Here is a 288358-nt window from a genome sequence, read left to right as displayed (position 1 = left end):
GAAGCAACCCAAGGAGCCAAGAGCTCTTCTGGTGAGCCTTTGCTTTGTATTGTCTCTCTAAAATAAATAACTGGGCCTCTTTTCTGAATAAGATTTCACATTTGCAGCAGAAGAAGGCATCCTCTTCATGGGACACTGTGGAATTTATTGATGTTTTGGAAGTAAAGAAGACAGAGTTTCTGTGAATTCTAGGATAAAGTATTGTGAAAGAACACTGGCTCTTTCTTAGCTGTTTCTTGGTTAAATAAAACATCATCTGTGCTGAACACTTACAGCACTTCTTTAGTCTAATAGTCAGCATTTGCCCCCAAATCCCAGTCTCAGTGAGAATAAGATCAGTCAATACAGCTCACACGTATGAAAATGTTTTGTGGGCTTTGGTTAGAATCCTTGTGTTCACATATAGGAAGAATTGAACATCCTTGGGATTATTAATGTTAAACAGGAGAAGCAGCTGTAGAAAAACTCATGAAAAGGCTTAAAACAACCCAAGGTGTTCTTGAGATACTAGCACTTCTAGAAAATATTGAAGAGAAACATGTGGGTCTTTCTTCAACCTAGTCACAGGTTTCATTGAAAACTTCATTCACTTTATCTCATTCGTCATCTCTGAGCACGGTCAGCATCTGTGCTCTTTTATGCTGGCTCCCCTTCAGTTATAGCCAAGGCTGAATGTCTGAATACTGACGCAGATTTTGGGTGGCACCCAGCTGAGTCTCAGGGTGTGAAGAACCTCCTGTTTCCCCAGCATACAGTGCTCTATCATTTGCACAACTGGATCCTCATCTTCCTCAGGAAAATCTCACTGCTCTATTTCCAGATGCTTCTGCAACAGCTCCCTTGCCTCTGCTGCAGATGCCTGGCTGTCGTGGGGAGCAGCTCTGCCAGCACCAGGGCTCAATGCCGGCAGTTTGGGTCCTCTTCATCTGCGCAGCCTTCTCTTCAGTGTGGCGGCCAGAGGGGCACCGAGCTTCACACCAGCCCCAGTGAACAGTATGTCTGGGCCGAGGTCTTGTCCCTGAGGCTGCTAGTAAAGCCACTCTGAGAAGAGAGGGCTGGCACCAGTGCTGCAGTCAGGAAGCATGCATCTGCATAACTGGTTTAAAGGCTCCTGGGCACTGGGATGTGATCCCATACTGGTTTTTTTGAACAGTTTTGGTCCAGGAGAACTAGTACATTGCCAAACAATTCCTGGGTACGACTATGGGAGTTAGCGTGGACCAGGGAGCCCATTGACAGGCTGCCCGCAGACAGGCTATGTGGGGCATCCAGGGCTCAGGGTGCTCCATGGGCTCAGGGTGCTCCGTGGCTCCTGGCCCCAGAGCCAGGGGACAGCCATGGATAGGTTTGATTTAGTAGTATGCCTTCAAGCTATGCATGTTGGTTTTGATTTCAAAAATTGCCATAGATATTGTGTCTGTGGCAGATCCTTTCTCTGGTGTATATATATATGCACTGAGCAAACAGGGATTTTTGTTTTTCATTGTTTGAAATTCTCAAAATTTGAGGGTTATGTACCCAGGGATGTATGATAACAAAAATATAATTTGATACTTGGTAGCAGAATAAGTGGTTCCTGCCTTTTTTTCAGGCCACTGTCAATTTGCCACCTTGTTTTTTTTTAAAAGGCCAATGAAATAGCCTTCATGCAGGCAGCAAGTCACCCTGATGCCACTAAGGTAAACGTGAAAACAAATAAAAGCTACATCTGTCATGTTGCCTAAACTATATTGATGAGAAGGGAAACCAGACCATAGAAGTGATTATGCGTATCAGATACCTGACAGCCTATGCTGTCATTGTTCTCTGACTTAAATACTTTGCTAGAAAGAGGACAATACTGCCTATAAAAAAGATTATCTGAAAAGGAAGTATGCCCTGCTTCTTGAGGATCTGGGCTTTTTTCACTTCTGCTTTTTTCTTCTTTTTTTTTTTTTCTTGCTACTATCATTAAGGTAGATAAATATGAAATGTACAGACCTTCATAGCAATAGCAAGTGTTGATAAATCTCTTTTAAAATATGCCTTGTTTAGGCTATCTGAGTCTCTGAGCTCCTGAAAAAAGAACTACCCATTACAGGATAGCTGTTAAGTTAGATGAATCACCTGCTGAAGACACCTTGTTCTCTTCATTGCCTGCAGATGGATCCTAGATAAAATGTGTAGACTAAACACCTGGGGTGGGATTCAGTTGCTTAAATATCAGTCCTCAGGTTGATTCAGGTTTCTTGGAAGGGCAGTGTGGGGCTGGTAGTGATGACCTAGGACTGGTAGATCCATACCTCTTCTGAAGTAGCAGGTAGGTTAGGCTGAGGGTACCCAAATGATACTGGATGTTTGTGGCTTTGTTACTGAATTATACCTAGAACGCCACAGTTAGCAGAGGGGAGTGTTCCCCTGGTTTCTCCCTGGTTTATTTCTCTCCTGGTTTTCTCTCCTTTCTCCATTTCCCCTGGTTTATTCCTGTTGGGGAATATGCCTTGATAAGAGATCTGTGGCTCTTGAAATTTCAAGTGAAAGACAAGAAAAGCAATGTAAATCTCTTTTGGCTGTTTCAATGCTGAGAAAAGGCTTTCATTGACTATGTGATAAAAAATAAGCTTTAAGCCACAAGGAATTATGGTAACTTCTGGAATGATTCTTAGCATGCCCTGTAGCTCTGGGTAACGTCCATGGAGCTCTACTGTTGTGACAGCAATGAAATCAGCTGAAGGGGTGTGGGAGGGTGTTTATCTATAAATTGTGGTGGTTCTTTGGCACCACTGTAACTACAAGAACTTCAGACTGGTGAAGTTCTTGAATTCCCAGTTCCTGTTTCAAGAAAGCAAGAAATAATTTTTAAATCTGACTCTTTGCTGGAGCGGTGACGCTAGTAGTATCCTGCTGATCAATGCTTTTGTTTCTGGAGTTCCTCAGCCATATACACTTTGGCTGTGGTATCCATTAATATTTCTTATTTACACACTAGTGTAGCAAGTCATTCATTTAGTTTTAGACCTATAATTGCTTGCTGGGTTTTGTTTTCTGATATCTAACAGAATATTTTTGCTGCAGTGCCACAGAAATAAGACCTGCTTTGTGTGTGAGCATGTTTACACAGGCATATGTGCACGTGAGCAAGCATGTACCTTTGTGTATGAGTGTGTAAAAATCCTATAGGGAGAATGGGGGGAAGGAGGGGAATAAACGATTCCCCATGATAGCAGCACATTAATTCAAATGGACAGGAAAGCCTCTACAACTGGGAGGTGAATCACTTGCCAGCACACTCTTCAGCCTGTAAGACCTAGAACATAATATGAAGTCTGCTCCCACCCCAGTGTGCATGGGGAAGAAAGTTCAAGGAATAGGAAATCTAAAGTTGTTTGTTGTCACTACAATTTTCTGTAATTTCTTTTTTATGCTTCTGTATTTCTGATGTAAGCAATGCTAGTGATAAAAAGAGAGCAAACAAAATCAGAGGGAGGGGTAACTGGAACAAATCCAGAAGTATCTCACAAAACAAGAGGCAGGAAGATGTATGCTGTGAAAAGTCTCCTTCTCCCTCCTTCCTTTATTCTTCAGCTGCCTAGAATTGCCCCCGAATACCCTTAATACACTCACAGTTTGTTTTTTGTAAGTAAATATCTAGTGCTGTGCCCTGTTTCAGACAGACAGCCTCATGGGCTGCAGCAGGGAGCTGTGCGCCTAAATAAGGACGAGCCCTCTGCCAGTGCCAGCTTCTGCCTTATGGATCTCTGAAGTGCTGGGTAATTTGTCTCCCTGTCTGATAATCACATTTTGTTTGATATAACTTCTTAATTATACCATGAATATGTGAGGAAACTGCTCATCTGTTTAGAGTGTGGAGATTAAAATTAAAACTGTCTCAGTTTTCTCTGTTATTGTGTGGGTGTCAGTTCAACAAACTAATATGGAGCAGACAACTATCAACTGAGATGTCAAAAAAGGCAGTTATTACAGCAGCTGGAAAGGCTGCCATTGACTTTATTGCTGAAGGAAGTGTTTGCTTAGTCTATGTCTGCAGGTAACAATGAATCTATTAAAATAAACTCTAGATTCATTTCCTGGCACTTCACGTTTCTTGAATGCCTAATCTCTTCCTTGTAAATAGAATTGTTCAGGTTTCAAGGATGAAACATGAATGGGTCTCCAAAGATATATATTTTTAAATATTATGTTTATTAACAGTAGTAATGAGGGAACCCTTGCATCTTCCATTTATTCTTCTGATCAGCCAGGACCTGGTGTAAAGACTTCAGATCTGCCATGTTTCAGGAAGCCAGTTATTGTGTGATGACTGCTGTTCTGGTGTTTCTGGTATGTGTTAGATTAAGAGGAACAACTGCTTCTTCGGTCTAATCCTTCAGCCTTATAATTCTGCAGGCAATAGCATGTCAATTCAAGTAGAAAAGGTGTGGATGATAATTTTATTCACCTGCTCAGTGGAGGAAAACCAGCTGTTCCATGGTAAGGCTTCCCCAGGAGTAACAAAGAAAAGGGCAATACAATAACTGTCAGTGTGTTTTGGGGCATCGCCTGGAAGGCAAATAGGATATATCCTTGTGTCAGCGGGCATTCAGCAGCACCAATTTTGTTAACACTTACTGGTTAGTGTCTTGCATTTTATTTCATGTAAGAATGAGATCTAATTATAAGATCAGTTAGGAGAAATACTAAGCATTTCATTAGAGATGCCAGATGTTCTCAATATAAGTTCTCTTATAACTAGCCAAACCTCTTACTGCTAGAACACCTCAAAGGTACCAGACTGTGCTTGCTACAACGTACTTTAAGACTGTATCTTTCCTCTCATTCTTGACAAACATCTGTTTGTCCAGAGACTTCTTCTAAATGGCTATTGGAATATGCGAATTTGGGCTATAGCTTGTATTAATAGAAGGTAAGTCTTCCAGAGACATGAAGCTCATACTTACTGAGTTTTCTGTGCTGGTTGGGAATGAGTAGCTATTCTGGAAAATGTGTGAGCAGCCCAGAGTAGCCATCTTATTACTGTCAAAGTGTTGCCAGAGCCCTGAAGCATGGAGGTGTGGGGTTGCGGTCCTGCAGACGGTGGAGGAGGCGGTGGTGGCAGCCTGTATGGAGGCACCCCGACCCGCTGGGACCCTGTTACAAGTCATCCCTGCTGCTGGCTGGAGAAGCAGCAAGAAGTGTGAGTGGTCCTGCAGGGTCGTTCCTTTGGCTGCCTCCCTGCCAGGGCTGCTGCCTGTCTCTGGCACAATGATCACTTGCCTGGCTGTCTTGAACTGCTGGGGGATGCCCTCTGCGGTGCCTCTGCTGCTTTCTGGTCATCATTTTGGGATGCTTTCTGGTTAAAGGTGGCCTTTTACTTCAGGTCCTCCTATGTTTACCATTTCACTGTGTTTCAGCCCTTGATAATGACTTGCCTGGGTACTGGCAGCAAAAGACTGGATTAGTCCAAAGGTATTTCTTTCTAATCAGAAATCATCTTGAAGTGGGAATTGGTGCACAGACCATTAACCAGCTTCAATTGCATGAGGCCTGGTGCAGCTCCTTACTTGCTGTGGGTTGTCTCTTAGAGATAACATACGTAAGTCAGAGACTTCACTTTTAACAGTTACCATTAACAATTGTACACCTAAGTATTATGAAGCTCAGTGAAAGAGGCAAAGAAACAAGTGCAATGCAAATAACCATGGAGTACTTCAATAAATTGGAATAAACTCTTTAAATATTGCTTATACACAGTGCTGATAATCGTGGCTAGGTTTAAAGAGACATGTATTTTGAGTCTCAGTTCTCTCCTAGAATAAAAACTAAGGATTCTTCTGCATAGCTGGAGGAAAAAATCTGTTCTTCTCTAAAAACAAATTTCCAACTTTACATCTTTGTGTTGAATAAGGGCATAGCATCACAAGTTTTTATTTTTTATTTTGTGAGTGTGTGGGTGGTTCTTTTCCCAGACGCTGGTTAAAGAAGTATTGTCACGTGGCTTTAGTTCTCACAGTGCATGCAAAGGGTGGTTTCAAGAAGACTTTCTAAATGTAAAGCTGGTATGATGTATTGATCGAATGCGCTTCCTGACATGTTGTCTTGGAAGCGAAAGAGAAGCAGCTAGTATGCTGGTTTGAGAGACTTAACAGCTCAGAATATCTCCTAGTTATCTGTATACAGAGAAACAGACCTTAATGAGGCTTAAGCATCCACTCGAAGTATATGCTTGGGTGTTGACCTGGCACTGTGGAAGGCTTCCCTAATTTTTTTCCCTCCAACCATCAAGACTTTGAATCTAAACTTGAAGTTTATGCACCCAGTGCAAATGAGGCTTTGGAAAAAGAGGAAATATTGGATTAAGCTGGAAGCACCATTAAATATGGAGGAAAACTTGGAATTGTAAGTGCCTGGAGGAATGACCAACCTGTTAGTAGGATAGTCATTAAAGAAAATTACACATTACATCCAAGATAAGAAATTACTCAAAATAATCTTAGAGGCTGGATCTTCTAGAAGCAGACTAAAAGCAGGAGTTTAAATTAGACAATCTGAGTCCATCTTGGAGGACAGATATATTTCTAGAGATAAAAGTTTGCCTTTGAATGTTCCCAAGATCAAGCTTTGATAATGTGATTATATCCCTTAACCTTGGTATAACTTCACTCAAGAATGAATGCTACTCTTTTATTTGCTGCTAAGCTTCCAGTTGCTGGAAAGGAGATGGTGAGGTTTGCTATTGTGACATCTGGATTCTGAATTAAAGCATTCAGCAAATGGGGCAGGAATTGAGCATGGCATATGCGATGCTTATTTTGACATACTATTGAGCTGTTACTCCAGGCTTTGATGCTAGATGCTGTCTTCAGGAATGATAAAAGATGGCTAATTAATGGCTGGTTTGCCTCTCTTTTGTGTACCATGGTGCTACATTAAATGTACTTCTATTTCATGTTAATCCACTTGGGATATTCTTACTGTATGCAAAAATTTGCTTCTGTCTCTCTACCACTATGACCTTTTCTTATTTTATTTTGATCAGCCTTTTTTGTGGGAGTTGATAATAGGAGGAGCTTCTGTGACTTTGATGTGTTAATATATTTTTAACTGCAGGCAGATTAAAACTATGTTGATAGAGTGGTACAGCTGTGCTCTGCAGTTTACCCTCAAGCCTTACTCCCCAAGCAAAATGAGAGGTTGGGGGGAGGTGAGGGAGCACAGAGGGGTTGTCCTCCTTGTCCTCATGAACACACTAGGCTCTTCTCAGTGATCTACACTGAAGTCTAACACACACGATGAACATGAGCTGCAGGTGGGGTTGTGCATCCAAACCTAGAGCTCAGCAGATGTTCCTGGTGCCTCCAACTTGGACGTAGTTCCAGCTGGTAGGGCCTGTAAATTGGTGGGTTCAGGGGGTCCACATGCATGTTAGTGTATTTAATACTGTTTTGAGACCTTCTTTTCTTGAGATGCAGAATTATCTCCTCCCCACTGTCAGGTTGGCGTTACATAGCATTCCACGTGGACTGTGTGGGTGATGTTAAAAGGCATAAAATACAGATAATGCACTTGGTGTTCTGTGAAAGTCAAACACCGAATAGCCAAACATGACCTGGAAAAAGACTGAGTGAAAATTTCAAGCTAGAGTAACTTGTTCATAATTGTTAGTTTGACTTTATAAAGTGAATTGGTCAATCCTTGCTTCTTACCCTGGGTGGTTTTTGGGCTCTCTACAAGCTCAGAGGAATCATTACATCTGTTCATATTATTCCATTTTAAGTTTACTTTACACCATATAAGACAAGAAATGTAACTTAAAATTAAAGCTAGCTTGTATACTAGAGTGTTTTCCTTTGGCAAGAAGCAAAATGGATTTTTGTGGTAAATTTTACAAATGTGAAGTCTCATAACAGGAACAGAATATAGCATCACCCCAGACTTGGCAACAGCAGTATCTCCCTGGAGAACGAAAAGGATATGATAGGTAAAACTCAGAAGATAAAAGCAGTTATAACTATGTTTGGGGCTTTATTTTACAGGCAGAGGAAGAGGCAGAGCTGCTGGTTTTAATCCCTAAAAGATAAAATGTAGTGAATGTAAAATGGGGGTGGCTAGACAACTGTAAGGAAAATAATGCTTAAGTGTTGAAATAAAGTAAGTATTCCTGGTCTACTTCTATGACAAGGTGACCCGTTTAGTGGATGAGGGGAATGCTGTGGATGTTGTCTACCTGGACTTTAGTAAGGCCTTTGACACAGTCTCCCACAGCATTCTCCTGGAGAAGCTGGCTGCACACAGCTTGGATGGGTGCACTCTACGCTGGGTTAAAAACTGGCTGGATGGCCGAGCCCAGAGAGTGGTGGTAAATGGAGTTAAATCCAGTTGGCGGCTGGTCATGAGTGGTGTTTTCCAGGGCTCAGTGTTGGAGCCGGTCCTGTTCAACATCTTCATTGATGATCTGGATGAGGGCATTGAGTGCACCCTCAGTAAGTTTGCAGATGACACCAAGTTGGGTGGAAGTGTTGATCTGCTGGAGGGTAGGAAGGCCCTGCAGAGGGACCTGGACAGGCTGGATCGTTGGGCCGGGGCCAACTGTATGAGGTTCAACAAGGCTAAGTGCCGGGTCACAACAACCCTATGCAACGCTACAGGCTTGGGGAAGAGTGGCTGGAGAGCTGCCTGGCAGAAAAGGACCTGGGGGTGTTGGTTGACAGCCACCTGAACATGAGCCAGCAGTGTGCCCAGGTGGCCAAGAGGGCCAATGGCGTCCTGGCTTTTATCAGAAACAGTGTGGCCAGCAGGACCAGGGAGGTGATCGTCCCCCTGTACTCAGCACTGGTGAGGCCGCACCTTGAGCACTGTGTTCAGTTTTGGGCCCCTCACTACAAGAAGGACATCGAGGTGCTGGAGCGTGTCCAGAGAAGGGCAACGAAGCTGGTGAAGGGTCTAGAGCACAAGTCTTATGAGGAGCAGCTGAGGGAGCTGGGGTTGTTTAGTCTGGAGAAAAGGAGGCTGAGGGGAGACCTTATTGCTCTCTACAACTACCGGAAAGGAGGTTGTAGCGAGGTGGGGGTCAGTCTCTTCTCCCTAGTAAAGAGTGATAGAACGAGAGGAAACAGCCTCAAGCTGCACCAGGGGAGGTTTAGGTTAGATATTAGGAAAAACTTCTTCACCAAGAGGGTGGTCAAGCATTGGACCAGGCTGCCCAGGGAAGTGGTGGAGTCTCCATCCCTGGAGGTATTTAAAGAACGGATAGATGTGGTGCTCGAGGACATGGTATAGATGGACTTGGCAGTGCTAGGTTAACAGTTGGACTCAATGATCTTTCTTAAGGGTCTTTTCCAACCTTGACGATTCTATGATTCTAAGTATTGGGGGGAAAACAGACTGAATCTTAGGAATAAATCCAGGACAACAATTTACTTTTATGAGCTTCCAGGGAATCCTAAGCCAGTCCAGCTCCTAGTGATTTTTGCCTCACATCCAAATGAATTCCTCTGTGTGTGTCCAAGTCCTGCCAAGCGGAAATGCAGGATTGCTGGTAACAACCTGTGAAGCTCCCCATTGCCTGCCTTTCATGGGCCACTTGAAATGTTGTGCTACATGTTTGCTGTTGACCCTTTGGCTAATGCCATGAGGAGTAGCTCTAGTGAAACAGGCATAAACAACTACAAATTGACTTTCAAGTGGCTGTCAGACACCCGGAGGCCCACAGCTTCTGTTTAATGGAAGCACAAAGCCAACTCTGTGAAACCCTAAAGGCAGCCAGAGTTACAAATGTGGCTGATGTAGTTATTCCATTGAGATACAAAAACACTGTATTCAGAGACAGGCTTGCCATCAAACTCACAGCAGAGCTCAGTGTTTCCAAGTTATAATTCAGAGGATTTAATCCTTCTGAAGGAATATTTGTGTGATCAGAGAGAAGGGAACCTCTTACCTTCATTATAAGATAAGTAGCTCCCCAGAAAAATGAACCTTTGCTACATCCATGAAATCTAATAAATAATATTTCAGTCTTTTTGACACAGCACAATTTCAGCCACTGATGAGAGCTGTGTCCTGCATATGCATGCATAGAACGCAATGACAGAGATGGATATGCTTTCTCAGCTGAAATAATATCAAGTTTTCTTAACACTAAATTCTTTATTATAAGCATATGGTGCAATAAGCTTTTATTTGGTTTATCTTAATTGTTAAACCAAACATACAAAATGCATGCCAATATCTTGCCTTATTCCTTTTTAAAAAATGTCTCTTGGAACATTAATCTTCCCACTGACCATGTCGGCAGCTTTCCTCCTGAGCTCAGCAGGAAAGCGAGATGCCTGCTGAAGGCCCTGTAGGTTCCAAAACTGCATGTTTGGACAACGTCAGTTTTACTGAGGGTTTTGTCTCATGAATTCTCATTGCAAATAAAATGATCCTGAGGGGAAGGGGAAATGCTGAGGGGCTGGAAAATAACAAAGTCATAATCCAGCTTTTCCAGCAGTGCTCATAAAACTGAAGAGAGGAGGAAGCCTATAAAACAACACCTAAAAGAAATATTTAATTACTATGTTAACTCTTACATATTTTGAAAATTAACCTATTGGATTTGTTCCCAAATACTATAATGTAAAAAAAGGCTCAGAATGCTAAACGGTATTGCACAAGCTGATGTGATTTCATATACCACTTTATACCTGATGTGTTGCACAGAAAACCTACTTTATAAATTTAAGGAAATTTTTTGCATTTATCGTTTGATTTGTTGATACCTCCTTGCTAAGGAGCAAAGACTTTTCAAGCCATTATGTTGTTAAAAAAAAAATCCACTTTAATTCGGAATGAGGGTGAATATATAGTCTTTTCACTAGTCCAGCTGGACTGCTTTCAAATCCTACTTTAACTTGATCCATGACAATTTGCTCTCATAGCCTCAGATATCAGCTATTTCTAGAAGTGATCAGGCAAGAATGTTTTCTTCAGGAAGGCATTGTACTTAATGGTCTGAAAATTATTCCTTCAAATATGTATACTCGGCCTCTTAAAAGAGTATGTTAAAGGATGTAATGTAGCCATAATAGTGTTATTCTTTCTTAGTGTTTGTTTCTCTTGGCTTAACTATTAACTCTTGACAAGCTGCAGCAAAGAAATCTCATCTGCATGGAATTAGGGTCGACACAAGCTGAGTACTGTTGCTGGGTACTTTTGAGGGAGGAAAAGGTCATGCTACCCACTTTCGACTTGCATGAACTAACTCGCCACGCACTCATACCTTCTGTTCCATGACCAGTGCGTGCCTGAAAAAATCAGTTTAGTTTCTCAGTGCGCTTGCGAGGTGGGGATTCTTGACAGCTTGTGTTGAGGAAAGCTGGAGAACCAAGAGGATATGTGACTTGATGTTCCTGGGCATCTGTACTAGTCAGCCAGCAAAAGGAAGATCTCCAGACTTGTAATCCTGTACCTTAAGAGAAATGTGACTGAACTTTTATGAGTGTTACTTCAGCGACTTTGTGACATTTCAGTAGAATATTTTTATCTTTCTGGCCAATTCTGCAGGATGTTCCTATTTGTGTGCGGCTTTCATGGGACAGCCCTGTATTAATATGAGTACAGAGTTGGGCTGGCTCTGATGCTGTCCTAGTCTATACTAATGGGAGTACAAAGTGGAGTGAAAACCTGGGTGTCCAAAAAAACCTTCCTGCTTCATCCCAAAACATTCACTGACGTTGCTGCAGTCAGATGTTTCACACAAAAATACTCTAGTTCCCCTAACGCTAGATTAACAGTGTATCATGCAAGGCTCATAAGGCTTCCAAAATCCATAGATGTTCTAAGTAGCAATACTGATTAGATAATCTTGATTTACTATATCATAAAGCAGTATGGAATCCACTGTATTCTGTGGTATATCTGTGCTATATAAAGGCTCAGCCTATGTAGTTTTTCTGTCACCATTATAGCCAAGGAAACATAGCTCACATCTCTCGAATTCTGTAATTTTTCCCATGCCTAAGAAGCAGTAGTCATTAAAAAACTATAAATCATGCTATAATTTTGCAAGAAAACTTGATGGAGTAGCAGACTTCACTCAAATTTTGAGAGATAGAGCTGTCTCTTGCAAGAGAGAGCTCTTTGGAGCTGTTGGAAGATTTGCCTAAATGAAATCCAAGGTGAAATGGATTATTGAGGAATGCTACTTTCTGCTGGCAAGCAAAGCTGCTCCAACATGTGGCCCGATAGAAATGAGGAGAGAATCCTGAAAGCTTCAGAGAAGGCATTTCAGTTTGGGCTTTGGGGTGGGGGCTGGGAGGAGAGCCCAGAGCACATCATAGAGCTGACCTAGAACAGAAGTATATTGTAGCAGTGTGTAATCTCTGCTCTGCTGACATACTGTCGTCTTACCTCTAACTTGTATCGCTTGTCCTGAAAGACAAGGATGTGAACAGTGTCTCCCTGAAGTGCAGTCAGGGACAGCTAGAAGAAGCTCCAGCCTTTCCCTTGCCCCTGCAGAGCCTCGGCTTCCTCTGACACCCAGAGGTCTGGAGACTGAAGGGAATAACTTTGTTGGTCAGTGTCCAGCTAGAATACCAAAATCCTTCACAGCTCTCACCTGCTGCGTGGTCCATCAGTGTGTTCATAAGAGATTTTATGGCATTTTATGCACCATTTATTTCCTGACTAGATGTCCTCAGAGCTTCCCAAAGATGTTACCATGCAGCCAAATATAATACAAGGCCAGAAGAATGCTGATAGCTTGTCAAAAACAAGGCAAGACGGACTCTGCAAATCGCCGGAGGGAGAGCTCCGGGGGCTGAGATGCATCTTGCTGAGGGGAACTTTGTCACAAGCTGCATCTGTTCTTCCTGGGAAATGCCCAGGTTGCACTTGCACTGGGATATCGCTCTGGGGTGCTGCTGGCTGTTGATGCCTGGTCTGCCACCACCTTGCAGCAACCATGGTTAATCCGTCGCTTGAAGCTGGGGAGAAAAAGTCACTGGAGCCTGCAAATACAGAGAACCTGCATGATCAGCCCCTCTGATGGCTTTGGCAGCCGGCGGGGTGTGTGTGTGTGTATCTGCTGAGATAGTAACTGATCTTTGACAGATGTATACTGGAAATGGAAGTATGATTAAGGAGACAAGATGTAGACAGAGATGATAAAGGGCTTTATTTACTTCTCATCAGGTCTTATTTCATGAAGATTTTAATCTTCTCTTAAAATAGATATATCAAAATGGAGAACACGAGCCTATCCACAGCCTACAATTTTAAAAGTACTGTAAGGACTAACATTTTTTTTTCAGTGCTTTCCCTTGCTACCCTTCAGCTCCTGGTGCGCTGCTCACCTTTTTATGCTGAAATCTAGAGCAAAATTTCTAGGCAAAGCTGGCGATTGTGTTTCCTGAAGTGCCCTTTGCTAATCAAAGGTAATTGCAAAGTTAGAAGGGTTTCACTGATTATCAGTTAAATGCTTTTGCAGTCAGTTGGTGTTCTGCAGGCTCATTCTCATGAGGTTGAGGAAAGCTCACTAAAAATGGAAATATCAGACTTTTTGCAAAGCTTATTTGTTCTTTTTTCTCAAAAAACAATTTATCCTAATCCCAGAGCAGAAAACCTAAATCTTATGCAGCAGGAAGGCAATTTATGTTGAACCGTTGATATTCAGTAATCAGATCGTTGATATTTGATTATGGGGTTATGTACCAGGGGTATTTCCAAGTTAGAGCAAGAAAATTTCAAGTGGTAAATTTCCTTTTCTTCCTTCAGCTAACACTTTTGTGATGACTTCCAGTATAGCTGACTGCACAAAGGAACTAGGACTGTTCCACAACTATTTTAGCCAATTATTTAAACTATCTAAGAAGCTTTTAATCAGAGTTTACTGAAACAAACCAAAGAATTGCAAGGTTATGATGTTTGTGTTCTTGGCTTAACATATGTAGCTTTGAGAGATTTGTTTGTAATTTGCCAATTTTTATTAAAACCACTGCTTTAATCATTTCCAAATTAAAAAAAAAAATGGTAGGACTAGAAAAAAATTGAAAGATTAAAAGGGTGTGCTTTCTTACTGCATAAAGACCTAGCATATGTTTTTAACTTTTAGAAAGTAATTAGGGAAAAAAAAACAAAACCTTTGCAACTTGCCTCTCAAACACCAAGCTGCTAAGGTTCCCGTTGGGATGAATGTTTCTGGGACAGCAGAACAGTGACACTGGCCTAAGGGAATATTTGACATCAGAGCCCACCTGTGAAGACATAGTACACTTGGCTTCATGATGTGAAAATCACACTTACTTCATAAGTGAAGCTCATTAAATTGTGTTTTTCCTCTTTTTTTGTGAAACATAAGCATTACATATTTTTTTTTTTAATAAACTGCTTGCTTGAGTGAATTCAAGTGAACTATTTTTCATTTTTTAGTTCTATTCAGTGCTTGCAGACCTCCGGCTGCAGGGGACTGTTATTCAGTGCTTTAAACTTGAGCTCTGGAGGCTAGCTGCGATTGATCTCGAAACTTCCCCTTGTTTCCTGACTGACCAGACAATGCCATTTTGTTTCTTTTGCCAGCTGCTTGAGTTAGCAATTCCTGTGTTTCTGTTGGGGGGGGAGTATCAGAAGATGAGGAATTCTTTTAAAATTGAAGCATCCCTTCCTTTGAACTCCCCCAGATCTTGCTTCTGTGCAAGTTAGGCTGCTTTAAGACTTCTTGGTTTGGGTGCAAGTTTAAATTGTGAGCAGGGGTCTCATCACATTCAGATAAAGATCTTGGTATGTGTGCATAGGTGCCTGGAGAAATCCCTGGCTGTTTCAGGGAGCTGCTGTGGGGCTCTGGCAGGAGGCCTGGGCTGAGTGGCCCCCTGCAGCCATGCTCCTCCCCTGCTGAGAAACCCCTGCTGCTCCTGTCCGACTTTGATTTTTGGTTTTGGTTTTTTTTGCAAGCATAATAGGCAATTTATTCATAACAAAACTGACCATTTTTCCCTGTTTAGAGGAGGTAAGTCAGGAGGAGAGAAGCTGTGAAAAGTCACCTATGTGCAGATTCTCAGACTTCCCTAATTTCTCAGGAGTTAAAGTCCAACAGAAAAAGCTGGCAAACCTTTTCTCATGTACCTCAGCAAAAATACTCTTCAGCAGAATTTATGCTGGAAAGTGCCCACAACTATTCCTGATACTGGGATTACATTGACTAGATTAAATGCACCCTCAAACATCTAACCTTACACGATACAGTGAGGTGAAGACAGTGTCAAGCACAAGAGTATACTCTTACAGCACAGTCATGAGCCTGTAACTCCAGAAGCTCGCAGGTGTGAACGTGATCCTTCATCTCAGGAACCCAGGGTACCAAGTACTGAACTCACAACAGTGTCACAAGGGCTATAAAAGGGCAACTTGCAGTGCCAGGTTTGTACTCTGAAACTTAGTAACTTGTTTCTGTCTTCTAAAAGCAGGCTTTTGTCCTTCAAAAACTTTGATTTAGATAGTGGAAAACTGACACTATGCTCTTCTACCAGGTAAAGCACAAAGCACAATATGACATCTGTCAGCAAGCTTTGAGTATTTCCCTGTTACCACAGAAAACAGTTGTTTCAACTTTAGTTGATCTTGGTGATCTTTGGTAGTATTTCTGCAAGTTTATATGTTTGGGAACCATTTTGTGAGGCGTGATACAGCTTAACGCTACCAAGATTTTCTGCAAGTATATTTCACATTGATGTGGATTTTAAGTTTCTATTGTGAAGTTTTCACTGGTTCACTGTTTTGGGCTGCTTTGATAGCCCTGTGTTCTTTTAGAGTGAGCACTCAATGGAATTGAAAAGCAAATAAAAATAAGTATCACATGTCAGGCATTCTCATAAACCACCCAAAACTTGTTCTGCTAGCTAACCAAGCAAACTAAGGAGCGTCTCAATTACTTCCCCTTAATGCAGTAGATCTTCTTGCGGGCTTTGCCCATCTCATTCTACCCTCACGCAGACATGGATTACCTAGATTTATTCCAAGCTGTATTGATTTGCAAAGCAGAGTAGTGGCCTGTCCACATTTGAACTGTTGCCCCTTGGAAAATTGCTGTATCTGATAGAATGGCATCAGTGTTACGCAGTGGTGAGAAATTTAAAGAGGAAGGAAACAGCCATGCAAACAAAGCCAAACTTGCTATATATAGTTACAGCTTCCAGTTTCATTAATATTGTTAGACATTGCTGACCTCCTCTATAGTCACCAGCTATTCAGCTGAGGAAGCTGGGCGTGCACAACAGCAGAGCTGAGGTCAACCTGTGGGCTTATATTGATGCAACGCCACTGACTTAACTGGATGTGACTGAGAACAGCGTGTGGCCTGCTAGATGACTCAGAAGATAGGCCCGTTCTTTCAATGGATAATTGTAGACCTCTCCCTTCAGAAGCTGGTTGTGGGTTATAAACAGAGGGGAGAGAGAAACCTCTCTGTAGTCACAGTTCAGGGATGTGAAATCCAGAGGGGGACAGGACTCGGGCACACCAAGTTTTTCTGTTCTGATCTTTGGACCACATTTGAAGGCTCTGAATTGCAAACAGGGCAACTTATATTGGGTTAGCAGATGATGCATCTGCCCTCACTCCATGGAGGCTGTGCTGGCCCGGAGCAGTTCCTGGGAAGGTTTTGTCTGAACTCATCACATTGCCATCAGCAGTAGGGAAAGCTCAGAGGCTTCATCAGCAACTTGTCTTTCCTTGTAGGAAGAAAAAGTGGAAACCTATGAGAGAAGGGTGTTGTGGGCAGCGGGGGGGCACCCATGTCACCATCACAACATGACATAGTCCCTACTTGCAAGGCAGGGCTGCCTTCTACCATTGGTAGATTTGGTGCTTGGCTCTGGATCCTACTCTGGATAAAGTCCCTAAAATCTGTGGGTGTGGACATAGATGCTGGGTTTAATCAGTGATAGATGATTTTTTTTTTTAAAAAAGGCAGTATTGCCTAGTAGTCTGTTAGAGATTTCTGCTCTTATAGCTGGGATAATGGAATGGCTTGTGAAATAATTCAGAGTTATGACCTGAGTGTTACAGTACAGTGAAACTGGTGTTGGGTTAGAGTAAAAACCCAAGAATGTTGAAAAGCAGACATTTTTATATAGACGTGTACAGGTACAGGATGGAATATACAAAGGATGTATGTGAAAACTTGTTTGCAGCACTGTGCTGCTCATACACCTGCCTGGGTTCTCAGTTTAAGCTTTCCAAGTTAAAGATGCCACAGTGATTGTAAAAGACGTGCTGTGTTTTGTATCATCATTTATGGTTGTGGATTTCCTTCCATCTCTAAACTGCAATTAAATGTTCCTATCATCCTGTAAATTAGCCTTTCTCTTTTAAACATCACATTTGCAACTCTATGTTCATATAATCCTGTAATTATGTAACTATTTTCATTTCAGCACTGATTCAGCAATGTACTTAGGCATATGAGTAATCTCTCTGAACCCAATGGGACTCCTCACATGCTTAAAATTAGGCATGGTTTAATTACTTTGCTAAATCAGCAGCTATACTGGTATACAGAAATGGGGATAAAGGAGGTGGCTTGTGTCTACTGTAAACACCGTTATTGAACTGGACATTTCTAAACTCTAATTTTACCTTCCTACTTTAAATGTTTTCAGCTGAATCATAGTATCGGAGATACCATATGTGAGGTATTCAGATTGAATCACATCTTTTAAAACTACATTTTCTCTAGAGGCAAAGCAGTTTTAAGAGGCTGAAGCCCTCCCTTGCCCTGTGTGCTCTCTTGAAGTTGACTGCCCTTTCAGGCATGCCATTGCAACTGGTTGCAGACCAGCAGCAGAGAGGAGGGATTTTTTTTTTCCATAAAAAGTGGATTGCTGTGCTTATCAGGATTACAACGTGGTCTCAGATTGCATAGGTATATCTGAGATAGTGACAAACCATGATGCATGAAGAGGAACTGATAGTGGAGGTGGGAAGACTTTGGGCCACCTCAGTCCACTACACTACTGAAGAAAATATATGTATATATCTATATCCTGAGAAATCTCTACTGTGGTCTTCTATCCTAAAATTGCATGTTGTCTAGGATGTATAATGTTGACGGTTTTAACCAAAGTGTATCCATGAGGTCTCTAACTTTTACCTTATGCTGTATGAACTAGGAAACCTGAAGCATAGCCACTGAGTTGGAATTACAGCTTTTCTATATTCAGAAGAAATGGGACAGCAAGAAGTACTCCTGAAGAAAGTGGGAACATAAAAGAATGAAATGAAACAGTGCGGACTCCCTTTTGTAGCAGAATACAAAAGTCTGTACCAAGTATCTCCAATTTTTACGCTAGGAAACAGAGGCAAACAGACTAAGTTCTTCAGAGTTAAGTACAAATGAATGACTTATATGAAGCCCAATGTTGTGATAATTTTAAAGAATTCTTCTTACTGTCATAATGTGGTGTCCTACCATAGAAGAGCTTTCAGAGAGCAATGCTCTTACCCTGAGTCAAAACAGGACTGATAGGTTTGATATCTTTGGTACTTACATAAGCGAGTATTTTAGAAAAATATCAACACACAATCAAAATTCTCCGCAACAGGGCAGGCAAGAACAGCATTCTGTCCCAAAGTCAGAATTTAATCTTAGCCCACCAAGAGCACAAAAAAAGGCATGAAAATATGCTTAAAGACTATTTTAGAGAGACAGAATCCATACAACAGTTGTTAAAGTTCCTGTTTGTGGCTTAATATCCACTAATGGAGATGGACTTAGCTGAAGCTGTGAGTAATGAGAGGCTGCCCAGACAAATGTTTATGGAAGAAGGTGGCAGTCTGCAGGGATCCTGGATCTCAATTACAAACATAAAGAAGACAAAAAGAGTAAAGGAGGGGTATTTGTACTCTTTGGCTAGGAGATCTATTTGGAGATGCTCAGGGAGTGAATGGGAATGGACACCTTATGAGGAAAAGAGGCTTTAGAAAGGATCAAACAAGAGGGGATTTAATCTACCTGTTTCACAGATTAGGTTCTGAGAAATAGATCCATCTGTGAAGAAAAGGCGTGATTATTGGTTTCTAGTTGAAATTCTGTTTCATGCAGGTTTTAATGGTAGTGGTAACACTGCTGCTAGCAAAATGACTAATGCCCTAGAAGGCATTACTGGAATAATTTGCCATCTTGCAGAGCTTAGTCCATAACTTTACCAAAAGTTTTTTCCATCAAGCCCTTACCTTCTACCTGAACATATCTTCTAAGCATTTAATGTTGATTTACAGATTTGCTTGGATAGAGAATAAATACCTTTCATCTAGTGAGATGCACTTTTTTTGCCTAAATTTCTCTAGCTTCAGCTATCAGACATCATATGAGTCAGTTAAATAGGTGTGTTTATATATCATTCCACCAAAAAGATCACTGAGGTACTATATATTATTTAGAAAACCTGCTTTACCTTCTGTTCTAACAGCAGTCACCTCTGACTCCAGAGCTAGGCTACTGTAGTACAGGGAATCCAATTAAACAGCCTCTGTATAAGGAAAACATAGCAATGTTTAGCACTTCAGAATGTAATTTAGCTACCTAAAAGCTATTCTATGCAACCTAAAATTGGGATTATAAAGCTCCTGTTCCTATTTACCTATGCAGATTAGAAATGAATGCTGTTTTGCATCAAAAATTGAGTTTTGCAAGTGAGAGGAAGGAATGCAGCTTTTTTTTTTGATTTTTGTTTTGTTGTCAAGCACTGAGACTGCAGTGGCCCCACAACTTGGATATTGCCACAGTGAATTTCTAGGCACTTGGCCTCAGTGGAGTAGTGGTATGTGCTGGCTTCTCATGTGCTGCAGTAGGAAGAGCTGGCTACCATGGGAGGGATCCAAAAACTATACAGCTCCTCAGTCTGTATTCTGTCTAAATGTAATCTTAAAGAAAATAATAAGGAAATTCACAAATTCTGCCTCTCTTTAGGTCTCTGGAGTTTACTTGTGGCTCCCTGTTTTCCTTCAGTTAGGACCGCAAGTCCAATACCTGTGTTTAATAGTTGTTTTCTTTGTTTCCTTGCAAGAATAGATCAAGGGTTGTTTTCTCTTTAAAAACATTGCTCAAGAACTGTTTTTGTGTATTTGGTTGCAAGTTTTAACTGGTGAGTGTGAAAAGTCTTTGGTAATGTATGTTGAATGTACATCCTCATTTTCTGCAAGATGACTATTTTGGACGTATAGTTATTGTATTATTTGCTTTCTCAGATCTTTCACAGTTCCAGTAAAAGGGATAGGGATTATCGCTCCTTGTTCCTATGCTTCCATTTGCATGGAATCCCTTGGGTTGGGAAGGGCATTCAGGAGGTTGCTGACTCAACCTCTTGCCCAAAGCAAGACCAGCTCTCAGATCAGGCCAGGCTGCTCAGGGCTTTCTCCAGGCAGATCTTGAAAATCCCCATGGAAGGAGGTTTCTTTTCCTTCCTTCTCCCATGGATGACAGCCGTTATCCTGGTGATCAGACCATTCTCTTGAAGTAAACAGGCTGAACAGGTCCTAACAGAATTGGAGGATTGATATTTTTCTATAACAAAGGGTGGTAGCAGTATCACTTTTTCTACCAAGCCTGCAGCCACTACTACAGTGTCTTAACGCATCCAGATCTGCCAGTGGTTGTCAGGTGCCTTCTGAGAGTGTCTGCCTGAGTATGGGTTTCAGGAGGGGCAAGTAAGGGTTGATGTAATGGCAGTAGATAAAATAACTTCTACTGATATTTAACTGTGTGTTCTTATTTACAAACATAGGGACACATCTTCTCTGTAACGTACCCTTCCCTTCTTGTCGATGGTTTTCTCCTGTTTCAGCTCCTTGATCTTCTCAAAATATCCCTCAAATATTGTACTCAAGTTACATTGTGGGCAAAACTCTTTATAGAAATTAAAGGACAAAAGGTTCATTAATATTGATGAATAATGAATCATAGGATGTTGCCCTTAGATAAACCAGCTATAAACATTAATACAAGTGACCATTTATTGTAAACACAAGTATGATGTTCTAATTTATTTTCTATTTCCTTCTGTTTGCTAATTCATTGACTTATTAAATTGCTTAACTGGAAAAAAAGACTTTGCAAATAATAATTTCATTTGTTACACACTTATAAATGTTTAATATTAATAGTTTAGGAATTGAAGAGTGGAGGTCTGTTGGAATGATGCTACCACCTGGGCAACATGATTTTCCCAGATTGCCCTTATCTTCCCATTGCTTAAGATTTGGATCAGCGCAGGGCTCATGATAATCTGACTTGTGTGTACTCTGTGCAGGACAGGGATGAAACAGCTCAGAAGAGCCTCCTACCTACCGTGTGTCCTACCGTCTAGGTGAGTAACCACTGTACTGAAAGAAGAAGAAAAAATACCTCAGGCCCCATCTTGCACTAGCATGTGAGTTGAGGCATAATAGATTTAAGGACTGTATACATCAGAATCTGTTCTGCTGAATTGTATAGCGTACAAGGTACAGAAATTTTATGCTTGGTGCAGCTGTTGGATTCTTACTAGTATTGCTCTGATTTCTCTCTGCTTATTAAGAAATTATTCACACTTGTGATGAGCATTGTACAATGATGAGTCATACAATAGCTTTTTTATGCTAGATCTTTCCAACATTCACGAAGTTGTTTGTTTTTGCTTTAAGAAAGGAAAGCGAGTCCGAGTAGCTGCTCAGCTCCTGCCTTTTCCATTTTACTTAACTTTCTCACAACCTAAGTCTTCAGATGTTGGGCATAGAATTATTATGATGTAACTCATCAGTAACTCATGATCACATTACTGAAATGATTCATTATGGATTATAACCTTTGACAACAGGAGGCTGGCTTCTAGCTGAGCAGCTTCAGTGCAGCTAGACTCCAAACAACCACCTCTGGTTTGCTTTGCTCATGGAATACACTGGAGTGGAGAAGCTGCCTAATAAGAGCTCAAGGGTCCTGTGGACGCAGGGTTTGTGAAGTGTAAGCAAGCAAGTTGTACCATGACCAGCTCCCAGAATTAATCTGTTTTCCTATTAATTCAATAAAAAAGAAGGAAAAAGCTTTTCCCACTCTCAACCTCTTTATTCTGTTCATTCTTTACTTAGGATAGTCTGCTTTTTCCATTTGTTAAAAAAAGAGATACCTAATTTTGCCTCAATTTCTGTTCAATTAACCACTCCATTCATGGTATGACTCAATTGATCTTAATAAAGTTATATCAGTAATGCATTTGATCCACTGAGTTTTAAAGGAGTAGATTGTTTCCTTATTTTCTCCTACATGCACTTGTTTCTTTAATTTTTTTCCTTACAACTGGTGCTAACGTTCCTATTTTGTATTATAAATACATGGTTATTTGTCTTCATGGGCTTGAGGATGGTTTGTTTACCACATCCTAATAAACAGCCTGATTACCAGGAGGCCTTGATTTTAACCCATAGGCAGAACATTATCTTCAATCTTCTGAGTAAGAGTTTTCTTACATTTCACAATACTATTCAGAAAAAAGTAAATGTTCCTTTCTTTTGTGTTTTGTCTTGTTAGCAGTCATTGTACGTGCTCTGTGGCCGGTATAGTTTGCCTCCAGGGATTTATATGACATGGTTAAATCTGTTTTAACCATTAGAGCCCAAAACTGCCTTAACATCTTTTGTGAAGATACTTTCCAGGGGCTCAAATAAGTGTTTGGATTTGATAGTTCCCATGTTGATATTCTCAGTGAAAGCTGACGAGTGCTTGCAGCAGAAGCACCTGTGTGATGAGATGCCCCAAGTATTTGTCATGAATGCTACAAAGGTAACTAGTATTTTTCCAGAGGAGTCTGGTGAGGATTTAATATCCTCGGTTTTGTTAAAACTTAGAAATCTACTTAAAAGGGACAATAGAGGATTCAGGAAGAAGCTTGTAAGCAAAACAGCCCTGAAACTTCCTTGTTCTTATTTTGTTGTGGACACTTGTTCAGCACCATGTGAGATGATAAAGGGAAAAGTGATGTTCTTGGGCTGTTGTCATGACAGGGAGGAACTGAAAAAAGCTGCATAAAAAGAAGCATGGCCAGCAGGTTGAAAGAGGTGATTCTCCCTCTCTACTCTGCTCTTGTGAGGCTCCCACCTGCAGTACTGCAGCTTTGGGGTCCCCAGCAGAAGACAGACATGGACCTGTTGGAGTGGGTCCAGAGGAGGCCACAAAAATGGTCAGAGGGATGGAGCACCTCTCCTATGAAGAAAGGCTGAGTGGGTTGGGGTTGTTCAGCCTGGAGAAGAGAAGCCTCCAGGGAGACCTTATTGTGGCCTGTCACAAAGGGGACTTGTAAGAAAGATGGAGAGAGACTTTTTACCATGGCCTCTAGTGCTAATGGTTTTAAACTAAAAGAAGATAGTTTCAGACTAGATATAAGGAAGAAGTTCTTTACTACGAGGGTGGTGAGACACTGGAACAGGTTGTCCTGACTTGTGGATGCCCCATCCCTGGAAGTGTTTGAAGTCAGGTTGGATGGGGCTTTCAGCAACCTGATCTAGTGGAAGATGTCTCTGCCCATGGCAAGGGGATTGGACTAGATGACCTTTAAAGGTTCTTTCCAACCCAAACCATTCTAAGATTCTGTGAAAAGAGTAAATTATTGAATTTCATACTGCCTACAAGAGAAAGGAATGACTCAGTCGTTTATATAAATGTACTGGTATATGAAATTAAGGAAAATGTGACTGTTGACTCTTGTTCTTATGTACTTTTTAATTTTTAACCTAAGAAACTTTTGGAAAATTCTATGCCAGTTAGCAGCTGCAAAATTTACCTTCCTACTTAAAATTTTGTTTTAATGAATTGAAGCCTGCCTTTACAATGTTGTAGCTGCTGCTCAGGCCTTGTAAGTAACTTTCTATTTACTGTCAGCACTTCACTGAAGTTCAAAACTGCTGCCTTGTAGCATAGCTACAGGGGGTTGGGTTTTCAGACTAGGTATGCCATACATCTTCCATGAAAAATAATGGAAGATTAGTGTCTCTTGCCTAGAAAACCTTAGCCAGGACATTTATTTCGTAGACGTACTCGGCAAAGCATTCTAGGCATGTAGTCACCTGAGATGTCTCATAGACAAGAGATAAGTGCTGTAACACACAGGTGTGTTGCTAATATTGATGGGCAGGTACTAACTGCTTTGCGTTTACTGGTAGTGTGATGTATACTTAGATACAAACCTGAAGTGCGGAAAGCAGGGAATGATGAATTTAGAAAGATAGTTTTGATAACATCTTTGCTGTTCTATTAAATTATTAAGGTCTGCCTTGGCTTGAACACTCTGGATGTCTATCATGCAGCCTCCAAGATGCACCAGGTGCACCCCAGTGAAGTGCTCTCAGGCCCCCGCCCCTACCCCAAAGCCCCCCCAGTTACCTCCAGGCCAGCTCCTCCTGCCTTGAGCTACTGCTCTTGGGTTTTCATTTTCCTGCCAGCCTTGCAGCCCCGCAGTGAGGGCCCCCCTGGGACCTGACTGTACCCCACTGCCCACCCACTGCAAACCTTTCCTGCCTTCCCTCCTCACCTCTGAGCAGTGGCAGGGGGTGGTACTGGTGCCCAGGACCATGCTGTGGTATGTCCCCTGTGTGGGCGGCCACCTGTCCTTAGTGGCTAGGATCCCCACAAAAAGCAGATACTTAGTCCTTCAAAGCTGAGGCACTCTGGCCTCCAAGCAGAGACCTGGGCCCTGAGGATAGCCTGCTCCTGCCTTTCCCCAGGCTGTGGTCCCCAGGTGCCAGCTCATGGACCACTTAAAGCCTCGCGTCCCACTGGAATGGGTGTCAGAAAGGATACCAGGCAGGACCAGGTAAACCTCTCCTGAGGCTACCCCTGCTCTAAGTGCAGTCCCCCCTCCAGCGTGGCACAGCCCTGGGGCTGCTGGGCCACGCTGCTGGTGAGAGTGTTGAGGTCCCATATCTCCATCCGAGCAGGATGGCCACCTTTGCCAGTGCCATGCTGTGGGGTGGAGAGGAGACCCAGGCTGCCAAAGAGAAGCCTAGAGCTGCCACATCCGTCCTCTGCTGGGCCCAGATGGCAAGTTGGAACCAGATGGCACAGGCAGGAGTGCCCCAGAGAGGGATGTTCAGGAATGGTGCTGATAGAGGCACCCAACAGCCCTGCAGGCAGCGTTCCCGTTCCCTACACAGACTGTTTCCAGAAAGCCTGTGCTGAGCTCTGAGGGGAAACTCCTGTCTGAATCAGAGTCCTGCAGCAAAAATGTTGTGAACCTCCTTAAAAAGCATGGTTTGTGTGAGAGAGGATGAGTTTTGCTACATGAGCCCTTACTGCCTCCTGCCTGGCAGGGGATCGCCATTCTTCCCACATGTATAAATCTGTGCTGTTTCTTTCCCCTGGCTAGAGTATCAGCCTGGATAAGTCAGCCCCTTTGCGCTGGCTGACAGGCTGGCTGCCGTGCTCGCTATTTTTTTTTAACCAGTATTGGGAACACAAACTGAGGCATATGCTGCATCTGCTGTCTTCTGATCCTTAAGCTGATCTGTAGCCACAAAATCTGGGCATTTAGTGTTTTTACTTCTGTATCTGAGCAAACCATGCTGAGTCTGACAAGGAGGCCCCTCTTGGCACGCTGCTTTGCAGGAGATGCCAAATATTTTCCAGTGAAGAATAAATCTGGTGAAATATCTGGGTTTTGTTATCCCAGATGAGCTGTGCGTTATGGCCAAATCAAAATAGTTTGCTCAGGGCAGGCAGGAGGAGGGAGGTGTAGAAATGGAAAACCGTTGCCTCAAATTTCCCTCCAAATGCTCTAACCCTGTGCTTCTGGGTAATACAGAGTCAGTGGTACCATCCCCATCTGTCTGGGGATTCAAATGGACTCAAGTGGCATGTTTTGAATGAAATTAGATGTACTGTGGAAGATTTTCATTCTTGTAAAGCAAAGATCTAAAGACCTTAAATTTTATCTGAATTATATGTGCATGCAATTTTTTGCTTCTCTCACTGTCCAACTGAAAATAAACCTAGGTTTTGCACATCTCTGTCATGGACCACATAGAGAGAGATGTTGCTAGAAAGGCCTTAGATCCTCTGAGATTTTCATGGTTTTATAATACCAGACTCACAGTCTGCCTCTTCATGCAAATGTTCATGAAGTGCTTAATGTGTAGCTAAAAGGGATAGCAGAGAGAGATGCGGTTCTTTGAGTACGACCTCATTAGGGCTTCTATAAATGTCTGACTCGGAGGAAATCTTCTTGGAAATGGTTGCCTTCAAGCAGCATCCTAGTTGCCCTTCTGTATTGTAAGAGAAATGAGGAAAAAGATAATAGGAAGAAGACAAAAAAATTCTGCTACAAACACAGAGCTGATGAGATCAGGACAAAAAGTACTAATAAGGCATTTTTATGCTGAATTTTGTGAACTTTGTGCTAGAGCTTTCAGAAAATGTAGTCCCTGTCCTGCTGATTAAATTCTGTCCAAAAGGAAAGATTTAGTGTGTTCTTTGCACAATAAACTAAAAATGTTAGGTGTCCCATCAGTAAGGATGGACACAGACTGTGTACACCGGGCACCATGCACATGAGAGCAAATTTGTCCCTATTCTAGAAGCATGAAGATTTGGAGAATACTTCAGTGTTAGCCTTCCCTGCTCCCATGAAAACAAGTGTGTGCCTTTAATTTTCAAACTGCAGTTATAAAAACTAAACCACCAAATTGCAGTAAAAGTGAATAACTTTAGACTATTATTGACATTCAAACAAAAGCCTAAGCCAAATTTAGGAGTAAAAATTCTGCCATACCATTTAAACAGAGCATAAAATGTTCCTTTTTACTTAAATAAATGGTTATGATTGTTGCAGGTGCTACCTGTTCCTAGGTATTGTGCCTTTCTTGAAATGCACCTCTCTAACCTAGGCCTGAAGCTCTGGAGAGCAGGTGGCAGCAGGAGACCAAGTGTTGAGTCTGTTTCTAAATACACACATACAATATGCTAGGACTGAACTGGCTGAAAATGTTTCTCCATGTGAAACGCCAAGGGAGAAAAGATTGCTTTTCAAATGGATTTCTTTTCTCCTTTGGGATCATTCTAACAAACTGTTTTCAGTTTGGGTGGAAAAATCCATCTGCCTTTCGTTCCAGTTGGTTTTAATTCCCCCATCACCTGCTGCTAGGAAAGCAGCAGATAGGGTGGGACTAGTGAGGAATGGGAAGCAGAAGGCAGGGAAAACACTGATTTTTTTATCCAATACTACAATTGTTTCCCTAATCCTGTGTGTGTGTATGGTTGGTTTGGAAGGCACACCAGAGGGAAGATAAATCAATAAAAGCTGTTCTTACAAGTTTGAAATTAAACATTTATGAAGCACTGATAGAAAGCAGGTTTTGTCTTTACATTTTTTTCATTAACCAAAATTTAGTGGATATTTTAGTGAGAATTTTTACAGCTTACAACAAAAGTTAGTTATTTTTTAATTTTTTTATGGTTCTAGACATGACTTTCAAAATTGACCAATGATTTTGGCATGCCTTTAGGGTAACAGTTAAGGAATGATGAATTCCCATATTGTAAAGATCCAGATTTTTATTGCTGTCAGGTAGCTGATTTGATGACTGGTCTTTGTACAGGATAGAAAAACTCATGCAGTCAATATAGCCTTGGAATGCATTTCTTTTAACATCTGTCAAATGCCAATTAAAATGTTTTCATTAATGCAGTAATACTCTTTTATCATGTAAACTGTATTAAGTCTACTTCTGATTAACTTAAATGTGTTCATTAACGAGAAATCTGAGGGGCTGCAGATAAGAAAAATATTATTTGATGAGCTGTCCTTTGAGTCAATCAGCATTATTCCCTTGGCAAAAGATGATGTAAACCCGCAAGAAACAAATGAATGTCTAAAAGCCAAAGGAATGGATGGTGTTGTAATTACAGTTAATAAATCTGGACAAAAGGCCAGTTCCACAGCTGCCTCAGGTCTCTACTATGGCTCACCTCTGCCTGACATAAAGGGAGAGGCATAACTTTAGGCAGCCCTGCCACATGTCAGAATAACTTCCCTAAACTAAAGCAAATTAAGACGACAGGGGTGTGAGGATGACTTGACCTCTCAGGGCATGAGCTCCAAGCAGTGCAGGAGAGGATTTGTACCATGCATGTGTTTAGCTAGCAAAAACTCCTCTGAAGGGAACGTAAAGACCTGGTGCTGAGCTTTCCACTGGGCACTAATGCCCCTGGTGTTACACTGGTGCTCCGTAATGATGTGCGAGGTGGAGTTGCCTGACCTGGTCCTGAGCAAGAAAGCTGCAGGAGGGGCAGTATTAGTACCCCAAGCCCCGGAGAGGCAGGGCACCGTTTTTTCCGACTTGCCCTTCCTCTCATCTCCCCAAGTCTGGTGTCTGAGCTTCGTTTCTGTTGCTCTTAGCACAGGATTGTAGTAATTAAGCATTTGTAGCTCTTACCTGATCATCTGTATGCTGAGAGTTTCTGCAAACCAGCTATGCATGAGGGAGGAAGCGCTGATAAGAGAAGCGAAGGAAGAAAGGTGTGCTTTAGGGATGCTGCCTGCCGAGTATGCTGAGGGGCATCCTAAACCAGACGGAAGGATGTACAGCATAAATTGCTCTCGTCATCCAATGTACTACTGCTGCCTCAAGGAGTAGAGTTGCTTTTGTTTTGTTCCTGTTTTACAGAAAACATGGTGTTCAGTATGTTCAACTGAATTTGGGAGAATTTGGGCTAACTTTTTTTTTCCTCAAAAAACCCTCCAATATTATTTATTGAAGTTGAAATAGCACTCTTACTTCTGAGGAGAAATGGCTGAAGAATGAGCATCTGAAAAGGGGATATTCTAAGGCTGCCTTAGCAAAGAAAAGCAATGTCTTGGAGAAAGGAGGCCTATGCTTCTTGTTTTCAGGAAAGGTACTTTAAATGTACGGTAGATGGGTAATAGTACAGGTACTTGGTGTAAGGAGATCTTGGATGGCTCATCAGTTGATTTAATTCAAAACAACTGTAGCATTTTCATTTTCTTCTGTTTATCCCAGCTGAAGACCAGGTCTCTTGACCTTGCTAAGTGGATACATGTGTATGTTTGCACAGCAGCAATGCTTTAGGTTTTATTTTGACAACAGAAGTTATAAGTCATATCAGCATCAGGATGAAAAGCAGCCTACTCAGGCTTGTTGATCAAAAACAATTTTCATTGGATACCAAAGTAAAAGATGAATCCTTGAGGCATCTGTTTACACATAAGAAAATAACGTCCTGTGATTCAATTCCTTTGACTTTCAAATATGCACCCAGGTAAAAAGCATACCCAAATTTACTTTCATTGGCTCTGCTGCTCTTGATATTCTGACTATAACACTGTATATGCATTCTTTTAAATATTGTATCTCCCCTATTTAAAATTCAGCCTTGGGTTTGGATGCATACAGGTTGAAATTCACTTACATTTACGATACAGAAAGTATCTGTGGTAATGGATCTATTATAGTGTCTAAAGATAAACTATATAGACAAGTGAGGAAGAGCATAGAAGATGAAGGGTTAAGTGATGATGTGAGCAGAAACTGAGCTTGAAATTGGAGCTGTTATAAATTGAGAAAACAACATAGCTCCAAGGTGTTTTATGGCTTGAAAAGCTATTCATTCTTTACATAACATTACCATTAGTTACCTATGTAGGTTGTATTAAAATAAAGCTGAGAGTTAACTGAACCTTACATTTTATAGGTGCACGTTTAATTAAATTGTATGTTTTATCTGTAGTAATAAAATACAAGACTCATCTGAGTTAACACGCAGTTTTACAGTTTTAAGGTCTGAAACATCTCCGGCATCTCCATTCAGGGCTGTTTGGTATATGAGCCATAACATCCATCGGGGGAAAGTGCTTATCTCTGAACCTTTTCATTTGCAGCTAGGAAGCTCTCCTGCTCATCGTGCTGATGCTGTATTAAGCAAGTAAATAAAATGGCTTCCTGTTCTGGAATTAAGTGAACCTACAAACTCAAAGGAAAATCCTCCTAATCATCGTAGAGCACTCAGCTTTGCATATGATTTAAATCTAAAAGCACCAACACAGGGTAGTACTATAAAAATGTATTCAAGCCATGCTGAAGGACACGCAACCGTTTCCTGTTGATGTTGGAGGACAGAGGGGAGGACACTTTTACATAAGGCAACGTTACATGAGAAACCCTTTTTTAACCATCTGCAGTGTTCTTGCAATGTTTTGTTTCCAGCCTTTGTTGACAGTGAATAATCTTTCATGTTCCCCACTATTACAACAGGCTTATAAGCACTTTATTTCAGGTATAACCCAGGAAAAGGCCCGATTCAGTATGTCCTGCTACTTCCGTTTTGTCTGTAGAAGAACTGAACTTGCTTGGTGTGTGCTTCTAGACTTTGATTTTGCAAACTGAATTTCCAGAACTTTAGAAGGAAAACCGATGACCTGATCTGTCGCTGCTCCCTTATCGTGGTGTAGTCACTTTTCCCTTATTCTTTTTGAGAACTAAAAAGGCTTCAATCCAGTTCCCACTCAAACCAGCGCAGAGCTCCCCTCCAGGGGGTTGCTAATGAGGCTGTCTCTGTTTGGCAAAGCTCTGTGTTCAGCTCTGCAAGCAGTGGCGTCGCTGTGTTTAAAAGGAGGAGGCTGGGAAGTTGTGTGCAATATCACTGCTATGTTCATCCTGCACATCGGGGGAGCCTGAGCTGCGCAGGCACCCGCCACCAGTCCTCTGGCTGCAGCTCAGGCTCGATGCCTGCTCCCGTCTCCAAGAAAGGTTTAAAACTAGAACATCCACTGGTGGGCTGTTGTAAGATGTGGAGGCCAGTGCTATGCCTCGTCTGTCCAGGCTGCATGACAGAGCTGAGATGCACCAACTATAACGAATGTCTCAGTTTAAAGAATGTGCTGGAGTTTGGCCTATTTTTGCTTGTGCATAACTAAGTCAGGACTTATGAATGGATTCAGATCGCTGTCACTCAGTCCTGGCAGATGACTCTGTGATGCATCTCTTGAGCTCAGGCAACAGAAACTGTATGAAACTTTTAAGGTAGAATCAAATACGGTTGAAAGTTATTTACCTTTGACTTAGCCAAATTTGTGTGAATAAGGAATGTTGTGGACAAAACAGACCAAGAAATATTTCTACTGAAATTGGTCATGAAATTTCTTTGCAGTACTTTAGTGTCTGTGAAAACTCAGAAGGATTTTCGTGTCCACTTCTGTTGTTGAGGTCCAAGATGATTTATAGTGCCAAGTCATCTGAAACCAATTTATCTCATTTTCTCTACAGGGTTTTCTGTATTTTGGATGTTCTCTGAGCTGGAAGAGAAAGAAGGAAATAACTTTTTTTTTTGGTTTTATTGCTATCTTACAATGAATTTTCCAACTACGATGGATTTGCAGTGGATTCTCAGCACTCCTATAGGTGCTGAGTTCCCCGGAAGTCAATGGAGCAAACAAAAACCTCTGCAGAAAGGAATCGCTACCTGTACCCTGGAGATCATCCTTGATTAGTAATGGTAATGATTTGTGTTCATCAGAGGGCAGAACACATCTATCATACAGATAAAAAAAAAAATCTATTCTTCTCTAAAACACTGCTTGTAGGTGTGAAGCAGATTGTTGAAGATTCTGTGTTTTGGAAAGCTTGGGCAAGCATCTCCAGCTGAAGCATAAGCCTTAGTCCCTCAAATACAAGTTTCTGTTGCCTAAAAATGTTTACTGCATAGGTATGCAAAAATGTATAACACTACCCCCTTGATTGTAATATGCAGTGGAAATGTAGCTTTTGATAATTCTTTCTAAGGTTATTAGCTTTATGATACTTAAATAAAACTGTAAGCTGGCTCTTAAACAACTACCTTCTATTAGCAAGCAATACTTTGCACAATCATTCCCAAAAGAAATAGTATTACACTGGTAACAGGAAATCATGAGTCATTTATGTTAAGGTTTGGTCCTTGACCGTAAATTCTCTTTGAGCAAAGATAGTATTCTGTAATACCACCCTGGATTTGAATTTGAGACTTTGGGTGTTACAGTAACGTATGCCTGTAATAATGTATTGCATGCACATTTACTGGGCAAATTTACATCTGGGATTTGGATGTTTTTCTGTTTAGTTTACACCCAGAAGAAGAGAGGAAGCAAAGATTATTTGAAGAAGAAATATTTTGTTATCACGCCTGACCAGCCTGCCTGCTCTCTACGACAAGATCACTGACTGCGCAATGAAGGGGAGAGCAGTGGGTGTTGTATACCTTGACTTTAGCGGAGGCCTTTGATACTGTTTCCTGCAGATACTGTTTCTTGCTGCCAAATTGGTGAGATCTAGATTGAATAAGTAGACAATAAGGTGGGTGGAAATTTGGCTGGACCGCTGGGCTCAAAGGGTGGTGATCAGCAGTACAAAGTCCAGCTGGCAGCTGATGACTAGTGGTGTGCCTCAGGGATCAATACCATGGCCAAGACTGTTAATGGCTTTATTTACAACGTGGACAATTCGACTGAGTGCATGCTCAACATGTCCCTTCCAGCATAAATTATTCTATGGTTATTTTCATTTGGGGATTCACAAAATAGGTAGGGTTGAACACAAGCAGATGTAAGACACAGTGAATGTGCTAGGTCTCCTTGCTTGTAAGGAGCACTTATTTCTGAATAGCGCTTGACAGAGTGTAAATGTGGATTCAATAACACGTTGACTTCATCTGTACCGTAGCACAAAGGAAGTGGCGCAGGACTAGGCTGGAAAATTCTGTCCTAAGTTGGCATTACTCCTGTCAGCTATGTTACTACTCCTGGCACTGCCTCTTATGTGTAAAAAGAATCAGTAAATAATGGTATTTTCTCTGTAATCTGAAGTGGTAAGAGCAGACAAGGTGTATAGCCCTAGTGTTGCTTCAGATGCTATTTTCCTGCGGTTCAGCATTGCCCCCAGAGCTCTGCCTATTCTTTCACTGGCCAATGCATGTTTGCCTAGGACTTGCCCTAGAACCTAGATATGCCATTCTTTCTCAGGACAAAAGTGGTATAAATACCACCGTTGTGGGCATTTGTATGAGCAAAAAATATTGCCCTGTGGTAGACAAGCAGGTTAGTATTTGCCTGGAGAAGAAAAACCTTCCATGTCCAGGAGAGAGGTGGCATCCAGTTTGTGTTTTTAATGGTTTGAGGTTTGGAACTTTTTATTGGTGGTTTTTGTGGACCTCTGTACCAAAATAGCTGTATTTTATCCTTGAAGCAATATATGATTTGGGGGAAAAAAGAAAAATCCCTTGGCATTTTATCTATTGGCTAGTTATTTCTAGACACCTATTCCCACCTGCTGTTTTATAAACTCCAGATTTAAAGCACTTCAAATAGACCACAAGACACTCATCTTCCTATTTTGCTGTTCATCTCTTCTGTTTTCAGTGTGCCTGATGTACGTGATATGAGTCATCCCTGTCACTTTTACACTTCCTGACTACCAGCAGTTTGGGATGAGACTTTTTTTTTTCCCTCTCAGCTGACATTTTCTTTGGGAGTAAGGGGCAGGGAAATATTTTAAAGTAAATTTAGTGTTTAAAAAGGTTGCCAGAATAGCGTGGGAACTTCTCTCCTCAGCGAAATCTGAAAAGGCACAAACTTCATCCGTTTCCTGCTGGGGTTCTTCTATCCTGACCTGAAAGGAGTAAGAGGGCTTTTTATTTTCCATACCATCTGGGTTTTTCCACCCCACCTTTTCCTTGTCTTTGCCCTTACAGGTTTTATTCCTGCTGTTTCTATCTTTTTTTTTTTATTTCTTACTCTTTTCTTCCTCCCACCTATTCTGCCTCCCCCATGTACCTTCTCCCCATCTGCACTCTATGCTCCATCTCAATTTCTCAGCTTCCTTCTGATTTCAACCTTCTACCCGCTCCTAATTCTTTCCTATCTTTCTTGGGAACGTGGATCTAAGCTATATGCCAAGAGAAAGCAAACATCTCGTTGTATTGTAGAACCATATTGTCCTTGATGGCTACGGGCAAAAAACCCAATACTCTAGTGCTCTTCTCTTCCAGTTGGAATATTTTTTTCTCCTAGGTATCTTCTATATTTTGGGTTACATTTTTGGATGTAGGTAAGAAAAAGGGAACAAATATAATCTACAATATAAAAAATGTTACTACTAATATAAAAATGCTACTGCCCCAAATATACAAATCCACAGGGTCAAAACCTTGACTTCTTGTTCAGTTTTTCATCTTCATTTTCAAGTACAGCTGCTGTTGAGATGAGATTGGAACACAAAACCCACAGCAAAAATAAGACACAATTCATCTTAAAACAGTGCAAGGCTGCCATATTTGTAAATCCTTATGACAGACAGTAAAGTACACATTTTATCACTCCATATTTAGTCAGCCATTTTGCTTCATTTCCAGAGACACAGTCCACAGCAAAGATGATTATCACTTGTGTGATGTCAGAGAGTGCGAGCGTATTAAGCACAAACACTTAGCATCCACCTAAAGAAAATTACATCATAAGAAGCATTGGTTTGCCACATCTGATAATTTCCAAGTCTTCTACAAGCTATTTAAGTAGTGCATAGTGTTATTTCAGAGCAGCACATCTTTCCATAAAAAGTACTTGCATTAGTATTTCCTTCCCCATTCCTATTTTAACATATATACATTTTTTAAAAGAGCAAGATTGGGGGTTTCTTTTTTTCCTTAAGCCATGATTTATATTCTCAGGTTGGGGATTTTTTTTTTTGAGTCATTTCTTCTTGTGGAGGCAGAAAATCAATAATCACCTTCAAAAAGAATGCATGTCAAAACCTGACAGAGTAAAATGTATCCCTACCATGCGTATGCCTCAGACAAACTCCACAACTCTACCACTGTCCCTTGTAACCTTAAAAAAAAAAAAAAAAAAAAAAAGAAAGATTGAAATCCAGAGATTCTCACTCTGAATATTGGACTTCTGATGTACTTTGAAGTCAGCAATTCATTAAGTGTGCCATTCTGGTACTGGAACAACCTATAAAACATTTACATTCTCTAGAAGCATTTATCATGTACTGACAGGAACAATGAAATATGCCCATTTTTAGAATGCCCTAAAAGATCAGTTTCTACTTCAACACTCAACCACGGCAAAGTTTTTTATGGTACAGCTGGTGCTGCCTCAAATAAGGACTTGCCAAATAGACAAAGATCTATGACTGGACTGGATAAAGGACCTTCCAACCACAACTTCCATTTGCCAGGGCAGGAACTTCAGGTTTTCAGCTGGGCTTTGCAATTGATGCAAAACACTCTGCAGGATCGTTTCAGTCATGTTGTTGATTTAAATAAATCCAATAACTAGATGAGCTGTGCAACTCAAAACGTTTTTATCAGGAGAGAGTTCCTTATAAAAATGTAAAAAATGTTATGTCTGTTTTATTAACTGCAGGAGCTTAGGAGGACTTTTACTAAAACAGTTGTACTTTTACAAGCTCAGGTAAAGGAAGGGGGATTTAACTGCCTCTCCTCCAACATATGGTCTTACTGAGCCCAGCAAAGCTCGTTTCATTGCTCAGAGATAGGTACCTACTTGTGAGCAGATGCTGTTCTTTTCAGTGGGTTTATTCAACTGCTTGGAGTTGTGCGCTTCCTTAAATGCTTTCCTGAATCAAAGCTCTGAGATGACATTCTTTTGGTCGACTCGGTCATTTCCTATTTGGCTGCACTCCTCCTCACAAAAATGATTGGGTTTGCTGTCCAATGTCTCAGCAAGCAGTCAGAAATGTCTCCACAAATCTTTGGATGCCAATACAAATGCCAAAAGTGGCAAAACAAAGGTACTCCATAGCACTTTAGATTGGCATTTTCACTTTTATTGACAAAACCTCGTTCTTTTCATCAACTGCGTTTGTCCGTTTTGATTTATATGCACAGCTTTTAGCATCACAGCAAAATATGATTTACAAAGTCAAATCCAATGAACTGTAGATCGGAATATCTAGAAAGCAGGAGCGCTGTTCAAAGCACTGATTTTAAAAGATTCATTAGTTGTGAAATACGTTCATTCTTTTGGGCTTGTTTCTGTTTGTCTGTGCACTTCTGTTATTTAACTCAACACAGCACTTGGTTCAGTGTGAACTCAGTCTGCCCTAAAGAAAAAAAAAATCTGATCGCTCTAAGTCATAATATCTCAGTAACAGTAAGAGATAATATCTTCAGTTCGTTATGCCTGCAAAAATGTCTGGGCCAACAGGACTGCCAAGGCTCATAAAACTCTTGCGTCACTACCGATTTATTAGCATGAATCTGTCGTATCTTCCTTTGATGTTTACTGGCGCATGCCAACATTAACTTCCTTTGATTTTAACTCTCTGTGTGTGCTTGGGCATCTTTTGGTAGTGGATATTTTTGGTTTGTTATGTTTATGTCTTTTTTTTTTTTTAAGGAAATTGATGTACAAGATTGTCTTCAAATTTGGTGTTCTGAAAAAGGGAGGGTCTGCTTAGGTTGATAAGCTCTTTTCTTTTTGAATATTGAGATTAATGTGGACTTGAGCCTAAACAGATATGCTCCAATATTTTCTTACTTGACAAATAATGTTTAAATGACATTACTTCAGATAGATAGTAATTTTTTTTCTTAAAAGGCGTTGAATCTCCTGCTACGATGAGACCCAGCTCTTTATAGTACAAAACCTAATCAGCCACTTTCCATTATTATATTGTATGACAGTATGACTTCATTCCTAACACAATTTACTTAAATTGAATATTTTGGCAGATGTGTGCATGAGACTAGAGGAGCAGAACTTCTATTAAATCACATCCTGAAACAATAAGAGATTGTGTTGTAGATCTAGCTATGCAGAAGTTTCCAGCTCTGCTCATAATTTACCACACATTATAGGAGACATTAGGAAAGTACACCCAGCAAAAGACTGAAAAATACTCCACAGTATGGCCAGAAATGACACACACAGATAAATCATTTGATTTGTGATGAAGAGGTTTACATAGCATTGCTGCCTAGTCAATGGAGGTCAGTAAACATGTCTGCTTATGGTGGTTCCAGTGACACTGATGAGAGGAAAGGAACAATTCCTTAGTGAAAGACGCCTTTTTCTTCTACTCTGCTGTGCTCATATGCTGTTTTCCTTAGGATAAGTGACAAACACAAAATATGATTTTTTTTTTTTTCTGCAGGCTGCAAACTGTCCAGGCACTGTGGGGGTTTTAGGAATGATTTGTTTGTGTGAATATGTAACTGGTTGCTATATAGTAGCAAAGACAGGTCAAAGAAATTCTCCTAGCACTTGGTATAAAGTCTTATGAGTGTCTGAGGAATCTCTATTAACAAATTCAGAGAAGCCTCTGAGATCTTTGTCTCGTGCATAAACACAGGGGTACTCACACAGCAGAATACTGCTGAGAATTGTCAACCACAGACTTCAACTTCCACCCCAAGGAGCACTGAGGTAACTTTTAAGATATGTTGCGTTGAGGGACAAATTCTAGAACTTGAGAAAATATTCCATGGAAAGTCAAAGTGACTAAAACCTACATCAGTATTCACATTTCACCCTTGCACTTTCTTTTGCATCTCATTTCTTTTGCATTCTCATTGGGCTTGCCTGTTCTAGATGTAACAGCTTTGATTAGGATAGTTTCAACTTGAATTAAGCCAACTTTAGACTGATCACAGGGCAGAAATACTCCATGTGAAGCACTAGTTGTAAAGCTTTCTGCACTGTGGTGGTAGAGATCAATTATTAGCACAAACCTGAAAGCATTATTGGTTCTCTACAGCATCTAAAAAACAAAGCAAAAAACCCCATGACAAAGCTAATTCCACTCTGCAGACCTTGATTCTGGAACGAGCTTCAGTGTTTTTCCGAGACCACAATTACAACCCAATATGCTCAGAACATGGGATCATCAAGCTCTGAGTGCCACGAGAAGATAAGCTTATCTCATATTCAGTACTATTTCCCTCTTTTCTTGACTTCCTCATTTCTTTTCAAAGACCTATTCAAAGAAAAGAAGAAAAAAACCTCCCAAAATGTAACACTGGTGGTGCCACCTGGGTTGGCAAATCAATAAAGGATGTACTTAAATTCTATGGACTTAAATCTGAATTGGGTAATATAACAAAGTACACCAAAGATTTCAAGCCTTTGACCAGAAAAAACTCTTAAAACATGCCAGACTTTAATGACTTTGAATAATCTTGTGTTTAAATGCATGTTTGAATACTCATGAAGTCAGAGATGATACAGGGCAAAAAACAACCCCAGGTAAAATCAGAAAATGTCTTACCAAAATTAGAACAGGAATTTGCATTCCAAATATAAACAGAGAAAATATGACTTTTCTAAGCAGGTAATTGTTGACCTGTAACAAGTAACAAAATAGCTGCAAAAGCAATGAGCAATAATAATTACCACCCTGCTTTGGGTGGAACGGAGACCCAGTTTGACCTCCTGTGCGTTGAATGTCACTGAGTAGCTTTGACTTTTTTCATCTGCCATTGAGATCTGATGAAAACTTAAGGCTAGACTCTTAGTTTCTGGGCTTCTCTCTCATTTGCGAAAGACGAACTACAACAGGGACTTCTCGTTGCAAAAAAAAACTCTCCAAAAAACAAAGCAATACTTAAATGTAAAGTTATGACCAAAAAAAGTAAAGGATAAAGAAAATAAATACAAAAGGTGTTATTCCTTTTATCGTCTGGTGTATTTGAAGCTTAAGGATCAGAAATCTGTAGAATGTGACTTTACTTGGCTTTTGTTATTCAGTTGTTACAGAGATTTCCTGGGGCCATCTTGCACTGACTTTGGAGTCTTTGGCATGGAGCCTACCGCTTTGCCTATTCGGAATTTGAAAGCAAGAGAAACCAGCGTTGGTTGCAGAGCTGCAGCAACCAGTCCTGTTCCCTAGACAAGTGGGAGATAAAGAATCATCTCCCTCAGACACAGTTTCTTCTTACTGTTTCCTGAGAGCAACCTTGTATAGGTGCTTCTTCCCACACTGCACCACTGTTCAGAACTGAGCCTTCAAGACTTCAAGAGCTAAATTTGCAGCTGGTAAGGCTCCTGCCAATATACATCAGCTTGTCCTCTAGCCCACTAGATCTCTTGTCCATAGTAGTACACAACAGAGCAAGAACCCAAGACAACCTTTCAATCAGCAAAGCCCTCTGAAAGTGCAGTGAGGTCAGAAAGACCTCAGGGGCCCAAATCTTAGAAGACCTAAAATGCCAAAAAGTGATATTGCCACATCTTACCATGACCTTTGCTAGCTTCTGCAGTAGTCAGGCCTTGAGCCAACAAAGTACTCGTATAGCTGTTTAACTTCAATCACGCAAGCAGCCACACCACAGTCATATGTTAAATATTGACTACAGTAAATGTTTCGCTGGCGCAGAGCCAACAGACATTTGTTTGTCACAAAGGGCTATTCCTTTAAAGAAAGCTACTGTATTTAGCAGCAAAAGAAAAGGGTCGCTTTGGGAAAATGGGAAGTAGAAATCTACCTGAATGTAGAAAAAGGTGGGTTTGACTGCCTTGGCTGATACAATAACTTCTTTTACAGTGGGTTGACTACCCAGGACTAACTTATAGATGGCTCTGTTAGAGTCCTCATCTGCCTACTGGAAGCATGAAATGCCATTACTAAAGAGTCAGTGGTGTCTAATGACCTCAGAAATCCTGGGGCTATGTCACCTGGGGCAATGGAGCAGTTCTCCATCCATTCCTGCCATAAACGAGAACAAAAACTGTTAAAGTTTGTCTGGGTATTTCTTGTGTTTTAGTTTTCTAGTGTAGTAACCTATATTTAACTTTAACTTTGAAAATTAAAAGCCTGATCTTTTCAGTTCCTATTTCTACTACCAGTCCCTATTCATTTAAATAAATATACAGATGGAAAGCTATTTTCAGAAGTGCTCAGCATTGGCTTATATTCTGTGGAAGTCAGCAGTAAAACTCCTACTGATTTTTACTTGGGAGTAGAACTATGTCAACTCTGAACAGTTATGAAAGGCACAACTTAAGCGTCACTTTGACCAAATTCTGCCCAGGTATAATCATGAAGAAATGAAGTCAAAACATGTAATTAAATATGTCACCATATCTTCAGTCCACATTTTTTTCCTTGCTATGGGTGCCTTGCCTGCACAGGCAGAGACATACCACAGAATAAGTCAAATAATACTTCCTACAGATACCGCTGCTTAATTCAAGCTGCTGTTATGACACGTTATGTAGCTCACAATTTTTACCCGAAACCAACCATTTGCATCCTTGCTGCTACACATAACTCCTTTCCATTCTCTTTTTTTGAATGCAGACATCTGAAGGAATTTAGGTAATTTGTGTTTAAGCTTGAGCAATATACCATTAATATCCAACTAAAGACAGATGATGCAGTTTTGCAAGAACAGAAAAGAGCATCCTTAATCATAGCAATTCCCATTTATACCTTTATATCTATATTCACAGATATACATTCATATGGACGTATATATTGTGGTAATTTCAGCACACTGATTTTTAATGCCTCTTTCCCACTAGATTTAGGATGTTTCCTGAAGAATGAGGCCGTGGTTCCATGCTAATTAAAGCCTACATAGGTCAGGATGACTGCACAAACAAATCTTATCAAAAAATGTGTGCTTCAGCCAAATCAGTTCTGAGTGGACTCATTACCTACGTACTGGTGCTGGAGTAAGATAGAAGGTGGAGAAGCCTGGCTGAAGGCAGGGGCATGGGTGACCCTCGCACAGGTTGGTTTAAATGGCTCTGGAATTGCACCAGAATCTTCAACATACATCAACATATTGCAACATACATCTTCGGTATTTCTTGGTGTGAACTGGAGACTGTAGGATTGTTCCCTTCAAATTCTGTCTGGCATCTGCTCCTTAATAGAAAGGCTTTGGCTGATCACAATGAGACCTGGATCAGCCTGCGAGCATGTAATAAGAACAATAAATGTCCTGCTTTCTTAAGCATTTTTCATAAGATGAAGTGATCAGCGATGGTTCAGCCAGTTTTGAATGTCGCCAGTGCTGCTGCAATGCTCATGTGTTGCTTCCACCAGCCCACGTGATTAATGGAGGTCAGGGCTCTTTTCCTCATCCAGGCGTATAGTTATATCAATAACTACCTTAACAGATATAGTTATAAAATGCACCATAGAGAGTGTATCGCATTATATATATATTTATATAAGTGTATAGGAGATATATATATATTTAATATAGTTATGTATATAAATACTTTCTGGGTATAGATACAATGTTTAAGTGCCAGGAGGAGGGGGAAGAAATAGTTACTTTCATGGTGTGATAGTAAGAGCTGTACTACATTTGGTGTAAAAAGCATAAGAAGCCAAAGTGAACAACTTAGAAATCGGACCCACTAATGTTGCATTTATCTGCTTAATTTCCTGCAAAATTTTTTACATTTGAGACTTCAGAGGCTGAACATCAGTATTTATACCTGTTTATATACTGGAGGGTTATTACGATAGAAATATTTGCCCATTATGTTTTGAGATGCTGCAAATTCCAGTAGAACTTTTCATTAATTTTCTCTGCCATAAGAATTTCTCCTGCTGTCTCTGAAAACTGAATTTGTATGAGGTTTCCTGAATGTATTCTTTTCAAAATTCAGAGCAAATGACAGATATATTTGCTACCTCAGCTGTGCTGTACAACCCCCGGCCACCTCTTCAAAAGCGTGGGTTTGTTTTTTAATTTGAAAAACAATGGAGGCTCCATTTGGGGCAATGAATTTGTAAGTAAAATATGCCAGGGGATGCATTTGAAATAACCTCAGTGATTTCAGAGCCGTTTCTCACATTTTCAAAAGTGAATTTAAATGAAACTAAGTCAACTTCAAAAGAATCGCTTTTGAAAATAGGACTTAGCGAGCTTTAACTGGATATTAGCTTTTACAGCTTGATCTGATTCCCTCTATGATTATGTAGTGCAGTAGCTCACAATAAACTGAACCGAGAATTAGTTCCCGGGGAGGGCTTTCTTTTGTGTACAAAGATAGGCTTTCATACGCAGGTGTCAGAATCCGTTCTCTCTACTGCACTGTGTTGTTATTTTGAAAAAAATAGATGGTTCTTCAAATGTCTGACATGACACTGATCCTCTTTAACTCCGCGTATTTCCATGCTAATATAAAAGCAGCCACATCACTTTCAACGCTTCACTAGTAGCTCATAAAAAAACCCACAAAGAATAATGTCAGCACCTCTGTTACGATGAATACGTTGACGTTCAGACCTCTGCCGATGGGTGCCTGAAGGAGCCCGCTGTGTGAGCGGCACAGGCGGTGGGTGCCTGGGACCCAGCCCCAGCCTGAAGGCAGGGAGGGGGAGGCCCTGCAGCCCTCCGGCCCCGCGGGGTGCGGAGGCGGCAGGCGCAGTGTGCACAAGCCCTCCGCGCCCCGTGTGAGCAGGTTGTAACGCTGGATCTGTGTGTTAACAGCTGATGAGAGGAGCCTTGCTTTAGCTGCCGGCATGCAAAGTCTAGTTTTGTAGCCTTTTTCAACAGAACCAGCGTTGTCTGTACTGGTGGGCACCTTTCACAAACTGTGCTATGGGGGAAGGAAATTTCACCTACTCTCCTAATCTCAATATGTTTTTGTGTCTCTGCTATAAGTCAGGGAAAGATATGTCCATTACTTTTTTTGTATAAAGGAATAAGGCAGATGTATGCCAAATCAACTTGAACAAATATTTTAAAATCCTTTTGCTGAGAGAAATTGCAGGGTGATTACAAAACACAGAGGATCTAAGGATGGCATTATTCTTGTATACAGAACAGTCTGCAGTTCTTCATTGCAATCCCCCCCCCCTCCTTCTTCAACACAAAACCATCCATTACAAAGCTCCTGCAGTCACTGATTTATGTGCTTGTGATCAAACTTTCCTGCTTCTAATACTGAGAGCATTTTATAAAAGATGGTTGCAGTTCCTAGATGGACTGAGCGTGTCTGTTCCTGTGCTGCTGTGCAGCTGCTTTATTATGCTCCTGGCCTCTCATCAGTGATTTCAGTCTTACTATGAGACTCTACAGAAATTAATCTCTTGGAAGAGTTTGTATTTTGATGATCACCTAATCTGCATAGCTGCACTGTGTACTGTGCTTTGTGATAACAGTCCGTGATACCAAAATCCTGATAGCTACCCTACAGGCATTTTCGAGGCCACATGAGATGATACCGGTCCTTGTCCCCAAACATTATCAACAGTCTCACCAAGCAATCTGATCTGTACTTTCTCATGTGTGCATATTAGCCTAGGCTTATTATTTTGAGCCCCAGCTAATATATGAGAAGATGCTTCAGGTTCCACAGTTGCATGTGGCGTTCTGAGGAGGGCACTGAGTCAGCTCGCCTGGCAAATGTGAATTACAGCTGCGGGGAGGGTCCATAACAGGACTCAGCAAAGGATGTAATATTTTGAAGCTTCCTCCTCTCCTGCCTTCTTACATTTTATTCTGCAAAATAAATTTACTTCTGGGTGATAACCCGAGGAGGCATTAGCAATCTCTGCGGCATGTAAAATATAGGAAGCCAACAGGAAGCAGTACTTTTAATTTAAAACAAATGTTTCCTTTATTTTCATGTCTACCACTTGGCTTGAACTGCAGATCTTGAGGAAAAAACTACCAGATTTTGGTAATAGGAATGAAGGGAGATTTCTTTTTATCTTTCCACTTTGTTTCCACTTTAATAACAACCTCACACATATAGGCACTGCACAGGCTACTACTCCATGATACTCTGTCACAGTCTCCTAATATAAATTTACAAACGGCGAGTTACAGAGGCACGCTTTAGCCTCCGTCTCCCACTCCTCCCACCGCAAATGCTGCTGCAGCATGGCACTGGGAATGCAAACGTGCCGGTGCTGTGGAGGGTGATGGGAACTGTCAGAGGGAAAGCCCCGCTCGCTTACAGAGAGAGCGTCTGGGGCTACAGCAGCATCACCGTTGTTAATAGCTTCCTATTTCCACCCCTCCAGCTGGAGCCACAGCCTTTCAGGTAACGCTTTTAGTCTTTCAAATGACTGTATAGGGAGTGAAGAGACAGAAACCTGTGGCACCTATGCACCCAGCTGCTGCTGAAATCATTGCACCCGTGTAACAGTTTCTTGGATTGGGTGCTTGTTGTCCACATTTGAAGTGCAGGCTTGTGGCTCGAGAGACTTCCTTGTCGCCTGCTGAATATCGGTGGAGTTGTGTTCCAGCTGAATTTGTCATTTTATAACGTAAAGGCCTCAGACTTCGCTTCCTCTGAACAGTCTCTGTTGACTGCTTCAGATTTTCACAGCCTTCTGAAAAGCTACTATATTTTTTTCTCCAGGGACAGTTAAGGAAAGGCTAAATTATATGGTGAGTTAAGCCTCCTATAAGCAAGTTGAGGAATGGGGGTGTTTTTGTTAAAGTTTCTTGACAAATAGCTGTTCTATATTAAGTGGGGTCTGCTACTGTTCTTAAATTTATTGGTTTTAATTTCATTATTGCAAACTAGTTGGGACTTTCAAAATCGAGTCGAGCACTGTATGTATAGCAAGAGGTGGTAGGATGGGTCTTTGAGCATCCCAACCTGCTGTGTTAGCAATTAAGCAGGTATTCTAGGATCTGAGACACTATGCTGAAAGAATCAAAATAGCAATGTATTTTCTCATTCTGTACAAATGTCTTCAGTTAACTGAACTCAGAATCTAAGATATATTTTATTTATATATATACATACATACACCATCTGCTAAATTTCCTGTTTCTATTTTTTTATTTCAGTTCCAAGACAATGTTGAAACAAAGCACCATGTCTAACTTTGTACAGACAGCTCCTTTTGCCCAGCTAGCGACCTCTTTTCTATCTTGGGGTCCATTCAGACATTCATGGAATGGTTGATTGATTGGTTGATTTATCAGCAGCACCCTTCTCTCAAGCACAAAGTCTGTAAGGGAAATAAGGTGTGTATTAATATGTTCAGTCTCATACTACGGAAGAGGAGGTAACAAGGGCCCAAAAGCTGAGAGGAGTGTTTGGGGATTACTGGTCTTTGCAGAGGACTGGACAGATGTCGGACAGCAGGACAGCTCTGGGCAAAGCTACAGAAGAGCTAGATCCCATGGAGGGGAACCTGACGTGGACAAAGCTCGAGAGCTGTGTCTGTTCAGAGAGGGGCAAAGCCTTGGGGAAACAGAGGACGGGATTAAAATAAAAGTAAGTCCTTGAGACAAAAAAATTCCTTAATGACTTTTGCATAGTGCTAAAAAAGCTTACTGGTGCACTCACAGATTGAGAGAAATCAAAGACATCCTGTTAGTTGCCTCTATTTTTGTTACATATTAATGATTTGGGATATTCACACCACAAACTGCAATGTTGTTTTATCTGGGAGGACAAATCATAGTAGAGCAAGCTGCTGAAAAGAGGCCGAGAGGACCATAATCATCTCACCTGGTGGCCTTCATAACATGCAAAAAGCACATCATAACTTTCAGTTACAGGGGTGCAAATAGCTAAATGTCATTTGTGTAGTTGCTCTGGAGTTTCTGTAGAGTTAGATGCTCTCAAGGATTTGCTTTAATCATTCGGAAATGCTGATTGTTCTCTGAGCAACGCCAAACATGACTAGCCTGAAAAGAAATTGGCCTGTTGTACTGTAGGGTGACATTTTTATTTGTTGGGAGAAGCATGTTGGTATTGAGATGTTTGCATATAGGATTGTGAGGAAAAACAACACCAGAAAGGCTGTACGTGCAATACTTCACTAGTAAATTGACCACACGAGGCATGAGGCCAAAAATATCTAGGAGGATTCAGTGCATGCAGTGGAAAAAAGAAAAAGGAATAAATGTTAAACCCTGATTCTGCTAGGAATATTTGCATTATGTAGTAATTGGGCAAACAAAATCAGGGGTACAGAATCAAATGAAGAAATAGCCATCCTGAAGATCTCCTCTCTACTGACACCACCAGCAAGCGACAACAGCTTCTGTCAACAAAGGGAGAAGCCATAATAACACTGCATTTGTTTGGTGCAGAGTGATGTCCATGTATGTTCACATCCTAATCACTGGAGCAATTACTGTTGTTTGCATCTCCATTTTATTTCCTTGGCTGAGCACTCCTGGGATTTTGGACTGTGATTTCATTATTGGCTTGGCTCTGCCATTTGTATTGTGTACCTACTCCAGTAGATATCATCAACTCTTAATACTCCTGTGCTATGCAGAACAAATCATTTGCATTTGAGTAGGTCGCTATGGCTACTGGCTACCTAACTGTGTACTGCATCTGTAAAAGCCCAAAACTGAAGGTGCTTTGCAGAATTCAGACAAGGATCAACTGTTCACTATTTGAAATCATATCCGCACCCATTGTTGTTGCTAACAGCACATACTTGTGTAAGGTTGATTAGGTACAATCTCTCTCTTCCTATTTTGGATTAAGGTTTAGAGGGTCTCTTTCTCAGGGCTGCAGGATGACTCCAAAGGAAAAAAAATGTCTCTAGAGGACACTTGCATGACAGTGAGCGGATTAATTATACCTGCGGTTGTTCAAGGTGTAGCATAAAACCTAAAGGTTTTCCATGAAAATTAATTCTGTGCTATTCGAAAATACAAATTCCTGCTGGAGCTTTCTGAAATAAATCTGGTAGTTTATGCTGTAGTAATTTTCAGAGCACAGAAAAACTCCTTAACTGGGACTAACACAGAAGGTGCCAGCTCAGTAGGATCCAAGTCTTGAACTTGCAGAAGTTCATTCAGAAATACTAACCCTAGTGCTTTGTTCTGTTCCCTACATGAATCACAAAGGCAGGGAAACAGTATTATCCCCGGTAAAGAAAATGGTGAACACTGAAATGAAGAGACCTAGAAGGAGACAGTGAGTCAGCATCAAAGCCCGGACCAAAACTCAAGATTGCCAACTTGGAGCCCTCTCCTCAGAGTTGAGAACAAATGGAGAAATCATCTCTGTGAAAGCACTGGCTGTAGCATTTTACTGAAAGAATCTGCCTGAGGAATCATCCCTAATATGAATAAAATACAGCTGACAATTGGACTAATAACAATAATTTCATTGGCATGGATGAAATAAGCTTCCACAATCAGAAATTCAGTGAACATCGGTAAATTGCATGTATTCTATAAAACCACTTGCACGTATTCGGAGACATCTGGCAACGCCATAATTGCATCGATGCCACAGGCTGCCTGGTCCCCCCTCAGAAACCGCGTACGAGCCCTCTCATTACAACTCTCTGCTGAGATATCCATGGGAGCATCAAAGGGAAGTTTATGGCATAAAATTAATTAAAGAATGTTCCAAGGGTCGCTATACTGCCTTTGTTTCCTCCAGCAAACACCTTAAATTAGCTGTTATTTTGGGAGGGGGGCTGGAGAATTTTAAAATTTCCCTCTCCCCTCTTCATGAAAAGAACAGACTGTTTTCCAGGAAAAAACATACATCTGACCCGACCACGTGCTGCTTTGGTAAGCGCGGCAGCAAAACGTAGGTGGGGTGAAATAGCTATTCACTTATTTACCCCTGAATTTCATTATGTTATGAAGCAGGCTGAGGTGTTTTATTACCTATTGTAGAATAATATCAGCATATGTGGATAAGATTCACTTGCTTCATGAGTGTTCAATAAATTGTATGGCTTAACAATGTTTCCATATACATAATATATTAAAACAAAAAGGCTGTAAAATAATATTGGACGTCATTTGCACACAAAGATACACAAGCAGAGCACAGAAGTGGCCAAAAAATGAAAGCTGACATGTATGCTTGGTCATCACTTTGAAGGTTGTCACATTAAGATTGGATAACAAAGCTCAGCAGTTAAAGGGAAAATCATATCTGAACATAGTTTGTGATTATTTGCTCAAAGCATTTTATTAGATTTGAATGTAAGCCCTACCATTTTGTGATCCAACCTGTGCTGCTTTCTTTTTCAGGAAGACCATTTCCATTGTTCTCTCTGTTGTGAGGTGGCAGTGGTCTTCGTTGTACTCCAGCTATGACAGCTTCCAAGGTCGGGTAAGACTGAATTTCCATACTAAGACGACAGGTAGAGAAAGCAAGGAAAACAGTATATCAGACCTTCTGTACAGATCCTGAAAGAAGATGGAGAGTAGAAAACAGGACACAATCTCTGGTTTTTTTCCTGTCAGCAGGTCATCTCCAAATTTTGTAGACCTTACAAACAGCTTTCAAAAGAGTCTTTAGTTATGACCTTTCAGCATAGCTAACCATGAAATCTTAGCAAATATTGTCACTTTTTTTGATATTGTCACTGGTTTTTACTGGCTCTAAATGGAAACACCTATCTCGTAGAGGTCTTCCTTTGACTTTTCCCCACCTTTTCACTTGAGCCTTCCCTCTCTGCCCCAAGGTGTGCAATCACACGCGTCTACCCCACTCTTAGCCACAGGCAAAAGGGACCTCCTACCTGCCTGCCTGCCCACCGGGAGGAAGGAAGCGTGCTTGGCTCAGCCAGAGAAGCAGCAGTTGAAATACTGTTTGATTTTAGCACGAGGAAGAAGTGATTACTAAGAACTCCCAAGCCAACTTACAATACAACGGCTACATGAATCTATTTTGGTCTTCCATCCATCCCATCTGGAAGCCTAATTTTTTGTTTCAGAACTCGCGAAGAGCTTCCTTCTGATTGCCTCCATTGTTTCTGCAAAGAATTGTTTTTGAATGACCTCCATCAGCTTTAGCAGGATGTTGCTTATTTGCAACCATGGTGCTGCCTTTCCAATAGCTGAGTTTAGAAGCCAACATTTGCACAGCAAATCCTTCCCTAACCCCTCCAAGCCATGTGATCATTATCCCAACAAGCAGATAACAGTATTAAATTATTATAGCGAAGCCTGCCATTGTTGCTGTTTAACTCATTTTATTTTACAGGTTTTGTTGTGTCAGGGGTGTGTGTTTCTTAAATGCACCTACTAACTGCACTTGTAAGATATACTTCACATCTGTATGTTCGGGAAGGGGGGGAAGGGAGGGGCCTCATTTGTTATCTGGCTGTCAGAGATCTCTCAAATTCATTAAGTGTGACTCAGGCAATTTCCCAAAGCCTTCATACATTGCCGGTTCATTAATTTGTGTAAGAAGATTCATGTTTGCGTAAGAATGGCGTTCTAACTCTAGGGCCGGGCTGTGGGGGTGTAATGCGCGAAGGTGGGAGGCACTAAGGTCTCTCACTGCATGTTACCTTGTGCCTGACACAGCAGCCCAGTTTGCTCTCACCCAGTGAGCATCCCTCTGCGTGCTTTGGCCAAGAGTCCTGGTGGATCTCTATTCCGAGTTCAGCAGAAGATGAGGGTGAGAGCGGCAGTGAGGACAACGCGGCTCAGGCGTCCGTTATCCAGCTGTACGCCGGGAAGATGCCCACCACCTGCCCCTTGCGTGGCCTGGCCGCAGGTCCCCGTGGCGGGGTGGCTCTGGTAGCTGCCATCTTGGGAGCCTTGGTGGGAGCAGATGCTGCCACGGAGTCTGCAGGTCAGAGGCTGAACGGGTCGGGCTGTGTCACGCTGAATTTTGGTTACAGTAGCTGCTGTTTCAACATGCAACTCTGCTAATACTCATTTTTACCTCTCCTTACAGGTTTACTATACCAATTATTACAATGCTACTGAGAAGATGAGAAACTAAGTTTGCTTTGGCCTCCTGATTACAAGCTATTTGACAAAGCCCATACATCCTACTAAAGGAAACGGCCTCAAGTCGCACCAGGCCAGGCTTAGGTTGGACATGAGGAAAAACTTCTTCACCGAAAGGCACTGGCACAGGCTGCCCAGGGAAGTGGTTGAGTCCCCATCCCTGGGAGGTATTTCAGAGACGTGCAGATGTGGTGCTTAGGGCCATGGTTTAGTGGTGGACTTGGCAGCGCTGGGTTAATGGTTGGACTTGGTGATCTTAAAGGTCTTTTCCAACCTGAATGATTCTATGATTCTATGGTTTTAATTTGATTCCTTGTTCAATCTGTCACAAGCCTCAGCTCTGCCAATGTTCCTGCGTGCCTTCGTTATCAATAGCGCTCCCACAAATTTCACATTGATCGTGCAGTTAGCAGTGAGCAGAGGAATACCGTGGAGCCCACGGCTGCCTGCCCAGGCTGATCAGCCGGCGGCTGAGGCCTCGCCTGCGTGCCCTGGCCTGTCAGGTACGGCCCCTGGGCGCAATGGCTGCGCTTACTCATCACCTCCACCTGGAGAGGGACTGAAGAGCTCAGGTTGGTGTGCAACCTTGCCAGGAGAGGCAGAATTTGTTAAATAGCCTCTAAATCACGTATATGTTTGGGTTTTTTTGTGAACGCTCCGCAACGACGGGGGTTGCGCTCCTGCACGCGGCTCTTCAGAGGGGCGACGGCGCGCCGAGGCCTCGGGGCTCCTGCGGGCGCGGGCGCCTCCTGCAGCGGCGGGGAGCACGGCACGCAGGGCGCCGCGGTGGCTTTGGACGCCGTGGTTACCGGTGGTGCCCGAGCGGCCGGGGAGACTGCGCGGGCGCCGCAGCTGCGAACCCCCCGTGCAGGGCAACCCCCTCACCGGTTTAAGGCTGGCCCGGGAGCCGGCCCCGAGCCGCCGGGCTCAGCCCTGAGGAGCCGCCTCGCAGCTCGGGCCTAACCCCGCGGTGACCGGGCCCCGGCCGGGCTTGCGGTGCGGCGGGGAGCGAGGAGAACGGGCGGCGCGGATCACCGCGTCAGCCGGCGAGCCGCGCCCGGGCCGCCGGCGCCCAGGGCCGCCCGCCGGCGCTGCAGCGCCCGGGCGCCGCCGCTAGGGGTCTCCGCGGGGCGGGGAGGGCCGCGCCGCGCCGCACCGCCCGCCCGGGGGCGGGCCGGGCCATCAGCTGACCGGCCCCGCCGCGGCGCTCGGCTGGTGCCGCCGCAGCTCAGTCGCTCTCCCCGGCAGCGGCGCGGCCCCGCGGATTTACAGCCGGACCCCGCCGCTCTCGCCGGCCGGCCTCCCTCCTTCCCTTCCTCCCTCCCCCCCGCCCCGGCCGCCGCGATGCTGCCCCACTTAGCCCTCCTGCTGCTGGCCTCCGGCGCCGCTCGGGCTCTCGAGGTAAGCGGGGCAGGGGGCGGCCGGGCGGGGGCTTCCCCGCCGTCCTCCTCCGCTTTCCCCGGGCTTTGTCTGCCCGCAGCCGCCCTTGCGGCGCGGGCTCCCCCGCGGCGGGGCGGGGCGGGCGGGGGTCGCAGGCGCCCGTCACGCAGCCGGGCGGCGGGGGGCTCCTTCCCCGGCTGCCGTCGCCCTCCCGCCGCCGAACAATGGGGCCGCTCCCGCCGAGCGGGGCGGCGAGCCGAGAGGTGGCGGAGGCGGCGAGGAGGAGGAGGAGGAGGGCTGGGAGCCGCCGGAGCGGGCGCCCCCCGCCCCCGTCACGCGTGTCCGCGGCGGGCGGCTGGGGCCGTCCCTGCCGCCGGGGTCGGCTGCCTTCGCTGCTCCGGCAGCCGCCGCCGCCGGGGCTCTTCCCGGTTAACTTCGGCCGCCGCCCGCGGAGCCGTCTGGCGCGGGGGGCGGCGGCGGGGGTCCGCGGGGAGGGCGGCGGCGCCGCCAGCCGGCGAGCAGAGCAGGGCAGGGGGGAGCGCCGAGCGCGTCCCGCGGAGGCGCCGGCTCCGCCGCGGGGGTTCCTCCGCCGGGGGCCGGGGAAGGGAAACTTTCCCTGCGTGGGGGCGCGCTGCGGGCGGGAGAGCGGGGTCCCGGCGGCTTCCCCCCGCCGGGCGGGGGCTGGGGGCGCGGAGCCGGGCTGCGGGTACCGCCGCCCCCGGCGGGGGAGGGCAGGGCAGCGCCTCCCCCGGGGCGCACCCACCCGCAGGTGCGTGGGGCGGCGGTGGGGAGCTCCCCGCGGGCTGGCGCAGCGGCCCTGCGGGGGCGGGAAGGCGGCGCCCGCGGGGGTGCGCGGGGAGGGGGCGGTGGCGGCCGGGGCCGTGCCGTGCCCCCCCCCCCCCCCCGTGGGCGGGCCGGTCGGTGTCGAGCGGCGCGGAGGCGGGAGAAGATGGCGCCTCTGCAGTGCAGCAGAGAGGCACCGCCGTGCGCGCTGCGGCCGCCGGCAGCCCGCGCCCCTCCGCGGCCGCCCCTGCCCTCCCCGCCCCGGCCTGGCGGCTCCGCCCGCCCCGGCCCGGCGGCACCCTCCGCCGGGCCCCCCTCTGGGTGGGGCTGGGGGTGGGAGGGGTTCCCCGTACCCCTCCTCCGGCCGGGGGTGTGAGCGCACCGCGGTTCCTGCCGGGGCCGGGGGCAGCCGGGACAAGCCCGGCGGGGCGTCGGAAGCCCGGACCTCAGAGGAGGAGCCGGCAAGGCTGGGTGTCGGTGCTCCCCCCCCAAAAGAGGCGTGGGAGGGGAGAGTTATCTCCTGGCCTCCTTCGGTCCTTGGTGGCCAGACCTTGGTCTTGAGGCCTCAGCTTCGTCCTCCTCTAGTGTTAACCCCCGCTTCTGCCGGGGGTGAGCTGAATTCCAACATTTATCCTGAAAGCAGAGCCTGAAGCTTGGCGCTCCCAGTCCCGTCCTTGGCAGGGGGATGCTGGCCTGCGGCTCAGGTGCCCTTCCCAGAAGGGGGCTCGGTACCTGGAGGGTGAGAGGAGACCGCTCTCCATCCCGGCTCTCCATCCCCGGCGCCGAGGCTGCAAGCCACAGGCTCCCGCTTCCAGGCATGATCTTGCCGATGTTGAGCAGGGTATATCAAGCCCAGCAGTTGTAAAGATGCTCAGAGGTTTAAAGCTTCCAGTTACAAAACTCCCTTGGATTTTATCAGCTTGATGTGACCGTTTGTTGTCTGAATGCAATAGAAGGAAATCTCTGCCTTGGGTGCATAGCTGAAGTGAAAAATGAGGTTTTACGGTTGAGACCGTGCTTGAGAACAGACCACAGTGGGATGGGCATGTCTGTTGGATTCCTGTAGCCCTGGCCTTACAGATGGGTGGGTGGGTATCGCCACTGTAAAGGTGCTTGCAGGAAAGGGGGCTTGGGTTTTGCACCAAAACCATTTGGGGGGAGAGTCTGTATTCAGAGACCTCTGCAATGGTGCCTGCCTTAGTGATATCCAGAATTTTCAGAGCCATTCTTTGCCTCGAAACATTTGCTTAAACGGGCACTGATGTTTCTGCAGAAGCTTTCAATCTTGTTCTGTCATTCCATATGGACATTTGAGGCTTCACATTTATCCTTTTTTTTAAATGTTTGATATGGGGGTAGGTTTTAACATCTGGTCTTCTTGTGATGAGGCATTTGTCAGTCTTGATACTCTCAGGTTGATGTTTTGAACGAGTGACTGCTGTTATAATACTAAAATATTGTGTAATAGGAATCGTATGCGTGCATCGACTGCACTTGAACTGTCTTCGTATGCTGAAGTGTGAAATTTTGGTGTTTGAATTAGATTCTCTTTAGATCTCTTTTCGGAAATGCAACATTTTTCCTGCCATTTACAAAAATTCTTTCTGGAAAGCAGCAAAGAACCTGTACTTTGCTTTCACAAGGAATGGTATAAGGAAGAGGGAAAGCAGGAACAGCCCAAATTCTTTCTGTATTACACATGAAGGATTCCTTTCTAAAATTACAGGTAGATTAATATTTATTTATGCAGCTTTAAAGGAAATATTCCTTAGTGATGCTCCAGTGGTGTCGTGGTTGCTTAGCATGTTGCTTCTGCCACTTGTGTGAATCATACTTACTGGGATTAGGAAATCCATTGGCCAAGAGCTCTCATAATTTGCAAAACTCTCATATTCTTCAGTAGCTATTTTTCCATTTCATCTCTTTACATTAATTGTCTGATTTCAGTAGATAAATGCAACAGACAGTAACGATCCTTGTGAATTTTGTGTGAATGATCCCGGTTTATAAAGCAAGAATTCTTCTGATTAGCACACTGAGGTTATCAGGATTTCTGCCATGCCTGTTCTGCTTGCTGCTCTAGCTCCATGTTTATAAGCGAGAGGCTTATACCAGCCAACTGAAATCAAGTTAAGACACTGATGTCATACAAGCTGACCCTCAAAGTTAGATGGCAAAAAGTATATTGACTGACAGCTTTTTGTGAAATTGGGTAATGTAGTGCTTTATAGGTTATTATTTTTGTTGTTTTTTTTTTTTTTTTAAATGGAAGACGCAAAATACTTGTTTCTTCATTGCTTAGTTTTCAAGCAGACCTTTAGAAATGACTTTGCAATGTGTGAATGGGAAGGAAGCCTTTCCTTTGCTTCTTTTACAGACTTTCGGTTCTTCTTCCCGTCAGTTCTGTTCCCGAATTCCCCTGGCAAAGGTTTTTGCATTTGTTGAAGGGTCCCTTTGACACTTGCTATTTAAAATGCTGCTGTGTTGGGGTGGGCAGCTGTGGGGGTAAGCGGGGCAGGGCTGGCACTGTGGGTTCTCCTGTGCCATCAGGATCCTTGGCAGTCAGATGGACAAGTTAGAAGAGTTAAAAAGGAGCTTCTCCCTTGCTGCCGCATTTGTCTTTTGTTGGATTAATGAGCAACAGACAGTTTTGAGACTCCCATTCTCTTCAAATGCATTTTCTGGGAAAAATGTGATCAGCTGCTGTGCTTCTCCACAAAACATGTATGAAAACATGAGGGAACTGACAAGATTTTTATATTTTTTATTTTTTTTTCCATGAACTGTTTGTGTGACAGATGCAAGTGATCTTTCTTAATCATTTGTAATTGATCAGTGTTGAATTGTATGGCAAACCTACAAGAAGTATAGATTGTCTTGGATGCCTTTTCTTGACTTTCTCTTTGCATGTGTTTAATAAACCATAAAAGATAACAAACAGTTTGGTTTGTAAGTTGTATGAAGAAAAGATATGACTTTTAATTGGCAGTTCTTTCCCAATGCAAAGCTTAGCAAAATAGCTTAAGAGCTGGTAACTTCATGTAACTGCTTGATGAATTGGCAGCTGTTTTCTGGGCAGAATCTTTTTTTTTTTTTTTTTAGTGACTCAGTAAAATAATGAACACAAGCTGCTGGGTGCGGAGACTTGGTCAAGAAATTAGTACATAGGATCACAGGATCCCTCGGGAGGTCTCTGGTCCACCCCCCTGCCCAAAGCAGGGCCAGCTCTGGCATCAAACCAGGCTGCTCAGAGCTTTCTGCAGTTGGGTCTTGAAAATGGAGCTCCAAGGGCAGAGCCTGTGCAGCCTCGCTGGGCAACCTGCTCCATCTGCAGTTTGGTTGGTTCACCTCTGGATTGAAACAGGTCTCCAAGCTGTTACTTGTTTATTTTTAAGGTGGTATCTCTAGGCTTAATTTACATCCTTAATCCTGAATACTCTGAGTGAGCGTCGTTTTGACATTTGTCACATCTTCAAAAAAATGTATGTAATAATAATGAGTAGAAAAAATTGTATTTGGGCTTAATAAAATATTAACGTCTGTCAAATCTATATAAATGTGTATGTATATACATGTATGCATACACACAATGCATTAAAATCACCTAATGTGTCAACATAATGTATGCAAATATATAGTGAAATCCCCCATACATTTGCGTATTTAATGTATGACATTAAAATCACCATATGCATACATCTGTGTATATACATTATATTAGTGTATAGGCTATATTAAACCAATAGTCACTTACATACCTCCTTATGTCCAGGTAATGAAGAGACAGAGTTCTAGACTGCTGCTGATAAAAATGTAATTGGTTTTATATATGGTAATAGGTTTACTGAAGTTGTTAGGTGAGCTGTCTGGTGTGGTTTTAACACGTAAGTCTAGAGCGGTATGTTATTGGATTTAAATTAGGGGGATTTTTAAAAAATCCCGTGGTGTAAGAAGATTAAAAGTAAAGCAAATTGAAAAAACACGGAATGACTTTCTGTAAGCTTGGTTAACTGTTAGGGCTTGCTGTTGCGATGAGAGTTTACAACAGTTGCTGCCAGGCTGAGGATTGCCAAGAGCAATGTTGATAACGAGCTTGAGCCTGGAATTGGAAACAAAGGACTCCTCTTAAAAGAAGTCAAAACTTTGCTCTGATCTGCTTTTTTTGTTTATTTAAAACTGAATGCAGTTGGTAGGATGAGCCCTTGTTCTCACAACTTGATCTGGAATCCGCCCTCCTTCCCTGACTCTACTTCAGAAATACCTACAGTTGAGGTATTGAAAACACATTTTCCGTCCTTTTTTGGTGATACCAAACCAGCTGAGAATATCAGCCAGTAATGGCTGCTGTGTGGTTTTGAGTCTTCAGCCCTAAATAAGTCACTTTTCTGCCCTCGATTGTAATGTGACATTGGTTCTGAAACCTGGGTATTTGTCATCTTCTTTTTTTATTCATTTTGATTAAAAAAAAAAATGTTTAGAGAGCTACCTGATTATTAAATCTTGTTGTGCTCTGCTGTAGATTCCAAAAGCTTTGGAGATGCCTCCAGTTACCAAAAATATCTGCCTTTCCTTGTGAGAATTTAGTCATATCACAAAAGAGAAACAAAATAAATCGGGATAATGGCCTCTCTTCAAGGGGATCAATTTGAATGACAGCCAATTAGTGTGTGTGTGTGTATATGTATATATATGAGTGTTTATTTAAAAAAACCCAACACCGCACCTCAAGCTCCTTGCTATATGGAGGATATAGGATTGTTTTGTTTCTGCACTTTGTGGCAGAACAAGTACTTGACAATGATTCAAGCCATAACCTGTATTTCCATCATGTGAAATTTTGTTTTATAAGGGGCAATACACTCCACAGTCTGTAATTAATGCCGGTATCTTGCAGTGGCTCATAGAACGGGCTTTCCAGATGACAAGCGCATCTTGGTGTGTGAACGTAAAGATATTAAAATAAGTGATGCTTTTTAGAAGGGTGGAAAACTTTAAACCAGCTACTGACAGTAAGAACGCTGCTATTCCACAATTGCGTATTGCAGGTTTCTTGCCCTGCATTGATTAATAGAAACAGGAGAGCATGGTAGATAGGGGTATTGCTGGTTTCTTTACTTTAGCTTCCAGTGTAACAACTTCATATGAGCTGTGACTTCTTCAGCTGAGAAGCAGGACTTCTGGCTTGCAGTGTTTTCTTGTTGGTCCTCCCAGCAAGTTCAGGAGAACTTCATCTTCTCTTGAGGACTTAATATTAAAGGATAAGTCTAGACTGCAGTGATTTACAAGGCTTTCCGAAAGAAGCAAACCTTCTGGTCAACTGATGGCATTCCGTGGATTGTGGGACAGCTGAGCTTTAAACAGAGGAGCACGTGAGCCAGCGTGCTTTGTAGTTTTATAATCTGGCTGTTCTTTTCAGGCGGTAGTTAAACACTGCTGTTTGGCTGGCAACCAACCTAGCTCTCAGGAGCTGGCTGCTGAAAGCTGCTGCTCTTGCTTCCACCAGTGGCCACCACTCTGTAAGCTCAGCCTTTTCAGCTCTCTTTGACCCCTCTCTAGGCTGGCTTTATAATCCTGTGCTGTGTTGAAAGAAATGAGCTGTGCCTTTTTTGGTAGGTGTCATCTTCTGGCAGATGCTTCAGAGACCTGAGTCAGAAAATGGCCACAAGCAGTTGGACTGGCCCAGCTAAAAGAGCAGGCAGCTTCTTTGGGGAAGAGTGCCAACCTCTGAAACCACATTTGCTGAAGTTGATGTTAATAGCATTTAATTAAGGTGTTAGTCCCTTTGCCTCCCTCTGGTGACCTGCAGCAGAGCATGAACAGTCCTTTCACACCTGACCCCTATTTGCTTCCCGATTGTTAGAAGTTAGCATTAAGTCACTGTGAAAGGCAAAAATCCCCTAGGAGCTGTGTTCAGGGATGGATAACTCCATTCAGTTCCCTCTGACCCATTTTGAGCTAATCCAGATAGGAATTCCCTATTCACCCTTTCCTGGTCTGTCTTTCCTTAGAGCAGAGCTTATCTATTCAACCACAGCAGATAACATATGACAGGAATGGGGCAAAACTGGTTGTACCTGTTAGTAAAAGCATTTAAAAATTGCTCCTTTTCAGAGCAGGCTACCAATGTGATCCAATTTGGCAGTTTATATGATTTATGTAATTTCTGTTCGGAATTGCAATTGGTAAAGCAAAGCGCGTGTCTAATAGGAGTTCAGGGTAGGGGCAGGAGAGAGGGTAAGCAAAACCTTATATTGTTTGGGAACTGTATTCATTTTGCACTTTGAGTTTTTGAAACTACGAAACAGGAGTTTACACATACACAGCTCAAATTTAGGTAATGCAGTTATTTGGTGCTAACAGATTAGAAATAATACCATTAATTACTATTTTTTTTATGGTGAAGGTGAGAATTGCCTCCTCATCCACCTCCAAAATTTAGAAATAGTATCCAGTGGACACGCATAGGAAAAAATAGAGATGAGGCAGGATTTTGAAGTTATTTCCAATTTTCTTGTCATGCTATTGCATCGTCTTTGTGCTGGCAGCAAACCTTCTCTTACCTTATCAGTGCATTTTTAAAGCAGAGATTGTTCATTCTGAAGCTCTGACCCTGTAAAATTGATTTTTCTTTAAATTATGGACTCTGCAAAGGGCTGATTTCCCCCCCCCTCCCCACCTGCTTTGTCAGATACCATATGGCTAACTTGAGTTCTTCTTTCTGTGCTTAGTTACGTAAATTTATTTGTAACTGGTGTTTTGGATCTGGAATATAGAGTACTGAGCAGATACAGTAGTTTTATTGCATGCTGCTTTCTCATAATTTGAAAGGTAACTTGAAAAACTACATTTGTTCCCTGTGTCTCACCTGAAAACATGGGGAGATAGATTTTCATTTTATTATTGTTAAAGGTTTGATTCTGTTGTAGTTAATTTTTGAAGCTCCTCATAAACTGAGTCATGACTTCTAGGGGTATTTATTTGCTTGGGAAAAAAACTCTTTTTAATACGTGTCCCCTATAAACTTGTCCAGGTGCCTCTGGATGGCATCCTGTCCCTCAGGTGTGGCGTCTGCAAACTTGCTGAGGGTGCACTTGATCCTGCTATGTCATTGATGAAGGTATTAAACAGTACTAGTCCCAATACGGACCCCTGAGGGACACCACTTGTCACCAATCTCCATCTGAGTCTTAAGCTGTTGACCACTTCCCTCTGGATGCGACCATCCAACCAATTCCTCATCCACCAAACAGTCCACCCATCAAATCCATATCTCGCCAATTTAGAGAGAAGGATGTTGTGGGGGGACCACGTCAACAACCTTAGAGAAGTCCAGATAGATGACATCCGTAGCACTTCCCTTGTCCACTGATGTAGTCACTCCATCGCAGAAGGCCACTCGGTTGGTCAGGCAGGACTTGCCCTTGGTGAAGCCATGCTGGTTGTCTTGAATCACCTCGCTGTCCTCCATGTGCCTTAGCATAGCTTCTAGGAGGATCTGTTCCATGATCTTCCCAGGCACAGAGGTGAGGCCAGCAGGTCGGTAGTTCCCAGGTTCCTCCTTTCTACCCTTTTTAAAAATGGGTGCAATGTTTCCCTTTTTCCAGTCCCCAGGGACCTCACCTGACTGCCATGACTTTTCAAATATCACGGAGAGTGGCTTGGCAACTGCATCAGCCAGTTCCCTCAGGAAGCTGGGATGCATCTGGTCAGGTCCCATAGACTTATGTATGTTCAGGTTCCTCAGGTGGTCACGAACCTGATCTTCTCTCACAGTCGGAGGGACTTTGCTCCCCCAGGTCCTGTCTTGCAGTCCCTCCACTCGAGAGGTGTGGGAAGAGAGGCTGCAGTGAAGACTGAGGCAAAGAAGTTGAGTACCTCAGCCTTCTTCTCATCTGTTGTTACCAGTTGTTACCTATCTGGCTCATCGGGGGGGGGGGGTACGTTTCCTTTGACCTTCCTTTTCTGGCTGACATACCTGTGGAAGCCCTTCTTATTATTCTTTGCATCTCTGGCCAAGTTCAGCTCCAGCTGCACCTTCTCCTTCCTGACCCCATCCCTACACAACAGGGCAACATCCCTATACTCTTCCCAGCATACCCATTCCCTGCTTCCACTGCCTGTGCCTTTCCTTCTTGCCCTTTAGGTTGACCAGCAGATCTCAACTCATCCATGCCAGTCCCTTGCCTTCCTTTCCTGATTTCTTACACCTGGGGATCGAGAGCTCTTGCTCTCCATGGAAAGAGTCCATAAAGGTCTGCCAGCTCTGTTCTGCTCCCTTGTCCCTGAAGAGAGTTTCCCAGGGGGTCCTATTGACTAACTCCTTGAAGAGCCGAAAGTTTACTTTCCTAAAATTCAGGGTTAGAGTTGTTTCTACTTTGACATTGTCTTCTGTTTCTCATAGTGGTATAATGAAGTCGTGGGGAATTTTTTTCTTTTTCCTGCTAGCCTTAACACCTGAAAAGCCAGTTTCTCCTTTTGCATGTGCAGAGCTCAACTCTGAGCTGTTGATAGGAGGTGTTTCACCTCTCACTGCTAGGCTGTTGGGCCTGTTTGAATCCAGGCTGAGGCGACATCTCTGATAAAAATCAGCATTTGCCTGGTTGGGACACAAACTGTGTTGTTTCGGTGAAGGGGCAGGATGAGCAGGGCGGGCGGGAGAGGGGTAGGTGCCCACGATGGGCAGTTGTTATTGTGCGGTTGGGTAGGGAGGGTTATGGTATCCATCTGCAGTGGCACCATGCACAGAGCTGCTGGCTTGCCATGGCTGGCAGGCTTCGTTAAGTCCCTGCTCTGATTATGGGGGAGCTTTCCTTTTGCCAGAGGATCTGATGCCTTTCTGAAGGTGTTTGCAAGAAAATCCCATAAACAGCTGAGCTCGGAGAGAAAATGTAATCTTTGATAAATAGCAGGGTAAAATTAAATCAAAGCATTTTACTTCGAAATCACAGTCTAAACTATTTCTGAAAACGTATTTAGATGTGACTTAGAATTTGTCAAACAGCTTTAGATTAGAATTTCTGTTGTAGCTATAACTTAATCTACTAAGTTCCTGTTTAACAAAACTTGTGTGGGCAATGGGCAAAAATACTGAAGGTGAAGACCCAGGCTCTGAAAATGGAGGCTGATGTGTGTTGCTTGGCTCATCTGAACCGTCCCCTTCAATTGGAGTGGTGCTGCGCATGCTTGAATATAAATGCGTGCATAAATGTTTGTAATGTGTTTTAAGGAAATCGTATCTCTTAACTGATAAGAGGAAGAAAGCTTTAATTAATCTGTCACTTAAAAGAAAACTTCTGAGTAACAAAAGGCTGTTATGTACTCCTTCATAAGCAGTAAGACAAAATGTGACTTAAATGGTGCTCTTGACTTGTGAGACTCGACAGTAGCGGGTAGGAGGCTGAGTTTTCTGTTGTTGCTGTAAAACCGGTGTTTGACGCTGAGGCTGGTAATTAAGTGGCCTCCTCATTTAAAAGAGAGATGTTGAGGCCTGGAGCCCGTACGGAAAATGGGCCATGGGAAGGATTAGCCTTGGGTGAAGGCAGGGGCACCCACCTTGTGCTCCACGGGGCTTCCCCCTGTCCTGGGCTCCTTCTCTGCCCAGACCTCCTGCCCCCTCGCCGCCCCATGACTGAGCAGCGGGCCTTTGCTGCACGGTGAGGTTAGGTACACTCACCATGGATTTGAGGTTACCTTGTTGTGTGCTAGATGTGGTTTTGGGGAGCTGAGCCCATCTTCTCTGAGAAGAGCTCAGGGAGGAGAGGGCTGAGACAGGAGTTAGTGGCTCTGATGGATAGAGGTAATTTAAAAAAAATTTAAATGTTTTTTAATTCCAGCTTTGGAGTTAAAACCAGATGAGAAAAACAATCTGTAATTTATCAAAAGGAAGATTGAACAGCGCCTTAGTTGCCTTCACAAAGAGGAAATACCAGGCAAGCAAAGGCATGCCAAGTACTGCTGTCTGGAAGGCATTCAGATAGGAAACTGGGGACATGTTTTTGTGACAGCACGGGCTCAGGGCAAACTGAGAACAGAAATGTATTTTTTGCCTCCTGATGTGAAGACGGCGCAACTAATTTTCCAAAGAGGTAAATACAAGATGTTGGGCTCCATCGTGGTAAACAGGAGAAATGTAATAGCCTGTGATGTGCAGGAGGTCAGATCAGATGTTCTCTGTTCAAATTGTGGGATTTAAATTCTGTCCCATCAGGGAGCTCCCAGTGCCTTTAAACACACACCGTGAGGGGAATACAGCCATGTCTGGTCATACAAGGTTTTGTAGACAATAACACTGTTTGCAAATACAGCATAAGTTATCTGATTGTTGATTTTTAGGACATGAGTTTTGGAGTTACCAAAACATAATTAAGCCTTAAACTTTATTTACTTATTTTTTTAGACCTGTTGTGAGTTAGCATTTTCTGTGACAAACTGCTTAGTATGATTTGGCATTTCACAGATAAAAATGCGTTAGTATTTGCAGAACTATTCACGGAAACAGTTGGAAAGTGGCTGTTTTTAGTGTTAAATTGCAATTAAAAAATGAGTGATAAGTTTTCTGAACCCTTTAAAAAGTTTAGTTTTTTATCAGTCCTGCTGAAACAAAACACTCCGGAGCTGGACACCGGCAGGCTGGGCTGGTTGCACGTATTTCCCATGCTGCTGGGTAGTGCCGAACAAGTTTGGATTGTGTCTGCTTACAGTTGTCTTTGCTCCATGCATTCAGCCCAGCTCCATGGCTCTCCAAAACAGAAATTTTAAAGAAAGAAAGAAACAGTTTTTAAGGAGTTGGTTCAAGTTGTAAATGGCCTTAACAGATAAGGAGTACTTATGCATTTTCAAGTGTTCTCATTTTTTAAATGACTGAGCCTGCAAAAGAAAAATCCCTGGGAGGATGATCACTAAATAATGTATCTTAAGAGCAATAGCTCCCCAGTGTTTCTGTAACAGCTGAGGCTGGTGTAAAAGGCCACGTGAGCTTTTGGGGAATGCTGCGTTTAAGCTGGAGCACAGACTTTGTTTATGTCCATTACTTACTGCTTTTTAATTACAGGGAATAATTTGGGTAAGGAAAATATTTAAAATTTGAGGAATTGGGCACATCAGAATTCTTCAAGTTAAATTTCACTACAGTACCCTTGCCTCAGCTGCCCTGGAATTGCTCTCCCTGGAATTAGGCTTCTGGCAAGGTATGAGCTTGTCCAGGGAGATGAAAGAAAACTGAAGTAATTGTGGGTCTCTTGCTTATCTCACCGCTTCTACAGAGTATAATTTGTTTTGTTCATAATGTGCTTGTCTGAAGTCTTAAGATTTGCTTTGAATTCTTGCTTTTATTTTGCCCTTCGCAAAAGCATGGATGGGGAGGCCTCTCGGGTTCTGCCTCCCCTTGCCAAGCACTGCGGTTCTGGTGCTGTTCCTCCGCAGCTCTGCTGCCGGCCGGCTGGCCGCTGGGTGTTGTCAGGAGCTGTCCCTCTGGGGCTTGAGGAGCTTTTGAGTGTCTTCCACACAAATGAAAATTCCTGTTCTTATTTACCATGCAGTCAATAAACTCTTTTGTAACTCTTGTTAGATTTGTCTTGGGTCAGTGCTGTCTCTGTCAGGTCTTTTTTGGTATTCAGCTGCTTTTGTCTTGCTCTAACAGTTTCAATTCTTGTTTCAGGAAAAACAATGCCGTATGAGGTTCACCTAAAAAAAAAAACCCAGAAAACTCCCCGAAAACCAAAACCCAAAAAGAAGCAAAAACCACCCCAAAGAAACACCTCCCCACCCCCCAGTTCTCACTCTAGCTGTCTGTCTTGGAGAAGCATATGGTATCGCTGGCTTCCTAATTCAGAGATTGCTTTTTATCATGTCAGCAGCCAAATTGCTGGTATGCCTGAAGGTGATCTGCAAGGGATGAAAAACGGGAAGACTGTGCTGCTCTGTGGTATATGTTGTAAAAACCAGACTGAATGGTTTTCCTGAGTTGGAAGAAGCAACAAACAACTTGCTGAGTATTTTTGGAAAACTAGTGAATCTCTTGCAAGAATCCAGTGGAAGAGTAGGAGAAAGCCTTACAGTTACTAATCAATCTTTGGGTGGTTTAGCACTTCCTAATTAAATGCCTATGGATTTTGGGGAGCATGTACCTTGCAGAGTCAACCTTCTACCGCTTTGTTTGAATTAACAGTATATGTCCTAGGATACCAAGTCGTCTTGCTAAACCAAGTGGTACAGAAATCCAGAAGTGATGGGTTTTTTTGAGTCAAAATGTTCAGAAAAGAAAGGGGGAGTATTTTTAGCCAACAGTTCCTATGAATTCAATTACACGTCATAAAAAAGCACATAAAAATTCCTTTGGGAAGTCTCTGCGTTTTCAGTCCTATGCATTCAAATCACTTAGGGCATCTAAATTGGTACAATGTTGAGAACATCGAAGGTTTTGAATTGTGTGTGCCACATCCCCCTTGTCGTTCTGCTTGTACTTTGAAAGGAGAAAACATATCTGGGGCAAGAACGGCATGCAGGCTGGGGGTAGCCTGCCTGCCCTGTTGGGATGTGGCTCTTGAAGTCCGTAAGAGATGCTTTGCTATGTATGATTTTTACCTTTTCCTTTAGGAAACTGAGGAGGGCACAGCTTTCTGCAGAACTTCCTTTAAAATAATGTTTATTGTTTCTAGAAATGTTACTTTGGAGACTTTGTTTAAATTGGAGGTGGGGAGGGAGTGGATATCACTAATTGCAAGTTTGGTATTCTGGCTACACGCTTAGTCTTTCAGAGAGGGTTTATCTCTGTAGTTAGTAAAGCTGAGTATCAAGAACAGAAGACATATAGAGCCTAGAAATGAAATAGAAGTTGAGCACCTGCTGAGTTAAACTGAAACTTCATATGTCTTGTCTTTTTCAACATATTTGTACATCTCTCTGCTAGTGGTTTGTTTTAGTCTGCTTTCCCCCCCTCTATCTTTTCCTCTCAGACCAGAAATGATACTTTAAAAGTTTCTTAATTGAAAACACAAAACAAAACAAAAAACCCATGAATTTTTAATTTGGCGGGGTTCTTTTTGGGTGGGGTTTTTTGTGTGGTTTTTTTTTGTTTGCTTGTTCTGTGTGGTTTGTTTTGGGGTTTTTTGGTTGTGGGTTTTTTTGTTTGTTTGTTTTTTTAACCCAGCCCTTGGTAGCTTCCTCTCTGACATACTTTAAAGATAGTCTTAAAACTTCCCAGATTGATTCTTCTGTCTTTGTCAGATCACGTGTATTGTATTAAAAAGTGTTTCTGGTGCCCATAATAGTACATGATGTTGGTCTTTTTGGTTTTGGTCTTAGCCAGGTTTATGTACAGTATGTGGTGTTAGTTATGTGCAATGCCTAGATTTGGTTTAAACTTGAAAGCTAGATTCTCCTATAAGTAGCAATAATGGGCAAGTGGCTTGTAAACCAACAGTTGACAAGTTAATTGCATGAGTTTCAATACACATTAAAAAAAAAACAACAACAAAACCAAAACAAACAAAAAAACCCCAAGAAATGTAAAGACTATAATGGCTTTGTTTTCAAAAGCAGCACTCTGGTTATGAATTTCTGTTAGCAGAGCAGAGTAAATAACGCAGTTGTACAGCTTGCATTGTTTTGATTAGGTGTTCAGAAATGCTTATCATAATTGCTGGATCGTTGGCACTTGCAACAGGCAGTTGGGATTTTTTGAGAAATTGCTCACTTACAGCATACTGCAGGAGTGTTGGAAAAATGAAATTTTGTTTAGACATAGCTAAAAATGCAGTATTAATGAAGGAGAGCTTGTCACTCTTATTTCGAGTGCTCCATCTTAGCGAGGCTCTACTGTCCCCTCAATCTTTAGTAAGTTTTTAATTTTGTAGTTGGTTTCCATGCTAATGCAAGGGATGTTATGACTTGTGTGAGGAAATAGGCTGATTTAATTTTGTAGACATGAGTATAGATACTGCATTTGTTATCCACACAGGTTTATTTCTTTTTAATAAAAATGTATGCTTTTACATAATGGTGGTTGTTACTGTGGTGGTTGGTTTTTGTTGTTGTTGGGTTTTTTTTTTGTTTGTTTGTTTGTTTGGTTTTTTCCCCAGGTGGGTTGTTAGATCCATGTACATAAATCCTTAAGACCTTCCCCCCATTGACACGTTTAGTAGCTGGAGTTATCTGCCGAACTGATTCTGAGTTAGAGAACAGGTTTGGTTGCCTGAAACTGTTTGAAATATGTAGCCCAGTTGTACTTGAATATGTACAAATATTTTGTTAATGCTGCGCTAGCGGACACACCCATGTCTCAGCGTGTATTTCTCTCTTACCAGTTCTTAATGATGGGAGGAGATGGGAAAGATGCGTTAAAATTACATGCTTTGCTTGCAATAATTGTCGGTAGGAAAGGTGATGCTCAGTACGTGCCTGCGTTGGCTTTCGTGCTGGAAAGTCTTACTGACTTGCGTTCGTTCCGCTTGGCGTGTCCTCCGCACCGTCACTGCTACGCCTGCCACCTCTGCTGCTTGGTCTCTGCCTCCCTTCTTCGGTCCTCGTCCTCAAAGCTGCGGTGCGAGCCACGGGTTTCTGCTACATGCCACGACTGCCTTCCAGAAGCGCCTCCCTTGAGCCTTCTGCAGGGACGGCATTTCTGCCATCCTGCTTTAATTTTCAGTTTGCGATAGCGTGTGGGTGTACTCGACTCGGATTGTTGTTTTCCCTTCTCTGCGTGCGAGCACATACAGTTCCCACACAGATAATTTTTGTGAGGTGTCAGAAGGAAGCAATTTTCTCTCAATGAAGCTTAGCTCTTAAGATGTTCTTCTGAAGTGGGGATGAGCGAGTGCCTGCTGATTCCCTTCTGCTGGGGAAGTGATGCCGGACCAAAGTGTAGGCTCTGGCAAGGTGCTGCAGTTCCCCTACTAGCCGCGTCTTTTCGTCAGCTTTGCCCGTAGCTTTAGGAGGCGAGGTACTCCCGATAGTTGTGAACAGTTAAGGCTTTGAGGGAGACTTCCCCCGCCCCGCAACAGATACCAGTTCTGAATGAGTTTATACTACAAGGCAGTGGTTGTCCGTTTGCCAGCAGGTCTGATGGGTCTGTGGACTATTTCTAATAACTTTGCAAAAGTAAGCGAAGAAAAAAGACAGGCAAGGCTCAGCGCTTCCCAAGAGGCTCTAAAAATAGGTGCACAAAATGCACATCCTAGTCCAAAAGAGCTAGGCTTACGGAAGCTGGTCTATGTGGCACGTGCTGCTATCAGTTGATAAACCCCATTGAAAAGGCGTGTTAAGCCTTGAAGAGGAAAGTGTTATCACAGTGAGCGTAGAGGATGGAGTAGGTTTGTGTTGTGGTGCGGGGTGAGTTGGTGCAGTGTTTTGGTTTCAAGAAACTCTGAGTCTGATGATTTTGGTGTTCCCTTTTGATTAAAGTTGGTGGCTTTACACTATGCCTATATTAGCATGTATGCTCAAATCACAAGCGTGCATGAGGAGAAGGTGCTGATGGGCTGACTCGCTGGGCTCAGCCCCGTGCTGCAGGGCGGCCTTGGGGCCTGTGGGCTGGCTTCTTCCACGGTGGAACCCAGCCAGAAGATGTTCTCCAGGAACACACCTGAAACAACATGCTGGCCCCTCATGGATGCCCGCACCACATAACTGGCCTAGGCGTGATGGGAGGTGAAACGCACCGAGGACTTCTAGAAACACAGCTGTTCTGCTCTGCAGGTCCTCTCTGTGTCTAACGTAGTCGTAGCCGCAGAGGTGGCAGGAGGGACAATGTCTTCAGCTGTGAGAGCGTGTGGGGACACTCAGTTTGTCTAAGGTAGCGTAGTCGCTGAACCGTAGTCAGAAATGTAACAGTGCACGCTCAAAAGAAAAATGCGAGTATCAAACTACTTTGGAAATGTCCTTGTGGCATGTTGGTGTAATGCAAGGAGTTGCTGCCTCTCCTGTCTCCCAGTGTCGCCTGTCTAAAGGCACTGGGGCTGCCGTGACTGTGGCCAGAAGCTGTGGTTACGCACCGCTGTCCTGTTAAGGCTCCAAATGAAGGGAGTGGGGGATATGGTCTTAGGTAGTGTTTGCAAAGAGAAAAGTTCAGCTTGAAAATAATGGGGGTTTTTTTGCACCTCTCCCCTTTTTATAGGGGCAAAAAATGGTATGCGGCCATTTGGGAAAGACCAATTAAAGCAATCCGTATCTCTTACAAAGCACTTAGTGACTCCTTCGTGTAATCTACAAGCGCGTTCCTCCGAGGGCATGGTCACATCCGCTGCTGCGAGGAAATGTGCTGAGTGGGCATGTGGCTGGGACCCAGGCTCCCCAAGCATCCCGTCCTAACCTCAAGGGGTTTGCTGTTGTGTTCGTCATTTAAAGGAGCAGGGCAAGAGCAAGAAACAGTTCCCTGCCTCTTCAGGGGTAGCTGCTGCTTTCTCTTTTTGCTGCAAAGTGGATGTTTTAAGAATATTTTGATGTGGTTTATGTGTTATGTTTGGATGTAGGCTAAAGCTGGCAAAGCTTGATGCCTAACCTGTACACATGCATGTGTGCTTTTGGTTGGTTGGTTTTTTCTAAGTGCTGACTATTTGGAATGTCTAATGAAATTCAGAGAAATTATTGCTCACTTAAAATATAGAGGCTAACTGCAAGTTTTCTCTTTTTTTTTTTTTCCTTTTTTTTTTTTTTTTTTTTTATCCTTGCCAAGTCATCTCCTGTTCTGTTACCTATTCGGTGAAGATGTTAACAGCTTCATGGATGTGAAAATAAGACGACCCTTGCCAAAAGAGATAATGACCATAGGGTGGAAATAAAAAGTCTGCTGTAGGTGAAATCCGAACAGTCTGAAATGGCACTGCAGGCTGTTGGGGTTGCAGACAGTGTTTGTGCTTGTGTGTTGACGTGTATGCATAGTAAAGATAACTAATGCTAATTATGGCTAGCTGTAGAGTGCCTATCTGAGGAAAGAGTCAGATGGACAGGGCTCATTAGTATCTCTGAATTTATACGTGCTTGCTTGAGTGGAAAATGTAAGCCTGGGGTTATCTCCTTGCCCCCCCCCCCCCCCCCCTTTAATAAATAGTACATTGCCTCTTCTCCTGTAAAGATGTTCGTTAAATTCATCCTGCTAATATTATCATAAAGTATACCTCTGGACTAATAAAATCAAAGGTGGAGTGTAGCAGCTCGGATAATACTGAGATGTGACTTCTTTTGCTCTGATATTTTGTGTCTGCACAAGCAAATGTAATGCCAAGCTCCATGGCATCAGGCAAAATCGTAAGAAGAGTGGCTGTGCATGTGTAGGGTTGAACATTCCAGCTCTCAGTGGGAAACCCAACAAACAAAACCATCTCTAGAAAATGAAAATGTTACCCAATTGGAAAAATAAATAAAACCCACTCTGACTCTTTTTTTTAATAGGTCTGTAAAGGTTTCCAAGAGTGTATCTGTATTTTTGTGTGCTTTTGTTGAAAGTTGTCATGCTGGTAAATTACTTCACTATCCCATATTATGCTGTTATGTCTTCTTCACTGAGCACCTGAATTATTTTTCAGCTTTAATCTTTTACTTCTTCCTAAGAACAGCAGGTTCTTAGGTTTAGCAGCACAGCTCAGATGTTATGTTTGAGTTGAGGTAGTTCTTAATCATCTTTTATTTAAATGGCCTGTTTAGAATTAAATTAATTTGTGGTGAGATAGTCAGGTGGCTTGCAGAAAAGTTGATGATAATGCTCTGGCATCATGTATTTTTCAGAATTTTTAGTAAACTAATTAAAATACTTACTTATTCTTGTGTTTTTCTTAAACTAACAAATTTGTTAAGAGTTTCCAGCTGTCATTTAAATTTTTTTTTAGATTTGATTAATACATAAAATTAAGAGGGAATATAACTATCATAGTTTCTGTAATTTCAAAAACTTCTAATGAGCCACTTGCTCATGCCCCTTTATGGAAGTGTTTTGTAGCGTTGCATAAAAATTTTACAATCAAAGGTCTTGAAAGGAGAGGTTTGAACAGAACTGCGGTATTCTCCTTCAGCAACTGCTGTCGGTATTTCCCAGCATGATGCTTGGAAGTGCAAATATGATCAAGGTACTCAGTGCAAGAAGAGTAAACCATGGTCAGTTATTGTCATCTAGGTGATAGTCCCAGTTTGATGTTTCACTGGTAAATGTGCTAATTTTTTCTTAATCACCTAAAGAGCTTCACTTTTTAGTCTGCTAGGAATAAGGTATAAATGTGCATTATGTGGGATCTGTTCTCTTGATGCAGAATATTTCTCTGCTAATCATGTATCAGGTGTACCAATGGTAGATACTTAAAACAGTGAAGTTAAACAAGGTCCAATTGCAAATCTGGTCTTGCAGATGGAATAAATGACCAAGTGTAATTGAAGAATATACTGCGCTGATTATGCGTTGTGTATCTTGAAGCTGAATGTACTGTGATACGTGTACAGCATGCACACATCTCTAGCCTCTGTAGCACCGATTTCCAGCATGTCTTCTTCGGTCATTGTTACTGCTGGAAGAGATGTTCTGTCGTACCTGTAATTGCAAATAAATCGGGCTGACAGAGATGCCGCTGGGCTGGGCTCTGCAGCATGTCAGGGCCTTAGAAACCAGAAAAGGCTGGAGCTGTAACAGTATGAAGAGGAACAGCTGGATATGGCAGCTTGCATCTGAGTGGCAGGCTTTTCTTTTGCAGAAAGAAAGCAATGTTTTCAGAAGTGTAACAAACCTTAATGGATGCAGTATTATTCTCATCAAAGCATTACTTTCACTCATGGTTTTCAGATGTTTGCTGGAGTTGCGGTTGCAGTGTGCTAAGTTGGCAGCGGAGGGGAAATGCGTGGAGGTGGCTGACAAAAAGCAAATGTTGAGTTGCCATTCTTGAACGAGGATGAGATGAAAAGTCAAATGTTTCTGCCCATCTTGGAGGGAGATTTCTTAACGTTTTAACACTGAAAGCTAGGCTACTGGCTTTGGTCAGAAGTTGGTTCTCTAGAGGGTGATCTTTGGTCTCTGAATTTGTGGGAGCAGAAATTTTGCAAACCAAGTTCATGTAGTTGCTGTTATATGAATAGCGTGAAGTTGCTAAGGTTTGATATTGATAGGCACTGATGCATTGCTGCAGGGATGAAGAGACTGAGGCAAGGGCTTTATGCAGTAGTCATGATCAGTTTATATGTAAGTTTGTGCCACTGTCCATCTTCCCCAATTAGATTTGAATAGCCTAGTGAAACCTAGACGGAGGTTGTTTGTGATTCAGGATACAGAAAAAGTAGATCTGAAATTTGATGACTTAGAGGAAATGTTTGATAGCTGGACTCCTACATCTAAATATACTGGAATCTCAGCACTCTGATGTGAAAACGCTTGCTATTTATATTTCATTTTGGGTTTTAATGCGTCACGCAAGACTATTCGTTTGCAACTTCAGCACTTGTGATTTATTGAGGGCATTGCTCCATATTTTGTGATGACATCAAATGAGGGAAATAGCATCAGTTACGTGCTCCAATGGATACAGGCCTGGTGGCAGAGCAGGGTGCGTGGGTCTGCGGTGGTCCCAGCCTGTCCGGTGTGTACGTGCTGCTTCCAAGTGCTCTGCTGCTCAAGGAGTGAAGAGCATTGTATGCAAGCCATCTGGGATAGCAGAGACCGCAGGTGGCTGGTTTTGGGGGTGTGGGATAAATAAGCACATCAGCTTTGAAGGCAAGGGTGGGTCCTGCCAGCCTGGGAGTCGTCCTTCTTTTGTGCACTTCTACTGTGCCAAGTTCATCCTGAAATGGGAGGAAACCGCCCTGAAAATAAACATAGCATCATTGCATGTAAGGTTATATGCTGTGCTTAAGCTTGGGAGTTTTGGCGTCCTGTGGGATGAAGTAATTGTGCAAGAAGTACTCAAGGTGGTTTAAGTCTTGAGGTTTTAACTAGTCAACACTTGTATGGCAGGTATTAATAGTAGTTTTTATTTCTCTACCATAGCTGAAGCTAAAATGAGTGTAAACAAGAAGTACTAGGAGCCACTTGAAGTTCTCTATCTATTGGGTGCTCAAAAGGTGTGTGGTGTTTTGTACAGCTGCCTGGCATTTATGGATCGTCCTTCTCGGAAGAACATCTATTATTGCTGCTGTACCTTGATGTTTTCTGTTGAGTTGGGATAAAAATAAAACATTGGAATCATGTTTATAGTCAGGAGTAGTAATAAAAACAGCAGCCAAAATCAGACTTTTTTCTGTCACTGACTTCACTTTCAGTGCTGTAGCTATAAAAAAACCCAAAGTAGTTGTTTCCAGTTGCCATTTTTAGGGAAGTAGTCAGTGCTGTGTCTGGACAAGAGGGTGAAGAGGTTTCTTGTTTACTGTACTACGAATTTCCGTGTGTGCCTGCTAATAGTTCCCACAGAAATGCCCGATAAGGTCACCATTATACCTTCCCCTGTACTCAGGGAAGAAAGACTGGAAAAATGTTCAGGTGAGAAGTGAGACTTAAGTAAATGTGAGCAACTGGGTGGCATAAGTCTCTGTTTACTTGCTGCAAGAGGTTCATTTTTTATAAGCACTTCTAGCTTATACCAGCGTGCACAGAGATGATGCCACAGCCAGTTAGTTGTATCACTGTCCTGAAGCCTGTCCTTAGACTAATTTGGTGGATTTCGTTGATTTCCCTTTTCCATACCAATATAAGTGTAGAGTCTGCATGCTAATCAATGCTGCGTAAAACATTCCAGTTTTTTGAACCCCTTATGGGTTTGCTGAAGCATGTTGAAACCTCAGGTCGTAACACACAGGATTACTGCCAACAAAATTTCTGGTGCAAATGGGAATTTCAGGATGGGAAACTTCATTATAATGGCTGCTTGGAGATGGACCCAGGCTCCTTTTGATTCGGTTGCGAGGTGGTGAGGTGAGCCCGAGTTTGATGCCGGGGTGCCACCTGTGCAGTTAGCAGCTGATGCAGCTTGCACGGCGTCATGCTCACAGTGCGGCAACCCCGGGACGAGCCCCTGGCCAGATCCTGGGGCACCAGGCAGAGTGGTATGGTGTTATAAAGGGACAGAGAGGTTTGCTTGCTTTGTTGCCTCAAGTTTGGCTTCAGTTTTCAGATTCCTGATTATTTCAAGGCTGTGTTTTCACTGTGTGAGACATACTTGTTTTTTCTTCTGCATATTGTCCTTGCTGCAAGTTGGTGTTAATTAGGCCACTGCTATATGTCATTTTTGCTGACAGGCAGGTTTTGCACAGACTCTTGCAGTGTATTGCTCTGCTTTGGCTGCTCCATCTCATGTACTGTCAGCTCCGGCTCAGGTGCTTGTGGATGCCTCTTAATCAATTTGGCCTTGGTGTGACCAGATCAAATGTTGCTCTGCGTGATCTTGTTACGTTAACATCCTGTAGCTTACACCAAGTGTTTTGATGCCTGCCTGACCGCAGACAAGTATATTGCCTGCTTTTTGTAATTTCTTTGCGATAAACTGAATGGAGAATTAGAAATTGGGATAACATTTCTGTAAAAAAAAAAAAAAAAAAAATCTGTGAGATCTGTATGTATGGTCCGTATTTCAGTCAGGTTTATGGGGTAGTTCAATATTGGTTGTCTCAGCCCTTCACCCTGCTGGGGGAAGAAGAGCAGGCTTCTGCTGCATTGGTGGCCGAGTTCACTACTGTCCTGATTTTAAGAAGCTAGCAGTCCCTGGGATTGTCTAATAGTCAGCATCGTTCTTCAGAACAAGAAATAGACAGAAAATCTGATTGGAGTCGGTCTGTCTTGAGATGAGCGTTTTGGTTTATAAGTGGTTTCTGTAGCTTCATTGGCAGCTGGTTCTGTTGGAGCAAGTCCAGAGGAGAGCCACAAAGATGATCAGAGGGCTGGAGCACCTCTCCTATGAGGACAGACTGAGAGAGTTGGGGTTGTTCAGCCTGGAGAAGAAAAGGCTCTGGGGAGACCTTATAGCAGCCTTCCAGTACCTGAAGGGGGCCTACAAGAAAGCTGCAGAGGGACTTTTTACAAAGGAGCGTAGTGATAGGACAAGGGGTAATGGTTACAAACTTGAAAGAGAGTAGATTTAGAGATAAAAGGAAGTTTGTTACTGTGAGGGTGGTGAGGCACTGGAACAGGTTGCCCAGAGAAGCTGCAGATGCCCCCTCCCTGGAAATGTTCAAGGCCAGGCTGGATGGGGCTTTGAGCAACCTGGTCTAGTGGAAGGTGCCACATCCAGTGGAACTGGATGATCTTTAAGGTCCCTTTCAACCCAAACTATTCTACGATTCTGTGGGGAAGCATTGTTCCGCTCTGGGGAAGCAAGGGATGCTCCTCAGCTGTGTGTTAACGTGGTCCGTCAAGGAGCATTTCACACTTCACCTGTGGGTTTGTGTGGGACACTATCCTGAGTTTACTGTTTGTTCCGTTTGTGAGAAGATAATTCCACCTTTTACTCTTTAACTTGCGTCCTTGGCAAAATGACTAGAGGTTTGTATTCCCCAGTGGATTTAGCTGGTGTATGAGATGGAGTTGTCGTTGCTGTATGTTCTAGCAGTCTTGTTTGTGCAGAAAAAATAAAAGGTTGTATTTTTTCTTCCTTTTCGTCTGCCTCTTCTCTCTTCCTTCCCTCTTCCCTGCCCAAAGCTGAGAGATGGGTATTCTAGACAGCCTGTGTACTGATTCTTATAAGGAGTAATATTGCCTTTTGCTCTTGAAGTTTGTTATTATTAGAAGTAACTAACTTTCTTAGATCAGCTAAGGGGGATGTGGAGGGGGACTATAGATCCAAGAAAACAAATTAATATCTTGAATAAAATCTTTTCTGTGTTTTGTAGAGCTGTTGTATGTGTGATGTGCTTTTTCTTAAAACTTTAAAGCAAGGAATTGCTGGCAATTTCAAACTAGGTTTGATTTTCATGGCCTCAGTGAGTTTGTGAAAATGAGATGCTCAGTTTGGGAAGGAAATTATTTTGATTAATTGTATTAAGGTCAGCTTTGATAGTTGAATTAATGCAGAAACGTGTTAGTATTGATGAAAATGTGATGTTCCTTTCTGATCTCTTGATTGTGGAGGTTTATTTGGAGGAAAAAAAAACGGGAACATAAATGAACCATTTTTGCCATGGAGTTCAATTATAGTTCCTGAAACTAGCTCTTGACAGCTGACTTTATTCTGGGTCTTGCATTTATTTTTGTATTCCTTGAAGCTTGGTAAACATTTAAATTGATACTGTCTTTGTGTTTGCTCTGCCTCAGTGTATTTGTCCATAACAAATGGTTTCCAAAACTGAATGCAGTATTTTGGATTGATTAGTAGCAAATGCTTTCTGTGATGCTTTAATCTTGTTTCCACCTTTCAAGAGTCAACAGAACTGCGTGGGTAAGGCTTGAAGATGGAGTGGGCTAAAAGCGAAAAAAGTGGGAGTCCTTCCCCTTCACTTCTTCTCCTCTGGCATCTCCTCAGTCTTGTCCCCCTCTCCATTACCGCATTTGCTCTCCAAGAAGAGCCTGAATTGGTTTCTTCTGAAGGGACCTGTTGTTGTAGGGAGTATTTTTGTTACAGCTGGTCCTATTTTACTAATGGTAATAAAAGAAATGTCCTGTTGTGGTAGAAGGCTTTGCTTTCCATCCATTGTAAACTGTCTTGTGCAAGGAGAGGGGAAGAACTTCTTACCTTTCCCTTGCACGCACGCATTTTCTATATGATAATGTAGTAAATGAATTGCATGTGCACGTTCAGAATGAAAACATCAGCCATGTAACGCTGATCCCTTCCAAGAATAAATGCTTGGGTTTATTTGTATTGTGCTGGAGACCTGGGATTTGTGAAAGACTGAGTGGCAGCTGGGACAATGCAGGTTTTGTAGCCATGTACTGTTTTCAGTAGAATAAAGAATGAGGGAAGGAGTGCTTGAATGGTGGTCTGAAGAAACTGTTTGGTAAGCAAAATTGATTTGGGGTGTTTGCTTTTATAATAGCTTGCTGTTAACTCTCAAGTGCACTTTACGTCAAATTTTAGCAGTAGTAAATTGTATCATAACTTTGATTTTTTTTTTTGATAGACGTTGCAAACTGTTAAATATACAGATGGTACAGTAAAAATAGTTCCATATCACCAAATCTAGATTTACAGAAATAGTTTTTTAAAGATTTTTCATCTTCTCTGGTTAACGTTTCTGCCTTCCTCGGTGGTGAGTTTTGAGTGAAGCGATGCCAACGTTGGGCAAGACACGATGGGGCAAAGGCACTGATTATTTTTAACAAGCTTGGTGCCTTAATTTAGAAAGCCGAGCAAGGTATTTACTGTACTGTGAAATAGCGTTTGAGAATGAATGCAGTCTGCCTGCATAGCTGCATGCCCAAGGGATGCCCCTCCTGGGAGGGAGGCTGGGTTGACCCCTGCGTGGCCGTACTCCCTGCGGGCTGTGGGCAGCGTGTCCTGCCCGCCATGGTGCCGGCCTCTGCAATGGCCCTGACACTTTGTGCTATCTGGGGTTTTAAAAATGACTACTTAATTTTTCTAGTAAAATATAATGTTGTTTTGGAGGAGTGGGAAAGGCATCCTTTTGGGGGAGTCTTACTTTAGGAACATTGCTAGGTCTGTCCACCGTACAGCTCTGACCCAGATATTCAGCATACTTTGGTAGTACACAAGCACAGAAAGTATGATCTAAACTCTTGTAGGTCTTTAATTCGGTCTCCTCTTCAGTGGCAGTGGTGGCTTTTCAATGGTTCAGAAGGTTGTTTGGACATCTCTTATTAAAGCTTCTTCTGTTTCCTTTGATGCAGAAGTACTTTGCCAGTGACCTGAATGGTCCTGAACCTAGAAAAGAAACTTAGTGGTGGTTTTGTCCCTCCCTTACAGCTGCCTCTGAAAAAATCTTCGTATTGCTGTTCCTTCAACTTGTTGTTTCACGCAAGCCCTAGTGCAGGAGATCAAACACTTTTTTAGTGCTTCAAGTGTTGCTGTATGTGTAATCATACTCGTATGTTGTATGATTGTTGCAATGGATTTATGGTGTCTGTTTATTCAGGCTAATTGCTTTTGACAGACTTTAATAAAAAGTTTTGACTCCAGTGGGTAGATGCGTGTTTGGACAGCTTGTATCTTAGAAATGAGACAGTTGCCTGAGCTAGAGACAGAATGTAGTATCTGTCTGAAGAAGAATTTTTCAAGTCCTGTGAAAACAGGCCGAAAAGGTCTGGTGACACGACCGCCCTGAAACGTTGTAAACATCAGAAAAAATGGTATAAAATTCCCTACTTGTTTGAAAAGGCTAAGAACTGATGGCTGGGCATTTCAAACAAACTTGTATTTAATTTATTCCGCTATACAGTGCGGGAAGAAATGTGTGTTGTAGACTCTAAACTTGTCAGGCCATCTTATTCTGAAGATCTGCTGAGATGGTGAAAGGCATGGATATGGAATCCAATTCACTATGAATGTGTAAGGACATACCTGGTGAAAACAATAAATTTGGTTTTCCTATTAAAAGCTGAGAAATTGTTGTAGAAGAACTAAAATTCTTACAGTAGTTTGCATTTGGAAATCAATAAGGTGAACAGATGTTTGCCAAGGTCAAGAGATGGTGAGGGGAGGAAAAATCCCTATATGATAATTTACCAATACTTAATGCTCTTTGGAGCCTGGGATGAGTTCATTGCTGTACTTCTGAAATGCAGTAAATACTTCTTATCGTGATTTGACAAAACCGAGTTCACTTTTCAAAAACTTTTTATTATGTTGATGTGAATTAAAACACTTGAGTAATGTCTATATCATGTGATGAATTACTTTATATGCTTTTCATGTTTGAAAATAATAGGATGCTTTATGTAGCAGTATATATATATATTTTTTAAGGGAAGTAAGAAAGGCTTTGAAGGTGCCCGCCGTAGGCACTGAGCCTTGCCTGAGGAAGTGGGTCTGTTCGGAGGTCAGCACGTGAGACCAAGTGACCATCTGCTTGAGGGAGGCCTGTGCTACAGGCGGCGCGATCCGCGGCGAGTGCGTCTAGAGCAAAGAAGGTACATCGAGTGATCATTCTTGCAGCTTGCCTGAAGTATTAGTAGTCCTTGGCTACTATCACACTGTCTCTTAACCTTATTTGTTAATTTAGATTTGATGCTTATTTTCTGCCTTTATGTAACTAAAGAAAATAAAAGTACATCTGAAACTAAGTATGTGTTCTTCTGATGATACTCTTGGTTACCTTGAAACAACTTCAGCTCTCCTCATGGTTGTAACAATGCAAGTAAAAAACAGTGCTGCTGTTAATTGATGATATTCTCTGTTATGTTAGCAGAGGGAAGAACCACATAATGAACACTGGCCGACCCCAGAGAGTGAGGATGAAAGATAATGTGACCATGTCAGCAAAAGGGAAAACTGTGCTGTTGGTTGGAATGAGTTGAGGGACTCTTAAAAATGATTCAGAGTAATCTGTGGTTGTGGGTGATTTGCCAGTATAGAGCTATACCATCAATAAAGCCCCATTGGTATGCATGTACGTACTGGAAATGTAATACTAGGAATTGCTTTATTTTCAATAAATCCTCAGTTTCAGGTCCTGCATTGCACGAGGTACCTCATCACTGCAGACTAAATGTGATGATGAACGCTTAGCTTGGCTAAGCCTAGGCTTGGCGCAAGTAAGGGAGCTGCTGTGTCCTCTCCTGAGTGTTGCCAGGGCTTCTGGAGCCAAACACCGTGCTGCTGCTGCGCTGTTCGAAGCTGAACCCTCCTGACATCTCGGCAAACGCGGGGAAGCCGTGCCTGCCTTCCTGAGCTTGCGGGCAGGAAGGCAAGAGCTGGGGGAAGGCTGCGTGCTTCTAGCTCGCTGTCAAGCTTGTCTCTTGCTGGAAGGTGGTGATTACCAGCTGGAAGGAGAGGGATCCTAGGCTCCAGTGCACGTCTCTGACCTTTCCAGCTAGCTTGGGTTGAAAGCACTAAGCAATTCTCGGTCACTTCCTGTATGAAGGTAGTGCTTGAGATGGTCCCAAGGCTGGCTGACATTAAACTGGAGACTTGCTTAGACATTTCAGCTCTGTGATGCACTTACAGTTCATCTTTTTACTCTTTCTCACTTTCCCCTTGGCATTTTCAAGGAATTCTGCCTAAGTTATTGCAGCTGGTATTCAGAGCTGCTGCTTTCAGCAACTGAACAGGGCTGGAAATGGGAAGGAGAACATGAAGGGAGTCTTCTGAAGGTGGGAAATAGGAGGGCAGCTGTAGGCTGCTCTAGAATATCTTAGCCTGTACATGGAATAAGAGCAGGGTTTTAAGTAATAGCTGATATCAGCTATATATTGTGCTGTATTTTTAGTGGTGCGGTTTCTTTCAACCTCTCAGCATAACAAGGGAAGTGAAACCTAGTTGTGTAAGAAATGTTCAGATTCAAAGGTTTCTTGCCCTGAGATCGAGAGTGTGAAAACGAATGTGTAAAACTTTCTGAGAGCACATTCTTCAGAAGGGGAAAAAACATCCAGAGACGAGGCTGTGTTGCAGCTTGGGGCAACTGTTTTGTCAATGTAGGTCATAAGCAATTTTTAATATCTGCAAATAAATCTGTGAGGGGAATTGGAGGAGAAATAATCTGTTAGGTGTTGCTGCTCTGTAGTGTTCGGATCATGGATAGCTTGTGTAGAGCTTGTGCTTTACATCTACTACTATGGTCAAATTCCCGATGAGGGATCAGCATCCCTGCGTAGAGTCCTTAGGTGTTGCGTCAAGTGGAATAAAATAAGCATTGTTTCTGCCTTCACTGCATGTTGTGACCTAGCTAGTCTTAAATAAGAGTTGACAGTCATCATGTTTGTTTCTCTATTAGTGAGTAGAAATAAGGTTTCCTGTACTCCCCTTACAAGGCATCATTAGTGTTCAGTGGGACTTTCTGTAGTAGAGCTCCAGGCTCAGTAACCAAGTACAGATTTTTCTTCCCCTCCATGGTTGCAGAATGCGTGACATCTTCCATGGTATAACTGGTGCTTACTACATCTCAACAAAGCAACAAGCGGGAGGTGGGAAAGCATCTTCGTTTGTGCTGATAGTTATCAGGATGCTACAGCTGATGAGTTTTAAAAGGCAAGATGTTGTATTAATCTTCCAGATTATTCATTTAAAAGACAAAGAAAAAATCCTCACAAGTAAGCCACTGCTTGAAGGATTTATGTGTTCAAAATAGCAATAATATAATGCAGGTATTGAAAAATGAGTGGGTTTTTTCTTGAAGTATGTGGTTTCAATATGACTAAAGAAACTGGAGGTTTGCCTTTTTTTTTTCCTCTTCCTTTAGGAGAGGGCTAGTGCTTTGGTTTTTTTCTACTTAATGATCTGGTGATTTTAGTCTACTTGCTGGTAAGGAAATGGCGCTTCATCCTTATTGTGTCTTCTCATTTGAATCAGTTCTCTGATATCTGATAACAATAGTTAACAGTGAATAGTCTCATTTATCTGTGTCATTTGAGGATCTGAAAGTGCCTCAAAGTTCATCTTAACCTCTTTCATAAAAGTCTGTTAAATTCAATTAGTGTGAAATAGTCTCTAAGGGTGCTCCTTTTGAACACAGTACTTCTCCTGGGCCTTCAAATTGAATGCATGGGAGCATCTCACTTCTGTTCCCACTGTTGTCAAGATTGAGAGTATCTGCTGTTAGTGAGCGGACCTCGCAGAGGATTCTTGGAGTCCTTAGCACAGTTAAAAAAACAGAAACCCCCACTCTGAATTTTGGCTTCTAGTTCACCTCTTCGGCCAGTTACTTCCTCTATCCTAACATCTAACTCTTAACTGTGAGGTGTTAGTGCCAGCTTCTGTTAGCTATAACAGCATGTCTTCTCATGGAAGAGCAAGAGCTGTCTGGTACGACTTTCCTCATGTTTCAAAGAAGTTTTGCATAACTAAACTTGAAGGAGATACCTACTACTGCATTATTAGAAAGTTGCTAGGAAGAATATGACACTGGAAGAAAGCCCTTGGATTTACAGGGTCTAGTTGCCCCCACCCCCAGCCTAAGCAACAGTCCAGGTACTGCTATGTGTGGAGGGTCATGGTTCTCCATAGTGATGGATAACATCAGAAATCCAGAATCCACAGTAGTAATATGCAATGTGTATATGAGAGTGAGAACATCAACAGTGTGTACTGTGCTGTCTATTTGTGTTAACACTAAAAGCACTGAAATCAGTAAGACTTTTTGTAAAGACCATCTGTGGAAGAATTCAGATGAAGGCTGTGTCTTTAAACATATGGGGTTTTTTTAGGTACAAAGAACAGTTGCTGTAAGATATCACAGGTAGGGTTTGAAAATTTAGATGCATGACTCAGAAAAATGTGATGTACTTATATAGCATTGGCCTTCATGTATTGGGCAGTGTGGCTTGGGGTTTTTTCTCGTCCCATATTGCTTCCTGCATATTAATTGCTTTTTTTGGTCTTCCTAAATTGCATAATGGATTTTGGATTGTTGTAGGCTTATAATTATCTTTCTCTCTTGTTTTTGTATCATTGGAAATTTATTTGATTCAGGACTGACAGAATTTCCTTAAGTCCAATTTTGGGTGGTTTTGCTTAGTTTTTTAAGCTGAAGAGTTGTGTTCTAGAGAATAACTGGTTTGCACAGTCAAGGCAGTAACTCCTCCTGTTTATTATTTCCAATAAGATTAAGACTCCTGGCTTTATATGATTTTCTCTTGTAAGTCTAGCACGACTGTGCAGAGGGTATGTAGAAAACTGTTCAGTGATCCCTGCTAATGGGAGAATTTGTACTGTGACCCATCATGTATTACTGTTACCCAGCCTGCTGAAGAAAGCTGTTGGGTTGTTTCTGTGAGGGCTTCCCTCTTGTCTTCATCTGCTTGTTCTTTTCCCCTCCTCCTGTTGCGTGCTTGCAAGTTCTGGGAAGGAAGAGGTTCTTGGTTTTGAGTGTTAGCACAATGGCGTGAAGTTCATGTCTATGGCATGCATAGTACAGTAGCATTTAATGAGTAAAAGAAAATGCAAAGTGCAAATTATAGAGGAGAAACGTGAAATGTGCCCAGTTGAGAGAATGATGGAATATTATAATTCTTCCTCAAACTGTAGAATCCTCTGCGTTTCTCTGTTAAGCACTTCTGAAGGTCTGTTTCTTTCTTACTTAGGTTTTTATCATTAATATTTTGTGTATGCAATAGTGATGGACTTGGTATGGTGGATGAAATTAAATAAGCTGTCTCTGTCTACTAGAGCCAAAAAGCAGAGAGATGGAGAAATGGCTTCTTCTTGGAGACCATGAGAGTTGGGCATAGCATCAGAGGTTTAAGGCTAGACTTTCTGAAGTACAACATGATTATTATGAAAAAAATCATGATACTTAAAATTTTTATTATGAAAACCTATACTGAACATGGGGTAGCTGCTCAAAAAGAGCAGCTGGGTGCACAGTGATGTAGAAGAAAGCTTGTGTCTAGTGGGACAGTAGGGTTTGGGTGTTTTTTCTTATCTTTTTTAGTAGCAGGTGACTCAAGTACCCTAAAAACAGATCCAGGGAAGGATCTGTTTCACCATGGAATGTCTAGTGATGTTATATTAATTCCCTTCTCGTCACAGTATTGATGTTATGGAGGGGTAGAATTTCATACATTTTTATGGGGGAAGGATTGAAGGACTGGCCCTTCAATTCAACTCAAAATGAATCAAAATCTGTCAACCAACTATTTGACTCTGTCATGTGGTAACTAGTATCAGGCTTCTGTACATGCCTTGAAAGTAGTCCAGGTAATTCTCTATGTTGTTTAATCCTAGTGTTGACAGATTAGTTCCTTCTGGCTTGCTCATATTGATGTTTTTGTGAGCTAAAAGAAGGTTTGTCTAATTAGAGATGTGTTGGCTTCTTGGGCAGCATAAATAATATCTTGGGAAGGATCTTATGGACGTGCTCTTCCTTGAAGCAGTCAATGAGTCCTCACCTTGCCAAACACTAATGGTTAAAGTCAGCAAATGCCAGAAATATCTTGTCAATTCATCTTCGCATTGTTTGTGGAATGAAATTGGGAAATCATTATTTTTATTAATAATAATAATTTTAGTAAGCCAACCAGTCAGGCAACTTGCAGAGAAGACTGTGAGTCACAGGCTCGCCGCCTGGGCAGAGAATAGTCCTGCATCAAATGAAGATGAGGGGGACCTTTGGCATATGTATGGCGTGCTGTAACAGTGCAAAATAGCTGAAACACTTCATGTTAAAACCAGTGAGTTACATCAGACGTCTCACGTGGCTCCGTTCGGATGTTTGTGGTTCAGCCAAATGGCAGCAGAGGAGGATACCATTCTGCATAGTTCGAAGAGCAACATAAGCAACACAGTCCATGGAGCAATTACTTTAGCAGTGTGGGTTGTGCCTCTGTGTTGAGGGTGGATAACAAACTATATGCAAAGTAGATAATGATGAGAGTAAAATATCAACCTCAGAGCTTCCTTTGAAATTCAGTTGGTGCAGGGTGGAGGTCCTGTTTCACAAACAAAATTTCAGCTCTTCTGGCTGTGGTGAATTTCTGCTTGGGTTAGATAAGGGGTTTTTTTCAGTCAGACTGTAACATAAGAAAAATCTGCTGAGCAGATGGGTTGCAGCTTCTGTTCCTTCTTGGAGGAGCTTACGAAATGCACTGTATATTTCCTCCACTGTGGTAATAATTCTGTAGGTTTAGAGTAATTAGTTTAGTAGTTTAGTGTTGTCTTTGTACGATAGGAGAATGATGGAAGCCTAAAGGATTTTCCAAATCTGGAAGATCTGGTATCTCTTTTTCAAGGAAGTTTGTTTCAGGATGACTCAGGTGCCTTATCTACTTTAACTCACTTTGTCTAATTACTATATTGTCAAGAATACAGGATGTTAACACTGCATAATAAATCAGTCATATAAGAGTCATGCTTGGAAGTGCAACTTGAGTATTGTAGTTTTCATGCTGTTTTTTAAAGTTATTATTTATTTAGAAAGTTACAAGCCCAAACATTTAAACAGAGGTGTTTGAAATCATATTGTCATCTGTTCTGGGACTGTGCTGTAAACAAACTCTGCTGATTTGTCCATGTGGGCACCCCATATAGGATCTAAAAAGAATAAAAACAGTGTTGAAGAGGTAATTTAAATAACTTATTTCCTTTCTTCCTTCTTCAAAACGCTTCTAAATTAAAGATACAATTCTGTGAGAGGTTGACTACTAGTAAATTTTACGGAATGGAGGTAAGATGTAAGTATCCCTCAAATGAAATAGCATACTCTTACAAACTATCCTTTTGCAGCCCAGTTTTAGCAGGAAAAGTTGAAAAAATAAATAGCATAAAAAAGGAGTGAAGATATTATACAGAAGAATTATCTTGAATGAGGTGCTGGAGTTGTGATGAATGAGATGTGAAGCTATCTTAAAGTCAACAGCTACTTCAACTGAATTCCTGAAAACTGAAGACTGCTATTCTGTTTAAAAATAAGTCAATAAATCACAGAGGACTGACATTTGAGTGATATAGTTCATTTGAGAAACTGACATTGCTCAAATGTTAACTTGTTTATCAAATTTGTTGAACTAGAATTGTTGCTCAATTTTTGACCCGACAGATATAATTTAAACTTTTTTTCATGATATGGAGTCTGGCTCTGCATATAGTAATTTTCCTTTTCACATCCCTCCCAGGTACACATGCATTCATGCATTGAAATAGGTTTAAAATATAACTTACACCAACTTAGGGTACCCTTTTGCAAGAGAAAGGTGCTTTCATATAAAAACTAGATCTTATTTAGGGTTTTTTTTGTATACTTGCTCTCACCTTGTAGTTTCAATTTTACAGGAGTGAATTTCATGGCTATAATAGGAACCCAAAAATTATTACTGAGCTTGGAATAGTTCTGTAGTGTGTTGCGTTGCTGTGAAATATACTCTTCCTTTTCTTCTACTTCATGTATTTAAGACAAAATATGTGATGGTGGCTCTGAGCGTTGGAATAGAAAATACAATGCTGGAATTAGATGGTTTACAATGAATGTATTTCAGTGCAAAACCTTAATTCTGTTCTGTAAAACAAAGTCTTATGTTTGTTTGTAATGACAGGCTTTCAGTTGATGAGATTTAAATGCAGTGTCATAGTATTTCTGCACGTGTAAACATACCAAAAGAAGTCATAACACTTGTCATATTTATTGGTATCATTAAACACTTTTGTCGAACTTGCACACCTGCTGGATTGCATCTTTTTTTTCTTCTTCTTCTTTTTTTTCCAAATGAGATAGAGGATATTTAATTCTGACAGGAATTGGGGTTTTTTGTTTTGTTTTGTTTCTTGTTTACCTTGCTGCTATTAGTCAACACATTATATACCGATGTAAATGACCAAAGACTGTTTCAAAATCTGGACAAACAGTTTGGGAGCAAAAATGGCTTTTTTTTTTTTATTATTTATTTACACCTTTTTAATGCACTTTTTATTTGGCTTGTAAAATTCCCCTCCCCGTGTTAAGTGTTAGTTGGTGCTGCACTAGATTTAATGCTTCCTGAAAGTCATTGCAGTCTTGGATAATTTTGGTCAACCCACTTGTCATCATTTTTCTTCTTGCCAAAACGGCAGTTTTTATGATAAAATGTGACTAAACCACGCAGAGGTACCTGCAGGCTGGGGAGACTGGTAGGCATGAGGGTTTTCAGTTACTGTTATATTGATGGCTATCTGCAAAACGCATAGATCTGACTATGGACTCTTAAGATAACTCCAAAAGAGACCTGGTCAGGTCTGTCTGAGTTGTGCCCATTCCCCCCATTGCCCCCCGGCCTTCGGTGACGCACGTTGTCACGTGTATCAAACCACTTGCGCTGCTGGTCTGGTTGTGACCAATGTTCTGTAGGGGTTAGAACAGAATATAGACTACTTCAGTTGGAAGGGCCCTACAACGATCATCTAGTCCAACTGCCTGACGAATTTAGGGCAGACCAAGAGTTAAAGCACGTTATTAAGGACATTGTCCAAATGCCTCTTAAACACTGACAGGCTTGGGGCATCGACCACCTCCCTAGGAAGCCTGTTCCAGGGTTTGATCACCCTCTCGGTAAAGAAATGCTTCCTAATGTCCAGTTGAAACCTCCCCTGGCGCAGCTTTGAACCATTCCCATATGTCCTGTCACTGGATACCAGGGAGAAGAGCTCAGCACCTCCCTCTCCACCTCCCCTCCTCAGGAAGCTGTAGGGAGCCATGAGGTTGCCCCTCAGCCTCCTTTTCTCCAGACTAGACAAGCCCAAAGTCCTTAGTTGCTCCTCACAGGGCATTCCCTTCAGCCCTTTCACCAGCTTTGTTGCCCTCCTCTGGATGCATTCAAGCACCTTAACATCTTCTTAAATTAAGGTACTCCACTTGAAGATTGAGTGAGTGTGCATTTTAGGGGGTTTTTTGGAAGCAGCCGTGTTGCTGGTAGGGGGCTCCGTAGTGTTGGCAGTGGATAAGAAACACTTGACACTGTACTTAGTTGTAGGCAAATGTCTTTTTATTATGTTCATGTAGCTGACACAAAAATCTACCTTATCTGACTTGCTAGCAATGCTGCTTCCTGCCCCCACGCTTTCCTCACATTTCTGACCACATTCAGAGATGTTGATTTTTGTAGCTAAATTGTCGTTTTTAGTCTCTCTCTCAGGAGCATGGAGATGTTTGCATGGTGAAGCTAGACAGGCTCTGCACATGAGCTGGGCTTTTGCTGCTCTTGTGGTCCTCTTCATTGCTTGCTAGCGTTCCCAGGGGCCCTAGCTGGGGAAATCCCTCCTTTCTCGCCTGTGTGTTTGCATGTGCATATGCAGGTCTGTTCTTCATTACAGATATGATAGCAAAACTTTTACTGAAGTCTTGCAAATATCTCTTGTAAGCACTTGGTTGCTGGGCCTCTCAAGTTTTTGGGGAGGGGAGCGCTTATGTCCCTGTTGCTGCATCAGATAGCCTTGTGAACTCAGTGCTTAGTCCTCGCATATTTTTTTGTTTGGTTTTGATACTTATTTTGATTTCAGGGTAGACAGATGCCTGGACCTGGGTTCGGGTAGCATCCTACTGGTACTTGGAACGTGACCTGAGGGAAGTGTTAAAACTAAGACGTATGGAATAAATACAACATAGGCCTCAGGGCCTTGTGAGGGTACGGCTGAGGAGAATGGTTGGCTGCCAGAAGATAGTTCTGAGAAAACTATTGCTTCCACTGCAGCCTTGGGGACAGGCTTGCTCTTAATGTATTTGTGGAGCAGGCAGTGGTTGAGCCTCTGTGGAGGAGTGGGCAGTTGTGCTGTTGTGATGCGCTTTTGGCATTGCTATTTATGAAGCAGGCCAGGAGGACTGCACGCAAGTATTTACACTTGGGTTAAATAGGTTATAGTCAAGGCAAATAAATATTTCTGATTTTCCAGGAGCTTTTCAGTGGAGTCTGCTTCTCAGCCAAATTTCAGGTGCCTTTTAGTTCACAGTGCTTGAGCTTCTCCAAAGCTGATGGCTTTTTGTAAAGGAGATGTGGGTCTTCCCAGGGTTTTCTGTAGTTTAGGGATGTGGCTTTTTTCGTTACTGTTTGCCAGAAACATTTGTCTTCCAGGAGAGAGCAACTGTACTGAGCAATTTTACTGAGCAATCAGTAGAATGTTTTTTGGCCTATTTCTGTAGGCTGTTGACGACGATAATTGCTTCTGCTGTTTCTATATTAACATTATACAATAAAACAGTGTTTCTAAATTATTCATGTTGATTTTGACAACCTCTTACTCTTGCGACACTGTCTCTAAGGAGAAGTTGGGAGATGGAAAATTTTCCTTGGTTTTGACAAACAGCCATCTTAAAGTTGTGGGGAGACAATAATTTGATATTTCCTCCTTTTCTAATTTGGGTGCTTTATTTTTATTTTTTTGTTCTGATTGCATTTATAAGAAAGGGAGAGATTTTTTTCATTACTTATTTACATGAACAGGTTTTTAAGTATAAATAGTCTTTAAAGCATTCGTGTTCTGCATAGATACCTAATAAAACTAGGACGAGAACTAGTATTTTATGTCTTAAATAGGAGGTCTGGCAGTCTGTATTCTAGTATGCTCTGCTGTAAAGTTGATGGGTAACCAGTGGGCAAGAAGCCATGGATTTGTGTCTGGTGACACAAGCCTATATTAGCATGGCATTTGCCTGGTTTGAACTGTAGACTTCTGGAATTGAGCAGTGATCTTCACTTGTAGGGTGCAGCAGGCCAGACATAGTCCAGTGGAAGAAACTCGATCTTTCCACAGGGGATAACAAGGTTATCTCATATTTTGCTCACTAAATGTGTAAGGCCAAGCAGAAAGTCTTTACACTCATTTTATTTTTTACCTCCATTCTTTTTAGGAAAAAAGTAGCTATGAACAGCCCCAATTCAAAAATAGACTTTCTTTTATTCTGTTAATAGTCATAGAGGAAGCGAACTGCTTTGCATGCAAATCGGTGAAGCTTTAGTTAATGAGAAACCTCAAATTTCAACCTGAATGTGGTATAAAAGTTTGGAGGAAGCACAGTCGTGGTTTGGAATGGTGGCGTGTTACTTGGGTACGCTTACTTCTACACAATATTTGAACCCCCTTTGTATTTTTATTGTCAGCAGAAGTTGTTAAATCTTAAAACTGTAGTCATTAACTTCTTGGTTGAAGGGCTGGAACTTGTGTTAGCATTAAAAATGGAAAGCACGGAGGGATTATTTTAATCATCTAAAATAAGGAGGGTATTTGTTCTTGAGTAAGTTGTAGATATGGAGGCTGTTATTGAATGTCCTCTCCTTGAAAGTAATTGCAAATGAAGGAATTAATACAAACTAAATATACTTTGAAGGCTTATGAAAGTGGCTTCAGGTTAGTGTTTGCAAAATGAAACAACCTAAATCATAGAAGCCATCTTAGGGACCTCTGGGGAATGTTTTTTGATGTTTCTGTGTTTAATAATAGCACATACAAGGTCTGATGCTTATTTTCATATTATGTTGTAGTCCTTAATTATAAGTTAGTAGTGGAGCTGTCTGGAGTGAAGTTGCATTACTTTGGCCCCTTGACGGAAAACCTCTTGAGGGTAAAACCTTGCAGCCGTGTTTTCCGAGTATAACCTTAGTTGTGAACAAAGCCAACACTTGTTGTTGAAATAGGGGTTATGAAGAACTATTAGCAAATACACTAATTACTTTTGTAACTGCAGAAAGCAATGACAGACAGAGTGGATGAGGGCTATGCTTTCTGTCTTAAATAATGGTGTTTGATAGGAAAAGGCCTTTTGATGTTAAGATGAAATTGTAATGAGCTAAAAAATGCCAAATACTTTTTTTTTTCGTTAGGGTAAAGCATTCCTTTTTTTAATTTTGTAATTATTTAATCTTCTTTTAGTCCTCTGTACTCTGCTACCAAAGTCCTTTTTGAGTGTCTCAGAAATCGTATAAATGGCATCCAGCGTGCCATGTGGACATAGAGTGCACGGATGTACTAAAGACCCTTTGCACCTCTTCTCAAACAGATGTGTTAAATTACCAGGGCTGGACGAGGGGAAAGCAGAGGCATCTCTCTACTACATCTTAGTCTTTTAATGCTTGTGTGAGGTTTTATTTTTTTTCTGTATTGTATTTAAGTCAGCATTTTGATATGAAATAAATACTTGTAATGACCGTTTTCCCTGTCAAAACAAACAGAAAAATACCATGAAACCTATTTTCAAAAACAGGTTCCAGTAATTAAACAATGTAATTGAGGTAGCTTTGCCAGGACTTACCTTGTTTTGTCCTAATTTGACCAGGTTTGTAAATAGTACTTTGATACAATGTGATGGAAAACAGATGGATTATGTCCCTCTTCTTTCCTTATCCAAAGCAGTTATATACCTGATGGGCTTTCTTTTATGGAGTTGTCTTCTGATCCCAGTCTTTAGCGTGGATTGGATTTTCTTTTTTTTTTTTTTTTTTTTAATATCCCCACCTAAAGAATGAGTTGTTCTTACTGTGCTTTCTCTTTGAGAGTAGGCAAAATACTGAAAGCCGATACTTGAAAGGTACTTTGAATTTCTTTGCTGTCAAATAATATTTGTCAAATAATATTTTAAGCACTTCAGCATTTAGCTACTCATAGGAAGGAAACGTAGCAGAGGAGCATGCACAAAGATGCACACAACTCAAAGTGAAATGAGTTGTGGCTGGAAGACAGGCCTCTGAAATGCTGAAACTCTCTGAGGGAGAACCAGCTGTCAGCGTTGAGCATTTCCATGGCCGTGCATCCTTTCTTTCAGAACTTGTACCCTTACTACACTTTTGAAAGTTAATAATTAAAAAGTGTATAACAATTTAATAATTTTGTGTTCTGTATCAGAAATGTCAGGCTGGTGCTTGAATGTCTGGTGACATACTAGACTAATGTATTTACAGAGAGCTCTAGATAGTGTACGATCAATTGAGGTAATTTTTTTCAGAATCCTGTAGTTGCTATTTTTCAAATTTAGGTAGTTCCCATTCTAGAAATTGATCTCTGATCCGTATGCCTTGTAAAAGTGATGAGTAGTGCTTTATTTGGTCTTTGAAAACTGGATATACTGTGAAAATCTGAGCATAACTTTTGGAGTTAGCTTGGGACAGCATGCTAATTGGTCTAACTGTTATTTAATGATTTGCCAAGAGGCAGGGAAAAAAGCACATGCTACTTCTTTGAGGTCATATGCAAAGTAGACAAAATAATATGTGATTACAGTTTCATTAATATGCTTGGAGTTTTTACTTTTGCAGAATACTAATAAAGCAAATAGTTGCTGGTAATATAATTTGTGTCACATGAGTTATTCTTTGGGAGACTAATCCGCCCGAGAGCTTTAGGATTAGTCAAGGAGAGATTTGCCACTACAGGCGTTAATTGTAACTAACTGGACTGTAGCTTTATGTTATTCAGCATTACTGTATAGAAGCTGCTCGTCTGTGTAGATAGGTGCTCTAGATTATTTAATGGCATTGTAATGCAGATAATTTTTCTTGGCAGGGAATGAATGTAAGTAAATGAAACCATTGGCTCTGAAGAAAACTTGAATGATACATAAAATTCTTGACCAGCTCACTTATTTTAGCTGGATATACCTTTGATGTGACCAGTGATTCACGAATTCATGTGTTTAAAATGTTATGACAGCATGCATGGGACAAATTGCTTATCACTGCATCTAGTTTTACTCTCATTTCACTCTCCTGCCTTTTTTTGAGTTGTTTTTCATCTTTCTAAGTGTATGTGTTTTCAAAGAAGTGCTACTTTTTCCTCCCCTGAAATACTGCTGCTCAGTCCCCGTTGTGAAGGTAATGGCGTTGGATGTCTCTCTTAAAATCAATAATAATTCATTAGGTTTTACGTTACCGGTAACTTGCGCAGACTAGAGATCTCTCTTGAAATTAGTTGTTATCTCAGATAAGTTTAATCTTTTATTTTTGGCTTTGCTGTGATAGTGAAGCATTATCACGATGCAATGCCTGGGGAGAAAACCAAACTGTATTTCTTCCCAAAGTGCTGTATTTCTTCCCAAAGTGCTGTGCTACTTGAGGTCTTCAAGACAAACTTGATGGGAAGGGAGAGGGCTGAAGAGAAAGTTGTTTCTTTCTCTTCGTGTGATGTGCAATATATAAGTGACATTTTTAGTCCCTTACCTGGAGATCTCAGGATAGACTCACCAGCACTTTCTAGCACACCTTTCATTCCCTGGAAAGCTTTTCTAGAGCCGTCCCCATGAAAATGTAGTTGCAGTGTTGGGTAAAGCTTAGTCTTGAAATGGCAGCATAGCCTAGATGTACATTAAATACATAGCTTGAAGAGTTATGCATGTTTAGTCTTCTGAGCTGTTAAGTTGGGAGAGAGGCAAAAATCTGTGGCAGAGGCTGCCGTAAGAGCTGAAGGTGGAAGATCTGTGTAAAGCCATGAGACCTGCAGGTGAGCGTGTTGGAGGTGAACGCTTCTGGATGTTTGCACGAGGGATGAAATGGTATGCAGTAGTTTTGTTAGACTGTCCCTTGTTTACGGTTTCTTGTGCTTTTTTCCTACCAATAGATGCCATGCTGAACATCTGAGCAGAATTACAGTGCAAGGCTGGAAATTGGCACGCGGGCCTTATCAGCTCGGGATTACTTGTCGTAGTAAAGTTTTTAAAACACTTGGAGCTGTGTAGGTGGGAGAGACCCCAGATTAGAGAGGAGGCTCAGGCAGTAAGCGTCAAGAGACCCCCACCAGTGCCAGTCCAGACCAAAGGAGCGTGAGAGGCTTCATGTATCTCGTATTCTTCTCCTTTCATAGCCATCAGCCTTACAACACTAAATGACAACAATGCTTTCTTGAATTAATTGCTTTAACTTACTGTTCTTAATTTAGGAATGTGTCCTGGATTAAAATAGATCCCCAAAAGTTCAAGGCTGTGAGGATGATCTCTTCCAGACACCCTTTTCAGCAGGTGCCTTGGGAATGCTCTTGTGTTCAGTGGCGGGGCACTGGCAAGAAGGGCAGCGTGGTGTGTCTTGCCAACAAGTGTTCATTTGCTACTTCACTCTGTTTGGTAAAATTAATAAAAGGCTGTGTGTTACATAGGCTTGCCGTGGAGGGCTGCATAGAGAAACGGGAAGAAACCAGAAAATGTGGCATCAGAAATACTCTTCTTAACTGTCTGTTATTCAGCATAATTAGTTATTTTGGACCAAGAATGGATTTTTAGCTTTATGGACTTCAGCTTTTTCTTTTGAATTTTGTTGTAGTCCGAATGATTGCAGAGGAAAACAATATGTAGAAGAGCAGCGTACAATATATAGCTTAATGCAGTAGCTGCAGGTTTTTGGCCAATGATGTGAAAAATGTATGTTTTCTTTTTTTTTTTTTAATGTTAGAATCACTGTCAGTCACTGTGTTTGTGACACATTCACTCTTGGGAAAATAGAAGTAACAATGCTGTGAAGCATATGTTTGCAAAATGGAGTGAAGGGAAATCTTCTAGTCATACACTCTTAATAGGAGTGTCTTGCTCAGGTGTCGTCAGAAGGCACAGCAGAAGCTCTAAATCTAGGATGGGGAAGGCCAAGGTCGGATCTGGTAATGCACTCCTCCTTTGCCCTTGCATCAAGAAAATGCTCCTAGGCTTAACTGTTGTGTTTTGGCCATCATCTCTGCAGAAAAGCCTCCATCGATGTCGGCTGCTTCTGTGGATTTTGCAGCAGAAGTAATTTCTTGATAAGCAGGGAGCTGCCAGTTTTCAATCAGAAAAAGTGCCATAGCAGATCAACTTCTTATTTTCTCCAGAAATGAAATATCAGATGGCAAAAATCTTGGATTAGAGGCATGTTTTATCTAAAGAGCAGGGAGATAGCACAAAGGCTGTCTCAACAATGAATCTGTTCTTCTGTTAAAACTTTGCAGTGTCACTGCAAGTTTCACAGATGCCATGCTGAAAATGCAATGTATAAAATTGCTGCTTATTACTAAAGGTGAGAGGTGCTTAGTTTAAACACCAGGACCACATAGTGATAGCAAGTACTTACCTTTAGATATTAAATAGTATAATGTGTGTCTTTTTTTCCTGATCTAAAATGTTTAAAAAGGTGTTATTTCCACTCGAGGTGTTTACAGAAAGTTCATTTGAGAGCTCAGTGTTGCATCTTCGCTGGAGATATAACAGACAAATCCATTAACCTACTATCCTTGTTGTAAGGACACTCCAACAGAGTTCAACTTGGGAAGTTGAGTATTTGAATTATTCATGATCCTAATCTAAATGCTTTAGTTCTGTTTACAGTGTCTGTTAATTGCTCAGGTATTTCTTTATGATTAGAAACATTTAGCTGTCCTAATCAATAAGATGAAGTGCTATGCTGAGCAGTTCATTAATATGGCCCTGTCAGCTCAAAATATAGAAAGCTAAATGTGATCATGACTTGCTCTGGTAATTTCATTAAGCTGGGAGATGTCATGTCTTTTCTGAAGGGAATGAGATTTTAAGTAGACAGTCATAGGTTGTCATGCTGTTAGATTGATAGCACTCCGAGTAAACGGACGCATTTTTTTTCCACCAACTTCAGCTGTCTTCCTAGCTAAGGCAAAAAAAATACCAAAAAGCTCCCTATTATAAAGCCACAAGGCAAGGGCTCCATAAATTTACAAGTTATTCTTTTGAGTGAAAAAAAATTTAAAAACTGCCACAGTATGACTGCTGTCTGCTTTATTAATTTAATAGAGATCCCATTTGGAGGAGCGGACTGTGAATAGGGTTCACATTCACACGTTACCTGTGGAAGGACTCGCTTCTGTTTTTATTGGAATTTTGATAGGGTTGTGTTGCATCTATAAAGAAAAAAAAATCATGAATTTGGAGAATTTTTTGCAAGTGATAATAGATGTGTCACGTTTGAGATGCTCTCTGGAGTTTCTGAAAATGTTAGGAGGAGTAAGCGTGTGATGGTTGTACTGATCACGGCAAGCCAGACAAGGTGTCATCCCAGTTACTAGAAAATTCCCTTAATTACCTGGGGGAAGGACAGCGATGGTTGACTGTTAAATCATACAGAGCTTACTAGTTCCACGGGAGAAGAGAAGTTGAGATAGTAAAGGGAGGTCTCTGCCGGTAGAAGTGTTCCTGCTTTATTTTTTTAAGCTAAATTTCGGTAACATGTTAACATCTTAAAGAATAGAGGAAAAACACGTGTTCTCTCCTTTTCTAAAGAAAAAAACAAAAACCAACCCCCCCCCCAAAAAAAAACCCCAAAAACCCCAACCTGAAATACTTCTTTTAATTGTGCCATTTTAACTTACAATGCTAAACTAATAGGGTAGTTAGATGCTGACTCCTGCAATGTTTCTTGGTGTGATTTTTTTTGTTATTACTGTAGGCATTTAGAATTCATGAAGTTTTTTTGTGTTTGTTTAAACAGAGTGGGGGAACTAAGATACGCGGTTTGCATACCTCTTGTAAGACAGTAATTCTATTTCTTCAGTTCTTCATGAATTTTTAAAATGTTTTTAATTTTCCCCTTGAGAAGCCTTCTCACTGAAAGTTTAAAAGTTAAAAATAGATATTTAAACCTAATTGCATACTTTGCTGTGCTTTGAATGCAACGGGCTCACCTTTGGAGCCTGAGAGGCAAAGGAGAGCCATTGACTCCTCTCTTGAGGAACCTAACCCAAAGAGGAGATTTATCTTTGCGTTGTGTTTCTCAGGTGGTAAAACTGAAGTGAGTACTTTCAGCTTGTACCTTCTGAGGTTGGCTACACCGGAGGGTGGAGGGCTGAAAGAAAAAGAGCTCTTGATTTCCCTTAACGCTGTTGTCCCGTGGGAGGGATTTAAACCAATGTTGAAGTTCGTGGGGGAGGAGGGTTAAGTTGGTTTATAAATGCAGGTAGGAGGCTCACTGATGTTCCAGAATTGCATCTAGTTGGGAAATCGCTGAGGGCAGCTCTGATGTTTGGCTCCGTACGCCAGCAGCACTGGGGCGTTTCGCGGAGGGAGGCAGCTGGCTGGCGCGGGGTGGGTCGGGCGGCGAGGGGCAGCGCTGAGCTTCGGGGGGGACTGCGCCAAGCCTGGGTGTTTCCGTGCTTGTTTCGGGTAGATGGTATTCTGTAATACTTTGCTGCGAGCAGTCCCATTTTGATAGCACCCCAGCCACTGCATTTTAAGGTTCAGTCGAAGCAAAGCTTAGGTGGAAGCTGCTGCTTTTAACCCACCACCTTTGTAAGGCATGATAAAATACAGCCTGTGTGCTCAACATCGGCATGAACTAGAGAGAGGATCTTGAAAAAAGATACATTGTGAGGTTTGGTTGGGTTTTTTTTAGGAAACTCTTGAGGAAAACGTGTTACTTTTTTGCTAATTGTTAGTGACACCACCCCCCATATACCAAGTATGTTCTGAAAATTAAATTTCTGTTATCATGCTCCAACTATGCGTGTTGTTCTGTGCTTATCCCAAGTTGATAAGGTGATTATTTTGGGCCCCGGAAGAGTTTGTTTACAGCTTTAAACTCTGTGTTACACTATTTTGTTCTGGATTTCTGTGAAGACCTCATTTACATTTCTCAAATCTGCCCAAATCAAACAATTTCAGTTATGCTGTCATGGGTGGGTAAGCCTAGAGTTTGGTTCACGCTTGCTTCAGCTGTTCGTGCTTTGGATGGACTGAACTTTCAGATGTAAACTTCCAGGGGAAGTTTAGGTTGGATATTAGGAAAAACTTCTTCACCGAAAGGGCAGTCAGGCACTGGCACAGGCTGCCCAGGGAAGGCATTGAGTCTCCATCCCTGGAGGTATTTAAAAGACGGGTAGACGTGGTGCTTGAGGACGTGGTTTAGTGGTGGACTTGGCAGTGCTGGGTTAACGGTTGGACTTAGTGATCTTAAGGTTCTTTTCCAACCTTAATGATTCTATGATTCTATGCGAGATTAAATCCTTTCCCCCCCCCTCTTCCTCCTCCCAGGTGCCTGCTGACGGAAACGCTGGGTTGTTGGCAGAGCCTCAAATCGCCATGTTCTGTGGGAAACTCAACATGCACATGAATGTGCAGAACGGAAAGTGGGAATCAGACCCCTCTGGCACGAAGACCTGCATCGGGACGAAGGAAGGGATTCTCCAGTACTGCCAGGAAGTAAGTACTGTCTTCTGGAACCACTGCGGTGGTTGTTCTTCTGAAGCACCAAAGTGCAGACGCATGCTGGAGAGCTGAGTCTGTAGGGACCTTCCCTTTCTTTTTTTTTTTTTCTTCTTCTGCTCCATTGCCCTTTTGTCCTTTTTAAAGAGGTTCTCCTCAGAGCCTGTTAAAACAGCTTCAAAACCTGGTTGCTGGGGGTCACTGAGGCTGTTGGACAATTTTGTCCCTCTGTCTTCTGCCCTTGGGGGATAATTTTGTATAGTATAGGCACAATGAACTTCTTGCTTATGAAGTATTTTGAATAAAGCTGAGGTGACAGTTTATTATTTAAAATGCCCTTGTTCTTTCTGGGCTGATCTTGAAAGAGTCAGCTGTAACACGTCTTCTGTCATCCTACCATGATACTGAAATACACTGGGTCAGTCTGGTGTTATTGGTCTCTGCTGCACACTGAACCATTCAGAGTTTCTTAATAGAAAAAGCTTGCCCTACAGATGAAGTCACAATGACTGATTTCATATTTGAGAGCAGAAACGTATTACCCACTCACTTATGTCCTAAGAACAGATTGTGGATCTAATTTTGTTTTGTCTCCATGCTGTGATAGCATGATAACCTTGTACCAGCGTGTGACAGTTTGAAAAGAAAATGTGGATTTCATGCCATGAAACAAAAGGGCATGGCTTGAGTCGCGTTGGTCCTTATGTCTTTCTACACCATCTCTGCTTTTTTTTTTAAGCAGGGACTACTGCTTATTGCCATAGTGGTAGCTGTCTTGCTTCCTAAATGTCAAACCAATTCCTGTGAAAGTGCCTCTTTAGAAAGCAAGATAATTAACTCTTCAGATCTCTGCTCTCTTAGCATCATTCCTGTCCTTTCACCCATTGATTGTTCCTTCTGTTTCTTGCAGTGTTTTGTTGTTTTTCCTGAGTTTGGGCTTTATGGTCTAGAATATTCATTTTAAGGAAGAACTTGTAATGGCTACTGAAATCAGTTCTTCGCCAGTAGCTTTGTCTTTTTACTAAAAATACTAGTTTCTGAGATTCGTAATATTTTTGTTTACCACTAGCAAAAATACCAAGCCTAACCTTACTAGTAAGGTTTCAGAAGGTTCTTCTGGTTTTCCATTGTCTCCTTTGAATTATCTAAAGTTGATTTATGCATAGTGATATTATTGAGGGTGGGGGAAGAAACAAGGAGATAGAAGTGTAGACAGTCACTTAATAAAAGTCCACAAGGTAGCAGACATATCTAAACTTACAGAAAGAAATATGTGAATTTAGAGGAAGTAAGAGCAGAAAGTTTGGATGGTTTTAAGGCATGAATAGCTCAGTAGGGCGGCAGTTCAGTTACAAATGCTGCAGGTAGGGAAGGATTCCAGAATAAGAACTGGGAGTTGCAAATCTCAGCTGAATGTCAGGTGATTTTGAAGTTTTGGGTGGCATTAAAAAAACAAAACAAAACAACAAAAAACAACAAACAAAAACAAAAAAACCCCAACAAACAAAAACCCACCTCTTAAAACTAAAGTGAAGAGGAAAGCAAAAGCAGTCAGAAGGTAGTAGCCATATACTGTTAGATGACAAAGGGAATAATAAGGAAAGCTGTGACTGCACATGAGGAAAAAATTCTTTGCCTTGAGAGTGGCCATGACCTCTGTAGCTCTCTTTTAACCTGAATTTTTTTGTGAATCTGAAATTTTCTCCTCACTGGAGAAACAGAGGAGAGACCTTCTGTTACTTGTGTTTTTTAAGGATAAATATTTAACTCCAGTGTGATGGTAGCCTTGATTTGTGTGCTGACAGTTCATTAGCTTAATATTAGATGATCACATCATGATTTTGGAGTGTCTCTTTAGGTATGGTTAAAAGCACAGTGTAGAGAGTTCTGCCTTCTTGGGGGGCAAGGTGCTGGTGGGTCTGCTCCCTAAAAATGGGGTGGGCATCTTACTGCTTTCAGTCAATCTACATTATTATAGGTGTGTGATTAAGCAGTGTGCTCTCATTAACTTCAAGTGAGCAATTCTGCTGTGGGTATCTGGCTAAAAACCCTTTCCTTGCTGTGCTCACCAGTAGGCTATCTGTTTGTGGGAAACTGCCAATGTCCTGGCTGTCCTGCCCTGTCCTTATTCCCCACACACACCTGAGCTGCACAGTACAACTGGCTGTAGGACACTGGTGGAGAAAGGGGAAAACTGGTCTGGGGTGAAAAAGCACGTGACAGCACCAGAGCTCTCTGTCAGCAGCTGGTTTGGGGATGGGGAGGAATCATGTGAGCCCCTATTTTTTTTAATACTGGTAATAAATTCAGAAATAGATAGTAAATATTAGGAAGGTCGGATCTGCTGACAACAAGTTAAAACGAAAAGTCACATGGAGGTTGATCCAGCCCGGCAGGGTGGAAAGAAGCTCCCAGTTCAGTACGACTCTTCTCTGTAGTCTTCCCTGCGGCCGGGTCTGTAGCATGGTGGGCTTTGACTCTGGCTGGCAAAGGGCACTACTGCTTTACTTCTGCTTAACTTTCCCGTGACCTGACAAGAGCAACAGAAGAGTCGGATAAAAGCACCCACTTCTACCAAATAAATGAATTTATAGAGAAGTGCTAGTGAATGCACCTCAAAGTGGCTTCTCAGCTGTGGGGAACCCCTTATTGCTTGATGCTCCAAATATGCTTACTATCCTGGGGGTAACAAGTGAGGTTGTTTTCCTCTTACCTTCTGCTGTTTACATGGGCTGAGAGACAGCGCTTGCTGTCAGGCCCAGGGAACAGGGTAAATTTGCATTTTCCCATTAGCAGGAAGCAATAGGCATCAAGGCTGAGATGTGGTACCTCTTGCATTGGAATAGTATGCAGATTAAAATCTCCTTTTTGATTACTTTTGCCAAATACGACCTTTTCCTTCCTTCCTTTTCTTCTGTTCTTGCTGCCTTTTTTCCCCCAAAAGGAGGACTGCTACTTCTTGGGGTGCTTTTTTTCTCAGTATAGGCAAAGGCTGAGCGTATGTGCTCTGCCGATCAAGTAGACAGGTACTCTGCCTGAATCTGCTTTTCCTGTTCCCTGGCACCATGGCAGCTTCCTTGGCTCTTCGGTCTTGCTGTAGCAGCAGCTGTTAGTACCACTCTGCTAAGGTACTGGGTTTTTCCCCAGCTGTGAGTGGAGCCCTGAATGACAGGGAGCAAGGGAAGGTAAGATTTTGCCCTGCATCTCCAATGAGAAATCTGTCCATCCTAGTTTTTGTTGCAGATACCTTGTGTGCTTCTGCAACAGGCATTGTGATTATGGCTGTAGTGCAAGAGATGATGCTCTACTCCAGTAGATCCTGTAGAGGTAGTTTATGCACGCAGTTCCTCCTGCACCAGCGGCATACTGAAAGGAGCCAACTGGGTAGAAATTACAGTGGAGATCGTGCTCTGTGGCTCCTTGGCTCTAAAATAATACAAGTTAGTAACTTTTAGCAGGAAATTCCAGTCAATCCAAAATTATATGCTCTGTAGCCTCTGGCTTTGTTTTCTTCCATGGAAGGTATCTTGCAAAAAATAAAGAATAAAATCTCCCCTTTCAGCAGAACTTACAAGTAGATGTGGTGTTCTGCCTCCCTATAAGCTGTTTTAAAAGAGCTTTTCCTGACGACGCCAGGCCAGACGCCTGAGTGGTGGGCAGAGCACTGGGCTGGAAGGTGCAGGAAGTACAGAAGAGCTTACATTTACTGCGAGCCTTGAATCTTTTCCTTGAGATTGTCATCATTGCCTCTCCTCATCCACTGCCAGCGTAGGTGGCTTTTCAAGTCTTGATGCAGGAAGCAGCAGTAGAGGAGCATTGCAGGGGCAGAGAGGGAGGAACGGGGAATAAGCAGAACCACCTACGTGTTTTAAAGATGTGTGTCACTTGTTGCTTCACTTCTTTTGAGTGGGAGCTCAGTGCAGTACAGGAACTGTCTGGATTTATATTTCGACAACACATCACACAGTTTAAAGATGACAAAGCTCAGACTGTACATTACTTATTTGAATGGAAATGGAAGATACTTGAGTGCTACCTTCTAACTTCCTTGAGTTCAATTAAACTCTGCTGTTGTAGTCACAAGAAATGGTTCTGGAAGCAGAGCGCATCCATCTCCTCTGCCTTCAAATCTGCATATTCTCCCTTGTTCAGCCTAAGCTGGTGGCTTTTTTTTTTTTTCTTCCAAATACAGCAAAATGAAGCTTTCCTGGGTGGAATGAGGTGCTGGTTAGAGAAGCACAATTTACTTGTGGTATCTTTTAATCTCAAACTAGCTAGTATGCCACTATATTAATTGTACCCACTATTGAAAAGTAAAATGGCATGGGCCTGATCTGCAAACAGCTGTGAAATGCAAGTGCTGCAGGTGCTAGAGCAATGCTGCATTAATGTAAAGGGAGTGGTTACACCTGTGTATGTGCCAGAAGCCGTAAGGTGTTGTGAGTGTGCTAGCTGACACTTCAAATCAAGCCATCAGTCAGTCTAGTGCTGCTGCTGACAGCGCAGTACCAGCTGTTCCAGAGGGATGTTGGAAAAACCCTGCCATACACTATTACTGGTTAACTAGCCCCCTGGGGAAAGTTTCTGCCTAACAGCCCTTGATGGGTGGTTAGCTGATGTCCTAAAACAGGTGGGGACCACTGCTCCTGAATTTTGCTTTTTATTGTTTTGTGGAAAAAAAAACAGGTACCCCCACCCACGCACGTTCACACACCGGGGTGGCACGTTACTGTGGAAGGAAGGTGTGTTTCGGAGCAGGCCGTGCTGGTGCTGGAGGCCAGTCAGTTCTTTGTCTTGCTAAACAGTTTTCATAAAGCCAATCTGGAGCCTGCCCTTTGGCAAAGTACGTGTTTTCAGCCGCATGCATATGCAGAGCAGGAAGTTAATTTAGGTGTGCTCAGTTCCCTGTTCAAACGGAATGAGTGTTCAGATGGAAGATATTGGTGTATGTTTTTATTATATTAGCAATTTTGAACAGCTACTGTGTGCTGAATTTTATGTCTGGTAATTAGGATACATTATATGAGTTCCTTGAAGGACTGAAATTATTTTGCCGTCTGTGCTGAACTCAGTGTCCAAAATGAATTGTAAAAACAACACTCAACAGCTGGCAAAAAATTCATTTTGTCTAATGCATGTTTTTTTTCCCCACTTAGTTTAATTTGGAGGTGCTCATTTCCATTATAGGTATGCATGGAGTTGAACAGAATGGAAACGAATGGTTCTGAATTTTTTTTTTTTTCCCCCAAGACCAAACCAAAACTATAGTGAAACTAGTTTGGGTCTGGATGTCACGTAGATGGTTGAGTGGATGGAGTGTAAACCTGGGAGCCTGGAGATCAGCAGCTGCCTCTCTGCGAGATCTTTGGCTAGGTGCTTAGAATTAACTTTCAGATGTAGAGTATATGTTGGCTTTGGCAAGCGTTTTACCTGGCATCTCTGAAACCCCATCATGACTGCTTGATTTCTTTTGTGAAGTCATGACGTGTCCACAGTCTTTCTAAACATCATTGAGATCCATGAGCATCTTGCACTAAATGTGTAGTTATTACAGAAGTCCTCTCCAGAAAAAAAAAAAAAAAAGATAAATGCATGCTACTATGCTCTTAACTATATCTCTGTGTTATGTGGAGCAGAAAATACTAGGGTAAATTCAGATAACAGATAATTCATTATAACTGGTGACAGAACAATGTTGACATTTCTAATCTCTAATCACAATACGTCCAAAAAGGGTCGTCTTGTAATTTGCTCAAATCTTCTGTGTTTATGCTATGTGTTTAGGTAAGTTGCTGGTGAAACCCAAAGCCACTTAGCCGGATCCAGGACAAGCTGGGATGTAACCACAATAAGGCTTTCACATTAATTTACCTCACAACCTCTGGCTTCAAAGTAGTCCTCAAGTCCTCTGTTTTGTAGATGGGCCAAAAGGGCCATCAAACAACTGCCCCGTCTTCATTTTTTATTTACTTGCTTGGCTCCCTGCTGCCATCAGCTCGGATAATCCTTCTGTGCTTGTTGCCCTGGGGCCCACGCTGGGCTGAATCAGGCAGGCAGGCAGGACTGATGGCAGGAGTTCCTTCCCTCTCCAGTCTTTGTCCTTGGGAGCTTCTAGAGATTTGGTAAAGGGTTGGTTGAACTGGCAGGGATGCTGAAGATTTTATAAAGAAAAAAATAGTTTGGCCTTTTCTTCTGAGAAGAGAATTTGAGACGCAATGAAAATGGTCTTGCTGCTTTGATAATGGTTTCTCTCCATGTTACCTTGACATTTTCATCCTAATATGAATTGTTTTTATCTAGGCTGCATAATGTCCTCTTTCTAGTTTCTCAAACCAAATAGCCACTGTGTCGAAGAAGAAAATGAAATTTAAACCTATGCTACTCTAAATTCAGCAGCTTAAAAAGCCATACGTTTTGCTCTGAGGAAAATGATCCATTTAATGAAACATCATGGAAAACATACAGATTTTTGGCAGCACAGACTGTCCTTAAAAACAAATCACATTTTCAAGGCAAATGTGTGTTGGTATATTCTGAGATGTGCACAGTCATGCTTAAAAGTTTGGGTGAACGGTATCTTAGCACTCTCTGTGTTGATTATTGAGGTCTTTTGTTTTACTTAGCTTTTGGTCCACAGCAGAAGTTGAATTAGTTCACTCTGTCTGCCAGCGCTTAAATCTTATTTGCTTCAATGGAGGCTTAGATTTTGGAAATGCAGGGTCTCCTACTGATGGTGTATTTATCCTGCAGTTAAACCTTAGTATGCTCACCATACAACCTTCTTGAGAAAGAAGGCTGGGCTTTTTAGCCCAGACTGTAGTCTACCATTTAAATGTATTTCAAATCAAGTGACTAATAAAACTTGGAGCATATGTTGCAAGATAATGCCTGCCTTCTTTTGCTGATAATAAAAAGGTCCCCTCTTACTTTTTCCATACGGAGACCTTTTTTTGCATGTCTTGAAAAGAAACGAAAAACGTCAGGATCTCAGTATGTTGTTGTTTTTATGATAAATTTTCCAACTCCTTTTGAAGTAACATGGTTTTCTTGTGGAAGGAGGGTGCTTCTGCTTTGAGGCTGAGGGAGGAAAAAGGATGAAAATAGAAGATGGTTGTCTGCATGAATATATATTTAGGTAAATGTGTACTGCAGTGTTTAATGAAGCTGCAATGGTGCATTTTCCCCTAGATTAATTTTGAATTTCACAGATATGATGGACTAGACAAATGGCTCAACTTAATCGTCGGGTTCCACCAGCATAGCGTTTGTGCCAGGAATACGATTGTTTCTTCTGTCCTCTAAAAATATGAATGCAGTGGCTGTGCAGGGTAGTCCTATTGCCTTTTTTGGTTTATAGTTGAACAAGAAGACAACCATTTAGCATGTGATCAAGATGTCAAAAGACGTCTGCTAAATTGAAGATATAAAAGACAAGAAGAAAATGTTTTCAATTGTTGTCAGCATGCTGTGCTCTATGCTTGTGGTTAGCTCCTTAAAGTTATGAAAAGACTGGCTAACCACGCTCGCACAAGTCTGTGCCTGGAGAAGGGAGCGAAGCTCGACTGGCCCAACTCTTGGCCTTACTGAAGCCCAAGAAACTTCCGAGAGGGCTGTGTATGTGGTCCGTAGAGATGTTACCTCTCCTGCACCTGTGATGTTGCATAGAAGGTGTCCTGGTGGGGACAGCACAGCGGACCTCTACTGCTGTGTTTCACCATTCTTTTTTCCTTCTTACATACGGAGTTATCGTAGTAAGCTGTCCGCTATTTCCTTTACAGATACATCTGCCAAACATCTTACACTACGTAACTCTGAGGTGGACTGGTAGCAGCTGTTCCTTTTAATAAATGATATTATAAGCCTAAGAGATACTAGGCATAAAGTGTGATGATTACCTTAAGTAAAGAAAAATCTGTTATAAATACACAGCTGTTACATTTCAGCCCTTTTGAGGAGGAAATGCCCATGCTAATCTACTTTCTTTTCCTCCACCTTTTCAGACCACGCTTGCATGGACACTTCTGTCTGGTGCAGATCTATCCCACTCTTCCTAAAGTCATCCTGGGTCCTCTTTAACTCCTGGCAGTTTCCACTTGGATACAGGTTTTTATTCTTGGTGAGGGATGTTTTCAGAACTAGGTCAGTTCCTTGATCCAGCTTCTGTGTTAGTGCTGGCTCGTGGAGAGGTGTTAGCAGTACACGGACAAGGGATGGAATAAGACAGGAATCACGCCCTGGCAATGTCAGACGTGTGTCAATTAAAGGCACTGAAACCACAGCTCTAGCATCTGCAGGTGTACCTCTGCAGATGGATGGGTGCAAGTGTGACTCCTTTTTGGGACTGGTGCTCCTGGGAGCCAAGAGGCTACTAGCAGGGTTTGGGTGGGTTTGAGTGTTTAGGGGCTTCAGGTCTTTGTGGTCTTTGTTATGTTTCTGTACATGACTGGGTGTATGTGTGAATAGGTAGTATGCCTGGTGGCATCCCGTATTTTTTGGGTCATCCGCATCCCTTATGGATGGCTCTATAGCTTTCCTGTGCTATATCTTATTGCTGTTTCTTGTGGTGGTAGTGTTACTCTCTTCTGGGGGTTTTCCCTCTTTTTCTTCTTTTGGGGGGCAGGCTTCTTTTTTATCCCCCCCCCCCATCTACTTTGAAATATATGGAGATGGGAAACATTGACTACAGATGTGGTTTTTTCACTATAACAGTGTATATGAAGCTTATTAGTAGCAGACAGTGGGCTGACCTGTCTAGATTGGTAGCACAACATAGGTTTGTGTTCAGAAGTCTGTCTTTGCAAGTAAAAGGGCTTATGCACATATATTCAGTTGTCAGTTCTGCAGGCAAAAATAAAAAAGGGAAAGAAAGTTTCTCTCGCTCCGTAGCTTTGAAGCTGTCAGAAAGGTGATGCTTGCTTGAATTCATAGCAGGGTAATGCCCCAGGGTTGGATGGGGGAAATATTTCTTGATTTCTGGGACATTCCTTTTTTTTCCCCAAGCAGTTTATTGCCACTGCTTTCTAATTCATATGGTGGCATTATCGTCCAGTTAGCCTTTATCCAATTAAAATTATTATTTAGTACTGTACTGAGCACCTGCTTTAATCTTCCAAATCCTGTATACCTCTGGCTAATAAAAAAAATCTCACTCATAATCTGTTTTTATAGACGTGTGCTCCTTACAGAATATTGTTCTAGATGGTTGTGGATTAATTAATGTATAATCATGGCCAATTATTATTATTAACTGGCCAGTTATTGATGGCTTTATCCACTTTTATCCGTTATATATATATAGCATTTTTTTTAATAGTTTAAACAGAATTTTAGCTGTTAATTTTCTTTCTTCCCTTTTTTTTTTTTTTTTACTTGAGTGGGGTGAGAATTTCACTCAAGGGGTGTTACTGCAAATTGCTAATGGAAAAAATTGGAAAGGTGAGGATTTCAGATTTTTACATATTTTTTTTTTTTTCAGAGCTCTTGAGGCATCTGGCTTAATGTTGAGACTGAAACCAGAGCACTGGATTTAAGGTCCCTAAGACTATTCCAAATTGTTTTGAAGACTTAGGGTGAATCCTTGGTAGGGAATGTGTCCTCCTTTTTAGCTAAGACAGGAGTTTCTACTAGAAAGATACTGTGTAGTGTTTAGAAGATGCATCACAATATCTGTTAAAGCATCAGCTTTGCATTTTGCGGGTGCCAATAGCTGTTGCATATATTAACACAAAAGGAAAATTACTTGTACAGTAATGATAATACCATGTTTAAATTTTTTCTTCTGTCTGGGTATGAGTATTGAAACATGAATACTGTTAACCTGGATATGAGGAAATATGATCAGATACAAATTTTTTTTTTGCCAGCATAGTCTCTCTTCCTATAAACATCATTGTAGGTCAGGAAAGCACTGACCCCGTGGAAATTTAATAATATGCAACATGTCCAATTCCAGAAACCACACGATGTTTCTATTAGAATGTAAACCGATGCAATTTAATTTATTTGGTTCTTATCCTAAGTCATATGTCTTCTTGGAGAACAGTGATAACTAAGCATTTATAAAACACCTAATTTCTTCCGTTTATTCCTCACTTCTTCCACTTGGCCTGGGAAGACAGCTCTGCCAAAGAATTGTGGTCAATAAACTGCTTCTTTGTAAACTCAATTTCCGAGTTGCACATGTGAAACTATTGTTTTTTGAGGCAGTATCAAGATCCTTTAGTATTTTTTGCTTTTCCTTCTTTGAGCCAATTACAGGCTTTAAAAAAAAAAAAAAAAGGTAAATTTAATTTTGATGTGTATTCCTTTCATCTTCATCTGTGAAGTGTTGCAGCTACCGTTGCTTGTCCAAGTTCCCACACAGCTTGGCAAGTCTGTACACTCCATCGAAGAGGAAAAAAAAAATCAGAAGGGATCATCCAAGAAGTAGGAATTACATTTATGCTTCTAAACAGGGAACCTAAGGGGATTTGATAAGACTGATCTTATTAAAGCTAAACTCATAATACCATATAAGTTGATATGTGTATACTTTTTAGTATTTTAGAGGAGATTGTCATAGAAGCTCTCATTTTGAGCTATTGTGGAGAACACATCGGTGGATACCCTAAAAGGCAATTACTTGCTGAAGTCTGGAAGATGGCTTTTGAGGTTTTGGTGCCAGTATGGATCAGAGCCGCTCTGTTGAGCAGTGGTGCGATGTTTTCCTGTCACTGTTTCATTCCTCTAGCCCAGGTGTTTCCTACAAGAGCGCTGCTCTGGTTTGGAGTTCGGAGCGACACGGTGGACTGAAGTCTCCTGTATTCAGCCAGGTTCAATGTTCCTGAGTGTCCCCACTTTTGCATACTTCTAATTTTGGCATCTTGAGCTGTTGTAGCTTAAGATCTGCAGCAAGAACAAACAGTCTTTCCTATGAGACGGTCAGGTTGTGCGAGCTAATTTTAGAGTTTCTTCCCAAACTAACAGGAGTGCTGCTACAGAGCGGTTTAGCAGAAGTGTTGAGCTTAAGCGGTACATGCTGTTGCAGAAAGAGTCAGTTTTCTTCCCCTCCTCCTCCTCATTGCTGCTCTGCCAGATTTCAGCATATGTCTGATCTTGCGATGAGGAAATATAGGGAGCTGAACTGGCACAAAGCTAACCCCCGCAAACAGGCAGAAAAAAGGATGAGTTTCTCTCTCTGCCCCGGCTCACTGAGGGTCAGATGAGCTGCAGTGCTAACGCGGGAGAGGTGGAAGGGGAGGGCAGGACTTTCCCTTCTTACGACAGCTAACCAGAGGATGGCTTTGCTGTGGTGTTTGAACAGCCTGTGAAGGAGAAGCTTTTTAGAGATTTCTGAAGGCACTATGTCTTTCTGCCTCTTGGTTCTATGTGTTCTCAGAAGAACACACTCAGTTAATACCTGAATTTCCCCAGCAAGTTTTCTCTGATGATAGACAGCATGAACAATTTAAATGGGGAAAAAAAAATGGATGTTATTAGGTTTAGAAGACAGATATCAAATCAAGCACATAATGAAGAACAGGCCACATATTAATCAGATGCAAGTGTGGCTCCATGATTTAATTTTGGGCAGCAGTAGGAACGTAAGTGGAGAGCAAATAGATTCAAAATACCAGAATCTGTGCAGAAAAGGAGAGAAAAGAAGGCAGGTGAAAATAGAGAAATGTGAACAAGGCTGGTATTTTTAGGCAGGTTGATGACAGCAGGTAGGACAGAGGAGAATTGACAGATGAATGAAAGACTGAGAAATTTGATGTAATGTGGTATCCTTGTAGTGGTTATCCGATCTGAAATTTAGTTTTCTTGGGTCATTTGCTAAACTCTTCTTCTGCAGGCCTGCCATAAGTATTTTGCAAAAAAGGATACGGACCCTCCATCTCCAACATAGAGTCCCAACTGCTGCTGGTTTTGCTGTTGCTTTTGCTTCTGCCAGGGTTTTGCAGCTGGAGGTGAAGGAGGAGCCTCAGGAGCATCAGTGTCACACACTGGTTTCTAAGATTAGGGTTCTTTGTTACTGCTGTTTAGCAAACAAATCCTGTCTTAAGCATAATGCAGAAGTGGATTCGATATTTGCAAATTAATGGGATGTAATAATTTATCACATTGTGTAGCCCTGTTGTAGAATTTCTTTTGGGAGAAGCGCTGGGCTGTCTTACGGGGGTGTTAGAGGGTCAGCCTGGTGGTTGTCACAGGGCTGCACCAGCAGATCGGTGCAAAACTGCCTGCACTGCGCCAGGAGTCTGACACAGAGTTATTTGAAGTCTGTGCAAGTCCTTACATTGACTTTGCTGCTTAGATTAGTCTTTGGAGAGGGAACTTCAGTCTAGTTTAATGTCTCACTTTCATGAGTACTCAAGAAATTAAAGCTTATCTCTGAAACAGTTACCCTGCTAAACAACAGAAACTGCGAAGCCATAGAGCGCGGTAATAAAGTAGATTGCATCATAACGTAATCCTGAAGATAAGAGCATTTAAAGCTTTGATACGCTTTTTTCGTTTCTGAAAGCTCCAACAGAAGCGTAGGTGTGGTTCTGCGAGGAGAGAAGTAATCTCTCTCCCAGGATGAGCCAAGGCAGTACGGAGTGTTAAGGATTTTTTTTTTTTTTCTTCTTTCCTCATCAGTTTAAAAATCCTTTCCATCAAGAAGTACTTGATCAGAATGGTCAAACTTGATTTATTCCTTGTTACTTCAGTCCAATTCAGTGAACTTAGTTCCTGTTGGAGAAAGGGTGCCAAAGATCGTTTTAAATTAAACGTATCGTTTGCCAGGCTTACTGTGAAACAAAGTAAAAGAAGAGACATTCGATAAATTATCATGCTTGTTTTTAATATTAAAGTTATTTCTGTATTTTGAGGAGTTGGCAAATTGGAGGATCATGCACGAACAAAAATTATTTGATTGTATTACTGCTGCCTGAGTTGTGATTACCACAAGAACTCCAAATGTACCTGTTTGTGGAGCAGTTAATACAAAAAATAAGTCTTTCTGCTTAGCTACTGTTTGTGATGCCAATCTGTTAAACACTGTTGTAGTAAACATTTTTGATGAAGGGCAAGTCAGTTTGATGCCAAAGGTAGAGTTTGATAGTACTTGTAAAATAGCACTTGAAGCCCCTTTCTTGTTACTCTTTGCTTGAGGCCTTTGCTGGGCTTTCCTACGCAGAATGTCCTGTTCTGTGGGTGCTTTGAGCTTGTTCAGTTGGATGCAGCCCTAACAAGTGCATGTTAATTAGTTGCCTCAAGCAACTGGTTAACTGGGGAGTTGTTACATGGTGAACAAGGAGAAATGGCAGTAGACTCTGGTAGGCTCCATCAACACCTTTTGTCAGTCTGTGTACGCAGCGTGTGGCGTCATCTTCTGGGCGTTCGTAGCTTCTGGTTTTTTAGCTTCAGAATCAGAAATGTTAATCTGCATCATGCTAAAACTTACACACACACACCGCCCCCAGCAGTAAGTAAAGTAACTGAGGGTTTTCGTACACTGTTTCCTCTGTGAAAGGTATTTCTGGGTCTGCCCGGCAGGGCTCTGTTAGAGGAACTTGCTCTTTGTCTGTGCAGAGGGCACTGATGTCCGCCACGGGAATAACTGAATACTCATGCAGGAAGAGGGCTGATGCTACACATCAGACCTGCTCTCTCAATTGGCTTTTTTAAAGAGCATTCAACCAGAGTCACACTTTCTTTCCTGATTTTTAACGTTACCATACCATTAGCCCAGCATATCTTAAAAATAACAATCAGCAAGACAGGAGACCAGCTTGATAGTGCCAGCAGTCAGGAATGGCTGAATTTGCAATCTGAAGTTAGGTCTTGTTAACACAGTAGAGCATTTTCTATGGTTATGTCTTTGTATTTCTTTGGAGATTGTGCCTCAGTGAGAACAGGGTGCAAGCTTCAACAGAAATGAAATCCTATTGCAAACCTCATTGTTTTCCTGTTCAAGAGCAAAATACACTGCAAGCTTGAGGGGTGTGAAGTTCAGAAATGTCTGTGGAGTATTCACCTCTTCCCCCCATGTACTTGGAGATAGTAGAAGCTGGTTTTGTATCATGTTTTGGGACCACCGTACTGAGCTAGTGTGGTTCAGATTTCAAGTAGCAGAGCAGTTCACCCAGGGTAGAAGTCAGAGCTTGGCAAGTAGATGCATCACGCTGTCAGCAACCTCTTAATGCCGTTACTCATGTTAAGTAGACATCATTTTTTCATTTCATGCTGAAAGCCTGATTCATGCAGTACGTGGACTGAGAATGCGTGGTGATGATATTTGCCCTTTTGACCCTGTGACAGTATCTGGCTGAGGTGGGTGCTCTTTGCTCTTGGCCTGGGTGTTTGCCCGTTGTGCGAGCAGGTTGGAGATCTGCTGGCGAGATGCATGGTGCAGAGGGCCATGCGCCTGGGGGTGTTCCAGCTGCGCAGTCTTTGGGGTTGGAAAGCAGATGCAGGATTACAGTCGTCCTTACTCTGTCCTTTAAAATTCAGAATCGTCACATCTCAGAAGATTCATAATTGACTTGGGCTTTTAAAGTTTATTCTAATGCTCCCTTTGCTCAGCATGCCTTTGGGCACTTGGAAGTGCACATCCTATTTCTGCTTGAGAATAAGGTCTTACATATATTGGTGTGGAAGTTTTGTTGGATATGTTTGAACTTAATGTTGTGCCACAACAGTGTTGTTTTCTAGGGATTAACATCGCTGTGGTCAATTGAGTCATTGGGAGCAATTTGAAGTGCTTCTGGTTTCTCCATTTGGCAACCATCCTAATCCTTTTGAGATTGTTCTTTTGTAGAAGAAGAAGGAAAGAAAGCTTTTTATTTTTCTGGCTTTCTTTGAGTTGGTGGATTCAGTCTTTGTGTTAGAGAAGTCAGTGTCAGGGTTCCCATTGACTTCAGTGGAGCATGCAGTACAAGGCCTCAAAAATGTTTTGCCATCTGTGTGGGAACAGACTGCAGGAGGAAGAAGGCTGGCAAGAAAATGTTTAGCTGCTTTTTTGGGTGGGGGATGGAGAGCTAAGACAGTTTGTTCTTTGGTTTGCATGCTTCTGAGCTGCTTCTGTTAAATGTACAGATGCCTATAGACAGCCCAACAACTGGGAACTTCATGCACGTCTAGATTTGGTGCTTATACACCAATTTATGAGCAGCTTCTCTGAGAACCTTTCTCCTGCTCATGTCTACAAGGTTCAATAGCCAACTCTGCAGCAATGTTCATTAGGTGTCAGTGAAAAAATTACTCAAAAGCCTTGGCCCCTAACCTCTCCTGTGCTCTGTGAACACCTCAGAGCCTGTGAGTAGTGGGGCTTGCTTTGAATGTGCAATGGTGGAGCGTGGGCCTGAGAGGCTGAGAGCTCCACCTCATGTGTTCTCACTGCTGGAAAATAAACCAAGCCAGGTGGGTCTGCTGTGATAACACAGCAACAGAGGGGGATTTTCTGCCATGTGGGTTTTCGCTCTGAAAAAACAGTAATAAGTTATTATGATTTTACTAAAAAAGAGTGCAAACCAAGTGTTACGCAGCTGAATTGCCCTCAGAGACACTGCATGTGTACTTCGGTTTCAGACCCATGGCTAACTCAGTCTGCCACTACAGGTGTTGTGTGTGTGTGTGTGTGTGTATGCACAGTCTGGCAGACTTGAAAGTCTGTTGTAGAAAAGGGATGGTAGGGCTTTGCTTTATGGTAAAGCACAGATGATGATGCCCCCTTCATTTCTTGCTTTGTTTTCAAACTGGCAGTTTTGGATGCCCATGGACTCCAGGGCACAGCTTCACCTGAAGGATTGGTGGCTGAAAGTCCTTGTTCTCAAAAGGGGAGATGGCTGGGAGGTCCTCCTGTTAAACGCCCACATAGATATCATTCACAGGCTCAGGATGATGGCTAATTTCTTTAGCAGCTACAGTATTTAGCAGAAAATTGGGATTAGTTGGGTTTTCAGTCCAATTTAGCAACTGGAAATGAAGGCGCCAACCAGTTTACTAAAATAAGCCGGAATTTTTACATCTTGGACAAATTTCCAAGCTTTGTTGCAAAGACATCTGCAGGGGACAGTAGTTACAGACTTCTCCATACCCTTCTTCTCTTCTCCTGTCACCCTGGGGATTTGAAATGTCATGAAGCAGAATTAGAGAAACAATAAGTGCAATTTATGAGTAAAAGTGAATTCTAAGTGATCTGAGGAGCTGTAATACTTTTAATGGTTAATGAAGATTTCTTAATATCCTCTTGGACATTAGCTTTCAGTAATGCTTTGTGAGTGTTATCAAAGACATGAGCAGTAGGTCCTGTTCCATATAAAGCAGGATTTGCGCCGCTTCTGTCCAGGCTGCTTCCTCAGCAGATTTGCTGCTTTTTGTGACCTGCTGAGGCCTCCATTGCCTGGCTCTCGCGCTGCCCTTCCCTGGCTTCCCCCCCACCTTTTTTCCCAAGATGGAAATGTGAAGCAAATTTCTGCAGAAGTCTCAGCAGTGTTTATAATGCATCATTTTGTTCTTCTTCTACAAAGTTCTGCATTGCTTTGGAAAGGAATTGTGAAAACACATTCAACTTTTTAATATAGTTTCTTGCTTTAGAAACCGACCGTTTCCTGGGGTTATTGGTTTGGTTTAGTTTTTCTGTTTTCCCTGAGTCAAAAGAAGCTAGTTATGTGGGAGTTCACAAAGGAGAGCAGTAATTGGGGGGGGGTGGAAGGCTGAAAAAACCCAGTTCTTTGAAAATATCCTTACTTTAAAGCTGAATACATGAAGCAAGTGAAAGTGTTATGGAAGTTTTGTCATCTCCTAAAGTGTAGTGTCTAAATTTCTGAAATATCTCCAATAGTTTGTTTCTCAGTGAATTTTTTTAAGGGGTGCAGGGGGCATATCTTTGTACAAACATTTGTATGATAAGGATTTACTGCATTTGAAAATTATTTCAGGTTAAAGTATAATGCAAATTTAAAATGAAATCCTGAATAAGTCCATGTGGATCTAATCAGGCTGGAGTACATTTGTTGTGTTTATTCAGCTTTCAGACTGCAGTACTGGAATTTATTGTCTGTGTTTTGGAGCACTGTTATAGTCTCCCCTATTTGAAACACAGACACATGTGAAATGTAAAAGACTAAATGAACTTCTGTCTTGGTAGCGGCTCCAAATTACAGTTCCCTTGAGTAGGTAAGGCTTCAGAAAATGCTTAGTGACAGTTTCTGTAGATGAGCTTTGACGGTGAATTTCATTTGATCTGTGATAGAGTTAATATTGGTAATGGAAGTAAGAAATGCCTGATATATCTTCAGTCGTGTATTCTCCAGGTTACTGTCCCAAGAGACCAGTTTGCAGGCGGAATAACTGTATCTGTGCGAGACAGTGGTAAGGCAGTTCTGATTACTCTGGACCAAACGTTATGAGAAAGACTTAACAACTTGGAGGCAAACATAAATTTATAAATATTTGTGAAGAAAGATGTGATTTCTTTAGGAAGGAAACTTTTGTACTATTTTATACTGATACTAAATATTCTGTGTTTGTATTTTAAAGCTATAGTCTATAAAATGTACATCTCATGCACAAGAACAAGAATTATTAAAAAACATTGCTGCTTGATTTAAAATAAAAAAAACGCAGTGTAATCTTAGAGCTACTCAGGTAATTACTGTAGGTATCCTGTTTCAAAGGACCAATACAAGACATGAAAATATAAAACACTAAATGCACATTCCTGTGCCGTTCACAAACAAGAAATGTTACTGATCTGAATGTTTTCTGCAGATGTGCTCCCTATGCTTTGTTCTTCATGTTCAACTTGTAATTATTTTTTTTTTTTTTTTAAGGTCAAGTTGTATTTTAGAACATCAGGTAGTCTGTTTATAACTTGCCCATTTCCCACACTTTTTCTGTATTCCTTTCACTCCAGGACTAAACTATGCATAGTTTTCTTGTATTCTGGATGATGGAGTACAACCACTGTTTCAGAATATGACCTTATATTACCACTTCACATTCTCAGTAGTAGAGCCTGAAGTTCATTTCATGAAAAGGGAAATCACAGCCGCGTTTGTCTCTTGGGGCATGCATACAACTGAATCTAGGCTCTTAGATTAATAAATTACCCTTTGGCTAGTTCCACAGTAAACTCAAGAATGCATAAATTAATTAGATTATTAAAAATGAGTTCCCAGGCCTGTTACTTTATGACAGTTCTTGCGTGGCCCTGAGGACAACTTTGACATAAAGTAGGTCATTTCATAAGCAGTGGAACTTGGAAACAGTTGAATAGGGAACAGTTACATTTTGTTCAAGTATATTTTCATAGATTTTATGCTACTGCTTAGGTATGTTTTGTACTGTGATCTACTCAACATAACTAACAACTCTGTTATAGTCACATATGTTCCTGTTTGACAGAAAGATGGGAGGTTTCTTTAGGTGAAGCTTGTGAAACTAGTTCAGGTAGGTAAATTGATGATTTAAAGTGTGTATTATAACCCATTTGTATTGATGATTTCTTTCAAAACCTGTGGAAAAGGAATTTGTAACTTTCCACATGTACTGATTTTCACAAAGCTATTAAATTGCTTAATTTCATGCCTTCAGAACGGTACCCCATCTTTGGGTAGAAATTGCTGGCACAAGGTCTGGTTCTTTCCCTGCCAGCCCTTTTTGAAACATATCATGCTTGAGATAAAATACAGTGTTTCTTCTTCTTCATGATTATACAACAAAAAGAAAGGTCAGAGTTTGTTGTTTGGTTGTTTGGGGGTTTTTTTTGTTTTTTCTTTTAATAATTGCTTTTTTTAAAAGAATAGTCCTACTAAGGACTGCTCCTGAAGATCCAGGTCAGGTAGCTGAGCCTTTTTTGCAGTCCCTTGGACGCTGGTACTGTAGCCAACACAGTTTTGTTTAAACACTCTCCTTGTATATTAGATGTCTTGTACAGATCACTGACATTTTGTGTATTGATGTGATCAAGAAAGGAGCCACTGCCAGGAGAGCACTATGCCTTGCCTTCCTCCCACTGACGCGTGCTGTCGGAGGCATGGCAGCCTGCAGGAGAAGCCAGAAAACCAGACCCAGGCTCTCTAGTTCCTTACACTGTCCCGCCTTGCTTGATATGGTGACACAGTGCTTCAGGCAACCCTTAAAGAGGGAATGGGATGGATGAAATCTTCTATCGTGCCTAAAGGGGGAGATTTTTTTTTTTTAACTACTTCTGGCTGCCTGTTTTTTGCCTCTTGGGAGGATGACAGTCCTTATCCTTTGTACATGATATGTTACTTTGAGATAAAATTACCCTGTTAACTTGATTAGGTATTATTCCATCTCACTGCTCTAATACTTAACCTTATTCCTGCAGAAATTTAATTAAAAGAAACAAACAATAACAACAAAAGGCCAAAAAGCCCCCCCCCCCCCCAGCTGTTAATTGCTTCTAGCAATGCTGTAGAGTAACAGGCAGATGTAGTCTCATCTTCTGTGTTCGTACTCAAGCAGAGTAAAACTGTGAATGGGCTTATGGTGGCCTGACAAAGTGGACTTTGCTGTCTCTCTGTGAATAAAAATTTCTGCCTACAGAGGAATAGAAGTGCTAGTTGCATTTAAACCAGTAAGTGCTTAAGGTGGACAGGGAAACAGCTTAGAAGAAACCATAAGTCCAACCCTGTTTACTCTGAGGTTTTACAGCATGAGCAGCTGAATATTCTCCGTAATCAGACAAGAGAGACTTAAGAGACCTGATGTGGTAAACAGAATTTGCCTGGCAGGGCTAAGATTTTTGGTTTGGTTTTCTTATTGCATGCAAACATATTTGTGTTATAAAATCATGGACTTGAAAGGCAGTGAGGAGAATGTGGTTGACCATGCAGCTTTATTTCTGCTTACATAGGCTTCTTCCTTCCCCATGTGCAGGGGAAAGCACTCGGGGAAAGCCAGCGTGCAAGTGTTCAATTAAGTCTGTGTTAATGCACGGAGCCCTGTGCGTAAATTAGGGTTGAGCAGGCTACCTCGTGTCTGGCACTTTTTCTGATTGCTTTAATTACAAGGTAAGTGGCAGTCTTCCGTGAAATTCCAGATAAAAACCACGTTAGAGATTTTTAAGAGAAGAGGTCGTGTACACATGAAGCTTCTTGTGGGCGAACCAACCCAGCTGGCCACTGTACTAAAACCAGCTCCTGTTTCTACCACTTTCAATACCAAAAGCACTTGGGAGACTATAACAGGATTTTGTATACACCCTGCTCACAGAGAAAAGCAGTGAGTGCATGTTCTTATGACCAGGAGTGAAACCACAGCAATGTCTTGATCTCTTCTCCCTCTCTGCCCCCATCTCCTCCCCCTGTCTGTGGATAATGCCTAGAAGGTTCATCATCTCCTCATGCACACACCCCTGTTGTTTTTTTGTTTGTTTGTTTTGATTTTTCTTTTCCATAGGATAGGATCAGTAATGAAGGAAACTAGTTTGAATGCTGAAACGTGTGCTGCCTTTGCAGAAGAGGACAGAGTGTTTGCCTCTTAGCATGGGACTTCAGAGTCACAGGGCGGGCAGACGGTTTGGAAATGGGAACTAGCAGGATGCCAGGATGAGTGGAGAGGCAAGAGTTGGGGTGAAAGGTGTGGGAATAGTGGGTGAGTTTCATGGCAGGAAACTCTCGAACAGCAGCTCTGTGTAGTAGTGAAGCAGCTGAGATGTTGGAAGCGAGGAGGGTGATTTGTCAGATAGGCCCTAAGAAATAGTTTTAAGAGCAATATGTGAAACTCCTAGATGAGGCTGAGGGTTGACCCAGATAGCTAGTGAGGCTGCAGCCATTAAAAACTGAAGGATGTTATGGATGGGTGCTAGGTGATGTGGCTGAAGATAAGAAGTATTATGGCTTTGGAAACTTGTTTACAGGGTTGAATTAAAAGAAATAATTCTGTGGCTGGTTTGGGAGACAGCCTAGGATTATTTATTTACTCTAAGTAATAGGGTGTGGTTTTGCTTTTAAGGATTGATTACTTTTTTTTTTAAACTGCAGGGTTAAAAGGGTTCTGTCTTGCCAAGCAGCAGCTGGAAATTGGTGCAAATATCTGAGATGTTATGCTGATGAAGTTGCAGAGGCAGATACCTGGGACTTGTGGTAGGAAGCAGAGCTGTTCCTTCTTGGTCACCTTGCTCTTTCTCAGGATGGCCCATGGCAGTGAATTTGGAAACTGTTCCGATGCAGCTGGTGCTGGGTTTGACTTTCCCTTGCTCTTTGAGCAAGTGAAGGAGTTGCTTGGGTTACAGAGACTGGCAGGAAAAGCTGGGATGCCAGCTAGCCCTGTAGCATTGCTTCTCTGTGTAGAAGTGCCTGCATGGTCGAGAAAGCCAGGGGCAAGTGGCTGAGCTTGGTCAGGCATGACGGGGCATAACTGAAGCAGCAGAGACGTGGCAGAGAAGGAAAGGCATTTCTGTTGAGCAGGGGAGTGCCTGGCCTGGACTGGAGGGGAGATGGTTCCCGGCCAGGGGGCTGCCACGGGGAGAGCTGCGGGCTTGCGTTAGGCAGCACTGACTGTAAACACGCAAGTACCATGATATTTGCAGTGCTATGTGAAGTGTGGCTGTGTTTTGCTTTTACTTGATTACGAGGAGAGCCCAGTTCATAACTTTCTCTGAGGATAGGTTAGCCAGCAGGAGAACAGCACTAGTCCTGCGTAGTAACTCTGAGGAAAAGTGGAAGAGGCTAGGATGTGGTGGTTGGGAGATGAGCCAGTGTGGCAATATATGGTTCATCTCTTGTGAAACACAACAGCTGCCGTCGGTAGATTTTGGACCTCGGGGCCTTTCTGGAGTAGTCAATTTGATCACACGTGGCATGTTTTTTGTGTTGGTATGTTAAAATCTTTCTAAAGCTTGCACAGCTTCTGCTCTCTGCGTCGCTTGTTGATTCAGTACAGGGGTTATGTCCATGCCTCTAACAACACTGTGTCCGTGCGAGAGGACTGCAGAGCTGTTGTACCAGAGGTTTACTGTGCTTTATGGTTACAGTGAGTGTTGTTTCGCCTGCTAAGCTGACACGTCTGATCAAGAGTTACGGTTCAAGCAGATGCATGCAAAGCAACGGTTAAAAATCATAACTTGAGCCAGCAGTTGCTGAAGAAACAGGCAAAAAGTTAGGACAGCTGGTTGAAGTGAGTAGGAGTGTAAAAGTAATAAGCATCCCTAGTTGCATGTGTAAGGGTGTGCAATTTAATGTCGTCTTTTTCCTTTATTTGTAAAAAACAGAGGTCAAGGGACAGCCTTTCCACAAGAGTTTGAGGCGCATGTTCTTTTTTCATGGAGGTTTTTAGTTTAACATAATTTTTAGCCTTTAAGTTACATGACTTTGTAGCAGAAAGTAAAAAAAGTAACCCGACTCAAAATTTCATGCTTCTCAAGTCCTGATTCTGAGTTTAGAAATTAATCAATGAAGATTCAAAATTGCCTTATACTAAGATCCTCTGCAGTAATGTAGAAAAGTAGTTGTAAAAACCAGTAATAAACTAGAATATTTTGACATGAGGCATGTATAATCACTTGAATCTGTGTATAGCTGCCTGTTTTGCAGATACAGATTGCAAGATTAAGAACAGGGTATTTCATTCAGCACATTGGCTGTGCTTCTGTCATTGCTGCTCATGTCACGCCACTGCTGCAGCTGATCTGGGACAGCCGGGACTCTGCAGCGTCGCTGCTTCTGAAGTCATGGGTTGGAAAGCTTGCACAGATACTGTGCATGGACACGCAGAAATAATGATTGTATACTTCCTCTGCGTGGACACACCAAACTCCTGAAAAATGAGTGCAGCGTGTTTGCTTCTTACTGCTCTTCAGTAATGTATGTATGAAAAATCCTGGGAAGCAGCTGATCTTTTGTTTCTTTCTGTGGTTTTAACATATAGGTTGCCTTCTGCCCTCTGACAGGAAAATCCTCAAAAGGATTTTATTTATTTATTTAAAGATATACTCTAGAAAGGAATAGAAATAGTTTTGATCCAACTGTAATTTGTTCATCTGGAACTGAAGGCTTTTTTTTTTTTTTTCATAGTTGAAGCATTGTTTAGCTATCCTTCAGGTACGCTTGCTGTCAAAGGATGTTTTCCACAAGCAATTTTAACACCACAGTCTTCCTTAATGCTGGTTATTAAATGTGTGTATTCTTTTGTGCTCGTTGTAACTGTTTGCAGACTACTTCACTGAAGTGATAAAAAAATTTCTTTGTCCATTTAAAGCACAGAGGTAAATAGTTACCTGTGTCACGTCCGTGATTTTTTACTATTTTAAAAACCAAATTGTCTGATAATTTCTGTGAACAGTTCTCAATGTTAAAGTAGCATTGATATTGTAAGTATAGAATTTTCAAAGTACAAAGTCTCATGGTCCAGTTGGAAGGAAACTTGTCCACAGACCAACTTGTTTGGTTGTTTTTTTTTTTTTCCCCTATTTTGGGGGAAGGTGGGGGAGGAGAGCAGGCATGGAGAGTCTGGATGTGATCAAACTGTATTCTAGTTTATCTTCCTGTTTCTTTAAGTAAATCAAATCATTCAAATGATTCAAGTTGCTGAAGATGCAACTGCTAAAACCACCCTGATTTTTGTTCTATTTATAGCAGTAATTTCTTCTTAATTTCTTTTATCTGTATGAATATTCCTTTCTAGTGTTTCTATGGTCAGTCTTGCATTTAGTTTTTAATCTAGATACTGTCACTGGCTGCCTGAGACAGATTTCAAACAGAATGCCAGCTCATAAATACCTGTCAGATCTGGGGTGTGTTAGCACCAGTTCTTCAGTGGCATGTTGCACAGAGACTGGACAATGTGCTTTCGGAGAGACTGAGCAGCCTATTCTCATTTTGAGAATAGAGAGTAGAGAGCTGACCATTATATTTGAATTCAAGCTGGCTTTAAAGTCTTGGTGTGCCAGGTGCTGAAGCTTAGGGTAAAAGGAGGATCTAGAAATGGAACGTGTGATCTAATTTAAGCCAAGATATCATGAGTAGATGGAGCAAACAACTGAAGGATTAAGGCAAAAGAATAGAAGGAAATGATAATAAGAAAATGTTTCCACTTCAGACTGGTGGCAATTAAACTAAAACACATCTCTGATTTAGAACAGTCATAATTTAAACTGATGTGGGATGCACTTTGGAGAAAAATGCTAAGGTGTTTAAATAAATAATGGCAATTGGTTACATGTTAATTTTGCACCTTAATTTTAAACAAATTTTTTTTGCCTCTTGCCCAGGTTCTCTGCCATTCCAAATAGTTGGTGAAGATAGACACCAGTTCCTGATTATGCTTTACATTCTTTAGTCTAAGATATACTGGTTCTTTTTTTCTTTTTTTTTTTTTTTTTTCTTAAATTCATGTTAAAGTGTAACACCACCCTGTATTTTACAAGGGGTGCGTGTACATGTGGGTATGTGCAAGTGCGTGCATGTGGGTGTTCCATTTAACAGTTTCCATGGATGGAGCATACTCCATTAGTAACTCAGACCACTTGTTACTCTGAAACTGAATCTTGTTCTCTTCCCTATGATGATTCTGATACAGGAAAAGATCCTCAAGTTCAAGCAGAAGTAAGAATAAATCTGTACCACTAATTCCAATCGTATATATTATGATAGTACTTCAAGATTTATATGTACTTATTTCTATTGTTATTGTTATTTTAATTGTGTAATAAAAAATGCAGAAGTAAATTGAAATAGCTCCACTAACCTCCTAATCATCAGCTAACCTCATAAACCTTTCAAAAAATTTGTTTGAAAATATGATAAAAGAAGCAATATTCTGAATGGTCAGAGTTACTCTAGAAGATGAGGGGCATAATGAATAATAGCAAGAGGTGAAATACTATGCTTTCGAATCTAAATGTCTTTTAGTATCAGAGATGACTATGTCTCATATGATTATGCTCAAGTGTTACTTCAAGATTGCATCAAGATGTACAGTTCATTTGCTTCTGCTGAGCATGTATGACTGGGTGGAGAAACCTATTTATATAATCATGTATCAGGGATTGAGTAAAAAAAAAAAATCCCTCTCAGAGATTTCAGTTGCATTTATTGCTGGTATTTAAGCGCTGGCAGAGGTTATTCAGAGAGGCTGTGGAGTCTCTATCCCTGAGATATTCAAAAGCTGTCTGGCTACAGTCCTGGGCAACCAGGTCTGGGTGGCCCTGCTCGAGGAGGGGAGTGGGGCCAGATGACCTCCAGAGGTCCCTTCCAACCTCAACCAGTCTGTGATTCTGTATGGATCTGGGCGATCATCAAAGACGGTTAGCATCATTCATAGGACATGTTTCCAAGTATCATTGCGGTGGCTGAGTAGGAGTATCCTTGTTAGACAGGAATTCCCCATTTTAAGAGAGGAACCTCTAGTAGTGGGTAGGCTACTTGGAGAAGCACCCTCGGGGTCACAGTTGTTCAGTTTCAACACTCAGCAACTCACTCTTGTTAACTATTCATGTGATAAATTAAGACATTCACAAATTTTAAATTTCTGAAGGTGGTTGTAAACTGCAGTCAGGCTTGGCCATACTAAATTGATTATTCCTGGAGTCAAGCGCTTCCTCTGCACAGGATATGTGATCTCCTCATTGCTCTTTGAGTCGTCTTTGAACTCCTTCCAATTTATCCAAGTCCTCCTGAACCTCTGCCCCTGCCGCTGGGCCTGGTATTCCTGGAAGGGCCTCATCTCCCTGTGCACCTGGGAGCTGTGCCTTCCTCTTGCCCGCAGTGTACCGCGAGGAGCTCGCGTTGTGGTGGCTGTCACCCGCTGCCCCAGCCGGCCCTTCCTGAAATGGCCTCCCCATCCCACGTGAGCGGCCGGCGCTCCCTGTGTGCGAGGGGCCTGGGGACCCACCTGCCTGCGCCGGCCATGCCGAAAGGCCTCTCGGCTGGTCTCCTTCCTTCTCATGGATGGGAGGGGTGGCTGCGGTGGTGGTGGCCCATCTGCTTCATTGCTTTAATCATTTTCTCTGCCTCCCAACACCATATCTTTTTGTTTTTCCCAGATTTGTTTTAGAATAATTCCAAATCTCCTGTTAAGTAAGACATATTTGACGAGGTTGTTGTAACACTGTCACCATTGCATCATCAACACCTTTGTGCGTAGACAGATCAAAACGTTCTTTGTTGCATTAAACAGATCTACATTTTGGTCCTAAATCCATGTGTTATCAGACTTGGTAGTGGTAAACATGAATGTAAACAAGTTTATATTAAATTCTGAGTAGCCTGACTGCAGAGGCTTTTTAGATTTTTGTTTCTGAAGTTGGTATATAAGGAAACTTAGTAATGAAAATGGAAGTAAACGAAGATCTAGCGGTAGCTTTTGATTGGCAGTTAAAATTCTTAGATTATGTTGACCTCTGTTTCTTTCACCGCTTCTTTTAAAATATATTAAAGGAATTAACTCTGCAGCAAGTTATGATAACGTTGAAAAGTTTGGATCTCCTGTGACTTTCTAGAGCTGCTCTCTGACTCTCTAGAAGAAGCAGTGGCTCATTAGGGACACTATAAATAAATACGAGGCTCATTTTTCTGTGCCACTAAGTAGGTCCCACTTCAATTCAGAGCAAATACCTTATGTAAGTCTGGTGAGGGGAACTTTCCTCAGCGCATACACATTGCTTGTGTTAACCTATTGAAAATGAAATTCAAAGCCTGTTTTCTCTTGTGAAGGGTGGACGGAGCTCTGTGTGAGCTGTCAAAGGAAATTAGGAGTTTAGTAACTGATGTAGAAACAGAAGAGGAGGCTTCTTTGTATTTCTTCATCCTTGTGTGCTTTTGACAAATACTGTTAACTACTTAGAATTTGGTCCACTGTACTAACCAGAAGATAAAGTGGTGGGTTTGGGAAATAGCAAAAATAAAAACAATATATTACATTTTTTCCCCTCTAATCTTACTGTTTCAATAAGGTTCTACAGTAATAGTTCACTCTCACTCATTAGAAACTCACCTCAGGAAAGCAACCAAGTGCGTCTTTGTTCTCATGGATCAGAATCCTATTTTGTATCGTTTCAAAGCCATGTACATGTTCCTGTTGAGTTTTTTTCTTAATTTCCTTTTTTTAAAATTCCAGTCCAAACGTGAATTTTTTTTTTAGTTGTCTTAATTTAAGCCATTTACTTCCTCCATATGTGACAAGTGACACTTAACCCTGAGGAATGTTAAAATGTCCCCGATGAGAACGTGTTGGTGACACTGTGATATATCAAGCGCGTGGCTTGTGACGGCATCCAGTATTACGTAACCATGGGCTGTAATTACTCAAATGTGATGTCTGCGGACGTATGAACTTGGAAGAGTGCAGCATGACGATGCTAAAGGCAGCGTCCAAAGAAAATCAAATCTTTCTCTTGCATCTTGCTTGTTAGCTCTTGAGGCAGCTATGGTGCCTTGCGGTGTAATATTTACGCAGCAGTTGAGGTGTGAAATTTCCCACCACGGTGGCACCCTAATCCATTTTGGCAGTGCTGTGACAAGAGTCAAGAGCGTGAGCATGTGCAGACCCTCAGGTGGAGCTGAGGGGACCCAAGGGGAAAGGTAGAGAGATTGAAGAGGAAAGGGGAGCTTTCCTTGAATTTGCAACCTTGCTGTTTCAGTTCAGAGTTCGTTATTTGAAACACTGATGGAGCCGGGGGAGCAGCAAGCTCCTCTGGATCCGCTTTCTGCGAGTAGTGTAAAAATGCTGGTATATTTGTGATGTGGATGATGACCATCAGCCCTGGTCATCTGCTGACAAAAAGAAGAAAGCAAAGCTACAATCTTCAGAGTGCAGGAAACTTTCAGTCTTAAGTTTTCAGTTCTGCTGTGGGCTTTCTTGAAGGGAACTCTTTCCGTGTGCGGGGTTAACACAGAAGGCTGCATCTGAAGCCTCTGCGCACGCTTTAACCATCCACTGTAGTGAGCTGAGGGTGCTGTCAAAGCTGGCAAAAACATATCAGATCGCTTCTGTGAAGTGCTTATGCAGAGCAAGAGGTATCTGATTAAAAAGTTTTGTAATAGAAGGCAAGTTTGATGTCCAATCTCTTTAGCGTAAAGTGCATTGTTTAAGTAGTGTTTCTTTCTGCAGTCATCTCCTTGGCATTGTTATTGTACCTGGCCTTGTTTCGTGCATTAAGCTGTTAATATAGTTCAATTTTACAATTATACTAGCCCCTTCCTGTGTCTTAATGAAAGTAAGAAGTTCTTCCCAAGTATTTCCAATCATGCTTTTATTACTTTCTGTTGTTACCATGCCTGTGGACCAGGCCACATTCATTCAAAGACTATCGATCTCAAATCTGAAAAGGCTGTGCTGTTGTTCAGTAATGTCTCTTGAAGTTTGAAACTTTTACTTGAGCTGCAGTTAAATAGCCTGCTTGCTTCATTTTTGCCACAGTTACATTTTAAACCTGTGGTCAGGGGTGTGCCAGGAGGCACTGGCCCACTGGGATGCTGTGAGCTTGGGGTGGATACGTGATTGAGACGAATCACTTTTTCCTCAGGGCAGGGCTGTTGAGGTTCTTACGGTGTTTTTCCAAGCATCGGTTTTGGACTCCCAGAATTTACCCAATCTCAACCCAGCTCTCTTTAGTTGTGATTATGTTCCTTTTCTACAGGGTGTTTTTGGACCATCTGCAATTACTTGTTTTTCCTCAGGCTTGTTCCTATTTCTGTTTTTCTTTTCCACTGGTAGGTATGAGTAGACTGTAGTTTTCAGTCCACCTAAATCCTTGGATTTGACATACTCTGAAATTGGTATGGATTGCTTCAGGAAAGGCAAAGGAAAATTAGTCCTATCTGAGGGTGATGTTAGGGCTGATGGATTGCCAATTTGAAAAATCAGAAGTGAGAGCCGTAGGCTGTGCTAGCAACTGGTGTGGTGCCATGAGAGTCAGGAGCACAGAGTGAAGCAGCAGGGGCTGAGCATCCCCGCTGGGCACGCTTTGCAGGCTTTGCTTTGGTTAGCTCTAGCCTGGTGGCATGGACTAACCATGCATTAGGTGAGCTCCAGGAGTACGTCTTCCCATTCAGTTTTATCCACAAGGAATTTAGTTTGCATGCTCTGAAACCCCTCCACAGCGTGAACCTCAGCGGAGTGTGAGGTAATGTGCTCCCGATGAAGCGAAATGCACATGTAGATGCACTCGTAGAAGGTGACTGGGAGGTGGGTCTGCACAAAAGGTCAGTGGCTAAGACCCGTCCTTGGCAAAAGAGACCAGATAAGCCATTACCGACAGTAAAATTAAAAAAGAGAGGTGGGATAAAGGGACTGAGGGAGATAAAAAGCCAAATACGTAGCTTGATCAAAGTTGTGGCTTGCCAATAAATTAGTCATCTAGTTTGCTGGTGGCATGGTTGTGGGTGTGGAAGTGTATTGCAGTATTAAGAGCGGGTAGGATTTTGATCTCGGCAATTTAGGGAAGTTGGAAATAGGTTTATGCTGGTGATGTAAACCTAAACATAAGTAACTGATTCAACGGACTGTTAATACTGTGCAGACTGCAGTGGGAAAGAATTATGACGTTTGTTAAAATGACCGAGATAAACATAAAGGCATGCTATTAGTTTTAGATGTGTGGAGATTAGGCCCAATATATGTAGTTTTACAAGGAGAGCAATAGCATAGACATGGAGGAGAGGGTATTCTAGTCAACCATGAAACACCTGTTTAGCTGATCTGTAGCTTAAGCAAGTATAACTGGCCAAGTTATATTTTGACAGCCAGCTGGTACCACCATCGTATTCTGAGCTGGCAGCCATACGTTTTTATTGATGAACAAACACACCAGCTTTTCAGGTAAGTGCACATACTCATACCCTGAAGTAAATATAATACAGAGCAGAAGAGGGAGAAGATAGGAAAATCAGTATTGTATTGTGATATCCACATTACAAACACTTGTAACAATATTGCATGACCCAGAGCGCATACTTGTGTTAACATTTGTCTTTTTTTTTATACTTTTAACACTAGGTGTACCCTGAATTACAAATCACCAATGTTGTCGAAGCCAACCAGCCAGTTACGATCCAGAACTGGTGCAAGAGGGGATGGAAGCAGTGCAATGGCCACCCGCATATTGTGGTTCCCTACAGGTGTTTGGGTGAGTGACTGAGTTTCAGTCTTTTTTCCTGCTCTTTGGTGTTTCAGTCCCTTCATGAAAAAGACAGAGAATCTACATAAATATCTTTTACATCTCTGTGTTATCTTCTCTGAGATGGGTTTTGTCCAACTGTTCAGTCCTTTGGAACTGCATTAACTAGGGAGAAAATACTCCTGCTCTTCTGATACCATTTTCATGAGTGACTGCAAAACAGGCTTCTGCTTACTCCCCCGATTTTTGTCATTATCTATCCTTTCCCCTCTTCTCTTTCGATGTAGATATGCATGTGTGCACCCAGTTTACAGTTTTTTTGCTTATAAGCTATCCATCTTTTCCCTAAATAAATACTTTTCTTTTGACGTTATTTTTTTTAATATCTAGTACTTGGTCTCTTACTGTGAAAGACAATGGGAATCTGGTTTTATTGAAAGCAAGCAAAAGCTAGATTATAAAGTCCCCTGTCTCTTTCTGCAACTTAATTTTTGTAGCAGTTGCTTGCTGTTCTCTTCTGTGTCCTTTGTGCTTTGAATCGATTCACCAATTTAAAAGGGAGATTCAGTCCTTCATTTTTTTGTTAACCTTTACTTCTCTGTTAGCCTTCTGTCAGCATTCAGAAAGCAGAATCATATTTATTTCTTGTTTTTATTAACATTCTAGGCACAATGTTTTCTTGAGATTATTCCATGAGCTATTTAAATATGTTGCTTTACCAGTGCTGTTTGAATTGTGATAAATTGGCTGCCTAGTTTCATATTTAAATGCTGGAGTTCAAAGTTGGAACTTCCTGTGTTTTCTTTAGTTTTCCACAGTCAAGATAAAAACATCAGCTTGTAGTGTCGATATACTTGTAGAGCCAGATAAGCAACTTTGTAGAGGTGGGGCCGAACTGCAGTCTCACCTAGCTTCATCGTGATATATTTGATCAGATTCCATGTGAGTGCACTTGCACTAATTAGAGATGTAGTGGAACAAGATCAGACTAGTGGAACTATAAAAACTAATTTTTATTATTTATTGTATTGTCATCATAAGCAAAGCTCTGAATTATGATCAGGGAACTGTTATGCTCAGGACTCTCTATATTTATGTAGATTTGGTCAGTGCCCTGGAGAACTTACAATCTAATTTAAGATAAAAGACAATGTCATCACAAGAGCAAATGAATATAAATTGGCCATGAATAAATTTAATCTGGAAATTATAAGGAAGTTTCTGCAAGAGTGAAGAGCTCCAACAGTCTTCTGGTAAAAGGAATAAGAAGTCTAGTAATTTAGAAGGAAGTTCATAAATTTATGAACAGGATTATATGCAGTTCCCTGCAGGAATGAGGAACTGGACTTGGACTTTTAAGGTGTCTTTCCTGAGTTGCAGTTTTGAATGAAAAATTATCCAGAGTTGAATGTCTGCTTTCTTAGGTAGCAAGGTAGGCTTTGCTTGCTGGAGGCAAAAATTTTCAAGACATTTAAGCACCTCATGCCTGTTAATGCTTTGCCCTTAGCTCCTATTTTGTATTTTAAAATCCCCCCATACGATATTTTTTGCCCGATTTGTTTGTAATTGAGGCTTATGCAGTTGTGTCTGCCTGTGTTGGTCATCCTTCTTGTATGCTGCCATTCACCTTTTGACTCTGACTAGAATAAAACTAATAGAAACAAAAGCCTTAGATACTGATGTTCCCAAGAGTTTACTGTGAGAAGAGTGGCCACATAATTACTTCCACTGGAGGAAGAATGGTGAACATGGCCATTATCTGTCATTTCTCCATCAGCCAGCCCTCTTGTCCTGGTTTCAGCTGGGATAGAGTTAATTTTCGTCTTGGTAGCCGGTATGGGGCTGTGTTTTGGGTTTAGGATGAGAACAATGTCGATGATACGCTGATGCTTTGGTTCTTGCTAAGTCGTGCTAAGCTGTTGCTAAATAGGTGCTAAGTGGCGCTCACACCGGTCCTGGACTTTTCAGCCTCCCCTGCTCTGCCGGGTGCACGGGGGGCTGGGAGGGGGCACAGCCGGGGGGGTGCTGACCCAGACTGGCCAAGGGGCTATTCCATACCGTATGGCGTCATGCTCAGTATATACGCTGGGGGAAGAAGAAGGAAGCAGGGGGGGACATTGGGTATGACGGCGTTTGTCTTCCCCAGTAACCGTTAAGCGTGATGGAGCCCTGCTTTCCTGGAGATGGCTGAACACCTGCCTGCCCATGGGAAGTAGGGAATGAATTCCTTGCTTTGCTTTGTTTGCGTGCACGGCTTTTGCTTTGCCTATTGAACTGTTCTAATTTATTTTACTTCAGTTATTAAACTGTTCTTATCTCAACCCACGAGTTTTCTCCCTTTTACCCTTCCGATTCTCTCCCCCATCCCACTGGTGGGGGGAGTGAGCGAGCGGCTGCGTGGTGCTTAGTTGCTGGCTGGGGTTAAACCACAACACCTCTGCTTGTTGCGTGTGGTTAAAGTTGGACTTTCCTGCATGTGGCAAAAGTGTGTTAGCGGAGGAGGTGGAGGAGTGGGTCACTTTCCCACGTGTGAGGCTGGGAGTACAGCCCATTATGGGGAGTCGGGCTTGCTTAGTACCCAGCAGCGTGGTGTTCATCTGTTGATAGCAACCCACGCTGTCCTCTCTGCTGGCTCACTGCCTTCATAGTGGTGAAGCTGGTCAAAAGATGAACAGATTCTCTGAAATGAGAGGAAGTCTTGAAGGAAAAAAAAAGGCGTAGTTTGGGTTTTTTAACAAAGACTGTTTATTTACTTTTCCTGTTGGACAGTTACCCTTTTAATTTATTACTTTGATTTTTCTGTAGCCTAGAAGTTGTGGTCAAATACCTTGAATACTCTTGCTGCCTTATACGTCAAGGGGGTAGACTGGAGGCAGGGAGCTGATTGAATTCAGTCTGTCAGTGTCTCACGGCTTTGATGATCTTTTTTAATAATTTTATGCACTATCATGTTGTGGGGGTTTGGGGGTTGTTTGTTTGTTTGTTTGTTTTATTATTTTGGTAACTAATCTTCTAGCCTGCACAAACAGCTCAGTATGGGGATACTGATATTATTAATTATCACCATAAGCAGAACTATGTCTGTCTTGGAATACTTTTTCCTAAATCTTACTTGTTACAGAGTTAAGGAGTCTTGAGAGCTTTATTTTTTCTTTATCTCCTGCTAATATTTCTTCAATGTTAAAAGATAATTTTTCTGAAAGTTGGCTCTTTCTGTCAGCTCTGCGTGTGCCTCTGCTATCGTTGGTGTGGTAGCTGCTAGTGGGCGGTTTCAGAAGTCGGGCACTGGCACTGCCCATTCCTCAGTAATTTTAGTGCAAGTAGACCCTTGATGTAGACCACCATTAAATCCATTGACTCTAGTAAGAATTAAGATGCCAAAAGAAAGTTTGGCAGTGGGCAGCTGATTGCAGGGTTGAGTCTTACAAATTCTACTTTGCCCTGAGAATGACTTTCAGTATCTTGAGTCAGCTTATAGTTTCTTCCATCTTGACATTTGTTTTCCACAGAGGTGAGAAACAGCGAGTGACAGAAATGTGTCTGCTTTCAGGCCAGAGCATCTTCACAGTCCATTTGTGTTCCAGACTTCAGCCGAGGCTTTCTGAGACATGCAAGGGAGCGTATCGCTACAGCACTTGGCTGCTCCATTAGTTTTTTCTCTGAGACTCGTGCATGATGGTAGTTACTGCAGCTATTTGTAGCAGTATACTTTAGTAATATTAATCAGATTTATTAGATTACACAGCTTCATATTTTCTTAAGTGGATGCAACTAAAGCATAAAAGGAATAATTTAAATAAGGCAAAATGAAAGCCCCTTATTTGAGTGTGTCTTTGCGGTGACCACATAAATATGCCCCCTAACATGTTCTAATTGAACCCAAAGCAGAAAAGCATTACTGGTTTAATTCAATTTTAAGATATGATTTTGTGCCTGTGTGCAGGGCTTTGCAATGCTCTTAAAACTGCAAGCTTTGAGAAGATGTTCACGTGCAATAAATCTGATTTACTGATGTATTCATTGCATGCTTCCAGGGACACAGGGGATTACCGTACAGTTTCAGTTTGCTGAAGAGGGGAAACTTCTTGTGAAAAGAGAGTTGTTGAGTAAATTTTAGTTACCTTTCTGAACACACTGAAGGCATTCACCTTAAAACTTTCTTTATTTTTATTTTCCTGCTCTTAGAAAATGACATCTTCCAGTGTGTGCTTATTACGCCTTGAAGCTTTGTTAGTCACCTTATGACAGAAATGGGAATCTAAGTGAATAGTTAGGTCTCTTGAATGATGGTGTCAGACTGCGGTCTTCAAGGGAAAAAAAAACCCTGGGATTTGAGGGGGTGTCTTTTTAGTAACACAAAGACTAAAGGGTTAAATTATGCTATTTGAGTGAGGAGTGTGCTGTTCGACATAGAGCCACGACTGTGTTTTCGGTGCCTAGGCAAAGATGATGAGCCGTGAGATGTGCTGGCGGAAGAGTGAAGATCTGCAGCGCTTCCTTGGCACGGTGTCGGGCGGGCGTGCTGCCATCTTCACACCTGCAGCGCGCAAAAAGCAGGTGTTTTAAGACCGAGCCCTCCAAAATGGTGACAGTAAGCTTGCTGTGGGGCACGGGCTGCAGGGTTTCATCAGGCAGTGCCAAGAAGCCCATGATTTCCACTTCGTTTTATGGAAACTGGTCTTGAAAGATATCCTGGCTGCAAACCTGGCCTTGTTAATGTTGGAAGGGAGACCTGCCACTGGCTGCAGCAGGAGGGCAGGATTTTTGGGACCGCGTGAGCAATAAGCAGTTCTGGTTTGCTCTCTCCTCTCTGCACTTCTCGCCTGAGGAAAAGCAGCTGGCGAATTTGTGCAGTGTGGGCTGTGAAATGAGGTAACTGACTCTGTCTTCCAGGCTGGCAGTGGGAGCGGGCATCCTTGTCCCAGTGCCGTAATTCTTTGAATACCTTGGATAAATGTATGCCTGTACTTTCCTGAATAGGTGACATTCATTTACTGTTGGTGAAATACACCCCAGCCTAGCTTGTCATTGTGCACTGTAGCCCTGGGGAGAGAGGGGAAGCTAAATGATGCAGATGTTCGTGGATCGATCTGTGGGCACGGCAGACAAACAACTGCGAGGCGGGGTAAAAGGAGATAACCAAGGCACTGATTAACTACGCTGCATAAAGTGCTTGCTGGCGTACTCACGTTGACTCTGTTTTGTTATCCCATTAATGTATACTGCTAAGCGCTGTATTCAGGCAGTGTTTGAAGGATCCAGATGTATTGGAATATCATTATGTATGTAGCCTCTGTCAATCAAAACATGATTACTTGCAATCATTTGTTCATAAACAAGTGGATTAGGTTATGTAACAAGTATATTTTGCTGTTTGGTTATGCAGTGAAAAGCTGGCTTCTGTTTCTGGTTTTAATAAAAACATCTTTGAAAATATTTATTAACTTGTCATGCTTTATTACTCTAACAGCTTGTAAAGTTAACCACTTGTTGATGTCAGAAGAAAAGGCGTACTCAAGTTTTGATACCCATGCCTAGCCAATTATACCAAAGAAAACACCAAGGTTATGCCTGGAATGAATCATTTAAATGGAGATATATGTAATTGACCGTTCTTTTGGCTCATCTGGTAGTTTAATTGTAATTTTAACTGTGGGATTTTTTCACACAAGCATGTGTTTACTTCTGCTACATGGCAGTACTTGCTGTTTTTTTCCTCTCAGCTCACTGTCTAGTGCACCTATTTCTGACTGCAACGGCAAAGCTTCTCTTCCGGATACTTTGGAAGCACTTTCTGCTGGCTTTTCCATGCAGTGCCTAATCAACAGAATGACATTAAATAATTGTCTCGGAGTTTTCCTGTCCCTGCTAGTTGAGCTATCCGCCTCCAGCTTGCCTCAGTCTCCACTCAGCCATGTGAGTGATGCAGACAAGCCTCACACCACACTCTTCCTAAAATAAAAAAATGCACTTAGTTTCAGCCTACACGACTACACCATGTCTAGTTTTTCTGACAGCACTAGCTGACAGGAAGGAGAGGATCTCCAAAAAGACTGACAATCTGAATTGCTTATTGCGGAGATCACGGGTAGAGAAATCCTAGGCACAACTATTCATTGGGAGAAATATTTCATCTCTCTTCTTTGCTCCCTCACAGACAATATTCCTGCCTACTGGTGGTATTTTTGGTATAGTGCTGGTGGGCAGATGAGAAAGCCCTGCCTGCACAGGCTAGGCACATTTTTTTTTGTGAAACTGCAAGCGTTGCAGAGATAATGAGTTGTCCTAACACACTGGCTTCCTTTCACTGCAGCAAAGCTTTGGCAGGTGCTCCCTAGCCAGGGCCCTGCCCGCGTCCAAAATCGTGCTTGGCTGCATGCACATCGGCAGCTCTTCAGCGTTGTGCCCCAGTGGTCAGAGTTTTCTCCTGTTTCTGTGTCCTCGTGGCTGAGCTAATTGCGGCAAGCTTTTCGGGCCTCAATTCATCAAGTGTGTTCTTAAATGTGCTTCTGTGCAGCGGTATAATTAAGAGTATGCCCTGCCATGCTTCATTGAATAGAAATGTTTTTCTGTATGTACCTGAACTCTGCTGGACCAAATTTTATGGTCAGCTTCCGTAATAGACAAGAAAGTGGCTGTTAAGCATCAGTTGGGTTACTGATCATTCGTACAAACAATAACGAGTTTATCTTTTAATCATAATTCTAAGCAGCTGTATTGCCTTGTGGTTTATAACTGTGTCTTTCCAAGTATTTTCTTCACAGGACAGGACTGTATAAACTGTTAAAGTGGCCTTTGGCATGTTTCAGGGGACAAAATATCATCAGCTAGAGGAAGAGGTGGGGAGTGGGCAGAGAAATCCTGAATGAGATCACCCACCAGTGGCACGCAGACTTCCTCCGGCAGTCATGGATCTGTTTCTGGAGGCTTCCACCTCCTCACTTGAGCCAAACATGGGTTCAGCTGTTGGTTTAGCCAAATCCTAGCTGAAGGCATGGACACCTTGAAGTGAAGAGATAAAGCAAAATTAGCATTCTTGTGGTGACCGGAATGTGCCTTCATGTATGACTAAGAGTAAATATAAAACATCTTATTTTTATATAATAAGCCTGGAAGAAATAAATCTGACCTTGTATATTTCTGTGCATTTTTAGGGTGTATATATGTTTGACTTGTTTGGTGACTGCAGTAAGGTTTTAATAAGAAAAGGATTTGTGGAACAGGTCAAAACACACAAACTTTTTGAGATCATGGACATAACAGCTCTGCAGATCTACTCCGAAAGCAGTAGAAGTAGTCCTTCTAGGAATTGAAGGCATTGAAAATGAGGGGCTTATTTCTCTCTTTCCAGTGGACAAGGAAACCAGAACAGGTGGGGTGTACGCTGCAGGAACAGCTCACAGGAAGCGGTCACTCACACGTGAAAGTCTTCTTCATAGCTATCTATTAAAGAGAGCATTACAAATTATAGTAAATACTGTTTCTGCCTGTTTTTTTTAAATATTCATGAGCTTGAAAAGATAAATCAGTTTTCTGCTTGAATGACGAATGCTAGCTGGACTCAGTTTTCTGTCTCTTGTAACTCTGTCCAGGCTATCTGAGTGGGTCAGGGATTAAAAGCAGCATGTTCCTGCTTTTTCTGTAGTGTTTTATATAAAATGACTTAACCACAAAAAGTAGTGCTGAAAGAGTATTAATAAGGTTAAAAAGAGCCCAAAAATTAGGAAAGGGGGAAGCTAAGGTGGCCTCCTAACTGTAGTTCGACCTTTCCTGTGCAAGGGGTACCGGGGGGCTACAGTGGTGGGGAGGCTGCCTCTGCCTGCCCTGCCCCACTGTGTGCGCCTGAACGAGCCCTTCGGGGTGTTCTTCTGACCTCCTGGCTCGGCCTCTGCTCGCAACTCAAATCCTGCCTGAAGACAAAACTAATTTTCCGCTTGGAAGTTTGTCTAACCTTACCGGAGCACTTTGGAGACACAGGTTTAGTCTCATAAAAAGTCATGAGGTGAGAAGTGTCATCCCTAGTTTGTCGTTGGAAGGCTGGAGAAAGGCTGGGGAGAAGTTTCAAAACCAAAAGTATCTGTTGATAGTGGGGCTCCAAACGGTAAAGCGCTTGAAACAGCGTGTATGTGTGCATGTGTACGTGTGTGCACAAGGATTCTTTATGAAGCACATAGGTATATTTGTTTTGACAGATGTGTGCATTCACACACGCACACAACCTGTGAGTAATGCACGAAGCCACTTCATGCGTTTCATAGCTTGTTCATTGTATGCACCCAGCTTTTAGAACAGACAGATCAGGAACTTTTCATCCGAGCATCTTTGTAGTGCCACAGAGCTGATTCATCCTTTTTTTTGGTGTTTCCTTCAACATACAGTACTTAATTTTGCAGTGGGAGAATTCTGCTAATTAAAGTGTGTTGTTTGCTTAACCTTTTAGGAAGGAGAGATGGGGAGAGGGAGAGAAAGGAAGTGTAGATCTTACCACATGTCATTAAATTGATTTGCATATGGAGCATCTTCCCACAGATTTCTATCACCTAACTGAAAGCAGTGGTAAGATCTCATCTTAAATACATTCTGGTCTCAGAGGAGGATTGAATGTTGCCAACAGATTTGATGCAGTTGTTAACTGCAAAGGAAGAATCAGTGATGGGAATCACTGGATATTTCTAAAAGGTGCTAGGGAGGATCCTGGAAATGTATTTAAATAAGCCTGTTTGGGGGGTGGGGGTGGGGGTGCTTTTTTGAAGTGCTGAACATCTAGGAATATTGGACTTGTCAGTGAGTATGATATTGAGGAAGAGGCTCTTTCAGTTTTTTTAAAGGAATAGGTAGGCAAATGGATAGTGTGTCTACTTTGATTTTTCAAAAGAAATTTAACAAGATCCATTACCAGAAGCTATTAAAGAAATTAATCTACCATGGAATAGAAGAGAAAACTCTTACGTGGCTAAATAAGAAGAAAGATTAAAAAAGGCAGGAATTAATGGTCCTTCCTCAAGGTGGAGAAAGGTCACCGGTAGAATCTCAAGGGATCAGTTCTTGTGCCTGTGACTCAAAATATTTGTGATTTGGAGAAGAGGGTAAATCGTGAGGTGACCCATTTGATGATGACACTAAGTTATTTGGGGTAGAATTAATAAAGACAAACTATGAAGAATTTCAGATGGGTCTTTGATTATTGATTGACTGGAGGTAAAATGGCCGGTGAAAATTGATGTAGTAAAGTCAGCATACATGGGAGAAGCACAAAATAAATGAATCTTATCTTAGTGTATATGGTGATACTGTGCATAGTCTCTGACTTTGCAGGACTGAGACCTTGGGTATTAATAGCTCTGTGAAAACATAGGTTCATTAGTGCCAAAAAAAGCAGTGTTAGGGATTATTAGTAAAAGAGTGGGGAACAAGACATAGGACATAACTGTACCACTGTGTCAATTATGGACTTACCTGTATTTGTAAACACTCTGTGCAGTTCTAGTCTTCCTCATAAGAAGTATATAGTAGAAATTGAAGAGTTTAAAGAGTGATGGTGAGTGCTTGAAGTATGACATGGCTCCTGTAGAAGAAATGACACAGTAGATTAGAACTTCCCAGCATAGAAAGGAAGATGCCTGGAGGCTCTGACAGTGCTCTGCGAAGTCACGAGTAGCTTGGAGGGGATGGATGAGGAATGGTCATTCACCCTATCTTTCACGATGAGACCTTGGGTTATCAGATGAGACTAGCAGGCTTCTGGCTCCAAGCAAACAGAAGTCATTGTATAGTTGTATATTTTGTTGCACAGTGTGTATACGGGCTCCTCATCCCTCTGCCACATCTTGTGGAGGCTGAGAGCCTACAAAGGTTCAAAGCCCAATAGGACAGTTCACTACAGGATAACTCATCAGGTGCTAGGGACCTTAGTCTTGTGTCAGTGGAGGTGGTGGTGAAACGCTGTCTTGGGGACATACTGCCGCATGCTCTTCTACACTTTACACCCTTTTTTGATGTTCTGTTGTAGGTTCCTGCTGTTGACCACTTGAGCTAAAAGGATTTTTTTAGACTGAGATAGGTATTCTCATGCTTATGTGGGTTCCTTTCCTGTATCAAAGAGTGCTTGTCATCAGACTTATTAGCCCTGTCCCCTCTAACCTGCTGCTCCCCTGCTTTTCTGTATCTCTGAGGGCTGCTGCCCCTGTCCCGCTCTTCTTACTGAGTCTCTCTCTCTCTCTCTCTCTCTCTCTCTCTCTCTCCCCCCCCCCCCCTCTCCCTCCAGGTTTTCCAGCCTTGCTCCCTTCTTTGGCTCACACTATTCCACCCAAGTCTCCTTGCCCCCAGGCACTGATGTTTCTTCACCTCTCCTTTCCTTCTGAGTAATCCTCTTCCTAGCTTGGCATCCATCTCCTCCTCTCAGCATGTCCTCTTCTGCTTCCTCTCAGCATCTGCTATCCAAGCCAGTCTTGCTTGTGTCCGCTTCCCAGCTCTTCATCAGCTCTGCTATGCGTCTCCTGTCATCTCATTTCGCATCTCACTTGATGCTACCAGAGCCAGGCAGAGAGAGAGAGAAAGAGACCCTGTGATCCTTCCTGGGAGCAATGAGATCAGTCTGTTCTAGCAAAAAGGCAAGGTAGCACTTAAGAGGAAAAAAAAATACCCTTCTGTCACAGCAAAAACATGCTCTGGGTTCTGAGCAGTAAGGTGTTTGTGCACACCTGTCAGTGCTTCATCAGATGTGAAGAAAGGTATAATTGCCTCAACTTAGCTTCTATTTTATATTTTATTTTTCAAAAAATTGCAATGAAAATTGCTTTATTAAAGTATTCTCGATCATGACTGTTATAGACACAGACTGAGGGTTGTTTCTGATGTTGCTTCATTTGCGTTGAAAGAAGATCCTGTTGCTCTGTTTGTCAGATGACATGACTGCCATGAGATATTCTGCTTAAAGCTTAGCTAAATTAAGATGACTTGTGTTGTACAACAAAAATGGTCATCCGTTTCCCCTTTGGTGGTATCTGATGAATGTTTTAAATGGTCTTTGATTTCCCTTTTTCAGTGAAAAATGCCAATCTGTGATTCTGTGTTACCTTAGAGCTACATTTAATTCTTTTTTTAAAACAAACAAAAAAAAAACCAACAAAAAGCCCCCACCTTAAATCCTGAAGATTTATGACCCCTTAAAAACGCCTTAAGGGGTCTTCTTCTAAGAAGGTGACATGGCCGACAGCCCAGCTGAAGTGCCTCTACACCAATGCACACAGAATGGGCAACAAACAGGAGGAGTTGGAAGCCACCATGCTGCTAGAAAGGTATGACGTAGTTGCCACGACTGAAACCTGGTGGGACTCCTGTGACTGGAGTGCTGCTGTTGATGGCTACAGGCCGTTCAGAAGGGACAGGCAAAGAAGGAGGGGCGGAGGGGTTGCCCTCTACATCAAGAAATGGATGGGTTGTGAAGAGCTGTCTCTGAAGAATAGCCACGAGCAGGTTGAAAGCTTATGGGTAAGAATTAGAGACCAAAGCAACGAAGGGAACCTTGTGGTTGGTGTCTACCACAGGCTACCCGATCAAGGGGAGACTACTGACAAAGCCTTCTTACTCCAGCTACAGGAGGCATTGCGCTTGCAGGCTCTCATCCTGCTGGGGGACTTCAACCACCCCGACGTCTGCTGGAAAAGTAGCACAGCAAGCTATAGGCAATCCGGGAGACTCCTGGAATGCATCGAGGTTAACTTCTTAAGCCAGGTAACAGACGGCCCTACCAGAGAGGATGTGATACTGGACCTGTTGGTCACCAATGCAAGTGAGCTAATCGGTGACGTCGAGATAGGAGGCAGCCTGGGCTGCAGTGATCATGCACTGGCAGAGTTTGCAGTCCTGAGGGATATGTGTCAGGCGAAGAGTAAAGTCAGGACCCTGAATTTTAGGAAAGCAAACTTTCAGCTCTTCAAGGAGTTAGTCAATAGGAGCCCCTGGGAAACTGCCCTCAGGGACAAGGGAGCAGAATAGAGCTGTCAGATCTTTATGGACTCTTTCCATGGAGAGCAAGAGCTCTCGATCCCCAGGTGTAAGAAATCAGGAAAGGAAGGCAAGGGACTGGCATGGATGAGTTGAGATCTGCTGGTCAACCTAAAGGGCAAGAAGGAAAGGCACAGGCAGTGGAAGCAGGGAATGGGTATGCTGGGAAGAGTATAGGGACGTTGCCCTGTTGTGTATGGATGAGGTCAGGAAGGCAAAGGTGCAGCTGGAGCTGAACTTGGCCAGAGATGCAAAGAATAATAAGAAGGGCTTCCACAGGTATGTCAGCCAGAAAAGGAAGGTCAAAGAAAGTGTACCCCCCCGATGAGCCAGATAGATAACAACTGGTAACAACAGATGAGAAGAAGGCTGAGGTACGCAACAACTTCTTTGCCTCAGTCTTCACTGCAACCTCTCTTCCCACACCTCTTGAGTGGAGGGACTGCAAGACAGGACCTGGGGGAGCAAAGTCCCTCCGACTGTGAGAGAAGATCAGGTTCGTGACCACCTGAGGAACCTGAACATACATAAGTCTATGGGACCTGACCAGATGCATCCCAGCTTCCTGAGGGAATTGGCTGATGCAGTTGCCAAGCCACTCTCCGTGATATTTGAAAAGTCATGGCAGTCAGGTGAGGTCCCTGGGGACTGGAAAAAGGGAAACATTGCACCCATTTTTAAAAAGGGTAGAAAGGAGGACCCTGGGAACTACTGACCTTTCAGCCTTACCTCTGTGCCTGGGAAGGTCATGGAACAGATCCTTTTAAACTAAAAGAGAGTGGACTCAGATTAGGTATAAGGAAGAAATTCTTTACAACACTGGAACAGGTTGCCCAGAGAGGTGGTAGATGCCCCATCCCTGTAAGCATTCAAGGTCAGGTTAGACAGGGCTCTGAGCAACCCGATCTAGTTGTCCGTGCTCATTGCAGGGGGGTTGGACTAGATGACCTTTCAAGGTCCCTTCCAACCCAAACTAGCCTATGATTCTGAGATTTTTTTTTTCCCTCCACTATTTTTATGCTATATGTTGCTTATAACATTGGATGAGCTGAAGATTTCTTTAGTCTTTATTTGAAGTCCATTATCTTGTAGGGAGGATGGAAGAACGTTATTGTCTCTTTAAGTGGTGGCGTCGTTCTTCTTCCTGTGCATCAAATCCAACATTGCAACTAGAGAGAACAGGGAAACTCAGAATAATAATGTTTCAAGTTTTGAAATCCAAAGGAGAAAAAGCCATGGTAGTGGGCAGAACTTTGAGAAAGAGCCTGTTGGTTATAAGTGATGCTGTTAAAACTGTATTTCCAAAATCTTCCGAGAGAGCAGGCTAGGTTTGTGAGATGCTTGTTAAATACGCGTTTCTTGACTGAGGCTGCACTGTACTTTGTCCCGCTTGTGCAGGAAATAGCAAGCAAGGCAGCAATTCCACTTGGCCGTCACTTTGTGCAGAAGCAAATGGGTGAATTCTTTGGGAACGCTGGGTGTGGTGCCGTGGGTTTTGTCATTGAATATACCTGTTACTGCTTTTAGAGTCCCCTTGGGTCTAGGAACAGCTCTCATTGCATGAAACAGACATTACCAATGCTTCCAGGGTATAAGCAGCCTCTGGACAAAAGTTGTTATTGCACACCTTGAATTGTATGTTGTGTCCGTGTTGTTTTTTTCATTGCTTTCGACAGTATTAGCATGCCCATGTAATTTAGAGGTGGCCTTGCATTTAAGCTCTATCGCTTTGAATTTAAGTGGTTTCTAGATTCGGTGTTTCTTTAATGTCACAATACTTCCACTAAGACATCAGAATTACTTTTCATGAACAATGTGTTTGGTTTTTTAAATAGCACAGTAAAGTGCTTCTTAATTTGTTAACCATAGCAACAAAACAGAAAAATATATAGGTACTATAACCAACAGTATATGTATTTGTTTTTTGTTGTCAGAGTGCTGGTATGAATTAGTCTCCATATTTGCCTCTTTAATTCAGGCAGACAAAACCCCCTGTGTTTAATGACTTAAGCGGTTTTCTGTGAAAGGTATTTTGTCCTTCATTAAAAGACTTTAGACATTTGTTCATAAATATGCCATTACGTTCTCACCCTTAGTGAATAGCCTGGCTTTTGGGGAAATTTGTTTCAAAGAGCTCATCTGTAATCTTGGAAAAGTGTTTGGAAAATGACTTTCAGTAAGAGTAGGAAAGAACTTGGTTAATTTTCAGTAAAGTATTTCTCATTTAGGGCACATTGCCCTTCAGGCAAAGAGGACTGATAAAGCTAGTACTTACGATCTGACAGCGCAGCACCTCAGCGTTTATCTGCCCTCAAAGGATAAATTGTCTGTAACTGGCACGGGGAGGCATGGCAGCATTACAGGGCTGCGCTCGAAGTGCTGGAAGTCGCTCAGGTCTAGCACACGTTCATTCATCAGCCCTCATTGCTGACAGTCTCGGGATGAAGGAGAGGTACGGCATCGCGTTGGCTGGGCTCGTACCCAGCAGCATTCCCATGAAATGGCAAGCTGGGATTCAAGGGCTGCAGGGCAGTGTCCGCGGAGCTGTGCTGGGATGACACCAGCCATCTTCCTGCTGGATGGATTGTCTGTGCTCGGAGTGTGTCCCTAGGGAAAGAGTTATAGCGCTTCATGCTTGTGTAAACATCCGAAATCTTTGCAAGATGAACATGCTGACATTTGAAGGTCAAACGTGTTTCAACACTTCCAGTCCCTTACCCACAAGAGCAGGCATCTTTAGCATGCAAGCAGAAATTCCCTTTGGGTTCCTTCCTCTTTCACGTGAAAGCTTATACTCATGGTCGATGCTAAAAACTACTGTGTAACAGGAGACATTTTGTGTTCAAATGTGGGGGTTTATTTTCTTGCAGAAAACTTCTGCAACGGAAAAGAAATTGAGAATGGTTATACACGATTCATAAGAACAAAGCATCCGTTAACCATCTAGGAATTCAGGTTTTGCTGAATCCATGTAGATACTAGATTCTCTCTGAAATGGGAAAAGCAAGCTGTTTCCAGTATGCTTGTCATGGGATCAGTGGCAACCAAAACCCAAGAACCCTCTCATGCAGTTGCATTTGATGTGGGTTTTGCCTTTTTTTAATAGAACTGTCCCAAATTCTCTCAATTCTTACTTTTGATGACTTTTTCTGGGGGGGGGTTGGGTTTTAAAAAAAAAGTTTGCTTCTCTTGAAGCTCTTCAAATTTGAACGCATGGTTTGTCAACAGCCCTGAAAACTGAGAGCCAACTAGACTACAACTAGCAGCCCTCCACACGACCACTCTTCCAAAAGAAGTGGAACAGCAGGGTTTTTTATTTATTTATTCTCCGTGAGGAGACTCACATTGGTTTTGTTTGAAAAGGGCTGTGCTGTACTCTACTCTTCGCCACTTGTGCCTTCACTGGGTTAAAAATGAAGAAACAAGCCAGCGTAGGGGCATTACAAAGCGATGGAAGTGAAAAATCTGGTTCTGCAGAGCGGTCGTGCATGGCCAGTTTGGTTTTAAATTTCCCGGGCTTGATCTAGTTATGCGTAGATCATACCAGCATAATACTTAATAATACCCACAGCCTGCTTGTTAACAAAAATAAAGCTAATAGCTTTAATATTTCATTAGCTTGAAAGAATTGCTGCTGATTTACTGATTACAGTATAGTCTTTCCTCAGGAGTGGTTTCATCTGTATTAGTGAATGTATGAGCAGTTCTGCATTTTGCTTTCACTGTGGATTTAAACTTTGTTCAGACATTTTGAACTTTCTTACTGACCTCAGGTTGAGAAATAATAGTAGGGTTTTTTTACTATGTTCAGAATCACGTGGAAACTTTTCTTAATGGTCACTAAGGGAACTTAAAGGGGAATTTGTTCCAGCTGAATATGTGAACCTGAAACAACAAAAAAATTATAGTTGTAACCTTTCTTCTTAACCTGCTGAATTTTTGTTGTTGTTTTCCACCCAGGAATTTTTTGTGTGTACCTAAAAAATGCAGAATTGATAGGTAAGAGTTGTATCTTAGTTCTGTACTCAAGCTGATGTACTTAACCTGGCCATTAAAAATGCTTCCTAATTGTTCAGTTTGAAATGCTGAAAGATAGCAAAAATCTGTGCTAGGGATAACAAATGAGGATCATGATTATTGGAAATTATTTACTTTCTGTGTAAATATGTCTGATCTTTAACTCCCGGTGGCTTTGTCAGTAAGTTCTTGATGTGTAAAATATTTAAATTACCCTATTTTTTTTTTTTTTTCTATTAGATCATTGCAACTAGGTCAACAGAAAATTGAATCATAACAACTTGATATCAAAGTTAATTTTGGTAACACAAATTAATTTTGGCTCTGTAGTAATACCGGCTTCTACTTCTTTTTCCAGAAGGTACACGAGTGAATACATAAGCAGTGTCTGCTTCTAAGGAAATCTGATCTCCCATGCTTTGAAGGAGACTGGTTTTTATTTTAGTTTTTCCCTTAGCTGTTCTTCATTGAGCTGATCTTATATGTGATGTGTGTTCATACCTTTTTATTACAGTTTAACCTAGGATGCAATTTCTGAATATCTGTTATTTTGTCAAGTCATTCTCTTCCCCTCGTGACTGTTCTTAATCTGTTACATTATTGATTATTTATGATCAGCGCCCTGTGACTACAGCTGTTTGGAACCAGTCCACCCAACAGAGATTACAAACCCTTTGGGAAAAGGACTATCTTACCATTTTTATGATACTCAACACAGGAGCATCCTGCCCTATGACTGAAAAGCCCATATTTCACCTTACAGTACAAATGAGAAATGATAACAGCATGCACATGAATCTACATGTGGAGCTGTTTCCTTTTACCTGTTTTCTGGGGTTTGTTTATTCAGTCTGTACTAAATACGTGATAGGCAAACTCTTTCCTTTTGCGTACCGTGGACTTTTTTGTGTGTGTGTAGTTTTCATTTTGGAGAACAACCTTCAGGAATATTTCCTTCCTACAGTGAAATCCCTTACAAGTTCTGTAATTGATCTCAAATTCAACTCCCTGTCTACCACGCAATTTTTGTTGCATCTGTTTCATAACCTGGCTAAGCTTGAATTGAATTATGTAATTTTTCTTTAGTCTGAAAAGAAATGAAGTCTTTTGGGCAGGGTTTCCATCTGATGGTGCCTGCACCGCCATAGGGGGGCCAATAGCTATCTATGAACGCTTTGATGGAGCAGAGTTGGAGGAAGCATTCAGAGGCTGATGGGTCTGGGTGTGTCTTTCTGCTCCCTGTCCTCCAGCCTTCCTCTTACAGCTCTTCTCAGTTCAGCAAGGATCAGCTGGCGAAGTTTTCGTGAAAGGTGAGTCGAGCTGACTAAATAAATAATCCCAAAATTGCCTTTCAGTAAGAGGTGCCTCAAAGCCAAAATCTCTGATCTTGCTGATGGCATGGTCTCAGATGTGGTAATGCTGGCAGGAGACCAGGCTGGGGGGTGCAGCTGAGGAAGAGGAAAGCATGGAGCCACCCTTTTTTGAGAGAAACATTGACCTGGATCAGCCTAAGCCAATCTAGTGTTTAGAGTATTCACAATTTTTTGAGAACGCAAGCTCCCATGCTCATCAGTGGCCCGTGAAACATTGGCTACCCAGAGTGTTTTTTGCTAGTGGTCTTGGGTTTTATACTTTTAAATACTGGGTTGACTTTGAGAGTAGGAAACAGCATGTGTAAATCACAGTCATCGTGTTGTCGTGGGAGAGCACTGAAGTGATAAATCTTTCATGTTTCTTTTCCTGTTTCAGATTTTGGGAAAAAAAAGTAAAACTTCAGTCTAGTTACAGTGTGAACTTCCCCTCCACATGCCCTTTTGCTCCATTCTGTAAATCATAAATACTTTGATATGTCACTTTGTTCTCAGTTATCATGGGAAACAAGGTTTTTAGATTAGAACTTGATTGAATCTTAATCTAACATTTTTTTATGTAGCCTACCCAGAACCTTTTTAGCACTTCATTTGTTCTCCTTTATTAACTAACAATCATCCCCCAAGTTAATGGGGCATATCATAAAGGAGTAATACTGAAGTCTCATATACCTTTCCTTTTTGTTAAACTCTCTAAAATGATAGGCAGCTGTAAAGTTTTATTTCAGTTTTCAGTTATGTAACTGCCCTCATAATTTACAAAATGTCTCCTATGTCAAGGTGTTTCAAGAGTAACTTTTAAATTCTAATAAAAATTGAAGGTGTAATTTCAAGTTAAAGTCTAATGCCATTTTTATTATGTATGAGCAATTGGCTGTGTACAATTACTGTTATCTGGTCTGTTACAACAGAATCAATTTACAGCAGGTTTTTCTACATTATCAGAGGCAAAGCTCTTAAGAAAAATGTGCTCTAAAATAGCATGTGCTCTGCTGAGGCCAGCTAGTTTAGTTAAGGGTATTGGAGAAGTGGGAGGATGCCTTTCTCAGCCTCCTGAGTGCTTTGAGGTGCCACCTTTTTCCCTTTGTCCCCTTCCCCTCTTCCAGTGATAGGGCTTGCAAGGTGTCTCTGAGGTTGCTCATTGCGCAAAACTCCTGTTGTCATCAGCTGCATGCCCACAGGAGAAAGTATGAACGGTGTCTTTGCTGTGTTTTGGCCTGTGTGCTACACCAGGAGATGCGGGCTGCCTCATGCCCAAGCATTCCTCTTCAAAGTTGGTGATCGGTAAATGACACCTTCTTGGGACACTGATGCCTAGAACTAATCTTCCTTTTTTCTTTTCTTTTTTTTTTTCCCTTTTTTTTTTTTTTTAGTAGAATTTCCCATTATTCTCTCAAGATTTCTGTTCATCACATGATGACCATAGCTGGGAATTAAATGGGGTAAAACAGCACCTTTGGGGAAAAGCCTGCTGAAGAACTCACTGATGTTGCCTCTCATTTGGCAAAAAGTGTTTCCTAGGTGCTGCTTAAAGCCAAAGTGCTTATTTTGCTGGGATGTCAGTTCACTCGACCCTTTTCTCTGATGTGGCGGGTTCAGATTTCTGAGTGAGAACGGCCATGCTGCAAGAAGTGCTTGAGCACCTTCCCTGCTCCAGCAGACCCCTCTGAGAGGGGTCCACCTTGAACATCTTTCCCATATGAGGCAGTCGTGGTCTGAAGCCTTGGTTAGACGATGGAGTCCAAGCAATATATCTAAGAAAAAGAGGTTTTAACCATGACAGTCTGTACAAAATTCTTATCTGAATAATTAAATCCTATTCAGGTAAAATTTTTCTTGTTAGCGATTTGACTTCAAAAGCAAGCGAGCAAGGAGGCACTTGCTGTCCTGTGTGGTCAGTCCTGGCCTGAGGATGTGACGAGTTTTTTGACAAGGTGTCTCTTCTGCTGGACTTTAAGAGGAGCACTGGGAGATGGGTGCACTCTCTTGTGTATATTCTCTGTTTTTAGTTACCAACACAGCTCATGAGCTATTGGGAATGCTGCCTTACGGCCGACATCGGAGGAACTGTAACATCAGTTTTCACCTGCTGCTTCGAAAATTTTCATTCCTGATTACTAACCTGTTCTCTAAAGGCGTCTTCTTCGTGGTGTCATGTGTAACTCCATCCTGATGGGATTTGGGTTCTCCTGAGCACTGTCCATGAAACAGTTCAGTCGGTTTACCGTTCTCTCTGTGTGTGAACTCGTAAAATGTGTTTCGGCTCATATATTTATATACACGTTGTCAAACGTGTATAAAAATATATGATGTACTGACTTTGATTTCTTTAATATCGTTCTTTTGTTGTCTTACACACTTGGGACAGATGATTTGCCCTTAAATTTTTTTCAGTGATGGTTCAGCTAGACACTTTTGACTAGGGGAAAAAATCTGCAAAGGATTTAGGTCTATAAAAGCTTATTTTTTAAAATTTTCAGATGCATTACAAAATGTTCCATTCCAGTGGTTAGTCTTGATTTATTCAATCTCATTTGGTCATCCTTGCTGTAGGCCTACAATATGATAGATTTACTGTTCTTGTTGAGTTTAATGTCTTCCTTACTGTTGCTCATCTTACTCTAAAATCCATTTACTCTCTCAATTTTCTTATCTGTTGATGTGATACAAGGTATTTGAATAAAAAAATTTTCATTCTGATACTGTGGATTAGACTTAGACACCAGGCGGTGTTTCTGAGCATAAAGTCTGTACAAATAGCAAATATTATTTTATGATATTGTCCTCAGTATTTGTATGTAACATACTGTTTATATTAATCCTTAAGGACAGGATTCCGTTCTCGATAGAACATGATCTTGCATGTTAATCCTCACTTGGTCTCTCTCCACAGTGACTCATATGTACGAGGAAGAGAAAATAAATAAAGCAGGTTGAATTAATAACTAGATAAAATATGACCATCTTCTACCAGCTCTGGTAACTACTGCTGTGTTGACTAGGTCTAATTCTTGTAATGAGAACTGGAGAGGAACAGTTCCATCATAAAGTAGGGGTTTATTGTAGATAAAAACTACACAGATTTCTGGGTTATTGGGTGCTCTCATGGGAGGGTTAGTGACAATATAGAGCTTTTGCCTTTTAGTTAATCAGAGCAACTCAGCCCCATCAATAGTAGCAGTCATTACTTTCATATCCTTTTAGCTTCCTTGAATTACCATGCCCAAGTCAGCTCTTCTCTTTCTCCCAAGCTGTCCCATCCCAGCTGCTGTGTAGCTGAGCTGCCAGACCACGCTGCCACCCTTCCTGCAAGATGAGTAAAGGCTTTACTCCGTATAGAGCAAAACCACGTTTTGTCAGGTAGTTGTTAATCTGGTTACCTGTAAACTTTGTGAAGCCTGAACGTGGTTTCTTATTTTCCCACATCGCTGGTAATACAGTGAAGTCCTTCACCCACAGGCGGTAACAATTTGAGTGGCCGTTTGGTCTTGGCAAATAGAATATTCAGGGCTCAGCAGTGTTATGGTAAGTGATTGCTTAGGTTGTTAATAATCAGCAAGGTATTTCTGCTAAGCTGATCTTCTGCTGCTGCTTATGGAGTTATTTATTCACTTGTCAGAGCCATTGCACAAGATGGTATTGCAGAAACAATTACTGCCTGAACTTGATTTCATAGTGATTTCTGTTCTTTGCCAGAGAGAGAGCAATGACTGAATTAAATTACTGCTGAAGTAAAAAGAATCCAAAATTTTATGAAGAAACACACAGTATGAAGGCGTTTAGGAAGGGAAACAAAAACCCACAAAACTGAAATCTTACTGAAGTAAACATTTCCTTGTTTAAAATGCAGTATATTCCTCATTGGAATCCTGGAGTTTGAAATGGCTTTTGATGGCCAAACCTTAGAGGTGCCTGTAGCATTTTCATTCTTTCCACCTATCTATAGGCTTGTGGTCATTGCTCCCTCTAGACATCAGTGACTAGTGGGGCCTTCTCTAGCCTTACCCCTAATATTTGGTGCTTTACCCCAGTTACTAAGAATTGCCCATGAGAAACATCGCATCATATAATAATGCAAAGCACAGCGGGATTGCTGGTCCCAGTTGTGCTGAATTGTTTCCAAGCATCCTGTCTTTGTGCCATCTTACCGTTTGATTGGTGGCTTTAGCAAGTCACTAGTAAGAATACATAGGGTATTAATGAATTAATTAATCCAATTACTTCGTACGGTATGCTGTTGCAATTTCAGAGCCCATTTTCCAAGTACATCGTATGTCATTAAGTGCATTAAGTGTCACTTCAGCCAGAAGGGAGGCACGAAATTTTGAAGTGCTTGGAGATCTGCACTTGCAGGTCTTGCTGCAAAACAGGGCTGCTGCCTGCTGTGAGAGAGGGAGCAGAAACAGTAACAACTGATGTGTAGCTTGTTGTGCATCTTGGCAGCAGCAGAACGTGATGTTAATAGCTGGACTGTTAAAATTCCTGCATTTGGTAGCATTTATGAAGCATAATCTGTTTTGAAATTCAGCCATATTATAGCTTGTAAAAACTTGAAGGCAGCGGGGGGAAAAATAAGATTCACAAAGGTACGATTCCTTAAGATAAGGAATGTATTCGCTTTTGAGAAATATCAAGTTATATTTGGTATTTATATTTAAATATAAGGAAGAGCATTAGAATGGGTACTGCAGTATCAGTCATCTTTATTTATCAAATCATGATATGCAATTTTGTTAATAATTTCTGAAAAGGTTCTTAGAAACGTTTTTATTTTTTGAAAGCTGGTAGCTTTTGTTCTCTTTTGACATTTTTGCAAAACCAACTTCACTAAAATCTTACTGAGTACAGGGAAGAGCGAATGTTGCCTTGAATAAGCCTGGGAATGGTTACACTTTCCTACTTTAGATAAACTGTTTAACATACAGATTGAAAACAGTTAAAACCGAACAAGGGGGATTTATCTGTATTTGTTGTCTAACTGGTGCTTACTGGTGTTTGTTGATGGGGAAACGCCATTACGGTGCAAGAGATAGCTCTGAAGGAAGGGTATGCTTGATCCTGTATCATAAAATGAGGCGATAACACCTCCTCACCTTTCCCTTACCATTCTTTTTTCCATGTTGTGATTGCCAGATACACACCCGGGCACACGTGTCTCTAGCTCTCCTCATGAATTTAGAGCATGGGAGAGGCAGGCAGTTCCCCCGCCAGTGACAGGAGTTGGAGGACCAGTTGATGGGAAACATGACCAAGTGATACCCAGTGCAGCCCTGCTGGTTTCTGTCACCTGCCATGGGAACCAAGGGCAATTGACAAGGATCTGTGAGCAACCTGTGCCGACTTTCCACAAGCAACCTCTCCCTCAACAGTTTTTTTGGTATTTGTTTGGTGCTTGACTCATGCCATGCTCTACTATTGAATGTCCCACCTGGCAGTGATGTGAGCAGAACTATAAAGGAGCTCATCAGTCATGAAAGAGGTGCATAATTGGGAGAAGACTCGAGTACCTGAGTACAAGGAATAAAGGGAATTTCAGAAAAGTCAGAATACTGCAAGGCAGGAGGCAATTAATATTTTGAGATACACAGGAAAAAATCAAAACATACTTTATATTTTAAAAAAGGCCTGAAACTGATGAAAAGAATGTATTTCAGCAAAAAATTCTCCCCACCTGAGGCTTTTTCTTAGTATCCCTGATTCTTTTTGCATTCACAATATCTCAGCATCGGACTGATGACTCTCATATAAAGACTGTTTTGGCTGTGTACCAGCGACCTTTTTCTGTCCTGAATGAAATAGGTCCTTTCTTGAGGTGATAGGTGGTCCTTTACCAAGAACACGTGCAGCACCCATATGTATGATGAGGCCAGGGTAGCGTTCCTGATTCCTCCTCTTGAGCCTTCCTGGGTTAGTGAGTCCAGATGGTGTTGCTTCTTTCACCTCTGGTAAAGGGACTTTTGAAAAAGTGCTCCTTTAAGAAGAAAACCTTTGTTTCAGCCAGTTCCTCAAATACCTTTTGGTGTCCATGGTGGTATACTCCATGTTTTACCCAGTTTACTCAGCAGCTAATGACTTCAAGGTCCTGGGGCATGCTCAGTGATGGCTTTTATGAGCTAAGCACTGTGAAAAAGAGTGGATATGGAGAGAAAAAAGGCCTTCATACACAACGGATTTAACCACTGGGTGATGGGAGAATTGCTGTGTATGCAGCATGGTCACAAAATGGGGGGTGGGAGCAGGGGGCTCTTACGTGTGTAAAAGGAGCATTCCCGAATACTTGGAGTGTTTTCTGCTGTACCATTCTGGTAATAGGAGGTCCTCAGCATATGGGGTGGGGTTCAGATATCTTTTTATTTTCTTTCTCTTTTGTTTCCCATTCCTTGCACCCCTACGCCCTGCACATGGTATTTCACTCTGAGTACTTGACAGGGATGTGTACGCTTCAGCGTGGAAGAAAAAGAATTCACCTGTTTCGAAGGAGAAGAAATATTTCTGAAGAAAACATTTCAGGTTTTATGGTTTTGTTTTCCACAACAACTTTTGGGGCACAGAAGGTCAAGATGCTCTAATCTTTTGTCCGTTGCACTTCCTTTCCGGCCTGAGGTGGTCAGTGCTTTGAGGAGCAACGTTTCTGCGTTTCTTTTAGTGAAGCTTGCTGTAGTAAAAAGCTACACAGGGACAGGATGCTTTTCAAACAGAATGGCAGCAGCCATATAATGGCAGGCATATAACTGCATCTTCCAGACAGTACTGTGTAAACAGCCTGAGTGCGCATACTTTTTTGTGGAGTAAAAGTGCTGTTATCTTTGAAGGTACCACTGTCCTCTTTCCCTCCTGATTTTTCTGCTAACTTGGTTGCGGCTTAGGGTACTGAAAATAATTTTCAGGGTTCTGGGATTCTGCTTGGGGAATCTTGACAAAAATCTTATTAAATCTTCAGCAAATGGTCTCATTAAGCCTTTCACATTTCAGATCTGTTCCTTAGAGTTTTCTAGTACTGTTTTTTTCAGGGTTTTTCCTTTCTGTGAATGTTACCGACTGTTTTCTGTAGATCAAACAATTTCCAATAAATTCCTGGGTTATCTGTTCTCCCATTTGAAGAACCCAGTAGTTGCCTCCAGTACACTGTATGCAGAATCGAGCAGTCTTTTCTAACTTGCCTTGGCTTCCCGCACCTTCCAGCTTTCATTCCCTGCTCTTTTTATAGCATTGCGGAAGATCTGTTTTAGCTAGCCATATTGCTATCAGATTAGGATGGGACCTGGAATCCCCCAAAAAACACCTCCCCTGCTCCAAAAACCACCAAAAAAACCCTCAGTAAATGACCCTGCAGCAAGCACCCACAGGCAGCATCCTTCACTTCATAATCTTTTTTCCACTGTTAGCAGCTAGGCTTCAGTCCCCAATGCATTCATCAGCCCTCCAGAGCAGTTGACCATGTCCTGTTACAGATTTATCAAACAGGACTACTGTGATGATGGAGTGAAAAGTAAAAAGTGGATCTGAAAAGTCTCCTGGGGCTGCAGAGAAGAGAGAGGAAGGAAGCAATAAGCAATTAAACACGGTGTGGGAGGAGGGGGAAAAGACTTTTTGCTTGGGCAGCATCACATAGGAGCTCTATGACTGAGGCAGGATGGAATCAAGCTATCCAGAGTGACATCTCTAGACTTTATTATTCCTGCTGTTTCCTAACTCACCATTTCCAAGAAATTAGGCAGGACTGTATAATTGGGAGGGAGGGGGCTGTGTCTGCAATAAATACTCTCTCATTTGTGGCAGAAGTTTTGCAGATGCAATCAGTGCACTGAGGAATTGGAGGGGAGAGCAACTCAATCCTGAAATTTCTCAACTTCCTGAGCTGGACTTTGCAGGCAGCTTTTGGGCCTGTTTCTCAGTAAATCATGTTTGAGATGCAGCATTTTGATTTGTGGTACAGGGCAAGGAAGTTTGCTAGTCTGAGTGGTTGGTGCCTAGAGAAAGCAAACTGAAGGGGAAACCCTTCAAATAGCATTTTGGGGTGACCTTTGCTGCTGGTCACACTGATAACAACTTCTGGGGGGGTGTTTTTTGGCTTTGTGGGCCTTTTAGGAAGATGGGGCAGGAGGAGGAATCCCAACACGTGACATAATACATGATGTTGGGGTAATGAGCATTAGCACAGTTCTGTTATATTGCATTAATGAGCAAGAGAGGGACAGAAAAGGCATCTTACTGTACTCCCAGCAAGATTTTGCCTTGAAGATGGGGGAGACAATTGGAAAAAAGGAGAGAAGTAAAGGAACTTAATGCTTCAATGAACCGTTGAGGTGCTGCAGACTTTTAAGGAATGTTTACATGCTTTGTCTATAAAGATGCCAGGGCGTGTGATGATGTGTATTCGAATCTTCTTGCATGTAAACAGATGTATCTGTTATTGGCATAATGCATCAAATCTGAATGATGCTTGCATTCTGTCTGGAAAGTAAGACAATTTTATCAGAAAACGCAGTCAGGCAAAAAAGCAGCAAAGTGAGCAGAAACTCCATTTACGTCTATGATCAAAGAGCTACAGAGGAAGGAGGAAGAAGGTTTGAGAATAACCCTTTTTAATGTATGGTACCTTATGAAAATGAAGACATAATAAACACCATGAATTACTTATAGGCATATTTCGTGATATATAGTTCATTATTTTCATCTGGACAAATGCACTTGGATGGATTTTACCTAAAGGATTTTAGCCCTTTGACTCCAGAATTTCGTGTTAGGTATTTGGACTTTCCAAAATCACAGTAGAACACACGATATATCAAGACTGGAACTCCTTATTACGATGCGTGTGTGGATATTTAGATGTCAGTGAGTTCATTACAGTGGGTTTTCTTCTACCTTGATCTGGTGTCCCAAGTATGGTCATATGTTGTGTGCCATTGCAGTGCTTGTGAAAAGTACCTTAATTGTCGTGATTTTTCAAAATTGTTATAAGAGCATCAAGACGCTGAAGCGTAGTACAGCTAGGATTACCAGTCAGTTTTTAATCTAATAGAAAAGCTTTGCTCATTCCAAATTGTTGCCTTTTGTAGCCTAGTAAACGGATAACATTGTGAGTAGTGAAGGTGGTTTACTTGAGAGTTGTTGCGTCAGGGTGTATTTGTTGCTCAGTATGCAAAGTAACAGAACAATAAAACACTTTTTAGTGGGTGTACTGTCTTTACCTTTTCAAGTTTGGTTGAAAGCAGGAATATAGAAGCATTCAAGGACTTTGTTGAAGCAGAAAAAATACTAAAGGAACAGGCACTTGCTTTGATGCTGTGAAAATGTCTGTTGGTGAACCGCTTGCCTTACTTTTAGATGCTTAAACCACAGTGGATGTCTTTGCTCAAAAAATAATAAAAAACCCCAGCTGTAGTTATGGGAAATAACTTCTTGGAAATATGTGAGGAGGAAAGGGTCGATACGGAGACATGTTAATGGGGTCAGTGTTGGTTTTGGCCAAGCCTCTGGAAGACTGAGGAGCTGCAGCTGTTCCTGCCTCACGCCCCAGGGCTGGCTGCGCAGGTCGTGCTGTCACTTCTGCTCCTGCCCTTCAGATTTGGGTCTGCATTGCTATCCATCTGCTGTGCCGTGGGTCTCTTACTGAAATTTGTGCCGTAAGTTACAGATAAAATGGTGGAATGGGGACAGGTTTCTTACAGAGCTGGTTTTGGGGCAGTTTTATGGGCAGGAGTTAGGCCCTGTTACTCATCAGAAAAATACAGATGGTCCAAGCCGCTGGGACACAGGCGTGTTTTATCAGCACCGCCTTCCCTTTCTGTCAGCTGATGAATGTGTTTTAGGGAGAGGCCTCTAACTTAGGTGTTTGGGATGGGGTTGAGGGGAGGTAGTTCCGAGGGTTTAAGGCTGGTGGGATTTCGGTGCAGTGCCAGGATCTCCCCTTTCCCGCTGCAGTCCTTGCGTGCAAGCTCCATCGCAGCCTGCACTTCGCTAGCGATTGCCTGGGGGGTTCAGCGTTGTTCGATGATGCTCTCAGTGCTTACAACTTACCGATGGAGGAGATACAGTAGGGTGATATTTGATATCCAGCTGACTACTGGTATTAATAATGGTGGTCCTTCATAGGTAACGGTGTAGGTAGAAATTATATTTTACATAGCCTTTTACATACTTCCTAAACATTGCTTCTTTTTAACTTCCATTTAAATTGAAATTTGAAATTGGAAAAATCGACAAAGCGCTTGTTTGCTATAGGTTGTTAAAATCCTTTAAAGTAGACTGAAGATATTTAACAATCCGGCTGAACATGACTTGAGCCCGAGTTCAGAGGAGAGCCACGCTGTGGGCTGGGGCAGGAATCCCTCCCCAGGGCCTGGGCACGGCACCAAACCCTCCTTCAGACCAGGTTTGACAAGCACAGCCTCGCCCTCTTCATCTGTAGATACTGAGTCTAAAATCTTGAAGCACTTTGTGACTGGTTCAGTGTGTTGCTAGATAATCGCTCTTACTAACTCATTTTGCTGAAAAATGAAATGTATTTTTGAAGTATATAGCTGCTTTGCATCTTCTCTGCTTTTCTGGACTTACGAAGAAAAGGAAAAGCATTTTCAATACAGCGTTGTTTCTCTGCACATCAATTGATGCCACTGTGTTTGGCTTGCACTCATGCAGATTGCAGGTAACCTTTAATGAGCAACCTATAAATAAGAGAAAGCATCATGCATGAAGACATATAAATATCATTCTTAATAAAAGCACTAAAGTTACATGGCTGCTTAAATAAATGTAATAATGTATGTTTAATGGAATATGAAATAAATAAATGTGCCTGGGTAGGCACAAGAGCTAGCAGAGGTGCTGCGGGTAGCTGAGCTGTTGTGCCCGGGGAGCAGGGCAGGGCAAAGCCCCGTGGCAGCGGGACGGGGAAGGGTGCAGCGTTTCTCTGCTCCTTGCTGCGCTGTGCTGAGGGCACGGTGGCTCAGGATAATCTATGCGAAGTCACGGAGAAGAGACACGTTTCTCTGAATGTTCTCAAGTACGTATGGCGCAAGCACTTCAGCTTGTAAATTCCTTTTAGCAAGGCCTTGTTCTCATCGGTGACATGGAAAATGAAGCCATGAGTTCTAGAGCCTCAGTACGTGTGCTGCCTCCTCATGCAAAATTTAGCACAGGCTTTGCTTGAAGGTACTCCTCTGAACATAATTTGAACATGCTTATTTTTTGGTCAGGATCCTAACCATCTGCAACCATCTGCTAGCAGGTGTTTGGTTTTGTCATGGATTTTGTTTTAGTACCTTTGTCATCTTATCTTTGCTCTCTTTCTGTGCAATGTTGGATGGATCCTCACATCCCATCTGTTTTATGCAGTGGATGGAAAATCTGCTGGTGAGGACTGTGTCTCACACAGGGTACAGTATTTTTATTTTGAATTACTTTGCCCTGATATCATATCCGCCATTTAAACAAATAGGGCAAGCATGATTGTGTGCATAGCTTGTGAATTGATCTAGTTCACTGGAGTAAAATGCACTCCAGGATTTTTTTTTCCCGGTTTTATAGAAGCATTTACCATAAAGACTGCTCTGAATGTTTTGCATGCTCAAGCAGCCAGCAAAGTATAACTGCAGTTCTGCATGAAGTCGTATGTCCTAGGAGAGCGAAGTCGACATACTTTGTGAGTCTTCAGCAGAACACCCATGTGCTTGCTTAGTGCTCAGGTACTTGGCTAAATTGAAGCATGAGCAATTACTTATGTACTGAGTGACTTTGGGTATGTGGCAGGATGGTCCCCTACAAGGGCAAGTACAGCTAAAAACAAGGTGCAAATTTATTCAAATTTCAGTGCACGGTTTGGGTGTGATACCACTGGCAGCAGACACTTTGTTAACAGAAGCTGCAGATTTTGTATTTTGGCTTACTAAAAAGTGTTTTAACTCATTACTTTTGCAAGTTTATTTTGGACACCTCTAGGAGGCATTTCTGTTAATAATTTGCAGGCATTAGAGTATGTCACTGAAGGATAAACATAACAAAATCCTTTTTTTCCTAGTAAACTAACTGACTGGCTTTTAAAGGCTTCAGATCAAAAGCACTGAAGTATAGCAAGGAATTTCATGTGAAATACACGTCTTGTTGGTTAGCAAAGGTATATACCTCTATTTGCTGAATTCTGTTTTCTCCCAATGCATTGGGTGTTGATTATTTTTAAAACTGACTTTTTAATTGTAAGCCTCAAGGGCCACTTCATCAGCTCCCTGAGATGACCCTCTACTGAACAGTAAACTTGTAGTCATCTCATTTTGATTAATTAACCTGTTATTACATCCATGCAGCCATTGGGCCACCTTGGTTCGTTCATTTAACACACACAAGCTGTAGTTTTTTGGAGGTTACAGGCAAATGTGCTTCAGTGAGCTGATGATTTATGCCAGCTGAGTCGTGTGCTTTCACAATCCAGTGTCTGTTCAGTGTATTGACTTCTCGAAAGTACTCTGTAATTTTTCCTTTTAAAAAATGTCTTTGAGGGGGTTTGGGGTTATTTAATTGCAGTGTCGGAATTGTACAGAATTACAGTCATTTTAGTCTAAGAAATTGTGTTACTTATCAGCTGAGTTTCTTCTCATTCGTTTGTACTGAAGCTGTGAGCATTTTATTTCATCAGTGTGTAAATTTTTGTCTTAGTGCTGAAGACAGCACAATCTCTTTGGTCAGTTTTGTGTCCTTGGTAGAGAGCCTTTTTTTTCCCCACTTCAATCTGAGCAGATACTCAGGTGATCCATGAATCATCTTGGTCCCTGGCTGATCAGCTCCACTTGCTCATCAGCCTTCTGGGCTAACCTGAATTTGTCTGGCTGATGAAATGAGGTTGCAATAAAGAGGCTGCATCAACAAAAATAACTAAGTGGACTGTGTTGCTGTTAGCGCTGTAATTCAGTAGAAATACTCCTGAATTGTTTGAAACAATGCGTTGGTGTCAGATTTGTTTTGTGTGGAAAACCTAAGTATTTCAAAACACTTCAAACCCGCTCCCTACCACTATTCAGATGCAAAGTGTAATTGTCCTTCCCCATCCCCACGCTCCCCTTCCAGGAGCTGGATCCTCCAACTCCTGACTTCATGTTGCACCACACACCTCTTCTATGGGTCCTGCAAGTTTCACACTGGGTATATGGAAGTTAGCATATTAAAGTTTTCATAATCTAATACATTTCTGAGGTCAAAGACAGGAGCTACTTTCAAATGGAAAGTTTGAAGAAGGTAATAATGGAAGCACCCTTTAGAAACTGTTCCATTCTCTGCAAACAGACCCTGCCACTCATTCATGAGAGCTGCCCTATGCCTACCTAAAGGTTTAAAAGGATGAGATACTGGAAGCAAAATTAATTTTTTTTTTCTCTCTCTTTCAGTGGGTGAGTTTGTGAGTGATGCTCTTCTGGTACCAGACAAGTGCAAGTTCCTTCACCAGGAAAGGATGGATGTGTGTGAAACTCACCTGCACTGGCATACTGTTGCTAAAGAGGTATATTCATCTGTCTTAAAATTTCCTGCCTTCCTTCTTCAGAGCTATGTCACTCTTCTGAGGATGAGTTTAAATATAGCAGTGACACAGCAAACAAAAAGCGGTACTTAGGAATGTTTGAGTGAATGGCTTTTTGTTCTGCTTTATAAGGTGGGAAATAGGAGTCACTCCACTGAGAGCATCAGAGTCCGCTATTGGGTACTTAATGTTGACCTGTGAACATTGACCCTGTTTCATAGCACTGTATTTTTTTCCCCACATCCACTCACACACCCGCCATGTTTTCTGCCTCCGCTGGTTTCCTGTGTTAGTGCTGCTCTGGAGCTAAAAATTGATCAGTAATGCCTAGGCTTTGCCTTTATCATTGTCCTCAATATGGACATTGGTATGCCAGGTGCTTCACAGAGATCAAACAGACCTCAAAGAATGCAGTATGTGAAATTCAGCATAAAAGGGTAGGAGAGCTGATAAGGCATAGGACTAGCCAAAGATGTTTTGCAGTCAAGCACAGAGTTTTTACAGTTTACCAGTGCTTTACTGAAAACAGAAATAAACCTCATGTTATAATTGCTAATGAGTTTTGGACATTTTTGTCCTTATGTAGAAAGGTTGTAGGAATGAAAACTGAGATGAGCTTCAAGAAGATTTCTGGCTGCTATTTTGTTTGGAACCTCTTAGTTTGTATGTTATCCCAGCTTCTGGAGATCAAAATTGAAATGTGCTTAGCAGCTTTTCAAATTTTCAGTTCTTGCTTGAATCATACTGTTGCCCCTCAAATGAAGCGTTTAAAGCATGCAGGCAAATTCTAGTCCATTTTGAGTATTGCAGACTGGGAATGGCATAGCCTAGGAGAGTATCATCACTGTGCACCACTGAAGTATTTTCCTTTTTTCACCTGTCCTACATCACTATATCTTTCTGTCCTACATCACTATATCTTCAAGGTATAATTATGCACGACTGACTGTTTTCCAAACAAGGCTAGAAGGTGCTGTGCTGGCAGAGGCATCAGACCAAATACAGTGTGTTTCCAGTATATCAGATATTTTCAATGTTAATGTATCTTGCAATGAACTCTTTAATAGCATTAATACATTAGGATCAGGATTAATACATCAAATTATTGTTCTGCCTTCGAGTTTTCTGTTTATGAGGCAGAGCCTGTGAGGATTTTAGGCGAGAGGATATGGGGTTGTCAAGTATATGGGAGGAGACAAGTCTTTCTATACTGGCAAAGACTAAAGGGCAGGGGAAGGGAGAGCTTGTTGCTTGCAGTGGTCGTGCGGACACAGGTAGGGAGGTACCTACGGTGCAGGTAGTGAATGCACACATGACCACTCTAAATCGTGTTTCAAAATTCAGAGACCCTGCAGTTCACCAGCTTCAACCTCCCAAGGCGGTACACAGCCCCTTACATTTTCTCGAGGTCTGTGATGTTTTTTCTGGCTTCCTCCATGACAATATTGTTGCTGTTTTCTGTCTATTTTCTGTAGTCCTGTAGTGAGAAGAGTATGAATCTGCATGACTATGGCATGCTGCTGCCCTGTGGAATCGACAAGTTTCGTGGTGTGGAGTTTGTTTGCTGCCCGTTAGCGGAGGAAAGCGACAATCTTGATTCAGCTGATGCCGAAGATGATGATTCAGATGTCTGGTGGGGAGGCGCAGATGCAGACTACGCAGATGGAAGGTAAGAGTGACTTCCTACCCTTCAACTTGTTATTAGCATCTTATTAAAGATGCCAAAAATCTGTCTAAAAGACCTCAGTGTGGAAGAGTCACTGCTCCTTTTAAGTGAATTTCCAACTACAGTGGTTGAAAACATCAGTGTTCGACCCATTTATTTTTAACTTCCTACAGAAAAGCTTATTGTTAATAGTTACTGTGCTTTTGACGCTTTCATCTATTCTTCAATGAGAAGTATTGCTATATTTATAACAAAAACGCTTAAACACATACTTCTTGACAACTAAATGATAAATACTGTACTCTTAGGATGCTTCATGTGCAATCCGGGGTACTGCAGCAGATACATAGCCAACATAACTGTTGGAGGTTTTGAAGTGTCTTAATTCATAATAGGCATTAGCTGTGGGCCATTATTACCTTAAGAATATTTTTCTGCTGACAGTTACTTTCTAAATAGGATCTAAAAGAAAATACGTTTTAATATCTAGCCTTTGACAGATTCATTGATACACTACTGTTAAGTTGAAGTATGGAGGTTTCCTTTGCAAGACAGCAGTGGACGGGAAAATACCATGCTTGTCTTTACCCTTCAATATCCCCTGTGCATGTAGGCTGATTTTGAGCCAAATATTGGTTATGACTGTGTTGTGACTGAGTGGTCTGGTGCTGTCAAAACCTTCTCATACCACTCTCTTGAGCCCGTTAGACAGCAGTTGTGAGAACAGAGTACAATGTTGTGTCCTTGCAACTGAACTCAAACAACTCTATAAGATGGCTTTCTTCATAAAACTAAGATCGACATTCATATTCTGTTTGTGCTCCCTAGACTTCCATATCACTTCATACTGTGCTAATGCAGTGTTTCTACTTCTCGGGTGATGATACTGCATCTTTTACAAATAATAGACAAAATCAAAAACTTGGGGCAGATTACAAGTGGTTTCAAGGAGAACCCTGAAAATAAGTGGGAACCGAATGAAGTGAATAACGTGGAAAGTTAATAGTTCTGAATTGCGTTAAATTTGGTTTTTTTAATAATCCAGATGGAAACAAGTTCAGGAACAGTGTAGAAATGAAGGACAGAGACTGAATTGTTGTACTTTGGTGCAAAGAGATGGCATTAAGACAATGAAAAATTAGAAACCATGTCACGGTGGGCATCTAAATCTTTCCTGACAAAGCATTAGTAAGCATTGCAGGGAAGAGTGCTTTGGGAATAATGGAATAAGTTTAATTAAAATAAATATTTCCCCGTTGCAATTTCCAGTTTTCTGTCATAAGTGGGACTGAATGGTCAGGGCTGTTTGATACAAGAAACCTGTGTCAAGCAACATCGCATCTTCCACCTTCAGGCTTTTTTCTGACTTGTACTTCCAACAGTTGTCAAAGTGTCACAATTTATAAACCTTTCAGTGGGATTTGTAAACCAGCCTTTGAACTGTTGCTGTGTCACTTCTGTGTGTTTTGTTTAGATTTTGATTGGAATATGTTCTCTTAGAATAAGACATGAGTACAGATCTTGTTCTAATGGAGATAAATTTTCTTTTTTTCATCTCATATATATATATACACACACACACACACAAGATACATACATAGATCTATCTTATATACCTATTACCTGTCTTATCTATATATCTTATATTTATTATATATCCCTATATATAAAATACATAGCTATAAAACTTTTCTTTCATATATCTGATCAAAGATTCCTAAAATATTTTAAATAAAAGAGCTCACAGGGGTGTATGTAGAATAGTTTTGTTTGTAAGACAGATATCCCTTTTATTTCTGTCTTTTTCATGTTTGTCACTGAACATTTAATTTACTATTCTAGTCTGTTTTGTTCCTCATAAAGCAGTTTAATATCTGAAGAGATGAGTTCAAGAATAACTTCATAAATTTTGTATCCTTTAGGAATAGGAGCTGTAATTGCATTTGAATCCATTTCTGAAGTTCCAAGCAAATACTGATTTGGTTTTTTTTCCTCCCCTCCCATAGAAGTGCATGCAAAAGGAAATTGAAAGGATCCTTTTATGGGGCACTTGTACTTCAACTGCAGATGAAGAGCCAAGCAATTTGTAGTTCTTTTACACTGACTCACTCATGTTTCTTGCTGCCTCTTCAGCTTCCCAACTGCATTTAAACTGTGTGTACTGGAGCCAGAAATACTCTTGAAATCTAGTCATACGAAAAAACCAAAAATTACTCATTTCTCATGCAGCAGTAGGTGGTAGTTCAAATTTTGTGTGTGTATATTCATACATATATGAGTATATGTTTGTGTGTGTATAAATATATATATATATATATATGTATATATATGCCTTAGTCCTAAGCTGATTCTGAGGGAGGAGAAAGGAAGTATAAAGGCGGGGGACACTTTACTAATGTTAAATTCCCAATATTCTCTACTATTAAAGCACCTCTGTTTGAAGTGCTTACTTAAATCTACGTTTTTTCACCTTACATGGGTGATCTCACACTGACAATGTTCGCTTCGTCTTCCAAAGAGTTTAAAATCCCTTTGTGTGTAAGTACATCCTTGGGGTGACACGGCACGAAGGGACGAGAAGGGGCTGGTAGCTCGTGCGCCAGCAAACGCCGGCCCCGCTGCTCAGCAGCTCTGTCTGAAGCAAAGCCCTCTGTCAGAGGAGGTTTGGGTTCTTCATGGAGCACCTCTCTGGGCAGGGAGGGGGTACGCCATGAGCAGATCAGTTGGGCAAAGTATCCATCAAAGTATTTTCCTCACTTAGGAATCGTGATAGCTTTTACTTGGGTCAGATCAAGTGCGTACAAGTTGTTGGTGTCTTCCAGTTGACGGCTTTTAACGTACACAGGGTACAGTGTAAATCATGAGATGGATGCTGTGCGTTTTGGGGGACGGACGGACGGACAGACACAGACACAGACACACACACAGAGACACACACACAGAGACACACAGAGACACACACACACACATAGACACACGCACGCGCGCGCGCACACACACCCCCACACACCCACACACACTCACTCAGTCATTCTGGAGAAGTCTTGTGTTTGCTTTGCCGGTTGTTTTTGTGGCGGCTGTTACAAGTATTTTGTTCATGCAAAGATATGGAAATTAGAAGATAGGAGACAGTCCTTTAGGAGAAGGCTTTCATGCCGTTACTCTACTGTGGTTTGTGGCGGGAATTCCACAGCATTCCTCTTGCAGTGGTTACTCGGTTGACTCTTTTTGCCCATTTCTACCCAGAACTCATGATTTCTGGCTAAAATTAGTTGCCAGTACCACATGAATACTTCAGTAATTGCTCTTTCTTCTATTCTTTTGTTTTGTTAAGATCTGAGTTTGGTTCTGTTGCACAACAATTAGGGCCTTTTAGAAGCTTTTGCCATGCATATCTCAATATATGCAGTATTTAGAATCACCAAGTGGTCCAGCTAGAACACAGCCCACTCCTCTCACCTAAGCAGAAACCAGTCTGCTGTAAATGACCCCAGCTGCAGGATTTCATATTCCTTGTTTCTTACATCTGGCTGTGGATCCTTCTGCTTGATAGCTGTGGGTTTGTCTCACCCTGCCTGTGCCTGATACCTCTCCTGGGGAGCAAAACCTCCAGGCTGGCTGCTTCACGCTCCCATCTCTGTAAAAATGATACTGGAAAACGTTGGGCACGAAGCCCCGTCAGTGAGTGGTGGCACAGTGACCGCCACGTGCCTCGGTGCGTGGGCCATCGGAAGGGCTGTGGCTGCTTTAAAACACCCACATCAAAGTGAAGGTGACGTGTTTGAGGTGGAGGTGCCAACCTGAAAAGCAAATGATTGTATCCTCGTTTCTCAAAAGTCCTGTCATGACAAAGCAGAATCCAACAAACGTAGGTGATGTATTTTGAAGTAACTTTATATCTCAAACTATTCAGGTCTAAATTTTAAAATATTTGCATTTATGATTCAGAATATTTAGAGAAAACCACATTGCAGCTGTTAGTTTTGTAAGCGCCCTTTTTCAGACTGTCTTGTGTTTTTACCCCCAACAGTTTCTCTGGAGCACGGTATTTTCTTTTTTGTTTTGTCGTGGGTGTTTTCTTCTGCACAGGAGGAAGCAAAGCTCAGCAGCACGTTGTATCCGCACCATCAGAGGGCACATGGAGGCAGCTTGGGCTGCAGTGCCGTCACAGACGGATGTTATTCCTGTGCGGCATCTGACCACCACTTGGGGCTGGGTGTAAAAAGATGTGGCTTGCCTGTGTGACTTGTTGGCAGTATTTGGGGAAAGGAGGGAGAGTGTATTTTGGTGACGGGTGTGATATACCCCCTTTTTGTTCATGAGGCCAAGAGGCAGGATCCGCCCATGCTTTTGAAATCGCATGATGTCATACTCATCCTGAAATAGCGTATAACTCTGACTAAGAGGTCACGAGCATTTTTCAGCAGTGGTGTTCCTTGCTGTTATCCACACCTTTAATTAAAATTTACCTTGAAGACTGCCTGAGGGACAGCCAGATGCAGGTGCTGGCTTTCAATATAGCTGCAGAGCTCTCCCTGCGTAGCTACAGCTCAGTCAAGTGACCTGCAAGCTCTGGCTGCCCTTGAGACTCGGCACAGCCTTGTGGCCCTCCTGCCTGTACTTGGGCACTTGCTAGAAGCTTTGGCGTCCTTGGTGTCCAAGGTTGAACATCTTTAGGAGCGATGGCCAAGCTGGAAACTTTTAGGTTTTCTCTGTCTACATCTGTTCCATACGTGCCTCTCCTCATCTTCCCATTGCTGTGCATGGTTCCTTCCCACCGGGGAAACAAGCTGCTGTCTTTTTCCTTCTTTCACAGCAGGGAAACTGAGGCACAGTAAGTCTCACTGTTGAGAGTTATATGGAAAGCTTTTCTTTAAGTCCTGTGGCTCAGGAGTGGAAGATAGTGCCTTAACTTCAGCCAAGTCTCATTTTTCATCTAGAAAAATCTGAGTATATTTTCAAGGTGCAAACTAGGAGGTTTAATTTCTCATTGTTTTTCCCTCAGCAGGTTAGGCCAAATTAATTTTGTCTATTTGGTGTATAAAATGTATGTTCAGGCTGATGTAATGATTGGGTAGTGTTGTAAATGTCGCATTGTAGGGAATAGTGTATTTTATAAGGGTTTGGTTTACAGTTTCTCATAAACTTCTGCCAAGCGAAGTTTTATGGTTTGTTCATTCTTGCATTAGGATAGTTAATATGGTAGGTTTTTTACTACAATAAATAATCCAAAAGTGTGCAGTCCAGTTTGTGCTGATAATTAGGCATCTGTGAAGTAAAACTAAAATCAATTTGTGCTATATAGCATGGTAATCATGTTTGCAACCCTGTACCAGACTGAGCTGAAGGATGAGTGCTTGTTTCCTAGATGCTGCAAAAAAATAGTTAGGGCTGTATACTTTTTGACTCCATAAAGAGCTTTTTTTTGTCAATGGTATCTGGAAAAAATGAGGTTTTTCTTAATTGCCTCCTCCAGCTCTAATCCAAGAAATCCTGGAAGGCTTTTAAAACTTGGCAATTTTTTCTAATGGTGGAAGCAGCATTGTATATGTGCCTGTTAGGCTGAATTGTTTCCAGGTGAGACCCTATGCTTTTAATTATCGGTCTTGTTCTAGCATTTGGGGAAGAGGAGTCACAGGGGCCTGACAGAATTGCTTTGCTGAGTAATTTGCTAGAGATCCTCACTTGATGTGGAGGAAGTGTGCATTTAATTTCTTTCGCTTTCTAGCTCTTTTTTTGTCTTTATGACTTAAGCGGTACAAAGATGGCAACACACATTTTACCTAGTGTCTTCCCTTCAGAAATGTCTGCAAATTAACCTCAGCATCAAATTATTTACAACTGAAATTCCCCAGTGTGCTGTCATTAAATCAGGATGTCACAAGGTGCGTTTAAATTGGCCATGGTCATGTAGTGCCCTGACCTGATACAACAACACACGGAGTCCTCGTGGTATGTCACCCTACTGCCTTGACACAAAGTAGGCAGACAGGCAATTGGGATGTCTGCCTGTGGCACATGTTTATGAAAAATGCCTAAGTTTAAATAGTGACACATAAGCCAGTAAATTCAGTAGTATACAAAAGTCAAGTATAAGGATTTTAAAAGTCAAATTTAATGGGGTTTAGTCATTTCTATACTTGGGAAATTCTCTTTCCTTTTGCAAGTGTAGCTTTGACTAGTAGTGCTTAGTTCCCTTTGGGTCTCTGCGTGGGAGTAGTGGGAGATCTAATGCAGGCAAGAGTCAGGAAGCTGTTGATATTTTAATTGCGAACGCAGGTAAATGCTACAGCTGGCATGGCCATTCTTTAGTGTTCTCCATGCTCACGGTGTTCCATCGACATGGACTATCCAAAGCATGAAATCCTCTTGCCCCGTTTCTCCCCATTACATCTCCCTGTGTCCCTCTCACCCTTTTTTCCCTGCTCACCTCTTCATCTGCCCCCAGAAAATTTTATTTGGAAATACAGCACGAAAGAAGAGCCTTTAGGGGATTGTTTGACCCAGGCATATTTCTGGCCATTGCATATTAACTGGTCAGGGAGATTAAGAAAAAGTAACCAAAATGCTCTGATCTTCTTTATCTGTTGCTCTGATGGGTACTTCAGTCTCTTTGGCAATTGAACTACAGCTGGAAGAAAGAAACACAGCTTGAACATGGAGAAAAAAATTGGCAAAACTAGGAGGATTAAGGTGGTGGTGTTGATATGCATTGCCTCCTCCCATTTCAAAGCGAGCTTTCTGTGTTGCGGCCCTAGAGAGCCTTAATGGACAGGCTTTCAGCCATGCGTGCTGTGTTGGCTGTCAGCAGCTGGGTGTCCTCCGTTTAAGGACGCCTGCAGGGAGACCATCTTCTGACACCTGGAGTGAACCCCTGCTGCGGCCGTGTGGGTGTCAGGGTCCCCAGGCAGTGGGGAGGTGCTGCAGGCCTGAGGAAGAGTCAGGCCCTGAACGGTGTCTGGATACAGAGCGTTGTTGATGCAGAAATCAAGGCAGGGAAGCGGGGGGCAGATATTCCCAAGATTCTTACTACTTCTTAAATCCTTCAATTTCTACCTGCTTCTTCATGCTTGTATCTAGTATGTAGTGACATTATGTTTCTTGACCATTCTTCCCTCCTCCTCCTCCTTCTCTCCCATTGTTCTTACTGTTAATGTTGTCTTGCAGCATTGAGTCAAAAATCTGAGGCTTAATTGCAAGTCCAACTCTGAGCCCAAAAGGTTTGTCTGAAGAACATAGAAATGGGATATCTGGAGTCCTTTTGAAGTTTTTATTATTCTAAAGCTAAAAAAGTCTTACTGATCAAGAAAAAGGAAGGTGCCGAGGCTAAATTCTTCATTGGAAACACACTCACTGGAATCAACATTTTGTCTCCGTTGAGTATTCATCTGTTTTCAAGCCATCTTGTCACTCCTGTTAAAACAAACAACAAGTTCTTGTTGATATAAGGTTTTTCATTAAATTGGAAAGTCAATTTCTAAAGTTTCAGTGAGAAATGCTCCAGTGGGAATCTCCTAAATGATTCTTTAAAAAAAAACAGAACTTAAAGAAAAATCCACCCCATACTCCCCAAGCAATTGAGCCAGTGAAGCTGAACCAGGCGTGAAGCTGGACGAAGGGCCTGTACTGCAGGTTCTGACTTAGAAGCAGGAAATAACTTGCATTTAGATGGATAAAAAGATTTCCCTTTTTACGTAGTGTGCAGACTGAGCTGTAGGCTGTTGATACCCCTGAAATTTAAGGAAAACTGAACCTTGTGCCAGCAGTGGTATGCCTATGGCAGTGCTTCAGGGCCTGCTTGGTGGGGAGCTCAGTCGTCCATGACACAGGAACGGGGAGGGGTGCAGCCAGAGGCAGCGTTCTCGTCAGCTGTCCTAATACAAATTGTTCCTAATTGGGAGTCAGTGCCCTAAAATGAACACTAGGAATTACAAACTTGCTTAGTTTTTCTTGCTTTTTTCCCCTCCTCTGAAGTTTGCCATCAGTGTAGGTTAATGCTAGTTATTAAAATAGGGGAATTTTGCACTACATGAATTGTCCATCAGTAAATTGATATTTCAGAGAAACTGAGTTCATTTGGGCTGATAGTGTGGAAGGTGTTCTGATTTTTGCAGTATAATATTTCAGCTAACTGGTTGGAAGTTCATATCTTCTTGATTTTTGTAGTAGAACTGTTAGAAACTAAAATAGAAAAAAGTGCTTTATACCTGTTCTAAAACATTATTAACAGTAGAGCTTATCTAAGAACGTCTGTGCTTTTATAAGTATTTTAATGATAAAACCCATTTGCTTTTCTTTATAAATGAAACTAAGGCATCACCAAAAGGTAGGCATAATGTTACTGCTTATGTTGAGTAACTGTAGGAGTATTTTGTCCTATTCGCATGTTTTATATGCTATTAGCATATTCTGTGTCTCACATTCTTACAATAATTGGGTTTGCCTCTCGTGTTGGCTGTTACTTAATATTCGGGTAGTTCATGATGTATTTTTAATCGCAATCTTTTTCCTTTTTAACGTGGAGGTTGTTAAAATAAAATTCAGAAAGTATAGAAACACCAGAGCATTAATGAATCTAGAAAGACTGGTAAGTGTTTGATTTCTTATTAGGGCAAGTAAAGTTAGAATGGAATTGATGAAACAGTGCATTGCTTTGAGAGGTAATTACAGTGATGCTGAGCTGGCAAATTCAATCACCATTTGAGTATAAACCATTAACTGAAGTGATGGATGAGGCTATGGGTGGAGAGAATTAATCTAATTGAGGAAGTGATGAGTAGAAGATAGCCAGGCTTTCATGACCCCTGGTAAAAGCAGTTTGCTAGCTGTGCGGGCTACCTATATGGCTTAAGTGAATGTTGAGCTCGTTTCAGGCGGTAAATGGCATCAAACCTGCACGTTTAGTAGAAGGTTGACTTGCAGAGAAGGGTTACGTTTTTTTGACCTCACAAAACAGAGCCATTGGCTGCCATGTCCTCCTTAATTAATAGGCAAAAATTTTAAGTTGTAATGAATTGTGATGACTGAAATGTGGGAGAGAAAGGTTCCACGTATATGTTCGTGTAGTAATGAACTCAAGAAACACTTCTGATATGTCTGCGAGATGTTCTGAGAAGTTCTTGTGACATCGTGATACATACCACCTCATTTCAAGCGCTTTTAATGCATTAAAAAATAGGAAGCGAGAAATTTACAGCTGGGTTTTTCAACACATACTGTCACACCAGCATGACTGTGTGCCGCAGGATGCATAGCTGGATATCCTTCCATAAAGTTGTCGAGCATTTCCTGCTCTATTTTACCTTTCAGTGATATTTGTGGTCTGTACTAGAAAGAAGAGCTCATCATTGGGGTGGTTTGTGGAAATTTAAGAATTTCATGTCTTGTGAGGTTGTGCTGTTACCAGCACAGTATAGTAAAGCATTTTCTGTAGTAAGTACTTTTTTTCCCTTTGCCTTCTAACAAAGGCTACACACTTCAAATACATGGATGCAACAGCAAAAACATATAGAGGTTTTTTTTTCCTGACAGAAGAGGCTTCTAATCCCCAATGCAAATATTTTGGCTTTGGTTACATGATGACAAGCCATTTCTTCACATGGGATCTCTATTTTGATCACTGCTGGGGAAAAAATAACACTCAAATTGTGACCTGAGTGAAAAAGAAAAGGTTAAAACAGTAAAAGGTTGGCCTGGAGAACTGGATCTATGCTTGCTTCTGCCATGAGAGTCTTCTGCTAGGTTTGGCATGCTGTGGCCACCACAAAAAGCTTGGTACAAAAGGTGCCCCTTTTTCTTCTGGCTATGTGGGTGGAGATAATATGCTCTGCAGAAGTCCTGGCCTCTTGCAGCTGCTGCTGGTGGCAGCTGTATTTAAAAAGTTTAAGATGGCACATTCTCTGAAAAATGTTGTTCAGTGTCTTAAATTGAGCATCCAGAGTTATTACATGCTGCTGCTATTTTTTTGTTTGCTTTCCCAACTGTAAAACACAGCTATTCTTCCAGTTTTACCATGGTGGTGTTGTGTGAGTGTACCAAGACGATGAATTCCACAAACAGGGCAAGTACTTGGTTTGGTAGAGAGTTCACACTGTCTGCCTTGGGTAAGCTGTAGGATAGCAGGTTGGACAAAGACACGCTGAATAGTCCATTCTGAGTATGGCAGAGGTTTTGTGGAAACAACCGTGATGTAACAGATCCAGATTTTTCTGCTGATTCTCAAGCTGGCTGAAATAGGGCTGCACAGGCGACCTTCGCTTTGCCCTCTTCCATCATATTCAGTCTTAATTCATTTTTGTGTCAGGATTTTGAATTTAATATTTATTCAGTGTCATCAGGCGCACAGAGCCTGATTTTGTGGGTTTGCAAATATGTTTACTTTTCTAGTATTTAAGTTTCTCTTTAGCAAAATAATCGAAGTGAGAAAGAATATGGGTTAAATATATTATTACTCTGCCCTTCTCTAAAAATGACATACTTCTTGCTGAATCCTCCATCTTCCAAAGAAAACTGCCAGAACAGTAACACTAGCAAAGGCTTTGTTTCAGAGAGAAAACCAGGTCAGTTTTGAAAAAGTGTTCTTGCATATCAGTCAACAGGTACCTTCTGTGAATGCACGAGATCAAATGTTACATGCTACCTCGTACACCCGTCTCTTTAAGCAGGTCAGCTGTGGAAAGAAATTTCTAACGGTACAAAGTACACCTTCTTGTTTAATTATGGGGAAACATATAAATGTATCTGTCAGAGGCAGCAGGGCAAGGAATGTGTGTTTGGTTTTTATGAATGTTCCATTTAAAAATTAGATTAAAAGATTTTTAGTGCAGCTTTCCTTGTTTTCTATCAAAGTTAATGTAACCAGGCACATTTCTGGTATTGTTTTTGCATAAAAGGTTACAAAAAATACAGTAAAAGGAGAGAGACAGTCTGACACACATAATTCAGTTGTTTGATAAGGTCTAAGAACTCAAAAGCAGCCGATGTGACACTTCTTGAAATAGCTTATTTCATTTTTTTTTTCCTATTAGGAAATGTTGAAAATAAACATAATTGCAACCTCTTCAGTAAAGGAAAACAAAAAGGAAAATAATTAGAAGTGACAAAATTAATGTCTGAAAAATGCTAGGCAATATGAATTGCTCATCCTGACTTGCTGTGCAATGGAAGGTGCCCATCTGAATTCTTAAAAGTTTAACTGTCTCTTTATAGGTGTTTATATGTGTCTGAATATTGCACTATTTCTTCTTGTTGTGAGATACCTGATTTACTAACCTAGTATAATCCAACCCTAATGAAAATAACGAAGGCAGGTTTTAAGCAGTTTGTGCTTTTGTGGTCGCTTAACAGACAGACCAGAAACATTACTGCTGAGATACCTTGTGGGTCAGACTTTCAATTCTGTAAATCACTGTAATTTTCTGGACTTCGATGCCAGTAAGCCATTTAAAAGATCAGTTACATAGACTGGAGGTCTGGCATAACCCTTTTCTTTCCTGACTCTGTGCCTAATCTCCCAACTGCAGTGCGGTTTAATTCTTGCCTTGCTGTCTGTTCCCACCTCCCCCATACTTCAGGAAAATAGACCTTTTTGGTATAACTCCCTACTCCCAGACTTTCAAGGTGAATGCTGAAATCTTCATTTCACACTTGGTTTTGACTTCCTTTTCTCTCTTCTACCCCGTGCAAAATTACTTTGGTAGTTCTTGTTTGAATTTACTGCCTGGATACTCAGTTTCACATCGCTGGTGTACTCAACTTAGTCTTGAAGTTGGCCAGTGTACCAAAGCCAAAGTTAAATAACAGAAGGTACAGTGAGGTGAGTGCTCATGTGCCAAAGTGCGCTGTTGGCTTAGTTTTTAGCCTTAAGTAGTTCCTGTGTTGATTCATAATGTTTAATTAGTGACACCATTCAGAGGAGTGCGGTGGTGGGATCAAACCCAGTTCCTGAGAAATCTCGTCCTTTGGTCAGAAGAAATTTTTCTAGCATGCAAGGTTTGGAAAAACATTAGGTGGAAAATCCCCAGGCCTCTGATGTGCGTGCTTGTTGAGGAAGAATTTGATTCCTTGCCTATTAGCTTTCTGAATTGCTTTTAACCAGAAGCCTGGTAATTAGGCCATCTCAAATGCACTCATCTTCTGGTTTGGATTCCAAGCATGTGTCCTGCTCTTCTAATTTGCTTTGTGTTTCTGTTTTGTGTTTTCTCATGTCATTAACTCTTAAAGCATGTAGAGATTCACAGTTGGTTCTGTCCATTTCCACTCCCAAAGTTAAAGAGCTTTGTGCTCTGGAGCTTTCCTGTACATTGGGATAAATAGGTATCTGTGCTCATCATTAATCTTTTGCTGGAAGCAAAACTAGACCAAGGCTGAATACTTGACAATCCAGTCCCATCACATGTTTCCTGGAGTTCGTTTGGGGGAGCTGTAGAACCTATAGAGAGTTGGGGGGTTTTGTGCTTTTGGGAGGATGAAGCACAAGATGCTGGAAACTGGGATGATGGCACCTGCAGTAGTGAAGGTTAGGGATGCATAAATTACCATCAGCTTGGCCTGTTACACTGAAAGAGCACAGGCTGCAAGTTACATGCAGCAATTGCTTCTCCTGTGTTAATTCCCACAGCTGTCCAGAGCCAGCATACATGGCCTTGCTCTCTGTAGGCAGATGGCGGCTTGTTGCTACTGCTGATTCGGTTCCTTTCCTGGAATTGGCTTTCCCCCAGCTATTTGCTCAGGCTTGGTGGCTGGTAAAAACCACAGTCCAGATGGAATCTATTTGCAATAAAATATAGTTGCAAAGTGTAGTGAATGCTAATCTTTCCAGATATTAAAACATCTGTCTTGAACACCTTTTCATTCTTTTTTACGCGCTGATGGAGTAGATGTTTTTGTTCAAGTTACTTGGTAAAATCATGGTTTAAATACATCCAAATGGATGAGCATTTATTGTGGACAAACGTGAGCCGCTTCCCAAAGCCAGTAATTAGTCCATAGTTAGTTGTTATCCTAAATTGAAAGCTTTGCCACGTTTTTGTATGAAGTTAATAGCTGGAGACAGAAACCTCTTCTTAAAACGTAGCTTATGCTGTGGCCCCATGAGTTCTGAAACAGTTAGAAAGAAAACTCATCATTCTTTTCATCTGTGTTCTGGCTTTGTCCCTGTTGCAGGTTATTGGAATACGGAAAGTAAACTCTCAATTACTAATGTTTTCTTGTTCCTTGAACAGCAAGAAGTTTGCTTTCCTTCACTTTCCTTTACGTTTCCTTCAGTTTTATCTTCACAAAGTAACAGGATGATGCATGCTTCCAAGTGAACTGAGTAATAGATTGCTGCCAGCTCTTACTGCAGTGCTGTATTGAGAAAAGGAAGTTATTAGATATACATTACAGATCCATGGTTTAAATGTTGCTTGTAACGATGTGCTTAGGTGCATACTAGCATGAGCGGTACAGGAGTATGTGTTTTAAAACCAGAAATACGTCCATCGGAGTGGGCCGTATGTTTCTGTTGGAGTCAATGGAACCGATTACCTCTTAAGGCTGCCCGGAACCCCAGTGTGTCTGCAGCATTGGAAACAGAGCTGAAACCACCAAACTTCAAGTACCCCGTTTCACCACACACAGGAGCGTAGATGATGTGTATTAATTACCCAGCGTGCTACTTGGACGCTCAAAGGAAGCATCATTTCCATGATAGGGCGAATGGATTTTAATATCCCATATGTGAGGAGGTTGAAGTGGAAGGTTCAAAGCCATGATGACCTCTGCGTCCACCATGAAAGGGAAGTGCTGGCCCTCCTTGCTAAAAGTCTCCACTGCCAGGAGACTGAGATATACGAATGTTGTCTGGGGGGGTTGCAAGTATTTTCATGGCTGCATTCAAGCCTAACAATTTACCTCCGTTGTTAACTGAGGAACTGTTAAATTCAGATGATGATAATATGGCTTTACAAATCTGTGAACTTATCAGTGTATCAAGTAATTTTTTTGAGCAGCCTTTGAAAAATCCTGTCACTGGCACCACTAAGCTAAGGCAAAATGTCAGCAATTCCTTGTAAACAAGACACTGCAGTCTGTGGTGCTAATAAAACCCTGGCAGGGATGGTATCAAGGGAATATACAGAAAAAGCTGTCAAGGTGTTGTGGTTTAACTCCAGTCAGCAGCTAAGCACCACACAGCTGCTCGCTCACCCATCCCTCCACGGTGGGATGGGGGAGAGGATCAGAAGGGCAAAAGTAAGAAAACTTATGGGTTGAGATAAAAACAGTTTAATGATTGAAATATAATAATAATAATAATAATAATAATAATAATAATAATAATAATAATAATAATAATAATAATAATAATAATAATAATGATGATAATTTGCAATGAAAAGGAAAACAACAAAAAGGGAGAGAGGAACAAAACCCAGGAAAAACAAGTGATGCAACTGCTCACCACCCGCCGACCGATGCTGAGCCTGTCCCTGAGCAGCAGTTGTTGCCCCCCAGCCAACTCCCCCCCAGTTTAAATACTGAGGATGGCATCATATGGTATGGAATAGCCCTTTGGCCAGTTCAGGTCAGCTGTCCTGGCTGTGCCCCCTCCCAGCTTCTTGCTGGCAGGGCATGAGAAGCTGAAAAGTCCTTGCCTAGTGTAAGCACTGCTTAGCAACAGCTAAAACATCAGTGTGTTATCACATTATTCTCATGCTAGATCCAAAACACGGCACTCTGCCAGCTACCTGGAAGAAAACTAACTCTATCCCAACCAAAACCAGGACACAAGGTATCGTGGTTCCAGGAGAAACGAGACTGAGTCATACTTGTTTACAGAAGAAGGTAAAATGTAATAATAATACTAGGAAGTAAGCACACCTGGTATTACTATTGAATAAAACTCCAAGACTTCTGAGAAAGAAGTCAGTATCCACATTCATTTAGTAGTAAAACTTTGTTTGAAAATGGTGGATTTACACTGGTTGCTGTGATAAAAGATGTGCAGAAGTTAGACATGCTGTCTGGGAAACAGCACCGTGGTGGTGCTAATTGAGAAATGTGAACGGTACCAGAGCATTCAGCATGACAGGGAGAAACAGCTCTAAACACTGTGCAAGAGAGGGTTTTGTCTCGGTTTAAAAAGTTGATGCTTTATTCCAAATTTTGAAGTATAACTTCATTCCCTTCTCTGTTGCTCTCTATTGTCCCTCTCACATGCATGCTCTTTGAAGAGCCAGGATGATAACAGTGGTTAAATCTAAGGAAACGAAGCCAAGCATAACTTTTCATGTTTCTTACAAGACGTGGTACCTTTTCTAATACTACAAATACGTGAAGTCCACCCACTGTCTTTGCAGCAGAAGCGCATCAAGAGGTAGCATTGTTTATATTAAACCTGTGTCTTCAAGCATGAGGCTCCAAGTCCCCTGATGCCTGACAAATACTGGGGGATCTCCTCCTTCCCCCTGGCTCCTGGGAGTGCTGCTAAGGGGCTGCAGGGTACTGTCGCTTTTCTCACCTCTTTCATACCCGTCGCCTCTGAGACCGTGTGGTCACCTTCAGTAGGCACCGCTGAGCATGGTTACTGCGATTGACTCTTAGGAGTGTGTGGCTTAGTGGGTAGCCTTGATACCTAATGTGAAACTGTTGCTGCTGTTACTCTTAGGCCTTGCTAGGATACGTCCCTGCCTGTTGTGTATTCGTGCCGTTTGGTCTGCGATACTGTGTGGTATAGCTGAGCGTGATTAAACCGCCAGAATAATGCCAGTCCAGGTAGTTTCTGGTATTTGGCTTCATTCGAGAAGAAACTTGTTAAGAGAGCATAAAGCACTTCATCTCTCCATCCGCTTCTCTTTGGAAGACAGTACTAATAGGGGAAGAGACTAACTCATCTTTGTATAAATAAAAATAAAGTAGACAGCTGGGAAAATAATTATGTTTAGAGAAAGCCTGGAGTGCTTCTGTAGAACCTAAGTGTAGCTTCACACTTCTGTACAATGAGAGTTTTTAAAACCTAATCATAGGGAAATGACCTTCTAAAGCCAACAATTTCAGGCATCTTAATTCCATAAGTATATAGCAATGCTCTCACTTCCATTTAGGTATCTAAATCTAAGGCAAAACCACTTTTCTTTTCATTGTTCCTTTTTCTTGAAACTTGCAATAAAATATAATCCTGTGAAATACTATCCTTGTGACTGAGTCTTGCAGAATATGTTGCTAGCAGAAATATGACTTGTCTAGGAGTGTTCAAAATAGTAGTAGGAATATTCCAGTACATTTTTGTGCAAGTTTTTTAGAATATTTTCAGGAGCCTGATCCCATAAACTGTTCTAGTCTTCCATCACTTCGGGCTTTTTTTTTTACCTTCTCAGATGTCTAGTTCTTCAGCAAGCAGCAAGTCATAAAGGGGATGCAGGTGGGGGCTACCCTTAAGCATTTACTTCTGGTAGGTTACTGGAGAGGAAACCAGGGCCTCCTGCGATTGTGGGCATAGCCAACCAATACATACAGAGAATTGTCTTCTTTCATCCTGCCCCCTTCACCCCCTTCACCATCACACCCCCTAAAAAAGAAAAAAGAAAGGGGGGGGGGGGGCGGGGGGAAGCTTGGCCTTGATGCTGAGAATTTCCCGGCAAAATGCTGTGGACTGACATAGCTGAGTTGATTGCTTTTGTGTAGCTGAAAACAGATGAACATTGGATGCACACATGCAAATTATTTTTGAAGTGGCTTTCCATGTGACTGATTGACTTTCCTTTGTTTGTTTCATTAGGTTGTTTTTGTTGTCCTTTTTTAAATTTATGAGCTTGCCAATATCTGAGAGTGATCACTGATGTGAAAGGAAGAGGAAAAATAATTGCACTTTTTTTAAAGCATGCTGTGTTTGTAGCTTAGGTGAGAGAAAGACAGAGAGCAGCTTGCTTTAATGTTGAAAGGCATATGGTGTCTGATGCTCTTGATCAAAACCTACATGTTTTATACGTAGCATTCCTAGTTTAAATGTCTGTAGCTAGCCAAGACTTGAAGCCCCTTAACCTGGAGATCAGAAACAGATACTGGACTTATAAATCGATCTCAATCTTGCAGTTGAAAGGCTATGGTGTACATATAACATTTATTTCATGCTCATAAAAAGGTGAAATACTTGGTAAGAAAAATAAAAACAGAAGAAATCTGTTGCTCAGAAAGGAATTACTAAAAACAAAGCAGAAAATTTTGGACATACTGAAATCAGAATGGCAGGGGAAAGCCATACAGTGGACGTGGTGAAATTTCTAAGCCAGTTCTTTGAAATCAAGAAATTAAGAGAAGAACCCAGTGGTTTTGTGCCCCTTTTTCAGTCTTTCCCCCATGTAAATGGAAACAGGTCATCTCTTATTCAGACTTATCTGCAAGTTAGCTGTTACCACATCCATTTTTATAACCTACCTGGGCTTGAAAGCTTCATTATTACTTTCAATCTCCCTTGTGTTTCTGGAGGCCAAATATTTTGGGGAGAAAGGAACAGGAGATTCATTCTTGTTTGTACAGAGACTTAGCTTTCTCCTAGTAGAGTCAGACTTGTGGCATACAAGATTTTTATCAATTTTTTAACTTCTTCTTATACCCTATTAAGAAAGATTGTACTGTCCTCCTTTTTGCTCTTGAGTTCACTTTCAGAATTGTAGTAGGCAACCTATTATAAAGTGAAATATTACAGGCTTGGCCTCTGAAATGAGGTGAAGGAGAGAAGTTGCTGTCTTCACATAAAAGGCGGTTTGAGCATATGCGATGCTATGAAAAAGTTGCAAAACCTCTTGTGTATGAAGGTGACAGAAAGTCACTGCATTTTTGAATATTTAAAGATCATTTACTCATTAGTAGTGAATATCAAGTAGAAGATCAGATTAACAAACCTGAGACCTTGCCACAGCTGGGCACTGAGTTAGGAAGCCTTTCAAAAGCAACAGTAGCAGTAACTGAGTGTACATTTTTTTGGCCTATTGCCTGTGTATCATTCAGAATTAAGAGTGATGCCAGAAAATTCTCAGCATATTAAGCCACCAAATGCATTTGATAGTCAACTGCAGTATTCCCTCCTATCATCCAAGACTGATTAAATCCTGAGGATTTTAGGCAGTTGTATGCATTTAAAGCACTATGATGGATTACAATATTTAGCCCAATAGTTTGGGATTTCTTTGTAAGCGCAGGGGTGCTTGTGTTGCCATCCTAATACGTGTTGGTACCACAGGTCTTTTATGGAGGCCTTATGGATCAGCTGTACAGCGGTGGTGGTAGTGCAGAGCATCTGAGCTGAGCCTGCCGTGCTGAACGGCTGCACATGTTGGCCGAGATGGCAGCCTCATCAGCAAAACCATGTGCCTTTCACCTCTCCATCAGTGCTGGTGTCACACAGAAGACCAAAACTGGGTCCTCTCCTCTGGGTGTTAGATCCTGAAAGGCAACGTCATGGCCACTGTCTGCTTTCAGGTGCCAGAAGGAGATAAAACCTCAAAGACAAAAACTATCAACAGTCATCTAAACATGAGCTGGAGCATCATGTGTCAACTGTCTCTGTCCTGTCCTTTGTGAAAACAGACAGCTCTGTGCACAATTCCTGTAGAAGTGGCTTTTCCTTCCATTCACAACACTACTTTAGCAACAGAACAAACAAACGCAGCAGTCAGTGTAGACAATTCCAGGTCAGTTCAACACTTGGTTGTCCTCTGTGCATGCAACTGTATGCAAGTTAGTGCACAGCGAGCCTCTGACTAAGGTGTCTCCTGGGTGAGAAAGTCCTAAGGAGCTCTCTCCTTTCCATGTCCATATGAACTGAGTGCATTTTGAGCTAACTGGAGCTTCTTTCAAAATAAAAATTGATCTGTTGGCGGCAGCGTGGAGCAAGCATGTTCGGAGTGTTATTCAGATGTCAAAATATGGTATTGCTGGTGGGGATTCTTTTTCCATTCCTGTGCAAAAGGAGGAGCTCCAGTCTGGCATCTTGCTGGTTTTCTCGCTGCACTGCTAATGTTGACTTTTTTGGGTGTTTTAGCATTTCTGATTTCTTACTCATTGGGACGTTCCAGAGTCCCTGATTCTTTCTTTTTTGATTTTAAGGGGAGGGAGATGGAGAAACAGGTAGCTTCTTGTCCTTATAGTTTTCTGAATAAAATGTTCTCTTTTGTTATGTTGAAATCTTTTTATTGCTGACATGTTATAATTTTCTTCTTTTAGTGATGATAAGGTAGTAGAAGAACAACCAGAAGAAGATGAGGAGCTAACCGTTGTGGAAGATGAAGATGCTGATGACGATGATGATGATGGTGATGAAATTGAAGAAGAGACAGAGGAAGAGTATGAGGAGGCAACTGAAAGAACTACGAGTATTGCAACCACTACCACCACAACTACAGAGTCTGTGGAAGAGGTTGTCAGAGGTAAATTCATGGGCGTTTAGCTTGGGGCTGGAAAACTGATCCTGCTGCTTTGCATGTTTGCCCTTTACAACAAAAAATGTTCCAAACAGCAAAATATCCTAAGTTGCAGCATCGTTATGCTTTGGCTTTGGTAATTTGCACGTTGAATCCCCTCCCCTTTCCCATTACAAATAGTCTTTGGGGGTGTCTGTCTATGAAGTGTGGTCGTTGTGTATGATGTGGATGGAAGCAGAAAGGTTGGGTTTATTTTAAAGTAATATTAAATAAAATTTGACTGCCATATGTAGCAAATAACACAGGAAAAGTATGTGTGTGGGTTACCATGTGCACGTGTTGCAGAACGATAGGGAGTGTCAATTCAAAGCAGGAGGTAGCACTAGCTAGTTTGGTCTCTTATATTAAGAGCAGTGCTTAGTCACTTTTGTGTGATTTCTGTTAGATACCTGTTTCCAGTATTTCTCCATAAGCTAGTAATTCAGTAAAATTAGGTGAATTTAGAAATTACTATGCAGAAAAGTGAACCTAACTAATGGGGGGGGGAGGGATGGGCAGAAATAGGAATGCATTGCCCAAAAAAGAAAATATAGAGTGAGAAAGAACTCTTCCTTTCCAAAATTTGTTTTTCATGATGTTTTGTAGTTATTAACATAACTGCATTTTAAATTTTGAATTTTACCCTAGTCCACAGCCAACATAGCAACATAATATTTTTAAATGCCACATTTCTCCTATGATACATATTTGAATGAATTATCCTTATATTTCTGTTCTAATAAGTACAATTGCATATGGTGTAAATCTCATGAAGATAGATGACGATTTTTCTACAGTGCTTACATCTTTACCAATAAGTGCTGGAGATGATGGCAGAAAATGAGATTAAATGCTACAGTTGAAAAGAAAGGAGTTGGGACGTGCAGGAGGCAGAGGAAGAATGGCAGCGATTAGGGTGGTTGTGAAACAAGGCAGAAAACATCTGGCCTGGCTCCTTTCCTCTCCCCTTGCTTTCCCACCCCCTGCCTCTGGGGATGCTTGGGACTGAAGTGCCAGTGGAGTACCCCCCATTTTGCATGTGGCAGCGTCCTTTTCTCTGGAACTGTGGTGCTGATGTTTGGCAGAGCAGGTCTGGAGCAGAGGGCTGCCGGCTACGGTTCATCACACGGGCCGGGGACAGAAGGGTGCCCAGGGGATGCTTTGGAAAAAACAGTTTTACTTCATTTAGGTTTATCTGTTCAGTCTACGTGCAGATAAGCTCGCTAATGAAAAGTGCTAATGCTTTGCTACAATCACTTGCAAATGTTTCTTTGTAAGGCTGGCAACGCCGTCTTGTGCGTTTCTGTCTTACATAACTGCACCGAGTGCTTTGCTCAGTTATTGGAGAGCCATTTCAGTGAGGAGGGGGTGGGAGGAGATTATGTTTAAATCTTTAAACCAATTAAATATATTTCCATATGTGAGCTTTCACCACCTGGGGATAAAACGCCCTGTTCTCGCTGGTAAATGAATATTGAGAGAGGAAAAAAAAAAAAAAGAACACTTGACTTTAATGGGATTTTGGATGAGTGGAATTGAGGACAAATTAGGTAGAGCGTGTTTCTTTACTGAGGTTGACATTTCAAAGAGGTTAAGATGTTTCGCCTTCAGGAAAATAGTGTGTAATGATATGAATGTGAAATACAAAAGAGATGAGGCAAACTATTGAAGCCACCTTTTAAAAATCCTTTAGAAATGTGTACACTTTCTAGCCGATAATGAAACGCTGTTGTCCTGTTTTTCCCAAGTCTAAAATTTCCTACCTTGGGTGACTATGAGTAAAATATGTGTTGCTGCAAGTGAGGTGAGGGCAATCTGTTACCAACACAAGTTTTCAGCGCAGTTCTGCCACAGCCCTTTGGGCTTTCTGACCTCCAGCCGTCCTGGGGCACGGAGGTGTCGAGCCTCTCCCTGACTGTGCGTAACTGGTATCTGGCAGAGCTGCACTATGCAAAATGCTTGCTTGTGTGTAAATGTAGAAATGTCCAAATAACTTAAAGCCTTGGCCCTTGCTTTTACTTCCCTTGCTGCCCTTGAGAGAAGGGTTCCTGCAGGGCCCCTGTCTCCCTGATGCAGTCAGCAGATCCAGCACAGGAACTGCTGTGGTGAGCATCTGCTGTTGTATTACTGTTGCAAACAGAAAGGTTTGTCTCTGTCAGTGCAAATGAAAGAGGCAGAGGTGCCTTGTAGACAATGTACGTATTAAGAAGTGGTCCATCCTGTGGAGACATCTTGAAAGCCTTTCCAGATGGGGTTAAGTGTCGGAGCTTTATTCTCATGGACATGAGCTCTGCTCAGGCTACTTTTCCCAAGCGTTACCAAGTGCAGTTCATAAAACATATCCTAGGATGCTCTTCACAGGCCTTTTACAGCCAGTTTTATGTATGCTTTATGAAGCTGTAACTAAAATTATGTCATTAGCATTAAAGAGCACAGAGAGTGGGTTTGTCCAATTTGAGAGGAGTTGCTTTTTGTAAGTGAAACCAACAAAGAGCAACTGTTCTAAAACCATAAATTAGGATCTAATTGTGGGCTGGTACTGAGCCCTTTCTCCCCCAAGTCAATTGAATGATTGCCATCAACCATAAATAATTGAAAATCGTCAATGTAATGTTATACTTTAAAGACACTTGAGCTATTGTAGAATCAATTTGTCAGGCAATTTTATTTCTATGCATATTTTAATGAATCGTGATCAAAATAGCAATAGCAGAACTACTTGCAAACTTATTTCCAGTGTAAAGGAAGTTAGTCTTGCCTAGAGAATGGGAGAGGTCATTGGCAGGAGGACAGTCTTTTCATTCAGTTTCTGCAGCAACCGTATTTTTGTAAGCTATAGTGCTTATTCAGAAATGTGAATCAATTTTTCCTAGCATGGTACTTGCCAGTATTCACTTTCCTGCCTTTTGTGAAGAACTATCTCTACTCTCAGTTCACATGGAGCAGGGCTGCAAAGCCAGTTTAAACTTTCAGATACGCTCTTGCTGGAGTTGAGGTGTTAAATCCAGCCAGTTGCGGGTCAGAGGTTGCAGGGAGGCAAAGAGTGAAATTAATGTCAGGTTGACATTTTTCACCTTTGGTGACTGGGAGATTTTTATCACTGAATTTGTGCTGAAGAAAGTGTGGCTCGGCTATGAAGCCCTGCAGAAAAACTGTGGCTCTTGACTTTGGTCTCTATATGGAGCAAGGGAGGTGACTCTCTGCTGGCCAGGATTTAAGGAATGGAGCGGTTTGACTTCTTCTGTCATCGTCGCCTCTGGGGTGTTGCTGAGCTGCTCCCGAGGCATCCAGGCTCCAGGTGATCCTTCCAGCGCCTGACCGAAGCAAGCAGGAGCGCTGCTCCCCCGTCATGTGCAATTGTTTGTGATTTTGTTTCTGCTCTCCTTCAGCACAGTAGGTGACAAGAAAAATTGCTCTCTCTTGGCGTACAACAAAGAATAAGCAATTTCAGCTTAGTGCTTCCCGTCAACATAGCAGTCAATCAGGTCTCATTTAAAGGAGAGCAGCCCGGTCAGCACGGCAGCCTGGCAGAAAACAGCTGGCAGCTTCTTTGCATACCTGTCAGCAGATGCGGGGCATTCAGCAGCATTCAGCTTGACCTGCCTCGTCTAGCGTATAATGTTGCCCTTTAGCAATTGGTTTTGCTTTCTCTAATTCAACTGGATTCCTTTAAACAGTTAGGAAAGAATTTAACTGTGTTTACAATCTGCAGTTGCAAGCGAGAGACCGTATGCTGGTTTCCTAGCAAGAGAAAAGTAGCCTGATGTTTGTATGATAGCTCTTAGCTTTATTGATCTAGCATGGGGTTTTTTTTCTGAAGGTTTTTATGTCTAAAAGATTTTAAATCCATTCAGTGACAGCTACCATCTATTCTAAGGCAAGGGAGGTTAACCCTAATTGCTAGACCTATCAGCTGTAAATTTTGGGATAATATTAGTAGCACGTGCTAAATTAATTGGGCTTTTTTCACCCTCCATAGCTTTGCCCCACTTTCTTCTTTGAAAGGTTATTATCTTTCTTTTGAAGTACTAGTTCCTTTTCTTCATTTGCTTCAAGATTATACAGTATGCTTTAGTTGGAAAGTGATAACGTGATTGTATTCCATAGTAAGAAAACATCGATAGGTTGCTATATGAATAGTACACATTATGATAACTCTACTGGCTTTTTGTTCGGAGATCTTCATTAAGAATGATAATCTACTCTAACCTATGAACAAGAGCTGATAAAATTAACCTAATAGATTTGCATTTAAAAAAGTGATAGCTTTTAATTAGACATTATAATTGAAAGCACAGCTATTCCACCGTAATATAATATTTCAAGTTATGTTGCAATTGGAAAAAAATCTTTTTTATGATCTAGTGATCTCGTTGATGGAAAAGCAATATTTTATTACTATTTGGGGTCAAGGGCAAAAGTACTGAAATACTAAACACAGCAATACTGTTGTTTTACCTAAGGTTGGAGGGTGGAGAGTGGTTCCATTTGAAATATGTCCTGCCAGAAGAAATCCTCCAAGAATCTGTTTCCCTAGAGAAAAATGTCATTTTACTATATTGAAGCAATAATTAATTGAATATTTTGTTTTGCTGTGTAAAAAGACTGGAATGCACCTTTGGGGTAATCCTCATTCACTGTCTTGCCATGTTAGCATAATCATGATGTTATGTGGAAATGATGCCTTTTTTAAAATACACATAAATTCATGAAATTTTATTGACCTACATTTAAAATCAAGCTGGGCTTTTTGTTTGGGTTCTGGCCATCAGTAGTAACTATATGGCACCTTGGTTCAAAATGTAGTTGTGTTGTGCACAGGTAAATAGAAAATGTATTTTCACATATTTGTTCCACTTCAGAATTGCAAAGCTTTGTATTCTAGCCAAGTATACATTAAGTTTTTTTTCTATTCCAAATATCCCCCTCCAGTAGCTTAAGAATAAACATTAGAGAGAGAAATTCAATCTTAATTGCACAGGATGGAAATTACAATTTTTAGGGTATTTAACAGTTTTAGAAGAGCTGTTCTTCAATATTGCATTTAGAAGTCATCATTTTGCTTTTTTCCTTTGACTTCCTCTGTAGAAAGTATTTTAGCAATTGTGTAGCTTGTGCACCAACTTTATTCCTAGAGTATGTGCCAGCTTCACAGCTGTCTTCTCCTAATTCCAAAAACCTCTTCTGAAATGAACTTCTGTCTCTGAATACTCAAACTAAGATTTGGCTGCCTCTTCTAACCATATATTCAGAATGAGGAAGTTTTGTTTCAGTGAAATTATCTTTAAATATTCCCTTTTGATTAATTCATTGAGCAAAACAATATCGTGCTTTTTTGGAACACAAACAGTATAACTAAAAGAAAAACAGAGTGCGTTTACTCTTGTCTAATTTTTCTCAGCTAGTTAAAAAATGGAGGAGACTAATATAGATACATTTGTATTAATATCCACAAACTGTAGCTCTCAGTTCCTAAAAACACGGCAGCCAAAATTACTCCAGTTGTAATATTATATATACTAGTGCATGATAAAGTGGAGCATATACCTCATGATATATATTTGAGGGTTTTATTCTTGTGACCTCTCTTACATTAATTGATTGCTCTGTTCTTTAGTGAAATATAAATGGTAAAATATAAGATTGTGATCCCATATCCTTAAGCAGCTAAGTGTTTTAGGTCCTTGTTTAAGACTTGTTCGGGTCCCGATGATGATGATACGCAGTTTGAACTGACAGCAACACAGACAAAGCAGACACGTACCAGTGCTAGTGAGTTGGTTCATACCACCAGTATGATTTATTTGTATGTACTTGACAATACCGACTTCAAACCTGAAGAGCTGGTAGTTGAGAAAGAGGCATCAATACAATATGTTTTCCATTACAGTGGTTAAATTAAAGAACTGGTAGTATTTATAAGCCAGCATGGTGGTATCTTTCTACTGTAGCAGTAAGGTAAAGAGTTTTTTCAGAGCTATAAACTAAACATAGGACCCAGCTTCCACGACAGGTCGGAGTTTGTAGTCTAATTCCTCCTGTTTGTCCTTTTTTTCTTAAATCTCTTCAAATACAATTTCTGGTTTAAGGTTTGGGACAGACTATGCCAGCATTTAAATGAGCTTAGTTCTTATGATCATGTAAATAAATTCAAATCCTGAAGAAGATACCGAGTAACCTTGATGTTTACAGCGATAGAAGTATGTAAATGTAGCTTTAATTTTTTTTCCCCCATTAGAAGTTTAAATTTTATTTCAGATTCCTCAGTTGAAAATGTTGGTGTTCACAGAGTAAGTGTTAGTCCCATGTGGAAAAAAAAAAAGCATGGAGTTGAGATTTTGAAATAAAGCAATTATAATTTCACTTTGATTTAAAATTGGTTTTCTTCAAGGAACAGAAGAAAACAATTTATGTGGTAATGAAAAATTTTAAAATGCCATTCAGAACCATATTTTATATTTCCCTCTGTAAAAACTGATCATCAAAAGTACATAAAATGTTTGCACATAAATTCTAATTAGCTCTACTTACAGCATTTTGGTAAATGAGTGTTTATGGAAGTACTTTGTGTAAAGCCACTATAAATCAATGTCCTCATACTTGAAGACTGTGTATTTCCTAGGGTGCTGAAGTCTGTGCTTTTTCAAAGAAAAAATAACACAGTCAGTGCTGATGTTTAGTGTAACTGATTAGTTTTCAGTATATCACTTTAACTATTAATTTAAAAGCAAATCAAAAAGCTTTGCCACAGTACTGTCCTTCAGGGAATGATCTACCTGCTTGGTTAGAAACAGCTCTTTTTGCATCGAGAGGCTGGAATAAGCATAAGAAGCTTGGAATGAAGAAAATTGAATTATACTTTCCTGATTATCTCAAAAATAATTTGCCATATCTGAGGTTTCAGAGAAGGAAGGTACTGGCAACTGTAATCTTTGGTTTAGGGCCCAGAGAAGATGAGAGAAATTTTACTGTTGAAGAAGGATGGTTTGAAAACTGTAAGCATCTGAAAACAGAATTTAGACTGCTTATGAACCTGAGTTGTGGCAAAGGCTTGTCCTCTTTAATTTTATCCAGTTTCATGGAGCCAAAGGCAAAAATGCATCTTTGGAGGGGGTAGAGTGAGCAAGTTCCTTAAACAAAGCAAAACTCCCCATTAATGCTGTACTGGATACATATTATTTGTAATATCAAGTAAAATTGAATTACATAGTGGCAAAAAGTAACTAATCTTTTAATCAGTTTTCAGCAACAAGTTTAATATATGAAGCAAAGACAGCTTTTAATTTTTTGATGAATCCTTTAGCGGTGTATGCTGCCTGCCTGCCTGCTGGTAATATCTGTGAAAATACCATGGCTCATCCATCATAGGCATTGATTGCTACACTCGGTAGCAGTGGAAGGGGAAATGGTATTTGGATTAGTAGCCCAAGAAAACCTGTTGAATTTCCCATGTCTGCACTTCATTTCCCCATCTTCTCAGATGAGGTGGTACAGCAAAGGATTAAATGCAGTGGCTTTTTTCTGTAAGGAGAAGTGATGGGGTTATGGAGAGGCATGGGAGGAGCAACTGGCCCACCAACGGGAGCGATGGGACCATTTCCCAGGCATTGAAGCCCGTTTAAAAATGTACCTTCGTCCCGAAGCAGGGGTGAAGGAAGGCTACTCTGAGCCCTCCACACAGAACAGGTGGTGGTGGACAGTGATGGTGACACTGGGAAAGGGATGACAGCAGCGAAAAGTTTCCTAGACTGGACCAGCAACACGCTTCCCTCAAACAGAGCAATTGTGAAACAGTGACCCAGAGCATTTTTCTCCTCTCTTGTTTAATCTTCATTTAGGTCATAAACTGTTTGCACAGTAGACCATTTCTCTCTGCGATGAAATAATTACCATTTAGGTCTCACCAGTAGCAGTACAGTTGGCTGTGCAGGCTGGAGGGAAGGATGTCCCTCCACTGCCCTGTGCTGTCACCACCAGCCTGGTGGAAGACGACAGGTCAGGCAGGAGGCCGGCCCCTGGCCACAACACTGGCCTGCAGTGCTTCAGGCTTGCTCTTTTTAATATGGTACCCTGTGTTTTCCTGAATGCTTGTACAAGTGCATCCTCATGTGTATAAATGTCTTCAGTTTCCAGAAAGCCAAATTTCTTGTTATCACTGGCATCAGTTATTTGATGGGCAATTACCTTTGCTTTTGCACATGCAAAAAAAAAAAATCTCTGCTGCTATTTCTGTGAGAGAGGTACCTATAGGAAATGTCAGATAAAATCTGTGAGCTGTTCCCATCCTGATAACACTTTAACAGTGCAAAATGAAATAAATCAGACTTTATAGCAGAACTAGTGTTTTGAGGGAAACCTGGAAGGTGCTTACTGTGTGGGTAGAGGTCAGCCCATAGTCAATATTAACTAAGAAAGACTGAGTTGTTGAGACCTCTGTGGTTTTTGAAATGACATTTCCCATCAGCAAAAATTCTCTTGATTATACCTGTCTCTTTAATGTCAAGAGTCACTATTCATTTTTAATTGACATGTGGCAGCTCTTCCAAGGCTGTGCAAAGTTAGCTTTGTGTGAAGATTTGACTGTATAATTGGACGGCGGGGCTGGATTTGATTTTAAAATAAGTCAGAAGAAACACTTGCATACTAAATATGGTCTATAATTAATCATATGGTAGTATACAATGAATTGTAATTAATGTGTTGTACAATTAAATATACTTATTTTGTTTTTTCTTAAAGTAAAAAAACTAGTATTCCTTCACCCCCTGCTATTCCTTTCCCCCTAATTGCTTGGTACAGAATTGTGACATTTGTAGCACATCCTTGATGGTTGCATACACTTGGATCTGTTTCTCTTAGACCAAATGTATGCTCCTTAAAATTGATTCTTGACAATATTTATGGATACGATATGTGAATATGTTAAACACATGTAAAATTATACCTATATTTTGTATTTAAGGAAATGTAGGTATACACTGACTGCCAATGAAAACTGGACATAAAATCTATTTATAAATAGTGGTGCTCCTGGGGGGAGTGAAGTGATGGATCAGGGCAGGCTCTGAAAAGTGGGATTCTTTGTAGCCAACATCTGAGAGGTGATGAGCATGCAGGGGATTTTCAGTGCTAATGCGCTGGTATTTCTTCATACCTTTCAACCCTTAGGGATCTGCCTTCCACAAAATTCAAATATATGCAGAGAATTTAGAAGCATCTAGTTGAATGTACCAGTTTGTCTGCCAATGCAGTGTGTGGGATGAAAGCAAATGAGGGGCATACTGGTGTTTAACGTTATGGAGGTTTGAAACGACTTACGTGGCACGGTGAAGGATAAAACTGGTTTTGTCTGTTTGGAACATTATTGGTAAAGGGCTATATGTTTACATGTGTAATTGGCTGAATTCCAAATTGCAGGCAGAGTTTGCTTTGTCTTCCTTTAATTTGTGTGGTTTGGTTCTTCCCTCAGGTTTTCATGTGTTGCAGGATGTAGGCAGAGACTGTGGCAGCTCACAATGAACACGAATGCAAACCGTTTTAATTTTTTTCCTGTGTATATTCACTGGGGATGAGATTTCCTCCCCTGGATGGGTTAAAGCTGTGGCAGTAATTTTATATATGTGAGCCCTCAAACTGTGAATTAAAAACCCTGTGCTGGGCAGCTCGTAAGATGGAGTTTCTTCAGCAGTGACTATATATAAATAGGTGTCTGAAGAGAATTTGTTTCCCTTTATAACTCATAAATATTTTGTTTTTTCTTTTGTATAAGCTAGGAAACCTTCTCAATTTGGTCAGGGAGGGGGTATATAGCTAAAAAACCACAAGAAGAAATGTGGCTCCTACTGCTTTCAGATGTTGCCTGTCCAGACAGGTACCACCGAGTGGGTGGCTTGGGCAGGAGTCTGCCTGGGGCCGTTGGCAGACCCCACGGACAGCCAGTGGTTGTACCCCTCTGGCCTGGAAGCAGCTGAAACTTCACACTTGTACCATTGCCACCATGCTGGAGCTTGTTTCAGGGCAACACCCCTCACTGCATGTGGATAAAGTAGCTAAAAACATAAAAATATAGGCAGGCTAAGGAGACTTAGTGGCACGAATCTAAGTCAGATCAAAATTTACCTTCGTTGTCTCCAGGGTGGTTTTCCTGGGAAGGGTTTCCCGTTCCCCAAAACACCTCCTTGGTGCATCTCCTTCCTCGCTCGCGTGCGTGGACGTTGAGAGGCACCTAATTAAGAAACTGAGGCAATACCATTTACATGCTAAATGTGGTTCCTCCGGGTCTCCTGTGACTAGAGGTGTGCTCTGAGCAAGCCGAGACTGGTCCCTGCCGCGCGATGATCTCCCGCTGGTACTTTGACGTGGCCGAAGGAAAGTGCGCGCCCTTCTTTTACGGCGGCTGCGGCGGGAACCGGAACAACTTTGATTCAGAGGAGTACTGCATGGCGGTCTGTGGCAGCGTCAGTAAGTGCCCCTCCACGCCTCCCACCGCTTGGGAGCGGGCCTGGGCTCACGCTAACCCCCGGCCGCGGTCTGTCCAACGCCTCCGCTCACCGCTAGATCCTCATCAGCCTCTCCTAACCCGGCATGGTAGTGGGCGACTTCTTGGTGCTGTAGATGGGGGTCTGCAAGTAGGTAGCTAAAAACCTAACACTTCCTTAGATGAGGCCTTCGCACTCACCTCTTAATTTTCTGTCAAAGCTTACTGACGTTTTGTGTGTCTCTGTGTGTGCATGTACAATGCATGTGCAGGAAAAAACACAAACTTTAGGGAAGCCTCAGGTAAGTTTAAAAATACCTCATAGTTTTTACAGTGTATTTTCATGTATTATTTCTGACCTTTTTTAATCAAAGCAATGTAAGTTCCTTATAATACTAGAATATTTCTTTCCAGCCTCAGAAGAATGGATTCTTTTTGTTTGTTTGCTTGTTTTTAGTTTGATTGAATACTTCGTGCGTGTTTGCAATGAAAAAGGGAGAAATGACATTTGATTTTCAGGTTTCCCTGAGGGCTGCGATGCACGTGGATGTGAATCACCTCCCACTTACTTTGTTTAACACAGTGTTTATTTTAATGATCATTTTCCATGAAGAAAGAGTGTTCGCACTGTGATTTTGGTTTGAGAAGGATGGCCTTCTCCATCACATATTGAATGAGATGCTGGATTTATCAGCTGTGTTATGGTTCAGGAGCCTCTGGTACACTCCCCTCCCATCTGCCTTGCCTGTACTCTCAGGAGAGTATTGGCTGCCATTTACATCTGAAACATTAAAGAGCGAGTATGTCTCTCGCTGTCCTGCCGACTTACAGGGCATGGCGGAGCAGAACAGAAGCAGCACGTTAGGGCTGCTTTCAGTAAAATGTTTCCAAACTGCACCTCGGAATATTTGCAATAAGCAGAAGGCTTAAAAATGTGTACAAACACAGACATCAAGGTGTGCTATGTGTGTCGTGGAGCAGAGGAGCTGACCTGTTTTTTACTGGGGCGGGAGCAAGAGCAGTCATGGAGGCAGGATTCCTGCTCTAGCGCTCCAGCTGCATTTCATCTTGGCATCTTTTAGAGCTGTTGATGGCAAAGCTCCATGCAAGGACATGGAGAAAGTCTACCACAAGGCAAGTGAGGAGGATACCTCATGGACAGTGATCAGCTTCTGCCACAAGATAGATGATGTAGTGAAGAGAGAGAAGAATTATGCAGTAGATTGGAGTGAGGTCTTACTTGCTAAAACTTATTTGCTAGAAGAATGGAATTTTGAACAATTAAGTTCCTGTGTTAGGTAAGATGTTTCCAGAGATGCAAAACGTGGTTTGTCTCTGATTTGTGCCCTATGACAGGCAAGAAAAACTGGGACTTTGTAATGAGTTAAATTAGGGCAGTAATAGAAAAAAAAGATAATTTTAAAGAAGAAATACTTATGCAATGAAAAATGCAGGGTGTGTGATATTGATGAGCAGTTGATATTGTAGACAGAGAAGGAGACAAAAGTAAACTGAAGATAGCTGGCTCATGCAGATTAGAAGCATAGAAAAAACGCTGCAGTGAGAGGGATGTTGAACAATAAGCCTAGAAAAGCTACTTGAGCTCTTGTACATTTAGTTTCAGGTAGCAGAGATGAGCCTGTGTTTATTCTTTACTGTTATGGCCAACAGAGAATTTGTAAAGGACAACTACCTTTTTCAGTCACACGTGGGTGAGTATCATGTGTAGGTGGTGATTGGATCCCAGACAAGTTGATGGGCATCAAAACTAATAACAGAAAACAGCTGAGAAACCAAACCTTTTGCCACTTTGCATCTGAAGTAGTCTCGGTTAGCAAGGGAAGAATGACAGGACTGAACATGATTTACCTGCACAGAACTTTGGATACTTCAGGCATTTGCCTTGGTCTATATGAGGCGAATGAAAGTCAGCTACCTCTGATGGTACACCTCTTGTGACAGTACCTGTCCCTTTCCCCAGAAGTTAAAAAAAAAGGGGGCAGAGGGGCCTTCATCCTTATGTTTTGTGTCCAACAAGGTAGGATTAAATAAAGAATAACTATTGGCCTTTTGTGCTGAGCATTTTACTTTTATGGTCAGTATAAGAGTTTCTGAAAGCTGCATACACTGGTTCTTGTTGGAAAAAGTAAGCCTTTTCACATAACTGGTAGGAATTAAGAATTATTACTGCCTTTCTCAGCCTTACTAAAAAAATCTATAATATTTTTGTGAAGGCTGGACAATAGCATAAATAAGGACTTGTAGTAGATCTTGACTCTTGCACAATTGCAGTTTTGTTAAACATCCAGTTTTTACAGCTTGCTTTTGGCTCCTGCCCTTCAAGCTGAGCTATATGGATGCATTTCTTTGTCCCAGTTCTGCAGTGGGACTCTGTGGAGACTCAAAGATCTCCGAAGATCGTGCTTCTTGCATACAGAGCTGTAGTTACTCACCCAGCACTTCAAATCTGAGAGTTTCATTTCTGGCTTTCATAGTGGTGCAAAACTATTACACAGAGGGAAGGGTGTTGCTGACTAAAAGAGCAGTCACATCACAAAACAGACCTCATGAGAATTATTCTGACACAGTAAAACTTGGAGGGATGAGATTCTGATTTGTCACTTTGATAACGCAGTGGTGTTGCCTTTCATACACAGGTTGTAGGTAAAATCATAGCACTGACTGCCTGTAATAGGAAGCCAGCAGTTTACTCTATTACACTTACAGTCAACCTAGTGATCTTTTTGTGGGAAGTCTTCTGCATAGGGGTAACCTTGGCCATGATCTCAAAAAGAATATTATGGGTTGAGTGAAACCTGGAAATTAGATTGTCTTCCTTCTTCAAACTTGTCTCTTGGCAGCAGCAGTTGTTCAGCTCGTGCTGTTCGGGAGGATAAATGATCTTCTCTTCTAAGACTGGCAATTCTCTCACAGCACGTAGAATCAGATATGAAATAAGAAACAACTTCTAAATTTGCTACATATCATATTCATTAGGATATTCAGATAAGCCCCGGAGATTCCTCTCTATCTCTTGGCACTTGTTTTTCTCCCCCCCTTCCCCTTAGGTTCAGTTCAATGAAACAATGCCAAGAACGTTACCGTTTCTGTTCTTTCCATAGTTACCTTGCTTTACTTTGGGATCCCCAGTTTTTGGTCTAAGTCATTTTCTCTTTAAGGAAGATGGAGTTAGGTTGAGTACTTGAGCTGCTTGGCTTCATTTTCACAACAGGCAGTGAGGAAAAATAGAGGTGGTGGTGTTCTTCTAAAATAGATCTCCCAGAGGGCTTTTTCCTCATTTGGTTTGGTTTGTTTTTTTTCTTCAGTAGTTTCTCAAACAACATTCGAGTCTGTAGGGTACACTTTCCAAGCTACTTTAGTGATATTTTTGTTGCTGTATTTTCATTTTATTTCAGTGTGTTCTATACCCTGATCTATACACCTGTTATTTCTGTTCCTAAAATAACTTTGTTTTCCTCTGGTTTCATCTACTGTTTCAGTATCACCATGCTGTTTCTCCTTATTCTTCTTCATTTTGCTGAATAGAAATGGTAATGAAAATAATTAGAAGTGGTGAATACAGTCTTAAGTGAGATCTTGTCCTTGGTACCAATTTAATGTTGCTGAAACAGTTTTTTTTACCTGACTGTAGCGCAGACACCACCCTCACCCCAATCCCTCTGAAGAGAAGAAAAACAGTGGAGAAGGGTTTCCATCTAGGCTACCCCTGTTCTGTCCTGTCTTTTTTCCCCCATCATCCTTAACTTATTCTATTTGATCTTTGTGCCTTCCCCCCTGCCGCATTCATGCTTATTTATTTACTCCATTCTTTATTCCTTTTCTCTCCAATGTTCACATTATTGTTGCTCTCTTGTGTCTTATAAAAAAACAGTGAGCCTCTCTTAGGCAGGAGACAAGATGGATGCTAAAAGCACATCTTTCCTTCGTCTAGCTGGTTTGCTTTGCAGAATAAACTGGTTAGATTTTACAGTGTGATATGAAATAGTGGATAGCGGTTGGGTTTCTCTTGAATAGGGGGCAAAGGATGAAAGCATGGGATGTGAGTTGATTTTTCTCGTAATGCATTGAAATTGGACTGAAGCAAAACTTGAGGATGTTCTGTTGTCACAAATACTCCTATACTATGAATACTGAAAGTCTGAATACTGAATACTAATATCCTGAACACATTGTCTACAGAAAGGAAAAAAAAAAACCACCAACAAAACAAACCCCTCATGTTTCATTCTGCTTCCTTGCTGAAGTCTCTTTGCCTTGATCTGAAAAGGTGAGTCTGTCCTGTCATGCAAAGCCTTAGACTCTCTCCGCTATCAACGAATTTCACCGATGCTCTGAGGTCTGATAAAAATCACTTGCCTGTTGGGTAGGAGCTACTACTGTCAAATTTTTTCATTCATCACCCAGCTACACGGGAATTGATATATAATTGCACTAGAAGTAGGAGGCTTTAAGGATCTTGTTACCAATTCCTTCAGCCTGCCAGACCACGTGCTCGCTCTCTATTGATTTTTAATAAGGATGTTCAATACTGTCTACAGTTGCTATTCAATGTAAGGACTCAAACTTCTACTGTGTGACTGGCCATAATGGCTCCTTTGAAGTCATTAAGATCTATCAGGCAGTTAATTCAGATTTAATGACCTCAGAATGGGTATGTATTGACAAGAATAAGCAGAAGATGATAAATTGCTGTTACCAAAGGAACGATTTGTGTGTTATTGTCATACTAAAAAGTAATCTATTCTATGATTTTTTTCACTTGTCTCTTAATTGTTGCTTGTTAAACATCCTTAAAGCTATAGGAAATATATGTTTTTAATAAGTACTATTTTGAAATTATGTTAATGTTCAAGTCTTAACTTGGGGACACAAGGAGCTTCAAAGCTGGGAAAATTTGTTCTCTTAAATGTGTTTCATGTGTCAGCTGTTGCATAGGAGACAGCTCTCCCAGCACCTCCTGCAGCCATGGCGTGGTGCGTTCAGAGCGGAGTGGAATTCGTGCTGCTGTGTCTTCATTTGTTCTGCATCTAAAGCGGGAGCGAACTGTACTCTGGTGGCGCAGTCAGTTTTTGAAAACTTTGACATGTCATTAAAACGACCTTTTATAAAATAGGTTGTTTTATCATTGTACTGAATTCCTACAGCTAACAACAGAGGGAACCAACAGGGTTCAGTGTTGCCTCCTTCCTTGCGTAAACCCTGAAACCTAGTAGTAAGTTTAAATGTTAATACGCATTGTTTTATTTTTGATAATTTTAGAGCACTATCACAGACTTTTGGGTCAGTTTAGGTAGAACAGTATTTCTTCTCTAGACTAAATGTTGTAAATGTACAAACTTGCTAAATCTCTTGGTGATTTTTAAGTGACAGATACTTTATTTCAATTTCAAATGGAAGATATGAAAAGAAACACATTAAAGGCTACAATTTCATGATAAACATGGAATTTCACACCCTCTTAAATATAGATTAATATATTGTGCACAAGACTAAGACCAATATGAGGGATCCACTCTTACTGCTTTTCATATAGGCTAACTTCAGCTTGCCTGCAGATTAGTATTGGTCTGTCCCTGATAATTGATGAGATCGGTCTTAAGGTGTTTCTAGTTCACGCTCTTAAGTGAAGTGAAAATTGATGACCTCTAGCATTCTGCAGTGTCCAGTTCAGTTTTTCTTCAGAGGTACTGCGAATAATAGTCTGTACCTTTTAACAGCAGCAGCTTGTAGGATGATAATCCTGTTGCCAGTAATTTCCTTTTTATTTATTTGTTACTTGTTTGGGATCTTGACATCTCCCTAGTTAGCAGGAGATAGAATGTTTTGGCAGCTAAACTTGTATGCCAACTTCCAGAGCGTGTCTAAGGCATTAAAGAACTGCAGTGCATTCCTGTAAGTAGAAGAGTAAAGTATACCCAATTTTTAGTTAGGTAGCACATTTTAATCATTTGTCTTACTTACTGGGCGATTACTTATTTTATCTGTACAGAGACTGCTTGAGCTTGACGTCAGGTAGGAAGCTCAAAGACAGAAAGCAGGCCACATCCATCTGGACTGGGTGATGCTGCCCCTCCGCTGCTCGTGAGCTTCATGGGGGAGCTGGCAGGCCTCTGTCTATAAAAGCAGCAGAGCATGCAAGTTGCTTCATGCCAGGAACCCATTTCTTTTGGCAATTCACTTGGTGCTGGAAAATATTCATTGTGGTAACTAGCTACAATACTAATTTGTCATGGCACTACAGGAGATATAATTTAAAACAGAGAAGTCTAGTGCTAACATTTCAGATCCTAAAAATCTGCCTTTATAAGTAGTGAGATTGCAAGGAAGCATTTCACATAATAAGTATGAAGTCTTTGAATGAATAAAAAACCCCAAGTTATTACAAATTCACTAAGCCAGTCACACTAGGACAACCTGTTGCTTCATCACAAAGGCTCTTTATAGTCAATTATCTTACTGCTTCCCAAATTAGCAATAAAGGGGACATTGCCTCTCAAGACTTTACTTAAATGTGTCCCTCTCCCACCATCTGCAGCATGAATTGCCTGTATCTGCTGGGTTGTATTATCTCTGGCATGAAAACTCAACAAAATTATGCGTCTTGGTGAAGTTGAGGCCAATTTCAAATAGTGTAGATGAAATCTTAAGAAAAAGATATTTTTGCAGTTCTTTATTCATTGTAAGTGCTCGACACTTATCATTCAGTGCCTAGGAGCTGTAATGGGATGAATTCTAATATAATCTATTTAAATTGTTAATTTTGACTACCACCTTTAGTGGATGCAAGTGACTCATTTCTGTTTCCACGGTTTGTTCATCTATATAAATTCACACTTATATTTCACCCTTGAACCACACATGGAGCCAGTGTTGGACTGGGCCTTTTTAAAAAAGCAATTGGGTAAGGTTTAGGATTCAAAAGGGAAGTGATGCAAATGTTTTCATATACAAGAGTTAAACTACTGATAACTTCAAGCACTTCAAGTTGTATTGATGTAATGTATTGTTGTAGGCACTGGTTTTGCTCTAACTTGTTTTGTTGGGTGTAACCACAGTTTTTTGGTTGATTGGTTTGTTTGTTTTACTCTGTGGAACTTGATGACTTGTTTACATCCTCGGTAGAAGGCACATTCAGGAGAATATTTCTGTCTTGTATTTGTTCACAGCAATCTCATTTAAGGTAACAGGTGAAGAATTTAATGGTTTTTTCCCCCTCATAAATATTTAAATTTATGGTGACAAATCAAAAGAGAATGACCTTGAAGCAGAGTATTGCAAAGATGCTTGAGGAAAGTTTGCTTTGGGGACCTCCTCCCAAGCACGAAATGAATCGAAGAACTCGGGGGAGGGGGGGGGTGATCTGAGCGATTCATGGCCGAGATGAGTGTTGAATGGATATGAGCAAGGCAAAATTACATTTGTCAGGGCTGGTGGAAAGGAAGTTGCAGTCATGGTTGCCAAGTTCTAGCTGTGCACAGATAGAAAATGTATCTTGAAGTTCTTAAACAGAAGGATTCTTGTGTGAGAAAATTTAACTTAAACCTAGTTTAGGTGGCAAGGATCAGCTTTTGTTAAGGCAACAGAGGAGGAATAATATGAGTATGTTGTGTTTTTTTTTCTCTCCAAGAAGTGTCCGTGAGGGATTTCACTAAACTGTCTGTCACGCTGCCTATTGTTTTGATGCCATGCCAACTATTTAAATTATGACATATCAAAGGAAGATAGGATCAGTCTTTGCAAACTAAGAGTTCAAAAGGGAATGTTATTCTTAAAAATGTGATTCCTCTATCTCAATACACTTAATTATATTTTCAGGCCAAGGTTGCTACATTGACCTGTAATTATTCTTTGAATACTAATGTAAGTTATGAAATATTACAGAAACTATACACAGTCTTTTACGACAAAGTAGTTTAGCCTTGATGGTTAATAAAAACAATGAGATAACGCAACTGTTAAGAAAGGAAGGAGCATCCCCCTGGAACGCTGGGTTCTCTTTCATGTGTTGACTCTCTACATGTCACCTGTGCCTGGAATGTCTTTCAGTTAAACTAGTAGACATTTTTAAGCAATATGCTTTCTAATCCGCTTTAGGAACATTCATCTAATTTAGCAAAATTTTGGAAGCTAAGAGGCAGCTTGAAATTGAAGATGGAGAAGTCAAGTCTCAGAACTGGTGATTCTTTTTACTGCTTCGGATGTGATCCCTGAGCATACAACCACTACTTTCACAGGGGGCTTTTTTTCTTAATTCAGTACCAACTATTTCTTCTGACAGAAGAATATGTTTGTTTTTATCCAGTCCATGCTTTGTGCTTTCCGAGTCCCTACCATTGTAGTCAGAATTCCTCAATTTTTATGAAGAACACTTTACTTTCAAAGACTTCTTGGGTGTCTTAAATATAATTGTTAAAACATGAGGATAAAGCAAATGTGAAAAATAAATAAAACCCAGCTGAATGGTTATGTGATCAGGCTGAGTGATAAATACGTAGTTGAAATGGATGAGCCTTAACATCAATGAGTAACTAAATAGGAGTTCGCATTATTGAGCACCTTTGCTGAAAATTAAAAAGTGGGCAGCTGGAGTTGAGCAGCCTGAAGGACAGGAGTACCAGGCTCTGATTGTGATCAGCACAGTTCACTGCTCTGCAGTCAGCTTCCAGGCAGGGAGATGTGCTGTTGAGCCACGAGGCAGAAGATCTGGCTCCCAGAACTCCTGCCCATCCTGGGGTGATGCCAACCCTTGGAGAACAGCAGTGCCGTCTGTTTGCCCCCCAAAACCCTAAAAAGAAACGACCACCACTAGCATCCTGCTGCTTACAGGTAAAATACTAAAACTGGGAATATGTCTGGTTTTCTTTCTCACAAGGTCTCCTTTGTGCTGTTGGCTATGGGAGGAACTCTGCCCTCCCCTTTATTCTGTAGTTTTAGACAGGGTTCAGAAAATGGTCTTGGTGAAAGCATGTATGAAGAGAAGTAATTAAAAGTGAAAAGGAATGGCACTTTGCCTGCTGGTTGTCCAGCTTACAGTGCTAAGAATGAGAATAGTTGTCTCTATAATGCAGTAGATTATAATTGATATATAGTATGTAAAGAGACTTACTGTTCTGTGCCCCAGTATTGATCTCTACTAGAAAGCATACCAGTTCGGCACACGCTTTTCTCTGAGTCATTAAATTATATTAAACTTAACCTCTTATGTAAAAACTCATCCTGGTGTACTTCCTTTTTTCTACATTTAAAATAATGGTAATTTGCTACAATCTTAGATAAACCTTTCCCAGCCCTCGTTTGTCTTGTATTGTTCAATTGGCAATTTGTCTGTTTTGTAATAAGAAGGTAATCGTTATTTTCCTTCCCTGTTGTTTAGATTCTGTTCATTGGTTTTGCCACCCTGCTGTAAGCGGAGTAGCTTATTCACAAAAGAATGGGGATACCATCTTGTAAAAACAGCTCATTTCACAAGGTAGCAGTAGCAATAATAGAAACCCTCTTGCTAAAGACACTCCATATGCACTTGTGATTGTCAGAAGTGCTATAATTAGTTTTGATCTTAGTCAACAACTGAAAGCTTTGATCTTAATCCTTCATTAATGAGGCAGTTGCATATGTGGAATTCAGAGGCAATGAATGCATCCAGTGAATACTACACTGTAGTTGGGTAATGTTCTCATTTCAAATCGTTGCCCATCTTATATGCAACAGCTGATGTCATTCAGAAAAGGGGCATCTGCTAATCCTTTCACTTAATACGAGGTTGGTGAGTGCCTGTTTTTTCTTTCACTGTAGAGGCTGGTGTGGATTATTTATTTTTATGTGAAATAGTGAAACAGGAGCTGTGGCATACCGTTGCATTTTTCTTCTCTTGTTTTTTTTTCCTTTTTTTTTTCCTTTTTTTTTTTTTACGTAAGAATTGTTGTTGTAGAGCATAATTTGGCTGTATTATTGAACCTGTGTCTCCAGGAAGGTTAGGATTTTAAAGTCTAACAATTAAAAAAAAAAATCTGTTTGGGAATTGACAGGTAAAATGAGTGGAAGTGTGAAGAAAATGTCATCTGATACCGCATTTCTTCCCCACCTGTCAACACACACTTTTTGATCAGTCTTCATGCAGTAGTAGAATGACTTACCTTATAAAATAAACAATGCATAGAAAATGAAATCTCCTAAGAGCAGATATGGTCAAAAAAGGAGATCAGGCTGCAGATTCTTACGGAATCCTTACATCTAACTGATGTCTGACCAAATGTTCCCAATTTACTACGAGAAAACATGCAATACATCGCTAGAAACAAAGTCCCCAAATGTATTGGAGTGCAAAGGATAGGGTTTGTGCCAACAGCCATGAAGAAATTTTAAAATGTTTCTGCTTTATACCAAAGAAGGGAGGCTCAGTATTTTTGTAACTCTGTATTTTTTTCTTGGGGGGAAGGGTAGACTGTCGGTTATCGTTATGTGGGAATCACAAGGTATTTTTTTAACGTATTATTGACAATTATGATTTTTTTAATACTGGATGGAGAAGTCACATAATCATTTGCAGGCTTTGTAAATATAGGGAGCAAAATCTTGTAGGGTTATTAGTTTTTAAGCAGACTAGTTATTTTTTTGTCAGAGAAACATTTCTGATTTCAAATTACGTGAATAGCTAGCCACTCATAAAAAGACCGCTTCTGAATTGCAGTTATAACAGAAAACAAAAACATATATGACCATTTCATCTCGCCTTTTAGTATTTTCCTAAATACACATGCTGCACTTCTTTTTAATGAAAATTATCCCTGTTTTTTAAGAGTTTAAACAGTGTCTCTGTTTGCAGAGTGAGGCGTGGTTGGTGTTGGTAGGGCGGTTGGTCTCTGCGGCCACCAGCGGCTGAATAAAGGTTCCAGGAGCGGTAGGCAGGCTGAGAGTCCCGACGGCTGGCTTTGCGCAAGCTCGGCTTGCTCCGACGTGCTGGGCATGGACCGGTGCCGACAGCAAGCAGGGAGGGAGAAAACACCTGTTTTACCCCTTTCTTTCATGCCTGTTTGCTGGCCAGGTTTCCGAAGGAGATGCTGAAGCAGGATGTTTTCAAGGGTGCTTTTGGGTGAATCAGCATGTCTTTGCGCAAGTTGTTCAAACACTTAATTGCGCTTGCTACTGAAAGTGGGTGGCTTATTTCTGGTCTGGAGTTCCAGCCTTATTTCTGCCTAGCTTTGGTTTCCAACCATCAGAGCTCAGTTGCTTCTTTCCGATGAAGCTGTTACCAGAAATCTTTTCTTGGTAGAGATTTTCTAAATCAAATTAGTAGCCCACTCCCTGGTGGATGCGTGTAACTGATTGAGCTTCTTACCATGAGACAGGTCCCCCAGGCTCCCATCAGCCCACACGACTGTTTCCAAGCCCTCTTTCTTTTTGGGATCGCATAGTGGAGAGCCCTGTGTGGCTTTACACCAGCCTTTTGCACAGGGTCAGGGGTAGCAGCTTTCTTCTCCTACACAGGATTGCTCTTCGTTAGCATGACCCTCTTTAGCATTAGTTTGAGACAGCAGGCTGCGGTCGGATATCGATGTACTGCCAGCATCCTTTCCCGTGCTCCTGGGCACAGCCTGGTTGTATCAGGCATCCAGGTCTGTGGTGTTTAATGCCTATCCTTGATCTGGTTTTGCACAGCTTTTCGAGGGGCCTGGGTGCTCTGACATCCTCAGCATCAGGCACTGAAATCAGGTTTTCCAGTTCTCAGCAGCTGCTACTCTCACCTGTTCAGAAACAGACCAGCAAGCATCCCGGTGGGAAGTAAGTGTATCGTGTGGAAATCAGGGCTGTAAAGGCCGCACGTGTGAGACGGGAGCTTTTGAAAATCAGGCCTTGAACGTAGAGGTGGCTTAACTGATCTCAGTGCAAATGCTGGTGACCTTTTTTCCTGTTCAATAAATTAAAGGTTAAATTTGCATAATTTATTGGACAGTTATTTAGATCGTCACTTCTTTCCACTCACATTTGTACAGACTTAAGTTCAGTTAAAAAAAAAAAAAAATCTATAAAAGCTGGAGAAGGATGGCAAATGCACGAGAGCTCTCCCCCATTCAATCTTCCTGGGCTAAACCCTGCTGTGTCCTGCAGAGGCAGCGATGGAGGGTGTAGGCAGAGGGTAACCCTCCTCACACAGAGCCTGACTAAACCGTGGAATTCATTGCCACACCATAGCATGAATGTTAAATCTCATGCAAGTTTGAGGCGGGGGGGGGGAATAAAATTAGAACCATGGAAGGAAAATCCAGCAAGGTTAGTTAAACATTGCAAAAGAGTATTTACGGCTCTTGCCTGGGGGTGTTTGGTGAACCCCTGTCAGGAAACAGGAGCCTGGAAGGGATGGCCTTTGCTCGCTCTGACGCTCTGAAATTTTGTCCTGCTTTCAAATAAAATTTTCTTTTCATTTTCTAAATGGAATTAGAAAGTACTATACTTAACTGCAGCTTCAGGAAAGATAAAGATTAAATTAATCTGGTGCTTTAGAGATTAAAAGGCGAAGATATTTAGAAATATTTTTGAGCATTACAGAAATGTTTTCACTCAGTCCGAGCTTTGGGTGATTTGTTTTTGGAATTTGCTTACACTGGCTCTAGCCTTCCCCACAGGCAGCACTGCACCCCAGCACAAACCACATTATCATTGAAGATGAGTTGTTATCATTAAGACTTTAAAAAGAAGGACATTTTTTATGCTTTTATAAAAGTATCAGAGACTTTAAATTGTCTGAGGTTGTGAGAGTAACCACTGAAAATACTAGGAGTTGCATTCTATTTTTGTAATTTTTGTGGCTTGTCAGGAAGCTTATTTGTTCCTGTTCGATTGCTACAGTACTTCAGTAACAAATTTTACAATTTTACAAAATGTAAATTTGTAATTAAATATTTATGAACCAATTCTAAAAATGGTGGGAGGAGTGATAATTTGCACTGCCTATGATTTCTCAGTTGGCTTTTTTTTTTGGTTGCTTGTAGATTATTTTTTTTTTGTTTTGAGATAAGCAAGGCCTTTCCTTTGATCCAGTGAGTAACTTATAAAACCCGTTGTGCAATTTATAGCAACAGTGTATTACCTCTGTAAGTGAAGTTAACTATAGCACATGTAGTCAAAAGCATTTAAAAAAAAATCCTGCGCAACTATGTGTAGGGTGTTTATTTGTTTGTCAGAATTTTTAAACTAACTTTGCAGTTGTTGAACTAAATGTGACCAGGGAACTGAAACTAATTACATAATACAATATTTAGGGACACTATAGTTGAAATGAAATAGTTGATCATCATTGGAGAGTTTTTTAAATTGTTGTTGTGGCCCTAGCACAGAAATGTTACTCTAGTTAATGTAGGGGATGTTGGGTGTCGCTGCGTAATGAAAGAACTGTTGCTCACTTTGCTTGAATTACCCCAAATGCAAATCTTTCCACTACCAGTGTGATAGGTATTGCCTAGTTATCCGACAGGAATGGCTAGCAATTAGTGCAAGCTTGCTGATTATTTCCAGCATCCATGAGGGGTTTTCTTAATCAAAGTTGTTACAAATAAAGTAAATATCTGTGAGGCCAAATTGTCACTAAGGGAAGGATTTGCGGTATTTCATTAGGGTACTGTGGGGTCCATAGGCACTTTAAAACTTATTTGCATTGGCACTCGTGTGTTACAGTTTACCTTTTGAAAATAAACTAATATACAAAGCATGTAACTTTGCAAAGGGCTTTCTGCTGGCTTATGTGCTTTAGTCATTGCCAGGCTTTTTTTTCCTTGGAATTCTTCCTTTGGCAGCAGTTTCTAACCTGTCTGAATAACATTGCCTTGTTCACTCTGAAGAGTTTCTCCTGGTTTATAAAATGGGGTGGGGGGAAGTCCTTTTATATTTATATATATTTGCTGCATGTAACATATCCACCTAAACCACATTTTTATATCTTCCTCTGAGGTTAAATGAATGGATTTATTCCGATGGAAATTAGAACAGATGTTTCTTGCTTGGTCTGACTAAATTTTACCTGTGCTAAAGTAGAAATTCTGCTTTTCTTCCCCCTCCCTTCCCTCTCCCTGCCTCAAAATTTTACCTCAGTCCCTACCACTGCCGCTAGCACTCCTGATGCCGTTGACAAATATTTGGAGACACCCGGAGATGAAAATGAACATGCCCATTTCCAGAAAGCCAAGGAGAGACTTGAAGCTAAGCATCGTGAAAGGATGTCTCAGGTAAGGGGAGATTTCCTTATTCCTAAAAGTGGGAGTTTTGTCTGTGAAGTCATTAGATGCTTGGGATCCTTCATATTTCCCAAGACTTCAGCCAGCTGCCCTGCCCATTTGCAATGCTGTAAATACACCATTTACTGTCTTTCTGAGATTATTCTTCGTTCTAAGTAAAGAGCTTGACCACTGTATTAGTCATCCTTCCTTTGTAGCAGCTGAGGGAGATTGCTTGTGATTAGCTTCGTTCTCGCTGTGTATGCATACATGGCCCTGCCCTGGGGTAACATAAGCTTGCGTATGTTCATCTAATGGTCTTGAGCCTCAAGGTAACATGAAATGCATCTAAAGCTGAAGAAAAGAGGAAAAATTAGTGCTTTTGTACTGAACCAAAATCCAGCTGAATCAACCCTTTTTTTCCTTTAACCAAAAAGATTTTTGTAGCCTGAAACCGTACACTGTTTTTAATCCTATTGAACACTAAGAGATGAGCTATCAGCTGTCTCAGAAATATGGTTTATAATAGCAATGCCAATAAAAAATTGTCACAGTTCTGCTCTGATAACAATAAAGAAAAAATACAAGAGGTTTAAAGGAAAGCCTGTGGTGCATATTTTTTTAGGATGGAACAACCGCAGAAATGAATGTAGTATAATTCAGATCCACTGCATATATCTGTGTAGCTATTTTACTATATTTTTTCATTGTAACTTTGTTCCCCTGTCGCATTTTCAGTGTTCCTGTGTATTAATGACATATTAACCTTTAGCTCTGTGCTAAAATGTTTGAGTAGGTCTGAAATTAAGCTCTTAGAATAAGTCCCCGTCTACTGGCACTTTTCTAATAAACAGAGCAGGGCATCTTACCTGAAGCAGTCACCCGATCAGTGCAAACCACATACCATGAATATGACACTTAATAATAGACAGGAAGATATGTGCTCCTCGTCTGCCTCCGCTTGGGAAGCGTTGTAGCACAAACATGCTATCTCCTTCTTAAATAGAGAAGATAATCCCAATGCAGTGCTTGTTAAAGTGTTATCATTTGCTTTCCTCTGGAAGATTAAACATCTTCATTAAAACAACCGGTGGCCGAGGTGTGAGTGTTGCTGAGTGTGGGTGTGTGCGGTGCCCGGCTCGGAGCCGGCCTGAAGCCGTGGGGTGAGTCGGGAGGGAGGGAGGTGAGCCACGGCTGGCGAGGCACCTGCGTGCTGTGCTCCCGCCAAGGGAGCTGCTCATCCCAGTCTCTTTAGCAAATTTCTCTGTGCCTGTAGTACTCAGATTGGGAAGGACGGGCTGGGAATCAGGAGGATAACAAAGGCTGTGCACGCAGCCTGCCCAGTGGAGGAGAAAGATCCTGCCCCAGCTAGGCACGTGGAGGGCTGGAGGGTAATGCAGTCGTCACCCCGTTATTACCTCCCCTTGAAAATGCCTTTTTTAAAAAAACACTGCAAGGGTGGGTGTCCTGAAAGCGAAGGGCAGTGAGTGAGAAAGGCAGGTTTCCCTGGAACAGTCCTCAGACTCTCACTGCAGTTTCAGGTTTGCCTCCAAAATCTAAATATGTATCTGAGTATTTAAGGACAGTATTTGGGTGAACTGTGTATTTTCTATTTTCTACAAAGCCGATGGTTTTGTGGAAAAGAGCTTATCGAATGCACAGACACCCAGAAAACATCGTACAGAGCGACCATACAACGTCGGTGCTTGAGGCCAACAAAATTAACTGGGAAAAGCACTGAACCGTAGCATCAGAAAACTTCTGGGTAAATGCGCTGCACATTTTACCGTGTACATTTGGGGCAACCTCATAAATGAAGGCTGTGGTTCAAGGGCTTGACTGAAGATCACGCTGGCGCTGCGCGTGCTCTGCCCTCGTTAGCGCATTCCCAGCCATCCTTTCTGGCAGCGCTAATGAGCGTACAGCTGCCGGGTGAGGCAGGTCAGCTCCCTCATCTCACTGCAATGTCACTCTTCCAAATAAAAAGTAAAATAACCAACTCTGGCCAGTTCAGCAAGCTAAGTCAGACCTGGGAAACGGCAGCGCGATAGGTGCATCAAGAAAGATAGATCTTTGATCTTTAATTTGCTTAAGCTGCTTATGAATCACAACTTAAAGTACGTATGTCTTGAAGTACATAGGACCCCTGCAGAGCTTGGAAGCAGAGATTTAACTTAAGTTTTTAAAAATTAGTTTACCCTTTTACGAGTAAGGTTTTGTTACAGTATTGAACTAGCCTCTCCCAGTTAACATTTCAAATGTTTAAAAAATATGACACCTTACGGCGATGTAGAAAAGCCAGCTAGTTTACCATTCTGTATTTCCTCATGTGAACTGCAATATGTCTGTCTCCCATACCACTGGTCTCCTTTTCTAGCAATGCATTTGAAAATTGCTTTTTACATTTTCTTTAAAATCAGGTATGTTCTTAATACATATTTAACTAAAAATTAATTTGAAGCTGTTACTTGTTATGTTAAAAACAATGCTGAATAACTCAGTAAGCTTTTGCTGTCGATGTTTTTCTCTTTAAAAAAAAAAAAAAAAAACATTAGCAAGTGAGAGTCACTAGCTAAGTCCTCCAGCTGCACCAAACGTATTTATTGGGGTTTGGTTTGGTTTTTTCTCAAAGTCCAGTTCTTTCAAGGCTGAGAAATGGGGGCTTATAAAGCAGCAGAAATGCCCATTTTTCTTTATTAAAAAGAAAGGAAAAAATCAGTGATCTTGATAAATGTCATAATCTGAAATAAATTAGTTTGTTCATGAAATACAGATATTTATTTGATAAAGCATCTAGTTTTAAAACAGTAAAACAGTATTTGATTTGATGCACACTTTACTTTGCAACAGCCAATTAACTAATAATTCTAGTTCATATATAAAATGTAATCATCTAAGGAGTAGGGAAGTTTATCATTAAAAAATTAAATTGAAATCAAATATTTTAATCAAAACCTGTCTTCAGGGCAAATGCAGATATTCTGTATATCCTCTTTCTGAGATTTCCCTTTGTTTACTGTGAAATTCTGACAACTCGTGTTTCTTTTCGTCTTGCATAAAGATATTCACACAGGCAGAGACCCAGCTTCTGTCGGTGGTTGTGTCAGTTCATAGTTCACAGCTCCTAAAAGACTCTCTTAGTAGCGGAGTCTGTGCTCTTAGTCCGATGACTTGATGCACCTCTGGTTCAGATTGCTTTAATCCCTTCTGCTCTTAAGTGTCCATCCCTTTAGACTACAGAGCATGAAAGTTTTTCTACCTTTACATCTTGCACGGCACCTGGAGCAACAAGGCTTATAAACTTTGCTAGGCACTGCTGTTAAGAGAATTACATTAGCATACAATTTTAAACTTTTCCCAAGAATTATTAATGCAACTCCAAATAGCAGTAAAGCTACGTTTCCGTGCAAGCAGGATAGCTCTTCAGCAGTGCATGTGTAACCTTTAAATGTTTGCTACTCTCTGATGTATAACAGGGAGAGATTACGCTAACTGATTGCGGGATATCGTGGTTCTTGTTCCCTGTTTTGGTACAATTCCCCTTTTCCTCTTTCTCTTTCCAGTTAGTTAACTTCTGTACAGCTCCCTCACTTAAATAGCTGCTGCTAAATGGCCTGGTGGAACCAGATACTGAACCTTACTCAAGGGAGCAGTGTATTTATACATTTCTCTCCTCAAACATCTTGTGACACTCTCGTGTCTTAAATTTACTCTTCCTCTGGCTGTTTACAGTATTTTAGGAATCATAGCATGTACAGTACTTTTGATAGGAACTTAATGATACCTTGTCTCCTAGAATAGTCTTGCTACTTGGAAGTTCATTTCCAAAGCAAGCATCTGAAAATACCGCAGTCCTCAACCAGCCTGAACAGGGCTGGTGTTATGTTCAAGATTTTTTTGGGTCATTGCATGCCACTAGTTCCAACATCCTAGGGAGGTCTTCAGCTGATTTTTAGTGGCAGTGGCACCATAAATGGTTTGCGTTGGAAGAGACCTTAAAGAGCATCCAGTTCCAACCCCCCTGCCAGGGACAGGGATGCTTTCCACTCGACCAGGTTGCTCAAAGTCCCATCCAACCCGGTCTCGAACACTTCCAGGGAGGGGGCATCCACAGCTTCCCTGGACAACCTGTTCCAGTGTCTCACCACCCTCACAGTAAAGAACTTCTTCCTTATATCTAATCTAAATCTACCCTCTTTCAGTTTAAAACCATTACCCCTTGCCCCCTTCAGGTACTGGAAGGCTGCTGTAAGGTCTCCCCAGAGCCTTCTCTTCCCTAGGCTAAACAACCCCAACTCTCAGCCCGGCCTCATAGCAGAGGTGCTCCAGCCCCCTGATGATCTTTGTGGCCCTCCACTGGACCCGCTCGAGCAAGTCCATGTCCTTCTTATACTGGGGGCCCCAGATTTGGAAGCAGTACTCCAGGTGGGGTCTCATAAGAGTGCAGTAGAGGGGCAGAATCACCTCCCTTGACCTGCTGGCCACGCTTCTTCTGATGCAACCCAGAATACGTTTGACTTTCTGGGCTGCGAGCACACATTGTCAGCTCATATTCAGTTTGTCATCCACCAGTGCCCCCAAGTCCTTCTCTGCAGGGCTGCTCTCAGTCCAGTCATTGCCCAGGCTGTATGGATGTTTGGAATTGCCCCAACCCATGTGCAGCAGCTTACACATGGCGTGGGTGAACTTTGTGAGGTTCGCACGGGCCCACCTCTCAAGCCTGTCAAGGTCCCTCTGAAATGACATCTCTTCCCTCTAGAGTATCAACCACATCACTCAGCTTTGGTGTCATCTGCAAACTTGCTGAGATAATAATACTGGTCCCTATATTCCCTAGATCCCACTGTCTCTGTTATTGTGTGTGGGAGGGCTCTTTCCTTCCTTAAAACTGACTGTCAGCTTAGTAGGAGTACCCCCCTCAGTTATACTCAGGGCTCTTTGGAGAGGTTTAATGATGTTATTACCAGAAACAGGCTCAAGACTTAAGTGGGGAACAAAACCCCTTGACAAAGGTAAGCATCGTATTGGCATGACTTCGACCTTCTGACTAAGCAAACCTTCAGGTAAGCGCCTCTGCTGGTCTGATTGCTGTAACCCAAATGTCTGTCATAAATTCTTCTCTTGCAGGTATGCTGCTGTGCCCCAGTGTAAAAAAATGGGCATAAATTCTGCTGTTTTCAATGTAATGAGATTTTTGTGCTTAGCAGCTCTCTTAATAATGAATGATGCTTCCCGTACTTCCTTTTTCCCTCTTGCTGTCCCCTGCAGCCCAATTTCAAAAGCCGTCTGCCAGGCACTAAGTCCTGAGTTCTGAGGAAGTTTGACTTTAAAATGGCTTGCTTCTTAAATCTCAACCAGAAGTTGTCGTTTTCCCTGCACAAAGCCACCAAGCCTTGAAGAGCCATAAATCTGTGTGGCTTTGATAGGTCTGTGCTGTCAGTGAAGGAGAATAGGTTTATAAGTGTATAGAGGCCAAGTTCAGCCTTTTTCTGCCATGCGTATCTGGGGAGTTTTTTTTTTCCTCTTCTTGCTCTTTGGTTTCCTACAGAGTGCTACGGCATATTTCTTAGTGACTCATAATTCTCTAAAGCAATGACCTTCGGTGAGAGCAGAAGTTTTCTCTGGGTGGTAGCGTGACTGCCCATAGATAGCTGTAGGGCAGCTGTATCTTCATTTAGTTAGCATACAATGCTTTCAACCACTGAAGTTGTCTCAATTGTGAAAATCAGCACTCAAAGCACAGCTTCTGCAATCTTTACATTGAATATTGTTTCTGCAAACAGCCATGTCATTCTGTATTTTTTCACAAGCCATTCACTCTCCTTGCACCGGAGCTGAACTCTGAAGCCTGTAATTTACATCCCTCTCAACTAGCTGTGTAGGCTGTCAGTTTATCATCCTGCCTTCCATGCCTTAAAAGGTTTAGAGAAATAAAACAGGCACAGAGACCTGGTCTAGCCAAAGGTCTCCTTATCACATTACCCGCAATACTTGTTTTCATCATATGGATTAGCAGAGGGTTAGTTTGGGGGATAAAGATGGCAAGGGAACAGTTGTTCTGAAAACCCATCAACTGCTCATTCAGAGTGAAAAAGAGTATCAAGCAGATGTCAGAGATGTGATTTGAAGACATAAAAGGAGAGGAGAGAGAACAAAATCATAGAGTTGCTAACCTAGGCCAATGCTTAAGCTTGAGCACATCATTTTAGTTTATGACTTGAAATAATGCCATAATTTCTGGGTCTTCTGTAACATTCACATCCTGGCACCAGTGACATTTCAGGTCTCTAGAAAGGTGCTGCCTGTATACATGAATTAAGTTTTCTTGGCCACCACAATCATATGACCTAAGCTTACAATTAAAAAATGAATACCTAATGTGTACTTAATACACAGCAGCACTCTGAGCATTAATAAGTTGTTTCCAGAACACATCATGGTGCTCTAAATTATAGTGTCTGTTCACGTCCTCTAGTCCTGCTTTGTCAGAGAAGCAGTAAAATCTCCTGTGCCAAAGTACTGGGAAAGTAACCCTTGCAAATGAATTTTCATGTCTCCTTGTAAATTTTGGTTTCCTGCCTCCCTAGAGCTTGGCTGCAAGTTGCATGTGAATGCATATTTGTCTGATGAGAAGATAACGTAAATTGAAGAGGTACTTTCAGGCTACCAGTTCATGTAGGTTGTAGTACAATTCTCGGGACTTAAGTTTCAGCTTACAGTTCCCAGTAAAAGAGCGGAGTGAAGTTAAGACTGTGATTTCTAAGTACGTGACTTCAGGTCTTTGTGCTTACAACTGCTATCTAACCATGCCCCTGCTGAAGCCCAGAAGCAGATGAAACAATTTCCCACCTTAAAATCGCGTTAGCTTACCAAAATATATGCCTCTGCTCTCTTAGGCTGTTATTGAGGCCAGAATCTCTTACAGATAAATAATTTCACTGATAGTGAGTTGATCTGTTTTTACTATGACTGTTTTATTGCTGTCTTGAAATACATTCCCAGGTTTTGGGTCAAAAGGAAGATGAAAACTTGACAACAAAAGTCCCATATGTTGAGTCAGTCTTGAGTGCAGGTATCCGCATGCTGGTTAATTGTTAGGGTCTACAACCCTATATAGGACTGAGAAGGGACTACATTTCAAGGACCGGGACTTATAAAAGTCTCCTTTGATCCCAGGTTTGGTTTTGGTTTTTTGGTTTTTGGTTTGTGTTTTTTTTTTTTTAAAGGCACAGGCTCAATCAGATACCCTGAGGCACCACCAGTGCTTTCCAGTCTGTCCCTCAAGGAGCCTGACTAGCAATGTCCAGCATGGGGGAAAACTGGGGAGCCTGAGACAGGAGCTGAGTGGTGGAGGCTCAGCTTGCAGGCATGAGACACAGCAGGTCTAATTTGTCCTGCCTTTGGTATTGGTCTTGGTAAAATTTCAGTCATGCATGCAGACTCTGAGCTTTTTTAAAATCCCCTTTAGAAAGCATATGTTTGACTGTTTCTATTAAGCGGTATGAAAGTATGTTTTTTGGTGAGAAAGGAAGGAAAGGAAATGAACATTGTGAGTAATTGCTTCTAGCTTTCTTCTGTCATCTTCTGACATCATGCTAATCCTGCAAATAAACAAGTCATTTATTTGTGTGCACTGCATTCGGTGAGAGCAATTGTTCTTGCATAAAATGTTATCTGAGGAGATTGCTGTCTAGGTGTGAAATGAGTAAAGTCCCTAAGTAAGGCCATGAGAAGGTTTCAGATGTCATGGGCAGCAAGTTAAGAGTAACTTATTCCCTGACTATTGAAATACTGCCCTGTGTTACAGGAGGAGGTGGTCTCTCATGTTGCTGAAAGGAATGGTACTGAAAGTTCTCCTACATCATTTTTCTTCAGCGTTGTACTTGAGATATATTCAGTTCTTAAAGTGTTGGACACCTATTTCTGGACAGACTAGCACAAGGCCAATAGCATCCTGGCTTGTATCAGAAATGGTGTGGCCAGCAGGACCAGGGAGGTGATCATCCCCCTGTACTCAGCACTGATGAGGCCGCACCTCGAGTACTGTGTTCAGTTTTGGGCCCCTCACTACAAGAAGGACATTGAGATGCTGGAGCGTGTCCAGAGGAGGGCAACGAAGCTGGTGAAGGGTCTGGAGCACAAGTCTTCTGAGGAGTGGCTGAGGGAGCTGAGGTTGTTTAGCCTGGAGAAAAGGAGGCTGAGGGGAGACCTTATCGCTCTCTACAGGTACCTGAAAGGAGGTTGTAGTGAGGCGGGGGTCGGTCTCTTCTGTCAAGTAACAAGTGATGGGACAAGAGGAAATGGTCTCAAGTTGCGCCAGGGGAGGTTTAGATTGGATATGAGGAAAAATTTCTTCACTGAAAGGGTTGTCAAGCACTGGCACAGTCTGCCTAGGGAAATGGTTGAGCCCCCATCCCTGGAGGTATTTCAGAGACATGCAGATGTGGTGCTTAGGGACATGGTGTAGTGGTGGACTTGGCAGTGCTGAGTTAGTGGTTGGACTTGATGGTCTTAAAGGTCTTTTCCAACCTAAATGATTCTATGAGTCTGTGATTCTGTAATTCTTGATCTGTCCTACTCAAAGGCCAGTGATGTAGTCAAATAAATAAAAAAATTTTTGCAGTACCAAAAAAAGCATCAATTAGAACAAGTTGAAATTCACTCATTTTGACCAAGGATGTGCAATAGGTGGAAGTGGTTTCCGTTCTGGCTGAGATGAAAAGGGGTTGGTGTGTTCACCTATAAAGACCTCCACTTCCCTCACTAGAGTGTTGGTTAACAGCTGTGTTGCTTCACAGCAGACTTGTGAGAGCTTTGCACAATGTTCAGACACAGAAGTACCGTCTTTGTTTAATTTAATAACAGGATCCTACCTTTGTTAAATGTTGTAACTGCTTTTTTAATAGAGATAAAAGGAGGAGAGGAATATAAAAAGATGACTGTCGCAGCTGCAGTGCTTGGCTGTTGCTAAGCCCCGAGACAAGAGGAAAATACAAAAGTCACGCTCCTTGTTTTGTTCATTAGGTCATGAGAGAGTGGGAGGAGGCAGAACGCCAAGCAAAGAACTTGCCAAAAGCTGACAAGAAAGCTGTTATCCAGGTAAAGGAAAATGCAACCACAGCCTTACCCACTGGGACCGCAGTTAAAATACAAGGGGTGCTGGGTGTGATAGAATTTTAAGACCTACTTCTATGGGGATTTAATGTTATTCTCTGCTCTTGCTGTTGCTATTTTTGTTTCCAGCTGTTAGTGGCCGCTGGGTGTCTCTGTACTTTGCAGCCAGTCCCTGGAACAGCAGTGCAGAACATCGCTCGTGACTGTGTGGAGGGGTAGAATTCCGCTTGAGTTTAGATTTGCCTTCAGTGAGAACTGAAAACTTGGCTCCCACAGGCCCCTTTCAAACCGTGATAAACTAATATAAGCTGCAGGACCTAAGCTCAAAGCAGAGATGGAAGATGTGATTTAAGGAAGAAATTGCCATGTTTTATCTGAAAGAAACCCTCAGCCAAAAATTATTTTATCCAAAATTACACTGTAATTCAAAAATTCTGACAAGCCAGACACTCCTTGAATCCCACTGTGGCTATGTAAGGTATTATTCAATACTGCTAGAATGATTTCAATGCAAAACTATAAAAAGGTAACGCTCAGAACCAGATTGCATCTCACATTAGATCCCACACCTTTCCTCTCTGTGCATTTTACCCAGTCAATCTTTTCCTTTAGTGGAATAAGTCTGGGCTCAATTTTTCTTCCTGGTGGCCAGTTTATAAGAAATTATAGTGACTCTGTTCAGGTTGGAATTTCCCCGCCCCCTTTCCCCCCATGTAGATCTGCTCATGAAGTCATGTTGATACATGGAAAGCCCTCGTGATGGCAGGGAGCCTACATGTGCCAAACTCCACCCTCTTCTAGGCACAATTCTCTAGCGCTGAACCACTGTCTTAGGAGGCAAATGAAGGATTCGCTGGTGGTTGTGCTGAACATGTCAGGAATATTTGATTAGATTAATAAAATATGGCCAGGTGTTCAGGAATACAGGGCATCAGGAGTTCCCACTGAAATCAGGAAAAGGTGCATTCAGTGCAGAGTTCCTGGGAGGCAAGCTAGACTGACATGGGGAGACATTTTGGTGATTTGCAGATGGAGGTGTTGCCATCCGCTGGACTCCGCTTATGTCTTCACTGTTCCTGTTGTGATGGGTATTTTTTTCAGCATTTCCAGGAGAAAGTGGAATCACTGGAACAAGAAGCAGCGAATGAAAGACAACAGCTGGTGGAGACTCATATGGCTCGGGTGGAAGCCATGCTGAATGACCGTCGCCGCATTGCTCTGGAGAACTATATCACAGCCCTGCAGACTGTCCCACCCAGGGTAAGTGCAACACCACAAGTTCTGTCAGCTGTGGCAAAATCACTGTAGTGATCCTGGGGGAAAAAAAGGTGTGCCCAGGTACAGTCCAGCTGTGGAGCAGTGAGTGTGTGTTCCCCATGCAAGAGCTACTACAGCAGTCAGCTAGTTTGAAAGTTAAAAGTTTAGACTTTGTGTGTACATAAATGAAGGCACAAGCACACACACCCCGTACATACCTATAGATAAATAGATACATACATAAAGATACTTAAACAAATAACGTGGAAGTGATTTGGTTGTCAGAAATTGTAACCATTCACAGATCCTGTAGAAGGATGATGAAGCACCCCTCCAAGTGATGCACAGTAGGATACTTCATCATGTCAAGATGGAGCTTAAGGATGAGGGTGATTGTGATTTTCTGTTTTGTTTCTTGAACTGTTGAAATGTTTGGTGAAGAATTTTGTGAGGATTGTTGGATGGCGTGAAGACAGCACACTAGCAATTCAAAGTTGTCCGTGTTGGATCTGATGGCTATTGGTGGGTGTAAACACTAAGTTCAGAATGTGGATTGAATGGAATTTTTAATGACTCCGTATCTGTGATGTTTGTATTCAATACCAAAATAACTAGTCTGTGACCTCCAGAAGAAGAGAATCTGCACGAACACTGTGGGAAAACAGCCAAATGTTTATATGCCTCTCACCTCTTGAACACTTCCTAGATGGAAAACACATTATGTTACTAAAAGACTTTTGGATCAGCAGTGTAAGATGTAGCCATTAGATCCTGAATTTGGCCTCACAGGGAATTGCATCAATACAGCTAACCTGGTAAAATTACATGTTTTAAGTGAATTTCCTTCTGCAGAGAAACCTGCATATTCAGGGAGCATGGAAAAGTGATCATCGTCTTAGTTCTTTATCACCATCAAACTTTTTTCTCCACCCCATAGTGCAAAACTCTCTTATTTTTACTATGTGCCAAGTAAAAGAAAAATCTTTTACTTAGGTAGGAGTGTCACAGGGGGACTTCAGAGTAGTTGTATGAAGAGTTAATCTGTATTTTGCAAGATAGTAAGAGTTAATCTGTATTTTGCAAGATAGTAATTTGTGGAAAATGAAGCTAGTCTGTATTAAATTGGTAGAGGATGTTGTTTGGTCTGAGTGCGAGATGCGTATTGTAACCTCTGACTATTGTGAGGGTAGTGAAGGGCTTGGACTCAAGAGTCTTGTTAGCAGACAGATGAGCGCGTTACAGGCTGGGATGCAGCTTCCCTTAGGAAACTGGAGTCTGCGGCTCAGGACTGAGAGCGAGATGAGGTGCGTGCATAGACTGGCTGCGGGTCGTGTTTGCTCCCTTGCGGTGTGGTTTTAGGTAGTTCACCTAAGATATGATTTCACGTTTGGCTTTAGCCAATCAGCTGCTGCTGTAAAGTTGAGCCTCGTGCAAATGTAATCATGTCTGAAAAGTATCCCCAGAAAAATGATTTGATTTCAAGTTGTGTGTGGATCAGGCTGACAGCTTGGTTCTCCAGGTATCCGAGTTTGTGGAAAGTGAGGATGGGGACCACACGTAACAGCAGAATGGTCTCTAGAGCTGCCAAAATGTGCAACTTCACTCCTAGCACAAGGGAACTTGATTTTTCATGTTTGTGGGATGCAGATGACATCTCTACTGCAAAAAAAAAAAAAGTGAACTTCACCTGCAGAACACTAAGGGACAAAAAGGTCAACACTGACTTTGAGAGCAGAAAAATCTTCATTTTTTACTTGGGTTGCTTGTAGTCAGCTCCCAGGACATTTAAATTAATAATACATTTACTGTTTCAGTGGGAGAGCATCAGGCCTGAAAGGCTGTGTCAATGAACACATGACTCCAGTAGAAGTAAGTTTTGAAGGTACTGTTAAAAGACTGAGGTGCATCCTATATTGTGTCCCTACAAAAGCTGATCACTCTGAAACATCAGCTCAAGGTGCTACCAAACGGGGACTCATCTCAAAACTAATGGAAGTGAACAGTTTAAAAACTTAGGTCTTTAAACAGTTCCTTTGCCAGTTTTGGTGGTGGTACTGTTCTGCCTCAGCGTTTTCTGGTTGCGTGCTCTGTAGTTACTGACAGTTCAGGCATGTACCTCTGAACTGCTGGTCAGATGTGTGCCAAAGCGCACGAAAAGCTGACCTTGAATTCAGCAGGAGGATTTGTCTGGTTTTATTGTGGGGCAGGGGGTGAAATCTGAGGAGTGATTGATGATAGCTGAATAGCTTAATGAATGAATCCACTCCGCTAACGGCTTTGCAGGATATGGAGCCAGAAATCTCAATACACTGTGAATCCAAACGTTGGCAGCCTAGCCAAAGAGAAAATGGGATTAATGGAAAATTCAACTCTGATACCCTAGCTGTATTTTTCTCTGGTGGTTCCCTAGTAAACTAAAAGTATATTCGATGCAATTGTGTTGTCTTTGGGAGAGTAAGTCATAACCTTGCTGGTGACTTGTTAAGTAGTCTTACAAAAGGGAGTTTTTTCTGGAGTTCTGCAAAAATATTTTTAAGAACCCCCTTCCAGAGTCTGCTTCAAATTACATGGTTCGCTATTAGTATGTTTGCTACAAAAGTAGATTCTGAATATAAAGTGGTGGAGTCTCTTTCTCTAAAGTTATAAGGACAGAATTTGGGTTTAAATTGAAAAATAAGTTAGGCTTTTTTATTGAAGTGCATGTCTTCTGCACACAGCTAGGAGGGTTACCGTAAGAGTGATGTGCGTGCATGCGTGTGTATATATATATAGATGTGTGTGTGTGCAAAAAGTATTTTCCATATGCTGTTTAATCACTTGGACGTATTGCCTTGTACTTGAATTTGAACATTTCCCAAGATTTTTTGGACTTCTGGCAGACCACCTGAAGCAGCAGGATTTCATTTTACTCTTGGATGTCTAGAAATCCATGACCAGTCTTTGCCTGCAGATCAGTTACCATAGGAGTACAGTGAGTCTGGCACTCCTGGTGTCATCAGACTGATCATGGATGTGGTGCGTGGCTCTCCGTGAGCGACAAAATCCTGATCCATTGGGAACTCCTGTTTTCTATGTGTATACAGATGATGTGGTGCTTGTGTTCAAGGGATAGCCTCTTTAGGGGAGCTGAAAAGAAACTTCAACTGGCTTGGAAAGTCCTTGAGCTATGGACAGGGGGAAGCTGGAAGGCTATGTGAGGAGAAGTTTCATCATTTACTTGCTCCTTTGGAGGAGGCTTTCCTTGTAGGATAGCAAGATATGGGACTAGGGGAGCCTTTGGTCTGGGCCAGTAGAGTAGTCATTACGTTCTTATACATGCCTGGAAAATCAGTGGTTTTCGGTGCCATTCTACCTAAAACTACAAAATTCTGGGAATCCTGTATGAATGGCTTCTGTATGAGACCAAAAACTTTAACTGCAGTTTTTTCAGGTGTTACACAGACGATTGCCCAATGCCAGTGTCAGAGGAGTGCTTCAGGCTACCACTCTGGGCAGCAAGGGAGCCAGGGAGCATATAGAGATGAAATTGCATAGCTTCAAGGTCTACCAGAAAACAAATTTGAGCAAAACCAAATATTTGTACTGTTGTTCTGTTCTCAGAAGCACTGTCATGCAGGCTGCCCAGAAACTTAAAATTTGATCCTCATCCCTGATTCCTGATGCAGCTTAGCTGTGCTTTGTTGCCTTTGAAAATGGGGTGCAGCTGTTCAGTATCCAGTGTCAAAATACTGTATTGTTTCATCCTGCTTGATGGCCTTACTACAGAAAAGGAGGATTAGTGGCAGCTGGAACCAATATGCCTCCAGTTTTTAAAACAGTTGGAAATTTTCCCCTTCATTTTGCAAGTTAAATAGAGGAATTCAAATCCATCATTCTCTGTGAGCAGGTCGATTTTATAATTTGTTTATATTCCCTCTTTCACGTGCATGTCAGATTTTGCTGGATTTATGCCTCCCTGTTTAATCTTCATTGGTAAGAGATGCACATTCTCTGTGGGAAGCCGGTGGCAGGGGGCAAAGAGAAGCAGAAAAGAAATCCAGCTCCTAGTGGTGAAATAAAGGGTTTCAGAGCAAGGAAACATACAGGAAAACTTTGAAAGGTAATTAATTAACCTCCTTACTTTGCGCATAGAATAAAGTGAGCATATAATGATTAAAATCAGTTTAAAATGATTCTCTTCTAATTCAGCAGTATTTTACTGAAACGTAAATTATTGCCAAACAGAGCAGGATCATTAGGATCAACCCTAACATGTACCTTAATCCATTTGAATTTTTTTGCCGTGGTTTTCTCTTGTTGCCCTCAGAGTTTGCTCTGGTACCTTTTGTGCTGTGGGAGCAGTGTCTGTTCATACAGAGAGAGCACAGTGCAGGCTGAAACTAGTCAAGTTTGGCTATTTGGACGTGGAAGAGGGATCTACAGAGGGGCCCTTACTCAGTGCCTCTGTGTTCGGGAAGCTCAAAGCCTTTCCTGAGTCCAACGAGGTTGCTGTGGAAATATGCAGTTGGAGGCAGGCCAAAGCATTGCTGCTGATCTAGTGATAAAAATCCTCCTGTGCAGTAGGAAAGAGCAGTCCAGCTCTAATACCCCACCCTTTAGCTCCGCTCCTCTAAACCCATAAACTTACAGCTGTGGAATTTCTCACATACACTTAATTTGGCAGGATTTTGTGAAACAGACAGCATGGATTTCAGCTCTGCTTTTAAACCAGGTCAGACTTTGAGAAATGTGGTCACCTAACTCCGTTTTCCAGCAGCTTCTGAGGCTTTTCGGTGAATAAAACCAGACTCTTGTTTTTTCCCCAGTCTGTGGGCTTGAGCATATGGTATAGTCATACACCTAGGCTTGCCAGTAGGTTTTTTGTACAAGTGAACTAAATACAGAAGAGGCAATTCCAGATGGGTATTAAGTTCTGCAAAACCATGGCAGGTTCATTATATCTAAAATGCAAAGTTTTAGAAGAGTGAGCAGAAACAAAATTTTTCTTAATCTGTCAAAGTTGAGTCAGTTAAAATCCTGAAAAGCAAATGAGGTTGAATCACATACTGTTTTCATTTTATTCTGCCCCAGGAAAAGTCCTTGGGAGGGTAGGCAAAGGGAGGTTTTGAGTACCATTATAGCCATGTATTTGTGATGTGTGGGGTAACGTGTTCTTATAGATTAGCAGAAGTTATGAGAAGGCATCTTTAACTCCGCATGAAAGGTAGCTGGATGGGGGTTTAGTTGTGTCTCACCCATGAGTGAAAATCTTGTGTTCATCCTAGCCAGCCTTTCTTGAATGTTCCTAAAATGAACTACTATGCCTATGTCAAACATGACCCGCAATTAATAACATAGCAGGTAAAATATATACCTAATACGGTATACAAGGTATTCCTAAGAAGTGAATGAAAAGAAGTAATTGTTGCACATTTCAAGAGCAGTAATCAGAAAGGACTGGTGATTGACTTTTCTCCAAAGGCAAGATTAAATAGCACAATACAGCACTGTGAAACTTTTCTCTCTGATTTAGAGAGAACTTTGATCAAAATGACAAGCCAGCTCAGAATTTCCCCTGGAAGTTCCATGGCACAGAGCCGGGAAAGTTGTATTTTAATACAGAGAAGTGCATTAATATGATTTTCGTGTTGTTTCTCTGTAGTAAGTATTTTGGATTTCCATGGGGAGACTATATTTGTAGCAATCCAAACTACATTTGACGTTTCCATTTTCCAAGCTCAATGAAATTGCACTGTTTCATCACTCGCTTAAAATCTGAAATAGTAGACTGGGATCAATGTAGAGTTCATGGGGGAGGCATCTGCATGCATATATATTCGTATTTATGTTTATGCGTATGTATTTCATTTACTAGCAACTGTTTTTTCAGGCATTTTAGATCTCATATATGATTCCTTTATGGGAGTGACCTTACCTCGATACTGATGCCACCTGAAATAAAGGCACTGGATTACAGCGTCAGTGGGGCTGGAACTCGCCACCAGCTAGTCAAGGAGCCATCAGCAGTTTCTACTTCATTTGGGCTTGTGTCTTGTACAGTTGGAAACCTGTTAACCAGCTGTCAGGACTACCAAATTAACCTTCCAAACCAGGGCGTTGCAATAAAGGTCCTTAACTCTGCCCTGGTACGTATTTATATTCACAGAAAGAACTGTCTTTCAAATAAGAGAATAGGCATATTCCCTACACTTTGGGTAGATAGCCTAGGTAGTCTATGTAGACCGCATACATAGTCTGTGAATATATCTACTGTGTACCAAATGAATACACGCAAGTCCCAATATACTCACGAAAACTATATATAAAATAATACTTTGACAACATCCTCCAGCATAAACAGGATTTTAAACTAACAACTAAAATACCCACAGACATCAGCACATCTGTCAGCCTGTAACAATAGCTTGCGAGAGGGCTACGATTGATCTGTGCTTGGGTTTAGATAAAAAGTAGGTGTTTGAATCTGCTGAAAAGGGGGAGCAAATGGTGTGACTGTGTGTGCTGGAAATAGTCGGAAGCAGCATGTAACAGCAGCGTTCACGCTGCTTCACCCTGCCATGCGCCTTGCCAGGTGCATTCCGTGTGTGCCGTGTGCCGTGAGGACTCATGAAACAACACGCATTCTGATTTGGTGCTGGATCCTGTTGCTTAGGAAGTCACTGGCCATTCTTGTCACTGGATAAAGGACAATCGCCAGCAGCGTCGGCCAGGGTGACTCAAAACATGGGAATAACAGAAATCACGTTGGGAGTATCCTGGTCACTTTCAGAGGAAAGCCAAAAAAACCAAGCCAACAAAACAAGTACAGACAACTGAAAATAGTGAAATTATTTCATGAGGCTTAGGTAGCCCCTGGTGGCTGACACAAGTTAGGTATTCTGCAAAATGTTTTTTGTTAGATGACTACAGATGTGAATACATTGAGTTTTCCCTGGCAAAACACACAGCAGAATTTCAAGTGCTAAACCCAGAATTTTGTAATGAAGTTTGGTGGTTGGTACATTATTTATGAAGAGTGAGAGGTGCCAAGCTGGCCCTGGGATATGTCAGCCGTTTGTTCTTCTGCCATAGGCAGTGTCAGAGCTCAGGCCTTGGGAACTTAATTTAGCTGATAATAGCACCACTTTCATTTATAATTTAATCTGAAGGTTCCTGCCTAGGGTCGAAGTAATAGATGGCCATGGATATAATAGCTTCAGACACAGGGTCTGACTGCATCTCCTCAGCCTGTGGAGCCTCCCTCACCTCCGTGCTTGACCGTTCATCATAGCTCTACCATCACAAGAGTTCATATCACTGCTCGATGTACTAGATTTGGGGACGAATCCTGCTGAAAGTATTTGTGCAAAAAGTGCTTGTATGGGTGGGATTTTTAAGCAGAACCATTTCACTCCATAATGACATTTAAAGGAAAATGTGTCTGTAATGCATTACAGAGGTGGGACTTGGGGTGAGAGGTACTTTTGCTGATATGGAAATTTGTTAAAACTGTGCAAGCAGTAGGTCTACAGTTCTAGGCACAGGGGAGAAAATGATCAATTAATAGGTTTTGTTTGTTTGTTTGTTTGTTTTTAACTATTAAAGTTACATTCAGTTATAAAACTTGGTCCTCATTTATGGTAACGGCCATGCTCAGGCATGCAAAGCCCAGTGGAAAGCTGTCATTGCCCATCACCAGCTCTGGCAGTTTCAGCCTTCAGCCATGGCCCTGAAGCTGTGAGGCAGTAGCATTGCAAAGTTGTTGGGAAGGTTGGAGGTGTGACCTGATCCAGTGCAAAGTTGCTGCCCCTGCAAGGAAACACCTTGCATTTAATACTCTTTCTGCATTGTCCTATGCTTGAATTATGGATTTCTGCTGCCATTACAGGAAGATTTCTTGGCCAGACATGCTAGATGCATGCGTATCCATTTCTCCTTTATAGCGATAAGTCTGGGGCATTTCTCAGTGTTAGAGAAGGCGCTAAAGGTGTGCCAGTTTACCCAAATGACTACTACTGTTAGTGGTATTTGACAGGTATTTTCAAGATTGTTATCCTATTAACAAATCTGCTTGTGACCCTTAATGTAAAAGTTTCATTGACATATTGCAGTGAATACAAACATACTGAGGGAAAACAAAAAATACACCCTTCTGTTGTTAGACATAACACTTAAATTGGAATATCTCTTGAAGAAATAGAAATTAATCATTTTCTCTCTAATCTGCCCAAACCTGCTATCTTGATGTGTCTTGGGACAAGGAAAGCTGAAGTGTCAGGAAAGGTAACAACATTTTCTGTCTTCAAAATTTTCTTGATGTTAAGCTTTCTGGTCTTCTAGCCTTTATTTCTACAGCGCTTTACAGTTGGCATTTCAGTTTGTTTTGCCATTACCATAAAGTTGTGAGGATTACTTACTTTCCAGCATTTGTCCACGGTTTCTTGCAACTTGATCCCTGGGTGCTTGGCTTTGGGGGCTCGGGGTTATTTTCCTCATGAATGAATTTTCAGTCATGGAGCCACTAAGTTTAATCCTTTGGCAGGGAATGGCTTCACATCTCTCTCTTTCTATCCGACAAATCTTCTTCAGATAACCTTTGTTTTACTGTCTAAGGACATTTTAAAATCTGTTGCTTCTCTTAAGCTGAAGAGATTCTTAAATCTGTGAGCTCCATGTAGCTCAGTATTCATCTCTTGTGTAAATGTTAAATTAGTTTAGGCTCTATATTTGTCCGTGAATCTAAGTTGTCTTAAAGCTTCAACTTCGCCCACGGTTCTTCCTGCTTCAGAAAGCTGTGCACGGAGCCTCTGATGCTTATTTTGTCACTTCCCCACCTTCTTCCCTGTTTTCCTGCCAGTGCCCAGACCAGCTGTTCACCACTTCTGCTCGTTCTTTAATCTACAGCACAGTAAGGTCACCTTTCCTTCTTCTCACCTGCCTCAGCTTCATGCTTTTCACTCCTTGGCAGCTTCAGGTAGGATGCACAAGTACAACAGCACAAGCAGAGCTGCGGAGGGGTGTGGATTTCCAGAATCCATCATAAACACTGAGTTAAAAATGAGCGTCTTAGCTGAATGCTAGAGAACACTTCCCTGTTTTGGCACTGTATTATTGTACAGAGTAGGAAAGTATATAAAAATACACATTTCTTAGTCTTCACTGCTCTACCATCAGTCTGTGTATATTTTCATGTTCCCTTCAGCTATGGACCTTTCCTTTCTTCGTATTCAGTTATATGCCTTAAGGCATATATTTAATAGTTTTTACTAAATAAAATCACCTGGAATATATATGTAGGCTAAGATTTTTACAAAATCTGGCTTCCAAGCTGAGTACCTTCAGAAGAACCCAAGTAGGTCGCCCTTTTTTTAACTTTTGCAGTCAAGTCTGATGATTATTCCTTGGCTTAGCTAGAGTAGTGCTTTTGCGTGGTCTTCTGTGCAGCTGTTGGGCAGGTTACCTTCTGATTTGAATCTGAACGTGTGCATTCAGTTTACTGTTGATAAAACTTATCAGTTGTAATCTTTTCTGTTGCTAAAGTTTAACTGTAGTTGACAGATGTTGATACTGGTTGAGTATTCAGCATAGTAGAGTGTATATGGGGAGTCTCTGAAATGCTTCCAATGGAGTCCGGGTTTCGGGGGATCTTCTGGAAGGGATTTGACTGGTGGTGATGAAGGTTGCAAAACTGGGAGCTTCGATCATGGGGGCTTCCTGAGTTGGGGGAGAGGAGAAGTAGAGTCTGATGGAGAGAATGGAAGCAAAGCCCAAAGGAAATTGATATTGGGTGTCCATTAACTAGCATGCTAAGGTAACACTTGCTGTCTTGTTGGTGCAGTAGTATAGCAGTTAGACAAGGAAATGCAACAGCCAAACTTTCCCCTATGACTGGGGAGGAAATCTGAACGCCCTCCCCAGGGACTGTACTTACTGCCTACGACTACTATTCAATGGTGCATCCTGCTGAATGGGTTGAGTGAGTGGATGTTCCTTATAGTAGTCAGACCTGCCTTCAGAAGATAGCTGCAGGCACCAGCTGGCCAAGTGCTTTTGGTTTGGGATACATATCCAGTGCAAGGAACTAAAACCTGTGTTGTTCTAAACTAAACTCATTTTTTCCCTGTTTCTTCCCTGTAGCCTCGTCACGTATTCAACATGCTGAAGAAGTATGTGCGTGCTGAGCAGAAGGACAGACAGCATACTCTCAAACACTTTGAACATGTCCGCATGGTAGACCCAAAGAAAGCTGCCCAAATCAGATCTCAGGTAATCTCCACTGAGGGTTAATGGGATCATGTTTGTTCATAGCCATTGTGAAGTTTCCGTCAACCTATTTTTTAAAAAATACCTGACTCCTTTCTGTGGACAGCTTTACATGCAATAAAAAATAATTTGCTTTCCGGCAGAAGATTAAGGCAAAGTGATGTAGGAGTAGGGTGGGTATAGTTTGTCTTCTGAGAAGAACCGAAAAGCAGGTTTTCTGTCTGTCTGGACAGTGAGTCAGTTGCGGACATTTCCTGAGGAGCCCTCCAGAGCATTAATGCCCAGAGCCTTTATTAGTGCTTGGTAAATAATACCTCTGGGAAAATGTCAGGAATAGATTTAGCGACCACACATGGTTATGCTTCCTCAGCTGAAGTGGCAGAACCAGAAGTGTTGTAGCCATCTGACTGCAACCAGCCTTTCTATAGTCATTGCAGAGGTACTTGTAGTGTCTATAAATGTGATTACTGATGTACCCAAGTTTAACATGTTCTTTTAAAATAGGCACTATTGTTCATGGCATTTTAACTGCTGAATGTTACCGAAGTCCTTAACATGGATGTTTTGGAACAGCTTTTACGCTGCCTTCATAAATCATGGAGGGTGAGGAAGCAAAAAAAAAAAAGACTGAAGATGTAGCTGGCTTTCAAAACAGCAATTAAAATTGTAGGCATAATGGATAAGCTGTAAAAAAAGTGTGCCATAATCTGCAGAATCAGCTGCTGTTCCCTCTGCAGGATGCAATGGGAAGCGCTGTTCCAGCCACAGTTTTTGAACTGAGCTGCTTCTTTTTGCAATATAAGGATTAAAAAAAAACCCAAAAAACAACCAAACAAAAAAACCCAAACACGTGAAACATTTTGATGCAGCAGTCATTGTGCCTCACTTGGTTTGCGTGTTATGTGGAAACTTATGGGTATGGGCAAATGTAAATGTTATTGAAGGGTAAATGAGGCTGTGGATTTCTGCCACTATAGCTGCTTGTGTACATGCTCTGCCCCACAGCAAGTGTAAATCCCTACTTTAAATTACTGCATTCCCATGGGATTTCAGGTAGTTGCTATGGAAGAGCATCTAGAACACTATTTTTGTAGCAGCTGTAGGAGAGATGAATTTTGCAACGGGTTTGACAGTTTCAGTACGTAGGGCATACTGAAATCTTATACCTAGCACAAGTGAGAACTGTCTTGCTCTCTAACCTATAAAATCTGTAATAACGTCAAATTAGCAGTAGTATTCCCCTCCTTAAAATACTTTTATTTCCATAGGTTATGACACATCTACGTGTGATATATGAACGCATGAACCAGTCTCTCTCCTTCCTCTACAATGTGCCTGCTGTGGCAGAGGAGATCCAAGATGAAGTCGGTATGCAAACTATTAATTTAGAAAAAGGGAACTATTTCTGTGATGAGAAATTACCACCAAAAGCTAAAATACAGCATCTTACTTCTCCTCTTGATATACTGTCCCAGCTGAAAAATAGGAGAGTAAACTTGCCAATGTTCTTAAATTATAAATTAAATTATAATGAATACTTGGAAGACAAATCCTGTATAACCCGTGCAGTGGCATCATCATATTGTTGTAAATGTTTTCCCTGAAATATGTTAATTTACATTTGGAGCCTCCATGCTACATGGAAGCAGCCATTGACAATGAGATTTAGCAAACGCTTCCTGGGTTTGGATATTTAATTTGCATGGTAGGTATTTACGTTATCTGATGTAGACATTTTGGAAATCCCCCAGCTAAAAAATTAGTTGCAGACCCAAGCATCCCAGAAAAGTGTAAGCATCAACTGGAAGTTGCTAAGTGCAACTTAGCAGTATCTTACTGGTCGTGCATTTAGTTTTTAGCTAGTTGGTCAAATGAATATCTCCTCTCCTCCCATTTTTTCCAGCGCACAGGCTGGGCTGTGGACCAGTCAGTTAGCAACAGTCTCCTGTTTGCATCTTCCTTGAGTGCTGTGACAGCAGATAGCTGTAAGGGAGAATGCTATTGCCTCCCATTCAGGTTCCTGCTCTTGGCTGTGGTATTGCTGCAACAGAGACATCTCCATCACAGCACTTGGACTCTGCTGTGTTCTGCTATTGCAGCAAGGCAACTTCACTTAGCCTATATTAATTTCAGACATAGCCACAGCTCTGGACATCATGTTGCTAATGTGCTTCTTTAAGAAAAATAATACATGGATTAATGCAAAGGCTGGAGATGGGACGGTCATTGTCTTTGGAACAGCTTTTTTCACAAGATGTGATACTCTGCCAAATGGCAGTTAATGGATTAGTTTTGCAAATAACCAGCTTCAGCTGACTAAATAAATTATTGATTTCTTTAAAACACAAGGGAGGGAGGTGTGCCATTGCAGGAAGGATTCAGATGCGTTTAGGACAGAGGGAGGGGATGGACAGGGAGTAGTGGTGGATTCATTTGCCCAAAGCACAGGTTAGGAAGGAGATGTGCTTCTGCTTGTGAGGTAGCTTGAGAGGGCTGGGGATGAGATCGGGAAGTTGGGGAAGAGGTTGGGAGGAAACAAAGAGACAGCTGAATTAGTAATTATCCTTCGCCATGTGTTTCTGTGCTCCACAATTATAAGGCACAATCAACAGTCTCAGTCTGTAGTTGTAGAGAGCCGTTTGGGAAAAAAAAACCAAAACACTTTATTGATCATTTGAAAGCATATCATTTCTGTAGCAAAGGAGATGCCGATACTTCCAGATGCTCAGTTTGTTTTCTTTCTGCACCACTATCATTCCCTTGGGTTTTTTGCTTGAAGGTTCAATTTATTCTATTATTGGTAATGTTAATGCTTGTTAGTGAGGACATTCTTCTAAATTTCCTTCTCCCTCCTAAATACTGAAATGGAATGGGAATTCCAGAGGCTTTGAAGTGACATGGGAGCAAAAGTCTATTAACTGCTAAGTGGTTTACAAAGATCTGACTCCTAATCTCAAATGTAATACTAATTTTTAGGGCAAAAAAGAGCCTAAAGTAGTGGGATGTTATTTCCTAATAAGTTGAGAGAAGCTAAGATATCTCAAAGAAAAAGTCTATCACATTTTCTTGAGTACTTTTTCCCTACCTTGATTTTTTTGTGGTTTTGGTATACTAAAAATTCTTCAAAGCATTGCAAAGTTTAAAGAAATGAAAAATAAGTTCTCATACTGAGAGTTAACCAGGCAGCAAAAATTAAAGAAAGTGCTATCAGATCTGGGCTAAACTAGATAAAATAGTTTTCAGCAATGAGAAGAAAGTCTATTCTCTTCCAGTATCAACATTCTCCTTGTTGGTAACATTGGCTGCATACTTGGTTTTACATGTTGGTTTTAATGAAAGTTTGTTGAGGTCATTCTCATCTGTTAAAGGAGACGGTATCCTTCTAGCTCTGAGCAGTGATCAGTCTGTTTCAAATTCTGTTCTGAAATTACTGAATTTCTTAGTTTCTGTACTCTTCCTAAACCCATGGAAAAGGAAATCTATTACAGCTGCAGAATCTGTGGAGGAGTCAAATACTAACAAAACTGCACTTTGTAGCATTCCCAAGAAATATTACAACTCTCATTAAAAAGACAAATGTTTCATTACATATCTTTTGTTAGAACCATTGACTTAGAAAGTCTGAGTCAGGGGAAAAGTTGAAAAAAAGCCTAGGTGAAAACATCTCACACACACAGTGTCTGAATAATAAAATACACGTAAGGAAGCATAGTTGAAAATAGTTCTTCTCTTAGGCTGGGATGCAAGTTAGATGGCTAATGTTTTAGTTCAGTTTATTTGTTCATTATACTTTTGGTTTCTAGTTCCACGCTTTACTGCAGAGTTCTTCATGAACAGTTTTCACTTTGAGGAATGAATAGTCTTTGCTTTAGAAGACACAGCTCTGACAAAGGTAGTTTTTCCCTAAATTGCACAAGTAGTTCTGTGGGCAGCAAAATAAATGAGATCTGGTTTCCTGTGAATTTGTACCATGGGTTTAATTCCTCTAATATCTAACAAGGTGCTGTTTTTTACTAGATTTTCTCATTGCTAGAAATATTATGCCCTGTTTTGCACAGATTATCCATTATTAGCTCTTGACAAATTTGAATCTCAGGTCTTGGGACTTAATTATTTTTTTTAGAAACTAAAATAGAAATACATGAATGTCTTCCTGACAGTCCACTACCAAGGGTTCATCCATAAGAAATAGGTGGTGTTCTGTCATTAGAAACTGTTCAGGCACACAGAATATGTGCCAGAAGATAAAGTGCACACTTGTAGTTTCTGTCTGTTATTTTTGAAGTCTTTATGCTGAGCAATGAATTTGAATTATATGAAATAGAATCTAGAGTTATTCCTGGGGTATAGCAGCTGCGTAGAGAATGTTTTCTTCAACAATCTGAAGATTTTTTAATTAATGCTTGGTGATCAGATGAATCACAATCCAGCAGTTGGACATTTGAAGTTCCTTTAAAATAGAGATATGTTTGAATTCCTACCTCAAAAGGCAGGTTTACAGCCACAGTTTTAAGGTGCGGAATCCAAAATACGAAATCCAGCTTCTACGCTAAAAGCAGCCTTTTAAAACTTCTGGTTATTTTCAGAACTCCAGCAGAGATGGTGGCAGGAAGTTAGGGTAAAATTTAAGAGTTGTAGTCCTTACCTGCAGGTGTTCATCACCAGCTGATGTTTGTTGGCTTAAACTGTCTTGATTTGAGTATATAGATATGTAGGGAGACCCACAGCACTTTGAAGGGCAGAAAGCAGCACTTACATGAAGTGAGGATTTTTTTGCTAAGCATTTGACCGATGTCTAATGTGCAAATGCCCCATTAGGGTGACAGGCATGTATCGTAGCAGCAAATTCCAGATGTGTAAGGAAGAATACTGCTGTCTGTCTTTCATTCCTGTTGGGGCAGGGGAAAAAGGATCGGTGTAAGAGCTGCAGAAAGAGGTCTGTCTGACCATGACTGTTGTGAGAAAGCTTGGAAAGCATAAGCAGGTCATTTATGTAGGAGACCATTTGGCATTCTGGCTGCAATTGATTTCTCAAGGGGCAGTGATGCAAATATGCTACAAACCAGGTCGCTCTGGGCGACTGATGCAGTTCTGGGTGTTAAGTGGTGTTTCTCATGGGCAGGAGTATGCCCCATGAATAGGAGAGTGGCACAAAAAATCCAAGAAGAGATATTTATTTGCACATTTTAGGTGAGCAGATAATGTGCTTACCTTGGTGTTTGTACTCACCTTTTCTCTCTGATAAATCTCATATACTGTTTGATATGTACAAAAGCTCAGAGAGAGCAATGGCAAGCTTTAAGAGAAATCAGCAGTTCCTTTGAGCACCTCCTGCTTTCAATCTTTACTTGATTAGACTGCTTATCCATGTATGTAAAAGGCAATTTATTGCTGGGAGTGGCACAGCAGGCGCAGCTTCTGAATCAGAAGCTACGTCAGAGCTTTGTGTACCAGTCAAATGGGCAGGCGGTGAGCTGAATTTTTAATTCCGTCTTTGCTGCTCTGTTTCCAAACTAATGTCCTCAACTCCATGTTTTCTAGCCCACCACTGATGAAATATTCAGCACCACCTACCGCAGCAGTATTGTAACTAAGCTCTGAAACATTCAGTTATGAGCAATAAGTAAGAGAATATGATTTCATCTGTCCCTTGACAAATAAAATGAGACTATTGTTATTTTATTGTTCTGTTCCACTGTGCCTATCCCGTTCTTCTGCAGCATGTTCTGGATGCCACACTCACATTATATAGCTGGGAGAGAGGACAAACACAAACAGACCCCAGAGCACTGCTTGCATTCAGATCCATACGGTGTGCTGTGGGTCATGTGCTATTTCAAGTATTGGTGTGCTCCAGCTTAGCATGACAAAATTTGAGAAAGAGAGTTTTGCCTCTTGACATTTGGTTCACAACTTCTGTGAAGATTTTTTTGAAGTATTTTTAGAAAAAGCTGTGAATATAGGACAAGCTACAGACTGAAGATGCCTGAAGACTTGCTTTCTTTTAACCCTTCCTCTTTAACAATTAGGTCCCTATACCTGTCAGTCTGCATCTGTGGAGGGCAAAGCTAGTGCTACCTCAGCTGATTCTCATCTTTCAGCATTGATAAGACTTAATTGTTGATTTCTTGTTTCTAGCTGCTAATTTTGACCTGTAGTCAATCCACAGCCTTGCAGCATTTCTTGCCATGGGTTGAATTAGGGTGCTGTTCTCCATTCATTCTGTGGTATCCTTCTTAAGAAGTTTTGAGGGTATTAGCTGCTTGCCGCAGGCTGGCAGTCCAAAATGACAACCGTTGTCATATTGAGGTTTATATTGCAAAACCAAAACACACCCTTGGGGGCTTTGCAAAATCAAATTCTGTGTCTGTCTTGTTTGGTGCCATTTCTTTTGTGATTGTTTTCTTCATCCTCTCCCTTAAAATGTTGTTTTGAATATGTAATTAGTAATATCTTTCAGACTGCAGTGGGACTTCTCAGTGTCTCGTTTTTCTGTAACTCTTCCTTGTACTTTCTGTCTTAAGATTTAGCTGAAGGGAAGAACTCAACCTTCAAAAAAATATTTGAAAACATGAAGCGATGCTTAGGATTTCTGCACCTTTATTTGAAGTTGGGTTGCCGTGCTGAGGTATCAGAATAATAAAGGGAAGTTGACATGTGTTAAATATGTCGATAGCTTGTTAAAAGAATGTTGTAAGGTTACCAGGGGTATTGGAATGGGATTGTACAGAACGGTATAGTTCATATCAAGTAAGAATAGTAATTACCTTATGACTCAATTTCAGTACATTACACTAGAGAATTCTTGAAATTGCTTGTTGATCATGGAGGTGGCAGTTCTCGTCTGCTTCATGGGAAGCAGTTCTAGTCTTCCTCTTAGACTAGAGGCAAAAGTACTGGTAGCAGTTGCTTGACGCAATTAATGTCAGGTATCAGAGTGGTTATGCCTTAATTTTTTTTTTTCTAGTGAAGGAAAACAGGGATGTTGAAGCATGGGTAAATGGATAAGCACTCTAGGATTTGTCTGTACTGGGACAGACCAAGTTCATTGAACTGGCATAGAAAGAGATGAGGAATTGTCATCAAGTGATGCTCAAACTCAGGACAGTTGGGTTCTGCACCACCTGACAAACCTGCTTAATCCAGTCGATGTAAATCCTCCTGGGTCTGTCTATAGTAGCATTTTAACTCACATAGGAGTACATTCTGGTAACAAGTGTCTCGGTCATCGCTGTTTACTGTGTTGTTCCACGTCATGACTTGCTAGTGTAAGCATGGGCCCTGACTGTTCTGGAGAACAGGCACTGGAGAGGTCCGCTTGGTTGTTAAATACAGGCACGTTCTAGCAGTAGATGGAGGAGCAGAGAAGCACGCTGAGGACTGGGAAACTAGAGATGTTCTTTCTGAAGAAAAGCAGTTCTTCTGGTTTTGCTTATCCATACTTTCCAGTTAGTATTTCTTTTTCTCTTTTTAAAGGAGTCAAATGGAGTTGAACTTTCTACCTAGGGTAAAATAAACAGCCACAAATCCAGCGTGCAGCTGCAATAGTTATAGAAACCTGTAGCTGAGGAAGGTTGGACAATTCCTGTTAAGTTTTATACTTTCTGCTGTTCTGGAGGTCAATGGAATTGTCATTTCTAAATTGCCCCAAGCACTTGGCTAGTACTTGAGAGGGAGTGTCTTCGATTTTGGATGCAAGGGAATGTCATCTTTGCCAAACCGTAAGTGTTGAATTTCCACGCTCATCTCTTTAAAACCAGCACATTTTTCCATGGCCGCAATTCTGCCATTTAGATTCGATGAATATATCTATACCATACAGGAATTTCTCAGTAAACTTTAAACAGATTTTCTGGAAGTAGTGCAATTATGTGCAGGTCTTACCCTAAGGTACTGTAAAACCTACCTTCTAGTTTTCAAGAGACCATTTGGTGTATCTGTGCTGTATCATACAGGCTTACCGTTCCTCCCATTCTGCTCTGCCCGTTTTGCCCAGAAAGGTAATGCAACTGGAACAAGCAGTCGCAAGCAGCCTTCAGAGAATGTGTATTTGCACAGGTACCCCGGAGTGACTTCCAGCACTAACTATGCATGTGCTTTCTCCCCATAATTGACTTGACATATTTGTACATATCCAGTAACCTTAGCTTTCCAAAGAAAAATGTGAATTTTCTGTGAAGTGGTTATTTACCTTTAATCTTCTCCCTTGAAGCCCTATAGCGTTCAGTTGAGTAGATGATTTGTTAGAACTCTAGCAAAAAATATATTTCTGGGTCAGTGGTTAAAAATAGCAGAGCATTCTTCCACAAAAGCAAATGAATTCTGTGTTAAGCTTTACACAGCAGCATTTAGATAGTTTTTGTATGCTTAAATACTGACATGATATGGCCCAGGTGGACTGCCTGATAAGCAATTAAGACATCTTCCACCCAAGGGCATTGGTTTTTAAAGCATTTGGCTAGTGTTTATATATATATACTTCAGCTTTTTTTTTTTCAGGTGTTTTTTCTTTAATCATCACAATGTTATGGTCTTTACTAAGCCACCAGTTTTGCCACTTTGCTACCTCTATAAAATATTTTTGTAATGATGTAAATGCCATAAATAGCTCAGTAAGGTACCACTGAGCTATTTGGTGGAGCAAGGTGATGTATTCTTTTTATGTGGGGAATCGACCGATGTCACAGAATCATAGAATGACTGAGGTTGGAAGGGACCTCTGGCAGTCATCTGGTCCAACCCCCCTGCTCAAGCAGGGCCACCTAGAGCCAGTTGCCCAGGTCAGTGTCCAGACAGCTTTTGAGTATCTCCAAGGATGGAAACCCCACAACCTCTATAGGCAACCTGTGCCAGTGTTCAATCACCCTCACAGTAAAAGAGTGTTTCCTGATGTTCAGAGGGAACCTCTTGTGTTTCAGTTTGTGCCCATTGCCTCTGGTCCTGTCACTGGGCACCACTGAAAAGAGCCTGTCTCCGTCCTCTTTGCACCCTCCCCTCAGGTATTTATACATTGATGAGATCCCGCCCTCCCAAGCCTTCTCTTCTCCAGGCTAAACAGTCTCAGCTTTCTCAGCCTTTCCTCATAAGAAGGATGCTCCAGTCCCTTCATCATCTTTGTGGCCCTTCATTGGACTCTCTCCAGCATGTCCATGTCTGCCTTGTACTGAGGAGCCCAGAACTGGATGCAGCACTCCAGGTGTGCCTCACCAGTGCTGAGTAGAGGGGAAGGAGCACCTCCCTTCACCTGCTGGCAGTGCTTTGTCTAATGCAGCCCAGGATACCATTAGTCTTCTTTGCAGCAAGGACACGTTGCTGGCTCATGTTCAACTTGGTGTCCATCAGGACCCCCAGGTTCTTTCTGCCAAACTGCTTTCCAGCTGGTCAGCCCCCAGCATATATTGGTGCATGGGGTTGTTCTTCTCCAGGTGCAGGACTTTGCACTTGCTGTTCAACTAACTAACTGTCCTCCCTTAGTGTGTTATATTTTAATAGGCAAAGGTAGTTGCCAGCTGAAATGACAGTTCCATGTTGCTGAGGCTTTGTAAGTTCTGCACGCCACTTGGGAGCTTGGGAGAGCTGAAGAACATTGGTGACATCTCCAGGTTGGAGACTCAGCTCTGTCTGCTAGTAAAGTATGTCCTTTGCTGCAGCTTAGGAGAAAAGGAAAAAAATCCTGGAAATAGATCCAACATTCTCCTCTTCTAAGCATTTCTTATTTTCTGTCCAGATTATTTAACTGTCATAGAAAATTAGGGAGAGAATAGTAGATGATTAAAATAGATATAAATGCACTTCACTGACATTGATGTTCTCAAATGCTTTCATTAGTAGCATACTATATCCTCCCCATCTTTTGTAGCTAAATGGTCTATTGTGTCTTGTCATGGGCACTAATGTTCTTCAGAAAAGCTATGAATCCTGATTTTTGTGTGCACAAGCCCTCTTTTAATCTCATAAATATTGTGAACATGACTTTAGTCAGTAAAAGAGCCAGCTTCCTCCAGGTCTTACAGATATTGTGAAAAGGATGAATGGCTTCACATAACTTTGGATTGGGGTGGCTTTTTCATCAGGGAAGGATATGGGACATCTTGTTTTCCATCTGCTTTTAGGAATTTGATCAGAATAAAAAGGTCTTATGAAGTTTATTAAGAGAATATTTTTCCTCTGGTTTGAAAAACGCGGTTCTGTTTCACTTGCACCTTTGAGGAAAGCTGGTCTCATGATCCAAGTGTTAGAACTGAAAACCAGGAAATTCTGATAATAATTAGAATCATAGAATGGTTTGGGTTGGAAGGGAGCTTTAAAGGTCATCTAGTCCAACCCCCCTGCAATGAGCAGGGACATCTTCAACTAGACCAGGTTGCTCAGAGCCCCATCCCACCTGACCTTGAATGTTTCCAAGGATGGGGCATCTGCCACCTCTCTGGGCAACCTGTTCCAGTGTTTCACCACCCTGAAAATCGTGAAAATTTTTTTCCTTGTGTTTAGTCTAAATCTACCCTCCTTTAGTTTAAAACCATTATCCCTTGTCCTGTCGCAGCAGGCCTTGCTGAAAAGACTATCCCCATCTTTCTTGTAGTCCCCCTTTAAGTATTGAAAGGCTGATGGACTCGTAGATTATAAACAAAGTAATTTTTTAATTTTCTGGGCATCTGGTATTTCAGTGGGTATTTAAATCTTTCATTCTAAATAATTCATCCTTTACTGGGGGAGGTTTAAAGGTGTTGCCTTGATTTTCTTCAGGAGCTGGTGGCTAGAGCACTCTGTCCTGCATTGGTAGATCCTTCTTGAAGTCTCTATTCTGTATTCTTTCCACTACTCTACCCTGAAGTATTTTTTCATAGACACTTCTCTTTAAATAGCAAGTTATCATCCCCACCACAGGTCCCACAGGAAGTTTGTGACCAAGAGACCACTCTGGGCTTGCAGTGGCAGCAGGTTGAGGCTGGTACCGTGTCCATTTCACAGCATTTTTTTAAATATCCCTCTGTAGGAGTCTACAGGTGACCTTATGCACAATGGATTTTCATCCTAGAGTTAGGAAAAAATGCACTAAACTTTGACTAATTGTCCGATGGTTGATTGTATTCTCTCCTATTTTTTCTTGTTTGATTGGATACATGGAAATGCATGGATTTGATGAGGATTTTCTTCTAACTCTCCAGTCATTTCACATGTCATTTTCTGGTGTCGTGGAGACAACACGCTGAGAAATTCTGTCTTGGAGAGCATTGTTTTTGCTGGTAGAGGGGCTACAGTGGTATGAAAATATTGAATATATTGTAGTGTGTGTGTTATTTTAAATCAGTATACCGGATATGTTTGATTTTAAGAAGTATTGTAGGTCAGGATTACCTCATAGTTACAGATTTGTTCATAAACATCTATTTGAGTTGATTTCCTGCTTGGTTGTGCCTTCGGTGTAAGAGAAGAAAAGCCAGAGCACTCGTTTTTGAGATGATATAGGTAATGCATGTGGTGGTACTAAAATTTTTTTAAAGTCTGATTTTACTGTTTTATGAAGCAGGATGGCTTCTCTCAGCCTTTCTCTTTTGTATTGCCTGATAATTGCTTTTGCCATTATACTTTAAGGAATTAATAAGTTAGCTCATCATGTGCCAAATTTAAGATGTCATTCTTTTATTGGATGGATAACGAAAGTCTGAAAAAATCTTGGCAGTCATCTACCTTGCAAATATGATCTGAGAGCAGGTTAGCTCAGAAGAGCCTGCTTTACTGCATGCATAGTTTCCATTCAGATGGGGAGGCACTGGCTCTGTGAAACATTGCCCACTTACAGAAATGCCATTACGTTAGTTATTGAAAATTTTCTTGATGCACTGAATATACATGTCATTTAAATCAAGTTAATGATGTCAGGGTCCACAAGTACTGAAGCAGCCCAAAATTGTGGGAGCACAGACACTCCAACCACAGCTTCCACTTCATATTTGCTGTTGAATTATGGATTTTCTTTTCCCAATTACTTGGTTTGGAAACACAGTTGTGTCATTCTGTGTAATTCACTCTAAGACCAGATTCCTAATAGGAACTGTTAGATTGTGAAAGAAGCAAATTAATTGTCTTAATTCTTAACATGCCAGCAAATTGCAAGTGTCCAGGGAGAACCAGTTACAGACTGTCTGCACAAGCTATATAATATAGCTTCATGTATATTATATATTACAGAGCTAGTGTGTCAGTTGTCATTCCCAGAGCAGTCTCTGGAATTATTATCCAGGGGAATTCAAACACTGAAGTCTGAAATGCATCACTATGGGCAGGTATCTGGGGGGCGGGGGGGGGGGGGGGCGATGCTAAATATGCCTCTGATGCCCCTGATGTACTAAGTTTTGCTTTACTCAAGCATAACTTTCTCTTCAGATGTGCAGAGTGAAAATTCACAGGTGCTTATTATGTCCAAGATGATCTGACCTATTCTTGCTTGGCAAGCTCTTACTATTGGGATAAAAAGGGAAAAGAATTACTGAGGATATGTGATTTTGCGGAACAGCTGGATTGATGGAAGTGTTTCAGTAGTCTTCTAACAGTCAGTTCCCATGCACGTGGGATTACAAATGAAGCAATCTTTCATCAGCACAGCTTTCTCCTTCTGCATGATTCTCATATGCCCAATTTAATTCAAAAATGCATTTTCCTGAATAGTGCTACCTAGGCGGGGTTCCAGTCCTTTCACTGTTCTGCTTCCTGCTATTAGATCACGCATATGAAAAACGACATAAAAGCCATCAGAATAGGTCATATCCGACTTAATGGATATATTTGGTAAATTTAATAAATGCATCTCTTTAGAATACTTGGACAACCCAGGATGCATTTGTCCCATCAAGTGCTAAAACTGCAGTTAATAAATAGGCAAAATGTATTTTATGTGGAGCAGATGGTGCACAATTCCGTTTTGCTGAGTTCTGATTTAAACTATTATAAGTGAGTCAAATTGAAAATAGTCTCTTTTGACCAAGGGAATCAAGTGCAACAATTTAATGTTCAGATTTCTGTATTTTTATGGATTATTTAGTGATTCCCAAGCTGCCTCCGAGTTCAGTACACATCAAAAATTATTGTGGGATTTGTACTGTGACCTTTAGAACTGTTTATAGAAAATCATGGGTAAATGACTCCTTGCAGATGTTAGAAACTGGTAGAGTTTTAGGCTCTACTGCAGTTTTGAGTTTTATTGTGTATTATAAGGTTAGCAAATAAATCTGATCATTTTTATCAGTAAATAAGACTGATAAATAATTAATAAAGTAAATAATTATTTTCAGAAAATAAGACAATAAAATTCCATAGCAGTTTTTCATATAAATGCTTTTTTGCAGGGCAGTTTCACTTATAAGCCTTATAACCTACTTATTGAGGGTGGAAATGTACTTGGCTTTTTCTACTTCACGCAAGACTGAGGGGGAATAATGAATGCTGATTCATCTGGCAGAAAAAAATCAGTGATGGTTGGAGGGGGCTGTTTATTTGTTTTAATTTAGGCTCTTCAGCCTATTTTGAAGCACTTAATGATATGTTAATTTGGAATTAAATGTGGAGTTAAATTTAAACCTGGGGAATTTGTCACAGTGCCTTATGTGGATCAGGGTGATGACATACAGTGTATGTTCTTGATTATGGTATAGTTTCAATTCAATTTTTTCCCCAAGCATTTTTTAATATTTTCTTGTCTACCTTGATGTTAGGTTGCCATCGTCTTACCTGGAGAGGAACTTTCCACATGCTAGTACAAAACCCTATGTTTCATTCAGAATTTTTACCCAGAAGAGTGCCGTAACATGGAAGTAGGATTTTTCTGCATTTTACTCCAGAACTTTTGAGGCTATGAATGGGGAATTATTTTTCTGAGACAATATTATTAATTTAACCAAATTGAATGAGGAGAGGATAAGAGGAAGGGAAGGAGACCACAGAAATGGACAAAAAGGCTTGAAGTTGTGAAAGGGAAGATCAGGGTCTTTATTTTCTATTTAATAACTATTTTTCAGGGATCACACAAGCTTCTGGTTTTGGACTTACTTTATCCCACAAACTTCCTTTAATACTCTCTGCTTTGAACTGAAGGGGAAATGCAGTCATTAATCAGATCAGTGGCTGTTAAATATTAAAAAAAATATAAATGTGCACACATCTATAGCCATATATTGATATTTAATTTTAGTTAATAACTAATTTATGTAGCTGTCAGGTAGCTAAGGGTCTGGAGTAATTATATTCTTACACTGAGGGTAAAGAGTGTCGTAGCAGCCTTCTTACAAAATTAGACGAAATTTCAAGACCTTGAGTTTCATTGCAGGCTGTAAAAATGGGAGAGAATGATTCTGGTTCTTCCTTGATGAAGTGGTGTGGAAATTCTCATGAACCTTTGCTCAAAGGTCTCTGCAATTGCATAGCCATGTACCAAACTAAATTTGCGTTGAAGTCCATCCCTAATGGAAAAGACACCTAGGTCATATCGAAATTAATCATTACGTGGTAATAAATGTTTTCCTGAACTGGATCTTCCAGGCTTTCTCATGCTTTGAACACTGTTCCCTACCAGAAAACTTGTTATAACATGATCTACTTGCAAAAGGACAATTGCTCTGTACCTGAGTTAAATATCTTCGGGGTTTTTTATAATTTAAGTCAAATAGCCTGCAAGGCAAATCTAACTGACACATTATTACATCTCCCTGCTTACAGGAGACTCACTTGGGTTGCTTTTATGATGTGATTTGGGAGATATTGAAATCCACATATGCTGAAAGAGCAGGCACAGCAAGAAATGGGAAAGAAATGAAAGTGATGAAGTTGTGATTTTTTAAAAATATATTAGAAGCATGTTCTTTTTAGTATGGTTCTAAATATTGCAGTTATTAAGTTCAGAGGTGTGTTTCTTCTAAAGCTTGGTTCTTAGGCGACAGGGTATTGTCTAACGCTATGGGGTGGTTATTCTCTTACTAACTTGTAGGCAAAATTTCTTAGGTCAGCTGTTTCATAATACCTTAAATGTTCATTTTCTGAGAACTTGAAAAAGGAAAAGTTGTTTCACCTTATTGAACAAGATTTTCATACACATAAGAAATTTCTATAATCTGAAAAACTATTGCTGCTACTTACTCTTCCCCTAGTGGTGTTGTCTCTAAAATGCAGAAAATAAGAACTGTGAAATACTGTTTTCCATGGTTCTTGCTCTTTCAGACTCAGTTTAACCCTGAGAGACATACAGCACTGTAAAGATTTCCAGATAAGACCACCTGGGGTGTAATTTCACAGGCTAACCAGAAAAGAAGATGCTTAAATCTGACGGGGTGGTCACGTTTCTCTGTCATTATGCATCTAAGCATTGCAGGTTGGGCTTATTTCCAGTATTTCTCAGTAATGAACTAGCATATCGGTCTTTTATCATCACATCTTCAAAGCATGCAGGCAACAAAGCCACTCTCACACCTTCCAGTAGGCAGGTCACTTCCAATAAAGTTCTCATCAGAGTTGCTCTCTAAATTATATTTGACTTGTGCTATACAAATGAATTAGTTCAACACTGAATACCACATAATTGTGTTTTACAGCTTGATAATGTTATAATTATGACACCTAGTAGTATGTAACGTTATAGTCTTACAATGCTTGATTCAGCAAAACACCTTAGAATAACAATATGCTTGAAATTCAGTGGAGCGTCTTTGCGGTTAGGCACAGACTTCACTGAGATTAAATTTAAGCATGTGCTTGAAATTTCCTCTGACTTGGGCAGAGGCTGGAGGAAATACCCATGGTATTCTCTGGTATATTCTCTTTCACCTCAGAGGAGGAACTCCTACTTGATGCAATAAGTTACATATATGAAACCCACGGGATATACAAGTGACTTAACTAGCTTTCTGACTCTGTAGAATTTGCATTCATCGCAGGTACAGAAAGCCCTTTGAACCATAAGTGTTAACTCTCTAAAACACTTACTTGTGCTACTAATACTTTGTATTTTGGACTTCCCTACGTAAACCCTTATTTATAACACGTCTCGGTAGAAATGACTTGTGGGGAAATAGATGTGCTTTCTGAATGTGAAAGAAGTCTTTCATTTGCATGAAGTTTGTGCTACTACCGTAACTGTGGGTTACAAGTATGCTGTCAGTTTATGTAAGAGCTCTAATATAAATGCAGATATACAGGTAAATAATGTTTTAGGTTTGTTTTGTTTTAAAGTATTCACCAAGGCAAAGCCTTTAAGGAGGTCTTGGTTTCATATTTACCAGTTTGGGGGAGTTTTGATTCATACAGCTGACAAGATGCAGACATACAAATTTAGTTAAAACCTGACTGCGTTACATCAGTGCAACTCCTTTGGGTGCATGCTGGTGTTGAAGGTGATGAACTATGACATATTGAATTAGCCCATAAAGTAGGCGTACAACTGAAAGCTGCATCTAAACATGTTACGTCTTATCACATGCTCTGTAATAAATGATTATGTAAATGTTCTTAGCGAATCCTAATTGTGATATACAGCATTCGTATGATGTAAACTGTCTTCAAACTGGTATAATACATGTGCACGTGCAAATGAAGCAATTGCTATGACTCAAGCACTGTAATTTCTGCCATTAAGAAGAATGAGGAGGTTGCTGACACTTTTTAGTTTTGTCATTTTGAAAGCACATGCTCAAAAGCAACCATAACTTTGGGAAAAGCACATGTTCAGTTCAGACTGAATGGTGACTGATAAGATGATAAATATGAGCCAACAGGACTCTGCATTTGTACCAGTTTATTTAGGCTGGTTCCCAAACCCGTATTTGTTGAATCAATATATATTCTATCACATAGATGTCATTTTACAAAGGAAGTTTGGTGTTGGGTCAAAACTGTGGCATGTAATTTGGTGGTATCTTAACTAGTATTTAGAAGAGATGTTTTGGGTGCACTTTGTTTCTAATCTGGTTTAAGACCTTAAATTGCTTTATAGAAGTTTCAAAATCACAATTGCCAATTTTAAAGCTCCTTTTCAAGTACATTCAAGAGTCTTGCACGTGATAGTGATAGCAGAGCTTTTCATCTGGTAGATAGGGTCCCTGAAAAGAAAACACAACAAACAAATATTATGATTACTTTTGGAAACTTTAAATAATGAACTACGAACTAAATAAAAATGATTATTTGAAAGGTAACTATCGGATTGCTGGTGTTCTGGGGCAGCAAGTGGAGCTGTTCCACATGGGATTTCTGTCATTATAGCTATGCCAGTTAAGGGCCAGGGTGAGTATGCCCCCGAGCCCAACATTGGAAACAACGTTGTATGCCAATAAAAAGCAGATAAAGTTACAAAATAGGGTGGGTTTTGCCACTCTAAGACTCCATTACCTCTGTTGGGATTTGCCATGGTATCTTTGTTAGTACAGTGCTCTTTGCAAAGCCTTACAAGTAGAAGTGTGGTTTAGGGGCATCATGGACGAATGGCTTCTAACAATCCAGCGTCCACCAGAAGATTATGTACTAAATTTTATTTCTTTTCTTCTGCTGCTTTGCTTTTGGCTCCGTGTCTCTCTGTGGGATAAGAGAATAGTCTTGAAAGGAGGTTGTAGTGGTATTACCCTTCTGTCTCATTCCCCAAATATATTTTACTTCAAGTTTTCTAGATGCTATTGTTGAGTAGTAATGACCCATGGGGAAATGCCTGCAGTGAGCCCAAGAAGGAGTGAAACTTCCTTAGAGATGATGATAAGTCTGAGAAGCGTTTTATTGAAGTACCAGAAGTGAGCCTGTCTCTCATCCTGAGAAAGAAGGGGTTTGGGTACCTGAAGGACAGCTTTGGGTGCCTGAAGGAGAAGCAGCAATTGTGTGCCCTCACACCAAGTCCAGAGCTGCTGGGAGGTTTGAGGTCCCAACTGAGTGTGTGTTTTTCCCAAGGTCATGGTTGCTTTTGAGCACATGCTCTCAGAGCGACAAAAAGTTACCACATCCTCCTCGTTCTTGTCGATGGCAGGACTTAGCAGAACACTACAAGGAGATAATGAGCCAAGCAACAACAGCAACAGAAAGTCTATTATAGGAAGATTGTCTTGGGGTTTTGTGCTGTTCATTTGAGGGGAGATGAAGTTTTGAAGAGCAGCCTAGAATCTCTCTATTTTCAGCACCTAATAATGAAGATATTCACCACACAAAGAAAATCCCTGAAACAGTCTTGAATGCGCATCCTAGCCTCCAGCTGTGTCTGTACTCCCTGCTTATTTAAGGGAATTGTCTTTTGCAGGGTGGGGGAGTTGAGCTGGCAGCTGTGACAAAGGGAGGGAATACTCTGTCGATGGGCAACAGCAAGGCTGTATGGCTTGCCATAAGCGTAACTGATGATTCAACTAGCCATCAATACTCTGAACAAAATCAACACTGAAAAATTGATCTTGGACTTTGCCAGCTAGTGTCAATAACTGGAAATCCTAGGGCAAACTTTTTTAGTAGTTCAGAGATCGAAACAATTGTTTGCAAATCATTTACTCAGTGCAGACACAGCTGCCTCAGTCTGATGGACTCCAGCACAGTTTCTAAGCCAGGAACTTCCCATTTCTCACTGTCGTTCAGTGTCTGATTCATCATGTCAGATGGGCTTGATTCATTTGGCCATTGTTTCCTTGCTTGTGAAATGGATGCGATCATAATCTGCTGGTTGTAATATCTGTCTGCCTCACTTGAGCTATTGTGCAGGTCAGTTAATGTCCGTGCTGTGCGCCGTAGCTGAACGGGAAACAATGGAGCCTGCAAGCGCCGGCGACGACGTGCTCCCGGTTTGGTAGCGCTGAGAGAGAGACTTTGTGTACGCATCCCTCCCAGCCTCTAGGGCTTTGGATATAATCACGGTATCGTGGTGGGAGTTGGGTGTCGCTCGCTGTCAGCCTGGTGGGCCCAGCCATGCCTGCACTGTGGCCTCCCCCAAGCGCAGTGCCAGCCCTGGTGCCGCTCCTCCACCACTGCAGACCAGGTCCTTCTCCCTCTGCTCCTTCCTCTCCACACACCATTTGTCCCTTTCCAAGGGCAGGAGCTGTCTGCAGGTAACACAGAGTGCATCGGTGGTGGGGAATGGACAGGAGTCGTGGAAGATCGGCACCGCCCAGAGAAAAGGGGCAATTGGGGCACAGCACCCCCAGTGCCACTCCCCGCCACCGCTGCCTGGGGACAGGTAGGACAGCAGGAACGAAAGGAGCTGTGTCCCAAAACCCTCCCAGTTCCTGGGTGCAAAAGGCTTGCAGGCACTAAGATGCTCAGTGGCACTGTAATACTCACTTCCCTCTGGTTCATGATGACTTGGTGTTATAATGTGCTCAGCTGGTATCACCCGTGGCAAGGCACTTGGACACCAGACTGCTCACTCAGGCCACTAACATCCAGCTCCTTTTTTGTGAAGTCTCTTCATCCCTAGCTAATGAAAATTAATATCTGTCATGTGGTACAATGTCTGCTTAGAATATTGAGGTGCTTCACCTGTGTCTCCTCTGATACAAGGAGACACTTCGATAAAGAATTAATGTAAGTGCAGTGGGGAGACAAAAATCAAACTTGCCTTTGATGCTGAAGATTTATTAGGTATCTTACAATATTGTTTTCAATAAAATGAACAGGACGGGAAAAACAATTCAGTGTTAGGCAGGCTTTCTATACTGTCCTAGTAAGTCATTCTAATGAACAAATTAAATCACAGAATTAAATTTTGTATACACATTAGGCTTACTGTCTACTAAAGCAATTGCTGTTTAAACAGAAAAATTTGTTTTAAAACATCATTTTATGAGGTTCAAAAGCCATATTCGCCCCAGGGCTAGGGTTGCAACTTTTTGTTTGGTTTTGATGTTCCAAATTTGGTGTAGTAATGGGGTGGCAGAGAGCTGCATGAAATATGTCACTAAGAGGTGGTCTTTAAGAGACGTATTGCAGAGCGCTACTATATCATCATTGATAAAGGCACTAAAGCAGTGCCAGCTCTAATGCTCGTGACTTGCTGGGGATCCTTACTGAGGGCTGCTGCATGGGTGCAGCTTACGTCTGTGGTGGTACGGCATGGTGTACAGTTGGGAGGGAAATAGCATTCAAAAGATTGTACTGAGGGCTATAAAGCTCTGTTGTGTGTAGAAATGTAGATGCACTTTCTCACTGATGATACTGGGAAATAAGTGAGCCCCTGCAGAGTGACATAAAGGGTCTGTCACGTAGAGTGGTGATTCCTGTCCCTGAATTGCTACAGGTTTCAGATGTGGGTGTGAAGCAGTGACAGTCAGGGCATCCTTAATGAAGTAAAAAGAGAAGCCAGTCTTAATAAAAGCTTTTGTATCATCAGCTGTCATGTGTGTGTGCTCATGTGTGCAAGCATTTGCATAACATTTACAGGCTTTGATTCTGAACTGTTTAGCTCTGTAATGCCTGTGTGCTAATTACATTAATGCATTATTAGTAGTTATTTATCTTCTTCATTGCAATTGCTTGCTTACTTTAATGTGCTCTTGTGCACCAAGTTCCTTCGAAGTACTTGCAAGTACTGTGTTGCTCCTACAAAAAAAATGGCAGTGAAGGGGAAGATCAAGAGTAGATGAACTTTGGTGTCAGAAGGGAGTTGGAGTAATGAAGCATGCACAACCTCCGAGCTTACTTTTAACCCTGAGTCGGACAGTCTGTCGTGTACACCTGATGGAGCTGAAAAGTGCTTTGATTGTTCTCACCTTGCTTAAGTCCAAAAAAACCCAACCTAGATAATAGCGTACAGCTTCAGGTCCTGGTTGCTTGTAAAATAATTTGCCTACGGACACCTATTACTACTTAAGATCTTTAGCAAAGAACTACTTCAGTGTTTTGGCAAAGTTATATATGTTAAAGGAGCAAATGTTTCTTCAGATTCAGTGTGTTATAGCAAGCCCAATTTAATACAGTAACTGTTGTGGTGATTTAAGAGCCATGATGGGCTTTGATAGTGAGCATTTAAGAGGAAGGGGAAATAAAAACGACATTCCTTCCTGTGGGCTTCTTGTGTGTTAACTTATGGCAACATGCTGGGTTGAAGGGAATTGATTTGTGCTTCTTTTAAAAGTGGTGGGGAAGAGTCCAGGGACTTGTAAAGCACAGACCTGTGATCTGTTATGTGGTAGAAATGTGGGTAGGAAATGGTAGTGAACAATTCTGGTTGATGTTTCAAAAAAAATGCCTTACTTAGCAGCAGTGCTGATCACAGAGCTTTGACTATTCCAAGCCTTTATGTTTTTCTTTATCATAAGAAAACAGAATCTCCTAACAGTAAATTATTACCTTAATAGCTTTGGAAATAGGTCCTCAGAAATGCTGGCTCCTTCAGATAGTTTCTGTGTTGAAATTTCCTTGCAGATGAATTACTTCAGAAAGAGCAAAACTATTCTGATGATGTTTTGGCCAATATGATCAGCGAACCCAGAATCAGCTATGGAAATGATGCTCTCATGCCTTCATTGACGGAAACTAAGACCACAGTTGAACTTCTTCCAGTGGATGGAGAGTTCAGCCTAGATGACCTTCAGCCGTGGCATCCCTTTGGTGTTGATTCTGTTCCAGCCAATACTGAAAATGAAGGTATGTACAATAGGGGGAGAAACCACAGAATATTCGGAGTTGAGCTTTGTGATCTCTCTTCATGTTGTTCCCTGAAAATTGACATCTTTCTGATGTAAGCAGGGTAGAGGTTCTCAACTCTAAGTTTAGAACTGGTCTGCCGTGTCAGCTGTGCCTCTTCAATGGAACAGAGAATCCTGGCTAAAATTTGGAATTTAGGCACACAATAAATTTCAGTGTTCCAGCAAATTATGAGTGACAATCTTATAAAATATGTGACAATGAGCTAAGAGAGACAGATAAGTTGTTAGATTTGTGTCATGATGAAATGAGTGTTTTAGTTAAGGAAGAGCTTTTAATTTGCTAGCATGAACATGATTACAGATCCAGCACAATCCTAGCATGAGAGTTGATTTTATTTCCCCATGCACTGGTGTGCTGGAATGTACTGCAGAAATGTTCCTGCATACTCAGCAATGCAACTGGCTAGTGAAAACTTTTTTCCTGAGGAGTGTTTTCTGTTGTTTATGGACTAACTTATTGAAGTGACTGCATAATACTTTAATAATTTATGTATAATGTGGAATTGTTGGTTTACTTAGGTGCCAGAGCCAATTAATCAGAAACCTGAGGGACTTAAATCATGTCATTCAAGTTCCTCCTATTGTGTTTGTTTTCCTTTATCAGTTCAATTCAGTGCTAAGTTAATCACAACGGTGGAAGTTTGTAACTGCAAAGCAGCAGGAGATTCACAGAGGCTGGAGCTACAAAGGTCTTTTTTCAGGCAAATTTGTGTTTTATGGATCTGTGATTTGTAGCTGAACTGCACAGACTTTAACATCCTCCAGAAGTCTTTTGAAACCACTATCTTAGGCCATACCTGCTCTCAGAATGACTTTTGAGACCCACCTTACGCAGTTAGTCTCAGTCCAGCATGATGTGTGAGTGACTGTGGGCAGCTGGGTGCTTGGGAGATGAAACATGGGACATGGACATGGATTTGCCAGGTCTAGTGTTGGTGCCAGCTGAAATCAATGGAGTCAGAACCAGTTTTGTGATCAAAGTGGGTCATCCCCACGAGAGAGAGAAGCCTAAGATGAAGTGGAAGAAAAGACATGGCTAGGATCTGAGCAAAGGTCAACAAACGCACGAGGCAGAAGTATACCAGATTTGAGGGGAAGAGGAGAGACTGGTCAGAAGTGGGGCTAAAATCAGACCGTCAGGGAGTCCAGCACTACAGGTAAGGACCAAGAAAAAGAGCAGAGAGGGATGGAGGAAACTCAATGGACTCTGGCCAGCAGCAAGAGCCAGAAGACAGGAGATGGTGACAACGACTCCAGACGTGTCTGGAGGGCACTTGCAGCCAAGTGACGTGCTGAGCGGCCGAGAGCAGCTGGCTGGATTGCGTCAGGTACTGGCGAGAAGTACGACCGGCTGACCAGGCTGGCAGGCTAAACTTCAGTTTCCTGGGAAATTAGCTGCAGCTCTCTGTAGCGCACGTGTCAAGGCTGTCTGCCAGGAGCAGGCCACAGTCCGGCTGGTGGTGACTGTCCTGCAGGAATTTTCCGATACAGCTCTTGCTGCAGTTTTTCCCACAGCTGAGGCATACAGGGCATCAGTTTCTATACCTGCTGCCTGCTTTCATGAAACTTGGAGGGGGGAAATTAATTAGTTTTGAAGTCTGTCCTCTCAGCTTTCAAAATGTACTGATTTCAGTCAGCAAGTTCAGAAATTATTAGGTAGACAGGTGCACCCAGACATACCCACAGTTTAATCATACAGTCTTTTTTTCCTTCAGAAACCTGGCTAAGCCCAGAATTTAATAATGAAAGGTACATACTTCAATGTGACACTGAATTCCCATAGGCAAGTATAGTGAGCATGGTTCTCCTTCTAAAATGTATGACAACAAATAAGAAACAAAAACTCTCCTGCCTTGAATAATATACTGTTTAATTATGAATCCAATCCTGTGTATTTTAATGCACGACATGGTTTGTTGCAGCACTTCTTAATGTTTACTGTGGGAACATCTTTTAACTTTCATGCCTCTAAGTTGTTGGGGTTTAGGGTTTGGTTTTTTTTGATACCAGGATTGTATTTGTCCTGAAGTTACTGCTGCAAACAATTCTGTTAGGCCAACCATTATTAGTGTTTAAGTCTGCACAGTTAGAAATAGAAATTATTTGATGACTTAAACCTCTTCAAGTCCTTATTGTTTCCCGTTACACTTCTCTGTCATCTACCCAAACCACAATGTTGTTAATGTGATCATGCCTACAATACCTCCTTTCTCTCTTCAGATACCCTCTCTGTACGTTTGCTCATAGTATCAAAGGGGAATTTCACAGCCTTATCTTTTCCCTTTATGTTTGTTCCAGAAACCCAGGACTAAGTGTGCCATTTGTCCTCACTTCCCATGCTTGTTTTCTTCTGTGGCCATGGTCTAATCCCAGGCTTTGTCTAAATAGCTTCCAAAAACGTGTGTCTGTCTTGTTAAAATATGCTTTGGAAGTAGCAAAAAGTAAATAACAGTTGACAGAGTTTTCTCCTTCTCTTTTTCCCTCTCCTTCTCCACTGAAGATCTTTTTGCATAGTCTATTTTTCACACAGTAAGTTCCCCTTATGCAAGGAGGTTTTTGTATTTTATGCAGTACTGAGCAAGTCAGTGCTGTTTCTTAAAAAATAACCATTGATCAAAAAAGGTGTAAGTTCAAAAAAAATGTGCTAGAGGAACCTCAAGTTCTGTAGTGACTAACCGTTGCTGTATTAGTGACAGCAACTTCTGCTGCTGGGAGATGCTGAGCATGCCAGCAAAGGGCAAAGAACTGAGCATCTCAGCTCCCATTTACTAGGGTGAGGGCTGAGGGTACTCAGCACCGTCAAGAAAATCACAGCATGGTCCATGTGAACAGCCTGGTATCTGGGAAATCTGCTAAGCGGTTGGTCTAGCAGATTTAAGAACTACCAGAGGAGTTTCAGATGGCAAGTAAGTTACAAGTTCAGTTGTCGATACTGTTTAGGTCTAGTTTGAAAGATGAAGTCAACTTTTTTAAAACTGCTGAACACAAATCCAGAGTGCTAACAGCCTGGCGTATGCAGGTGGGTTTCTACATAGAATGAGAGTCTCGACTTCCTCACTGCAAAGAGCTGTTGCACTGTATAAGCAATAGTTTTCTTCAGTTCTGAGCAGGCACACCAGGTAAATCATTGACCTCATTGCAAAACAAATTTCTAATGGGACCCCTGACGTCTGAGAGGCAACTAAACAGATCCTGGACAGGATCCTGCAGGACCTGGGATCCCACCCCCTCCGGCACAGTCACAGCGATGGAGCTTGTTCTTAATGAACCATTCAGGGAATGCTTAAACCAAAATGTAGTTGTGGAAAAAGTGGAAGGAAATGCAGCCACTAAGTCTTTGTTTCAAAGTGTCCAGTGTTCTGTGTACAAGCGATGAAGTTAAAATACTACAAAAAATATCTTAAATTTGTTATTAGTTCCCGTGCCTGTTTTCTTCCGTGGCCATGATCGAATCCCATGTTTCACCCAGAGATATTAATAATGTATTGGATTGGTACATTGCTGTGTAATCTCAAGGTTTCATGACTCCAGTTGAAATTTTCCCAATCTAAACTGCATGTTTAGATAAAACGATAAGTTTTATGCAAACGGTTTATTTTACTAAAATTGCTTTTTCTGATGAATGAGTGAAAAATAGCCTAAAAATAAAAAGACCTTGAAAGTCTAGCATAGCTCAGTAGTTTCTGAAAGTATTTTCTTCCTTGTTGTTTCCCTGAGGTAGTTTCCCAGTAAATGTCCACAGAAATGAATCCAAAGCACGAGGTAATACTCTACACAACTTGCGTGGCTGAACGTATGTCTAGCATATTGCGATACACATTAGGTTAACGAAAAATACCCTCTGAGGATGCTGCAGAAGGCACCACCAAACTCTCAGAAAATTGTATTTTAACAATGAAAAACGTACCTTCAGAGGTGGGGCAAAACAGCTGTGAAGCTCTGACACTGCCAGCGTCCCTGGGCATTTTGCCAATGACTAACTGGGTTTAGTGTTGTACCATTTGTATTTTACTGTGCAGTTACAGTTAGCCTTAGTGACAAAGTATTTATCTAAAGTGAGATTTTTGTGAATATACTGTGTTATCCTTATGACTTGGCCAGTTACTCCCTTCAGTGCTCTTGTTGGTAGGTGAGCATCACATAGCTCTCCGCGTCTGCTGGTTTGTACCAGCTTTTGAGCTTTTTGATTCACCTTTCTTTTATTTTTGAAAAGAGGAGCAACCATATTCTCTCTTGCTCTTCTGAGATGTATTAACATTAGATATGAGGTCGGATGTGTAGCCTGTATGAAGCCTGCATAGTCAGCCTAAGCAGGTATATACCAATTTAGTTTTGTGAGACTGTTTGGAAAATAAATTTTCAGTCTTAATTCTGCGTATGTCTGTGCACATGGAGGTGTGTTCAAGAGAAATACGATTCTGGAGCATCAAAATGAATGCAGTTTTTATAATAATACACAGTACATCTTAGAGTTCTGATTATTGATAAATACTGTAATAGGTTTAAACTTCTCCCCTCTGTATCAGCTGTTGTGAGGTGGTGTGGTCCAGTGGGGCAGGCAGTGAGGAAGCCCATGGACAAGATTTTTCCGAGTTAACTGCTGTTTGTGCATACATCCATACTGGGGCAAGAGCAAGCAGGTTTTAAAATGCAACTGAAATTCAAAAGGTGGCAGCTCAGGGCTCTCCAGAAACCGGCCTTTCTTTGTATCGTGCTGCCCGGGGCACGCTGCACTTAGGTGCCTGGAGTCACAATCTGCTTTGGAAGATCCTTGGCTCTGAGCTTTTGCCTCCAGTTTTTGCCCTGCAACGGGTTTGTGACCTTGAGCAGGTCATTTCACTTCTGTATCAGTTGTGAAATGTGCCAGTGATGTTTGCCTTTTCCCCTCTGAAGTGCTTCCAAAACTATAGATGACAGGAAGAATTATTAATTCTTGCACCTAACTCCACAAATACTGCATTACCCTGAGGTCAGGTCCATGCTACTGTACAACAGAAACTTCCTCCATCCTTTTCTCCCTTCACCTACTCCCAGTTTTATTGCTACCCACAACCTGCTCTCTCAGTTCTCCATAGCTCTGGGCACGTAGGGTTACAGAGTGCTGAGTGAGAGGGAAATAAATCCCCTCAGCCTTCTAGGGAGGAGGAGGGGGCCAGGGTGACAGAGGAGGGTTCTGCAGGAGCAGTTTGGGTAATGTTGGTCCTTGGTTGTTCCATCCCTTCAGTCCTTTCCACTGAAAATTACTGCCAGCCTACCCAAAGGTTGGTGCAGACAATATTGGAATACCTAGCAGAAGACTTAAATAGGAAGATACTCAAAACTGTAGTTTTTAGTTAATGATGGAAATTGGGTTTTGTGTAGTGCTGTGTAAGGAAAGCAATTACGCGGTCTGCTAGTGCCACTCTGAACTGCTGTGAAGGAGAGCGGTTTGATGGCTTGTCTCTGCAGCACCAGGCCAGCAAGCTCTGTGAAAATTCTGCCCTTCTGGAAACAGAAGCAAGTCAGATGTGCAGATGCACTTTCAGTCTGTGGCTGCTATAAAACTGACTGGCTGCTTTTTTCCGGAGGCAGGAGCTATTGCAGTCACCTCCTGTGTACAAAGGACATGGGTGCCACATGGGCTCTCATTTACAAGCATGGTAGGTTGTTTGTCAAACCCACAGGAACACTAAGCAAGTGACACAGACTCCCTAAGAAGACGGGCAGTCCCTTTGCTTAAGTCAGCAGTATCATCAGGCTAGCGTGATTTTCTGATGCCAAATACAGTGAGCAGTTCATGATTGAAAACGATGCTTTTGTCAGATTTCCTATGTTATTGTGGCTCCCTTACTGCTGGTTAGAAGGTTCATACTTGAATCCATCCTGAAATTCAAATTATTGAGAATATGTTATTTAAAAAATTCTGAATTCCAAGCTACAACATAAAATTTATTTCTGAATTTAATTTCTTTCTGACACTGGCACTTGGGTGGGTAAGGAAGGCAACAGTATTGGAGCCAAAAGAAAGAAACAACAGAAAGAAAAGGCGGGGGGGGGATCTGAGTGTTGTAATGAATTTCTCCAATATGTTCAGTTTGGAGTTAACTGAGGCAGTAGGTAATGACTCAAACAGCTCTAAAAGTTTTGCACATCCTATTTTCTATTAATGCCAGTGAGCTTCTTCAACCTTAGGTTTCAGCTGGTAAAGCCTCAGTACAGTTAATACAGGAGTTTTAAAACTGTGTGTGACACACAATTGGGTAGAAAGTGGTGTTTCTCCTTTGCTTCCCTTTCAAAAATCAGAAGGTAAATTTACTGTCCAAATCGGAGCATATCAGAATGAAGTATTGATTGTATTTTCAAAATGTGCTTTGCTTTTTTCAAACCTTATAGCTAGTGCTGTAAAGAATCCCTATTGAAAGGAAAAAGGAGTCAGGATTCAGTGGGTTTATAAGTCAGCATTGATCAAGACTGGCTGCAAGAACTCACTCATCATGTCTGTTCTTGCTGCCCGTTCTGATCAGACAACTGGAAAAAGTTTGCATGTAATGAATACAGTTTCGCTCTATAGGCAGAAATTCCTTGATCTTGATGGTTTCTTGCTTTAAGCAGTAACCAGAATATGATGTAAAATTGACACATCAGTTGTGAAGCTTTCCTTTTGAAGTCATGCCCATCCCTTCCTTTTATTTCCAGGATTAACTGAAGGCAGATCTGTTCTAGCTGTTGCTTTGGTAACATTGTTCATGCAGTATGTCTCTCCTGCACTGTCCCAGCGGAAGAGCAGTTGACTTTATCATTTTGGGGGATTTTGTTTATTTTTTGTTTGCTTTTTTGTTTCTTTTCTGCACATGCCCAGTTGAGCCAGTTGATGCCCGCCCAGCTGCAGACAGAGGACTCACCACACGACCAGGTATATAACTTGCATGGCTTTTACCTAACCTGTGTTTTCCCAGCATGCATGTGGTCTGCTTGAGCTGAAATGGTCACCTTTTCTTTGGTATAATCCTCTCTTAAAATGTAACGCTCTGCCACGAACCAGGGAAGCGTCCCCACGCAGGCCCCCGGTCAGCCTGCGTCAGTGCTGTATCAAGGGTGCTCGGAATGGGTGCTTGCAGAGGGGGTGGGACCCAGAGACCCAGAACTGGTACTTGGATCAAGTTGTCATCCCTTCTAGCAATCAGGCTTTGGCAGGTGCAGGAGGCAGTAGGCACAGCACCCCGTAGTGCAGAGAGTACTTTTAATTTGGAAACGTGTGACAGAAATGTCCAATCCTCTGCGTAGATTGTACAGTTTCTTGTAAGTTGGGGCTAATAAAGAATTCATGCATACAATTTTAGAATTGCAGGGGACATCAAGATTTTTTGCTGTGATATTTGTCTTAGCTAACTCCAGATATCTAAAAATTGATACATATATTCTCCCTCTGGATTCACTGAGGATACCTCTATACGGCTATTCATTCCATTCTAGGCTATAGAGGGGTGATTATTTGCCCTCTGTAGGTACCTGTGTCTTCCTATTGATTTCAGAGTAATAGCAAATGACTAGCTTGAGTCAGGCTGCAAATGTTTGGAAAAGTTAAATGGGACAAATCCAATTTTCAAAGGTAAAAGATTGCTTTTCATACTAACTTTTTTGCTTTATAGGTTGTTTTTTCCCTTGTTTTTGTTTAGCATTATCTAGAAATGGCCGATTCCATTCAGAGCAAACAGCCTTTTATTTCAGAAGAGGTTACTCTCCAACACATAGTGAGATTAGATCGGTATATTTTCGGGTCAGAATTATTTCAGTGTCACATCGTCATTGTGGTTTTTTTCTTCAGACCAGATAAAACTGATCAATCTGTCTTCTTTTTTCCTTAATCTTTTCCTCCAAACATCCATTAGATAGCATTATGGGCAACACCCTCCTAGTGTGTTTAAATATTTCTGATAACTAACTGGAGTTTACTGACTAAGGAAATCGCTACAGTGGGAAGTAAAATAAGCTCATATGTTACAGCGATTGGGATACATGTCAAGGCTGGCCAGGTGATGTGCTCCTCTCACTGCTTTAGGAGTCTGACATCTTTACTTGTGTTTAGAGTCTTCATTCATTCCATGAAGAGAGCCTGGAAACAGGTACAGAAATGTACAACAGTGACAGAAATCATGGGATCGGGGAACATCCCCCCAGTACTGGGTTATCTCTGCCTTCTGGATTAGATTTCTTCCCCAAGAGCAGTAGAAATATCATCAGAAATGAAACATGAATAGGTTTAATCCGAATTCTGTAATATTAGTTCAATCTAGCAGTTTTCTTGTAATACTAAAGTTTGTGGTTGTTAACTATTTTAATTTCAGTTATCTTGAAAAACCTCCTGTTACGAGGCCCTTATTTATTACTAAAGATTATTCCTTCCTCCCTTCTATTCCCCCACACATACGCACACGTGAGAGAAATCTTCGGTGTCCCTTCTCTAGAGGAAGGATTTTCTGACGCTGCCGCACTCTAGTTTCAGCACGAAATGATGTGTTTCAGTCCACTGTATCAGAGTGCTTTGTTGGTTGGGGTGATACAAATAGTACTGAAAGTATGGCTAGCGTAGGTCATGACTGATCTTTGTGAACGTGTACGATAGACTGCTAAGGAGAGGTAAAAAACATTTCAGCGTGTGACCCTTATGGCTTGACATTTGCAGCAGATACGGTAACGTTTGCACTGCGAAAATCACATGGGATATTTCCTCGATTTTCTGCTCAAGTGCAAAAGTAGTACTGCCCGGGGGCCTGTGCCGCCTTCGTCACTTTTAGGACAGAGTTTAAATGCTGAAAAGGCCCACGCTCTGCTTTTGGCACAGAGAGTGAACCCCTCCAGCCTGGCAAGGATGCACGTCGCATTCCTCCATGCAGAGGGATGGTTGCTTCCCTGGAGAGATTGAGATCTCTCACCGCTGTGCCTGCGTTCCGAATTTCACAGCGTAGTGTCTTACATGTGCATGTGAAATAGGGATTTTGCCCTTTATAGTAGTGCTAAATGTATTGTAACAGTAAGCAAAACGTATTCTCTTCACTATTCCTGGTAGACCTTCAGTTCCGTATGTCTTTAATCACCAGGTCCAGACTTCCACAAATTTGCCCTTACTGATACTAGTTCTGGCAATAAATGTCCACTTGGTTTTTCATCATCCTTTAAAAACAATTCATCTGTGATAAAATTTCAATTTAACAAAAAACTGGTACCAGTCTGAGTAGCTTCATAAACTAGGAATAGAGGAAAGCAAATGGATGCTTAATTAAACTGTGAAATACAAAAGGCATTCTGATGGTTTAAAAATGTGTGCTTAAAATTGTTTTACTTGCTAATTATAAATCAAATTTCTATGTTAGAGGTTAAAAAAGGAAAAGGGATACTTTTTTTTGCAGTCGCTGTCCTTTTGGGATAGTCACTTTTTACGGTTTGGGGCTATTTGTGGGGAAAAAAAAAATCTGAAAAATGAGAATATTATTCTAGAATGAAAAAGTACTAACGAGGGACCTGGAGGCACATTAATACATGCAGCTGCTTGTAACATTTTGGTTTGTTTTAATTGCCCAGATTCTTGCTGATTTCCTGAAAGGTTTGCCCTTTTCATAGTCCTGGCTTTCCAGTTTGTGCTTCTACTTGTTTTGCTCAACTAGTAAGGTGGTGACCTGCTTCTTCAGGGTGAAAATACAGGTGTCATGTCAACCTGCAACAGTCCAAGCCTAGGAATAAGAACAAGTGAATGTTTTGTAGGTGTTCAAAATCCTTGAAGAAAATCAGCTCTGAAAGGACTAAGACAAACATACAAACATGTGCCCTTCTCTTTTCCATTTTCTTTTTACCACTTTTCACCCACACGACATTCTTAATAATGATTACTATGTTTTTCTTAAAAGTAGATCAAAATCATGCAAATGATCTTTGTCCCTTTCCCACAAGAGAGATAATTTGGTCCCAGTACAGAAAACAAGAGCAAGTACTTTGTTGTTAGTAGTATTGGTGATAACTAGAATCTTGTTACTTCACCACATCGATCTCGCTCTTTCAAAAAATAAATAAAGTCTATGAGTGAAGTCAGGAAGTGTGAAGCGTTGTCCAATCCATAGAGCGGAAAAGCTTTTGAGTAAGGACCAAGTTTAAAGCATTTACAAAAATTTAAGCCAGTTGTCCAAATCCCTATCTCTGTTGCACTCCACCTTCCTTGTCAGCAGTTGAAGCTTGAATTTCAATCTGATTTACGTCAGTCCCAGGAGGAGAGTAATGTCAGGGGGACCCCCATTTCTTAGTATAGATACAACATAGGTGTGATTCACGCTGGTATTTGAAAAGGAGCCAAGTGCTTCCACACACTGTCCCTCCCCTTTTTAGTTCACAAGTGGAGGAACAAAAGTAAGAATTATGCTTAAATCCCTTTTTTGTCATTTCTTTCCTGAGAAGGAAGTAAACAGAGATAAAGGTCAAAGGCAAGGAAAATATCGAGATGTACTAAGCAGTCATCAGTGAGCTATTTTTTAATACAGCACAAAATGATAAGAGATGATGACATGTTTCTTGCTATTTATAAGTTGCTTCATACAGGGAGACGTTCGAAGGCTTCAATCCAGCCCAAGAACTTCCATAGGAAGAGCTTCAAATGGAAAGAATACCTCTTTCCTTGATGGCCTCACTGTAACAGCTTTTTCAATAGTGTTTTCTTCTCGCCTGTGCCCCAGAGGTCGCTTTTTCATGATGAACATTTAATTTCTTGCAGCTGAATTTTGGGTACGTGTTTATTAGTAACTTTTTCTCTGTGTATAGAGACAGACACATACACACATAAAGATACGTATAAAAACATCTTTAGATACTCATAAGCAAGCTCCTTTTTACTCATGTTAACTCAGCAGGTCTGACCTGTGGAAGTTGAGTGAAGATTAAAAAACGTGCCATCAGAATGGATGTTGCTTAGTATCAGCAGATTTTCTGAAATTCAAGGTGATAAAGAAAATAACCAGAGCTCTGTTCAGGGTAGATCATATTCTCATCTGTTGCACAGTTGCAACTGTAATTATACCACTAACAGCTGTAATGATATCGCTCACAGGATGCCTGTAATTCACAGTGCAACAATTTTATGATATTAACTGTGTTACTTTCTTCCATGTAGTATAGTTTGGGGTTTTTTTGCATTCTCCCAACTCTTTGTCAGTTGATTGTTTTTGCAAACAGTCAATAATTTTGAGGAGACATTGCACAGAAAGCTGCTTCTGTGTCTCTGGCCCTTCCGCTGATAAATCATGACATGTCCATCTTTGTTACATGATATAGAAAGCTGAGGGATTTTTTTTTATACATGGTTGCAGAGGCAATGGCTGTTCTGCAGAATCGTTAGCACATACGCTACAATCTGTATGAGGTGAGGGCATAGAGCAGCTTAGTGAATTATTTATGATTTTCTTGCCAGAAATTGCCGGGGGGGGTTTCCTGTCTTAGTGATGTTAGTTCAATACAGTTGTCTTAAACCAACTGTGTGCAGCTACCAAATAAAAATCATTAACGGATTTTTTTTCCATTAGATTGTTTTGTTTTGTCTTATAAATCAGATAGTTATTAGCTGTGAATGCAATTACATGTGCACATGCATGCATCTGCATTGTCATGCCAGAAAGATTACCAAATTTTACTTGTTTTGATTATTCATTTTTACACACATGTAAAATAATCTCTGGTATTCTGAGAAAGAATTATTTCATACTAAGTTCCAATTAGATTCTTTTTTTAAAAAAGGTAACATTCTTTTTTGCACTTATTTTCTGCTTTCTCTGATTTGAGAGCCCTGTAGTCATCCATGAAGCAAAAGCGAACCACCATTTTACTAACTTCTACGGAGAGACCAGAAAGTTTTAGTTCCATGCAGTCTTAAAAGTACTTACTCCTCCAAGATATTTGAGTTGTCCTTACAAAAACTGAGTATATAACCTTCATTTTAATCTTTATAAGTGAGTACACAATCTTCATTCTTCTTCTTTCATTTCAAAATGAAACGACCTGCACAAAGTCATAGAGTCATGTGGAAGTAATAGCTGAACTTCGAGTAAGAACATGCGGCTGTCTGCCCGGGTAGTTGTTCAAACACTCCATTCCTTTACATCTGCCCTTTTTATTTTAGATGAAGCTTTACCCAGGTAAAGCTGTTTACTACACTTGATTCAACAAATCTTTTCTTCTTCTTCTTGCCATTACTCAAATACAGTTCACGGACATGGAGTTAAATGTTTTCGTGAATGCAGTCATTACATCTGTTGCTTAAACGTGCTACTTTGGGTTTTCTCTATGTAGAGACCACCCAGGTCTGGTAGTTTCCACTGTGCTTCACTTGGAGGTTTAATTTTTAACTCTAAAAGTAACAGGAAGACCACAGTCACAGCTAATACTGTTTCAGATCCTTGGAAAACAAAATCACAAAATCTTGCTAGGCTGTTATTGAAGCAGTAGATGAAGCAATTACAAGCAGTGTAGTAGATAATGTACACCTAATTGCATCCTTCATGGAATTCCTTGTATCCTCTTTTTCTTATCCTTCTTAAAGCCTAAATATATATTTACACAAATGGAAAAGCTCATCTGTGTGAGAATCAAGTGTTCCCCAAAGCAGCTACTTGGTTTTTATTTCATATGAGTAGTTTTTAACTCCATATGATTTTTTAATATTTTTTTTTCCTTTAAGGGCAAGGAATAATAAGGCTTGCATATGCTGCTCTTTTTGATGTTTGGCTACGTGTGTGCGTGAATGTATACACGTGTGTATAAAAGCAGTTAACATTGCTAATTAACAGCAATATAATTAAAAGCCCATCATAGATAGTTCATTTTGTTGGATTTTACTAGATGCTTTTAAGCCCATGTTTTTGATGGCTAAATAGTTCTGTCAGATTTTCTAAGGAGTTGCAAGTTAATATATTTACCAGCTGAACTGCAGCATTTTTAAATTGAAGTAATTAGGAATGCAACTCCCTAAAGATAATATGTAATGCAGAAGACAAAGCACTAATGATTATCATTATTTGTGAATTTGCAGTGAGGCTGTTGCTCTCACTATTCTTCTTTTACACTGGCTTTTGTGTTTGGGTTGTGTATTTTAGACTTGGTAGTGAAAAAAACATTTTGTGTCAGAATTAAAGGTCTGTCATACAGTTAACTTTTCTTCGTATGCTTGTCTTCAATGCAAGAGTGGAGTGTTATTAGGCAGCCCTTAGCTGTTTGCATCTTACCTGATTCACACACCTCTGATAAAAGTTTTGGAAAAACCCTTTTTTCTTCTTCAGTTAGTTTTTCCTTCTTCAGTTTTTCCTTCTTCAGTTACTACCTTTGAAAAATAAATCTTTGATTTTAGCATGCTGGTCTAAGTATGTAGTCACCAGGACAGGGAAGTGAATGAACTGGAAATAAAGAGAAATCTGTTAAACAGAAAGTCTAAATTCTACTATGTAACATGGTGGAAAGGCATGTGTAACCTCATATATGTTTTTGTCTCATACCAGGTATTTAATTGATGCCAGTGCAGAGTCATTCTTCTCTTAACTGTATAATCAATTATTTGCAGAAGACCACCAGTTTACCCTAGTTGTACTTTTAAAAGTCTTTTTCCTCACTCCTAAGAGAGATAGGAGGAAGGAAAAAATTGCTATCAGGGTTGTTAGTGCAACAGAAGATTTTTCTGACCTTTTTCCTGTGCTAGCTGCCAAAGACAAGATTTAGTAAGTCTAACATCATTAGCTTCCTAATATCAGGTCCTGCTTTGTCTTCAGATCCTATGGCATTTTTGTGGATTGGTGAGTAAGGCCAAGTAGACCACCAGACCTTGGTCGCATGGCCCAAAGCAAAAATTTTCTGCCTGATCTCAAGGCAAAAGATTGTTTAACCTGCTGCCTGCTGGAAGTACAGCTCCAGCGTTACTGTTTGATGGGAGTGGGAGGAGGGAAGGGAACCCTCAAAGAAATGTGGCTTTAGGGAAGCCTGAGCCTGTGTTTTTCCAGCAGCTGAGACTGCTGATGCACTTACCACCCTCTATCGCTCATTGATGTGAAGGCTCCTGACCTGTTCTGCCTCCTGAAATGCTGCTGTAACTCCTGCCTGTGGTGTTTCGCTCTGTTTAACTGAAGCTAACAAAGACCCACAGTCTAAGCTATCAAAGCTTACTTGCACTGAAAGTGGTCAGAGCCCAAGAGCAGAAGTACCCAAGCCCAGTATCCTGCCTCTAGCAGCGGTGCATACAGGATACTTACAGACTTCACCTCTGCCTTATGCTCCTGGCACATCCTCTGAGCTTTTGGCGGCCAGCATTTGATGGACTTCTAGGACTGGAAACTGTATTTTCACCATTGTGTTTGGTAACCCTGGATGAACCTTTCTTCTTTGCATTTGTTCATTTGTATTTTGAACATCCTCATGGTTTGTGCCAATGAGTTCCACAGTCCAATTTTGCATTGTGCCAAATTATATATACATACACTTTCTTTTGTTAATTTTTAATCTGCTGTGTCATAGCTGTGTTGGTGTCCTGTACTTTCTTAGGAGAAATAATGAATAACCGTTTCCTGTAGACTTTCTCCTTGTCATTCATTGTCGTATAGACCTCTGTAGTGTTCCCCCTTGGTTACCTCTTCCAGTCTGAAGACTGCCAATTTGTCTAGTCCTTCTTGTGCAGAAACCATTCCATACCAGTGATCGTCTGTCTGTCCCTGCTTTGTATCTTTTCTAGTTCTTCTGCCTCTGTTTGAGGTGGGGTGACCAGAATGGATAGCCAGATCTAAAATGAGGATGCATCATTTATATAGTGGTGTAATGATGTTTTCTGTTTTCTCTATGCCTTCATAATTACTCCTAGCTTTCTCTTTGCGTTTTTGACTGCTACTGAGCCACCTGCCCACAGAGAGTTATCTGCAGTGACTGCAAGGTCTCTGTCCTGGGTAGAACAGAGCTAATTTAGAGCCCGTTGTTGTGTATGTATAGTTAGGGCTGTGTATCCCTGTGAGCATCACATTACATTGTATCAACATTGAATACCATTTCCCTTGTATTGTGCACTCAGAATTTGTAATATCCTCCTGCAGTTCTTTGCAGCTGGTTTTGACTATCCTCTTTTTTTATTTTATTTTTTTCAGTAAAGCTTGTCACGTCCCTATTCACTCCCTTATCCAGATCACTTTACAAACAGCACAGATCCTTGTGGGGCCCTGCTGGTAACCTTCCTCCATTGTGAAAAATGGCTGTGTATTTACACTTCATTTCCTATCTTTAGGAATTCCTATTATTTTCCTAATCAGTTATGGAAAGTCATGTAGGACTTTCCCTATTAATCCTTGCCATCTTAGCTTCTGCCAGAGCTTTGATCAGGGACCTTCTCAAAGGCTTTTTGGAAATCCAGATTCACTCCAAGCCGAATCACTGTTTCCCATGTGCTTCCTAACTCTTCTTGGTGAGCTCTAAGACGTTTGGGAGGCAGGACTTCCCTCAACAAAAGACAAGTTGATTCTTCACAGATGTATTTCATGTATGTGTGGATATGTTCTAATCAATATTTATAGCTTCAGTGAATGTGCCAGCTATAGCAGTAGACTTGTGCAATTCCCCAGGCCCTTGCCTTGGGCGAGTTTCCACATGGTGCTTTTGCCAGCGTGTCTAACGGGCAGCAAGTGTGGCCATGGGCAGTGGCGAGCAGCTGGGAGCCAGCTGCTTCTTCAGCTGCTACACCTGTGGGCAGTGAACCAAGTCCTGGGAAAGCCCTTTCCCCCCCAGCTATTTAATCTATGTGAAGCACTGCTATTCTACTGTTGTTTTTTTCCCTCTCCCCTTTTAATCCTAAAACCAAAGACAGCGGGGTTGAAGAGGCGAGCCTCTGTGCAGCCGGATACACGTTCTCATTTTCTTCACTTCCCGTTGGTGCAGGTGTAGGGGCTATTTTGAGATGATGCACAAAGGAGAATAAATTGTATTCTTATTTTAGTTTGGGAAACTAACCATAGCTGCTTCAAGGATAGAAAGTTAAACCTCTTTTCAGGTACCATGTGGGTTTTATTTCCTTCATCTCCATTTCCTCCTGTATTTCATTGACAGAACATCATGGTTTGTTTTCAAACTGCAATTCCTTAAGTACATTACGGTTCTTGCGTTTAGAAGTGGTCTCTCGTATATAAATGTCATAATATACTTGTGTCAGTACTGTAATGTGGCATCAAAAACCAGATGCTTAGTAAAGAAATTTGAGATCTTTAAGTGCTTTACTCCTTAAAAAAAAAAAGACACTTACTAAAGTAGAATTTATGGGGCAGTCAGACTGTTCAAGAAAATAACCATAAATACTTTACTGCATGAAGATGATTCTTGTTCTCTCCTTTGTATGGTTTACTGTGAAAAGAAAGATCAGAACCTTAGAATGGGATTGTCTGTACAGTCCAGAGAAGTTCTTGGGAAGGTCTGTTCTTGCTGACTCATAATACAAAAATAAATCAGCATTTACTGAAAAAAGAAAATGCACATTCAAAGGCAATAAAAGGGCAATAGTTCTTGCATTGAGTGCTACTTCAGACTGTGGAGCTCATTGGCACATGGAAGTCTTCAAGAATTTATTGAGAGTCCAGAGTGACAGTGGAGCACAGGAGCAGTCAGTAGTGTTGAGCATTTTAGAAGAGGTTCTTCCCCTGCATCAGAGCTTAAGGTCAGCCCAAAATGCTATGAATCGGAATGAAGGCGTGGAGAGAAGAGCTGGAGTGATAAAATGCTAAAATAAATATAGACAAGGAATATGAACCAGTTTGTTCTTATCACATTAGATAGGGTGAGGAAATAACTTCTCATAAACACCACACTTCTGCAGTGTTTGTACCTCCAAGAAATATAAATGTAAGTCAGTTGGTACTGAGAAGGAAAATAACCAGCTACATGAATACCCATATGTTCTCTATAAGCCAGAGCCAGCTTTTCAGGACAAAACATTCGTAGATACATATATAGGATGCACTGCTCAGCTGTTGTTAAGTCTGGCTCATTCTCCTCAGGCTGTTTTCCAGGAGGAAATCCAGACCTTCTTTCCAGTTGAAGTGCAGCATCTCCCCTTCGCGCTCATAAGGGGAGAACAGGACTGCAAATTATCTACAATTAAAATAGCTGCAAGCTTTGCTTACTTGCTTTACTGTACATTTCTAATCAAGAGGGACAGTTATCATCTCTCAGGCAGAAGTCAAGACTTGAATCATATTAATTCTGAGCAGTCTGAAATATGAAAACCAATAAGAACTGTGTAAACTTCACGAACGTTTTAATAACTCTTACTTGTGCATGTTTGTGCAAAAGATACAGACTCACAGGAAGCAAGAAAACACAGTATCTGGGGTTCCCCACCTCACACCATGGGTATGTTTTTTCCTCACAGCAGCCCGAGCTTCGGGCTGAGGGATGAGGAATATTTTGGCCTAAACACCAAATTTTCTTGACATGGCTAAAGAGGCTGTCAGAGCAGATCTGTCTGCATCCTGTGAGCCAATTCGGGAGACCGCTGTTGGTCCCTCACAGTTTTGTTCTTGCAGTGTTTCATGCTGAAAGCCTTTGATGCTGGTACCAACATAGCCGCAGTGGATTAAGGAACATTTAACAGAGGAGAAATTTTACCAGCTCATTCTGTATCACCTCAGTGGAACTGAAACATGAGATGTACCTCACTTTCCTCCCAGTTCCCTTTCACATTGCATCACACCTCCTCTGCATGAATGATACCGTTGCCTTCTGCACTTGTAATGGTGGAGGTAAGCAGAGCATAACTGAGCCGATGACTTTAATGAATTGTCATTGCGGTGCAATGCAGGTTCTGGGTTGACTAACGTTAAAACAGAAGAGATATCTGAAGTGAAGATGGATGCAGAGTTCCGGCATGACTCAGGATATGAAGTTCATCATCAAAAGCTGGTGAGTGAACAAACAGTGCTTTCCACACGTGCATTTTGAGGTGCTGATTCAATCGTGAACTAGTGGGTCAGTTATGGCCATGTTTCCCCTGACTGATGTGGATGCTGAAAGTGCCAACAAAAAGTTTTCACGTGAACAGATTATGATTTTTCTGGTTCTTTCTTAAATGAGTGTAAACCTGGAATAATTTCAGGAGAGACGATGGAAAGCCATTAAGTCTCACATGAGAGGAAATTCTGACAGTTCCTGCCCTTGCACTGCCACGTGACTGGATGTGGTCATATGGGCAATACTTGTCCCACAGTCCATCTGTCATGGTCACATAACTAAGGAGGAGGGATACAGAGGAAGGAAAACGCTAAGTAAGTTTAAAAAAGAAATGTTTGATGGAGACACGCAGCATGGTGCAGCAATAGAGTGACACCGTTTCAGGAATAGATTCCTTTTCTGTCAAAACAGATGGTGGTGGTACATGAAGGAGGCTGAACTCCATGGAGCATAACCCTTTGCAAGATCGCCTGCTTGGGATAAGAGGAGATTCTCCACTGGCCTTAATTTTAATTTGTACTTGGCTGTATCTGTGTGATTTGTTCCTTAAGGTATATTAAATTATTAACAGGTGAAGGGCAGGTAGGAGCAAAATATTGTTCCCCATTTGAACTGTGCTTCTTATGAACACAAAAATAACAACCAAAAGCAATGTAAGTAAGAACAAGCATCTTCTAAAAGCTTTTTTTCAGTCCCTTAATAAGTAATGAAGAACCCATACAGCAGTGTTGAGTATAAACCTTTTCTGCTTCCTCTTTTGTAAAGGTATATTACATGATGAGATTCCAGTCCTGTGACTTTCAATATCCTGATATTAAACTTGAAAGCTTTTTTTCTTAATATATTCTTAAAGCTAAGTAGTGCTGAAAATTAAAATTAACATGGGACTCAAATTTGCATTTGAACTAGGCAATCACTGTGTGAAAAGATATTCTGCCATCTCTTTGATGCCGAGAACTGAGAATTCCCAGTTTGACGAGCTAATCCAAAATGCATTAGCACTAATTTGGGAAATTCTGATGTGCTTAGCTCAGATGGGTTAAACATCCTGATGGAGTAAACCCGTGCAGTTTACTGAAGGGAAGGAACTTGCAGGAATGTGTTCATGCACTTCCCAGCAGCAACCTTAATGTTGAAGTGGTTTGATACCATCCTGAGCAGTTTGGTGCTGGAAACTACCCTTACCGTGGTGGCTGATAGGGAATGCATTGCAATCCCTGCACTCGGGTAATCTGTGTGATGCTTAAAATGGGACCTTTCCAGCTTTTTAAAGCATTTTATGCTATGCTTCTTACTGATAGGTGCAACCATTATTTAAAAATTAGTAAGCTGTCCTCTAGGTTATCTTTTCAATTGAGACTGAGCAAGGAGTCCGGTATTGCTGAGAAAGTACTGGACTGATGCCTTACAGGGCATTGCTTATTTACCGCATGCCATAGTCTAGCTGATGCCCTTCTCCGTTAGCTTGAATTCAAAAGCAGTAAGCAGGAAATACTTTCATCTGTGTTTCCCTTCTTCTGTGTCCTGGTAGGATTTACTGAAACAGTCTCCTTAGGATATTGCTTTGAATTCAGCTGCGCATTGTATTTTACATGCAAACTTCTGAATTGAGCTGAAATTGCAGTTATTTTCTTCTTTATGAATGTTCACGTTTTAACTCTACATTCAGTTGATTTTCATGGCTCGCAGTGCTTAAGGCCTTCCTCTGTTGCACACGTATATTAGCTGGGGCATTCCACAGTGCTCCAAAATAGTATGGTAACAGAATTTCAGTCCTGGGCAGGTAAAATTGACAGAAGAAATTATTACTTCACATCATCTTATGCCAACACTGTCCATTGTGTGTACTTTCTAGTGAATTCTTAACTTTGTTTAAACACATTTCTTGCTTATGACTAGGAACAATATAAATATTTATACTGCATGCTTTAATACCTCTCTGAGGAAGATTGTATTTCTTAAAGAGTGCAAATGTTATACAGCTCATTATAATTCTCAGCTGGTTTCCTGCTTCCCTCTGCATTTTTGTTAAATGCCTGTCAAAGTATTTAGTCTTTCAGAGTGAGGTAAGTCTTACAATTCTGTGAATGTAATTTATTCTCTAATCCTTTTTGCCTATTTTGATTAAAAATAATAATAATAAAAGCTTGCTGTTGACAAGCGGACAAAAGCTTTGTAAAATATGCATAGATGTAAAATAATCCAGCATATTCTTTGAATACAAAACAGGACAGTGAAAACAATCACCCACTTTTCATGCCTGCTCCTGTTGCTAAAAGCCAGTCTTATTAAATGCACAGTAAAGCAGCTTGCTGTCCACAGTTTTGCCTTATCAGTACATATAATTTAAGTGGGTCTTCTCTGTTTTTCACACAACTGTTACCTCATCTAGGTTTCACATGAGTATTGTCATCATTCAGGTATAGCTCATTCTCCATTTGCCCTGCAGAATCTTGAAGCATCCCTTGGTGGTCACTTAAATCAGCATGCTTGGTTTTGTTGGACTCTTGTCTCTTTGGTGTGAGAATTTTCTCCCAACTGGTTGCGTGCAAGTTTCACTGTTGTCCTACAGGTCTTCACTGCTCTTTTATTGAAGAAATGCATCATAGTCCAAACAAGCCACACAGGTGTAGATTTATGATTAGCATTCTAAAAATAAAGAAATCTGTATGCTCCCTGGTTTACTCCTCTACAAGCTTATCAGTCATTTTGCAATTAGCTTGACTCACTTACCCAAGGAAAAAAAGCAGCTAATATCTAAGGCCTGTGTGAAGCAGAGACATGGAGATGAGTCTTCCCCTTAGCACCAGCACTGCTACACCACAGGCGATACAGATTTCCCAAATTGCTCTTCTCCAACTATGAGAGCTTTGTGGTACAGCGATCCAGTTTTGAATAATTAGGATGACATGCAACACTGTTTAATTACTGATACTTCAATAGGCTTTCTATTGCTGTGGCAGCTGGACAGGTTAGCCAAATATTCAGTGAGCTTTTTATTAGCCACCTTCCTTTATTTTTCTTTTGTAGGTGTTCTTTGCTGAAGATGTGGGTTCAAATAAAGGTGCCATCATTGGACTAATGGTGGGAGGTGTTGTCATAGCAACAGTGATTGTCATTACTTTGGTGATGCTGAAGAAGAAGCAGTACACATCTATTCATCATGGGGTTGTGGAGGTAAGAAAAGACTACCAAGCACAACTGGTGTCACATGTACAACACAGTCAACACACTGCTCTATAAATACATTTACAAATGAAGAAACCATGTTTTTGGCTAGCCTAATGTTCAGAGGCAGAGTGGTTGAATCTAGCAGAGTGGAATCAAGTTGCCTTATTTTGTAAATGCAGACACAATATGAACCGTATTAAGTTGGGTGTAAAACCACAAAAATCTCTTCTGGAACTATGCCAGACCAATCACCTCATAATGTGAAAGTTCATTTTATAGGAAATTTAACAGTAGCCAATAAGCAGATACTGCACAAGAGGAGAAATGTGGGTTTACTGTTGTTGGGAATTAATACACAGAGATTCCTTTATTTAGCTTGCAAATAAACATTTGAGGCAGGTCTTCTGTGGATTGTGCTGTGCACTACAAGGATTTTCCCTATACAGATACTTTATTACTTTTTGTTCTCTAAACAAGATTTTCTTTTGCTACCAACAGCTTTTGATTTATGGCAAATCTGAAACTCATAGATTTGAGAAACAAATAATACATAAGACTCTTGTGTGGGATTTTCAAGATGAAAACCCTCATCTCTTCCCAATCTACCAAGTAAATTTGTGGTCAATTTACAGTAACTTAAAATACCTCGTCTGTTGCTTGGATTTAAGACAAGATCTCTGTAAGCAGAAAAGCTCAATTATGAGAACTGGAAGGGGGTTCATGTAACTTTTTTTTCACGTTATGTTTTGGTATCTAGTTTGCTGTGTGAGTGTCTGGTTTGCAGATAGTACTTGTATTACTAAGCACTTGAGATCCTTATATGTTTTTGCCTTCCAAAACTGGTATTTTACATTTTTGATGGAAAGTAAGTCTTGTTCAAGTCCACAGTTTATGTTGGTTTCACTTTGAGTCAAATGAAACTTGCTGTGGTCTTGCTGGAGACATACGTGCTTCCTGATGCATGTATTCCACTGTCTGGGGCAATGAAGGGTCTTAAAAATATTTGAGTAAGCTTTTGTCTTAAGCCTGTGCTTGTGCGTCCCTATGTTCATGCTGTGGTTGCCCATGTAGCTTCAAACCTTGCAAAGAGACATGGTCAGAAGGGTGTTTGGGGTGAGATTTGAACAGACAGCAAGCTGTGCAGAATTTTGGGCCAAGAGGCAGAAAATAGCAAGCAAGAATCTCGGCTTTAACTTTCCATATGAAAAGCTGGAGCCCATTTTGTAGAAAATTGAAACAGGTTTTAGTTTTAAACTACTGAGCTGATAGCTGCTGCCAACAGTTGTGCAATCTGAGACTCTGCTTTGGCTGAATTTAGGGACAACAGAATAGGTCAGGAGGCTTGCTAGGCCAAAGCCCCAAATCAGACATTGACTGTGGAGATACCGTTACTGCAGGACAACCTTAAAATTTCAGATGGGCTTCACCTGATGGAATGATGTGGCAGAGGTAATCCTGGATTCCTATGAGCTTTCTTCATAGTGAACTTGGAAATGGTGGACTAGAAATAACATGCACAAGCTGAACAAGTAATTCATGTCAACATGACAGCATCACTTAGGGCATAAAAAAAATGTTACAGACAAAACCATAAAGCTATAGCATGCGGATCTACTAAGAATATTAGTCGACATATAGTACCACACTGTAGATGGTGTTGCCTTGTAGATTTGCTGCATTGTGTCTGGCATTGGCAGGCAGGGTTCCTTATTCTGCCAGACTTGCTCTGTGGTCTTGGCAGACTGCGTAGCCTCACTGTCTGAGCTTCTTGCCTGCAAGAAAAGCATAACATCTATTTTTGTCCTAGGCTGGTGAAAATTTTGTAGCACTTTGGACAAAAAAAACCCACCCAAAGATCCATATACAATTGATGTGTCTTATTACAGTGTCTTCAAAATTAAGCTGTTCCATTCTAAAGAGGATTAATTCATTTAGCAGCAATGCACCTTTAACGTGCTGTGCACAAAAAGCATGAAAGAGCAAAATCACTTGATGTAAAAATAACTACATCAGCTCTAGGTTGGCTGAGTATATTTTCACAAATCTTGCAACCTGTTTGTTGCATGTCAGAAATTACTGTGAGAATTTAACTCTGTGATAATGGATGCAAGATTACAAAACAGGTTCTGTTCCACCTGCATTCTTATCTTCCAAAAAGTCAACTCTGACTGTAGTACTTTCTCTCATTTCACTATTTCTTTAACAAAAGACGTTATTAAAAATCCTGTTAGCCTTTTTTTTGAAGCTCTGAGGAGGAATATACGTGTCCTATTTAGAAAAAGTGTCATAATAATTTTCTTCCAATCTGAGAATATAGATGTTTCAAAGTGGTTCAGCCTCTCCAGGAGCAGGACTGCCACAGTTAAGTAAATGACCGAGTGATTGAAAATTACTTATTATATGTGCACATAGGAGCTCCAGCAAACGTTTTGAAGGTGGTTTTTGCTGGTGCGCCCACCCCAGCTGTCTGCAGGAGGTGACTTCCTCCATGAAAGCAGGTGGCAAAAGAGACGTTCTCACCTCTCCTGTGCTGCAGACTATAGCCGTCTGTCTCAGCTTGTCCTCTTCCAGGATCTCCTCTTTGAAATTCATTTGCTTTCTGTTACAGAGGCAGCAGCTCCAGCAGGAGCTTGTGGGGAGAGGTGACAAGAAGAGGGGTCACAGCTGTAGCAAAAAGCGATTAAAATTGCTGTAGTACTCTCCAAAGTCCATCTCTCCAAGTCCGCTCTGCGGGTATATATTAGGCAGCATCCATTTACCATCGTTTAAACAACAGTGTTGTGTTCAGTGCATCTCTGAGGGCTGCCAGCACCTCCTGTCTGGGCTTTTGATCTGCCCCATGTGTGTAGAGGCAGCGCATGAATTTCTCTGCAGCATTACCATCTTCCTGACTCCGCAATAGGATTTTCTGTGTGAAAGATCCATACGCTGGAGCAGAAGGGGATAGATGGACAGTCTCAAATGAGGTTATCTGCCTGACCGTGCTGTTTTCTTAAGAGACATCACGCTGTAGAAAAGAGAAGTGTCCTGGCTGCTTCTCAGCAGTGCTGGAGTACCCGCATCTCTTACATGCTGTGTTCAACTTCTGTCACCTCCATAATGGGTGCAAAAAGCTTCTTAAAATGGTAAAGGGCTTTAGGGATTTACTGACAAGGAGATAATCAGGTTCAAGGCATGTCGTTTGGCAGAGCGATACCTAGGACAGAGGTTGTAAGAAATGAGAGGGACAGTTTGGCAGAGTCGAAATGGGTAAAAGTGAGTAGAAGACATTCAGGATGAGCGATAGTGCACATAGGTTGGCGGTGAGATGGATTACCCTGCAGCAGACAGCTACAGGAAAGAGAGGTGCTAGCGTACCAGCGCTAGTCATTTTAAAGTCTGAAGAGGAAATTAAAAAAAAAAAAATTACTTAAGACTGCAAGCAGGAACCTCAATAAATCCCTTTCATCTATAAATGCCACATTTCAGAGGTTATTGGACTTTCACTGTAAACTAGTTTTATCAAAGTGGGGCTTTTTAATATGGAATATTGTACAAGGGTGTTAAAAATTCAGTCTGATTTCACTGCCTTTCATCATATTTTTTCGTAATCTTTATCCTCCCTGATTTTCTTCCAAGTTTCTCTAGTTTCTCATCAATTCTTTAGTGTCTCCTGCCTTGCACTTTCTTTGATTCTTTTTTATTTATGTTGTTGTCTTACCCTGTTTCTTTCCTGCAAGCAGGTTATGCTGTGTGCTTAACACATCTTCTAGTCCTAAATAAAAAGTGCTGAGTGGGAGGCTTAAGCTAAAACAGGTGACAGAGTTCAGTGTTGTTTGGAGCTTAAATATGAAGAAATACAGCACAGGTTCTGGTACCCCTCCTTTGCATCCCAGCCTAGTGGGGGGAGCCTCCTAGAAAGGAAGATGCTCTCAGGCATGTATTGGTACATAGAGACCCCGATCCTTCAACCCCAGAGCTTCATATTGCGCTTTAATTTCATGCTTAGAAGGGAATCTTTTAGAGCTGTCGGTGGGTTTAGCTGTGAATTGTGAGGCTCTCACTTCTTGATTTGGAGAAGCACCAGATACTCCTGTAGCATGGTGTTATTGTGCACAAGAACCAGGGCTGACTTGATGCTACAGCAGCCCATTCAAGAATGAAAGGAAGGGTGGCTTTTCCTCTGTGCTTGCTTGTGTATTCTTATTTTCTGTAAGTGCTGAAAAGGCTGCAGGGACATTTGCCATTTCCCCTGCTTTGTTCTTCTCTTCCCTTCGCAGCCATGTTAGTGACAGCTATAGCAGCAGCAGATGGCATGCAGTGACATTGTCACAACAGAAACAGTTAACGCTGTTGAATTTGCGTGGTCCTCAGGGCAGGGATTAGGCCTTTTACATGTTTGTACAAAAGCTATATGGAATGGATTTGTTAGGCCCTACTGCTGTTATACTGATGACATACATCGAAAACAACTGCTCTGCTGAACTCAGCAATAGAGTCTAGGAATTGCCAGAAGTTGATTCACTGCACGTGGATATAGATGGTGTATCCTTGTGGAAACCCCTGGAGAAAGGACAGGTACAGCAGCAGGAAGCAACCCAGCCCCTGGACACGCCTGCAGAGATGAGTGCTGTGCCTTGTGGCAGCTCTCTCCCTGCCGCTCGCCCAGCCCCGCCACCGCCCTCGCTGCTGGGCGAGACTTGGGCGGCAGGCACGGGCGCGTCGTTCAAATGCCAGTGCACAGTTGTACGCTGGCTGCTGAGCACATTGTCGTACAGAAATGTCTGGGGGATTTGGGTGTAGAGGTTGAAGAGGAGACAGGCTGTGAAACTCCCAGGCGTTCTCCTGTCCTTGATGGATCAAAATGATTGTTGACAGCCAAGCTGAGCGCTCGCCGCTCGCGTGGGCTGGCCAGGGGAAGCTTGCATCCTTCAGTGGAAAAGAAAAAGTTTCTTTTGTCACTTTTGGAGAGGGAGGGGGGCAGGGAAAGAAAAACACTATTTTTTCCTCCCTAATTTCTAAAACAAGGGAAATCTGGAAAAAGCAGCTTAAAGCAAGAGCAACCTCTCTCTAAACAGGATCTCACTGCCTGAGAGCGTGTCACAGGAGGTGAAGAAATAGATGTATTTTGGGTTTGTTGCATAAGAGAATTACTCCATGCAAATCCAACTTCAAAAAAAAAAAAAAAAAAGAAGAAGCCAGCCTTTGAATGGCAGTATTTTAACAGCAGAAAAGGCCAAGTTATATCGCAGAATCAGAAACACAGGGAGCATCATGTCAGCTCAGCCCAGTAATCCTTTCTGCCGGCCGGAGTCAAGGGTTTGCTGGAATGCTTGGGACTCCCAGCTATGGAGAGTTTCACAACAGCTTGTGAGGAAAAACAGTATGTGACTGTTAAAATGGGGTATTTCACAAAAAAGTGCAATTATTGCATAAGGAAAAGAGATTTGATGGAAGATACAAATAAAAGAACATCAAGACAGAAGATGGCTCTGAGAGGAGCCATTTTCTGGTGCTACTGTGGGAAAGGTGGTCCTGTGGTATAACCTACCGCGCTAAAAGAGCGGCTGCAAAAATAAGCTGAGCAGCCTGCATTTCTCCCAAGCATGGAAGAACATAGTTCAGCCTTTCTCCAGGGTATCAGGTAGCAACTTACTGAAGGTCATAGTCTGTCCTCACTAACCTGAGTTATTTCCAGTATTGTAGAGTAGATTTAAAATTAGTATCAGACATCAGTACTTCTCCTTTGCTTTTTTATTAAAAGGTTAGAGTAAATTAGCCTGCTATGTAAGGCTTCTTGAGAGAATACACTTTCCATTATCCAGAAGGCTATTTTTATGCTAAAAGTAAACGGCTGTTTTTCCTAAAGGTCATTACTTACAGGAATCCACAGGAAAATGTTCATACCTGATACTTTAGAGTCGAGTCTTAGGCACCTTCCTGATTTTAAATTTTTGACAATGTAAAATTCACTTTTTACCTTCTCTTTTAAGAGCTGTCAAACACTAGAGGTATCAGATAGCAAATGAAATAGCTGATAAGCAGACTTTCTTAGCTCTGTTTTGATAGGTGGTTAGCAAGGTAGCCAGGGTGCGGTAGGTTTTGAATACGCAACAGGTATTGAGCTCATACAGCAGAGGTAAAACACCTAATCAACATTTAGAGACTGTTCTCTCCCACTCTAATTTGATGGAGTTTTATATTACTGTAATGTTCAGTGAAGGAAGAAAATAATTTGTGAAGCAGCAGATATTCAATGGAGAAGTCTTGAATGAGCTGTCTTTAAGCCTGTCTTCCAAGTAATCAAGAAAGGTCAATTTTTGTTAAGTAGAAATACTTAAACCAGTGCGGACACTTCAAGCTTTCTGTCATTAAACTGAGCCGAACTCAACCTTGGAGCCACAGAAGTTCTCTTTCTGTGAGTGCAATGGGATTTTTTGCCCACCTTGTGCCTGGCTACTCTGGAATTTCCTTGCTACCCTCATTTTATTTTTTCCAATTAATTTTGCTTGGTCTTGAGACCACAGCATCTGCAGCAGATCTGAGAGCACAATATAGACAGAAGGCAGCCTCAAGGTGCTTCCTTCAGCTTTTTAGTGACCTTTTTCTTTTGTTTTGAGATCCAGTTGATCCCAAGTGCAGATACCGATGTATATCCTAGGGGGAAAAAACCTAATAGTAGGGGGCTAGCAGGGAGATGCAAAATATATCCCCTTTTTTTGTTTGTGGAGTTGCATGCTTCCTGATCGAGACAACAAAGCTGGTACTGCTGAGTTTGGTCAGCTGGTTTTGAAGTCCTGCAGCAAAAAAATAAGTTGCAGAATTGTTCCTGTTGCCGTATCTTTTGCATATTACTCTTGCCAAAACGTGAACTACCACGCTTCAAGCTGGAAGGGCCATGTCTTGCAAGTTGCTTTTTAAAGCTGTTTGCTGGCTTCTCGCTTACGGCTGGGTGCAGTGCCGTCTATTGATGGTTTTTGTGAGGCCACTCATGGTGCTGCATAACTTAGAGAGAAGAGTTTTCAGAGACAGTTGTCTCTTCAGACAACGTGAGAGCCTCCAGGTCCTAGGTTTAATACTCTGTTTAGTGGAGAAGTATCCCTATCACTTCCCAGCCACCTTTCTTTTAGACTTTTTTATTAGATTTGGGCTGAGCTTGGGACCTAACTTACTTTCCACCTTGCATGTTAAAAAAAAAAAACAAAACACCTAGGGGGGAATAAACCTGTCCTCAGCTTTAAACCCTGTCTTGCGTTTCAGAGGATGCTTTCTGACCTGAATGCGCAAGGGGAAGGTACAAAGTACGTGGGATGGCCATAAAGTGGGGAAATGTGGGCTATGCTGTGATTTAAGCAAGAATCTGACCCTGGTTGTTTCTTCTCACGACAGGTGGACGCTGCAGTGACACCAGAGGAGCGTCACCTTTCCAAGATGCAGCAAAATGGCTATGAAAATCCCACCTACAAGTTCTTTGAACAGATGCAGAACTAGGACACCACAGCAGCCTCATGAGTTGGACAGCAGAATGATTGCTTCACTGCCCATCGGTGTTCAGTTATAGAATAATGTGGAAAGAAAGAAAAACACTCTGTTTTATTATTTACTCATTCTCGCCTTTTGACAGCTGTGCTGTAACACAAGTAGATGCCTGAACTTGAATTAATAAAATCAGTAATGTATTTTCTCTCTCTTTCTCTTTACATTTCAGTCTTTACACTACATTATTAATGAATGTTTTTTGTGTACTGTAAAGAGGTTAGCTGTATTTAACTAGTGCATGGATAGATTCTCTTTCCCAATTATTTATCATGTAGTTCCTTAGCCAGTTGTATATTATTCTTGTGATTTGTGACAAAAATTAAGTCCTAATTGAAATATGCTTTAAGAATTGATGGGGGATGCTTTCTGTGTCTGTGGGGTTTAGCTGCTTCTCTTTGCTGAGCATTTTTTTCTGATCACTATGCATTTTAAAGTAAAACAACATTTTTTAAAAAGTATTCCAGATGAGTTATTGAAATTCTTTTCCTCTGCAGCTGCATTTTATTGTACAGATTGTTGCTCCTGCTGTATTAGTGACGTAGAAATCATGGGAATACACATTCGTTTCTTTGTGCCTGTTTTATGTGCACACTTTAGGCATTGAAAGGTAAACTTTATTTTCTTTTCCATGTATCTTTTTGATCTTAAAAAAATATTAAAAAGAATCCCTGTTAATTGTGAGCACTTCTGGGGGGGAAAAGTGCCTGCTGGTCGAAAATTAACGGGGATCCTCTGCAGGATGATTGTACAGAACCATTGCTTATGAATTGACAGCTTTCTACACTGTGTTACATAAATAAATTAAGAAAAAAACGTTTGGGCAAGAGTTTTCTTTGGAGGCAGAAAACAAAGATTTCTGAAAGCCACTCTAAATGGAAAACGTGTTGTTCATGTTCTCAGATGTTCATACTGAGAGAGGGTTGGGAAGGGATTTTCCTACAAGGATCACGGCACCCACAGTCGGACCAGAGCAGAAGGAAGGCAGCAGAAAGATGGGGTGGGAGCGAGGGGCGCCGACTTTGGCACACCTGCCCCTCTAAGACATCGTCTCTTTCTTTTTCTTTTCCTTTCTTTCAGTTTGTATAATAGCGTTTTATGTAAATAAATACATTCCTGGAGGAGCCCCGTTGTAGTGGTGTGTTTCTGCGCCGACGAGCCACCCTCACTCGTGCAGAGGAGCGTGGTGCGAACGCCTAACCTCCCGCCTCCCCACCCGTCCCCAGGAGCGACCTCCCGGCCAGCTCGCCTCTCGCCACGGCTGCTGCCGAGACTCGGCACGTTGTGCTGTCGGCGTCCTGGCGAGATGAATGCCCTGCAGCGTGCCTCATCGGTGATGCAAGGAGAAGCCTCCCAGGCTGCAAGACCATCCAGCCCGGCACGGCGGCACGACAGCAGGTGCCCAGGAAGGGTAAAATGGCACCACCGGTAATTTTTTTCCCAAAAGCTGCAGAAGGGGAGCGAAGCTGTTGGTGAGCTGTGATATGTAAATGCCAGCCCAGCACTTTCTGCCCATTGCTAGCTGGAAGCCCAGCTGAGAGCTTCCTTCAGCCCCTGCCCCTGCGGGGGCATGGCTGCAGCACAGGGAGAGCGCAGTGACCCACGCCACAGGGCTGACCTGCCGAGAGGCCAGACAGGGGCGGGTGAGCAGACCCAGTGATCTTCAAGGCGGCCTCTGTACCCAGCTCATAGCAAGGACCCCTCAGGTTGAGCTTGGAGGTGGGTTGATGGAGCTAAAAACCGGGTTAGGAAGTAAAACTGGAGGTGCACGTTGCATGAAAAAGCAAGCTGATTGCTGTTTCTCTGTAGCAAACAGATGAAATTAAGCAGGACTGAGGAAGGAGAGCTAGGAGCAGAATAAAGACAGCAAGATATATATCCAAGGAAGGCTTCTTGTTAACTCATTTTATCTGCTAGCCACAGCAGCCTCGTCTCCAGCATTGCCTGCGGCGTTTGTCTGCGAGACGAAGCGTGGCTGCAGCGGGGCTGCGCAGCTCAGGTGAGTGGGTGAGTCGCTCCAGACCGCAACAAAGACAAGGCGACGTTTTCCAGCCCTGTTGCGCTGACTCATCCCTCCTCCCCATCCATGACCTTCCACAAAACCTCACCTGTTCGGCCAGTTTGCCTGCTGGCCTGGGACACAGCCGTGCTGGCCGGCTGACCAGGAGGTATGTTCATTCAGCGAGGGAACAGCTGGGGCTGGTGGTTTCACAAGGCACCTGCCAGGCCGCAGGATGGTGAAGAGACACCTGCTACTCCGAACCAGCAGCAGGAAAAACTGCGGAGCTTCCCGTTGCCTGTCACCGGCCAGGTGTTTATTCCCTCTGCTCTCCCATCCCCACTATATCGAGGGAATTCAGCGCAGGGGATGAGAGCCCTGGAAACGGTTGGTGTTATTTGCAGGCCCTGGAGTACCAGTGTTTTATAAAGAGTTTGCAGAACGTCCCCGGAGGATTTACCATCTTTGGTTTTAAAGCTGGACTGTTCAGGCCAGAATGATGGTGGTGGTGAGCAGAGGCCTTCAGGCCCAAAATTGCTTCAGAAGAACCAAAAATGTTTTTTTTCATGAATACTTAGGGTTAGGTTTGTGCCTGTGTATGTCTTGTTATATAGGTCACGCATACCCCCTAGAAAGGAATACGTAAGACTCTTTTCTGTGTGCGTGTCCAGTGTCATAGAAAAAGATCCCGCTTCGGGGGAAGGCAGGATGTAATTCAATTTAGTGCAGTCTCATTAAAGGAGCATTATCAAAATTCCTTTTAGGAGAAGCTGGAGTAATCCGTAAGAAATAGAGGGCCACCGGCCTTTAGAGCAAATCCCATTTATAATACCATAATCCCATGCAATCCCAGTTACAGAAAAATGCAATTACTTTGAACAGTAATTCCCAGACAGTCAAGCTTCGTGATGTGGGGTTGTTTGTCCAGTGAGGCACTGGTGTTGCTCTTGCTGCTCATGGACCAACTGTTAATTAATCACTCAGTTTTATGCACTGATTAAGTGATCAGTTTTTAAGATTCCCTCCACACAGGCACACCCGTGAAAGAAAGGCAGTAACTGCACACCGTGACAGGCACATCAAGCACAGGGTGAACAAAGTTTCTGAAACTTCAAAGACGAACACCCCCGTGGCTGCTGCAACCCTTTCAGGCTTTCAGCTGCCTAGCAATTTATCACGGGTCCCAGGTAACGGCAGCAGCCTCCTGCCCATCTCTAGCCATTCGAGCTCCTTATTGTGGAAAGATTATATTAGGAGTGAATAAAAACATTTTGACAGGCTCATAAAATAGAAAAGCTGACAGAGGACAGTAGCTAAGCACCTCGCTTCCAAGTGTGGGATTGATTGGGCATCATCCACTTCAGCAATAAACCAAGCGGGGCGGTTGCATGCAGAGATGGGCTGGAAACAAAATTCCACTCCCCAGCCTCAAGGAAATTACCCTAGGGGTGGGTGGAAATAAATGAAATAAAAATATCCCTGGCTGTTGAGTTGATACATTTAACGGGAAAAGTTTTCTGGCCTGAGTCATTTTGACAGAATGGGGTTAGGGAGTGCTTACACTGCGGTCCATCAGCAGAGCTGGTAAGGGTGGTCCCTTGCGAGGGGGAGCGGTGCCGGGCAGGGATGAGGGCCAGCCCCAACCTCCCCTGCCGCTTGCACACCTTCTGGCTCTTGAAGATGCTGGTGGTCCTGCTCTTGGTTGGTTTTCACAGACCCACTCAGATTAATGAGTACCAGATGTCAGGTGAAGCTTCAGACATTATCAGGCACATGCCAGAAGAGCCACCCTAAAAAACATGCATACATGTGCCATGCTCTGCATTCAGTACCTGCCTCTTGCTAAATTTGGTTCTCCAGCTACAGGGTGGTCTAGGAAAAGCAAACAGAGGCCTGGTGTTGCTCTTATGGAGGACAGCTCACAGCAGTTGTATTTTCCATTAGGTCTGTCATGATCCTCACACAGCTCCAAAGTCTCCATCCTCATTATATCTGCGCTTACCAAAGCAATTTTAGGGCCATTGCTGTGTGGCCAAACGGCTCATTTTTATTGTTTAAACTAATGGATTTTGTGGGTGGTGGGTAAGCTGCTGTTAAAATGTCTCCAGGCAGCAAGATTGAAAATATCCTAATGACATATGAGAACAGATTACAAATAACGCTGTGCGCAGCGTCCTGGTTGCGTTCCTCTACAATTTTTCTACCACTCGGAAAGCGAGGGTCTCAATTCGGTCAGGCCAGGACGGCTCTTTTCTCTTGCTGCTTCCCAGTAATTCTCTCTTCCACCTTCTTCCTAGAAGGAGCAAGCACTAAATCTTCCCTGCAACTTTCTGTAGTCCTGGAAAATTTATTTGGCTGCCTATACAGAAAAATCTTTTAAGGTTCCAAATATAAGTATTGGGATTTATACAGAGGTAATAAAATATTCTGCCTTTAATGGGATTCTTAGTTGAAGCTGAATTTGGACACTGAATTAAAGAATAAGTCTCCCTAACTAGTGCCTTCTGTGTTTGTAACCCCGTTTCTCTGATGTAGCTCAATGGAGAAAAGCATCCACACTGGTTTCAGCTAGGATATCACCTAGATCAAAAGGTAGACATTATTCTTTTTAAATGCTGCTGATAAATGAATTTTAAAAGAGAGAGAGAGAAACAACTAGCTGGCACAGGGCAGACTCGCCTCAGCAGGGGCTGACCAGCACCTGCAGGAAGCAGGGCCTTGAAATAGCTGCGACACTGCTGCTGGTCCAAAACAGGACCTGGTTATTACGGCTATTTTGAGTCCCTGATCACCACACTGAGTCCATCTAACTATGCCTAAGCACTACTTCAGGCTATAGCTCTGGGGAGCATTTCAAGTGTGGAGGTTTTTTTTTTCCATTTAATTAGGATGAGGGGTCGGGAAAAACAGACAAAATCCCATTTACTCCATATGATGCTTCTCTAAAAAGGGTTTATGGAAAAAGCTCTGCACCTCTGCACTCCAGCCTCTGCACAGAGATGGGAGCAAACCCGAGCTACGGCCAGCAGTGGTCCCTGCCAGGCTGGCCGGAGGGAGCTGAGCTCTGGCAACGTAATTTGATTTCTAGAGCCCTTTGACAAAAGAAAAGATCCTAGAATAAATAAAGCTGGCTTTATTTTCCTTTTAACAGCCTTGCCCCTCAACCTGCTTTATAAAAAAAAAGGTGGTGGGGAGGGAGAGGTCTATTTTTATGGGGCTTTTGTGTGCTAAGAAGCTGGCTGGCCCCTGGGGAGGAGCCCCTGGTCTGCTGCCAGTGCTCTCTGCAAAGCACTACAGAAGATGATCATCACCAGCCTTGCAGGTATGATCGTTAGAAACCCCTTATTTGCAACAGAATAAAGTCTCCCCAGAGCTGACATAAACAATGAGCAATGAAAGACTGAGCTGCAATTAGCCCAGTGTTTTTTAAAATATCATTTGTACCCATTACCTATACAGAGTGTTGTAATACGTTTTTTTTTTTTTTTTTTCTGACATAGAAAACCTGCACTGCCAAGGCATTTGGCTGGTTTTGGCAATAGGGTTGCTAGAAAATCAGCTATGAAAGTCTGTGGGCTGCCAAAATTCAGTAGCCAAAAGAGTTTAGCATTCTGTGCTCTGCAAAGCCTAAATTTTACATGGTTGGTATAAAAAAGGTATACAAAAACTAGATATAGAGAACGAAACTCTCTACTCAATGCCCCAAGATAGGTCTTGTCCTTAAAAGCCCTCATAAATGAAGGGGAAGTCAGGAGGAGCAAGCCGATGACAGGCAGCAGAGAAGAGCTGCTTTCCCTCAAGGTGGGCTGGCCAAGCTCCCTCTGCTGCTTGCCAAGGACAGCCCTAAAGTCACAGTCCTGGCCTGGTCCAGAGAGGGTGTCAGGGTGTCCTCCATCAAATCCGTTGATACTGGAGCACACTAAAGGTTCATGTGCCCACGGAGAGTGGAGCAACTCTGAGCCTTTTCTGAGAGAAGGAAACACCTGGAGGCCCAAAAAAGATTTCATCCATGATCCCAATCCCACTTGTGATCTGTAGTTTACCCAGAAAACAACCGATACCCCCACCCTGATCCTCTTTGATGCGTAATCAGTGTCCTAAGCAGGGACCAGAGGACACCTCCCAAAGGGTGTAGGACCCACCAATGGAGGCTCAACGTGGAGAGAGAAAAGTCTGATTTGCACTGCATAGCACTGGCATGACCAAGTCTCCTAAGCCAACCCAGAGGAGAACCGAAATAATAAGGAATAAAAGAAATACACAAATGGATATACAGTGTTAGAGCAAAGGTCCACCTAAGCCCAGCATCCTGCTTCCCATGGTGACCAAAAATGGAAGGCTGGAGAAGAGTGTAGGAGCATGGCAAGCTTGCAGTCCTTCTTTCCATAGGTATTCTTCACGCCTTGTATAAAATTGTGGTTTAGAGAATCTGCCTGACCCAGAGAGGGTAGGTGTTGTGGTTTAACCCCAGCCAGCAACTAAGCACCACACGGCCGCTCGCTCACTCCCCCCACCCAGTGGGATGGGGGAGAGAATCGGAAGGATGAAAGTCAGAAAACTCGTGGGCTGAGATAAGAACACTCTAATAATTGAAGTAAAATGAAATAGAATAGTAGTAGTAGTAGTAGAAGTAGTAGTAGTAGTAGTAGTAGTAGTAATAATAATAATAATAATATACAATAATAATATACAAAGCAAGTGATACACTATACAATTGGCTCACCACCCACTAACCGATGCCCAGCATGTCCCCGAGCAGCGATCACTGCCCCCCAGCCAGCTCCCCCCAGTTTATATACTGGGCATGATGTCACATGGTATGGAATAGCCCTTTGGCCAGTCTGGGTCAGCTGTCCTGGCTGTGCCCCCTCCCAGCTTCTTGTGCACCGGGCCGAGCATGGGAAGCTGCAAAGTCCTTGGCTAATGTAAACGCTACTTAGCAACAACCAAAACATCAGTGTGTTATCAACATTCTCATGCTAAATCCAAAACACAGCACTATACCAGCTACTAGGAAGAAAAATCAACACTATCCCAGCTGAAACCAGGACAGTGGGTTTGTATTTCATTCCCCTGAGTAAAGGTCTTTTCCACAGCCTGCCTAGCCACTCTTAACCCAACATACATTTTAGCATCCTATGACAGCCTAAGTACATGTTTGTGAAGAATCACCTCTTTTTGCTTGTTTTCGACCTTCCACATGGTAATTTTATTTGACGTTCCCTACTTCTTGTACAAAAAGAAGCACTAAGGAATTGATCTTTACCTGTCCTTTCAGTACTGTTAGCAATTTCCTAGATATCCACTGTGTTCTCCCCCAGCAGTCTCTCTTTGTCAGGACTCCTTGAAGGGTGCTAGTGACGGAGTGTACGGTAGCTGGTGCAAACCTTGGGGAACATCTAGCTTCTACAACACCTGGTCCAGGTAGGCACGTCTAGAAGATGGCAGTGCAAGGTGGGGCTTTGACAGGATGCATGCATATAGGCTCTCTTTATTATAGAAATACCACAGCGGAGTGTGTCTAGCCAAGATAACTGCTACTGCCTTTGGCCTTTAATGCATTTTAATGCAGAATCACAGTTGTGACACAGAAGCGTTAGAATAAAACCCAGCACTTTTAGGCAAGCGACGTCTGAGAATAAACTCTCTTTAATTTGGCTGAACATATACCAGTCCCACCAGAGGACTGAATCGTCATTCTGAGCATGACTTTGATCAAATAATATAATGCTTAAACATAATGGTTAAACAACATAATGCAAATAAGAATGATAATTTTGCAGGTTCCTCAAAACTCCCACTTTCTCTAGCTTTCTGGCATTATTAAAGAATTGAGATTCAGGATGATTTTAGTTGAAGTTGCTACTGAGCTCATGGCTAAAGCTAAACAATATCAGTGCAGACTGAAGGTGGCTTCAGCTTTCAAATCTGAACTCCAGACTCCCTTGCAGTAAAGCCACATAAATCCCGTTCTGGGAAGATGCCTGTGATTTCACTCCACTGCTCCTGGGACAGAAGAGGTACAAGGAAGTGATGAGACCAGGCACTGTCCCTGCTCCCAGCCACACTGCAGGTAGAGGTGCTAAGGAAGCAAGGGGTTTCATGGGCTCAGCCCCATGCCTGCCTACCAGCTTGGGTAACTTGGCTCCATCACTATTTTCTAGTGATAAGCCCAGTGACAGGAGCCTTCCTCAGCATATGGGACACAAGAGGGCTCAGGTCCTCAGCTGCCGAGGTTTCAGACATATTTTCCTGTTTATCCCAGCAGAGCAGCCTGCCTACACAGTGAGATGGCTGTTCAGCACTGGGAGGAGGCTCTTCTTCTCAGCTTGTGCCATCTTATAGCATCAAGTTAACTGAGTCTGGGAGAAAAAAAAAAGAGCCTAAGAAGGTTCCTGTAAGGTATTCATAAGGGGTGATATTGTTTTTTTTTTTTTTTTCCCTTTTCATCCAGATGGGGGAAGTTGTGGAGTTCTGTGTTAAAAATCAGTTTAATATAAAAGAAACAAGGGGCAAAAACCTCAACTGTATTTTATGAGCAGAAGATTAAACCTTGCACAGTTTCTGGAAGGAGGAGACATACAAACCTACATTCTGGGGAGGATTTAGTGCCCTACTTTAAGAGGAAGCCGAGACAGAGCTCTGAAGCCCTGAGGATATGGAATAAACACCCACATCCTCAGTTCTTTTTGCTGGTTTGCTCTAGAGGGCTTTCCAATCATTATTCTGACTGTAAGACCTCATCTGAAGCTTGGGAACCCAGCACATATTAAAAAAAAAAAAAAAAAAAAAAACACCACAGCTTTTATGTGCATCAGTCTTCTATTGATCTGCCTAAAATCATGAGCCCTGGCATATGGCTTTGATAGCCATATGTGAGAGCTGTAACAAGTTTAGCTGAATGAAGGAGCATTAGCAGCCCTATGCATTCAAAACATGTGCTTGAGCAATGCAAGATCCTGAGACTTCAATATATTATGCATTCTTATCTGCCTCCCGATTTCAGGACCTTGAAGATATACTCACATCTCACTTCCAAGCGCTCGGCTGCAGTCACATGGACTCCAGCCTGCTTGTGATGCTGTGGTCGAAGCGCAAGGTGAGATGATACTGGTGAGATTAGTCCAGTCCATCACCAGCCCAAATGAAATCCCTAATGCTGCTGAGACTGACACAGAGCAAAAGATCATATTGCCCTTTTGTGATTATAAAATTGCCCTTAAAAAAAAAAAAACAAACACACAAACCAACCACTTCCATAGTATGCTTGTGAAAGCAAGCAATTTTGTGTCAGAAATCTTAACAAGTTAGCATACCTAAAATACGTACTTCAAATGCAATGCCTATATGCAGGCAAGACACCAAGAGTCAGGGTTTTAGACTCAGAAGTGAGCACGAAGATTCAGTTTTTCCCCAGTAAACTCTCTTTCTTAGCCCAATAGCATGCAAAAACACAAACACAGCAAATACATAATCAAACAATTTCTCTTGCTGGCTGGGAAGGAAGACAGAAAATGCTACCATTATTCCTATTTTGAAATAATTGGGAGCTGTTTGAGGTCCACAGCTCTGTGGATTTATAAAATACGCAAGATTCTCATTAACATAGACTTTTATATTTAAAAGTTCAAATTTAAATACACAACTCAGGAAATGTTGTAAGTCAAAGGCCATAATAAAAATAGACCTGTATCACACAGCCAACTACATTAAGAGTACACACTTGTATATGCATCTCTGTGAACCTATAATTACAATAAACACTAAATATACGCACAGTGTAGGCAAGTCAGTGTTAGCTGAATGGTATTTTAAATGGCTCCATATGCTTTTGAGTAAACTTTGTAAATGTACACGATAAAGTCCTCAGCATTTTGCTACTGCATAATGTTTCCTTCAGTTTTATAGTGCTGCAGACTATTACACAACTCAAGAACAAACTCTGACTCCATTAACACAAACCCATGGATTCGTTTGTAAGTCTGCTCTGATTATTTTCCTCCAACCTGGCTGCAGACTGCATAAGCTGTAAACTCTTTGAAAGTGCCTTTTTTAATCTGCTTTGATGGCACTTAGCTGAGGGAAACTCTGGTCCAAAATCCGTGCTTCTTCAATAATAAATAATTAGACCTCACTAAGCACTGTCAGCCTTTTCTTATCTGTGAGCAAAGTTCTGAATTAGTTTAAAAGCAGGCAAGGTATTGTCTCTATAAACATGCAATATTTCTCATTTTGTATCCTTTCTAGCTTGGGAGCGTTCAGCTCAGGACTTCATGAAAGTGGGGAGCACGTAGATCTCGACACTGCAAAAGAAATGCAAGTTCTTCTAGGGTTGAATTAAACAGAGCTGTTCAAGCAACTGGAAAAGAGAGCAGGGGAACCATGAAATATAAAAAGCTATTCTGCAGGAAATGAGGGCTGAGATGCATAGGAAACTTCATGCTGCTGCTGCTTTTGATGAAGAGAAAGCTGGTGTGACATCTGGCTCAGCCTACCTTAGCAATTAATGTGGTGTAATAAGTGTGGATCTGCTGATCAAAGCATTTGGTCCTGAGGCGTCTCACATCCCTATTACGACCCAAGTTCAAGGTGTTTATTTCAGAGTATCTATAATCCAGCCTCCAGGGCTAAACAATTTGACTGCATGTAGGGTCTGGCACTTTCACAAGCCCGCCAAACCGCACTTGGCACCCCTTCTAGAAAGTACCATGCTGTCCTTTTGTCTGTCTTCTGTTAATGTGTCACTGCCCACGTCAGTTTGTACACACATCTCCCTTTTAAGGCTTAATGCCAGAAAAACTCTATTTCTGTCTTTCCTGGTGCTGCTCCTGAGTGGCACCATGAAGTCGGCTTCTCTGTCTGCCTCCCTGCTCACGTTCAGACAGTTGTGACCTGCAAGGGGCTGTGGGCGGGAGCCTAATCCTGCAGCGGTACTGGGAGGACACCTGATGTCTGTTGTCCTGGGCTGTTTTTTTTCCCAAAGGATGAGGATGGCAGGATTTCCTCCTGAGTGGCCAATCATGCTTGGACTCCTCTGCCCAAGTTTGACCAGGGCCCTGGGGCCGCATCCCCCTTGGGGTGCCTGGCAAAAATCCAGCTTCTGGATGTGAGTGGCCACAGTCAAGGCCATCAGCTGTAAGTGGATGCTGGTAGTCCATGTCACCCTTTGGGACCTCATCCCTGGTATCAGAAGTGAAGCTGCTGCCCTGGGGTGTCTCACCATGCAAGTTCTGCCAGTCAGCCATTACCCAGTTTGGGGTGGGCAAAACTGCCAGGGTAAGGTGGTGCTCAGGGTCTGAGAGACAGTCCTCCAGGCTCGCTCCCTTTGAGCAGTGCAAGTGGGAGAGGCTGCCAAAATAATGCATCCTCCAGGCCTTCAGTCCCCGTGGGAGCCAGCACTGCGGGGGCTGCTGGCTGTGCTTACCTTCCTGTCCCCAGCTTAGCTCAGGGAGGCTCTGACTGCACTGACCGCCAAGGCTGCATAGTCATAGTCATAGACTAGTTTGGGCTGGAAGAGACCTTGAAAGGTCATCTAGTCCAACCACCCTGCAATGAGCAGGGACATCTTCAACTACATGAGGTTGCTCAGAGCCCTGTCCAGCCTGACCTTGAATGCTTCCAGTGATGGGGCATCTACCATCTCTCCGGGCAACCTGTTCCAGTGTTTCACCACCCTCATTGTAAAAAAATTTCTTCCTTATATCTAGTCTGAATCTACCCTCTTTTAGTTTAAAACCGTTACCCCTTGTCCTAGTGCAACAGACCCTGCTAAAAAGTCTGTCCCCATCTTATAGGCCCCCTTTAAGTACTGAAAGGCCACAATAAGGTCTCCCTTAACCCCAACTCTCTCAGCCTTTCTTTAGAGGAGAGGTGCTCCATCCCTCTGATCATTTTTGTGGCCTCCTCTGGACCCACTCCAACAGGTCCATGTCCTTCCTGTACTGAGGACCCCAAAGCTGGACGCAGCACTCCAGGTGGGGTCTCACCAGAGCAGAGTAGAGGGACAGAATCACCTCCCTCCACCTGCTGGCCACGCTTCTTTGGATGCAGCCCAGGATACAGTTGGCCTTTTGAGCTGTGAGCACACATTGTCAGCTCATGTCCAAGTTTTAATCCACCAGCACCCCCAAGTCCTTCTCCTCAGGGCTGCACACAATCCCTTCATCCCCCAGCCTGTATCGATACTGGGGATTGCCCCGACCCAGGTGCAGAACCCTGCACCTGGCCTCGTTGAACCTCATGAGTTTCACATGGGCCTATTTGTCAAGCTTGTCCAAGTCCCTGTGGATGGCATCCCATCCCTCAGGTGTGTCAACCACATCACTCAGCTTGGTGTTGTCTGCAAACTTGCTGAGGGTGCACTCAATCCCACTATGTCATTGATAAAGATACTAAACAGTACTGGTCCCAATACAGACCCCTGAGGGACACCACTTGTCACCAATCTCCATCTGGACATTGAGACATTGGCCACTACCCTCTGGATGTGACCATTCAACCAATTCCTCATCCACCAAACAGTCCACCCGTCAAATCCATATCTCTCCAATTCAGAGACAAGGATGTTGTGGGGGACCACATTAATAGCCTTACAGCAGTCCAGATAGACGACATCCATAGCACTTCCCTTGTCCACTGATGTAGTCACTCCATCGCAGAAGGCCACTCGGTTGGTCAGGCAGGACTTGCCCGTGGTGAAGCCATGCTGGCTGTTTTGAATCACGTCGCTGTCCTCCATGTGCCTTAGCATAGCTTCTAGGAGGATCTGTTCCATGATCTTCCCAAGCACAGAGGTGAGGCTGACAGGTCAGTAGTTCCCAGGGTCCTCCTTTCTACTCTTTTTAAAAAATGGGTGCAATGTTTCCCTTTTTCCAGTCCCCAGGGACCTCACCTGACTGCCATGACTTTTCAAATATCACGGAGAGTGGCTTGGCAACTGCATCAGCCAATTCCCTCAGGAAGCTGGGATGCATCTGGTCAGGTCCCATAGACTTATGTATGTTCAGGTTCCTCAGGTGGTCATGAACCTGATCTTCTCTCACAGTCGGAGGGACTTTGCTCCCCCAGGTCCTGTCTTGCAGTCCCTCCACTCAAGAGGTGTGGGAAGAGAGGTTGCAGTGAAGCCTAAGGCAAAGAAGTTGTTGCGTACCTCAGCCTTCTCCTCAGCCATTGTTACCAGTTTGCCAGTCTTGCTCATCGGTGGGGTACGTTTCCTTTGACCTTCCTTTTCTGGCTGACATACCTGTGGAAGCCCTTCTTACTCTTGTTTGTATCCCCTGCCAAGTTCAGCTCCAGCTGCACCTTGGCCTTCCTGACTCCATCCCTAAGTCATCCATGGGCCTTTGTGGACCCTCACAATATATTTATGGACAGCTCTGCAGAAGGACTCACGTCACCCATGACATCTGCTTCCAGCCTTGGATTCAATAGCTTTGCTGGTATCTTTCTTTTCAAGCTCTCACCATATGCATGGTGGAAGTTGAATGGCTGTTTATTGCCAGAAGGAGAGCCCAGTGTGACTGACAGGGTGCCAGTCCTCCCATGGCATCCAGCACATGGAGATAATGGCTGGCATTGATGAGGGCCACAAACACACTGGTTACCAGGAGTGGATTGCACGAGGAGGGTGGGGAATGTGCTTCATCACTGATGCTTTTGTCATTGTAGTGAATGTATGGTCGATACGAAAAGAATCCCAGTGTTTCTCTCTGTCATCTTTCTCCACTCCCTTTCCTCAGAGAAGGTTTATTCTTGCCTTCCTACGTCCTCCTCCAAGACTTGCCTACTCCACTTTCTCACTTCTGAGTAACACTCAGTCTACAAGCATGGGGCAAGCAGGGTTACTTGGATTACACCTTCCCTGGCCCTCTGTGATTTGGGCCCTTCCATCCCCATCAGGCACTGGAGCACATTTGAAACAGACCGTCCAGGTTATGCCCTCTGAAAGGGATCTATCCTACATACTCCAAAACCCCTCTGAGAAACAAGTGTGCCAATGAGGGAAATAGAGGCTCTCAGGGGGGTTGTTTCAAACCCCCACACAACAGTTCCTAACCAAACCACTAGAGTCAACACAATTTCTCTTTTTCAGGTGTGAGACACAGTCAGTCTTTCCTGTCTTCCCCTCATCTCCCTTTCCACCCCTCCTTCCCACTTCGTGAGAAATGTTAGCACTATGGTCAAAATGCCAAGTGATTTTTCAGCTATTCCCATCTGGAATCTGGAACAAGCTAAAAGTAGTTAAACCTAAGTCAGCTCAGCAGGAGTATAGATTTGCTTTT

General features: G+C 41.8%; 1 protein-coding gene and 1 long non-coding RNA gene across 6 annotated transcripts; both read left to right on the top strand.

Moving 5' to 3' along the window:
* Nucleotides 1-2236: 2236 nt before the first annotated feature.
* Nucleotides 2237-33308, top strand: LOC148055702 (uncharacterized). 2 transcript variants are annotated; one of them, XR_015704977.1, is made up of 4 exons: nt 2237-2299; nt 21258-21314; nt 31252-31480; nt 32084-33308. It is a non-coding gene; the product is annotated as an uncharacterized LOC148055702 (long non-coding RNA). The 2 variants fall into 2 exon arrangements; XR_015704978.1 differs by lacking the exon at nt 21258-21314.
* Nucleotides 33309-50840: 17532 nt separating this feature from the next.
* On the top strand, nt 50841-275202 carry APP (amyloid beta precursor protein). 4 transcript variants are annotated; one of them, XM_087755992.1, is made up of 17 exons: nt 50842-51055; nt 96221-96388; nt 126326-126455; nt 157219-157331; nt 158825-159018; nt 178216-178418; nt 188745-188912; nt 203032-203165; nt 212178-212252; nt 213369-213527; nt 223641-223769; nt 225035-225134; nt 245136-245357; nt 252258-252311; nt 263244-263344; nt 266423-266569; nt 273932-275202. In XM_087755992.1, the coding sequence occupies exons 1-17, from the start codon at nt 50999-51001 to the stop codon at nt 274031-274033; spliced, it is 2256 nt and encodes a 751-aa protein (XP_087612118.1). In that variant the 5' UTR covers nt 50842-50998; the 3' UTR covers nt 274034-275202. The 4 variants fall into 4 exon arrangements, with proteins under 4 accessions (XP_087612119.1, XP_087612118.1, XP_087612121.1 ...); XM_087755993.1 differs by lacking the exon at nt 252258-252311 and having other exon boundaries at nt 50841-51055; XM_087755994.1 differs by lacking the exon at nt 188745-188912 and having other exon boundaries at nt 50843-51055.
* The last annotated feature ends 13156 nt before the right edge of the window (nt 275203-288358 follow it).

The sequence above is a fragment of the Nipponia nippon genome, unplaced genomic scaffold, assembly GCF_047370975.1.
Source record: "Nipponia nippon isolate SJK-2023a ecotype South Korea unplaced genomic scaffold, ASM4737097v1 scaffold_2, whole genome shotgun sequence".
Classification (NCBI taxonomy): domain Eukaryota; kingdom Metazoa; phylum Chordata; class Aves; order Pelecaniformes; family Threskiornithidae; genus Nipponia; species Nipponia nippon.
This window is presented reverse-complemented; position numbering and strand designations above follow the sequence as displayed.

Bases quoted from the DNA above. Each gene is read 5' to 3' on its own strand.
- APP (XM_087755992.1), top strand. From the start codon at position 50,999: ATGCTGCCCCACTTAGCCCTCCTGCTGCTGGCCTCCGGCGCCGCTCGG. The intron at 203,166-212,177 runs GTAAGGGGAGAT...TTTGTTCATTAG, and splicing joins ATCGTGAAAGGATGTCTCAG to GTCATGAGAGAGTGGGAGGA. The intron at 225,135-245,135 runs GTATGCAAACTA...ATTTCCTTGCAG, and splicing joins GGAGATCCAAGATGAAGTCG to ATGAATTACTTCAGAAAGAG.